Source organism: Schistocerca cancellata, chromosome 8 (assembly GCF_023864275.1).
Source record: "Schistocerca cancellata isolate TAMUIC-IGC-003103 chromosome 8, iqSchCanc2.1, whole genome shotgun sequence".
Taxonomy (NCBI): Eukaryota; Metazoa; Arthropoda; class Insecta; order Orthoptera; family Acrididae; genus Schistocerca; species Schistocerca cancellata.
Window position 1 is genome coordinate 288,304,024 of NC_064633.1, and position 288,358 is coordinate 288,592,381.

A 288,358-nucleotide genomic window follows, 5' to 3' on the forward strand; every position below is an offset into this window, starting at 1 on the left:
AAAAATAACCTATACCTTTCATGAATCACTTACCTCACAAAAATCTTCGTTACTCAAACTACTGCAATACGGCGAGCGCCACTACTGCCAGCTAAATAAAAGATTCTAACTACTAAAGGCACTAACTACTGATAGGCATAGTTAGCAAATAAAATATTTTGATTGAGAACAAACAATGTATTTACCTTACTAGTGTTCAAAATTCATTATATATATATATATATATATATATATATATATATATATATATATATATATATATCAGTTCATGATATCTACCGTTACAAATTTACTCTTTCTGGCGGACACACGTCCAGATCGTCTGCTCTTAAAATTCTGCCATCTCTCTCCCCACATTCACCACTGCTGGCGGCTCAACTACAACTGCGCAACGCTACGCGCTGTTAACAGCCAACTGCACAACACTATAATAGCAAATTCCAACAATGCAAACCATCCACAGACTGCACACAGCACAGTCAGTGATTTTCAATAGAGCGCTACATGGCGTTACCAACATAAAAACCTAAACAGCCTACTTACAACTGCTACCCCTTCGTCATAGCAGCGAAGGAATTTTATTCTGTAATGTTACCCATTAGTCGCTCTGACGAATATAGTTTCTTCTCTTACTGCTACTCATTCGTCGTATCGACGAACCGGCATCTAAACTGTTGAAGGAAACTCACCAGGGGCTGCATGTCGCCGACTGCTCGTGCCAAGGTCACGTAAACTACTAATCACTCGAAGCATAGCTGAGCGCCCACGGCGCCAGGCAGCGGTACTGTGGCTCAGTACAGTAAACATCCTTACATGTTCGTCGCATCATTCCAGGGTTAAGCGAGCGTTAGTGTTTGAATTCCAGGCTGACCCATGGAAACTTCTGAGCTCCTTTTGATGTACTGCCTTTACTTATTTGTCCTTGTCGTTTGTTTATGTATGGCTTCTAGCCGATTTTAAATTAAAGTTCTTTTGACCTTAAGGTGTGAGAATGTTTGGGCCTTCAGCCTAATTTCGAGAAATGTTTTGAGATAAGGTCTTCTTCCTTTTCAATTCCAATTCCTCATTTTGAGTCTAAAGTTATTGGCCTTCAATCGATTTTAAATTTAGGTTGTTTTGCTTTAAGGAGTGAGATTGTTTGGGCCTTCAGCCTAATTTAGAGATATGTTTTAAGATAAGGCCCTCTGCCTTTTAAATTCAAATTCCTGTTTGGGGCTTAAGTTATTGGCCTTCAGACGGTTATAAATTAATGTTGTTTGCACTTGAGATGTGAGACTGAATGGCGCACTTAGCCGAGAATTAAATTCTAAAATTAATGTTTGGCTTGCTCTGTTTTTAATGTTTTCTTTACTCTTGTAATGTTCGTCAAATGAATAAAGTACTATGTTCGAGTGCAACTGACAGCCACTCATTTTGGTCCCCTTCCACAAATTAAACTATCTGTCTTGTCCTTCGGGTATAGCAGGGTATCTCATATAGTTTGTAAAAATCCCGCACTATTCACATTATTTAAGAATAATCTCATATTGGTATTCTGCATATACATATACTCCTCAAAATCAAAATGAGTAAGTTTGCTTTCTTCCCCCTTAAAGTTTGGGGTCAAGTTGGTGTTGCTTTCTTGTAAGATTCACCACGGTCGCGGACAGGTTTCAACTGACGTCTGTCGTCAGCATAGATAACGCAATCTCTTCCTTAATACTGATCGATTATTGCAAGGAATTTCTTTGGGCATAGAATGAAAGCATATTAGAATAGTAAACGTACTGACACAACACGTTTACTGTCTCAATACGGGGGTGAATTTGAGCTTTCCTTACTCATAAGAACTGACAACATATGGTCTCTGGCCTGTTAAAATGTTTATGTCCAGCCTCTACCACTTCATTTAATTTTTTAATAAATGTACCATCTGATGTACTTTGTTCGCCTTCGTAGTTGAGTGGTCAGGGCGGCTTACCGCCGCGCGGAGGATTCTGGTTCGATTCCCGTTACTGCCAGGTATTTTTCCTCGGTTGCACTCACTCTTGTGCGGCCAACTGAGAACGTACTCGACGGTTTAGTCGTAGTCCCAAGGTCAAGAAACCCAATGAAGTCAGGGAGAGCGGTGCGCTGACCACATGCCCGTTCACACCGCATTCATTGAAGCCAATGGTACGAGATGACACGGCGGTCGCTCCGGTCAGGGTCGATTGGGCACTCTAGGGCGACATCGTTGACTCTTACATACATTTACCAATGTACTTTAACTAGTTATATCTGTTAAATGCTTCACAAAGTGGCAGTGATCTGAGTGTGTTGAATTTTCTAAGTTTGAATGTTGCGCACGAGGTCCAAACTGAGGGGAAACCTGCTACTGTCATAAATGCATGGTCAACACGAAAGATATCTGCAAAGGATCAACTTTACTTTTCAGCTTCGAAATCGAGTTTCCTTAAATCTTGATTGTCATTCTAGCAGACAAAGCACTTTTGGGGAAATTTGTACAGCACTTTTTTTGTAATGGAAGTTTTATAAGTTAATGTCGTTATTGACTGGACATGGTACTTTTCTTTTGACCTTATAACATGTTCATTAATTCTGATGTTTTTATTTATGTATGCTACAGACTGAGCAAAATGCCTAACATATCGACAAGGAAGGAAAATCGGGTTTTTATAGAACCACGTTAAAAACAAGGTCCGTGAGGCGAGGGTTTCAGGTTGCGGCTGGTAGTGATCGAGGGAACTTGGACGGCAGAATGGTACTTTTTTGTGTGTTACCTCTAATGCCACAACGTCGGTGCCCCATTTTTCAACTGGACAATTCTCGTCAACATATGGCACGTGTCTCTGTGAGCTTTACGCGTTTCAGAACGAGTCGTAAAATTTTCTTTGGCGAAATGAGACTAGTGCGTATATAACATTCCATATAACAAAGGTCCATTCTCTATTGATTGCAGATTCATAACAGTTACTAATCCAAATAAATACTCACAGAAAGTTTTCTGTAAGGGCAAAATGAAAAAGTTTGACTTTTAAAAATTCCACGTCTGACTTCAGTGCACTTTCGAATTCATTCGATAACATCGTGTGTAGCTCTTCTGAGGTCATTGTTGCGTTATTTTGCAAGAGCAGCGCTATTCGAGAGCCGAAATATCAATTCATGTCCTTTGTTTACTTTCCCGACATCGGCTTTCAGTCAACCCCAAAGCCCAAAATTTAAATGCGCTCTTTGGTGGTCATGAAGCTTGACCATTTATGAAAACCGAACTCCTGCGGAATGTTAAATTTACATGATGTGTCATTTAATGACTGGAAATTGAAGGGACTCCGCGACGCTGGAAGAACATACCCTTCTTAGTAGCCTAAGGAAACTCCACCAGTAACGTACGATGACCATTTTCTAGCTAGACTAGAGTATGTGGTAACTCAACAGACCTAATCAACTGCCTGCCACACCACGTCACACATTTATCACGAAATGTTTTTGAAAATATTTCTGCATAACAGTGTTTCCCATCTTACAGCATTACCGTATCACATTATTGCATCAAAATCGTCTTACATTTCATTAGGGGGTGGAACATCCACCATATAAAAATAGGCATGTTCTATTAGTCCACGTTAATGTTATTTATTTTTAACTTTTTTATTACAAAATTTATAAAAACTGAATATGGTCCACAAAGTTATATAAAAATACTAGCTATTTATGACAACACATTTCCGTGTTTAGTCTGATTAAATGGAAAAGATAGAAATGTGGAAGCACAGGTTTCTAATATGCATGGAAATTGGATATACGTCCTAATCTCCTTCTTCCGGTTGGCTCTGTCCATCTCCTCCTCGCTTTCTTTGTCCATCTCCTTCTTCCTCTTCCTCTCTCTGTCAATCGCCTCCTGCTGTTCTCTATGTTCATCGCCTTCTGCCCTTCTCTCAGTCCGTCTCCTCCTCCTCATCTCTCTTCACCTCCTCCTCCTCCTCCTTCATTCTCCTCTCTCTACCCATCATCTCCTCACCCGCTGACATGTGTCTCGGGTTCGTCAGCCGATGTTTCCATGAATAATCATCAAACAAACGTCGGCCGAAGAACCTAAGACAGAAGGCATCAGGCAATTTTTCATAAAGTGGCAACAAAAGCCTTAACAACTTTGTACCTCCTCCCTTCTTTCTCGTTCAGTCACATCCTCACCCTCTGTCTTCTACTGCCTCTTACCTCTGTCCGTCTCCCGCTATCCCCTTTCTACCTCCATTTCCTCCCACCTTTTCTCCATATCCTCTTCCCCCCTCTCTCTGTTCATGAACCTGTTCTATCCTTATTAGATTTCATATTCTGTATTGGTATTCTAATCATAAGCTCATCGATCTCGTTGGTGTGTCTCAAAATTTTACCATGTGACCGCGGTGACTCAACAAGGAGTTCGACGGGAAGATCAAACATGCCCTAGCACGTTCACATTATGTGCAGCGTGGCAGAAGCTGAAACCGTTGGTGGATCGTTGAAGAAGACTGTCATAGGCCGCTTCGTCATTGTGTTTGAGGTATACTGTGCTGGATGCAATTGACAAATGCATTCCTGTAAGTTCGTGCTGTTCTAGGTGCATTACGTCTCGAAGAATGCGTTGTATTTTTTTGTTTCCGGTTTTGTGTACGATGCACTGAACGTTAGTTTGACTGTAGATTGTCGATACGATAATGCTACGGCAGATCGGTATTATAAGCCAATACAACGACGCAGGACAGAGCACTAGCGGGTAAACGAGGACGCTGGCCCGTTCGCGTTGTGTCACGGCGGGAAGCCAACAGGGTTCGGACCCGGGACCGAGATTTTTTTGGTTATTAACCAAAGATGCTACAATTACACTACGGCTCCAGTCCATAGGCTACCTATATTTCAATACCCAAGTGTTCACTAGACTATTGCGTAAAAACTTACCGTGAATCGGTCAAGAACTTTTTGAAATTTTTGGCAATAATGTTTCCCCTTTATATATTACATATTTATGTTCTATGTATATTGAAAATATGTGTATAAATAAATAAATGTCGTGTGACTAGCGCTTACCATCGGGTAGATCGTTCGCCGGGTGCAAGTCTTTCGAGTTGACGCCACTTCGGCGGCTTGCGCCTCGATGAGGATGATGATTAGGACAACACAACACCCAGTCCCTCTGCGGAGAAAACCTCCGACCCAGCCGGGAATCTAAACCGGGCCCTTATGATTGATATTCTGTTGCTCTGACTACTCCGCTACCGGGGACGGACTGTGTATAAAAAAAAACACATATGAGAATGGAATGTTAAATCAGAATGTTGAAGCTATCAGTGAAGAACTTACAGTGTAGTGGTAGTGTCTGTGATTAGTTCGAACTCAATGTGCTCACAACTCTGAGACGGTGTGGACAGGCTCAGCGCGTCGGGCAGCGCTCCGCAGACGTGTTTGTTTACCTGGTAGCATGCTGTCCTGCGTCGTGGTATTGGCTTATAACACGGCCCCATCATTGCGTTATCGTATCGACAAGCTGCACTCAAACGAACGTTCAGCGCATCGCACACAAGACCGAAGAACCATGAATAGAACGCTCTCTTCGAGACGTGATGCACCTAGAACCGCAAGATCTCATAGGCATCAATTTTTCGGTTGTATCCAGCACAGTATACCTCAAACTCATGGACGAAATGATCTGTGACAGTCTCCTTATTCAAAGTTTTTGTTAATGACGCTTTAACTACATAGTTTTTATTTCAAAAATCCTTTACAGTCATAGCCTTTGCAGCGTTGTGCTCTACAACTATCCACCAAATTCTTCCGCTTCTTCCACGCTCACCGTAATGTCAACGTGCTAGGGCATTTTTGATCTCCCATTCGAAGTTCCCTTCAAACTTGTTGACGCGTTGCAGCGTGGTGGCAAAGGTTTGGGTGACACTGAACAGAACTTCAAACCTTTTGAAACATACACCATAATGAATGGGGCACGCTCTATCCGCATACAACTTCAAGAGCATATGCAATCATACGTGTTCATTGGTCGCTGTAGCGCAGAGGATCTTCTCGGGCTCCAGCCACAGGTGCCACGTTCGATATGAGTGTCTGCAGCGACGTCTTGTCCAAGTGCCCGACAGGGTATCTCCTCAGTGACCGGCTGTGACCTCCTTCACCCCTAACGTATGTGGAGGCGGGCCGACATGATGCGATGAATGGCAAAACTTAATACCACCTAGAGCTACTACGAGCTCCGTTGTAGACCCAGCATGGAGGGCGACGCCGATGCCTCCGAAGCTACACGGTGAAGAAGTTCTGACAGCCTCTGCACATCGTACCGATAGGGGCACCCAGCAGCTGTCACTGTCAGAATCCCAACCAAGGTTTCCCAATTACCTTACCGAACCCAGCCCTCTAGTGAATGTTGAGTCGCGGCCCAGCAAGCAAAAGCAAGCCTCGTGGCGCAAGAAGAGACGACTATCGGTTGAAGAATATCAACGAGATGGCGATGTTATGTTGGAGGAAGACGTCGAAACCGTCACAGCATCTTCAACTACAACGGATTCTAGAAGCTTCATTTAACAGCAAGTGCCAGACGGTTTGGAATACTCACCCCAGAGTGACAATGTAGAAAGTAAGGCGCATTTTGTCGATCCCTGGAGCGTGGGCTCCCGTGGCCGCGTGGTTCACCCCAGGAATTGTACTGCAACTTTAAGATCTTATGGGCGGCAAACGGCTGCAGATGTTTCAAGAACTGATCCTCAACGATTTCACTGTCCTCATGGAAATCACGGACGGCATCTTGATTCCGATACGATACAGGAATCGAGTGGTGGTTGTAGGTGCCAAGACTTTCGCCCACCCATACTCCTCATCCCCGACTGCAAGATCTTCGCCCGCATTCTCTACGCACGTCTTCACTCCCCTACCGAGAAAGCTGAGCCAACCGATTAGATGTGATCGGGCAAGAATAATGAGGATGTGTTAGATGATTATCATTATGGGTTCAGGAAAGGTAAAGGCACTAGATAGGCGATTCTGACGTTGCGCGAATGGAAGCAATATTTAAAAAAATCAAGACACATTTATTGGATTTGCCTATCTGTAAAAAGCGTTCGACAATGTAAAATGATGCAATATGTTCGAAGTTCTGAGAAAAACAGGGGCACGTTATAGGGAGAAACGGATAATATACAATATGTACAAGAGCCAGGAGGAATAATAAGAGTGGACGACCAAGAACGAAGTGCTCGGATTCAAAAAGTTGTGAGAGAGGTATATAATCTTTCGCCCCTACTGTTCAATCTGTACCCAAAAGAAGCAATAATGGTAATAAAAGAAACGTTCAGGAGTGGAATTAAAATTCAAGGTGAAATGATGCCAATGATAATATTCGCTGACGACGCTTCTGTCCTGAGTGAATGTCAAACAGAATTACGTGATCTGTTGAATGGAAAGAACAGTTTAATGAGTTCATAATATGGACTGAGAGTAAATCGATGAAAGGCAAAAGTAATGAGAAATAGCAGAAACGTGAATAGCTAGAAAGTTAGCATCAGGATTGATGGATACTAAGTAGGTGAATTTAAGGAATTCTGCTACCTAGGCAGCAAAATAACCGATGACAGACCGATCAAAGAGGACATCAAAAGCAGTCTAGCACTGGAAAAAACGGCTTTCCTGGCCAGGAGAAATCTACCACTATCAAACATAAGCCTTAATTTGAGGAACATGTTTCTGAGAATGCACGTTTGGAGAACAGCTTTTTTATGCTAGTGAAACATGTACTATGAAAAAACCTGAACAGAAGAGAATCGAAGCATTTGAGATGTGGTGCCACAAACGAATGTTGAAGATTGGGTGGAGTAATAAGATAAGGAATGAGGAGGTTCTGAACCAAATCGAAGAGGAATACACTCTGTGAAAAACACTGACAAGGAGAAGGGACAGGATGATAGAACATCTGTTAAGACATCACTGAATGACATCCATGGTACTAGATGGAGGTGTAGACGGCAAAAACTGTAGAGAAGACAGAGATTTTAATGCTTACAGCAAATAATTGAGGACATAGTGATGAGGTTGACACGGCAGAGGAATTCGCTGCTGGCCGTATCAAACCAGTCAGAAGGCTCCTGACTCAAAAAAAAAAAGTGGTGTCAGCAACAATCACACAGCATTTAGAGCATAGCATGACGTAATAGCATTGACGGCGGCCTGTAAAATACCGGGCGCCCTTGTCGCTGTCGATTATTTCGACCACGCGTTCGACCGAGTCGTCCACAGAATCCTACACCCTTGTTTGGAACGCATAGGCCTATCTCCGGTGACCGCAGGTAGATCCATGAGTCACGTTCGCCACTGTGGTCACATTGCTAGTGGACTGTAATTGCAAGAAGGATTATATGCGGCAGTACTGTAACCATCTTTTCACGGATTATGGCGGCGATTGGAAGGCATCTGCATACAGGACGTGACTTTCCGTCATGGTGCATTCGCCGATAATGTTGTGTTCCTGGTCAGATCAGGGGATGGGTGAAATACACTTGGCACTTCAGTAGCTACGCCATTACGTACAAACACAGCACACGTTGGTTACCCTAGCGGATTCATCTCGGGGATCAACCTAAGCTGAGATATGCAACCACAGTAATAAAACTAGTTGTCGCTAGGCTGGGCAGAGTGGTATGTGAGCTGCTAAAAATTATGTTTGTGAAATGAAATGTCAAACATAAATTTCACCACAAAAATTAGTGTAATGAAGAAGATGAAATCTTAGTAATAGTAATCGTTACGTAAGTTGGTAAATAGACGTACCATCCGAAACGTGCATCTTATGTTTATACACATTGATGAATTATTGTAAATGTAGAATCCAGATCGTATGGTTAGCGATGCTGCTCTACAAACGAATGTGGGTTTTCGTCGGACAACTGATGTGAGTTGATGCTGTTGCCCGCATCTCGTGGTCATGCGGTAGCGTCCTCGCTTCCCACGCCGGGGTTCCCGGGTTCGATTCCCGGCGGGGTCAGGGATTTTTCTCTGCCTCGTGATGGCTGGGTGTTGTGTCCTGTCCTTAGGTTAGTTAAGTTTGAGTAGTTCTAAGTTCTAAGGGACTGATGACCATAGATGTCAAGTCCCATAGTGCTCAGAGCCATTTGAACCATTTTGATCGTGTTGCTCAAACTGTCACGGATGAAAACATCTTCGTCAGTAGATAGTGTTAATGGTATCGGCAAAAGTAGTCACGTTTACTGATCACCAAGGCACCGGGAGCTTATTCCTTTAAATTTCAATCTTTGGTGATAGTTGAAAGTGGAAATCTACAAGAGAAAGTAAATAGAAGAGACGAATTGTTCCTTTGGATTATAAATAGCCCTTCCCTGATAAAGGAACACCATGGCGACCTACCGAGCGAGGTGGCGCAGTGGTTAGACACTGGACTCGCGTTCGGGAGGACGGCGGTTCAATCCCGCGTCCGGCCATCCTGATTTAGGGTTTTCCGTGATTTTCCTAAATCGCTCCAGGCAAATGCTGGGATGGTTTCTTTCAAAGGGCACGGCCGACTTCCTTCCCCGTCCTTCCGTAATCCGATGAGACCGATGACCTCGCTGTCTGGTCCCCTAATCCCGAAACAACCAACCAACCAACCAACCAGGCCGACCTCAGAAGCGCTCCACAAGGTTTTGTCAAAACAGTTCGAAAATATATTAATGTCAGATGTAGATTTAGAAAATCTATTTTGAATTAAAATATACGCCATTGATAAACATCTTCTGTGAACGTGTGTTTTGGTTACATTGTAACAGTTGTATCTCTGGAACTAATAAAAAATTGGCACATGCGGTGTGGCGTGTTTTATTTGAATTAGTCTGTGCTAACGCTTGCTAAAATTTTTATTCCGTGCCAAAGACACTGTATACGCTGGGAAGTTAATGGTATGCGTGATTAAAAACTCGCCAAAGGAACTATTTCAAAGAAAATATTACAATAAAGTTGAGAATATTATAAACAAGGAAGTTCTGAGTGCATCAGTGCCAAGTTGGAGAATTCAGCATGCTATCACACGTTACTTAGGCTCAACTGAATTACTGCTACAAGCAAATGAAAATGAACAAACGTAAAAGGCACAGCACCGTCTTTTCCCGTGGTTCTGCTACAGCGTTAGCCGTTGAGATCGATGTTGATGGGAAGATGGCCACCTGCGAACTGATAAACTCTTCGAAGTCCATTAAGGTGAGTCGTACTTAGCCGTTCGGCAAAGTTCTTTGACAGAAAAGTAGCTTCCAAGAGACGACAAAGACAGCGTTGTCTCCTGCTTAAAGCTGACAGTGCAAACTGAAACAGTTCCTTACTCTCACGATTCGTCGTAAGACGACATCCTACAATTTTCGATCAACTTTGTTCTTGGTTACCCCACAGTCCATGACAGATCCAATGTTACGCTTCACATATTCATTTCGTATACGAGTATGTTTGACAGTAGTAGAAGGACACTAGGGATAAATGCCCAGTTTGGTCGTACCAGTCTGCTTCTAATATCCTCATTCTTTCGTCCCCCATGTTTACCAGGTAGGTAAATTTTTTCACTTGGTTTGCTACTCTGCTACACTTTTAGTGTCATTTGTCAACAGTCTTATTCTGATTTTTCTCATCACTATCAACAGCGCCTAGAACCCGTGGTCTACGGGTAGCGTGTTTGATTCATGATCAAAACTTCTTCTGACCCGGGTTCGATCCCCGCCACTGTCTAAATTTTGATAAATAATCAGCATTTGCGGCCGAAGACTTCCGGCATAAGAAGTCAGCCTCATTCTGCCAACAGCCTTGTCAAAGAGAACGGAAGAGCAGATAGAGGTTCAAGGCACTCTCTTGTCCTAGGGGTGGGAAATTGCCCCTAAAGGCGGAAGAATCAGCAATGCTCAACGACATGAGGATGCAGAAGGCAGTGGAAACCACTGCATTAAAGACACGTAACGTGTATCCACAGGTCATGCGGCCTGTAATTGAACAAGTGTCATGATGATCTCTCCATTGGCAAAAGATTCCGGAATAGTCCCCCATTCGGATCTCCGGGAGGGGACTGCCAAGGGGGAGGTTACCATGAGAAAAAGATTGAATAATCAACGAAAGGATAACATTCTACGAGTCGGGGCGTGGAATGTCAGAAGTTTGAACGTGGTTGGGAAACTAGAAAATCTGAAAAGGGAAATGCAGAGGCTCGATCTAGATATAGTAGGAGTCAGTGAAGTGAAGTGGAAGGAAGACAAGGATTTCTGGTCAGATGAGTATCGGGTAATATCAACAGCAGCAGAAAATGGTATAACCGGTGTAGGATTCGTTATGAGTAGGAAGGTATGGCAGAGGGTGTGTTACTGTGAACAGTTCAGTGACCGGGTTGTTCTAATCAGAATCGACCGCAGGCCAATACTTCAGTTGATACTTCAGTTGGTTTATAAAAAGAGGAAGTACAAACATGTTCCGGGAAAATCAGGAATACAAAAATACAAGTCGCTCAGGAATGAAATAAATAGGAAGAGCAGGGAAGCTAAGACGAAATGGCTGCAGGAAAAATGTGAAGACATCGAAGAAGATATGATTGTCGGAAGGACAGACTCAGCATACAGGAAAGTGAAAACAACCTTTGGTGACATTAAAAGCAACGGTGGTAACATTAAGAGTGCAGCGGGAATTCCACTGTTAAATGTCGAGGAGAGAGCAGATAGGTGGAAAGAATACATTGAAAGCCTCTATGAGGGTGAAGATTTGTCTGATGTGGTAGAAGAAGAAACAGGAGTCGATTTAGAAGAGATAGGGGATCCAGTATTAGAATCGGAATTTAAAAGATCTTTGGAAGACTTACGGTCAAATAAGGCAGAAGGGATAGATAACATTCCATCAGAATTTCTAAAATCATTGGGGGAAGTGGCAACAAAACGACTATTCACTTTGGTGTGTAGAATATATGAGTCTAGCGATATACCATCTGACTTTCGGAAAAGCATCATCCACACAATTCCGAAGACGGCAAGAGCTGACAAATGCGAGAATTATCGCACAATCAGCTTAACAGCTCATGCATCGAAGCTGCTTACAAGAATAATACACAGAAGAATGGAAAAGAAAATTGAGAATGCGCTAGGTGACGATCAGTTTGGCTTTAGGAAAAGTAAAGGGACGAGAGAGGCAATTCTGACGTTACGGCTAATAATGGAAGCAAGGCTAAAGAAAAATCAAGACACTTTCATAGGATTTGTCGAACTGTAAAAAGCGTTTGACAATATAAAATGATGCAAGCTGTTCGAGATTCTGAAAAAAGTAGGGGTAAGCTATAAGGAGAGACGGGTCATATACAATATGAACAACAACCAAGAGGGAATAATAAGAGTGGACGATCAAGAACGAAGTGCTCGTATTAAGAAGGGTGTAAGACAAGGCTGTAGCCTTTCGCCCTTACTCTTCAATCTGTACATCGAGGAAGCATTTATGGAAATAAAATAAAAGTTCAGGAGTGGAATTAAAATACAAGGTGAAAGGATGTCAATGATACGATTCGCTGATAACATTGCTATCCTGATTGAAAGTGAAGAAGGATTAAATGATCTGCTGAACGGAATGAACAGTCTAATGAGTACACAGTATGGTTTGAGAGTAAATCGGAGAAAGACGAAGGTAATGAGAAGTAGTAGAATTGAGAACAGCGAGAGACTTAACATCGGGATTGATGGTCACGAAGTCAATGAAGTTAAGGAATTCTGCTACCTAGGAAGTAAAATAACCAATGACGGACGGAGCAAGGAGGACATCAAAAGCAGACTCGCTATGGCAAAAAAAGGCATTTCTGGCCAAGAGAAGTCTACTAATATCAATTACCGGCCTTAATTTGAGGAAGACCTTTCTGAGGATGTACGTCTGGAGTACAGCATTCTATGGTAGTGTAATTTGGACTGTGGGAAAACCGGAACAGAAGAGAATCGAAGCATTTGAGATGTGGTGCTACAGACGAATCTTGAAAATTAGGTGGACTGACAAGGTAAGGAATGAGGAGGTTCTACGCAGAATCGGAGAGGAAAGGAATATGTGGAAAACACTGATAAGGATATGGGGCAGGATGATAGGGTATCACCGAGCGAGGTGGCGCAGTGGTTAGCACACTGGACTCGCATTCGGGAGGACAACGGTTCAATCCCGTCTCCGGCCATTCTGATTTAGGTTTTCCGTGATTTCCCTAAATCGTTTCAGGCAAATGCCGGGATGGCTCCTTCGAAAGGGCACGGCCGCTTTCCTTCCCAATCCTTCCCTAACCCGAGCTTGCGCTCCGTCTCTAATGACCTCGTTGTCGACGGGACGTTAAACACTAACCACCACACCACATGATAGGGTATCTGCTAAGACATGAGGGAATGACTTCCATGGTACTAGAGGGAGCTGTAGAGGGCAAAAACTCTAGAGGAAGACAGAGATTGGAATACGTCAAGCAAATAATTGAGGACCTAGATTGCAAGTGCTACTCTGAGATGAAGAGGTTAGCACAGGAAAGGAATTTGTGTCGGGCCGCATCAAACCATTCAGTAGACTGATGACCAAAAAAAAAAAAAAACAATAGTTTTTAAAACTTTGAGCAAATTATAACACTGAAGACGAACTACACTCTAATTTTGGGGATTGGGAACAGATTACACGAAGGAAATAGCAATAATATTAAAAAAATACATTTATAATTAATTTGGATTTATAATTAAAGGAGATGGCTAAAAAAAATCAGTGGATTTCAGAATGTTTGGTGTAGGTGTTACGTTTACTGCACGCCGGTTATTTCATATGAAGCCCTGGAGTATAATTGTTACACATGTTTCTTGAGCAGCTGAGTGAACAGCTGTATCTCACGCAGCGAAAAGTGAGTTTATCATCGGGTGCTCAGAACTTGGTGTTCTGCTTAGGAAAGAGGATGCAGCAGGCCCAATGCAAACACGTTAATCAGCTGTGTGCAAACGCTCGACAGCTCACTGCGTTTCTCATGTGCGTCGAATCACCATCAGTGTATAAAGTTGTGTGCCGTGGACGGCTTGGCTCATCAACAAAAAACAACGTCTGACAGTTAACAATCACTCTATGTACCTGAGAAGAACGTTTTCTTCTTGAGTCTACCCTATTACTCACTTTCTGGGACATCAGTATTCCTGGAAGTTGTAACTGCCAGTTCAAAATGGTTCAAATGGCTCTGAGCACTCTGGGATTTAACATCTGTGGTCGTCAGTCCCCTAAAACTTAGAACTACTTAAACCTAACTAATCTAAGGACATCACACACATCCATGCGCGAGGCAAGATTCGAACCTGCGACCATAGCAGTCGCGCGGTTCCGAACTGAGCGCCTAGAACCACTCGGCCCCCATGGCCGGACTTCATATTCAGGCATCCTAATGCTTCCCAGTGAATTGGGAATTCTGTTCCGCCCCCAGAGATCGCTACATTTCACAGTGGTGTCTAAAAATAAAACAAGACAAAATATTTACCATCAGTTCAAATGATTCAAATGGCTTTGAGTACTATGGGACTTAACTGGTAAGGTCATCAGTCCCCTAGAACTTAGAACTGCTTAAACCTAACTAACCTAAGGACATCACACACATCCATGCCCGAGGCAGGATTCAAACATGCGACCGTAGCGGTCACGCGGTTCCAGACTGAAGCGTCTTTAACCGCACTGCCACACCGGCCGGTCCTGGTTTTATATATTTGAACTAGAAGTAAATAAGGACTGCGGCCAACACTGTATCGGCAATAGAATTCTGACCTCAACTGCAGCCACAATCGCCTGGTGTCTTGATGTCCCCGAAAGTAAGGAGCAGTTCTTACAGGACAGAAAATACATGAGACTCTTGCGACTTTTCTTGGTTCCTTAAAGTTATGTGCTTCTGCAGCTATGAGGGTATGAACGGTCGGGGATAATGACTTTAAGGATGTATAATTCAAACAAGAATACAAATTCTGGCATTTACGACTGCAATGCTAAAAGGAAGCATCGTTCAAAAAGGCCGATTCACCAATTTTATAATAGTTTTCGAATTCTCCCTTCAATTTTTGTGTTGCGTTGCTCTTTTGAAGTCGTAAATTTCCATTTTTGGAAGTCACTCCTCATTTGTCAGTCAACAAACCGGGACACGGAATCTCATGGCAATCACACAATACCCTTCAATTGAGGTGTAGGCTGTCGCGTTAGTTACAGTGTAGCGTAGACTGAGGCTAGTGCCCCTGTTCGGGTAGCCTACTGGATGAAGCGGCTGCTAGCGAAGAACAGGAAACCTATTCAGGTTCTGTTCTTACACATATTTTTATCCGTCACTAAATATATATTTACTATATGTATAACAATGAAGAGAAATCTATTGGATATTGCACTCAACAGCTTTAAACAATAACTGCTGAGCGTTTTCCATCATATGTGCTACACGAATATCGTATGAATTTTCTCGATAAGTTGATGTTCTTTCTATTCCAGACTTCAGTGTCAAGAGAAAGATATCACGGACAAAATTAAATCACTCGGCTGAAAAGTCTGACATCTGATAGTTAACAGCAGAATAAATTTACTGACGAAGCGGTGGCACTGACATGGATAGTCTTAACGAATTCGCATTTCGTAACTGCGGAAATCCGTCAGTCTAGTTCTCGTAGTGTCTCCAAAAGGGTTAGTAATTAATGAGATTTCCAATTCATTTGATGTGTTTTCATCAACTGTTCCCAAAAGGATTAGTAATTAATGAGATTTTCAATTCATTTGAGGTATTCTCAACGAATTTCGGTGACTGATGCTATAAGAGACGATCAAAAAGTTTCCGTTTTAGGGCGTTGCTGCGGCTTACATGCAACGCAGCTCCAATCCGATGTGTGTATATAAGTAACGACAGTAGGTATTTGTGTGACATTCCTGTCTTTTATAAGTGCATGCGTTAAATGCGGAAACGTGGAGAATGGTGACGATATTTTGAAATATTTCTAAACAAGACCAGCGTGTTGTTAGTCTTTTCTAGGCCACCGAAGAAGGAACACCGGTAGACATCCATCTGAGTATGTAGAAGGTGTATGGAGCAGCACGTCTGTCGAAAACAATAGTTGCGGAACGGTGTTCCTAGCGGTATTAATGCTTCATGTTAACGCATGTCCCCATATTGCAAATGTCGTTACGCTGAAGTTATGCCAACAGAAATTTAAGACAATCATACACACGTCCTAGAGCTCTGATCTCTCTCCATGCGACTATCACGCCTTCGGTCGTTTGAAAACGCTCTTGTAGGGTCGATGATTGCTGTCGGACGGGAACGTGCAGCAGGCAGTTACGGACTTTTTCACGCAACAGGACAAGGTGTTTTACTAAACAGTTATCTTCAACCTGGTACGTCGGTGGGATGACTGCCTTAATGTTTAGGACGATTTTTTCAGACTGGCATATCGATTCTGGACAGTAAGGCTTACGAACGGAAACTTTTCTATCGCCCCTTTTAATGACCTTGCGCTCGTGCGCCCGCGTGCGTGCGTGTGCACGCTTTTGTGTGTGTGTGTGTGTGTGTGTGTGTGTGTGTGTGTGTGGTGTTGTGAGACAACCGAAGGTGTGGATGTGTTAATAAAATTATAAAGCCAGAATGTACAGAATGCTGATCGAAGTGAAGTGTGATATCTTATTTTGTGAATGAGTTCCTAATGAAAACAGCTAAAATTAGAATAACTATTTTCTGTGATCTCCGAGACAAAGGTAGAGAGAAATTACATCACGGTACTCGTTGCCTGAGGAAATATTTTTGACTGGTTTTAATTTTGACGTAACTGCTGAGTGTATTAATGGGACCCAGCAGTATGTCGCAGCCTATGGTTTGTAACTTCCTTGGAGTAGTCGACACTCAACGTTCACGTCGGGTAGTCAGTGTGTATGATATTACGTTACGTAATATTAGATGTAATCCTTGACTGTCGCTGGACACGGAAAGAAGGCAAAGATTGGCATTTAATTTAATTTATGTGCAGTATATTGGAAAGATAACATAAAATGTATGCGCAGTTGCCATACTAATAACCTTCAGCTGCACAATGGAATGACGACAGTGAGAATCTGTGCCGAACCTGCACTGGAACCGGGATTTCTTGCTTTACGCGACTGTTCGTCTTCACTGCCTATCCGTCCACGACCCCTGGCCAAACACGAACTTCCATATGTCGTCGTCACTGCGTCACAACCTGTACTCGTACGCACACTAGGTAATTCCCTTACAGAAGAGGACATTTTGATTGAAGGTCGCTGGCTGCTATCGGCGGATAATACAAGGCTACAGTGCCTATATTGTTAAGAAGAACGCTGCTACGTTCCTTCGAACACGTATCGCTCCTCTTAACAACATAGCCACAGCAATATCACACTGAATAACTTCAAACTAGTGTTCTACACAGCGAATTCTAGGTGTAAACTAACCTAAAGCACTGAACATAAAAATTCCTCTAGAGATATTCTTCAACTGAGTAGATGGAGTTGCCCAACAGAAAGTTCTCTAACCGTATTATATACATGACACTTAATGTCTTCTAGTAGACTGTTCATCACATATGTAACCACGTAGCACAATCGCTTCAGTACTGCAGAAAGTGCTCTGTGTCATATTAGCGAGAGACTTGCACTGAGCAATGACGCACAGAGAAGAGAGGTAAACACCTCTCTCGGCGATTGTCGTCTCAATCCTATAGTGCCTTCCATAGTATCAGAAAATATTTGTTTTATAATCTTTCGTAGATTTATATATTTACTAACAAATGGAGTCCATGTCGACTAATATTCACTCTTTCCTTCAGATATTATTCATTCCCTTTATCAATAAAAATATTTGGTGCATAATTCATTTTAATCATCGAATCTAATTTTGGCTCTTCCTACTTTTCTCAGTGTTATTTGTTCCTTCCTGTTCATCCCGCTTTACATTCTCAATTAGTGTTACAATTTACTGCTTGATTCACCCTGTAAGTAGAATCCTGCCCGAAACTTTTAAGTCTAGAATAACTACAACACATTATACGTCACTATAACACAGCCTTGCTTTTGGAATATTTGCTTTTATTGTGTTTCATTAATGTAATATTTTTTAAAATTTATTTACCTATCATGAATTTTTCATTTCTGTAAACACTGCAGGCTAAATATGAGAAATCTATTTGTTATAAATGAAATTTTAACTGAAAAAGTTAAAAACGATTTGGCCGTATGTGTTTAGCTGGCACTCTGGCAGTGTCAAAGACTTAGTGTTATACTGAGTCACTGATATTTTCTGAGTGGTAGAAAACGAATATTTTGGAGTGTAGACGGTCTCTGATAACTACGCAAGCGTGTGAGATGCGCTGGTACAGCACATACGGATACGTATGTGAGCACCAACTCCTTTTGGTTGTGAGAGGCGCTGCAATTTGCAAGCGCCAAAATACATTGGTTAGCTATAATAACGCTTCAAGAGTAATAAAAGGAAGTGTGCTGGTTGACCACACCAATTGGAAGGAATATTTCCATTGTACGACGAGATATTAATTAACAATTTTTGCACTCAGACTTCATAAAGCCAGATCATTCGGTTTCTAGTTTCGTATTAGTTGTACGCTTTTCCATATCGTTTTGGTTGATTTTCTTCAGATCGATGCGTCAAATACACATAATCACAGTCGATTATTACGTATATTGGATGAAGTGGGCAGGTGGACTTTGTAACTGTAAGGAATTAAATGTAGCACTATACTCCAAGAAATATTTTATTTGTACAAAAATTGGTACACAAAATCATAGTTATCAAATAAGAGATACAATAAATATCATATAAATAAATAACAGGAAAGTCATTTTGAGAAAACACTTGGCACAAAAACACCACATGCAGTACATGATGAGAAGTGTGGAAAAACTGCCCTCATTGAATGCATAACGGTATAACGTCCCACTACCACATATGTGTGAAAGATTGAAATACGTTTGGATAAATGGCAGAGGATGGTGGCAGACTACACAAAGTGAAAGATTAATAGAGAAGAACATTTTATCCGTGTACGTGTTAAAGGAAAAGTAGAATGATAGTGGGTCAGGGGAAAATTACGTTGACGTGTGAAAGTGGATGTATTGCAAGGTATCGACACGAATTAATAGATGTTTCCCGTTATCTGGAAGAGGACCGAGGAGTGAACGGCTTCTGGACCAACTTCCTCGTCAGCTGTCACTGAGTTAGCGGACTGGGACATGGTGGCCCATCGGGCTACCGCCGCCCTCCTTGCAGGCTGTGCAGTTTGTGGTAGATGCCTCGCCGCTGTAGCAGCTCCGAGTGCTTGCCCAACTCAGCCACGCGGCCTTCATTGATGACGCAGATGACATCAGCATCCTGGATGGTCGTCAGACGGTGCGCGATCGTGATGCAGGTGCGTCCTTCCTTCGCCTTGTCCAGCGCCTCTTGCACCACCTGTTCCGCCAGAAGATCGATACTTGTAATCTACAAATTATAGTCCACGTAGCAAATTAAGGGAAAAAGATCGGTCCAACGCTTGGTTCCACACATATAGGCACATACCATGGTGTAAATTAACGATAATGATCAAACTTGGCAGTTATGTTGGGAGTTCGAAATAACACAATACATTTTTTTTCTCTTTTTGCTGGAAAGGAGGGCACAAACTTATATTACGTGTACAAAGTGAATTCCTGACAATTATAAGTGAAAAAATAAGAATAACCTCTAAGATTCAAAATCAATGAAATCTCTGATTGGAAAAAATGCCAAAAGACTAAGAAGAATGTGGTTATGGAAGTAAGCAGTGATTTCCTGCTGAAACTGATTGTTGTTATTTGTGCGACAGCTGATGTTGTTGCTGTTGTCATCTTCAGTCCAAAGACTGATTTGATGCAGCTCTCCATACTACTCTATCTCGCGCAGAAAAAAATAAATAAATAAAAAATAAAAAATAAAAAAATAAAAAAACTTCTGCAACCCACATCGTTCTGAATCTGCTTAGTTTATTCATCTCTTGGTCTTCCTCTACGATTTTTACCCTTCACGCTGCCCTATTTTCTCTCCGGAATATTTTACCCAAGAGGACGCCATCATCATTTAACCATACAGTACAGCTGCATGTCCTGGGGAGAAATTACTGATGTAGTTCCCACTTGCTTTCAGCCGTTCGCAGTACCATCACAGCAATACAGTTTTGGTTAATGTTACAAGGCCAGATCAGTCAATCGTTCATACTCTTGCCCCTTCAACTACTGAAAATGCTGCAGCCCCTTTTCAGAAACCACACGTTTGTCTGGCCTCTCAACAGATATCCCTCCGTTGTGGTCGCACCTGCAGTAAGGCTATCTGTCTGGCTGAAGCAAGCAAGCCTCCCCACCAACGGCAATGTTCGTGGTTCATGGGAGGGGGAGGGGCGACGACGTGACGTCATTGAACAGTTACTCCGTTCATTTTGAAATGTATGTTGTGTTACAACTATTTAGTACTCTACAGCATCCTAACATATTACAAGTTTAATTTTTTTCCCATCTTTTGCTACTGTCAAGAATGCTGTCACAAAAAACTTTCTCTATCGGAATTCACAATAATATTTCTGGCATTCATATAGGCAGCGTTATAATCTTAATACACTGCTGTTCCAATTGTCTTTATTGCGTTGCCAATGAAACATATATATTATTTAACCACGAAGATTTTCAGGAATAGCAACAATTTATTTAAATTCTAATTGGTCATACGTGAAAAGAGTATGGAAATGGGTATGAAGTCCCATGCTTCTTGACAGAGCGTAGGGGAAAGATGCGGGAGACCCGCACCACCGTACTAGGCAAGGTCCTAGTGGAGGTGGTTTGCCGTTGCCTTGCTCCGACCGTAACGGGGATGAAGGATGATGAAGAAGAATAAACCAAATAAAACAAGTAACTTTGTCATATTTCAGTGGCCTCTCTTGGGGTATAAACACAAATAGAGCTGTGTTATATATCTTATGAGTCTACGAATTTTATTGTGTTGACTGATGAAATATTAGTTCATAAGACACAGTTTTTTTCTTTTTATACATGCATAATTATAGGAGCAAATGCTGCTTTTATAATCACAACCTTCTCTTAATGCTACATCCATTTCATACTGGCTTTTCATGTAACTGTTACACAGATGTTAATTTGTTTCGTGCAGAATGGGTCCACATCCTCTATGTAAAAGTACAGGATTTCATTTTGCGCTCTGAACAATTTTTACGAGTTGTTGTGAACTCAATCTAAAAAGTTAATGTCAAGAGTGTGCTATCATACTCACTTAAAACATGTTTTATAATTTGTCCGTATACAGGGTGTTACAAAAAGTACGGCCAAACTTTCAGGAAACATTCCTCACACACAAATAATGAAAAGATGTTATGTGGACTTGTGTCCGGAAACGCTTAATTTCCATGTTAGAGCTCATTTTAGTTTCGTCAGTATGTACTGTACTTCCTCGATTCACCGCCAGTTGGCCCAATTGAAGGAAGGTAATGTGGACTTCGGTGCTTGTGTTGACATTCGACTCATTGCTCTACAGTACTAGCATCAAGCACATCAGTATGCAGCATCAACAGGTTAGTGTTCATCACGAACGTGGTTTTGCAGTCAGTGCAATGTTTACAAATGCGGAGTTGGCAAATGCCCATTTGATGTATGGATTAGCACGGGGCAATAGCCGTGGCGCAGTACGTTTATATCGAGACAGATTTCCAGAACGAAGGTGTCCCGACAGGAAGACGTTCGAAGCAATTGATCGGCGTCTTAGGGAGCACGGAATTTTCCAGCCTGTGACTCGCGACTGGGGAAGACCTAGAACAACGAGGACACCTGCAATGGACGAGGCAATTCTTCGTGCAGTTGACGATAACCCTCATGTCAGCGTCAGAGAAGCTGCTGCTGTACAAGGTAACGTTGACCACGTTACTGTATGGAGAGTGCTACGGGAGAACCAGTTGTTTTCATACCATGTACAGAGTGTGCAGGCACTATCAGCAGCTGATTGGCCTCTACGGGTACACTTCCGCGAATGGTTCATCCAACAATGCGTCAATCCTCATTTCAGTGCAAATGTTCTCTTTACGGATGAGGCTTCATTCCAACTTGATCAAATTGTAAATTTTTACAATCAGCATGTGTGGGATGACGAGAATCCGCACGCAATTGTACAATCAGGTCATCAACATAGATTTTCTGTGAGCGTTAGGGCAGGCATTGTTGGTAATGTCTTGATTGGGCCCCATGTTCTTCCACCTACGCTCAATGGAGCACGTTATCATGATTTCATACGGGAAACTCTACCTGTGCTGTTAGAACATGTGCCTTTACAAGTAAGTCACAACATGTGGTTCATGCACGATGGAGCTCCTGCACATTTCAGTCGAAGTGTTCGTACGCTTCTCAACAACAGATTCGGTGACCGATGGATTGGTAGAGGCGGACCAATTCCATTGCCTCCACGCTCTCCTGACCTCAACCCCCTTGACTTTCATTTATGGGGGCATTTGAAAACTCTTGTGTACGCAACCCCGGTACCTAATGTAGAGACTCTTCGTTCTCGTATTGCGGACGGCTGTGATACAATACTCCATTCTCCAGGGCTGCATCAGCGCATCAGGGATTCCGTGCGACGGAGGGTGGATGCATGTATCCTTGCTAACGGAGGACATTTTGAACATTTCCTGTAACAAAGTGTTTGAAGTCACGATGGTAGGTTCTGCTGCTGTGTGTTTCCATTCCATGATTAATGTGATTTGAAGAGAAGTAATAAAATGAGCTCTAACATGGAAAGTAAGCGTTTCGGGACACATGTCCACATAACATATTTCTCTCTTCGTGTTTGAGGAATGTTTCCTGAATGTTTGGCCGTACCTTTTTGTAACACCCTGTATATTTGCAGGATGTGTCCATCTCTTTATAATTAAAAGTGTAAGGAGAAAATGAAGTGATAATAAAATGAAAGCCAAATTTTGAAGGAGACGCTCTACATGCTGACGCCATCAGTCAACTAGAAGGTACATCTATGTATAATTTTTGAACGGTTATTACCTCAAGCCCTTAGTAGGTATAGATAATAATTTTGATGTAGAACCTTGTCTCGCAAGTTAAAATATTTTGGTGAGTAAACCTTCTAAAATATTTTGTAATTATTAAAACTTTAGGATTCTCATGTTACATAACAATACCCTGTCATATGTTCAAAAGTGGTTCAAATGGCTCTGAGCACTATGGGACTTAACTTCTGAGGTCATCGGTCCCCTAGAACTTAGAACTATTTAAACCTAACTAACCTAAGGACATTATAGACATCCATGCCCGAGGCATGATTCGAACCTGCGACCATAGCGGTCATGCGGTTCCAGACTGTAATGCCTATGATGATAGATAAACTCCAGTGGAAGACTCTGCAGGAGAGACGCTCAGTAGCTCGGTACGGGCTTTTGTCAAAGTTTCGAGAACATACCTTCACCGAAGAGTCAAGCAGTATATTGCTCCCTCCTACGTATATCTCGCGAAGAGACCATGAGGATAAAATCAGAGAGATTAGAGCCCACACAGAGGCATACCGACAATCCTTCTTTCCACGAACAATACGAGACTGGAATAGAAGGGAGAACCGATAGAGGTACTGAAGGTACCCTCCGCCACACACCGTCAGGTGGCTTGCGGAGTATGGATGTAGATGTAGATGTAGATGTAGATGCCTAGAAATGCTCGGCCACCCCGGCCGGACCATCCATGTTAATTACTCTTATCTGATGATGACACATGCCGAAATATCGTAACCGGTACAAATATTTTAGTTAGTAATGAAGAATGTTTTATTTATAAAATATTGTTTAAGTGCTCTCACGTTACCACCATAATCGGCTTTTGGTGAGTAACACGTAATTGGCGACTAGTTTCGGTGGGAAGTAGTTACTTAAAGTCCATTTAATTATGAATTATAATAAAAACATCTTGGTACGACAGGTGAACGCGTAATGCGTCTTATTCGAGTTAACACTATTCTTTGATATGGCATTTTACTTGTTAACATATCCTACCAAGGTATATTGATTATAATGTATGTTAACACCGACTTGAGATGTAGGTTCCCACCGAACCTAGTGCCGAATGAAGTACCAACTACTAAAAGGAGCTTACAGTGGTAACGTGAATTTAGTGCAATGAAAAAGAGCTGTCGAGCACGTTAAACAATGCGAGGGAAAACTGAAGTGAAGAAGTTAAAAGACATTGCAGACACATACAACAATTAACCACGCAATAAGAGCACTTTAGTAATCCTCATCGAATCGGTTGCATATGTAATTTAATTATTCAGGCAAAGAGGAGTACTATTCTTGTCGCCTTTCGCCTTTAGTAATACCGAGAGGCTGTAATCAAAGCTGGTATGCGCTGCCTTAAGGCCAAATGCAGCCCTGATACGACAGGTGTAGCGCTGAGATAGTCAGTTAAGCGGATGCCGGCGTCACTCACCTTCTCGCTCTCAGCGTCGAGGGCCGAAGTGGCCTCGTCGAGCAGCAGGATCCGCGGGTTGCGGACGAGCGCCCTCGCGATGGCCACGCGCTGCTTCTGCCCTCCGGACAACTGCGTGCCCTTCTCCCCCATGCGGGTTTCGTAGCCCTGTGGACAGACAGCGATCGCTTGCAACAACAGTGTTGCCACGCATGGCTTTCAGCTTAGTGGTCAACCTCTCACATTGCTGACACAAGTACCCTGCAATATCTATAACTGTCGGATTAAAGTAGAAAAAGCAAACATCCTTACCTCCGTGTCTAACGTTTCCTAATGCAGGAGACATCATTGGAAATTATAAATTCTCAGAAAGCAGTCTAAGATAAAGTACAAGGATCGGGGAACCACCAAATTTGTTACCCGATACTGTGGTTTTATCAAGATCCAACGATTACTATGCTAGGAAGTACACAAAGGACATAGAAATTCGAAAGTACAATACCAATCTTAACTAATTAGAAGAGAGATTGAGTATGTTGTCTTACGCTGTCGATAACACGCAAGTCATTCAGCCTCAAGAGGTTGGCAGTAACTCATGTGCCACTACCGAGCCCACGTTAAAGGATGTCAGACCCACGCCAGTCCAGACCGATAGCGGAGTTCACTGCGTGCATTCGAAGCCTAATACTTAGCCTCACCTCTCTGTGTATTATCTACGTCGAACTTGCGTATGTGAAGGAACTACTGGTATACAAATGGACTTTCTGAACTGAAGTTGAGTAAATCAGAGTTAATAATATATTAGGTGTGCTTATCACATGGTTCAAATGGCTCTGAGCACTATGGGACTTAACATCTGAGGTCATCAGTGCCCTAGAACTTAGAACTACTCAAACCTAACCAACCTAAGGACATCACACACATTCATACCCAAGGCAGGATTCGAACCTGCGACTGTAGCAGTCGCGCGATTCCGGACTGAAGTGCCTAGAACCGCTCAGCCACAGCGGCTGGCGGTGTGCTTTTCATTATTTTGCTCTCTGTCTCAGCACGCACCTATTCCTAGCATCCACTCCTGTAGCGACCCACTGTCTTATTTAGACAAGATGTGTGTATTAGCAAACGGCGTCAACTCTTCCACTTTACGAGCTCCGCAACAACTCGGCGCGACTGCACGATCTTCGGCAGAGATCACATGACGTCATTGTTCATCCGCTGTTTGAATACACATAAAATGTTCATTTTTCCGAGCTTGTTTACGTTTCAAACTACCTCCTGAGTATTTATGGACTCTGATAACGTCTCTAGCACAAAGATTAGCCTTAGACTACGACCTAATGCTTATACCATTAATTACAGTAGACAGATCTTGCGTTACGAAGGGTGAAGGGAATATAATCACTACCATTTTTAACTTGTACAATTATTTAGCAGTATCATAGAAATTGAAAGCTGAGGGGAAGGGGGGTGGGGGGAAAAGAAACCGAGTGGTCTAAGGCGCTGCAGTCATGCACTGTGCGGCTGGTCCCGGTGGAGGTTCGAGTCCTCCCTCGGGCATCGGTGTATGTGTTTGTTCTTAGGATAATTTAGGTTAAATAGTGTGTAACCTTAGGGACAGAAGACCTTAGCAGTTAAGTCCAATAAGATTTCATACACATTTGAACATTTTTGAGTAAAAGAAAGGGAAGGGAAGGAACTAGTGATGCCAGCTGCGTCGGAAATTTATGTGAATTCAACGGCGATGATTGAAAATGCCTGCAGGACCGGGACTCGAAGCCGTGGCCTTTTGCTTTCTAGACAATGGCGGACACAGTGTTTATCGCAACTGCACGGACTACCTCGGTACACTCACCAGCTGATCGACATTCCCACCTACCGCCACCTTTCCGCAATCCCCTCCATGTACGCTCAATTTTGATTACCGCTGGAGGTCGAACGTAAACGTGCATCAGTGAAGGTTGTGGATTCGTTGCCCATCGAGGCGAATAAATTATATGGCTACATGGTTTGTATCTTTTCAAATAGGTTCGAAAGAACAGACACAACGCATTTATATATTTAGTAATAGACAAAGTAAAGGAAATTACAGAACTGTAGTGAAAACGCAGAGGAAAAAGCTAAAAGCTAAAATAGCACAGCGTATATACGTCGTAGCAGACTGCCGGAAAGCAAGGAACAATTGGGTAGTACTGGCAAAACGAGGTGGCGGAGAAGTTTAGTTCATACAGCAGTAATGATAGCAAAGAAAAGGGATGTTGCAACGTAATATAAATAACGGACATAAGAGTCGCGAAGAACAAGTGGAAGAAATGGCCAGTTCCATTTGTCACAGTATTACGGTCGATCTACACTAGTCCAGTGCCTGGTCGACCATGGCTTGCACAAAATTGTAAAGATGACCCACAGTGTCAAAGCGTTCTAGATAATTGTAACACAATGAATTATTAAAAAATGGAGATAGGTTTGAGCAAACAGCTGACACGGCACTAACCAGAATGTATTTCGAGAAACTAGACTTATCGTCTCGGCTGCTAAGAATATGACAGAGTGAAGAAAAGTCAGTCGTCAGGTACGATTCTTTTAACGACCGGCCTGTCGGTTTTGCTGTCTCCAGTTTATTTTTCCAATTAATCCTACACACTGTAATGGTTATTACACATTCACATTACGTGGCTAACAGTACCCATGAATGGAGAGAAAAATACATATCATTTGTGGTAACTAAGGTCTGATTGCTCGAAAATGTTCAAATCACATTCTACCAACCAAATTACTTTGATCAATATACAAAGGCTAGCTGCTACTCAAGTACGGTACAAATAAAATTACAAATGTAACCATTAACAATCCGAAAACAAATACTGGAAAATGTTTTACTGAATATCAACACTTCTGTAATATTCTAATGTATCACAGTGTCTTACTTATGTAAACAGGATATCGCATCAAAAATGATTTTGTGATGTCAATTAAGTCGACAGTTTATAGTTCTTTATCTTCTAAGTTTTACCTAGAGCAGTCATTACTTTTTCATATCTGTCTCTCTCTGAACCAATATTCTTTTTTTGGCTGTCTCTGTTTTATTTTGTTTAGTAACAATATAAGATTTATTGAGTTTTTATCATTATTTAAATATTTTCTAAATGGCGTTCACTGAAATGCAAATTCCTAAAGTCGGTTCAGGTTTAGTTTTAGTGAAAACTGTCGGTATTCGCTTCCTCTTCTGTTAATAGATAAAGTTCATACGCACACATTAAATTTATCTTCTTACCCCCATACATGAAGATTCCAATACAACAATAATTGAAAACCTTTATTCCTGATTTCGATTCTCAGAAGAGATACTAATGAATATCTACACGAGTAAATTCTTCTCCCAATATCAGGTCTCAAAATTTTCCTACACAAAAACAGTGACCAGTGCAGTTTTCTCATACCTGCGGCAGAGAGGATATGAAGTTGTGTATGTTGGACTTCTTGGCGGCTTCGATGATCTCGGCCATGGGAACATGCCTCTCGTTGTCGCCATATGCGATGTTCTCAGCGATGGTCCTATCAAACAGCACCGGCTCCTGCGAGACGATGCCCATCTGATCCCGCAGGTTCGCCATCTTTACCTTGGACACGTTTCGGCCGTCCACAGACTGTCAACAGAAGAACACTCTCTTATATCAATATTACCCATACTTTCGAATTACAGTTACTTGGATAATTGTTACTGGTCGTTAATTCACCTGAAAGTAAAACCGAGATTGGACAGCGAAGACACTTGAATTATCAGTGTTCAATATAAGAATAGATTTTGTTCCGTACATGTAAATCTATACTCTACGAACCATTGTGAGGTGCATCGAAGACGCTACACGTAGTTTATTGTAGCGTTAATCTATCTTCCCGTTCCGTTCACAAGCGGAGCGTTAAGGTAATTAGATGTAGGAAGACTCTGTGTGAAGTGTTTTGTATGGAATTTTAACTGACATCCTCTGCGACCTATGAATATAAAAGTTTGAGACAATACATGATGTTTCTGCGTGGAACACAGTTGTTGAACGTTTGTAAGTTATTTCACTCGAGATACTCATTCTTCAAGTGTTTGAAAGTTATGATTTTTCAACATTTATGTTACGTTATCCTCTTAGAAAACCTGACTTCTGACCATTTGCACTGCTCTACTTTTTATGCATTCCATGTCTCTTCTCAGTACGAACGGTTGTGGATACCATAAATCAAGGACATATTAAGTTTTGGTTTCAAGGGTATTACGTGTTCTACTTTATTTAATGTTTTTAGAAGAGGTATACCTTACTGTGGTATTATTCCTGAGCATGGTTCTTTTAGAGAACGTCAAACTTGCACTGAATCGAAAGTTTTTTGAAAATGCAGAAATACTAAATTAGCATGGTTTAGAATATTCGAAGCACTGATATCGTGTTTGCATAGCGTGGGTTTCCCATTATAGATGTTTCCCGAAACCAAGCTGGCTTCCATGAGAAGATAATTATTTCCTAATAGATCATAATGGCAAAACCGAGTATATACTTTTTCTTTGCTCTTATCAACTTTTGATAGTTCACAAGTTACACTGAACGTCTGCAAAAGTATGTGAATGATTGCGTTGTGATTTTTGATACTCGTAGAGTCCATATCGATATGGTCACAAAGACTAATCAGTTGCGATGCTGATTACGTATGGACTTCGTGTCTGTATTCTGCGTGCGACTTGGACAGTCCTTGATTGTTACTGTCAATATACAGTAGTTTAACAATTGCTTCAGCTGAACTGTAATTGTGGCCTTCATTCCATGACTGATCTGAAGCAGCTCTCCAAGCTAGTCCAACCTGAGCTAACCTGTTCATTTATGGATAATTACTGTAGCCTACAATCAAATTCAAGCTCTGTGTTCCTCTGCAAATATTACACCTCAATCTTCCTTTTATTACGAAACTGACGATGCCTTGATGCTTCACGATTACCCCATCAACTTATCCCTTAATTAAAACAATTTGTTCCATAAATTTCTTTTGCCCCCAGTCTGTCTGAGTACCATCTCATTCGTTATTCGATCTGCTCAAGTAATATCCTAAGTACTTCAGCAGTATCACATTTCAAAATCTTGTATTCTCTTCTTGTTCGAACTGATTATCGTCAACATTTCAGTTGCGTACAAAGCTATTCTGCATACAAATAGGCTCGCCTTCGGGAACGACTTCCTACATTAAATTTATTTTCGATGTTAACAAATTTCTCAATTTATGAAACGGATGTTATTATCCGTCTGCACTTTATATCCTCTCTATTTGTGCGAGCATCAGTTACTTTCCTGCCCTAGTAGCGAAAGTTACGGACTGCATTCAGTGTCTCTTTTCTTAATTCTTTGGGCATCATTTCATTTAATTCACTAAGTTTCCATTACCCTTGTTTCACTTCTGTTGATGTTCATCTTATAACTACATTTCAAGATAAGACCCATTCGGTTCAACTGCCATTGGAAGTTCGTTGTCATGTCTGATAAAATTATAATGTCGTCATAAATCCCCAAAATTTTTATTTGTTTTCCCTGAAGTTTAGTTCACTTTCTAGATTTCACAACGGTTTCCTTTACTGCCTGTTCACTCTACAGCCTGAACAACATTAAGAAGAGGTTACAGTCCTGTCTCACTTCATTCCCAAATACTGCTTCCCGTTCATGCTCTTAGACTCTTACAACTGCAGTGTCGTTTATGAACAAATTTCAGACACACTTCTTGCTCCATATATTTTATCCTGACTGCCTTTAAAATTTCAGACCTTGTATTACAGTCAACATTGTCAAAGATCTCTTTATTTGGAAAAGGTTTAAACGCAGATTTCCATTTCTTCGGTCTATCTTTAAAAGATTCGTAATGTCGTAGAGTCAGTAGGCATTCAACTGTTAGAGTTTTCCCCCGAACACCAAACATTTCTTTCCCAACGCCGTCTTCTTCCAGTTATCTCATTCATTTGTAAACAATAAGTCAGTATTTTGTTTCCATGACGTAGTAAACTGATGGTTCGGTAATATTCACACGTGTTTCTTTGGAATAAGGATTATCAAATTCTTTTGAAATTCTGACGATACTTTACCTGGCTGATATATCACGCCTAGAAGGTGGAACAGTTTTGTCACAGCTCACTCTTCCAAGGACGTCAATGGTTCTAAGGGAATATCGTCTACCCCATGACATTTGTTTCGATAGTTTTATTTTAAGTTACAAACATTTATTAAACAGTATGTAATTCCATTACAGTATCATACAGATGCTAAGGTACTACTTCTTCACAGATCCATTAAGCTCATTTCACAATATGATATCTCCTATCCTATTCGGATACAGTTCCTTTCCTGTTTCGGTAAATATTATGTTCAAGGTGTTTTGTTTTATACAGACCCTCTATGTATTCCTAGGAAGTTTAAAAAAATTATATCCAGGTCGGCATTATCAAAAAATTGTTCTGAACGTACAGTTTCTTAAATGTAGGTTTTTCTGTCTTACGAATATCCCCTAAGATACGTCATAGGTTCCTTGACTATTTCTTAAGTATGTTGTCTAGGCACCGCTACGACACGAAATTCGAATGCCCGGTTATGCCGCAAGAGGAATGACACGTGGTGGAATAACAGGACAGCAATCACAGTAGCGACGGCAAGAGTGACAGGTGCGTACTCACCACGATGCCGGCGGTGGGGTCGTAGAACCTCTCCAGCAGCTGCACGGTGGTGGACTTGCCGCAGCCGGAAGGCCCCACCAGTGCGACCGTCTGCCCGGGCCGGATCTCCAGGTCCAGGCCGCGCAGCACCAGGCTGCCGACGCGCGTCGGGTACGCAAACTGCACGTTAGAGTACCGCACCTCGCCCTGACTCTTCTGTGGACGGAGACAAGTTTCCATATCATATTACCAGTAACCAGTCCCATCGGAAAACTGTGCAAGAGACTGACACAGTTACAAATAATAACACAGATTCTCATTTAGCACTCAACAGTGTTTACGAACAGTGCAGATGTAGTTGTCAGTCAGTGTGATAGGTGGTGACAGAGGGGATCGTTCAACGCTGTCTGTGAATTAATAACTGACGAGCTAGGTTAATAATTGGCTCCTTTTACCGACCTCCCGGCTCAGCAGCATTAGTGGCAGAACAACTGAGAGAAAATCTGGAATACAATTCACATATATTTCCTCAGCATGTTATAGTCTTAGGTGGAGATTTCAATTTACCCGATATAGACTGGGACACTCAGATGTATAGGACGGGTGATAGGGACAGAGCATCGAGTGACATTATACTGAGTGCACTATCAGAAAATTACCTCGAGCAATTAAACAGAGAACCGACTCGTGGAGATAACATCTTGGACCTACTGATAACAAACAGACCCGAACTTTTCGACTCTGTAAGCGCAGAACAGGGAATCGGTGATCATAAGGCCGTTGCAGCATCCCTGAATATGGAAGTAAATAGGAATATAAAAAAAGGGAGGAAGGTTTATCTGTTTAGCAAGAGTAATAAAAGTCAGATTTCAGACTACCTAACAGATCGAAACGAAAATTTCTGTTCCGACACCGTCAATGTTGAGTGTTTACGGAGAAAGTTAAAGGCAATCGTAAAATGCGTTTTAGACAGGTACGTGCCGAGTAAAACTGTGAGGGACGAGAAAAACCCACCGTGGTTCAACAACGAAGTTAGGAAACTACTGCGAAAGCAAAGAGAACTTCACTACAAGTTTAAACGCAGCCAAAACCTCTCAAACAAACAGAAGCTAAACGATGTCAAAGTTAGCGTAATGAGGGCTGTGCATGAAGCGTTCAGTGAATTCGAAAGTAAAATTCTATGTACCGACTTCACAGAAAATCCTAGGAAGTTCTGATCTTACGTTAAATAAGTAAGTGGCTCGAAACAGCATATCCAGGCACTCCGGGATGATGATGGCATTGAAACAGAGGATGACACGCGTAAACCTTAAATGCTAAACTTTCTCCAAAGCTGTTTCACAGAGGAAGACTGCACTGCAGTTCCTTCTCTAAATCCTAGCACAAACGAAAGAATGGCTGACATTGAAATAAGTGTCCAAGGAATAGAAAAGCAACTGAAATCACTCAACAGAGGAAAGTCCACTGGACCTGACGGGATACCAGTTCGATTCTACACAGAGTACGCGAAATAACTTGCCCCCCTTTTAACCGCCGCGTACCACAAGTCTCTAGAGGAATGGAAGGTTTCAAATTATTGGAAAAGAGCACAGGTAGTCCCAGTCTTCAAGAAGGGTCGTCGAGCAGATGCGCAAAACTATAGACCTATATCTCTGACGTCGATCTGTTGTAGAATCCTAGAACACTTTTTTGCTCGCATATCATGTCGTTTCTGGAAACCCAGAATCTACTCTGTAGGAATCAACATGGATTCCGGAAACACTGATCGTGTGAGACCCAACTCGCTTTATTTGTTCATGAGACCCAGATAATATTAGATACATGCTCCCAGTAGATGCCATTTTCCTTTACTTCCGGAAGTCGTTCGATACAGTTCCGCACTGTCGCCTAATAAGCAACGTAAGAGCCTACGGAATATGAGACCAGCTGTGTGGCTGGATAGAAGAGTTTTTAGCAAACAGAACACAGCATGTTGTTATCAATGGAGAGACGTCTACAGACGTTAAGGTAACCTCTGGCGTGCCACAGGGGAGTGTTATGGGACCATTGCTTTTCACAATATATATAAATGACCTAGTAGACAGTGTCGGACGTTCCATGCGGCTTTTCGCGGATGATGCTGTAGTATACAGAGAAGTTGCAGCATTAGAAAATCGCAGTGAAATGCAAGAAGATCTGCAGCGGATAGGCACTTTTTGCAGGGAGTAGCAACTGACCCTTAACATAGACAAATGTAATGTACTGCGAATACATAGAAAGAAGGATCCTTTATTGTATGATTATATGATAGCGGAACAAACACTGGTAGCAGTTACCTCGGTAAAATATCTGGGAGTATGCGTGCGGAACGATTTGAAGTGGAATGATCATAAAAAATTAATTGTTGGTAAGGCGGGTGCCAGGTTGAGATTCATTGGGAGAGTCCTTAGAAAATGTAGTCCACCAACAAAGAAGGTGGCTTACAAAACACTCGTTCGACCTATACTTGAGTATTGATCTTCAGTGTGAGATCCGTACCAGGTCGGGTTGACAGAGGAGATAGAGAAGATCCAATGAAGAGCGGCGCCCTTCGCCAGAGGGTGATTTGGTAAGCGTGATAGCGTTACGGAGATGTTTAGCTAACTCAAGTGGCAGACTCTGCAAGTAAGACGCTCTGCATCGCGGTGTAGCTTGCTGTCCAGGTTTCGAGAGGGTGCGTTTCTGGATGAGGTATCGAATATATTGCATCCCCCTGTTTATACACCCCGAGGAGATCACGAATGTAAAATTAGAAAGATTCGAGCGCGCACGGAGGCTTTCCGGCAGCCGTTCTTCCCGCGAACCATACGCGACTGGAACAGGAAAGGGAGGTAATGACAGTGGCACGTAAAGTGCCCTCCGCCACACACCATTTGGTGGCTTGCGGAGTATAAATGTAGATGTAGATGTAGTTGATCACAGTCTCCTGCACGGAATAATAATGAAGTTTTCTGTTAACAAAACCATTGATGGTGCCACAGACATTATTTGACCTAATCTACCAGTACTATTTGTCCTTAACACAAATCATAGTTTAACAGACTTACAAACCTAACGTCGGGAGGACGTCGGTTCAAACACGTACCGCTACCATGACTTACGTTTTCCATGATTTACCTAAATGGCTTCAGCCAAATTCCGGAATGATTCCTCTGAAAAGGTACAGCGGATTTTCTTCCCATCCTTCCCTAATCCGATGGGATTGATGACCTCATTGTTTGGTCTCTTCCCCCAAAGCAAATAACCAACCGTGTAAGTTAAACAACTGTGATAACAAGCTACCGCTCTGCTCTCATGATTCTTGAAATGTACTTTTCTTTCTTATTTTCCAGAAAGGAATCTAAATTTTACAATTTTTTTTATGCCTGTAATGTGCGTAACGAAAGATATTTATATGTACATGTCTTCCAGTGTCTACATAACGTCCTTTACAGATTGTGTTCTCTCAGTGGAATGAGAGGTCAGTCAATACGTTGGTTGATGACAGAGAAAGCCGTTCGTAGCCATCCGTGAACTGCAAAGGTGGTACATCTTACAGCGATTATTTTCTGAAAAGTGATGCAATAGCAATAGAAGTGAGGAAATATACGTAAGATGTACACTTAGACATGAAAATAATATAATACAGCGAACTGGTCTTAATATGAAGCATATTTCAAGTTAATGAAGTTTATTTTTCCTTTTATTTTCATCTCCTGGAAGGAAGTTAAAGCAGTATCTACCTTTCTTTTTCATCTCATGGCAGATGTTGCTTCATTTCGTGCAAGATGTTCATCCTAGCCACATTCTAAAGAAGATTATCTATATGTGCAAAAGAAAGGAGAAAAGTTATTATTTGGTGGTTCGGTAAATATATCACGTATTAATGGCGGAAGTTAAGAATAAAACAACACACAAGGAGCTAATATAAATTTAGGTACAAGGTACTAAACCTCATTGTTAAAACTAAATTCTCCGGTTGTCTAGAAAACTGGAGTTTCTCAGTCAGCCAGGTGGAATGCAATTCAAGTATCAGTGACGTATGAGTAGTTGACGAAGAGGCCATTAGTGGCATAGCGCCAGCTAGGACTGGGGAAAAATCGATGAGCAAGTAGAGCCTTTTTATAGCCTTCTCAGCATTTTCTTTCACCCGTCTTAAGAAGTGCACAAATAAATACATTTTTACACAATTGTAGAGGAAGAAGTAATTTGGCCGTCACAAACGCACAGTCGTGACTATTTAGAATTTTGGTCGTTATACAGACTGCTGAACAATGAAAGGCTTTATTATAGTGTACTAATTTCGCAAGCCTTTCGTCTCTGCATTTATTGTAAGCTACATCTACTTCAACCGAATAGCTGTCGTCATGACTTGGCTTCCATCTGCCGATTTTACCCCCAACACATCCCTCTTTTCTTCCCTTACTAAGCTAACATTTCCTGCATCCGCAGGATGTGTCCTTATCAACTGATCATTCCTACAGTCAATCTTTCTTAGGATGCGATTATCTATCTATTCATGTGTTATCCGATCTTCCCTCTAATCATAAGTATTCTCACGTATGAATGCTTTACAGAAAACTCGTATTTCTCTTAGTCTGTCGTGTTATTGTCCAACATTTATTAGGACACCACGGTACAATCTAAACAAATACTTTCAGAACAGACTTCCTTAAATCTAAATTTATATTCGACGTTAAAATATTTCGCTTTATCAGATACCTTCGATAGTTATACTGTTGCTAAAATACTAGAGTTCTTCTCCTGTTCCCGGAATTCACTTTCTTATCGAAACACTAAGACAAAAAGAAAAAAAAAGGAAAACCGACACACCACGAAAGAATTGTCGCAATGGGACGGAAATTGGTTGATGTGATGTCCATTTACAGGCAAACAACCGATTAAATTTCAAAAGAAATTGGATGATATATTCACGATAAACAGCTTCAGAAACTGAGCGAGACATATATGTGTTGGTACATCTGTGGCCCGTATGCAAGTAATTATTCGGCTTGGCATTGACAGATAGGGTTGTTGCACGTCGTCCTAAGGGATCTCGTGCCAAATACTGTCCAAATGGCGCTTTAGATCTTCAAGATCCCGAGACGGTTGGAGGGCCCAGACCGTAGTGCTCCAACGATCTCGATTGGGGAGAGATCTGGCAACCTTGATGGACAAGGTAGTTTCTGGCAAGTATCAAGACAAGTATTAGAATGTTTCCGTCATTATCTTGTTGAAATGTAAGTACAGCATGGCTTGCCGTGAATGGAAACCAAACGGCACGTAAAATAGGTATCCTTTCCTAACATAATCCGAGCCTGACCGCTGTCTCTCATGACCTTGTCGACGACGGAACCATATATTTCGATCGTCGTCTCTTACTTAAAATTTCTATCAGTCTAAAAAAATTTGTACCAACTTTAGTGCAAAGGGCTTTCCATGAACGTATTTACTTCGGTTCAAGTCAGTTTGTAGTGGAATACTTGACTCTCTGATGCAAGACGCCGTGATATTAAGTATTAAGGTGCAACCGCAGGAATTAGATACCAGCCCTGCTGAAAATAGCAGCCCATCCATTAAGCAACGTTATTCTGCAAGAGACCAGCAGTGAAGATGAAAATCTGAGAGTTGCTATGCCCAATGCGAGCCCCTTGTATACAGATAACACTACGAAAGCTGATTAAGAAAACATTCGGCGGCGTTGTCAGGCGGATGTCACTATCACCCAGTTATCTCTTACGTCAGAGATTAAGCAAAATATTTGTCAGCGTTACTCACCCACTTTTCGTCTTTTGCGTCAGGGGCGTCATCAATTCTAGGTTGCCGTTCCAGCAGGTAGAAGGCATTAGACGCCGCCTCAATTCCCTTCTGGAAATTGGGGGCGAATGAAAGTATATTCGCCACCATCGCCGTTCCCATGATGAGAGCTTGCGACACCCTGCAAAGAAGATACGTCTTACGTAAGACATGCAGTCATAACAACGACGGAATTACAGCCTATGACAAGTAGAAGCTGGTATCCCCCACACAAATTTTCTAACATCACAAAGACTTCTTTCAAAAGTAGTTACTATTGTCACTGTGAACCTGGTTAGTAGGGCTGTCACAACATCCAACAATTCATATGGAATATATGATATCTCTTAAGACAGTAGAGTTGTGTTAAGACGTTTTTCTGTTGTTCATGACGAAAAGCTATTCAGAGGAAGAATGAAAGGTATTTCAATGTACTGTAGGCAAAGCTCTAAATTTCTCCACTTGTCTGTCAAGGGCCTTGGGTGCCAGAGAAATTTTACATCAAATTTTTGTTATGAATACATACAGACTGCGTACTATCGGCCTGAGTCGTTGAATGTTCGAGATGTGCCTTGCGGGTTAGCCGTATGGTCGTAGGCGCCTTGCCACGGTTCGCTCGGCTTCCCCGTCGGAGGTTCGAGTCCTCCATTGGGCATGAGTGTGTGTGTTGTCCTTAGTGTATTTTAGTTTAAGTTAGATTATGTTGTGTTTAAGCGGAGGGACCAATGACCTCAGAAGTTTAGTCTAATGGAACTTACCACAAATTTCCAATTGTTGGAGATGGAGGTAAAAAAGTGTAACAAGGAACTCTCCTAAGGTAGTTATTAAAGATGTGAAATCCATGGTCGTGACATTAGTTTCATGAGTCGTTGTTTGTTTCTTTATTTTTGCCTGTAAACGGCAACGAATGAGAGAATTACTCTTTAAACTGCAAATAGATGACTGGAATATGAAGAATGATACGGGCACAAATTAAACAAACTGCACGACATGTTTTCATTTTTTTTTTAATGTTTGATTCTTTGTAATGCATCATAACAGCGAGCAACATTTCTCTGTGTTACTAGATACGAACAATATTTTTATGAAGTTAACTACAATTTCACTGCCGTAGCACGCTGCTAAAAATGAAAGTCCGTTTCCGGAAAAGAGTGGTTCAGTAATCCCCTTATCCACACGACGAGGCGAATCAGTTACAAGTAGGAGCTGTCTCGTAAGATTCCTATGGCCCACTACGTTGGCCGATATCACGAAATCCAATCGTTATGTCCCATTACTTGAAAAACTGGCTCCGAACCAAAATAGCACATTTTTACAGTTCTTGGTAGTCATAACTATAACAAGTATTCCTCTGCTCACCACTGCCTCAACCTTTTCCCTACTTAACATCTGTTTTTTGCGTGCGTACAGCATTCAAGGGCACCAACAATACCTCTAGTATTTGTTATCCTCTGTAGACTTTCCCACTCACTGCTTTCCAATGGGTGTACTGACGAATGAAAAACTATTCATATATTCGTCAATTTAATTTACGCCACTTAAGTGTGTTATTTGTTTTTTCATCATGCTCCTATCCTGTCTTCCGATGTATTCAAGCCAGTATTTTCCTCAGCTATTCAGTCACATGGGGTTTCATTCCCGATTCATAATGAAATATTAGTTTTACAAGACATCGCTGTAATTTATTCCGGATGTAGGTAAGCTATTCTACTGCTTTTCATCTTACAATATCTGCAATATCAAAAAGTAGAATTGCTTGTTGTATAATGCGATAAACAATTCATATACTTAGCTGACTTTTATTACTGTGCCTGCTGTTTTTCATTATTGTAATTTTTGTGTCGTGTTCTCTTCAACACAAATTTTATGATATTGCGGTCCATTTCGAAGTAATAATTATTTTACGTCTGCGTAGCCGAACATCTCTCAAATTAGAACACGTCACTTCCTATCTCTTCAGGGACATCTTGCTCTAAGTCAGCTGACACAATATCTTTGAAAATACACTAGGTGTTAGGCGTATAAGTGATAGTTGCTAATGTAATATGTGCCACTTAAGTGTGTTACTTTTTTCTTCTCTGTGTCGAACTGTCTTTCCGCAAACACGTCATGCACGTCGCCACCTGAATGTTTGTGCACTGTTGTAAGTACACCACTAAATGGACTACCCATGGCAGTATTGACTAACCAGTTCTCGTACAAATGTCCACTCTTCAATACCCAGCAAAAAATAAACGTTAATTGTGTGCTCTTGCTACGTGTTGCTAGTGAGGTACCAACCAACCTAAAAATTCACTACCCAGAATAGCTATAATTGAAAATGAAGTAATTGTAAACGTAGTAAATACCGATGTAACGTTGTCCACTGCAATGCCATCGGTCACCAACAATACTGTCTGCTCTCTATACTCCTTAACACCCTATATATTCTTTATTCCATTACGAAACAATTGTAATTGTGCTGTAGGCTTTCCATGTAAACAATTTATAGGTGGAAGTGCTTACGTTCTTTTTTCTTCTTCTTCTTCTTTTATGGTGTGTAGAGATTTCCTCTCCATGGTATGTCTCTTTATCATGTAATTTTGGCACAAAATTTAATATTTTTCCTCTCTTTAATAAATTTTCTGTAATAATTCTAAAGCAATTACTTTCAGAACCAGCACAAACTCTTCCGAATACCCATACCAATATAAAAGTATTCGAACACCCAAGAATCAATATGGCGGTCACTTGGAGCCCTATCGACGGAGACAGGCTGAATCCTCTAGTATCCCTTAAATAAATAAATAGATGTGGCTCTTAACGTAAACAAATCCCTTCGGTCTGACCTCATTTCTGTTTACTATCTGCCGGATACGCTCCTTATTTATTCAAGAAGCCTTCTTGACATCGAATCTAGCTTCAACAAAAACCATACTGTCATTATTATATTACTGTTGTCATTGATTCGTCAGAGCTAACAGAGGGTACTGAACGCATACATAGGTTGGCAGCAGGACTGGTCAAAGGCTCGTTTGACTCGTTTTTAGTAAGTTTTAGAAACTACATTTAAGCGATGAATCTAGGAATATACTACCGTCCCCTAAACATCGCTCCCGTAAGGATCGCGAAGATCAGATTAGACTCATTACAGTGTTCACAGAGGTGTTAAGAAAGCATTCTTATAGCGCCACTGACATGAATATAAAGGAAGAAACACATAAAAGTGGAAAATTGGTACAATGCGAAATATCCTCTGTCCTGCGTTTGACTGTGATTAGCACAGTATGCACTATATATTGATGACTCTTCAGTTCATAGACTAACTCTTTACACCATTTGTAGGCAACAGTGCTTACCTGGAGACACTTCTCAGACATCTGCCTCTAGCATGCACTGTAACTGAAGTTTACTATACATTCCTATTCATTTTTCAAATGATGGCATACACTTATTACGAGCTGCACTCAATTAATGAAATTAAGATATTTCCTAAAGTACGGGACCAGTACATCGTCTGCAGGAAGCATGATGAAAGAAGTCAGCGTGTCACTTTAACAGAATCTTGACAGAATTCTCCTTAAGCGATTCAGACCAACCACGAAAAACTTACATGCCTGTCCGAGAAGTGGTCGATGAATTCAACGCCAAACTTCCTCAATGTAAATCTATTGTCTATGTGCCATGTTGGTGTGTAGCTGATGAATTGTACCACAACAGATAAAGTGATTGTATAGGGATAAAAACTACCACGAATTTTCTGTTCAATAAATAAACAAATAAATAAGAACAATTATTATTTTCATTATTTCCAACTAATTCATAATAATCATCCTCCAGACACTTAGAAGCCCTCTGGTCGTATGAGCTAAGTAGCCACTTTGTTCATGAGTGTCAACTGCCTAGCTTCCATTTACTAGTGGGCGGGTCTTTTCACACATCGCTGAAGCCAGTAAACAATAGTTTTGTTATATCTACCGACCATTCGACTGATAAATGTACTGCCCAGCTTTATTTTTATTAGAATCATACCTCCACTTCTGTCTGCCATTCTTTTATTTCTCTTTCTCTCCTAGTAATTCCAAACTTGAATCTCTCCATTGCTCAATGAGCAACACACAGTATTTGTAAGTTTCTCGGATTTAAAGTCTTTGTCGCATAGTACTCATTCAGAACTACTAATATATGGACTGTAAACGAATGGTTTGGAATTAATCCCATGAATCAACTTATTAGAATTAAACTGCAAGAAAGTCTGAAAATCTGTTGTATTAAGTCTAAATTTACATTCATAAAATCGAATTTGAAGTGAGCTCACAGAACCAGCTGATTAGTTTGTGTCTTTATGGTAGTTGAAAATAGAGACTGGATGAAATGTTAAAATGGCCTAGAGCGAATTTGTAGACTAACCAGGTGTTTCATAAATGTACACAACGCGCGGTCAGTACAATGTCATCAGCGAAATAGAAGTGATTGTTATGATGCACTCCTAATTGACTTTTTCAGTTGATGTATACGAAAACTTCCTTAAGGGCAGTTGTGAATATTTTCGAAAGGTGTGCAATCATTATATCGCCCCCACTTCCAAAGTTACCCAGCAGTCCTCAATACTCTATTTATGTGGCACAGTAGTAACTACCAGCATTAGTAAAGTCTGGGTTCTCAAAGCCCGCCAGCCGTTTAGATTTGGGTTTTCTGCGAATGGTTCCTTTGAATAAGTACACTGCCTATTTCATTCCCTGTCGTTTCGGAATCCGAATGTTCGTTACACCTGAAAATACCTCATCGTCCGGACGCTAAACTCTAAACTAGCAACCTTTACCGGAATATTTTTAGCAATCGTTGCGTATCGATCTGTAGAGGTAATTCTTATACACTCGTAGGAATTGTGAAAGGCCGCCTACGAAAGTAAAGCTACCAATTTACAATTGATGGGACGAGAGACATATCGTTATGCTACGTCATTAAGAAGTGATTTGCTAAATTACTGTCCAATATCCTTAACATCCATTAGCAGCTTTTTTTATTTTTTTTGTCACCACTCTTCTGACTGGTCTGATGCTGCCCGCCACGAATTCCTCTCCTGTGCTAACCGTTCATCTCAGAGTAGCACTTAAAACCTACGTCCTCAATTATTTGCTGCATGTATTCCGATCCTTGAATTCCTCTAGTACCATGGAAGTCATTCCCTCACGTCTTAACAGATGTCCTATTATCCTGCCCCTTCTCCTTGTCAGTGTTTTCCGCATATTCCTTTCCTCTCCGATTCTGTGTAGAACATCCTCATTCCTTACCTTATCAGTCCACCCACTTTTCAACATTCTTCTGTAGCACCACATGTCAAATGCTTCCACTCTCTTCTGTTACGGTTTTCCCACAGTCCATGTTTCACTACCATACAATGGTGTACTCGAGACATACTCGTACATTCTCACAAAGTTCGTCCCCAAACTAAGGCAGATATTTGATATTAGTAGACTTCTCTTGGTCAGGAATGCGTTTTTTGCCAATGCTAGTCTGCTTTTGATGTCCTCCTTGCTCCGTCCGTCATTGGTTATTTTACTGCCTAGGTAGCATACTTCGTTAACTTCATCAATACTGATGTTAAGTTTCTCGCTGTTCTCATTTCAACAACTTCTCAATATTTTCGTCGTCCGCAGCTCGCGGTCGTGAGGTAGCGTTCTCGCTTCCCGCGCCCGGCCTCCCGGGTTCGATTCCCGGCGGGGTCAGGGATTTTCTCTGCCTCGTGATGACTGGGTGTTGTGTGCTGTCCTTAGGTTAGTTGGGTTTAAGTAGTTCTAAGTTGTAGGGGACTCATGACCATAGATGTTAAGTCCCACAGTGCTCAGAGCCATTTGAACCATTTTTGAACTACCTTCGCCTTTCTTCTATTTACTCTCAATCCATACTCTGTACTCACTCGATTGTTCATTCCGTTGAGAACTCCACTCCTGAACCTTTCTATTATTTCCACCATTGCTTCGTCGGTGTACAGATTGAACAGAAGGGGCGAAAGACTACATCCCTGTCTTACACCATTCTTAGTACGAGCGCCTCATCCTTGGTTGTTCACTCTTAGTATTCCCTCTTGGCTGTTGTACAAATTCTATATGACCCGGCCCTCCGTGTAGCTTACACCTAGTTTTATTCAGAATTTCGAACGTCTTGCACCATTTTACATTGTCGAACCCTTTTACCAGGTCGACAATTCCTATGAACCTGTCTTGATATTTCTTTAGTGTTGTTTCCATTATTAACCGCAACGTCAGTAATGCCTCTCTCGTGCCTTTACCTTTCCTAAAGCCAAACTCATCGTCACCTAGCATATCCTCAATTTTCTTTTCCATTATCTTTATAAGAAATTCGAATGCATGAGCAGTTAAGCTCCTTGTGCGACAATTCTCGCACTTGTCACCTCTTGCCGTCTTCGGAATTGTGTGGATGTTGCTTTTCCGAAAGTCAGATGGTATGTCGCCAGACTCATACATTCTATACACCAACATCAATAGTCGTTTTGTTGCCACTTCCCCCAATGATTTTAGAAATTCTGATGGAATGTTATCTATCCCTTCTACCTTATTTGACCTTAAGTCCTCCAAAGCTCTTTTAAATTTTGATTATAATATTGGATCCTCTATTACTTCTAAATCGATTCCTGTTTCCTTTTCTATCACATCAGACAAATATTTCCCATCATAGAGGCTTTCAATGTATTCTTTCCACCCATCCAATATCACCTCGGCATTTTACAGTGGAATTCCCGTTGCATTCTTTGTGTTACCACCCTCGCTTTCAATGTCACCGAAAGTTGTTTTGACTTTCCTGGATGTTGAGTGTGTCCTTCGGTCAATCATTTATTTTTCCATGTCTTCACATTTTTCCTGCAGCCATTTCGTCTTAGCTTCCCTGAATCCCCCATTTATCTCATTCCTCAGCGACTTTTATTTCTGTATTCCTGAGTTTTCTGTTTTTCTCATGTAACATACTTAAATCCATGGATTAACGCAGTCAGGTGGATGCAGTAAGTCACAATTTCTAAAAAAGGTTTCACTCTGTACTAAATCGGCGCTTATTATCAAAAGAACGGTGGGTTATGAAGTGAAATTTGTGACTGAATTGAGGATTTATTTATTTATTTCAATCGGTTGATTAAGCAAGTTATGTTGAATGGAGTGTCATCGATAGAAGTAGCTTCAGGTGTGCCCCAGGGAAGTGTTTTGGGACCTTGCTGTTCTTGTTGTGTATTAATGACCTTGTTGACAATACTACAAGTAACATCTGACATGTCGAAGATGATGTAGTTATCTGTAATAAAATAGGGTCTAAAAGAAGATGGACAAATATATTGTTAAGATTTCAAAGTGGTACACAGATAGGTCACATACTTTCAATGTTAAGGAATGTAAAATGCTGCATTTGAAAATAGAAAAGTACGTAGGATCCTATCTACTTGTATAACTAAATAAGTCACAGATTGAACCGGCAAACTCACAAATAGTTGGGCTAACCATTTGAAGGTATATGAAATAGCACAATCACTTCTTTTTAGTCCTAGGTATAGTTGGTGGTAGACGCTTTTCACAGGCAGATTACTGGGGAAATACGATTATACTTCTCGCCTGGCAAGCCACGCGGTCTAACGCGCGGCTTCTTGAGCGCGAAGGCGTGCAGGTCCTCTGCATGAATCCGCCCGGCGAATTAGTGTCGAGGTCCGGTGTGCCGGGCAGCTTGTGGATGGTTTTCACGACGTTTTTCCATGTGCCTCGGTGAATGCGGGCTGGTTCCTGTTATTCTACCTCAGTTACACTATGTCGGCGATTGCTGCGCAAACACTGTCTCGACGTGCGCGTACACCATAATTACTCTCCCACGCTAACACTGGTGTTACACTCATCTGATTTGTGGGGTTCCCGGTGGGTGGGGGTGGGGTGGGGGTGGGGGGTGGTGTCCGCTGGGGGCCAAATCACATAATAACTCTGGGTTCGGTGTGGGGCGGCGGTGGTGACGGTGGTCGACTGTTGTGACCGGTTGTGGGGTTGTGAACCACAGAGGGCTACTGGGGACGTCGCCTCTCCGTCTTTTATAGGTCCCCGGTTGAATACACACACAATACACACAATTATTCTACAAAAGAGACTGTGTAGAAATGACTTGTGGGAGTCACCATAGAAAACTGTTCAATTGTGTGGGACCTATACAACACAGGAGTAACAGGTGTACTGAACGTGAAGAGATGAGGATAGCAGTTTTGTTTTCCATATGGAAGAGTGTCACAAAATGCTGAAACTACTGAAGTGGCAGACGCATGAAGACTGACGTAAACTATCTCGAGAAAATGCAGGTACGTTTCTAGAACCATTGAATAAGGGCATACATTACTACCCGTCGCAGAGCTCCCATACAGATCGCAAAGACAAGGTGAAACTAATTACAACGCGCACAGAGGCGTTTAAGAGGTCATTCTTTTCACGTTTCATATATGAAAGGAATGTGTGGTGTCCGTTCCTTCAGACATGCCTAAAGGAACAGACAGCACGCGGCATCCTCAGCTGTGATACATATTATGCAAGTTGAAGGTGAAGGAGGTAGAAAGGGAAGGAAATCCTATCACGCTCGAGAACTTAAGAGGAATCAGCGACGACGAGTGAGAACGTGTGCTGGACCTGGACGAACCCGGGATCCTCTGCTTACTAGATAGTTGCGTTAACCACTGCGCCAGCCAGACACGCTGTTCATAGCAAATGCACCGGACTTTCTCGACTCGCTCCCTGGTCGACTCTCACTCCCACCAAGCGCCACCTATATCCTGCCCCCTCTCAAGTTCTCCATGTTCGCTCATTTTGACTCCCGCTGGAGGTCCAGTGTAAAAGAATAGACACCACTCAAATTCAAAAGCGTATGGCATTGTTGGCCGGGAGACCCCTCGGGGGGCGGTTCGGCCGCCGCACCACAAGTTCTTTAACGACACTACGGTGACTTGCTGGTGAATGAGGATGAAAGACACACAACACCCAGTCATCTCGGGGCAGAGAAAATCTCTTACGCCGCCGGGAATCGAACCCGGGCACCCGAGCGCGGGAAGCGAGAACGCTACCGCAAGACCACGTGCCGCGGACAATTGACACCATGCATTCAGATAACAGATTCACCTCGATGGGCAATGAAATGACAACTATCAGTGCAGATACACTTTTACCTTCGACCTCCAGTGGGGATCTGAAATTAGCGAGCATGGAGGACTTGGATGGGGAATGCGTATATGGTGGCGCTAGGTGTGAGAATGAGTCGGCAGGGGAGAGTACCTGAACAGTCTGTGCATTTCAGCTGAACGGGTGGTGCGGTGTTTAACGCAAGTGCCTAGTAAACAGGAGATCCTGGGTTCGAATGCTGGCCGAGTACACATTTTCACTGGTCGCCACTGCCTCCAGATAGGGTTCCAGTGCTGAGTGCAGGTGATATCATCAGTTCCTTCACTTTCCTTTACTTTCTCACTCTTCCATCTTCAGTTTACACTAATCGCTAATAACTGTTAGAATGGGACGTACATTCTTTGCGCACATCACAGTGGTTTGCTAATTATGGATGTGAATGTGACGTTAGAAAGACTGAGACACTCACTTGAAGACCTTTTCATAAGGCAGCCCCTCACTGGCGACCAACGAGCCGCCGAAGGCCATGGCGCCGGCGTACGCGAAGAAGCCAATGCTGCGCGCCAGCGCGTACGTGATCGCCCGCAGGTGCACGTTGCGCTTCGACACCTGCAGCGCGGGCTGCAGCTCCAGCAGGTACTGCTCGTGGAACTGCCGCTCCCGGCACAGGCCCAGCACGGTGCGGATGTTGGTCACGGACTCCACCGCCACCTGCAGGAACATCAACATCCTACACTCAACAAAATCTCATCAATACCCTTGGGCTGCTCGACAAAGGGCTATAGTTTTGCATGAACTGTGCATGGGTATGTTACAGACACCAACGCACCTATCGGAAAACCCTCAAATTTCCTCGCACAGAGAATCTTGAATCATCCCGTTGTCACAGGTTGATTGGTTGGTAGGTTTGGGAATTCAAGGGACCAGACTGGTTGTCACAGGACACATAGCACAGTGCACTATGTACGTAACCAAGGTGATCCAAAAATGCACACAGTGGGTGGAAAGTGAGTGCCTATTCTAAACATGTATCAACTTTATTATATATATATATATATATATATATATATATATATATATATATATATATATATATATATATATATATATATATATATTCTTAAAAATACTTTTTGTGCAGTGGTAGAAATACTGGGTTATCAAAAAGTCAGTATGAATTTGAAAACTTAATAAACCACGGAATAATGTAGGTAGAGAGGTACAAGTTGACACATATACTTGGAAAGACATGGGGTTTTATTAGAACCAAAGAAATAGAAACGTTCAAAATATGTCCGACAGATGGCGCTTCATCTGATCAGAATAGCATTAATTAGCATAACAAAGCAAGACAAAGCCAAGATGATGTTCTTTACAGGAAATGCTCAATATGTCCGCGATCATTCGTCAACAATAGCTGTAGTCGAGGAATAATGTTGTGAACAGTACTGTAAAGCATGTCCGGAGTTATGGTGAGGCATTGGCGTCGGATGTTGTCTTTCAGCATTCCTAGAGATATCGCTCAATCACGATACACATGCGACTTCAGGTAAGTCCAAAGCCAATAATTGCACGATCAGAAGTCTGGGGACCTGGGAGGCCAAGCATGATGAAAGTGGCGGCTGAGCTCACGATCATCACCAAACGACGCCCGCAATAGATCTCTCTTGCAACTAGCAATATGGGGTGGAGCGCCATCCTGCATAAACATCGTACGTTCCAGCAGGTGTTTATCAGCCAGGCTGGGGATGATGCGAATCTGTAACACATCGGCGTACCTCTCACCCGTCACGGTAGCAGTTTTGCCGTCCAGCGCCATCTGTGGGACATTTTGTGAACTTACTTTTTTTTTTTTTTGTTCTTGTAAAACCCCATGTCATTCCAAGCATGTGTATCACTTTTTACCTCTCTATCTACATTATTCCGTGGTTTATTAAGTTTTCAAATTTATGCTGACTTTTTGATCACTCTATATATCTTGAAGGAAGACCTTACTCAGTGCTCAAGTGGGCACATAAGGGCTCTCGATATGCAGTACGAAGTTCTGTCATACTGGTAAGATAGTGGTATACTCTGAGTGGGCCTCTCGCTACTTGGCATCGGAGGCCCGTACGAAATTGTCGAATAAAACTAATGACTATGGCATCCGTAGTGGACATTATAAGAACTCGCCATTCCAGGGCATCAACAGGACAGTAAAATTTGGAGCTTGGTGCGGAAAATGTTAACCCAAAGCCCCATAAAAAAATGGCTCTGAGCACTATGGGACTTAACATCTATGGTCATCAGTCCCCTAGAACTTAGAACTACTTAAACCTACCTAACCTAAGGACAGCACACAACACCCAGCCATCACGAGGCAGAGAAAATCCCTGGCCCCGCCGGGAATCGAACCCGGGAACCCGGGTGTGGGAAGCGAGAACGCTACCGCACGACCACGAGATGCGGGCAAAGCCCCATAATTCGACTCACTGGTCAATGGGTGAAAGTTATCTAAAGCAATAAACGATATGTCCTTAGAAAGAAGTTGGAGCTCCGCTCATGAAAGCTGGTTACTGCCGTAGGCTGCATATGGCTGTTAGTGTTGGAGGGAGTACAGAAAATTCATGCTTCGGTGGTTCAGAAACTTTCCCCTGTTATTTTCAAATGGATTCAAGTGGATTGGTGAAGCTATGTTTCAAATGGGAGGATTCGTGATAGAAATAACAATAACAATACAATAAATTCGGTCTACTACCTAAACGTGCTGTAAAATCAGGGTTGACCAACTCTGTTCACTTACGGCGATAGAAGCGACCTCATCTTTATGCGATTTTACAAACGTACGCATAGAGATCGACGGTCAATTCACTGAACGTAAGGTGAGTCGATCTTGTCCTCACGACATGCAGTGTCGAGCCTTGGCCTTGCACCGAGTGACTTCTTCTTCCGGGGAGATGCGAAAGAGAAACCACACAAGCTGGATACCTTCGAAGCTCGCATCAGGTATGTATTTGTTGTCTACCACAAAACTTTCTGTGTCATTCCATCGGAGACATTGGTAAAAACCTTCCTGATTATGAGGAATTCGAAGCGGAAAACAGTTTGTATCAATCTGCTGACCGTAATATAACTTGCTTCAATAAAATAAACTAGCTATTTCGATAAATATTATCATTACCATAGGTACTTCCATGCCATCCACAATGTAGTTTCAAAATAGTATGAATGATATGGGATCCTACATAAAGTACCCTTTTTTACTTACGTTTCTACGAACCACTTAACTATATAGCAGTAGATCAATAAGGCTACCGCGAATATGAACATATGCACTGCAACGCCGAAAGCAGGATTACCACACACTGTCAAATATTCCCGTCATTGTCTGTATTATGGCAATAGGGATTGTACAAAGTACAGGATACTATTTAAAAAAAACAGTCGTAGATTGCACAATGATCTTTATTAACTGAACAACTACGCGTTTCGCCCGGATAGGGCATCATTAGGTTACATTAAAAATCGGAAATATTCAGCTAAAAAGCATGTATGCACCATGTGGATACGTGCGGACCTCTGGCAGTATTGTAGTGTATGGCTGAATTTGCAGTTTGCGGGCGTAGTCCTCTTCTGCGCTGCTATGCCTGTAATAATCGTCATGAGACTGACTTGTAGTACGTTTTATTCAGTATTATACCATCTCTGACGGACTCTTTCTAGCATAAAATTTCTGATTTTTTAACACAGCCTGATGATGCCCTATCCGGACGAAACGCGTCGTTCCATTGTGTAGCCTATGAACTAAACAAGCTAAATTCCACCCTAACAGGTAATGATGGCCAACGGTACCGACCGGCCTCCGTGTCATCCTCAGCCCATAGGCGTCACTGGATGCTGATGTGTAGGTGCATGTGGTCAGCACACCGCTGTGACGCCCGTATGTCAGTTTTCGGCACCGGAGCTGCTACTTCTCAATCAAGAAGCTCTTCAGTTTGCCTCACAAGGGCTGACTGCACCCCGATTGCCAATAACGGTCGGCAGACCGGATGGTCACGCATACAAGTGCTACCCCAGCTCGACAGCGCTTAACTTCGATGATCTGACGGAAATCTGTGTTACCACTGTGGCAAGGCCGTTGGCGTGCAACCTACGACTGCTTTTAAAGAACAGAAACAAAAGGTTTCTGTACCACCACGTCAGGATGGAGAGCCATACTTTTTAAAGTACAGGATGTTTCGCGTACAAGCACTGGCTCCAGCGTATGTGTGTGAGTCAGTACCAGGGATACAGCCTCCTACCGAGGGATATGCTGCGATCCGTTCCATAGAGCTCGGTATTCTATTTTTGCTTTTACCCATAGTACGTAAGTTAGGAGCAGCATTGGGAGGAAGTACCAGACAGCAGCGCAGACTGATGAATTAGTTGCACTGATTTGTGTTTCATGCATAAACTTGTAACCGGTTTCTCAGTCGAATCGTTACGGAACCTGAAGAAGTAAAATTGAGGTTTACGTCACGTGCTGACAACCTGTGTGATAATTTGTTAATATTCAGGTTAATCCTATCTTTTTTCCCAACAGGTAAGTCAGTAAATGTGAAAAGGTGACTGCAATCAAAGTCCGTCATTTTCAATTACATTTTTCGTCCTGATTAATAATAAACCGACAACAGGTATTTTAAAAATGATCATTCAGTTTCGTAAGGCTGTGTGTTCAACATGAATGAAAAGAATAGGGGTACACCTTAACTGTAAAGGGCACTGTCAGTTCCACTTCATGTGATCTGTCGTTTGTCATCTCCATGCGAATTATAAAAGCCTCAATAACATTCGATCTTGCTCTATTAATCTTGTGAGGAGACTTCGGAGAAGAGATAAATGGAGTAATGCATTCATTTATCATCAACCGACACCGTTTAATACACTTCCCCCCTGAAAATATTCGTGAATAAAGGGTTGGCAGCATCAGACTGTTATTAAATTTATGCGGCACCATAGACTGAACTCCATCTTGCGCGATGTATACCGACCTCGCAGTATTTTTGGGGTCGTAGAGGTAGAGGAGAACACGAGGTAAGTCAGAGAAGTTCCGCTGGTAGGTAAGGGTACTAATCAACGCCCCCCCCCCCCCCCCACTTTGCGAAAACTGGCCCTTGAAATCGGCGGACTCACGTACTCTGTTCAGGTGACAGTCTTGTAACTATAGCAGGGATTTTGCGTTGAGTTTGCCGGTACAGTTTCCAATTAGGTTTCGAGTCGTCATTTCATCATGTAGTATTCCTTCATGACACAATTCAATAGTTGCTTTCGTTGTTACATGTTCGGTTATATTTAACCAATTTCTGGGGTTACTAGTGTCTTAGTGAAGTAGCCTTTGACTGTAAGGGAATGTTCAGACGTGCAGTTGGAAGCTCACTGAACATCGTGTTCCAAGTTTTAACTTACTTCTAAATTGAAATACGTGTTTGTTCAGGAAGCTATGAAAATCTTCTCTATCCAAATTTATATGATTTTAACGTGCATGTTCATGTTCCAGTCTCAGTCCTTTGTTGGTGACCACACCACGTGACAGAGTAGTCCATTGAAACTTATCTTGAAAGGTTCAAATGAATTGCCCGGTATCGACAGACAAATATCATGTTGCAGTAGATGCATGGCCCAAGAAACAGGCGCTGTGGCTACTACAACTGTTATGAAATACATGAAATGTACTGACAGTTACTGATATTAACAACCTTCAGCTGCGTAATGGAATGACGGCATTGAAATTTTGTGCCGGTTTGGGACTCGGATTTCTGACTTGTAACGAATGTTCACCTTAACCACTTCGGCGATCCGACCACGCTTCATGGCCAGACCAAAACTTACCTGTGTCGTCGTAAATGTATCTGCAGCGTACAGGGGAGACATTTTAACAGAAAGTCACTTGCGTGGTATCTGCAGATAATACTATATTGCAGTCATAGCGTGTCCGAAGGTAGAGACACTGCGGCTACTACAGCTGTTATTAAATACATGAAATGTATTCGCAGCTACGAATATGAACGACCTCCACACGTATAATGTAATGGTGACATTGAAAATCGTGTTGGGCCGGGATTCGAGCCAGGATTACCCGCTTATCGCGAGCGGTAGCATTACCAAAATGGTTCAAATAGCTCTAAACACTATGGGAAATAATATCTGAGGTCATCTGTCCCCTAGACTTAGAACTACTTAAACCCAACTGACACACATCCATGCCCGAGGCAGGATTCGAACCTGCGACCGTAGCGGTCGCTCGGTGCCAGACTGAAGCGCCTAGAACCGCTCGGCCACAATGGCCGGCCATCCACATGGGTACTACAAACAATCCGATAAGTTTTGGGTTTACAATAAATCGCACGTATCTAAGGGCTGTAAACTCGACTAAATACCTAGGCATTACAATTACGAGCAACTTAAATTGGAAAGACCACATAGATAATATTGTGGGGAAGGCGAAACTAAGACTGCGCTTTGTTGGCAGAACACTTAGAAGATACGACAAACACTCTAAAGAGACAGCCTACATTACACTTGTCCGTCCTCTGCTGGAATATTGCTGGGCGGTGTGGGATCCTTATCAGGTAGGACTGACGGAAGACATCGAGAAAGTGCAAAGAAGGGCAGCTCGTTTCGTGTTATCGCGCAATAGGGGTGAGAGTGTCACTGATATGATACGCTTGTAGGGGTGGCGAGATCTGTTTACGAAGATTCAATCACCAACTTTCTCATCCGAATGCGAAAATATTTTGTTGACGCCCACCTACGTAGGGAGAAATTATCATCATAATAAAATAAGAGAAATCAGAGCTCGAAAAGAAAGATTTAGGTGTTCCTTTTTCCCACGTTCCATTCGAGGGTGGAATGGTAGAGAAGTAGTATGAAAATGGTTCGATTAACCCTCTGCCAGGCACTTAAGTGTGAACTGCAGACTAACCATGTGGATGCAGATATAGAGCCGAGCATGGATTCGCTCACTGCAATTAGTGACATCCGATGTAGCATTCGATATCATCTAGTTATGACACTAGTGCTTTCATGTCTCAGGTGGAGCTGTACCTTTGTAAATGTTGAAACTGTAGTTCATGAGAGGAGTTTGTATCTGTGTTCATCATAGTGAAGATCTAATGTTCAAAGATGGTTATAAAGATTCGGCTCATTCCTGTAGCATGGACTGTATGAACTTCAGTAAATATTTTTATCTTAGGGATTGGGTGATGGTTAGTCTGTAGTTCACACTTAAGTGCCTGGCAGAGGGTTAATCGAACCATTTTCATACTACTTCTCTACCATTCCACCCTCGAATGGAGCGTGGGAAAAAGGAACACCTAAATCTTTCTTTTCGAGCTCTGATTTCTCTTATTTTATTATGATGATAATTTCTCCCTACGTAGGTGGGCACAACAAAATATTTTCGCATTCGGATGAGAATGTTGGTGATTGTTGTAATAAAATGAGCTAATGTTTCATAGGTTGTATTTCCGATCAGCCACCTCCCAAAGCAGATAAAGAACCAGCACATATGACAGAATGATTGTAGTTTTCTCAGGTCACAGCTACCTTGTCCAGACCAATGTCGATTGTCTGCAACTGTAGTGTACACTATGCCTGTGCTTTAACCCTATGCCGCAGTAGCAGCACGGGTGCCTAACAGCAGGTCGTCATCACTAGATCTCGGATTTTAGGTAAAAACCTATTTTGTTCCTCATTACATACAAGCAATAAAAGCAGTACATACAAGAGTCACGACAATTTATAATCGAAAACGCTCGTTTTACAGCACCTAAATATGTATCTAATTTCAGGTTAGTACCTGATAGTACCCAAATTTAAAAAATCCAATTAAATAAAATTTTTATGGCCAACATTCTCTCGTGGTCTTCCCAGCTAAGGATTAAACAAATATTTTATAGAAAATTGTGATTTTATAGTACCTGAAAAACCTAACTTCTTGTTAGAACCTGATTGTACCTCATTCTTAAAAATTTCATGTGAGAATCTGACTGTATCTATTTTTTTATAATTCAGCCAAATAAAATTTGTATGACTAAAACTACTCTCCGGGTCTTCCCGGATACTTAGGCAAGCATGAACTGAATGATAGCTGGTTTCTTTGCATGCTGGAACGCTAATCGTGACTCAGACGACGACAGCACACGCCAGACTGTTCCATCCCGCCCTGCTACGTAGAGCGTTGTCGCTCGCTGTGAACCGTCAAATGGCCCGGCAGGACAATGAGGAGCCTGTTCTGTACATCAGCTGTGTTTTCGTTCAATCGGTCAGCGTGCTACTTGGATGTGGTTAAATGTTACACAGCGACAGCGTACTTGTGGAAAGTCAAGCACGCCGAAAGTAGCCAGCTCCAAGTCGTATCTGATTCGTCAGTGGTTACAAGAGTTTCCTGAATTCACTATATACGGAAGAGTTATTCACTGAAATGTGTGCAACAAAGGCGTAAGTAAGATATTAACTCATAGAACAGTGATGCCACTGTTTTTCCCGAGTTAACTTGGACCATAGGCATGCGTACTCAAAAATATTGTTTCCAAACGCTTAATGTAGGTTAATGTGGTAAGTAGATCTCGTATGTAAATTCTTCCGCAAAGTATTTCCTTTTGTTTTTTAGTATCTTCTGAATAAAGGTAACATTTAAATCACCATGTTTCAGGGATTAAACACCAGGCAAATTTAAAAAAATAAATCAAACTTGGAGAAACGTTTGTAACTAAACCAAATGCAATAAACAAAAATGAATTTCATCTTGACCTGTGTCGAGCCATTGTTTCAGGAAACATACCATTCAATGCATTTGGAAATAGTCAGTTCAAAAGTTTTTTTAGAGAAATACTGTCACCCAACATTCCATCAGAATCCACACTAAGAAAAAACTATTTACATACTTTAAATCAAAATACATTGACAAGAATAAGGGAAGATATAGGTGATTCATACATGTGTATCTCTGTCGATGAGACGACTGACAGACAAGGTCGATATGTGGTTACTTTGATCATGATGATAGGATTGTGCGGCGGTCAACTGCGCGGTTATCAGTGGGCTAGTTTGATTGTTGGAATGTTACATTCTGACATTGCTCTGTACCTCATCTGATCAGCAGCAAAGAGCTAAAAACGAATAACCAGGAAATAATTGCCCACTTTGTTAATAAAACCCTCAAACTACTTTTTCCCAACAGTCTAGATGAAAATAATGTTCTTATAATCTACACTGATGCAGCTGCATACAAGATGGCTGCTGTTAAATTGTTGAAAGTATTTTTCCCAGCCTTGCTCCATGTCACGTCTTGCGCGTGCCATGAATCCTGTAGCTGAGACGATACGTGTCGAATTTTCGCATGTAAATAGGCTACTTTCAACCATCAGAAAGGTTTTTATGGCACCTACAAGAATCCAGTTATTTCGAGAGGAACTTCCCAACCTACCACTTCCACCAGAATCCATACTCGCTGGGGAACGTGGCTAGAGTCCGTGGAATATTACATCGAGCATTTGGAAGCCATTAAGAACATTGTTCTTAAATTGCGGGAGGAGTCAGCGAACATTACTTCAGCTAAAGATGTTCTAAAGGACCCAGCAATTTCCAGTGACGTTGCACACATAAAATCTCACTACACATTTTTAATCCCTATTATTAATGCTCTAGATTGTTCAGGGAAACCAGTCTACACGCAATTACGATTGACAGAAGAGGTGAGAGAAAAAGTCAACATGGTACCAGGTTCTATTGGTATGAAAATTAGCGAGAAACTTAAGACAGAGCTACAAAAAAGTCTTATCAAGTAAATCAACAGAACATGTGTGTGCCGTCCATTGTGCCTAATACCACCATTTAAATTTTCTCCGGTGACATCTGTCGACGTGGAAGGCTCATTCTCGGCATTTAAGATGCTATTAACTGTTTCTCAACGGAAAATCTGGAGAAAGTGTTAGTTATTTACTATGACTATAATTACGGAGATTGACAATAATATAATGTGGATTTTCATCAATCTATGAGGCGTGTTTTTTAAGTAAGTACCGTTTTGAAATTAAATAAACACATGCTAAGGTATCTCCATAATTTTATTTTTACACGAAAGCTTGTACCTTAATCTACTTTTCTACATAATTTCCGTCAATATTGAGGCACTTTTCATAACGTTGTACCAGTTTTTGAATACCCACCTCATAGAAGTCTGCAGCCTGGCTTGTTAGCCACTGCATCACCACTGTTTTGACTTCGTCATCGTCTTGAAGACGCTGACCGACCAGGTGTTTCTTCAAGTGCAGGAACAGATGGCAGTCACTGGGCGCAAGATCGTGGTTGTACGGAGGATGATCTAGAGTTTCCCATCGAAAAGATGTGATGAGATCTTTGGTCTGATTCGCCACATGCGAACGGGCATTGTTTTGCAGCAAAACGATGCCCTTGCTCAGCTTCCACGGTCTGTTGCTTTGATTCAGATGTGACGTAGGCCACCCATGTTTCATCACCCGTAACAATTTGGCTTAAGAAATCATCACCGTCGTTGTGGTACCGCTCAAGGAAAGTGAATCCACTGTCTAAACGTTTGGTTTCGTGCACATCCGTCATTTTCGGTACCCAACGTGCGCACAATTTTCGGTAATTCAAGTTCTCGGTCACAATCCCATACAGAACACTACGAGGGACGTAAGGAAAGCCATCCCACAAGTAGGAAATCGTATTGTGTGTGTTTTCTCTCACCTTGTCCACTTCGTGCACCAAACTCTCATTAAAGACCTAAGGACGCCGACTCCGTTGTTCATCATGCACATTTGTGCGGCCATCTTTAAATGCTCTGACGCACTTTCTTACCATTGCATCACTCATAATGCTATCTCCGTACACTGCACTAATCTCACGATGCATACCGATCGCTTTTAGGCCTATAGCACTAAGAAATCTTACAATAGCCCGTACTTCACAGTCGGAGGGACTCACGATTATCGGAGGCATCTTAAACACTCAGTACACAAACAAGGAAGAATCACACTGTACTGGAGTCAATGCGTAGATTAAAGTGCAGGCTTTCATGTAAAAATAAAATTATTGACATATCTTAGCACGTCTTTTTTTAATTTCAAAACGGTATTTACTTAAAAAACACGCCTCGTATTTATCTTTCTAGACAATAAAATGTCAGAATTCGGTCACCTATTTTCTGATTTTTATAACCCATTTTTCTAAGTGATAGAACCTAGATTTTTAGAACCCAAAAGTCCGAGGTCTACTCATCACAATAATACTACTTACAACGCAGCTCCTGCAGTGCACAGTGTGAACATCAGTCCTATGAAGTTGGGTACCCTTGAGGTAAATAGTTTTCCGTCTAGACTGGCTCAAGTGGTGCAAGTTTAATCATAAGCACCCGCTGCTGTTGCCGCTGCTGCCAAGGTTCGCCTTCGCCACTTGTCCCTGGCTTACCTTGGTGGCCTTCTCCATGGCTCCCGCGGTGCCGAGCAGCTCCCCGCGCTGCAGCTTGCCCTGCACGTAGAAGGCGCCGAACAGCGGCGGCACGAAGGCCAGCACGAGCAGGCCGAGCCGCCACTCGTAGTACATGGCCAGCGCCACCGACAGCACCAGCGTGCCCAGCGACTGCGTGATGGTGCCGATCCGCTGGCCCGTCGCCTGTGTCACAGTGCGGGAAGATGAAGCGAGTGAGAGGGGAGGAAGTTTGTGTCCTGACTTGCAGAAGTAATGTGTGGTCAAGGGGAGACTAGACTCGTCTCTGAACATCGTTTGATTGAAATAAACAAAGCATCATGAAAATTAGGGATAAACTGTAAACACGGCTTCAAATTGGACGAAACATTTCAATAAGTTACTAGAGTCACAAAAAATGTAATGGCAAAATCGTGGTCAGCCCCAGAGACCACACACCATATTTAGCATCCCTTGAAGTTTTCATAATATGAGAATGCACAAGATTGTGACTGTTGAAGAAAGAGCTGGTGCAGCATCAAAATTTTTTGCTTGTCCTAGCTCATACATCATATATATGGTGAGTTCAGAAGAGAGAACTTTGTTTAATACTATTTATCAGGTGATCAAAGAGTCAGTATACATTTGAAAACTTAATAAAGCACGGAATATTGTAGATAGAGAGGTAAACATTGACACACATGCTTGGAATGACATTGGTTTTGTTAGAACAAAAGAAAAACAAAAGTGCACAAAATGTCCGAAAGATGGTGCTGGACAGCAAAACGTCAGTGACTGCGCATGACAATCGTTGTGCTTGGTCTCCCAGGTCCCCAGACCTCAGTAGGTGCGATTATTGGCTTTCGGGTTACCTGAAGTCGCATGTGTATCGTGATCGACCGACATGTCTTGGGATGCTGAAAGACAACATCCGACGCCAATGCCGTACCATAACTCCGGACATGGTTTACAGTGCTGTTCACAACATTATTCCTCGACTATAGCTATTGTTGAGGAACGATTGCGGACATATTGAGGATTTCCTTTAAAGAACGTTATCGTTGCTTTGTCTTACTTTGTTATGCTAATTACTGCTATTTTGACCAGATGAACGCCATCTGTCGGACATTTTTTGAAGTTTTGTATTTTTGGTTCTAATAAAACTCCATGTTTCTCCAAGCATGTGTGTCAATTGTTACCTCTCTATCTATATTATTCCGTGATTTATTCAGTTTTCAAATTTATACTGACTTTATGATGAGCCTGTTCTTGAGATAACAAAATTTATGTGTTGATTTCGCGGCACACAGTGATTTGAAAAATGCTATACAAAATAATTTGTAATTTTATTACTTTCTTAATTTCGAATTACGATTACCACTCATTTCATTTTTCAACACATATACATAGGTTTCCCACTTTTCTATGGAAAAGTTTCACAAAGCTGAAAAATATGCATACATTTTGTAATTATCAGAAAAATAAAAGGTATAAAGTATATATACACATCGAAAAAAGTTCTGCATCACCACGGTTCGCAGAACTCCTGACGATAGACGTTGGCTGTGGATATTGTATCACAGATACAGTCCCTTTGACTATTCAGACACGTCAATAAACCAGCCAAAAGATGTAAGCAACCACGCATGTGCAACGCCTACTAGACGGAGGGGCTCCGACAGCAGATCAGTTCCAGTCATTCCACAAGCAAGGAGGTACACGGCTCGCGTTGTCTGTAGTTCAACAATGCCTAGACAGTCTATGTCGCGGTTCGATCGAGTGCTCATTGTTACGTTGAGCCGGGAAGGTCTCTCAACAAGGGAAGTGTCCAGGCGACTCAAAGTGAACGAAAGCGATGTTGCTAGGACATGGAGGAGATACAGAGAGACAGGAACATTCGATGGCATGCCTCACTCAGGCCGCCCAAGGTCTACTACTGCAGAGGATGACCGCTACCTACGGATTATGGCTCGGAGAAACCCTGATAGCAATGTCATCATGTTGAATAACGCTTTTCGTGCAGCCACAGTACGTCGTGTTACGACTCAATCTGTGCGCTATAGGTTGCATGATGCGCAACTTCCTTCCGACGTCCATGGCGTGGTCCATGTTTGGAATCATTACACCATGTTGCGTGGTACACATGGGCCCAACAACATGGCAAATCGACCGCTAAAGATTCGCAATACGTATTCTTCACTGATGAGAGTCATATAAGGCTTCAACCAGACTATCGTCGGTTGAATCCAGCCAGGCTAGGCGCCTTAGACACACTGTACAGCGAGTGCAGCAAGGTGGAGTTTCCCTGCTGGTTTGGGGTGGCGTTGTCTGTGGCCGACGTATGCCGCTGGTGGTCATGGAAGGCGCCGTCACGGCTGTATAATAAGTGAATGCCATCCTCCGACCGATAGTGCAACCATATCGGCAGTGTATGATTGAGGCATTCCTCTTCATGGACGACAATTCGCTTCCCCATCGTGCGCATCTTGTGAATGAGTTCCTTCATCATAACGACATCGCTCGACTAGAGTGGCCAGCATATTCTCCAAACATCAACCCTATCGAACATGCGTGGGATAGATTGAAAAGGGGTGTTTATGGACGACGTGACCCAGAATCACTGAGTGATCTACGCCGAATCGCCGTTGAGGTGTAAAACAACCTGGAACTTCAGTCATCATCATCATCATTTAAGACTGATTATTCCTTTCAGCGTTCAGTCTGGAGCATAGCCCCCTTATACAGTTCCTCCATGATCCCCTATTCAGTGCTAACATTGGTGCCTCTTCTGATGTTAAACCTATTACTTCAAAATCATTCTTAACCGAATCCAGGTACATTCTCTTCGGTCTGCCCCGACTTCTCCTACCCTCTACTGCTGAATCCATGAGTCTCTTGGGTAACCTTGCTTCTCTCATGCGTGTAACATGACCCCATCATCTAAGCCTGTTCGCCCTGACTGCTACATCTATAGAGTTCATTCCCAGTTTTTCTTTGATTTCCTCATTGTGGACACCCTCCTGCCATTGTTCCCATCTACTAGTACCTGCAATCATCCTAGCTACTTTCATATCCGTAACCTCAACCTTGTTGATAAGGTAACCTGAATCCACCCAGCTTTCGCTCCCATACAACAAAGTTGGTCGAAAGACTGAACGGTGCACAGATAACTTAGTCTTGGTACTGACTTCCTTCTTGCAGAAGAGAGTAGATCGTAGCTGAGCGCTCACTGCATTAGCTTTGCTACACCTCGCTTCCAGTTCTTTCACTATGTTGCCATCCTGTGAGAATATGCATCCTAAGTACTTGAAACCGTCTACCTGTTCTAACTTTGTTCCTCCTATTTGGCACTCAATCCGTTTATATTTCTTTCCCACTGACATTACTTTCGTTTTGGAGATGCTAATCTTCATACCATAGTCCTTACATTTCTGATCTAGCTCTGAAATATTACTTTGCAAACTTTCAATCGAATCTGCCATCACAACTAAGTCATCCGCATATGCAAGACTGCTTATTTTGTGTTCACATATCTTAATCTCACCCAGCCAGTCTATTGTTTTCAACGTATGATCCATAAATAATATGAACAACAGTGGAGACAGGTTGCAGCCTTGTCTTACCCCTGAAACTACTCTGAACCATGTGCCGAGATGAATTTGTGGTTGGTATGCTACGACAAATACAGACATGCATCAACGCAAGAAGACGTTTTCCTGGGTATTAGAGGTATCAGTGTGTACAACAGTCTGGACCACCACCTCTGAAGGTGGTACAACATACAATGTGTGGTTTTCATGAGCAATAAAAAGTGCGAAAATGATGTTTATATTGATCTCTATTCCACTTTTCTGTACAGGTTCCGGAACTCTCGGAACCGAGGTGATGCAAAAATCTTATATATATATATATATATATATATATATATATATATATATATATATATATATATATATATATATATATATTTGTGTGTGTGTGTGTGTTTTAATTAAACTAAACATTGTTTCTTTGTATTTTAAATGAAATGAAATGCGGAAAGTTACGAGTATTTTGCCCACACGTTCATATCCAACACTACGTCCTTTCCTTTTCTTTTGATACCCCAGAGGTATTTAACATCAATATTCTGGTGACATTGAGATGTGCAATGGAATTATTGACAACAAAGTAAGCACTTAAGATGTGTTTAAAATTACGTTTTATCATCACTTAATTATTCGAGTGATAAATAATAGTTAAAACACAAAATTTGTGGTGCTTTAATTTTTGCTTTAAATTTTGCCTGATATGTGGTTGCAATGGCGCAGCTACTCACAAACGTTCAATGTAGGATGTAGTTATCGTGTGGCAGCGAAAGTTGGTAGGTATTCCTACACGTAATAAAGAACCAATTTACGCTGGGATAAAATTAACTCAGATTTTGGCCAACATGAGCAAATGTAGCGCTATGAATGCAAGGAAGACGTACAGAAATGTTTCTATATGTAATGGACTAGAAATGAGACGTGGGCAAACAAGGTCAAACAAATGAGAAAGGCATAATTTTGACTTTCATATTAACTGCCGCTTGCACAATTTATTCAACATAGCTTCGGATACGTCGACAAGGTTTGCACTTAGTGGCCAATATTGGAACTAATTTTTTGCCAGCGTTCATTGGTTCCCCATCGACGCGTAAGCATATACCCAATTGCGTTGCGTACGATACTTACAACCCAAACTGAATCGCCCTCAGTAGCTGCCCCTTTATTATAACCACCCGCTACTTCAAAAAGACCAGCGTTCACCCCAGGTTGATATTTATCATAAAAACTTTCAAAGCAACAAAATTTGGATCAACACGAGCGAAGTGGAAAGACACATATGCCACAGTCACATTTATTTTTTGTGCTAAAATCTTTAGAATCAGTAGCCTAGTAGATTTGTCGAGATCCTTTCTCTAGATGGTACCACGTTGGAATGAACACATTGAGCCTTCCTCATGCAATGGGCTGTTTGTCTAGGAATTCGGAATGCTGCCACGTTTATCAAAAGTTACTTCACCAAAGCGTATGCTACACCCTAACGCATAATTTTAATCACAGGAAGGGATTTCATTTCGACGATTACCAAAGTTCCCTCTTTTCGCGGCAGGCGAAGGGAAATAGCAAGTAGAAGCGCAGCAATTAAAATGCGCCCCTTGATTAATTATAATTTCTGGTCCCAGTTGTCCAGAGAATGCTTCAATTTGAGTCTTTTTCCGTAAACTTAACGCAGGTACGCGAAGAATTTAGCAACGTCAACGAAGTAGCTTCTCTTAATTATAATCACACTACAAATTGATTTTCATAAGTGTCTTCGCACGTTACTTGCGGTGATTCGAATCTTTATGTATATAATGCGTTTATGATAGATATGATGCTGGGGAATGTACCGGTTCTATTGACATACACTCCTGGAAATGGAAAAAAGAACACATTGACACCGGTGTGTCAGACCCACCATACTTGCTCCGGACACTGCGAGAGGGCTGTACAAGCAATGATCACACGCACGGCACAGCGGACACACCAGGAACCGCGGTGTTGGCCGTCGAATGGCGCTAGCTGCGCAGCATTTGTGCACCGCCGCCGTCAGTGTCAGCCAGTTTGCCGTGGCATACGGAGCTCCATCGCAGTCTTTAACACTGGTAGCATGCCGCGACAGCGTGGACGTGAACCGTATGTGCAGTTGACGGACTTTGAGCGAGGGCGTATAGTGGGCATACGGGAGGCCGAGTGGACGTACCGCCGAATTGCACAACACGTGGGGCGTGAGGTCTCCACAGTACATCGATGTTGTCGCCAGTGGTCGGCGGAAGGTGCACGTGCCCGTCGACCTGGGACCGGACCGCAGCGACGCATGGATGCACGCCAAGACCGTAGGATCCTACGCAGTGCCGTAGGGGACTGCACCGCCACTTCCCAGCAAATTAGGGACACTGTTGCTCCTGGGGTATCGGCGAGGACCATTCGCAACCGTCTCCATGAAGCTGGGCTACGGTCCTGCACACCGTTAGGCCGTCTTCCGCTCACGCCCCAACATCGTGCAGCCCGCCTCCAGTGGTGTCGCGACAGGCGTGAATGGAGGGACGAATGGAGACGTGTCGTCTTCAGCGATGAGAGTCGCTTCTGCCTTGGTGCCAATGATGGTCGTATGCGTGTTTGGCGCCGTGCAGGTGAGCGCCACAATCAGGACTGCATACGACCGAGGCACACAGGGACAACACCCGGTATCATGGTGTGGGGAGCGATCTCCTACACTGGCCGTACACCACTGGTGATCGTCGAGGGGACACTGAATAGTGCACGGTACATCCAAACCGTCATCGAACCCATCGTTCTACCATTCCTAGACCGGCAAGGGAACTTGCTGTTCCAACAGGACAATGCACGTCCGCATGTATCCCGTGCCACCCAACGTGCTCTAGAAGGTGTAAGTCAACTACCCTGGCCAGCAAGATCTCCGGATCTGTCCCCCATTGAGCATGTTTGGGACTGGATGAAGCGTCGTCTCACGCGGTCTGCACGTCCAGCACGAACGCTGGTCCAACTGAGGCGCCAGGTGGAAATGGCATGGCAAGCCGTTCCACAGGACTACATCCAGCATCTCTACGATCGTCTCCATGGGAGAATAGCAGCCTGCATTGCTGCGAAAGGTGGATATACACTGTACTAGTGCCGACATTGTGCATGCTCTGTTGCCTGTGTCCATGTGCCTGTGGTTCTATCAGTGTGATCATGTGATGTATCTGACCCCAGGAATGTGTCAATAAAGTTTCCCCTTCCTGGGACAATGAATTCACGGTGTTCTTATTTCAATTTCCAGGAGTGTATAAAGTCTTGTATCTGCATCTATTCATTAACAAGAAATTAACCTTTAAACAGTGTGCTTCCTTTAGAAGCTTGCTCTTTGTTATACACTCATGTGCCAAATTACTGTCATTACTCTGGAGTCACAGTTAAAACCTGAAAGTACTTTGTATTCATTTCCCGCACTTTACGGCTATGTTCACCTGCTTTATCTGTGATTGATATTGTCAGTTTTTTACCGTTTATATTGTGTTAAGTGATTCTCTTATTACTTATCACATTTAAAGACTCACGTGTGGTAAACTTCAAAAAAATTTATAAGTATTAATTACCATTCTCGACGTGGATTCTGTTAATTGCTTTATGGGTAATTTCTTATTCATTCCGTCAGTTTCAAAATGCCGCTGATACAAATAAGTTAAATATAGTTGAAAGTCAATTTGTTTCCGCTTCAGCACCATACTGCCCCCAGCTTCATGGTCCGGACCATTCCAGAGCGTTCTATAAATTGTTCCATGTATACATTTAAATGTGCAAAGATTCCTTTTTTGTCGCGATCTATTGTTTGATACATCTTACACCCAAGACAGTTAAAACTGGATACCTGCTTCGATGTTTTGCTCCTAGCTCAGTTTTTGATGTTATCATGTTTTCCACCAGAAATTCCATTGACTTTAATTGATGAGAAGATAAAATCAACCCATTCTCGTCTGCCGTATTTTTGAGATGTATAGCCCTCTTTAAATTACTATTACTATTTTATTATTATGCTACAATTGAAAATATTTGCTATTTCAAAAACGAAATCATCCGCATAGATAATCAAACAGTGCCGAGGAGTGGCATTAACCTTGTCTAACACATTTGTTTGTTTTTGTGGTGCTCTTAATTGCTTCCGTGAGGCGAAAAGCACGATAGTTTTTTGAGTTAGATATCTTCTCACTTTCTGGTAACCCATTTCCGATCAAAATTTCCTATATCACGTCTCTATGCCAGATGTCAAATATCATTAGAAAATCGATGAATGCAATGTAAGTATCCGAAATTAAATTCCCTTCTTGTTTCAGTCACTTCTTTCACTATAATAAGTGTACGTGCATAACTCTTACAAGAGAGTATTAACAAGACGGCAGTGGGTAAAAACTGCTTTTTGCAGTCAGTATTTTCTTTTTTGTGACTAGCTGCACCAGGAAAAGAAGCCAGAAGACGTTAAGTGGAAGTAAATAATATTTAATAGAGATACTCATTTGTTACCGAAACTTCCGTTTCGAATGTGGCTGCCAGAGGCTACAAGAACCAGTGTATGCTTGTGAGTTTCCTTTCACGACATGTATTTGAGGGATGTTTAGACGGGATGAAATGAGGTCGTTGATACATCCGCCATCGTCTCTCACCGGGGAACAAAGCTACTGCTTGAGCACGTCATTCTATTTCTTGATCTTTACAGTCTCAAATGTGATCGACAGCTGCAACAAAGCGGTGCCCCATAACATTGCTACTTATGTCACGGTGACGTGGTTAACACTTTGTGAGCGTCAAGCCATATCACCTAACCAACTGAAAAATGGTTCAAGTGCCTCTAAGCACTATGGGACTCAACATCTGATGTCATCAGTCCCCTAGACTTGGAAACTACTTAAGCGTAACTAACCTAAGGACATCACACACATCCATGCCCTAGGCAGGAATACCAACCTGGGACCGTAGCAGAAGCGCGGTTCCGGACTGAAGCGCCTAGAACTGTTCATCCACAGTGGCAGGCTAACTAACTGACTTTTTGATTCGTTGAATGAGTTGTGGCATCTTAGGACAAACTCTGATCAATATCCTAGAGGTGGCGGCGTTTGAGCGGTCACTGATCACGATATCCTCTCTCAGTAGTCTGATTTCAGGTAACCTGTTGCTTCTGTGAGAGTCGTTATTATCTTACTACTGTTTCATGTATCAACTGTCTTAAAATGTTCATATTTTTAACTGGATTTCTTCTCATGTTCCCATTGTGTGTATTCTTCGATGTACGCCTTTATCCACAATCATAAGTGTGTTGTTGGGATGCTCAGCTATCTTTAACACGCTCTTATTATTTTCGTCACTACTACTCTCCTGCCAATTTTTTAAAATAACCACTGTTAAATTACCCTCTCATTATTTTCGCAAGAGGCTTTTTTTCGACGTTTTCCTGCTTTGTTGCGTTCGTTGGAGGAAGGCTCAGAATTTGAATTTCGCTACCAATAATCTGCGTATACAACGTTTCGGTCTTTTGTATGCTAAGAAGTGATCTGTAGGTCTAATACAGTAGCCAACCTATCATGACTGAATGACTCCTCGTAACATATACAAACAACGCAACTCTTTTTACATATGTTTCTCAACGACGATGATATCTTAATTTCTTTACCTTTCAGTATGCAATCTTCACTCTATCGTTTAAATGTGATATGGATTTGCAGCTCTTTCAAGTACTGAAACTTTTCTATACTATGAGGCAATCCAGTCTGGTTCTTTCGTCCAGGAACCGTCTGTGTCTTCTCAGATAACATGCTGATCTCGCACTTATCATGCCTATGGAAGACTACCGAAAATCTCTCTTTTTGTTGTGTGGCTACGGCCCTTCTCATACTAATTTAAAGTCATTATCCATTCTTCTTTCCCTCCCCACCCTCCCTCCATTTACCTTGGACCTTGCCGTTGATGGAGAGACTTGCGTGTTTCAGCGATGCAGATAGCAGTGCCATAGGTGCAACCACAACGGAGGGGTATCTGTTGAGAGACCAGACAACTGTTTGGTTCATGAAGAGGGGCAGCAGCCTTTCCAGTAGTTGCAGGGGCAACAGTCTGGATGATTGACTGATCTGGCCTCGTAACATTGACCAAAACGGCCTTGCTGTGCTGGTACTGCGAACGGCTGAAAGCAGGGGGAAACTACAGCCGTGATTTCTCCCGCGTGCATGCAGCTTTACAGTGAGGTTAAATTATGATGATGCCCTCTTGGGTAAAATATTACGGTGATAAAATAGCCCCCGTTTGGATCTCCGGGCGGCGATTACTCAGGAGGACGTCGTTATCAGGAGAAAGAAAACTGGCGTTCTACGTATCGGAGCGTGGAATGTCAGATCTACTATTATTCAAGGATGGAATAGCATGGAGAGCTGCATCAAACCAGTCTCTGGACTGAAGACCACAACAACAACGACAACATCCAGTCATCGGTCATAATAGTATGTTGTCCTAAATTTATTCCTTTGTGCATGCTTTCTTCTGTAAGTTTGAACTGCCCTTTTTTCTTCTAAAGGGCAGCTCAGAATTTCGTCTCGTTACCGTCTAACAAGCTTCGCTCACGTGTGTACAGTAAGAGTACGCAGTTTTGCTCGTGGCTCAATAGCGTGGCCTGAGCTCACTCCCCGGTATGTAGGCAGTGTGGTCTCCGCTCACCTCCTGTATACTGACAGATTGGTCTCAGCTCCACTTCTCCCCCTTCCCACCCCCTGTATGTTGGCAGAGTGGTCTCAGCTGAACACCCTGCATGTTGGCAGCATGGTCGCTACTCACCCCCTGTATGTTGGCAGCATCTCCAGAGAGGCGTGCACACAGCGCCCCTGTACTGTTGTTTTTGTCGTCGAAGTAGGCCACCTCCTGGCGCAACATCGCAGAGAACATCAGGCCTCGGAAGCGCATCGTCAGTTTCTCGCCGGCGATTCCGTACAGGTACGTCTAAAGCAGAGGAAACTGTGGCTACTTTGTTGAATGAAATTATTGCAGACTAAACTATCTGCCATGGAGGTGGCTGTCATTTAAACTTCAATAGTGATTAACAAAGGTAATGTTACAATTTATATAGCTATTTGCTCCATATTACAGACCTGGATGAACGTCATGAAGCCCATGATGACGCCGACGATGACGAAGAGCAGCGAGAAGTAGTCGGTATCCGCGCGAATCTTGTCAGGGTCGTCTTGTCCAAGAGTCTGCGAACAACATTTTTACTACTTTACTGATTTTCAGAGCCAATTGTAAACCTCAGAGAAGAGAAAAAGCAGTTTACAAAAGAGCAAAGAACTATTAATTTGTGTAAGTCTCTGAAAATAAGTAAACATTACAGAGAACAAAAATTGGAAAACATATTACAGTACAAAATAAATAAAGGACTCTGGCTACACACGAAATTTAGATCCGTTAAGCAGCAGGTATCTTAAAACAAGTTTCAGTTTTCCATGGAGTTCTATGTATTCAAGACAAAGTAACTAATGAAAAATATTATAATGTTATTAATGCTACCAGAAAAAGACACATTATATCATTGGATGTACTCCTTGTACCATCACCTCCGTAAATGCCTTTCTGTTCACTATCAAATTTATTTAATAAATACTCTTCAAAAAATAATAAAAATATTGCTTCCTCATCAAATACGGTAATAAATGATGTATAAAATTTTTTATGGAGGGGCTAGTCATGAAGATGTTGTACCAGCAAATAATTAACGAATATAGTTATTGGAATAGCAACTAAATATGTATGAAATTCCAAATAAACCTCGAATATATTGAGAAAATGGTACCTAAAGTGAAAATATATAGACATTATTATCCCCCACGGCTTACACTGTCCGATTTTTTCACAAAGATAGAACATACAGTTTGATCAAAAAGTCTGATTCCTTTTATGGCATACACATGATAATCTTGCAAACGGCAGTCAATCAAGTGAAAGAAGAAGATGTTATTGGAAAACAGTCATACGGAATTTGTTTCTTCAATACATCTCCTGTACCACCACCTGTTATAATTGCCATACTTGATTTGTAATTCGTCTTCACTTGACGTTATCATTTCTTCTTTCGTCTGTGTTCTCTGTCAGTTTTCTTCTGCAACACTAGTTCAGACAGCAACTTTGTACTTATTTTCATTAACTTTCGTCTACAGAGTTATTCAGCTATCTCATGTGCACTTGTATATCATCGTATGCATATATAATATTGTTTCTGTAACTATTGTGGGGGGATAAACTATATCTCACAAACCATCTGGCACACTAGTACAAGAACCGTATCAAGATTATTCAAGAATAGTGTGAACTGAGGTTATCTCGAAATACACTTCAAAAACTATATAATGATACTCGTTTTATCATTTAACTTGCAATCCTGCAAGTCTCCCGCGACTATAAGAAAATATACTCCCAATGTTTTACCTGCATACATCTCACATCTTCTCCCTAAGAAACAATAACCGACTCGCCGTACCTGGCAAGGACACACCTTCTGATATCTTTACCCACCCATTCATATTTAACATAACCCTCCTTCCTTCTACACACCAGTGCTTCTCTTTTATTCCGCTCAATTCCCTCCAGTTCAGGAAGCTTACAATGGATTCCTTTCCCGAAACTAACATATCCGCATTTTTCCCTGGTTCGAGAAAGTATTATCCACAGCATCATTCTCCATCCAACAAATATATAGTTAATACTCGTTGCTGTCCCCATATAAATAATCTCATTCCCTTTCCACTGGCCCGTGTCACATCTATGGCATCAACATCACATAACTTTAAACTGATACGAAAAATCGTCATCTGTAATTATGCGAGAGTTGTGGAAAAAGAAAGTTCCGATCGGTTGCGAAGTGGAAACCACAATAAACAGTTGTTGAAGCTTTGAAAATTTGCACTTGGTAAGTCTGAAACTAACATATCCCCATTTTCCCTACTTTAAGAAAATATCATCTACAGCACCATTCTCCATCCAACAAATCCATAGTTAGTACACATAGCTGTCCCTACATGAATAATTTCATTCGCTTTACACCCACACGTGACACATCTATGGTGTTAGCATCAAATAACGTTAAAATAGTGTGAAAAACCTTGATCTGTAAATTACGAGGTATGTTCAAAACGAAGTTCTGTTATACGAAGCTAAATCACAAATGGCAGTGGTTCACAGGTTACTTTGGTTTTTCCAGCCATTTTAGTAAATTTTGATACGCCACTTTCGTCAAGATGTAAGAGGTTCAGTGCTCTTCACTTAGTCTATTTTTACTTTCTCATGGCAAAATCTTTGACGAGATAAAAGCGACAAAGGTTGCCGTTTATGGTTACTTTTCGCCATCGATGACGGTAAACTTTCGGAGGGTGAATTTGAACGTGTTTTTAAGCAACGAAGACAGCTCATGTTATTTACCAGGCTGGTTCGCAACAGTTTATTTTGCTCCCAGCTCGCAGAATTGCTGCTCAGCGCATTTTTATGTGACGAGGAAGTCGTCATCGACACAAAGGCTTATTTTATTGGCTACAGTTGCTTCTAAGGACTCAAAGTCTGGTCAGCACCTGAGAAAAAGTAAACATTACCGGAAGGCCGCTAGGTTGACAAAACTTGTTATTCGTATGTGCACAGCCCAATTTAGATGTTTTAGGACAATCTGTAGTGTTACGAGGGATCCAAAGGAAGAGAACGACTCACCCCAATGAGATCACCGAAGAGCACGGAGAAGAGCGGCATGGCGAAGCCGCTGACGACGGAGGCGACCGTCGCGATGACGAGCAGCAGCCACTCTGGCCGGTTGACGCGCAGGATCTTGAGGATGCTGGCCGTCTTGACGGTGCCCTCCTGGTAGTGCTGCGCCATGAGCCGCTGGCCCTCCGTCAGTTCTTCGTCGTCGTCGATGGCTGACGAGGCATTGCTGCGTACGCTGATCATCCGCTCAGCCTTCATGTGTTCCTTGCCTGCAAACGCACGTTTCAGTTAGGTTCCGCTAGGTCTACTTTCTTGCCCCAAACCAGGTGCCAACATTCTGTATGAATGGCAGTTTAACATTTTTCTAAAGTCAAGGCCAGAAATAGTTGAGCGTGTATCGGCTTAGAACATCCCACCAATACGGAGAGTCAACTTACTTTACGCATATAACGTAAAAGGTCCAATGAACTTGCGTATATCATCGTACCTAGGCCTCCCATACTTCGAGAACGTGGAATTTCTCGCGAAAGCATTCTCCCACCAAAGCCACTTCCAACAAACACGACGACGGAGACTAGCACAGCAATCTACGATGTTACGTGGAACCTCCACCCTGCCTCCCCCCCCCCCTCCCCCGTGACATTCCCGTTTCCCGCCGCTGTACAGTTCCACATTGTATACACTGATAAGCCAAAAAATAATGACCACTGCCCACCGCGCGGTTGGATATCGCCTGGTGGCGTTGCGGGAACGTGACGCGATAGAGAAAGTATGTGAGCGGAGCAGAGACGAATGGGTAATCATTGTAGCTACAATGTGGGCCTATGAACTGGTATCTCGAAAACGGCGAAGCTTGTCAAATGATCACGTGCAACTGTCATGGTAGAACAACAGTGAAACTTCGACTAAGCCATAAATGTGAGACCTGAGTTTCCCCTGGCGTATACAACTTTCAAATAACTACCGGGAATTCAGCCAGGTAACACTTTCAGAGACCACCGATATTTCGGCGGGAGAACACCACGCCATTTTCAAGGCAAACTGCAACGGACAGGCGGCGTACATGCAAATCCGAAACCTCGTTTCTCGGACTGAAGCAGGCAAGATAACACACACACTGAACACTAGGGGCACTTTGGTGCTGAATTAACTAATCTCTATCAGCATGTGTTGACATCCACTTACTTATTATTTAAAGACGAATATTACGAGCAGACAGATGGAGTTGCGATGGGTAGTCCGTTGTCTCCTGTGCTCGCAAATTTGTTTATGGAAGACTTCGAGGAACGTGCACTGGAGTCGGCGCCTTTGAAACCCGCCTGTTTCTTTACATACGTTGAGGATACCTTCGTTGTTTGGCCTCATGGTAGGGAGAATTTGAATGTCTATCTAGAACATATGAACTCGATCCACCAGAACTTTCATTTTACGATAGAGGAAGAGGATGGTTGCCTTCCCTTTCTTGATGTGTTGCTTAGGAGGAAGGATGGTGGATCATTGGGATATGCAGTCTACAGGAAACATACTCACACCGACTTGTACTTACAGGCTAATAGCTGTCACCATCCGGCTCAGCGTGAAGGGGCACTTCGTACCTTGGTACACAGGGAACGTGTCGTTTCTGACGCCGAGACTTTGCCAGCTGAGGTGTCCCGTATTGAAGTTACATTTCGTTATAATGGTTATAGTGATAGACAGATAGAACGTGCGTTGCGCTAACGACCAACTGTACATCGGGTGATTGATGATAATTCTGAGTCAACACCTAAGTCTACTGCCTTTTTGCCTTACATAGGAAACACGTTCAAAAGATCGGTCATATTTTACGGAAATACGATGTGAAATGTGTTTTCCGACCTCCATCTAAAATTAGAGCACTTTCGAGTTCCGTTAAGGATGACCTTGGACTGCTTAAGGCGGGTGTATATCGTATTCCTTGTAGCTGAGTCATGGCATGCATTGGTCAAACTATCAGGACCGTGGAGGACCAATGTACTGAGCATAAACGGCACATACGATTACAGCAGCCAAGTAGATCTGCTATTGCCGAACATTGCTTGGATACTGGTCACCCCATGTTATATAATAACACCGAGATATTGGCATGCACGTCCAGCTATTGGCACAGTGTTATTAGCGAGGCAGTTGAGATAAAATTAGGAACAACCGCGTTAACAGGGATGGAGGTTTCTGTTTAAACTTTGTTTTCAAAAAACAGAGGGACAGAGTAAATCTACCTCACCTGCAAATTAATAATCTCACTATCGATAGCTCTGACTTTGGTCATCTTTGGTGGCACTAGTGTTCAGTGGGTGTGTTATCTTTCCTGCTTCCGCCCGAGAACTGACGTTTTAAATTTGCATGTACGCCGCCTGTCCGTTGCAGTTAGCCTTGCAAATGGCGGGGTGTTCTCCCGCGGAAATATCGGCGGTCGCTGAAAGTGTTACCTGTCTGAATTCCCAGAAGTTGTTTGAAAGGCCATAAATGACTGGACATTCACCAGTTTTCACAGGACGTGGGGTTTCGTGGGTTGTCTGCTGTGTGAGGTCGGATAGATGGCGATGTGTAGCACCTCTGGCGAAAGAGCATAATGCTGGTCCACGCATAAATGTTTCGGAGGACACCGTTCATCGTACTGTGTTGAACATGGGGCTCTGCCGCTGTCGACTCCCACGTGTTCATATGCTGATACAATGGCATCGTCAGTTACGGATGCAATTGTCACGGGATCATCGAGACTAGACATTAGATCAGTGGAGACGTATCTGTTCGTCGGATGAATCACGTTTTTGCTACACGAGGTCAATGGACGTCTCCGCAAACGTCGTCATACAGGCGAACGACGGGTCGAAACGTGCATCGCGCCACGAGCGCAGGCCGGTGGGAACAGCGTTATGCTGTTGGGGGACATCTGGTGCCATGTACGTCGACACACCTGAGAAAAACTGTCGCAACCGTGATACGCAGAAATGATGTTGTATTGCGTTCCAAAGATAACACAACAATTTATTAAGCAGGTGCTCATGATGTTTTGGCTCGTCAGTGTATATATGTGCTACTTGGAAAAACATACGTCTTCAGCAGCTTTAAAAGTGAGATTATAGTGGGTAGGGGTTAATGCATATAAGCAGGAAAAACAATACTCTAATGCTCGTGTACGCTGCGTAACACAGTCACATCGCTTAAATACCTAGAGCAACTGTTGCAGACCTACATGTAATGGGGCGAGGTGGTTAAGGGCACTTCAAGGGAGGCGAATGGCCACATCCCTAAAGAAGACCGCATAGGGGCAGGACAATGTTGTACTTTGGAAAATACTTTTACATTGGAAAAAATATTGAATCCTTGGAGTAATTTTTATAATTTCAGGTAAGGACTACAGCGTACGTGAAGTTAATACGGTTATTTAAAAATGGAATAAGAGAATATATTGAAGTTCTGTTATGGGCCAGCCAGATGCGAAATTTTATTTGGGTTCCAAGGTACAACACTCTCACTACTGCTTCAGCGTTTGGGATCCCCACCAGTTGGGATTAAGGAAAGTCACAGAAGCAATTCAGAGGAAGATAGTATTTTTTTCCGAAACATTGCCAGAAAAGTTTAGAGAAAGACCACTGGTAACAGCCTGGAGGACCAGCCACCTGCTCAACGTACATTCTGCAAAAGAATCACAAAGACAAGATTATATGACATGACTGTTTGTACGGGGACATACAGATAGTTACTTTCCCACGCTCAGTTTGCAAGTGAAACAGGAAAGGGAATGTCTGGCTGTAATGGAAGGTATCCTCCACAGTGCACCGTCTCGTAGCCTAAAGAATACGTACGTAGATGCAGATACACTGAAGGGCCAAAGAAACTGGTATAACTGCCTAATATCGTGTAGGACCCACGCAAGCACCCAGAAGTGCCGCAACAAGACGTGTCATGGACTCGACTAGTGTCTGGAGTTGTTCTAGAGGGAACTGACACAATGAATGCTCTAGGACTGTCGATAAATCCGTAAGAGTACGAGGGGGTGGAGATCTCTTCCGAACAGCACGTTGCAAGACATCTAATATATGGCTTTGGTGGCCAGCGGACGTGTTTAAACTCATAAAGTGTCCCTGGAGCCACTCGGTAGCAATTTAGTAAGTGTGGGATGTCGCATTGTCCTGCTCGAATTGCCCAAGTCCGTCGGAATGCACAATGGACATTAATGGATGCAGGTGATCAGACAGGATGCTTACGTACGTGTCACCTCTTAGAGTCGTATCTAGACGTATCAGGGGTCCCGTATCACTCCAACTGCACACGCCGCACACCAATGCTGAGCCTCCATCAGCTTGAACAATGCCTTGCTGGCAAGCAGGATCCATGGATTCATGAGGTTGTCTCCATACCCGTACACGTCCATCCGCTCGACACAATTTGACACGACACTCGTCCGACCAGGCAACATGTTTCCAGTCATCAACAGTCCCATTTCGGTGCTGACGGGCACAGCCGAGGCGTGAAGCTTTCCGTCGTGCAGTCATCAAGTGATCAAGAGTGTGCCTTCGCTCCGACAGCCCATATCGATGATATTTCGCACGCTGATTTACTGATGGCCCAGCATTGAAATCTGCAGCAATTTGTGAAAGGGTTGGACTTCTGTCACGTGGAACGATTATCTTCAGTCGTCGGTGGTCCCGTTTTTGCAGGATCCTTCTTCCGGCCGCAGCTATGTCTGGGATTTCATGTTTTACCCGATTATTGATATTTGCGGTACACTCGCGAAATGGTCGTACGGGAAAATCCCCGATTCCGTAGCTAACTCGGAGAAGCTGTCCAATCGCTCGTGCGCCGACTATATCTTCGCGTTGTAACTCACTTAAATCCTGACAACCTGCCATTGTAGCAACAGTAACCGATCTACCAACTACATCAGACACTTGTTGTCTTATGTACACTATGTGATCAAAAGTATCCTAACACCCCCAAAAACATATGTTTCTCATATTAGGTGCACTGTGCTGCCACCTATTGCCAGGTACTCCATATCAGCGACCTCAGTAGTCATTAGACATCGTGAGAGAGCAGAATAGGGCACTCCACGGAACTCACGGACTTCGAACCTGTTCAGGTGCTTGGGTGTCACTTATGTGATACGTATGTACGCGAGATTTTCACACTCCTAAACATCCCTAGATCCAATGTTTCCGATGCGATAATGAAGTGGAAACGTGAAGAGACACGTACAGCACAAACGCGTACAGGTCGACCTCCTCTGCTGACTAACAGAGACCGCCGACATTTAAAGAGAGTTGTAATGTGTAATACGCAAATATCTCTCCAGACCATCACACAGGAATTCCAAACTGCTAACTATGACAGTTAGACGGGAGGTGAGAAAACTTGGATTTCATGGTCCAGCTGCTAGTCATAAGCCACACATCTCGGCGGTAAATGCCAACCGACGCCTTGCTTGGTTTAAGGAGCGTAAACATTGGACGACTGAAAGAAATGTGGTGTGGAGTGACGAACCACGGTACACAATGTGGCGATCCGACGAAAGTGTGTGAGTATGGCGAATTCCCGGTGAACATTTTCCAGCGTGTGTAGTGCCAAAAGTAAAATTCGGATGCGGTGGTGTTTTGGAGTGGTCGTGTTTTTCAAGGAGGGGGCTTGCACTCCTTGTTGTTTTGCGTGGCACTATCACAGCAGAGGCCTACAGTGATGTTTTAAGCACCTTCTTGCATCCTACTGTTGATGAGCAGTTTGGTAATGGCGATTGCATCTTTCAGCACGTTCGTTCGCCTGTTCATGACGTACGGCCTGTGGCGGAATGGTTACACGACAATAACATCCCTCTAATGGACTGGTCTGTACAGAGTCCTGACCTGAATCATATGGAATCCCTTCGGGAATTTTTGGAACGCCGACTGCTTGCTCGGCCTCACCGACTGACATCAATATCTCTCCTCAGTGCTTCACTCCGTGGAGAATCGGCTGCCATTCCTGAAGAAATCTTCCAGCTCCTGATTGAACGTAAGCCTGCGAAAGTGGAAGCTGTTATCAACACTACGGGTGGGCGATCATAATTTTGAATTCCACCATTACCGATGGAGGGCGTGACGAACTTGTAATTTTCAGCTAGGTGTCCTCATACTCACATAGTGTAGTCGCTGCCGACCGCAGTGCCGTATTCTGCCTGTTTACATATCTCTGTATTTGAATACTCATGTATATACCAGTTTCTTTGACGCTTGAGTGTATATACACACAGAAATGAATCAAACTAATATTGTGGTGATGGATAGCATTGCAGCTGACATTTAACCCCATGGGTATGGTAGTGACCGAAGAAGGAAATGATGTTTACAACACATCTCAGTTACGCTTGTATCAGTTTTAATCTGAGTTTGTCCAAATATAGTTTACTTGTAAATAATAGTCAGCACTGTAACTTTTAAGGCTTAGCTAGCACCGTAATTATGTGGGGTTGACGATTGAATATTTATGGGATGTAAGCATGACTGTCAACCAAGCTTCCATCAGATAAGCCACAGTATCTAAAAGAATACAGTCAAGATGAATAAGCAACAGGAAATAGTGTGATAGTAAATGTGAGATACTCATTGTTCCTCCGAGTTAGGATGCAGTCGGGACGTTCAGTTTTCACTAATGTCTGTGTATATCTAACGAAAATCCAAGACCATATGGCGATCGAGTAATTATCTGCTTTCGATCGCCATACAATAACACGCCTCTCGGGTCGCTTAAAGTAAATAAGGACCTCACGTGAGAGGTGAGACATCGTCATTTGGAATGAGGTTTATGGCTTTGCGTGGTTGGGGTTTAATATCCCGCCGAGTACGAAATAGCTATAGACGGATCAGTGACATGTTGTTGTTGTGGTCTTCAGTCCTGAGACTGGTTTGATGCAGCTCTCCATGCTAGTCTATCCCGTGCAAACTTCTTCATCTCCCAGTACCTACCGCAACCTACATCCTTCTGAAGTTTCTATTCTCTTCTTGTCCAAACTATTTATCGTCCATGTTTCACTTCCATACATGGCTACACTCCATACAAATACTTTCAAAAATGACTTCCTGACACTTAAATCTATACTCGATGTTAACAAATTTCTCTTCTTCAGAAACGCTTTCCTTGCCATTCCCAGTCTACATTTTATATCCTCTCTACTTCGACCACCATCAGTTATTTTGCTCCCCAAATGGCAAAACTCCTTTACTACTTTAAGTGTCTCATTTCATAATCTAGTTCCCTCAGCATCACCCGACTTTATTCGACGACATTCCGTTATCCTCGTTTTGCTTTTGTTGATGTTCACCTTATATCCTCCTTGCAAGACACTATCCATTCCGTTCAACTGTTCTTCCAAGTCCTTTGCTGTCTCTGACAGAATTACAATGTCATCGGTGAGCCTCAAAGTTTTTATTTCTTCTCCATGGATTTTAATACCTACTCCGAATTTTTCTTTTGTTTCCTTCACTGCTTGCTCAATATACAGATGGAATAACACCGGGGAGAGACTACAACCCTGTCTCACTCCGTTCCCAACCACTGCTTCCTTTTCATACCCCTCGACCCTTATAACTGCTATCTGGTTTCTCTACAAATTGTAAATAGCCTTTCGCTCCCTGTACTTTACCCCTGCTACCTTCAGAATTTGAAAGAGAGTATTCCAGTCAACATTGACAAAAGCTTTCTCTAAGTCTACAAATGCTAGAAACGTAGGTTTACCCTTGCTTAATCTAGCTTCTAAGATAAGTCGTAGGGTCTGTATTGCTTCACGTGTTCTAACGTTTCTACGAAATCCAAACTGATCTTCCCCGAGGTCGGCTTATACTAGTTTTTCCATTCGTCTGTAAAGAATTCGAGTTAGTATTTTGCAGCTGTGACTTATTAAACTGATAGTTCGGTAATTTTCACATCTGTCAACACCTGCTTTCTTTGGGATTGGAATTATTATATTCTTCTTGAAGTCTGAGGGTATTTCGCCTGCTTCATACATCTTGCTCACCAGATGGTAGAGTTTTGTGGGTACTGGCTCTCCCAAGGCCGTCAGTAGTTCTAATGGAATGTTGTCTTCTCCGGGTGCTTTGTTTCGACTCAGGTCTTTCAGTGCTCTGTCAAACTCTTCACGCAGTATCGTATCTCCCATTTCATCTTCCTCTACATCCTCTTCCATTTCCATAATATTGTCCTCAAGTACATCGCCCTTGTATAGACCCTCTATGTACTCCTTCCACCTTTCTGCTTTCCCTTCTTTGCTTAGAAATGGGTTTCCATGCCCTCGGGAAAAATTACGGCCATAGTTTCCCCTTGCTTTCAGCCGTTCGCAGTACCAGCACAGCAAGGCCGTTTTTGTTAGTGTTACAAGGCCAGATCAGTCAATCATCCAGACTGTTGCCCTTGCAACTACTGAAAAGGCTGCTGCCCCTCTTAAGGAACCACACGTTTGTCTGGCATCTCAACAGATACCCCTCCGTTGTGGTTGCACCTACGGTACGGCTAACTGTATCGCTGAGGCACGCAGGCCTCCCCACCAACGGCAAGGTCCATGGTTCATGGGGGGGGGGGGGGGGTTGCTGACATGACGAGAGCATATCCTGAAGATGAGCAAGAAGGAGTGTTTAGAACTCACCTCCTTCTTCGCCTGGAGATGTAGGATCCTCGGAGCCTGAAATCTGAGTGGTGACGAGGTCGAAATAGTGGCCACGATGCTCCATCAGCACATCGTGAGAGCCTTGCTCCACCACCCGGCCATCATGGATCACAACTATCTTGTCTGCGTTGCGGATCGTTGACAGCCGGTGAGCCACGATGATCGTCGTCTGGCCCACGCTCGCCTGCGAAAGAAAAATACGATTACCTTCGGTAAGAGTTTTACTTTCGCCGCCATTTTCCAGTTCGCTGAACTTCTTGAGACCTGTCCCGAATCTCACATCTCTTCCTTATTGGTGCAAAATAGCTTATTTATGAATAATAACCATGTTCCCTATCATAAGTCTCACAAAACGATGCAGTAATTACCATACTTATTGTCGATCAGCCTTCGAGAACGACACTTTTTTTATACTATGTGCAGACAATGAAATCCGATAATACGGCCAGGCATGGTAAGGGGATGTCGAATCAAGTAAAACTACTCAAGTTGTCACAAGTGGGAAATGTATCATTTTTGTAGTTTGGCCTTTATACGGCAGTCAGTCAGCGAGGAGGAAATGGTCGTAAGAATTTTTGAGTTAGTGGTAACCTAGCAGCACACACCTGCCGTTCTTGAGAGAGAGCTGGTGACTTATTTTACGAAGTACAATTGTAGCGACTTTGGAGGCAGAAACACCTAGGACGAACCGCAAAAAAATGTGATTTTCTTCGTGTGTCATCATTTACTGATGTATTAAAATATGTGTAACTTTCAGTTCTCGCTATTAAAACATTGCATCATCCAAGATGTAGCCTACGTATTTTCGTATCTTCGCTTTCACATTAACAAATTATGGCACTACGGACATTTCTAGCGTAACCGATTTCTTAGTCAAATAGAAAAATCGACTCTAACGAGAATGACAGTGGATAGGAATTTGAATTTTGACTAGCTTTGAGTGTTGAAATAAAAAAATTATCCTGAGCTAACTTAACCACTAAATGCTCTCCTTGGGCGCTTGGGAAAGTCAGGTTTCACTCACCGGTATTCACGCACTCAAGACTGGTTACCGTTTTCAGAGGCTGTGGAGAATTCTTGTAGGGTAGAAGTATCTATGAAATCATTCTACTGTATATCTTTTACATGTAGCCAATAATAAACAGTCTCGGATGACATGCAAGTCCATAATTCTGCTGATTCTGATTTCTGATAACATCAACCGCCCACGTGTGCTATATTCGCGCATTTTCTTCAAGAGGTACGATTTTTAGCGTTCTACTTTCTTGCCAGAGCTACGGGTCACAGGATTCGACGCTGAATCGGGGCTCGACAGAGAATAAATCACGCAGCTAAACGATGTGCTGTTTCATCCATGTATGACGTTCATCTATCCAGTATCTACGAGAAAAACTACGATACTGCATGTTTACTGATACAAACGCTGTGACTATAGGTATCAATTTCATAAATAAATCTGCCATCCACCACGGAAACATTTGATGGCAGGAACAACCCAAAAATGTCAGTGAATGATATTTATCAGGGTATAATTTTACATTTTTAAATTTTGGAACAAAAATAGTTATTTTTCCTTTTGTGAATCCAGGTGAAGCACGTAACGTAAGGTAGTGATTACATACCAATAGATGTGACAGTTTGTGAAGGCCAGCATTTAAAATCCCTGTGTGTTTATGTGATCACAATTGCTGTACGACTCGTAAGTAATGGCTGTTTTTACGATGACGTGCATCAGACACAAGAGGCGGTGCTGGGATGTGATACTAAGTATTGTACTTATTGCTGCCTTCCAGACAATTAAGTGTAAGAAATTTAAATTGAATGCATGTTAGGTTATAAGTAAACGTGATTTTTCTGTTTACTGAAATGATATTTAGCAGTTGCAAACATTACTGTGCTGTAGTCCCAAAATCATGTGCTTACCGGCCAATGACTCCACAAGCACTACAGGAAAGAAGTGGGAGTACACTGCTGAAACCACAGCGTACTGTTTCGAATGACTGGATGCGTCCGCCCCAAATTTTCAGTTCGGTTATCGATCGCTCTGAGCTGTAGACGAGTCATACCTTTACTCGTTTCTGGCACCTGTGGCAGCACAACGTGCGAGAGAGCAAACAGTCATTAGGATCTGCTGTTAGCCGAGAGAGGATTAAGTCATCTCCAGAGTAGAATGATGTAAAGAAAAACGAAGGAATCAAACTTGTGCAAAATACCCGGCTGTGGTCAGCAACAATTCCTTAGAGCTACATTTCTTACGATTCACATCAAGTTGAGCTTACATTATAGTAATGGTTAACTTCAACCCAACACAGTGAGTGAGTAACCTAGACTATAGGGAATCCATTTGTGAATACTTTTGGGGAACAATAAACCTCTCCAGATCCATCATTAAGTTTACTTTGTTATCGAAACAACACAACTATTAAGAGTAATGAGGGGGCCGCATTTCACTGTTATGCACAGGGTCAGTAAAAATACCAATGACACGCGACATTCTTCTCTTAGCATCCTCGTCCCCCTATTGCCTAGGTTGCTGTAAGCTGCATGGCAGATCAAAATACAGGGTAAAAGTTTCGCGAGGTGAATCTTCACAGCTGTCAAGAGTTTGAAGAACTGAATGCTCGACGTGAGCTATACACGTTTATTTTTATTTTCTTCCAGTTTCTGCCGTAGAAGCCATCTTATTTCTGCGAAGATGGTCACTATGACCGAAAACAGGATAAAATAGACAAATTTTAACAGCTGATGGCGAACGTGCAGTTCTTCAAAATTCAGGGTGCTTCAGGTGAAATAGTAAATACTGTATGAGGTGATACTATTTATTAATTCGTAGAAAACATGCCCAGTATCAAGCACCCACTTATCGTTACTTATGGAGGCCTACCTGATAAGTTGTAATGCCAACAAATACTCACAGAAGGTTTTAAGTATAAGCTACCCATTAAGTGGTGTTATGTTCTTTTTGTTTTATTGTGTTACGTTGTTTATGTCATGTTATGTAACTTAATTTAGTTTTGCAGTTCTTAAATTGTAATACCATGTATCCAGTACTCTTTTAAAAGTCACCTAGGGACGAATAATGCCACTACTGGTACAACTATTACTATTAAGTTCAAAGTTTATTTTGATAAATGTCACCCGTCCCTTCAATGCCCTTTCTAATTGTCTAGACAACACTTCATACAGTGTAGCTTTTCTGAGGTCGTCTGTACTTTCCTTTATGAGACCAGCTGTACTGACAATCTGTTCAATCAATCCATCTCTAGCGATTCCTTTTCATTTTTAGGCTGTACCTTTCAACAATCTTAAAGGGATAAAATTCGGGGAACTTAGTGGGAAAAAACGTGATCGTTTATGTCGATCCATTTTCCGGAGAATGTCAGATTATTAGATGATGTCTGACATGGCCACTAAAATGTGGAGGGGGCTCTGTCATGCTGGAATGCACCTACTCATCCTTGAAGCCACAGGAACATTTTACGCAAGTGGTAGAATCTCGTTTCCAGAAAAGCCTAGATAGAGTTCCACTAAGATGATGCGGTGCCGTAAGAGGCCATGTCGACTGATCGTCTTTCTTACCATATCACACATTTACGAAGAGGTGTACGTGCCTTTGTGGAAGCAGACAAAGGCAAATGGTTTTCGCTACAATAATGATCATCGATAAAAACAACCATAGCTACTGCAATACCAACAAGCGAAATAAAAACTTACGTCTGTGGCCAGATGCATTTCTGCAACCAATAAAATTGTGCAGTTGTTATATGGGATGCTTTCGCGAAGATGTATATACTGATACTTCCTAAAATGCTTACTGTTGCTAATCAAACACTCTGTATGCTGAGGAAAAACGTAGGGGGTTTACAACCGTAACTTCGGTTGGCCGTACTACACTCTGTTGTGTGACTATTTCTGCAGGACTTCGGACTATGGAGGTCCGCAGAAATGCTAACATTTGGCAGTAATCGTTCTGCACTGGTGCTGGCTGATGTAACCTCACTGAGGAACAGTCTCAGCTTCCAGAACTGCGCTGTAACATGTTGGCCGCTCATTTACGCGACGTGTTCGTGCATTGCTTTAGATTCTAGTGAAATAATGGCATGTAAATTGCGCCGAGCGGAGTGGCCGAGCGGTTTGAGGCGGAATGTCACGGATTGCGCGGCCGCTCTCGCAGAAGGTTCGAGTCCTCCCACGGGCATGGGTGTGTGTGTTGTTCTTAGCGTAAGTTAGTTTACTTTAGTATAAGTAGTGCGTAGGTCTAGCGACCGATGACTTCCGCAGTTTGGTCCCTTAGGAATTCACACACATTTGAACGTTTTTACTGTTTTGCTGTTCCTAGAAGGTGACTGCTATATTATGTAAGGTGCCCAGCTTTGAAACTGACAATGGTGACTTACAAAAAAATTCAGACAACTTTAACTCTGAAGCTCGTACAGGGTTAAGAAGTTGCAAAATATAATCCGTTTTTACTGGTCTGTTCCAAAGGGAATGCTGCAAACGAGAATGCAATATTCTAAGTTAATGAGGTAATAAGACCTATATTCCGTAATATTCATAGCGAATACCTCACAAGTCTTAAAAACTTAAACTCACAGTTGGTCATTATATTTTCACGAGCATTAATTCTTGAAAGCATTTGAATTAGCAGATATCACGACCACACACACTTAAATTGTGGTGCCACCGCCAGACACCACACTTGCTAGGTGGTAGCCTTTAAATTGGCCGCGGTCCGTTAGTATACGTCGGACCCGCGTGTCGCCACTATCAGTGATTGCAGACCGAAAGCCGCCACACGGCAGGTCTACTCTAGAGAGACTCCCTTGCACTCGGCCCAGTTGTACAGCCGACTTTGCTAGAGGTGGTTCACTGTATACATACCCTCTCATTTGCAGAGACGATAGTTAGCATAACCTTCAGCTACGTCATTTGCTACGACCGAGCAAGGCGCCATTACCAGTTACTATTGATGCTGTAAAACATGTACTGTCAAGAGCGATGTTCACCAATTATGGATTAAAGTTAAGTATTCCAACAGCTATGTACGCTTTTTGTTAGTCTCATTTCCTTGACCTGTTCCAGACCTCACGCCACCCTGCGTGGCTTTCGGCTTCCTCTCGTAGTAGGTTGGCTGTCTTGCCAATCCACAACATTTGGCGACGAGGCGAATTCGCGTTTGTAACTATACTGCCCTGATTAACTTGTGTAATGGCTTCGCCACAGTCTCCTGATGTACTGTCCGAATTTTATCGCTTACAGAATCAGCAGACGCAGGCCTTACTGATTGCCCTTGGACAGCTCGTCCAGGGTCAACGTGCAATGCAAAACGATGCGGCGGCCGCCGCTTCACCGCTACCGCAGTCACAACACGCAGTTGGACCAACTTTTCGTCCTTTTGATGCTGCACTGGAAAGCTGGACGGAGTGGTCACGCCAATTTGGATTCCATCTCGCCGCCTACAGAATTCAAGGTAACGAGCGGTAGCCTTTCTTATTGTCTTCCATCGGAGTGACCACGTACTGTGTGATAGTCAAATTATTTCCCCAACGCGAAGTAGCAACTCTGTCCTACGACGAAATTTTGTCTGCATTAGATGCATATTTCAAAGAATCAGTCAATGTAGCTGCTAAAAGGTATACCTTCTTTCATACAAAACGTACGGCAGGTCAGACTAATCTGGAGTGGGTTTCAACCTTGCAAGGCCTTACTAGGGATTGTCTTTTTGAGTGTCAATGTGGACTCCCTTATTCAGTTACTATGGTACGTGATGCAATTGCACAGAATATTTCTGATGTTTGTATAAGGGAACAGATTTTGAAACTAGTCAATCCCTCCCTTCAACAAGTGCTGGACATATTGGATCGGCAGGACACACTTGACTTTGTTCAGGAATCATTTGAAACTTCGCCACCCATGTGTCAGGTTAACCGGCTCGCCGGGCGAGCTGCACGGAACAGTAAACAGTCCTCGCGCCCAGCTGTGCCTATGCCGCCTCGCTCTCAGCCACGTGTACTGCGCCAGCAAGCAAATGCAGTGAAATCATGCCTGTGGTGTGCTACTAGACATTCGCGTGAGAATTGCCCATCACGCCAGGCTATTTGCTTTTTCTGTAATAAAAAAGACCATGTTCAGAGAGTTTGCCAGAAAAAGCTCAGATCTGACACTGAAAACCATTCCGGGCCCTTTGCTTTGCGCTGAAATCGAACCAAGTTTACTCAGGCTCGTGAAACTTCGCCTATGGAAATTCATGTAGTTCATTCCACTCCGGCCAGTGCCACTCTCTCTAACAGTGACTGTGTTCGTCCCACAAATACTGTGCGTCGACATCGACGGAAATCTCGTCTTGTCACAAGTGATTTTGTACCAGTGTCAGTTCATGTTGCAAGAGACAGTCGCTCTTGGCGTCAGCAGGACAATAAACTTTTTGTAGACTTGGACATTAACGGCAAAGTGATACCATTCCAGCTCGATACCGGAGCTGCAGTTTCACTGATCAATCAAGACAGCTGCAGTTTCACTGATCAATCAAACAGCTGGCCACAACTCCGTTACGCGTCGCAAATGTTAAGTTAAGTAGTTATTCAGGACAAGCGATCCCTGTGTTAGGACAGTGCAGCCTTCTTGCAACATACAAGGAACAAACAAAACTTGTGTCATTTTACATCCTTCCTCCTTCTTCTGCAGTGAACTTGTTTGGTTTCGATTTATTTCAGATGTTTAACTTGTCTATCGTAAATCAGGTCTATCAGAGAACTAGACTGTGCCTTCAGACAGTGTTTCTCGTCTATGTGAAGAATTTTCAGACATTTTGCACCGGGCCTTGGTTGCGCTAAGAACTATAAAGCACATTTGGAATTGAAAGTCAACGCGCAACCGAAATTTTTCAGAGCGCGCAATGTTCCCCACGCATTGCGTGATGAGGTCGCAAAAACATTACACGATTTGGAATCACAAGGTGTAATTGAACGTGTGCAGGCCTCTCTCTGGGCATCATCCTTAGTAATTTTGCAAAAACCTTCCGGAAAATTGAGACTTTGCGTGGACTTCAAGGCAACAGTGAATCCACAACTAGTGACTGCAACTTTTCCTTTACCCCGCCCGGAAGATCTTTTTGACAGACTGTGCCCGGCTAAATATTTTTCGAAGTTGGACCTAGCAGATGCGTACTTGCAAAAACCGGTGGACGAAGAATCCCAGCGCGCTTTGGTGGTTAACACGCATCTTTGTTTGTATCACTTCAAACGACTGCCATTCGGGTGTGCATCCGCCCATGAATTGTTTCAGCAATATCTACAAACTGTTTGTGCGTCGGTCCCTACTGCAGCAAACTATCTGGACGATATTGTGATCTCCGAAAAGACGGAAGAAGAACATTTTGCCAATCTCGGAACATTATTTCAAGTCTTGCGACAAAATGGTCTTCGCTTGCGGAAGGACAAATGTGTGTTTTTTGCTCGTGACTTACCCTACCTGGGACATGCACTCAATGCCCAAGGCATACATCCCAGTCCAGAGCACCTCCGTGCCATATAAGTCTTGCCTTGGCCGCAGAATTTGAAGCAGCTACAGAGTGTGCTGGGAAAAATTAATTACTATAACAAATATGTTCCACAGGCCTCTTCCATTTCAGCTCCGCTTCATCGCTTACGCCGTAAAGGTGTTCCGTTCGTCTGAATGACGGAATGCGAACGCGCCTTCCGCCAGTTGAAATCGGCGTTGCTTTCCAATACTTCCCTTACGCCATTCGATCCCCAGAAACCCCTTTTGTTGATGGTGGATGCATCGGAATTCGGGATCGGTGCTGTGCTTGCGCGGAAAGATGGTTCGCACGATCGCCCTATTGCCTTTGCGTCCAAATTGCTCTCGTCTGCGCAAAGACATTATTCACAGATCGAGAAAGAAGCATTGGCTCTCGTATTTGGTGTTACAAAGTTTCATGATTTCTTGTATGGTCGTCACTTTACCGGCATCACAGGCCACAAACCTTTGACATCGCTTTTTTCATCCGAACAAGCCTGTACCTCCACGTACAGCGCCGAAATTCATTCTATGGTCTATTTTCCTCTCGCAGTACCGCTACGATATCTTGTATCAGTCCACTGCTAAGCACGGAAACGCCGATGTGTTGTCCCGTTTAACTGTTGCTGAGGATAGGGCATTCGATTCCTCCGAACTTGCTTGCATGTTCATTGATGCGGAAACCGATGACGTGGTCGAATCGTTTCCGATTGATTTTCGTCGTGTAGCTAAAGCCGCAGCTGCTGATCCTGTCCTTGCTACTGTTCTGCGTTATGTTGCTAAGCAATGGCCCCTGTCAAAGTCACGGTTCGGGGATCCGTTGGTTCGCCGATTTTTTTGCTCACAAGGAGACACTTTTTGTACGACGTGGTGTTTTGCTGTTGCGTTCAGACAATGATCAGTCCAGGGTCGTAGTCCCACGTTCGTTACAGTCCTCTGTCTTACAGCTTCTCCAACAAGGATATTGGGGTATAGTGAGAACGAAACAACTTCCTCGTCAGCACTGTACTTGGTTCGGAATCGATGCCGCGATTACGAATATGTGCTCTTCTTGCATGGTGTGTGCCGAACAACAATCAGCACCACCGCGGACTTCTTCGCATGGCCAAAAGCTATTTCCCCTTGGCAACGCTTACACATCGATTTTGCTGGTCCATTCCGGAATGCTCGATGGTTGGTTGTGGTAGATTCATTCAGTAATTTTCCTTTTGTTGTCAGGATGTCTTCCACGACGTCATCTGCCACCATCCAAGCGTTATCTGCTATCTTTTGCATTGAAGGTCTTCCACAGATTATTGTTTCCGACAATGGCCCACAATTCATGTCCGCAGAATTTGTCATTCTGCAAGGCCAATGGTATTCAACATCTGACGTCCGCGCCAGTTTCGCCATAGTCAAACGGTGCCACTGAACGATTGGTCAGGACTTTCAAGTCACAGATGTTGAAGTTGAAAGAGTCGCATTCTCGGGAGGACGCGTTATTGCTCTTTTTGTCATCGTATGGCTCTCAGCCCCGAGATGGTCGCTCGCCGGCTAAGTTGCTTCACGGTCGCCCTCATGGCACCTTCATGTCTTTGCTACATCAGCCGCCTCAGTTTCCTGTGCAGCGGCAGACACCTGCTTTTGCCCCAGGCGATCTTGTCTACTACCGCAACTATCGAGGTTCACGGCGTTGGCTCGAAGGACGCATTCTTCGCTGCCTCGGCCGCGCTATGTATCTGGTTTTGGGGGCCTCTGGTGAGGTGTGTCGGCATCTCAATCAGCTGCGCCTCTGTCGTCGCACGGGATCTGCCGCTCCCCGTTTGTTTTCTGCGACGGTGCCGTCCGGTCAGCGCCCTGGGGACCCATCTACTGGCTCGCCTCAGCCCCAGGTGTTACCGACGCTGCCTTCCATTTTGCACCATGGCGACGCGCCGCCGCCGCCACCGCCGCCGCCGCCTGTTCTCCCGCCAGCGACGCCCGTAGTGGACGCGTCGCTGCAACCGCCGGACGCCTCCCTGGGTTACGCGCCGCCGATCGCTCCCCGTGACCAGTTGTCCTCCGACATGGAACTCTTACCCGCTCCGAACCATATGTCGTCTTCCCCTGTCGGGTGCCCCGGCCCTTCGCCCCCTCCTGCCTCTCTACGGGCGCATACACCGCATGTTGACGTGCACCCTGGAGCAGGTTTTCAGGCGTTTCCTAGCTCCCCTCGGTCCGAATGGCAGGGTGCGGGTGGCACAGCCTCGCCTGTTGTTAGGCTCCCCACCTCGTCGCATACGTCAACATGGGGTCCTTCCCCCGGCGGGCGGCAGCTTTATGCCACAACCGTCCGCCGATTTGCGGGGGAGGAATGTGGTGTCACCGCCAGACACCACACTTGCTAGGTGGTAGCCTTTAAATCGGCCGCGGTCCGTTAGTATACGTCGGACCCGCGTGTCGCCACTATCAGTGATTGCAGACCGAGCGCCACCACGCGGCAGGTCTAGAGAGACTTCCTAGCACTCGCCCCAGTTGTACAGCTGACTTTGCTAGCGATGGTTCACTGACAAAATACGCTCTCATTTGCCGAGACGATAGTTAGCATAGCCTTCAGCTACGTCATTTGCTACGACCTAGCAAGGCGCCATTACCAGTTACTATTGATGCTGTGAAACTTGTACCGTCAAGAGCGATGTTCACCATTTATGGATTAAAGTTAAGTATTCCAGCAGCTACGTACATTCTTTGTTAGTCTCATTTTCTTGACCTGTTCCAGACCTCACGCCAGCCTGCGTGAGCTAAAACGCGTGCCTTTCGATTTCCTCTTATAGTGGGTTGGCTGTCTTGACTATCCACAACATAAATTCTAGTCACCCCATTGGCTTATAGACTTTCTATAAAAGCAGGTAGACGATGATGGGGATTTACGTAGCTCGATAACTTAATATTGCTGCAAAATTCAATTTACAGGAGATATAAGTGAGCTAACTTACTGTGTTACGGAGGAATATAGGCTTGATACTATTAATGAGATAGGTGAAAGCTAACTAAGTTTTGTAACAAATTTCAGGAAGTAACAACGAATAGTTTGTTCAAGAATCACAAGAGGAGGTGGGAAAGGCCCAGAGACAGGAAAGATTTCACTTAGATGACATCACGGTCAGACATAGATTCTGGAATTAGATACTCAATTGTAAGGTTAACTTAGGAACAGATATAGACTCAGATCACAGTATAATAGCGATGAAGGCTGGACTGAATATTAACAGATTAGAATCAATAATCAAAGAAGTGGGATACGGAAGTACTTTTTTAGAGATATTCCAATAAGGAATAGCTCAGTAGACAGTACAGGAGAACAGACTTTTATAAGAAGGGGTATCGTGGAAGTTGGAAAGGAAAACATACGTGCAAAGAGGGTAACTACTAAGAAATGATGAGTAATAAAAGAAATACTCCAGCTGATCGATGAAAGAGGGAAGTACACAAATGTTCAGGAAAAATCCAAGAATACAGAAACACATGTCGGTGAAGAATGTAAGAATGTAATAAATATTACGTGCAGGGAAACTAAGGTGAAATGGCTTCATCAAAAACGTGAAGACATGAAAGACAAATGATTGTTGGATGGACTAAATCAGCTTGTAGGAAACTCAAAGCAACCTTCGGTGAAATTAATAGCGAGGATGGCAACATTAAGTGTGCATCGGAGAATTCCACTGCTCAATGCAGAGGAGAGAGCTGATGGGTGGAGAAAGTACATTGAAGGGCTCTGTGATGCGATAGAAGAGGACACAGGAGTCGATTTGGAAGAGATAGGGGATCCAGTATTAGAATCCGAATATAAAGAGCTTTGGAACACTTAAGATGAGAAAAGCAGATGGGACAAATACCGTTCCATCAGAATTTCTAAAATCATGGGGGGAAGTGGCAACAAAACGACTACTCGCGTTGGTGTGTAGATCATATGAGTCGGCGAGACAGCATCGGAATTCCTGAAAAATAACGTCCACACAATTCCTAAGACCACAAGAGGCGAAACGTGCGAGAATTATCACACAACTAGCTTAACAGTCATGCAGCCAAGTCGTTGACAATAATAATGTACGGAAGAATGGAAAAGAAAATTGAGGATGTGTTAGATGACGATTACTTTGGCTGCAGGAGTGGTAAAGGAAACAGAGAGGCAGTTATGACGCTGAGGTTGATAATAGAAGGAATCAAGAAACGTTCACAGCACTTGCCAACCAGGATAATTGTTCAGGTATGTCACATGGTGCAAGATATTCAAATTCTGATGAAAATAGGGGTAAGCTATGAGAAGAGACGGGTAACATGTAACATGTACAATAGCTAAGAGGGAATAATGAGAGTGGAAGACCAAGAATGAAGGGCTCGGATTAAAAACGATGTTCAGTCTATACATCGAAGAAGCAATGATAGAATTAAATGAAAAGTAGAATAGTTGAATAAAAATTCAAAGTGAAATGATATCAGTGATAAGATTCATTGGTGAAGAATTACATGATATGCTGAATGAACTGAACAGTCTAACGAGTAAAGATGATGGATTGAGATTAAATCGAAAAAAGACGAAAATAACGAGAAGTAACAGAAATGAGAACTGCGAGGAACTTAAAATCTGGATTCATGGTCGCGGAGTAGATGAAGTTAAGGAATTCTGCTCTCTAGGCAGCAAAATAACCAATGACAGACGGAGCAAGAAGGACATCAAAAGCAGTACAGCACTGACAAAAAATGCATTCCTGACCAAAGCAGTCAAAATGTATCAAATCTAGGCCTTAATTTGAGGAAGAATTTTTTAAGCAGGTGCGTTTGGAGTTCATCATTGTATTGGGGTGATTCATGCACTGTGGGGAAACCGGAACAGAAAAGAAGTGAATCATGGAGTGTGGGGATATCGGAGCCGAAGATAATTGAATCATGGAAGAAGAGGAGGAGGAGGTCAGTAGTTAACTCCCGTCGACAACGAGGTCATTAGAGACGGAGAACAAGCTCGGATTACGGAAGGATGGGGAAGGGTATCAGCCGTGCTCTTTCAAAGGAAGCATCCCAGCATTTGCCTGAAGCGATTTATGGAAAACCTAAATCAAAATGCCCGAACGCGTGTTTGAACCGTCGTCTTCCCGAATGCGGGTCCAGTGTGCTAACCATTGCGCCACCTCTCTCGGTTTGAATCATGGACTGTGGGAAAATCGGAACAGAAGAGAATCTAAACATTTGAGATGTGGTGCTACAGACGAATGTTGAAAATTAGGTTTACTGATAAGATAGGGAATGAGGAAGTTCTGCCCGGAGTCGCAGAGGAATGAAATATCTGGAAAACACTAACAAGAAGAAGGGGCCGGATGATAGAACATCTCTTAAGACAACAGGGAGTAACTTCCATGATATTAGAGGGAGCTGTAGAGGGTAGAAACTGTAGAGGAAGACAGAGATTGGATTACATCCAACTGAGGACGTAGGTTGCAGGCGCTAAGACGAAGAGGTTACGAGTTCGTGGATGCCGCATCAAACCAGTCAGAAGAGTGTTGACTCAAAAAAAAAAAAAAAAAAAAAAAAAAAAAAGGTACTGTGTACTCCATTCAGCAAATAATATGGGATGTGGTGTGGGAAGTAAGGCAACTATTGACACCATCAGTCTTAGAATATTGGATTGGCAGGTATGGTTGGAAAGAAGAAGGATTAGAATTAAGTCCAGTTGACGGAGCACAGGTTCGGATTGTTTCAAGGGCGGTGAAAGAATCGGACGCGTCCTTTCAAAGGAACCATCCCAGAATTTTCTTTGAGTGGTTAAGAGAAATCAAAGGAAACCTTAATACGACTAGTCAGACGCCGGGGGTCCGACGTCCTCCCGAATACTGGTCCAACTTTAATTGGAGTTCCTAGACTGTGAGAACACTGTTAGAAGAGCCACACTTCCGTCACAAGTCAAGTTCCTTGAGTACTTAATTTACACAAATATTGTTCAGTCCTGTTCGAAAGAGATGACAAATACCACTTCCTTGCTCTGATGTGGTGAACTGCCTCCGCTTTCTTTACCTCGTCTGTTCAAGAGAGACAGCGCAGAAGGGTTAAAGTTGGCGTTTTGGCGTATATATTAATTATTAATTTATTACTGTATAGTGCCACTAGGAAGTATGCTGACGAATTCTATCTGAAGCATAATACACTACTTCTTCAGTAAATACACATGCATCAGCATTCTTCTTCCATGACGAAAGCCTTTGTAGAGTCTCTAGGAATCTTTTACGGATTTCCAGTTTTTTCTTTCATTTCTCCTGTTGCACGTGAGCGTTATGACTCGCGCTACTACAAGGCAACATGTGGGACATAAATGCACCTTTTAAGCAATTTAGTAAGTCTCTTAACTAGAGTTGAGCTCTATGAAAATTACGGTTCGGTAGTTTTCAAACAGCACATAAATGACGTAGCAAATTGTAGGATTAGCGACAGTATTAGTAGCTTTGGTAGGGAACAAAACATAAATGAATGTGTGAGTTAAACTGAGGGCTGATGAGTTTTCTTCCTCTTCTGTTTGTTTGTTGTGCACATAGTTATAACTGCACATCTTTCAGTGCGAGTCCATTGTGTATTTTATATCCTTACAAAATATAAAATGCATATTGTTAGTATAAAAATTAGTTGATTACATAACATCTGTGTTTTTATGTAAGCAATGCAATTATTTTTGTGACAAGTAAGGGTTACATGGATAAACATTAAAAAGCTACGTAATTATTGTTATTATTTTGGACTAAAGGAACGTTCTTCATCAAGACGAAAGGCAAGTTTCCTGTATTATTAATAGGTGCAAAAAATCTTTATAAATGACAGAAATATGTTTTTTGTAAGCTCGACGAAATATTGAAGCGATGTTTTTGTATTGCAGTTTTTTTCTTAAATTTCCTTCTTTTGGTGATACTGCATTTTATAACGCTATATGGTCGACCTTTATTTTTTATTTATTTTTACAACAACATCCTTCTATTTCACTTAGCAAATCAGTAAATTTCGAATAAAAACTCATTTAAATCGTTTATTTTTAGGGAGAAGTCAGGAGGGAGACAATCTACAACGAAAATGATCCATATGTTATACAGTCCTTTACGTATCTCCTCTCAATTCCACGTTCACTGAATATGGCTCTGAGCACTATGCGATTTAAGTTCTGAGGTCATCAGTCGCCTAGAACTTAGAACTAATTAAACCTAACTAACCTTAGGACATCACACACATCCATGCACGAGGCAGGATTCGAACCTGCGACCGGAGCGGTCGCTCGGCTCCAGACTGTAGCGCCTAGAACCGCACGGCCACACCGGCCGGCACTGAATCTGTTATAGAGGGAATCTACAAGCAATTTCTCAAATTGCTTGCATACACAAACCGATAGACATGCGGTAACGCCCTGTGGTCATGCAACACACCTATCCTACAAGTAATGTGTTTACGGTCATAATGGGCCAGGGCTACTAGGAAAGATAATGTAGCCTATGCTTACTTATGATAGTCTACAGTGTCCCGATAGAGCCGGCACGGGAGCTCATCGTGTTCGGCCAGAGGGTTAGCTGCCGTCAGTAATACAATACTTCAACGGTGTCTTGGGACATCCGAACAGAAAAAAGAAAAAAAAAACCGGCTGGGTCGAAGATATTCTTCGCTCAGGGACTCGGTGTTGTGTTGTCTTCATCATCATTTCGCCCCCGTAAGGAGCGCAGGTCGCACAATTTGGCATCGAATGTATAAGACCTGCACCACGGCGGCCGGACGTGTGCCGTAAGGGGCCTCCCGGCCAATGACGCCAAACGCTCTCTCCATTTTTCATAGTATACAGTAGTTTCACAGCTCTACTCTTAACTAGATCAGTTTCATCGCAACAATGAAAGAATATTCCACCGTTTTCAACGCTCGCAGCTAGTTTCCTACAGCAATTAGGCAGCCAAATCTTTTACACCTTTGCATCGCAGTGAAATCTCGAACTTCACTCACGTTTTTATTACAATTGTTAACATTACACACATAAAGTGCCCGTTCTGGCATTGCTTACGCAGGTGCGAAGTGCTTTTCGTTACAGATCACTCAATAAAAGTAAATAAGCCGAAACGATAACGCCCACGAAATCTTGCAGTTCGTGACATACAAAAAACGGTTGCCTAAGCGTTCCTCAGCGACGCCATGCGCACACAACAGAATCGCGTTCACTTCTGCGCTCTGCTTATGGTGCCTCCCACCTGTGGACTAGGAGTGGGAGTGGCTGGGTACTCACCCTGTCGAGCGCGGCCTGCACCTTGGCCTCGCTGCTGGTGTCCAGCGCAGAGGTGGCCTCGTCCAGCAGCAGGATCCTGGGCCGGCGCACGAGGGCGCGCGCGATGGCGATGCGCTGCTTCTGGCCGCCAGACAGCTGCGCGCCGCGCTCGCCCACCAGCGTGTCGTAGCCCTGCGCACACCACAGCGGCCGTCACTCGAGAGGTGGGCAAAATGGAGAACTTCAAGGAAAGTCGAGAACTCCGTTGTAGGGCACCAATAGGGGTCGAAGACACACCCGAGAACAGAGAGCTTCAAATGTACAGCGGAACGCCTATAATTCCAATAATTAGGTTGCATATTTGCTCCCTTTTATGCAGGGGAATTTGGGATATAATCGGGCAGCTAAGGGAAAGCTAGATAACAGAGACAATTTTCAGTGCTGAAATTTTATTTATTTCGGTGTGAGACAAACAAAGCATGAAGAACATATATGATCGATACTGACTTATTTTTGATCGTTTAAATTATATCCGGCAACAGCTTTGCCGCAGTGGATACAACGGTTCCGTCGGATCACCGAAGTTAAGCGCTGTCGGGCGTTGCCGGGACTTGAATGGCGGACCATCCGGGCCGCCATGTCCTGTTGCCATTTTTCGGGGTACACTCAGCCTCGTGATGCCAACTGAGGCGCTACTCGACCGAATAGCAGCGGCTCCAGTGAAAGAAAACCATCATGATGACCACATGCCCCTCTTACCCGCATCCTCTGCTGAGGGTGACACGGCGGTGCGATGGTCCCGATGGTGCACTTGTGGCCTGAAGGCGGAGTTCTTTTTGCTTTAAATTATATTTAATACAACTCAGCACTGTGCAATTGTTGTACCTCATACTTTGGGGTAAAAGCCGTTATTCCGCGGGACACAAACGGCATCGTTATATTTTCCGCATGAGGCATGGTTTTAAAGGTACTTAGAAGTAATGGTTGTATTTACTTCAGTGTCTGTGTTCCCCTATTAGTCACTTACCTTTCAGGTAATGTATAAACTTCGTCGTTCAGCAACAACAAATTGGCCCGTAGCATTTATTAGAAACTGCCAGTATGACAACAGGGTCACTATGTACTGGCATACGTGAGACTCGTAAATGTGTGTGCCTACTACACACCTGGCGCTCTATGAGGAGCAAAGGTAGAGGTATATCTTGGACCACGGGAAAATGGAGAAGCATGGGCTGCAGCTTTCTGGTTGCATGACGCCACAGGTGGATTTAAGTAATAAGTTTTAAAATGAATTACCAAATAAAATGGTGCTGTGGGAGGCCAATGGAAACCGTTTACTGAATAGGATGAAGGAGGTTCGACGTCTGGTAAGGCATACAGGAATAGTTAATAGCGTGTGGAATGTGATACAAAGGTAGTAAATTCTAAGGAAGACCAGGATTTTAAAACCTTGAATACATAGTGTCGACCTTCTGGCCAAGCAACTGCAGGGGGTGCAGTCATATCGAATTGGGAGATGCCGACTTTAAATCCGGTTTACTTCGTTAATTCACACGTAGTGGATCACGGATGAAAAAACTAGCTAAAGGAAAGAAAAGGCTCCGCTATAATTGGACCACCGTTTCCAGAGAGTTTATTTCCCGTTAAGTAGCGCGGATAGTGTGGTGTCTTTTTCTTTACCCAATCGTAATTCGGCTCGTACTCTAATCGGTCGAGGACGATACATAACGAGGCTGAACAAATTACGACAATCTACATCGTCTCCAATGTATCTGTGTGGTATGAAGAAATTGTTATGTCAGACCAATAGTATTTGTAAAGTGTTTGGAGAGCGCTGCGCTTGGAGCTTGTACCTGCGGCAGCTTCGAGATGAAAGCGTGAGCGTTGGCCATCTTCGCGGCATTTACGATGTCTTCCTTGGTGCAACCATCCCGGCCGTAGCGGATGTTCTCCTCGACCGTGGTCTGGAAGAGCACCGGCTCCTGTCCCACCACCCCGATCTGCGAGCGCAGCCATCCCACGTTGAGGCTCCGGATGTCGTGGCCGTCAAGTTCTACCTGTATGGGATACCAAAAACAGCATCAGCAAACATCACACTACACCATCGTGGACCGAGCAAAAGCATGTGTAGTTGGCAAGAACATTACACTCGTGTAACATGGACGTGTGTGGTCACAAACGACTACGCTCTCTGAGCATCTCTATTTGGACAGTGGTGGACGTTAAACAGCTAGGGCTCATACGAAAAGGTGCCTGAATGTATGTGGAGGAATAACAGCCCATTTTCGTCAACGGCTGAAGCCAGAGAATTCGCGATGTTTCACGCTGGGATCTGGAGTGAGGTAAGGTTCTAACTCATCCCAAAGATGCTACATTTGATTCAGGTCGGGACTTCGGACAGACCAGGTTATTGCCAACAGACGTTATTTTAGGGCAGGGATATATTCCATGTTGGTACAGACAAACAACCTCTTGTAGCTGTTCCTCTACTGCGCAGTGTACACAGTGCTGTAAGATTGTGCTCATATTATCCCGAATTTAGCGTTTTATTAGACGCAATGAGGGTACCATACTCTAACAACAAGAAACACACCCGTACGGTATCACTAAGTTGTCCGTCTTTCATTGTTGGCGTTAAACATCGCGGCGGCGATGTTCGCTAGGTATTGGCTCTGAGCACTATGGGACTTAACTTCTGATGTCATCAGTCCCCCAGAACTTAGAACTACTTAAACCTAAGTAACCTAAGGACATCACACACATCCATGCACAAGGCAGGATTCGAACCTGCGACCGTAGTGGTCACGCGGTTGCAGACTGTAGCGCCTAGAAACGCTCGGCCACTTCGGCCGGCTCGCTAGGTATTCTCCAATCTCAAACTCTTTCTTCGGACTGCCAAAGGGCATAGCGCGATTCGTCGCTCCAAATCACTGGTTTCCAGTCATCCACTGTCTAGTGACGTCGGTCTTTTCAGAACCTCAATCGGTTCTTATTAATGACAACATAAATGTGAGGAGCAGCTTGACCATTCTACTCTATTCGTTTTCACTCCCTGATTGATGAGCAGCACTCAGGGAGGGTGTTAGGATAATTTAAGTTTACTACTGCTTCTAGTAACCCGTCACCAACAGTGTAAGCGAGCAGTAGTGGATTTCTTTGCCTGTTTAACACCACTACGTTAGATCGTTGAAAATATTCTTGACAGTGCTTGTGACCAGAGAACATCGGATAAGAAGGGATAATTTTGATGTTACAAGCTAAAGTCGGCCTATTGAGACCTACCACATTATCGTATAACAACGCCAGCCCAGAATTTATGCCAAGTATTCCTTAGTAAAAGGTATTTGGGAAAAAATATCCCACACTGTACACATAAAACTCCTTTATTACATTAGATTACAACCGGTTTCGACTATGTTGATGGTTATCGAGTGCAAAACACAGATCACTCTCTGTCAGCCTACAACTGAAGGAACTGAATCCAACAATTTATTGTAGGCTGTATTTCATTCTGCGCAAATTTTTTGGATTACATCCGGTTTCGACCGTGTTGATGTTTATCGAGTGTAAAACACAGGTTGCTCTCTGTTAGCCTAAACAACTGAAGGAACTTAATCAAACAATTTATTGTAGGATATATTTCATTTTGAAATGTAATGTATGTTGCAAAGAGATACCGTGGCAAATTAAATCTCTGTGGTGTGCTGGAATCTGAAGGAGTGCACTTGGCTCCCTGGTATTTATCTTGACCCGAGATATAGTTTGAAACTTTCAGGAAGTCAATATTTGTGGCGGAATAAACCTTTGGAGAAATGATAAGCCATTCATTCAGTTTTCTGCGGCAGAATTTATTCGTAGGTACAGTGATTTCCTGCTATCAGAGCAGAGAATATTCACACTAAAATTCTTTACATTAAAAAATTCAGGGTGAGGATGATGCAATCGCAAAACCCGCAAAACAGTTGGTGGAAAGACGTGAAATTTTGACTTGACGTTGCATTCGAGTACACGCGTGTTTTTATTTAGCGAATGGTATGAAAGTAAATACACTACGGGAAAAGAAATTGTCACAACTGGGAAGACGACGTCGATTTTGATCCGGGGACTTCATATGCCTCCTGGAGCACAGTACATGTGTCGATAATACTTGCAACAGATGGCGTGGTGGCATAGCTACCAGAGCTCCTTCGGAGCCTACCCTTTAACAGAGAATACCCACCATCAGAAGGCTTAGTGTGGTGCACACATGTGAAGCAAGTAGGCAACCATGCCACAAAGATACACTTGTGCTTCCTACAAAGGGAAAGAAGTCAAATTTTGGCCTTCTGTGTGGCGGGAAGGTCTTTTCGCAGGACTGCCATATAAGCTGGACGTGCTGCGTCTGGTGTGTAACGATGCATCTATCAGTGGTCACACGAACATTCGCACACATCTCGACGAGTTTCGGGACGTCCAAGTGGCACAGACACCCGCCAGGATCGTAGTATTGTAAGGGCTTGTGAGCCCAGTCGTGTCAACACGAACTGTCACAAATCGACGCACACGGCTAGACTGGTGCCCTCAGAGGACCACATGGAAGACGATGAAAGCAGATTCTGTCTGCACGCAAGTGCCGCTCATTAGCGAGTACGACGCAGACTTAGTGAGCACTCTCTCGTAGACTGCACTCGTCCAAGACAGAACTGCCTTATGGCCTGAGGCGCGATGAGCTACAACTCTTCTCCTATGGTACTTCTGGAGAGGACGCTAATGAGCGCTCTGTACGTGCAGAATGTTGTTAAATGCATTCGTTGGTTATTATTCCTACAGGAAGGTGATATGTTGCTCCAACAGGATAATGTTCGCCCACACACTGATCGTGAAACTTAACGTGCTCTGCAAGACGTACAGAACTTCCCTGGTCAGCACAATCTACGAAGTAGTCTCAAACAAACACATGTTGGATATGGTGGAACGATAAGTGACTTTTGCGACTCGTGAATGAACAACTCTCATAGAATTACGTGAAGAGGCCAAGCTGGCGTGTCATAATTTATCCCAGGACAGTATTCGCCATCTGTACGGTCAGTTGGATGCAACAGACAGTGCCGACATTGCCGCCCGTAGGTGCTATACGGCATTGTGCTATTGATATATAAATGTAATCATTTCATATGCTCCACAAGTGCTCTTGAGACAATAAATCTTGAGTGAACACGAAGCCTCTAGAAGCATGTACTATTTTTTCCGGCAGTGTATATATAATTGTTCTATTGGCCCTGCAAGAAACAAGGTGGACAGAAACCGGAGCTACAGAAATAGAAAACTATGTCATATTCCATGGAGCCTCAGAAACAAACCACTCACTAGGAACTGGTATTGCAGTGAGGAAATCACTCTGTACCACTCTCATAGATTTTAAATCAATCAACCCCAGAATCTTACTCCTAACCATAGACACGGGAAAACACAAACTCACATATATAAATTGTCATGCCCCAACCGAAGAAAGCGATGACATCAAAAAAGATATTTTCTACGAGGAATTAGAAACAGTTTTAGACAATGTACCAAGTGAACATTAAAAAATTATCCTTGGAGATTTTAATGCGAAAATAGGGAAAGAAGCAGCCTTCATGGGGACGATCGGAAAGCACAGTTTACATGATGTGAGCAGTGATAACGGCACTAGGCTGGTTAGCTTTGCGACTGCAAAAGGCTTGTTTATAAGTAGTAGTGATTTCGACAGGAAGAGTATATATAAAGGAACCTGGGTGCCTCCAGATGGGAAAACAGTGAACCAAATTGACCACCTAATTGTAGAGAAGAGAATAAAGAAGTGGATACAAAATGTTAGAACGGCAAGAGGTGCGGAATGTGGATCAGATCACTTCCTTGTCAGAGGAAGGATGAAAACAATATGAGGAGCTAGGAAGCACAAAAGAATGCAAAGAGTCACTCGACATGACCATGAGAGTCTGACTGAAGATAATATAAGAAGAACTTTCAAGATAGCACTAGCAAACCGTTTTGAGGCTTTGAATGAAGAGGAAGGAGATCCTGTGGTAGATCAGAACTGGAAGGCGATTGCAAAGACCATTAAAGAAACAGCCCAAGAAGTAATCCCAAACCGAACTAGGGGAAAAAGAGTGTGGTTCAATGAGGAGTGTGAGGGAGCTATCAGGGAGAGACAACGGGCCAAACTACTGTGGATACAAAGCAATATGCAAGAAGAAGAAAAGTCGAAGTTTGAAGAAACACGACGGCAGACCCAAGCCACATTGAGGAAAGCAAAGAGAAAATATGTTAAAAGTATCATGGAGGAAGCTGAACAAGACTTTTATGGAATTAGGTATAAAGAACTTTACAGAAAAGTGAAAAGTTTTAAAGGAGGGACATACCATCAACACAGATTCATAAAAGATGCCAATGGAAGAATGTTAACAGGAGATCAAAAAATTGGAAGAAGATGGATGGAATACTTCAGAGAATTACTAAACTCTGATGAACCAACCGAACTACTTGAGTTTGATGAACCAGTAACAGTAGACCCAGAATATCCTCCACCCACCATTGAAGAGATAAGGAACCAGATTAAAAACCTTAAGAATGGTAAAAGTCCAGGTGAGCACGGTATTCCTGCTGAACTTCTCAAGGCTGGAGACGAAATCCTCTGTTTGAAAATCCACAAGCTAATCGAGCAAATTTGGGTAAAACATGAGATACCAGAGAAATGGAAGGTAGCTGTGATATGCCCCATATATAAAAAGAAAGACAAATCCGTATGTGACAACTACAGGGGCATAGCGCTACTCAACATCTGTTATAAGATCTTCTCCAACTGCCTATTAGAACGATTAAAACCTATAGCAACAGACATAATTGGAGAATACCAAGGAGGTTTCCAGGCAGGGCGATCAACCACGGACCAGATTTTTGTCCTAAAACAGGCCTGTGAAAAAAATGTACGAATACGGACGAGAGATACATCACCTGTCTGTAGACTTCAAGAAGGCTTACGACAGTATACATAGACCTAGCCTGATTAGAACTATGACAGAGTTTGGTATACCAAAGAAGTTGGTCAAACTGGTAAAGGTATGCCTAAATGACACAAAACTTAAGAATAAGGTAGGCAATCAAATGACAGAAAGCTTCCAAGTTGTAACAGGATTACGCCAAGGAGATGGGCTATCACCTGTCCTCTTCAACCTGGCACTCGAGAAGGTAATGCGGGATTTCAACAAAGAAAACATCGAGGGCATTCAAATTAGTAATGAACACATTACATATCTGGCCTATGCAGACGACATTGCACTATTAGCATGCACACAAGAAGATCTGAAGAGAAGTATCCAGACCTTGGAGTTATTGGCAGCTAGGATCGGTCTACAAATTAGCTCTGAAAAGACAGAGTATATGACCATAGGAAGAAAGATCCAGAACTCTCAAGATTTAATTGTGAACAACACCATGTATAAACATGTGAAAGAGTTCAAATACCTTGGATCATTTTTACAGAAGTAACATCAACTGAAGCAGAGATAAAAGCACGACTGCAGGCGGGAAACAGATGCTATCACTCTCTAGACCCTATATTAAAATGTAGAAGCGTCTCGCAACAACTAAAGCTACGGTTGTATAAGACATTAATAAAGCCACTAGTACTTTACGGTTCTCAAACATGGAGCACTCGAAAACAAGACCTTAAGCGACTGCTAACATTTGAAAGGAAAGTCCTCAGGAAAATATTTGGACCAGTCAGAGATCAGACTACTGGAGAATGGAGAAGACGCCATAACACTGAATTAGAAGAGCTGTACAAGGAGCCTAACATCTTGGGAGTGATAAGAAGCAAAAGACTGCAATGGGCTGGACATGTTGTTAGAATGGAGGCAACAAGATGGCCCAAAATCACAATGGACTGGATCCCGTCAGGCAGCAGACCAGTGGGAAGACTTAGAAAGAGGTGGATCGATGGAGTGAGAGAAGACCTGTTGCAGCTGGGAGTCACGGAAAACTCTCCAGTAGCAGAAGACAGAGACGGATGGAGAGCTCTAATTGTGGTGGCGCGCGGTCCTCTGGGCCTGATCGCGTGAAGAAGAAGAAGTGTATATATAATATACAAAGAGGATAAAATATTAACTAATATCTCATGTTCGTTTGCTGAAAACCTCAGATCCCAAAATTTTCTTCTGTCAGCTTTCAAAATTTTGACACAACACTGCATGCGAATACGCGAATCTTTCTATATGCCTATTTTTATTACATATAAACAAATGGTTAATATATAAATGGGAAATTTTGTTACCAAAACTCAAGAAAAATTATTGATAGAATTACTTCAAATTTCCACACGCTATTCTAATGAACCTTCAAACGCACGTGACTGGCTCAAATGGCTCTGAGCACTATGGGACTCAACTACTGAGGTCATTAGTCCCCTAGAACTTAGAACTAGTTAAGCCTAACTAACCTAAGGACATCACAAACATCCATGCCCGAGGCAGGATTCGAACCTGCGACCGTAGCGGTCTTGCGGTTCCAGACTGCAGCGCCTTTAACCGCACGGCCACTTCGGCCGGCTCAAACGCACGTATTCCATACACTAAGCTGACAACCGTCATGTCATGATATAGCGATTTGCACATACGCAGGTAGCTTTAATTTCGCGTACGCCCGATATAAAAGGACAGGGAATTGGCGAAGCTGTCAGTTGTACTCAGGTGATACACATGAAAAAATTTCCGTCGCGGTTAGGGTCGCACGACGGGTATGAACAGAAACTTAACACAGAATGGTGGTTCGACTTATAAAATGGAACATTCCATTTCGGAAATCGTTGGGGAATTCACCTTTTCGGTATCTACAGTGTCAAGAGTATACAAAGAATTCCAAATTTCGCACCACATGTAAAGTAGTGGTCGACGGCAGTCACTTGACTCCGGGCAGCGGCGATTGTGTAGAGTTGTCTGTGATAACAGATAAAAAACACTGCGTGAAATAACGACAGAAATCAATATCGGATGCAAGGCCAACGTATGCTTACGACACTGCGGCGAAATTTGGCGTTAATGGACTATGATGGTAGAGGACCTACGCGAATACGTTTGTTAACAGTACTAAACAGCCTTCTGGACACGTGATCATACCGGTTAGACCCTAGACTGGGAAACCATGATCTCCTCATGATTCCCAATTTCAGTTGTTAAGAGCTGATGGTAGGACTCGAGTGTGGTGCAGACCCAACGAAACCGCGGAACCAAGTTGGCAACAAGGCACTGTGCATGCTGGTGCTCGCTCTATAATGGTGTGGGCTGTGTTTACATGGAATAGAGAAGCCTCTCTGGTCCAACTGAACCGATTATTTATTGCAAATGGTTATGTTCGGCTACTTATTCCTGAACAAGGATGAAAATCTTTTGGGTGACAATCCACTACGTCAGCGTCCCACAATTGTTCGAGATTGGTTCGAAGAACGTTCTGAACAATTCTAAAGAATGGTTTGGCCACCCAGATGGCTCTACATCAATCCCATTGAACATTTATGGGACATAATCGAGATATGGTTTCTTGCACAAAACTGTGCACCGGGAGCAGTTTCAGAATTATGTGCGGCTTTATAGGCAGCATTGCTGTGTAGTGAAAGTCCAACGATCTATTCAATCCATGACAAGTCGAGTTACTACCCTACGCTACGCAAAAGAAGATCCGACACGATATTTGGAGATATCCCATGACTTCTGCCACATTAGCGAACGTTTAAAATACAAATACATATATAAGTAAGATAAACTAAATAAATTGCTATTAAATTAGGAAGATCTTAGTTGTTGAAGAGAAGTTAATTTCATTTGTCGGTCTGAAAATTATGCAGGCATAGGCATAGAAATTCTTAATGGAAGCACCTGAAGCACCAAAGAAACTGGTATCGGCATGCGTATTCAAACACAGGTATATTTACACAGGCAGAATACGGCACTGCGGTCGGCTACACCTATATAAGACAACAAGGATTCGGGCGTAGTTGTTAGATCGGTTACTGCTGCTACAATGGCAGGTTATCAAGATTTAAGTGAGTTTAAACGTGGTGTTATTGTCGACAGAGCTTCTACGAAGGACCATTTCACGAGTGTATCGTGAGTATCAAGAATCCGTTAAAACATCAGATTTCCGACATCACAGCAGCCGGAAAAAGGCCCTGCAAGAAAGTGATCAATGACCACTGAAGAGTCGCAGGTTCGAATCCTGCCTCGGGCGTGGATGTGTGTGATGTCCTTAGGTTAGTTAGGTTTAAGTAGTTCTAAGTTCTAGGGGACTGATGACCACAGCTGTTAAGTCCCATAGTGCTCAGAGCCACCACTGAAGAGAATCGTTCAACGTGGCAGAAGTTAACATTTCCGCAAATTGCTGCAGATTTCAATACTGCGCCATCAGTATATGTCAGCGTGTAAACCATTCAACGAAACGTCATCGATATGGCCTTTCTGAGCCGAAGACACATTCGTGTACCTTTGATGACTGCACGACGGAAAGCTTTATGCCTCGACTCTGGCCGTCAATACCGACATTGGACTGTTGATGACTGGAAACATGTTGCCTAGTCAGACGAGTCCCGTTTCAAATTGTATCGAGCGGATGGGCGTGTACGGGTATGCAGGCAACACCATGTATCCATGGACCCTGCATGTCAACAGCGGAGTGTTCAAGCTGGTGGAGGCTCTGTAATGCTCTGGGGTGTGTGCAGTTGCAGTGATATGGGACCGCTGATATGTCTAGATACGACTCTGACAGGTCACACGTGCGTAAGCATCCTGTCCGATCACCTGCATCCATTCGTGACCATTGTGCATTCCGATGAACTTGCGCAGTTTCAAATGGTTCAAATGGCTCTGAGTACTATGCGACTTAACTTCTGAGGTCAAACCTAACTAACCTAGGGACATCACACACATCCATGCCCGAGGCAGGATTCGAACCTGCGACCGTAGTGGTCACTCGGTTCCAGACTTTAGCGTCTAGAACCGCACGACCACTCCGGCCGGCTTGCGCAGTTTCAGCAGGACAAGGCGACACACCACAGGTACAACTCTTAAGAGTTTAAACACTTCCACAGGCCACCAAACTCCCGAAACAAGAACATTATTGAGAATATGTGAGATGCCTTGCAACGTGCTGCTCAGAAGAGATCTTCACCCCCTCGTACTCTTACGGATTTATGGAGAGCCCTGCTGGATTTATGGTGTCAATTTTCTGCAGCACTACTTCAGAAACTAGTCGAGTCCGCTCCACGCCGCGTTTCGACACCTCTCCTTGATCGCGGGAGGCCTACACAATATTAGACACATACACTTCTTTCGCTCTTCACTGTATAAAGGGGAACATCATTAACAAATATCTACGAAATATTTTGACTGCTTTCATTCAAATTTTAAATGATAGTGTAATTATAATTCAGAAGCACGTTAGGCTATATATATGTTTGATTTGTACAGTGTCTAAATATATATGTGATATACAAAGGGAACCACTGTTAGTAAAAGTCTCAAGAAATTACTTAACAGATTTATTTAAAATTTGTACACGTTTTTCTAATAAAAGCTAGGACGAATGGAAACATTGTCCGAAAAAATTTCGAAAAATTCTTGATCGAAATTTATTTCTAATTTTAAAGGTGGAGACGGAGCTGAACAGAGACGTGGGAGGAAATACAGAAAGGGAACGGAAAGGAGGAGATGGAAAGCGAGAGGGGGCAAGAAGAGATGGGGAGAGACGGAAGAGAAAGGGATGAACAGACGAGGAAGAGAAGGAGAGTAAAACGTATATCCAATGCCCTTCCGTATTATAAAGGTCTGCTGTCTTTTCTTTCTTTGGGATCTAACCAGACTGAGCCATAGCAGGGCATTGCTGGGAGCATAATGAATAAAGCAATTCAGAACAATATAATTTTAGCAATAGATCACTTTTCTTTGTCAGCGCTGTAGATACTTACTGCTCCGTCTAGAGGGTCGTAGAATCGTTGTATGAGTTGTATGCAAGTAGACTTTCCACAGCCTGAACTACCGACCAGAGCAACCGTCTCACCGCCTTTGATGCTAAGGTTCAGCCCTTTCAAAATCTGAAAGAACAGGGTGAAGGTAAGGGAGAATATTAGATGAATATTTGCAAAACTATTGCGATGAATATTTATAAAATGAAACATTCAGTATAAATAAGGTAGTATGTACTATCCTGTACATTCGGACACATTTTAATGTACTAACAGAGTATGTGGAATGTAATAACCTTTACACCCTTGCGGGATGGGTACTCGAAGTGGACATTCCTGAAGTTGATGGCGCCTTCTATTTTCTCCGGCCGCTTGCCTTCTTCGGACATGCTGTCAATGAGAGACTCGCGGTCGATAACGGAGTATACCTTAGCGGCCGCACCTCTGGCTATAGAGAAGGCTTCGATGAATGGCGAAGCCATCCCTAACGACATCGAGCCTGTCATCACGCCCATGAATACCTGTAGTGACAGAAAAGGAGTTATTAGAACATGACACGGAAGAAGCCAATAGATGAAGTTGCAGCCAATGAATTCCAGCTGTAGTCTTTGTGAAATCAAACTGTAAGGAACAATATATCACAGAAATATGAAACAGACGTACAAGATAGCTGTAGATGATGCTGTTAGAGTTTTAATTCAACGAAGAACCTAAGATAAAAATATCGGTCCAAAATCCTCGAAGATACTCCCAAAATTTTCAGCCTTACTGGACGATGAAATTCCTTCTATGATCAAATAATGGGCCCCATTTTACAGTAATCGTTGTTCCTCGCTGTATCTAACAGGCGTTTCTCCGAATCTCGCTTTCCTATGCTGTACTACGTCGAAGCAAGTCTTTTAAGCGAATTAAGGTATTTGGAAGTAATTAAATGAACCACTCTGTCCTTTTGGCATAAGATTTCTGGCAACTGATTGAGAGTCGTTGGCAGTCTTGTTGCGTGTTTCTACTGTGAAGAATCCCGACCACTTCATAAGCTTTTTTCTGAATATGGTAGAAATGCGATGACATAGGTCAGTACAAAAACTTAATAATTAATTCTACATCCGTCACATTGAGTTAGGGATATGAAAAACGTTTGTCAGGTTGAAGAACTCTTGCCATAGATCTGCTGTTGAACCTTTGGAGCAGTAAATCTATGTGACTGACAAATTACATGTATTTTATCTACTGAACTGGTGCTATTTCGCCGCGCGGGATTAGCCGAGCGGTCTGGGGCGCTGCAGTCATGGACTGTGCTGCTGGTGCCACCGGACGTTCGAATCCTCCCTCAGACAAGGGTGTGTGTGTATGTTTGTCCTTAGGATAATTTAGATTAAGTAGTGTGCAAGCTTAGGGACTGATAACCTCAGCAGTTAAGTCCCATAAGATTTCACACACATTTGAACATTTTGTGCTATTTCGTTCCCCGCTCCAAGGGGTAGAGCAGGCTGTTTGAGACCCTGCCTATCATAGAGTCACTGTTCTTTCAAAGCCCAGTTGGGAATAAACGGCAGGCGATTACCAGTCTCTTAAATTACTCTACAAGCAAAGGAAATCTACCGAAAACACAATTACAAGGAAGTACGACAGGAACTATGTGTACAGATTCTCAAAGTTGATCATAATGTCATCTTTTTAATCTATTAGGAGACCAGCGTAGAAGTTTCCACCTGTCACCGCCTACAGCCTGTCTCCTCTCTTCTCGAAATTAGCATTCCCATCACGACACCATAAAGAGAAGTTCACGTAAGAAAATACTTCTCTCAGTACCGTTTTTGGAATTATCTCCCCGACTAAGTCAGTCCGTATCATTTTAAAGGATTGAAAACATAGCTAAAGAGCTAGCGCCTAGTAACAGAAATATTGTCAGATTTTTTTCCAACACACGCGTTACTCCGTTACTACTAAGTATCCTCAGTTCCCATTAGATACTTCTCATTTCCATATGTCTACATTCGAGCCGTATAGCCGAGTGTCCTTCGCTTTGACCGAAATACGTTTTAATATCTTAATTTTGTACACCCATGAAATAGTACTGTAATTCTGATATTACTGTAAATACGTAGTTCGTAGCATAAAAATAACATTTACTCCGATATCGATCGTTAAATACGGGATTTATGACTATTTCATAAGTAAGCAATACAACGATGGATTTTCGAATTATTGATTTTCCATTCGCATGTAACTGACCAACAGGTTTTTTTTCGAGTTACAATGTGGAAACATTAAGATAATTTGGTCATGCTGTGCATTTCAATTTACAAGTAAAAATAGCCTGTATTCCAGAAGAATTTGTATCTATTTAACTATTTCGATGTATTTTATAACAAGTGTCATGTGGGATTGTGCATTTTCCAAATTTGATTATTGTAATTCGAAAGTACAGGGAGATTCAAAAGTAGGTGTACACATAAGATTTAGGGGTATGCACCAACGTAGGAGTAAAGTTATGCAGTGGAGTAGATATCCACCAACCTACGCACAGCGGAACATCCCTCAACAGTACGGGTACATATCCACCAACCCACGCACAGCAAAACATCCCCCAAACGCTGACCCACAACACAAAGCAAAGACATGAAGGGATCCAAAATTCAGCTCAACTACCTACCGTAGATTTACCCAGGACATTTTAAAAATGATGTCCACGTAGACGAAGACAGTGACGTGCTCAACGTCTTACAACTCTTGGAGTATTGCAAGCTCTATTCATCTCATTCTGCACAGCTGCATAGTTATTTTCAATTCGCCGCTGTAGTTGTGTTATATTCTGAGTTGCGACACCATACATGAGCTACCTGAGACGGCAGAGGTGCAGAGGATTAAGATACGGCGATCTGGTGGGTCATGCAGCTGATCATGCGCGGCCTGTCTACTTATCGAGATAAGCCACTTTGAGAGACTCCCTTGTCTCTAGACTGACATGTACGGTGCACCGTCGACTAAACAGCATCAATCGATATGCAGGCGAACACGACACGTTAGAAGCTTGTATTGGTCCACGATGTAATGCCTACCACCAGCTCAGAAATAAAGTAGTTTCAGACAAAAGTTTATTTAACATTTTACTATTATTTTGATACATACATTACAACCAAAGTGTCTATAGTTACTTCGGAATTATCCTGTATAATATGTTGTACATTATGTAGACGTTATTTTATTTCAAAAACAAAGTTGACTGCCTGAGAAACAATTTCACTTCGTACGAAAATATCGTATATTTATATGTAGACAAAAATTCTGATGTGACATATCTTCGAAGTTCTAAATGTTAATTCAGAAGTACAAAAATATCTTTTCTTGATATTTCGATTCTCGGAGTTTTCTAACTGTAAAAATGTTAACAGTTTGTAAAATCGGATGTTATCATGAAATTTAATTTGACAATACAATCTCTAGAATAATATAACTTCTGGAACCCGGCTGAGATAAGCTATAGCTCTAAGTACGCGGCATGTTGTTGTTAGTTGACATCAAATTTATTTTGAGCGAGGCACATCATTGTTTTGTCTTTCCAGAATTGAATGTTTTTGTTCTCAGAAACTGCGCAAAAGTGAACATCTCTTGTGTGACCATAATTTTGTTGCAAAATTGTCATTTGTGATCCCAAGGAGAGGGAAGTGTAATCATATAATTCGTTACGGACAATTTAAAAGAATGATGAATCAACATGTGAAATTTAAAAAAAATTGTGTCTTTACTTATAATGAAAATCCGAGGACCTATTCATGTACAAACCGAAGACTCCTGTCGTATTTCATTGAAGTTAAGAAGAGTAATCTGTTCTATTAATTAGAAAAATAATAGCTCTCAATCCATGAATTTTAACAGCACTTTCACATCTGTGGAATAAACATAACCTACAAAAACGCATAACATATATAAAATAACATTACAAAATGAGGAAACACGGTTAGTAAACTAGCAAGCACTATTATCCCTAATGTCGTTACGATTTATACAATCCATGTCTCAAGTCATTATTTAACTCCTGTTACTACAGCTCATTATATTATAGTTAATACCATTACTTAAGTAAAAAGTGATAGAATAGTTTCGCATGCATAAAACCCTGTTCCGCTGTAAGATTGTGCCTGAGAGTCTTCTTGTTATCAGGCTAAATACTTTAATAAAACACCCAATAAAACAATTAAAATAAGTTGTCATAAATGTTATAAATTTAAATTAATGTTTTATAACAATTAATGTTATTAATAATTTAAGATATTTATAAAGAGATTGTTTTGCATAGCAGAAACAAGAACAGCATTATCATTCGCTAACACAAATTTACTTACTCGCTTGTGCGCCAAACTGTGTGGGAGCTGATTTGAGGAACGTGTCCAAATATATCGTCTCGGGGGGCACTTTTCATGTATGGCTGCAGTATGAAGTGAATCGACAGAATATTGCTCGTCAGTTCGTTGTAGGTGTTTAATGAGTTGGCGCTAGAAGTAGCTAAATAAAACTATCCCACCTGACAATGAGTTGTTTCCTTGAATTTATGTTTCGAGAAACTGTCATAGAGCTTGTATACGGCTAGACATCTGAAAGTGTTGATTAAAACAGTTACTTTGCGAAAAGAAATTTCAGTTAGGGTACGACATGTAAGTTAATACAAAACCTTTGTTTTGTGGGACAGTGTCTCACGAAGCAAAAATATTGTTTTTGGACTGATAATTTCACTGTGTAATTAGAGAATGAAACCGTAATACCAGCAAAAGCGTCAGTGGAATGGCTAGTTAGCAATGTTGTACGCTCTCTGTAACGTCCACGCATTTACGAACTCTTTCACGCTATTCTTTTTCTTGTTGCAAGCAGACAATTTAGATGCTCCGCAACTTGGTAAAGATACATAGGCGTTTGGACCCTCTATCTCACCATATACTTTGTGATCACTGATGTTTCTAAAATTCGTTGTTACTAAGACATGTAACTTGAATGTGGTAGTACTCACTGTGATCATGGTTGCAGCATCATAGATCTGGCCCTCCGTTTTGTCCATATCCCTGATGATAAGAGTTACACCGTACCAGAAAGCCAGGGCGTAGCTAGCGTAGATGAAGAACCAAAGGATTCCGAACGCGAGCCCAGTTAATAAATTCCGTTTCACGTTCAGGTTTTTGGCTGACAGAAGATTCTTCTCGTACCTGCAAAAAAGCGGAGAGACGAGAGCAATTAGTTAGTACACTTGCTTGGAAATTTGTGGCAAGGACAATGGGACCAAACTGCTGAGGTCATTGGTCCATAGGCTTACACACTACTTAATTTATCTTAAACTGATTTAGACTAAGGCCAACACACACATCCATGCCCGAGGGAGGAGTCGAACCTCCGACGGGGGTAGCAGCGCAATCCGTAACAACGCGCCCTAGACCGCATGGCTACCTTGCGCGGCAAACACTTGCATCCGTGTGTGAAGGACGAAAGACGAAAATAAGAATAACGTGGCAAAGTGTAAGTCATCTGCGCATAGCTTATAACTTCATGTAAAAGAGTTGGTGTAGTTGACCAGCACAGCGCGGTTAGACTCCGAAGAGAGTCAGTTCTGGAGAACCGAGGAGAGGCATCGTTCACTTGAGTTGTAGAGTCTGATATTCGGAAATTGAAATATAGGTTGAGCGCACAGGCACACGAGTAGTTTAACCTTACACCCTCAGTTGTTCACAGGAAGTGCCAACAGTTTGTAATCACACTCTGCAAATTTGTTTCTCATACGATGGCACAGTCATTTATTGCTTGTGATTCAATAAGCCCCTAAGTTTGCTACTAGTTCTGGATGGTAACATAATTGTCATTATCCTAATAAGGAAACTTTCGTCCTCTGCTGGACTAATTCCCAGCCCAGTCTTCTTGATGAGTGGTGGCCTACAGTTATATGTTGCTCCAGAATCTTGTTTAATGTTATCCATTCACCTCCTACTACGTCGTCACTCGGTTTTTTTCATATCTCTTGGAACTTCATCTGCACATCTTGTGCCCTCTAGGCAAGCTACATGTTCAGACCACAATATTTGCGTCTTTTACTCCGGTTTCTTCCTATATTCTTTTTCCTGTTTTACTCTGTCCCCCAGTAACTACCGCATATCGTCTAACAGTTGGTTGAGCTTCGCTCAATTTTTGAATGGTTTAACGCACTGAAAATCGATGTGATACTCATATATGTCAAACTTCGTCATATACTGTTATTGGCAACTCCCCGTTCCACAGAGTCTGTTTTCAAAGGAAATGCTTTAAATTGGCTAATTTTCACTCATTGGTCATGTTCATGCATCGGTAAATGCTGAGAGTTGGATATTAGTTCTTTAACACCTTATCATAGCAGACAAAGACGTATAATTTATAAAAATGGATGCATGTATGTGAGTATATATGTACGTAAACCCAACATCTTCTCCGAAACCACGCTACCGAATTCATCAAACTTGGAGCACACATCACTTACTGTCTGGAAATCATCACTGTGACGGTAAAAACCACCTACGTTTCAAAGAGGTGGGATGGAGAGGTGAACTGTATGAGTGGAAAAGAAGTGTAGTCCACAACGCGCTAACACACTTACTTTAGTCACCCAGTTTTTGAGAATGGCAGCACATAGGTTCGAATATACTTTACACATAATTTCAAATCTTTAAGAAACTTCTTCTCCCGGATAACCCCCACCAAATGATGAAAGGACGAGAGTTCATCGCTTACGACATTCTCGCTGTCCATTCAGTAAATCTGCCACGTGAAGTATGACATTTCAATTTATTACACCTTTACTACTAACTGTATTCGCTACACATTTTTCAGATATTATCCACATATACCACCCAATGTAGCAGAAAAATTACATCATTTCTCGACACAAGGTTCAGAAGGTACGATGTCATAAACACCGAAATGCGTGAGCAACTGTTGCATCATGCAGGACGTTTGGTTTACTACTCCTTTGCTACTAACTCTATTCACAAGAGATTTAGCAAACACTATCCATATACGCCGCTGAATGTACCTAAAAAATATATCACTCTTCGACAAATGGTTCAGTACATATAACGTCATTAACAACGATATGCGTGAAAAACTACCACGTCATGGATGATGTTTTAATTTATTTCTCCATTACTACTAATTCTATTCACAACACACCTCACAGATTGTCAGAGTTGTCAATATTCTCTTAGGATTTAAAGGTTGGCTACAGCGCGCATACACATTCTCTGGAATCTAAGATATTGTTGTCGCGCTTCGCAGTGCACGGATTAATTAGTGGCAATTTGGAAGCCAGTGTAGGAGCCTACCTGCTGTGGTGCGCACGTGCGTTGGGCGAGGGGTCATCGCCGAGCTGCCGTACTGCCGTGTCCGCCAGCAGCGACACAGGACTTGGTACTGAGTTGATGTTTTTTATAATTTGCAGCGCGCTTATTAATTTAAAGAAAAGGGTTTGTGTATGTGCGTAGCAGCAGACGGTAATTTTGATAATGATAGGAGTTGAATTCTTCTTAAGGGAAACCATTCTTGGGTGAACAGATTAAGTATTGATTTTTGTTATTGATTTCTTTCGTAATTGTCAGGGAATTGTTTCACTATTATTTAATTGAGAAGTATTTCAGTCTGTCTCAAGAGTTTGATTAATTTGTAATATTGCTTTAATGCCACTGGAAGCATTTTTACATACGAAGCGATTGTTCAAAGAGCTTCTATCGTTTTGTTAATTGAATGAGAATGAATCGCTTTCAGAATATAGTTTTTGAAACAAGGAATTACTTGTTTGGGTTATCATTTATCGAGTTTGGATTTGGCCGAACCCTTTCTCTTGAATTATATGTAGTTTTAGTAAGCAGCAGCAGTCTCAGTAACAGCGGGAGCCTCCATACGGAACATGCATTACACTCAGCGTGAATAATAGGTTTTTTATGTTTCTGTTAAATAATGGAATGCAGCAGATTAAGCAGCGGGAGCAGAAAGACCAAGTAAGTTATTTGTTGTGCACAGGACCAATAAAAAATTAAGTTTAGGCGATCTCTATAATAGTAAAGTTAACAAGAGTACAAGCACGAGATTTTCAGTAGAAAACACGAGATAAGAAGATAGAGCTCGCGACTTTCACCTGTCGACATGCCTGCCCGGATACTTCTTTTTTTTTGATTGAGTGATAGTTCGATATGCTTCGTCTGTCTACTGCCAACTGCAAGATTACGCAACAGTAATCATTAGTGGCGGCACAGCGCTTTGATCGCTTGCGCACTGCCTTGTAGTAACACAAAATTTTATTTCAGCAGTTTTGCCTTTGAATTTATTGGTTCATTGTGTGATAGTTAATTGAACAGTGGTATTTTTAGGTTAGCGGTGTATTTTAGTGACATGTATTCGTTAGTATTGCGACAATGATTACGCGAGCACAAAAGAAAATGGAAAAGAATGCAGATGCTACTGCAAACGTGAACGTAGATACGGTTCCGAACATGAATGTAGAAGCGATTTCAAACGCAGTGTCCGTAAATTCGGAACGAAGTAGAAAACACGAGATAAGAAGATAGACCTCGCGACTTTCAATAGAAGCTACATACACCCCTAGATGAATCTGCAAAATTATGTTACTGTACAATACACAGTTCAATAGACATGAAACTGTAGCGCGAAATTCGCTAGAGATGCTGGTGAAGTATGTGTACCAATAACTGTGAAATACTTTAAATGTATGTGAAACGTATTTGACATATGTGTAAACCGACGAAGCCAGTTGTAAAAGGCTCATCCTAAAGCCCTGGAACGATTTCAACCAAATTAGGTACACATGTTAGTTACAATCTGGAAAGTAATATTATGGGATGAGAACTATCACCTTCCTGTTGGGATGAGCGTAATAATGCAAACATGAGAACAGAAGGCTCGAGGCGTAGGTGGATAGAGACTGAGGGGGAAAGAAGAAATGAGCACAGATAGAGGGGAGTTGGAGATGGACAGAGAGAGGGAGCTGGGAAAATGGACAGAGAGAAGAGAGACAAGGAGATGAACAGAGAAAGAAAAGAGGAGGAAATGAGAGAGGTAGGAAAATGAAGAGATAGGTAGAGAGAGAAGGAATACATCACCAGACAGGGGGGGGGGGAGTAGGAAATAGTCAAAGAAAGGGTTTGATAATCAAAAGAGGAGGTGAGGAAGGAAGGATTAACAGAGGTAGAAGCAGCACACTGACAGAGGGGGCGGAGGAGGTGGACTACCCACAAATAGCAGACAACAAACGCGTCAGTGAGTCAAGTTTTTAGGGGCTGATATTTGCGTATCTCTTTATTTTCTATTCAGCCTGTTTCTAATTATGTTAGAGTTGCTTAGGCTACATAAGGGTTCACTTTGGAAAGTTTGAACATCTCTTACTTAAAAAAAGGACGGTGTACCTCGATCCAGTTTCTCGAATGAAGAGCCTTGCTGTCGCAAGTCTCTTGACATGACCACACACGAACTTCCGCCGATCCGTTCTCAGTTTTTGTTACCGGTGGCGGAAGGACACTGGAGTGAGCTTGTATCATTACAGTATCCTCACTTTGTATAAATTAAAGTACTGGAGAATTATTTGAGTTTCATGTAGCTGATAAGTTGGCACAAGGAGACTATGTGAGGTAAACTGCCTATGAGGTAGATAGGTAAGAGCTGGGGCTCGTTTCAAGTCGCTGCAGAAAGTAGGAGAAGAAGTGAGGTGAAGGACAGTTGAGCACCGGGCGGAAACCGAATGGAATTCCAGCAGCGGCGGGGCTAACCGGCGTCGCTGATTGATTATGTACGCTAATCAGTGCGAGATTATGACTACATTATAATAATATCTTCAAATATTCACCCATACACTAAAATCACGTCCAGCTAAGCAACACAAAACCTAAAACAGCGTTGAAGTCACAAATAAAGAGATGGGTTCAGTAAAATTGTCACCACATTTCCATAAGAAATGGTTTGAAAGTCATTAACACCATTGTATGAAATAGTTTATAACGGTGGGAACAAATGCTACAGACAATCTAAAAAGGGGTATAATGTGCCATCTGATAGGTCTTAAAAGCAGTTATAAAATGAGTGTGTTTATTGTGGTGCAGAACAGACAATTGTTAGAAATAAAACATTTAATAAATAATAACTGAGTACCAAATCAAAGCGTTCTCCACAGATATACGAAACTTGAGCTTCAGCATGAAACATTTTTACTGTAGTTTTAGTCTGTTTGTATTTGTTTAATAAGAACATTTTAAAACAATATTTATAAGAGTTTGAAAACCAAAATGAGGACGCGGAGATCTAAATTAGGTAGTATGTCTGGCTTGCATTTGCCATTTTCTTGTGTGTCTGAAATGTTAACTGAAACTTGATTATCCAGCAATGTTCAACATATGATGGTGAAATATGTACCTGCAGAATGTTTAACTGTGTATGTAGTGTATCGGAAATATTTAAATTTTTGGAAACTTATATCCACTGAAATTAAGGTACAACTACCACATACTCACTTGACAGGAGATTCCCACATGAGGGAAGTGATGAAGAGGTAAGCAGAGCTTGTTCCGTGGTTTGCAATGTTCGCCGTTGGTTGCGTAACGGTTTTGGCAAGGCTGACTGGCAAGAGCGCCACACGTGTGCAAGTGTGCTTGGCGTTAGGATTATTTCGATCTGGAGTGATTTGGGACTTAGACATGTTGCTGTATATCGACTTGCAATTTAGACAACACTCGAACAATAGCTAATAGCGACTCATCTGTGCTGTGGTGCTCCGGTTATTGCGAACAGGCTTGGATGAACTTGTTGAGCACTAGACATTTGTCCAGTTCGTATTCTGATGTACTACAGAGAGCCTTTCGTCACTTGAGAGTTGTAGCATCGCGTTTTAGTACCTGAATAGTGTAAATTCGCGTAGTCTCCTTCCGCCGCCGAGCAGTGTGTCAGTAGTGCACAAGTGGCAGCATTACTGCGTTTACTAGGCAATCTCGTATTTTAATAACCGTTTAAATTTTGTGTCGATTTGTTTGCGCTCTCTGTAGATTAGTTCAGACGTTCTTTGCACAACAGTTTTTAGCATGGATAGGGACTGCAACTGGTGTGTTCGAATGCAGGCTGAGTTGGCATCCCTTCGCTCCCAGCTTCAGGCAGTGTTAGCTTCGGTCACACAGCTTGAGGCTGTTGCCAATGGGCATCACTGTGAGGGTCCGGATGGGGGTTTGTCGGGGACGGCCAGCTCGTCGCACGCATCCCCCGATCGGGCTACAACTGTGGTTGCCCGGGATACTGCCCGCATTGAGGCTGATCCCTCACCTGTGGTAGAGTGGGAGGTCGTCTCAAGGTGTGGCAGGGGGCGAAAGACATTCCGGAGGGCTGAACGGAAGGCCTCTCCAGTTTGTCTGACGAACCGGTTTCAGGCTCTGTCTCAGGCTGATACTGATCTTCGGCCTGACATGGCTGCCTGTCCTGTTCCAGAGGTTGCCCCTCAGTCTGCAAGATCCGGACGGTCGCAGAGGGTGGGCTTACTGGTAGTTGGGAGCTCCAACGTCAGGCGCGTAATGGGGCCCCTTAGGGATATGGCAGCAAGGGAGGGGAAGAAGACCAAAGTGCACTCCGTGTGCATACCGGGGGGAGTCATTCCAGATGTGGAAAGGGTCCTTCCAGATGCCATGAAGGGTACAGGTTGCACCAATCTGCAGGTGGTCGCTCATGTCGGCACCAATGATGTGTGTCGCTATGGATCGGAGGAAGTCCTCTCTGGCTTCCGGCGGCTATCTGATTTGGTGAAGACTGCCAGTCTCGCTAGCGGGATGAAAGCAGAGCTCACCATCTGCAGCATCGTCGACAGGACTGACTGCGGACCTTTGGTACAGAGCCGAGTTGAGGGTCTGAATCAGAGGCTGCGACGGTTCTGCGACCTTGTGGGCTGCAGATTCCTCGACTTGCGCCATAGGGTGGTGGGGTTTCGGGTTCCGCTGGATAGGTCAGGAGTCCACTACACGCAACAAGCGGCTACACGGGTAGCAGGGGTTGTGTGGCGTGGGCTGGGCGGTTTTTTAGGTTAGATGGCCTCGGGCAAGTACAGAAAGGGCAACAGCCTCAACGGGTGCGGGGCAAAGTCAGAACATGCGGGGACCAAGCAGCAATCGGTATTGTAATTGTAAACTGTCGAAGCTGCGTTGGTAAAGTACCGGAACTTCAAGCGCTGATAGAAAGCACTGACGCTGAAATCGTTATAGGTACAGAAAGCTGGCTGAAGCCAGAGATAAATTCTGCCGAAATTTTTACAAAGGTACAGACGGTGTTTAGAAAGGATAGATTGCATGCAACCGGTGGTGGAGTGTTCGTCGCTGTTAGTAGTAGTTTATCCTGTAGTGAAGTAGAAGTGGATAGTTCCTGTGAATTATTATGGGTGGAGGTTACACTCAACAACCGAGCTAGGTTAATAATTGGCTCCTTTTACCGACCCCCCGACTCAGCAGCATTAGTGGCAGAACAACTGAGAGAAAATTTGGAATACATTTCACATAAATTTTCTCAGCATGTTATAGTCTTAGGTGGAGATTTAAATTTACCAGATATAGACTGGGACACTCAGATGTTTAGGACGGGTGGTAGGGACAGAGCATCGAGTGACATTATACTGAGTGCACTATCCGAAAATTACCTCGAGCAATTAAACAGAGAACCGACTCGTGGAGATAACATCTTGGACCTACTGGTAACAAACAGACCCGAACTTTTCGACTCTGTAAGTGCAGAACAGGGAATCAGTGATCATAAGGCCGTTGCAGCATCCCTGAATTTGGAAGTTAATAGGAATATAAAAAAAGGGCGGAAGGTTTATCTGTTTAGCAAGAGTAATAGAAGGCAGATTTCAGAATACCTAACAGATCAAAACGAATATTTCTGTTCCGACACTGACAATGTTGAGTGTTTATGGAAAAAGTTCAAGGCAATCGTAAAATGCGTTTTAGACAGGTACGTGCCGAGTAAAACTGTGAGGGACGGGAAAAACCCACCGTGGTACAACAACAAAGTTAGGAAACTACTGCGAAACCAAAGAGAGCTTCACTGCAAGTTTAAACGCAGCCAAAACCTCTCAGACAAACAGAAGCTAAACGATGTCAAAGTTAGCGTAAGGAGGGCTATGCGTGAAGCGTTCAGTGAATTCGAAAGTAAAATTCTATGTAACGACTTGACAGAAAATCCTAGGAAGTTCTGGTCTTACGTTAAATCAGTAAGTGGCTCGAAACAGCATATCCAGACACTCCGGGATGATGATGGCATTGAAACAGAGGATGACAAGCGTAAAGCTGAAATACTAAACACCTTTTTCCAAAGCTGTTTCACAGAGGAAGACCGCACTGCAGTTCCTTCTCTAAATCCTCGCACAAACGAAAGGATGGCTGACACTGAAATAAGTGTCCAAGGAATAGAAAAGCAACTGGAATCACTCAACAGAGGAAAGTCCACTGGACCTGACGGGATACCAATTCGATTCTACACAGAGTACGCGAAAGAACTTGCCCCCCTTCTAACAGCCGTGTACCGCAAGTCTCTAGAGGAACGGAAGGTTCCAAATGATTGGAAAAGAGCACAGGTACTCCCAGTCTTCAAGAAGGGTCGTCGAGCAGATGCGCAAAACTATAGACCTATATCTCTGACGTCGATCTGTTGTAGAATTTTAGAACATGTTTTTTGCTCGAATATCATGTCGTTTTTGGAAACTCAGAATCTACTATGTAGGAATCAACATGGATTCCGGAAACAGCGATCGTGTGAGACCCAACTCGCTTTATTTGTTCATGAGACCCAGAAAATATTAGATACAGGCTCCCAGGTAGATGCTATTTTTCTTGACTTCCGGAAGGCGTTCGATACAGTTCCGCACTGTCGCCTGATAAACAAAGTAAGAGCCTACGGAATATCAGACCAGCTGTGTGGCTGGATTGAAGAGTTTTTAGCAAACAGAACACAGCATGTTGTTATCAACGGAGAGACGTCTACAGACGTTAAAGTAACCTCTGGTGTGCCACAGGGGAGTGTTATGGGACCATTGCTTTTCACAATATATATAAATGACCTAGTAGATAGTGTCAGAAGTTCCATGCGGCTTTTCGCGGATGATGCTGTAGTATACAGAGAAGTTGCAGCATTAGAAAATTGTAGCGAAATGCAGGAAGATCTTCAGCGGATAGGCACTTGGTGCAGGGAGTGGCAACTGACCCTTAACATAGACAAATGTAATGTATTGCGAATACATAGAAAGAAGGATCCTTTATTGTATGATTATATGATAGCGGAACAAACACTGGTAGCAGTTACTTCTGTAAAATATCTGGGAGTATGCGTGCGGAACGATTTGAAGTGGAATGATCATATAAAATTAATTGTTGGTAAGGCGGGTACCAGGTTGAGATTCATTGGGAGAGTCCTTAGAAAATGTAGTCCATCAACAAAGGAGGTGGCTTACAAAACACTCGTTCGACCTATACTTGAGTATTGCTCATCAGTGTGGGATCCGTACCAGATCGGGTTGACGGAGGAGATAGAGAAGATTCAAAGAAGAGCGGCGCGTTTCGTCACAGGGTTATTTGGTAACCGTGATAGTGTTACGGAGATGTTTAACAAACTCAAGTGGCGGACTCTGCAAGAGAGGCGCTCTGCATCGCGGTGTAGCTTGCTCGCCAGGTTTCGAGAGGGTGCGTTTCTGGATGAGGTATCGAATATATTGCTTCCCCCTACTTATACCTCCCGAGGAGATCACGAATGTAAAATTAGAGAGATTAGAGCGCGCACAGAGGCCTTCAGACAGTCGTTCTTCCCGCGAACCATACGCGACTGGAACAGGAAAGGGAGGTAATGACAGTGGCACGTAAAGTGCCCTCCGCCACACACCGTTGGGTGGCTTGCGGAGTATAAATGTAGATGTAGATGTAGATGTACCTACAAATGTCATGCTTGCTTTGTAAGGTTAGCTGTTTCACATTTCATTTGTTTCACTCCATATGGTATTAGCCTATGCAAGGCCACCATTCAATGTAACATGTGTATAAATCGGAATAAGCTGTTAGTGATCTTTAATCCTGTCGTTGGACTGTATTAATATCCTGACAGATTAGTCGTTAGCTTCTTTACTTAATATTGTGGTACTGATTTGTGTGCTTTTATACATTATTCACTGATTTCAATAATGAAAACCTGCACCAGTTAATTAATTTTCTCTTATTTAGCACAACGCATTTCGAGAATGTATTCTCATTTTCAAGTGCATTTTTTTTGCTTAAATATTTCTTATGATTCTTTCGTGTGTGATTATATGCCTTTCCTCCACTGTAGGTGCCTTTTTGAGGCTATATTGTAATCGTAAAAGTTGACAAATGAATCATGGAATAGTTTTTATACGATAAAATTAGAAATAGAATTTTAATTTTTTACTTAGAGATATTTTACTTCCTCCATTACACAGAATATAACTCACGCACAAATCATCACTTACACTGTTTGTTTTTGGTTTTTGTTATAGAACATCCTACAGAGATATCACGACTGCTTGGTTATGCAGATAGTTTTTATACATCCAGAAGTGTTACATTTCTGTGGATTACAATATATACATAAAGTTGTGAATTATAAAAATCATTTTACGAAACTTGACTACTGAATTATCCCTTATGTCTATGTTTTGTTGTTAATAGTGAGTAGAGTCTATGAGGTATTGCACATATTCATGGAAATATGAATTAGAAAAATCTGAAAAAATTAACTGATTCGCTATCTATTTTGTCACTGAGATTTTCTTTTTCTTGCTTTTGCGGTGTACAAAATTTGCCACCTATTCCTCTAAATCCTTTGTAATGATTTTTGGAAGTGGTTGACTATCGTAAGATCCTCTACGATTTTGAATGGGTGCCACTGGCAGGAACATAAGATTAGATTCACTGAACTCATCAACTGTTTTATATATATCCATTTTGCCAGATCAGTAATAGCAACACATATAAAACACACTGGACACCCACCAACTGTTACATATATAACCATTTTGGCACATCAGCAATAGCAACACATATAAAACACTAGATAGCTATTAAAAATGTACAAGAATCTCTCAAGATACTCCACAACTTCCAGAAACCACATATAATGGATTTAATGAAGAAGCTGGAAATTTTAATACACCACAGATATTAAGGGGACAAAATTATCAGTGACAGACTACTCAGCGATGTAATTAATTTTTCATAGGGTTTCTCTTGAATATGATAACTGTATTATTTTCCACAATTATGAATACTTTTACTATTGAAACCACGATAGTGAAAATTCTACGAGGGGCTACAGGAAAGACACTGCAAGACAGAGAAGTGAAAGCTTTAGAAAAAGTAGATAAAGTGGACTACTTTAATGAGTGAGTGCATAAGAGAAAACATGAATGGAACGAAAACATAGACAGGATGGATAACAAAGGATTCTGAAAATCGTAAGAAATAAATTACCATCTGCTAAAAGAAATATTGGTCGTCCAAGGGAAAGATGAAGCTACAACCCCAGGGTAGACTGAAGGGTATTCAAGGAAACAGGATTTAGACTAGGAAGAAAGGAAGAGGAAGAAGACATACATTACCTCTTAGACTCTACTCAACATCTACAATAAAACAGACATATAATCGATAGTTCAATAGACAACTGTGGTAAAATCAAAAATTGACAGTTCTACGTACATAATGTAATCCACAAAAATGTAACGTCTCTAACTACGTACAAACTCTTCTTGAAACCATACTGTCATTATATCTCTCTAGTAGGTTTGATTACGAAAAAAAAAAAAAACCGTGTGAGTAATGATTTGCGTGCGTGTAATATTCTGTGTAAGAGAGCAGGCACAATGCTTATGAGTAGAAAAACAAAAACAGCATCTCAAAAATTAGCATACATAAGGAAATTCCCAGATAAATTGGTTCGATTTTCCAGCTGCAGAAAATCCTCAATAAGGCAACGAAAGTTTCAAGAGAGGCAGAGAATCACACATGGAAACATCATAGAAATATTTTTGTAAGCAAATGTACTGCAAATGAGAATAAATTCTCAAAACATGTTAGCTAAGAATGAAAAAATAAGCATCTAGTGCAGATTTTCATCATTAAATCACGAACGATACAGTTGTCGGCTTTCCAAAACGTAGATTGTGATGAGTGAAATTAAGTTATCAATTACTGACTGTTCATTAGTTAGGCTATATGATTAACTGATACTTCTTTGTTTCTACAATGCAACAGTACACAAGCCAAACCCTGTGTTAAAAAAAAAAAAAAAAAAAAAAAAAAAAAAGATTTCTGTAGTCGCCCTCTGGTGGTTAGGCAGTAGTAACCTGATTTCACCTGACGATCTATTTCATCGATTTCACAATATTTGTCTGTTACTTTACCCCCCCCCCCCCAACAAATAAATTGCAAACTGTTAGATGGGACGGACTTAGGTAGCTTTGAGTGGGGCAGGCAGCAAGTGTTTGAGCTTCACTAATCATTTGCAATTAAATTTCAGCTGTCCAGTACGCCAAGTATAAATGCGCCTGACGTTTACCAGATATTCCCTTCTCTTGTCGCGATTCTTTCTTTCTACCTATTAGCTCGAAGAATTAACAATTTTTCTGATAGAATCTCACAGCAAGCGTGGTATTATCTCTCAGTTCAACCATTCACCATGTTTTCTGGCCGATTAGTATAACAAGTTTAATTTCCTGTTCTTTGCATTTGTTGAAAGTAGTTCTTTCTGTAGTTTCAGGCGACAGATTACTCCAAATTGCCATTTATCCCTCTGTGTGTGGCAGGATATGGGTGTTTCAATAGTTTATGTTCACACTTGCTCTTTTTGATGGTAAATGTTGTTCAGAACACCATTTCATAGTGGCTTGCTGCGTCTAATCTACATCTACATAGAAACTCTGCAAGTCACCGTACGGTGCGTGGTGGAGGGTACTGTGTACCACTACTTCTCATTTCCCTCCTGTTTCACTCCCAAATAGAGCAAGGGAAAAACGACTGTATGTACGACTCCGTATAAGCCCTAATTTCCTGTATCTTATCTCCGTGGGCCTTACTCGTGATGTGTAGTATTGTGGCAGCAGTATAATCACTCGACAGTCAGAAGTTTCTCAATTGTGTTTCGCGAGAAGAACGCCGCCTTCCCTCCAGGGATTCCAATTTGAGTTCCCGAAGCATCCCCATAACACTTACGTGTTGTTACAACCTACCGGTAACAAATCTAGCAGCCCGCCTCTGAATTGCTTCGATGTCTTCCTTCAGTCCGAGCAGGTACGGATCCCAAACAGTCGAGCAGTACTCAAGAATAGGTTGCACCAGGGTGCTGTAAGTGGTGTTCTTTACAGGTGAACCACCCTTTCCTAAAATTCTTCCAATAAACCGAAGTCGGCCATTTTCCTTCCCTAGCACCGTTTTCACATGCACGTTCCACGTCACAATTGCTTTCCAGTGTTATGCCCACATATTTAAACAACTTTACTGTGTCAGTCAGGACGCTACTAATGCTCTATTCGAACATTAAACATTTGTTCTTCCTACTCATCCTCATTAACTTACATTTTTACAGTTATGGCCAGCAGCCATTCATTACACCAACTGGAAATTTTGTCTGAGCCGTCTTGTAGCTTCCTACAGTCACTCAACTTCGACACCTTACCCTACACCACGGCATCATCAGAAAACAACTGCAGATTGTTGCTCACCCTGTCCGCCAAATCATTTGTGTACATAGCGAACAACAGCGGTCCTACCACACTTCCCTGGGGCACCACTGACGATATTCTTTTCTCTGATGACCACTCGCCGTCGAGGACAACATACTGGTCGCTATTATTTAAGACGTCTTCGAGCCACTCACATATCTGTGAGTTTAATCCAGGCTCGTACCTTCAATAACAGCTGCAAAGGGCCTTGTGTCAAATGCTTTCCGGAAATCTAGAAATACGAAAACTGCCTTTTGCCCTTCACCCATAGTTCTCCGTATATCTTGTGACAAAAGGGCAAACTGAGTTTCGCACGAGCGATGCTTTCTAAAACCACGCTAATTCGTGGACAAACATCTCAGTCTCAAGAAATTTTACTATATTCGAACTGAGACTATGTCCTTACATATCTGCTCTTGGCCTGAGTTTCATTGGGCATTCCGAAACATAGAGAGCAATGCACAGGGCTGCCGAAGTAGAATTATCACCTGCGAACTAGTCGTAGTCTCAATGTGTTTCCTACCATTAATTGTAGTGGACCGTAGGTGTCTAAAATACCATCATTTATCATCGTACGTCCGATTGCGTTCTACTGTTGTTGACCGCCAACACTACCTTAATAGAGATTTTTTCTTCTGTGAATTCTACTTATTTATTAATAAACGTAGAGGGAACATTTCGTTACCTCTTTCCCAACCCCTATGTATTCCTGTTGCTTTAACGTAAATCATTCCTTTCTCATTTTTGTTACGAATTTTACACATCTATCTGTGCACTAAGGTCGCAGTCTGGTGGGAGATCGTTGCTGAAGAACACAGTGGTCAGCTCGCAATGATTTCACATTCATCATTTGCAGTGTATCCGTTGTGCTTATGAGTAGTGCTGCTCGGCTACACAGGTACAAATTTTTGATGAATGGTGAAAGAAATCAGACTTGGGCAGCAATTCAGTGTTCATTTTGAAATAAGTGTTATGTGACATGTTGGCAATATTTTTAAGACTTTTGCTGGAGAATGTGTGACATTGCCCTAATTATGGTCAGTTTCCAATTACACTGTGAATGTGAAGATTGTTCTTGGGTACATATCCGTTGTTTACACCAATCTGTGTACGCTTAAGCGGAGCCCATCTGCATAGCCGTTGTGGCCATCTACCTAAAGTTAGCACGCACTGGCAGCAGTCTTTGTAACACTGTATGCAGGTGTTTTCATTTGGCCCGTTTCGTGTCGTAGTTGATCCATGGTCATGTGGCATCCACTTTCTTCATCCTCTGAATGTATATTCGCAGACGTAGTAGTATCTGCGTTATTCGGATTTTTCATTTCATAGTTAAAGTGACTGTTGTTACTATAAATAAGTAGAGAATTTTCCATCAGCCAATATGGGGGCATCCTGTTGTATTTATTATATTAAACATAAAGTGTTCAGCATCTGTTAGCTCCAGCCAAGAATGTAAGAGGTGTACGATACTTATCGATACTTGACATTTGCCGTCACAGGCTCGAAGTAATTAAACTAGATGAGTGAGATAGTGAAGCACTATGGGCAGTACTCTTCATAAAAACAAATCTTCTGGAAGCATGTCGCACGTCATGTAGGAAGTGGATAATGTCGCATACATTATTTAGCATGTGAGTCACCGTTCAAATCAAGGCCTCCGTCGCAAGTTTGCAGTACGGAATGTACTTAAAAGAACTCTCTTTCTGCCATATGTATAAAGGAACGAAGGGTCCCGTGACTAATTTGACAGGTCTGTTATATTCCTGGATCAACGAGCTAATAACAGCCTCGTCTTGAAACGACGTTTTGACGTGTTTCCCAATCGTTAGCCTTAGGTGAATTTAGTTAACTGGCAACCTAAGAAGATTTCATTAGAGAAAATATTTTCGAATATTAAGTGAGATATAGTAGTCGCACACTTTATCTAGTGCTTCAATATAATCTGTTATTTGATCAGAAGTGAATCACGAAAGTTTCGCTAAGGTAAAGGAAGTTTTATACGACCTAAGAGTTTTACTAGTATAATCTATTAGCAATGAACAGACAAAGAAGATCTCAAAATTATCCATGTCAAATATAGCACCGTGTTCAAGTCAAGCGTAGGCACTGTAAGTACCAAAGAACAGTAAACTACACACGTTTTAAATCCGATGCTACAGAAAGAAGCATTAGCTGGAAAGGCAAAGTATCAGATAGATAGGTATAGAAGAATGGGCTAAAAGAGGAGGCTAACTGACAGTCCTTTTGAGACGACATGATGTGTGGAAAGGTTTTGAAATTCAAAAGTGTTTTGAAGCTACACCGGTTTAATTTTCCTTTTAATATCAATACTCACTTATCGATTATCTACTGAACTCCAAAGTGGTGGAAAGTTATGTTCACAGACCCTGAGAATGCTGATGACTATGAACTGAACTCTGATTTTTCAGGCATTTCATAATAGCCACGGGCTGATAGGGACAAGTAAACAACGAAATAAAGAAATATTCAATTTTTAAAAAAGTGCAGTCTGAGATGACAAAATTGTTTAAACCTTAAAATATTTACTGGGTCAAATGATTCATTAAAAAAAACATTTACTTTGATGCGTTGTTTAGGAATTAGTAACACGGCACTGCAAGTAGCAGACGAGGAGGAAAACTCTACAGGCAATCAAATACTAGACGACGTCAAACAAACCGAAGATATTGAATGTAGAGGACCGAAAGGCAGAACAGATAGTGTGAGAAAGGCACTAAGTCAGTGGAAGGATAAACGACACCAGCATTCCACGACTAGTTAATGAAACAAGTTATGACGTTGGCGAAAGAGTGATATCGCTTGGGATGAACTTACAAAGTCCACGCTTTTTTGATAAGACCACTCCTAATAATCAGGCCAGGTGGTAGCTCGATCACGAGTTCATAATTGTCAAGATCTTCTGACTTGCAAATAACGTAGTTCCCAAGTACTTACCGCAAGCAGCTGTTGGTCTTCGTGCTACAGAAACACAGCACTGTCACAAGCCGTAATTGCACAGGCGTAATACCACAGAGACATTGAAACGTTACGTTCGTTTGCTTCTCTGTTGTGTCGCCGTCGAAACACTCGTGGCGTGTCGGACAAATTGAGCGACGAGTAACTCCGAAGTGTAACTGGGTATCATTTATTGGCAGAATAGAATAAATTTAATCCAATACTATACTGTACAAGTCGAGTACATAAACGGGTCCCCAGCCTCGCTTTTACACGTGACGCCGTACTTCAGCACCAGTAGTTAATGTCATATTTAGTTGTATTCAGTAACACTGCAAGATCCAGTCACTAGTATGGAAAGTAACAGTTCACATACCACCCCTAGATGGTTCGTAGCAACGTCGGTCAGTAAACTCACCATGATTATACAAGATATATACATAGTTTACATCAGTAGGGTCAGATCACACGTAAGCTTCACAATTCACTTTTCAACGGCAACAAATACAATTTATTTAGTTCAATTAAGCCTCGCCATTCCGAAACTTATATGAAACGCCACCTCTAGCTAGCTCTTTTATGAAGTTTCTCACTGCATTGGACGCGCACACGCAGTTATACACTAAATTCGCCTGGAAAACCGGGAAATGAATAAGCAGAATTTATCGCACGCGTTAGGAAAAGTACATTAGTTTCAAGTAGCCTTTCCATTTCTGAAAATTAGCGACGTTGATCAGAAACATCAAGAAGTCCCAGCTATGAAAATGCTAACCGCTTTCGAACACCAGATGTTGAAGTTTCCCGAGCTCCTAGTCGCTCCACGATTTCGTATTAACATTCAGCACAGTAAGCAAATCAACCTAACGAGCAGAAATGCTGGGACTTTATTGATCAATTCCACGCGACCGCTACGGTCGTCGGTTCGAATCCTGCCTCGGGCATGGATGTGTGTGATGTCCTTAGGTTAGTTAAATTAAAGTAGTTCTACGTTCTAGGGGACTGATGACCTTAGATGTTAAGTCCCATAGTGATCAGAGCCATTTTGAACCACTGATCAATTCCTCTTCCCGCTAATGGTTCAAATAGCTCTGAGCACTATGCGACTTAACTTCTGAGGTCATCAATCGCCTAGAACTTAGAAATAATTAAACCTAACTAGCCTAAGCACATCACACACATCCAAATCCGAGGCAGGATTCGAACCTGCGACCGTAGCGGTTGCTCGGCTCCACACTGTAGCGCCTAGAAGCGCACGGCCACTCCGGCTGGCTCCCGCTAATAAAACGAACATTAAAATGTATGTTCTGCTACTTTTAGCTGTGCAAAAGCTTTAAAATTAACTGGCGCAAACCTAGAACATCTGAATTATTGTAGAAGGATGTGTAAAATTATAAAAAAAAACAAATATATACAATTTCTTTAAATTTCGTTGTCACTTCCCTTGTTACCGCGTCTTCCTAAAACATACTCCCTAATCATTCATCCAGTCTATAAAATAAAGAAAATAAAAGCAAAACGAACCGGCATACACACAGTCCTGAGTATCACTAACGTCACAGCAACAGGTAATCGTGCGGGCACGTAAGCTCCTAGTCTTCGTAGTTAACAAATCAGTGAGACACCAATGATCAAAAGTAGTACACAAGCCAACGGGGAAGCTCGGGTGTTCGAATCTCTTCACGAATGAAATACCACCAGTACTACTATAGTTAAAATAGGTTACCAACGACTGCTGCTATCAGTGATCTACAAAGTTGCTTGCATCTAGTGTGATCTGTTCGTTTAATGCATTTTCATTTTTCCCGATATATATCGTCTTCTGTTCCTAGCAAAGGATGGCCTTTTTCACGGATAAGCATGGCTACGGCCGACTTCCGAAATTATTAATCCGAAAAGCGTCCGCGTGCTCCTTGTACATTGATTCAGGACTAAATATGCCGGTTTATTTTCTTTTGTTTGCTCAACTGGTGAAACACTGTGGAAGCATAACTTATGAAGAAGACGCGGTTACAAGGAAAGTGACTAAGAAATTTTAATATTTCTATTTACATCCGCACTTTCATTACTTTTATATACTAATGTATAGTAATGCACAGGATGATTTGAAAATTCAATGCTTCACGTAATAATACAGGTAGAGAGGTAACCATTAACAATCATGAGTGAAACGACGTGGCGTTTTAGTAAAACCAAAAATTGTGCACAAAATGACCAACAGATGGCGCTTCATACTACACGAATGCAATAACTAACACAACAATTGACTTTTGTAAATACAATGTTCCTTATGACAAATGCTCAACTTGTCTGCCGCAGTTAACAATACCTGTAGTCGAGACACTGTACATCATATGCACACTTCACCCTGACTTCATAGTGCTGTAATTGAGTTTTCATGAGAGTTCTGGGGTTCTCAGTGGCCCAAATTCTGCATAGTTGTGGGTTGACAAACCCTCGGGATTTGGTCGGTCCACAACACGTTAAGCAACCAATTGTAATCTTCCTGGATTCTGTGAAGTTTCATCACCACAAATACTTTCCATGTCACAAAATCGGTGGCTGACAGTTCAGGATGGCGGTGGATATTGCACGGATAGCAGTGGAGGATACGCCTTAGTGCTCTTCAAACAGTACTGCGTCCCACGTCGACTTCTCAAGCACTGGACTCACCATATAGAGATGAACCCCCTTAACCCTCCCGGGGTGGCCGAGCGGTTCTAGGTGCTTCGGTCTGGAACCACGCGACCGCTACGGTCGCAGGTTCAAATCCTGCCTCGGGCATGGATGTGTGTGATGTACTTAGGTTAATTAGGTTTAAGTAGTTCTAAGTTCTAGGGGACTAAAGACCTAAGAAGTTAAGTCCCATAGTGCTCAGAGCCATTTCAACCAATTTTTGAACCAGCTAAAAATACCATTACTTCATGAACTATCAAATGAGCATTAGCATTAGCGTCTGGTCGGCCACTATGGGGCCGATCGTCTAAACACTCCGTGGATTATCACAGAACCTTTAGCCGTTTGAATACCCTTCTTATAGCGCTAGAATCGTAAATTTGCTGTAGTGGATTCTCCATTTTGTTACAAAAGCTTCACTGAAAGAGCTTTTCCTGGTAATGTGGACATGCTGCGATTGCTTGCGCCTCTGACTCCCTCCCGCACTACAGCTAATTTTATACACTATTTTTATGCAGCATCACTGACGTGTTGGCCAGTTTCTATACTCGTTTTCGGTTTCAATAAAACATCATTTCAATTTGGAATTGTGTGTCGCTTTTTACCTCTCTGTCTACATTACTTCGTGAATTAGCGTATTTTCAAATGTCAATGGGCGTTTGGGTCACCCTATAATATATGACTGCTGATGATGAAGGGCTGCTCATGCGAAATGCGTCAATTTTAATGCTCTTAAAAACCAAGACCACTTACCCGCAATGGATTAAATCAGTCTTCTGTTGAAAGTTGCTTCCTACCACGAGTTCCCACTTTATTTTGCCAACAGGTGCTCTAAAGGAACTTCCTCTACAGGAAAGATAGTAGCCCATAAGTTGGAATAGCAGGTTCTGATCAGAAACCACGTAGACAATTTACAGAATCTAGTCCGGAAAATTTTCCCTTTCCCATCGGATACTGGATGCTGACTCTCGCGTCCATAGTAAGACACGTGTGTACCCACGGGAAAGGATGGGTACGCTGTGTTAAACGCTCACAGACTTTGGCAATTCTTACCTGAACACTTGACGAGCAGAAAGCTGCTAGGAGCGCTCCATGATTTGGCTGGTTAGTATCTGCCAAGTATATCCGGCTACAGCATGCTATTAATGCCAATTATCCCCCTGGACTACAGGTGAGATTCTGAAGTGTTGACACACGCATGCAAAACGGGTAGTCTGTACTGACAGACGCAGTCCTCTTAGTGGCGGAGTTAACCATAGTTGGTGGGGTGGTTCATCTGGGGAATCACCCCAACGTCGACCATCGGTCCCATCGGATTAGGGACAGATGGGGAAGTAAGTCGGCTGTGCCTTTCAAAGGAACCATTCCGGCATATTACGGAAATCGTGGAAAACCTAAATCAAGACGGCTGGACGCGGGTTTCAAAAGTCGTTCTTCGGAACGCGACTCTAGTGAGTAACAACTGCGCCACTTCACCCGGTTGGAGTTACGACTTCGCAGAAAATAACAGGTAGTAAGTTATGTGACTTGTTTTTGCGGGAAGACTGTTAGACACAGAGATAAAACCACTAGCACGCTGAAGTGTATACATGTTACGGCACCAATTATACCATTGTCTGTACATAATCCCTAACACCCTTTGTATTAGTCACTCACTAGCCAGGAAGACCTGGGCGTCAACTTACCTCTCCACCTCCTTCTCCCGACCGCCGAAAGCGATGACAGTCCTGATGGAGCTGAGCACCTCCTCGGCAATGGTGCCCGCCTTGGCGTACTCGGACATCTCGCGCTTGGCGAGGCGCGAGGCCGCGAACCCGACGATGCCGACGACGATCAGTGTGACGGGCAGCGAGACGAGGCAGACGAGCGCCAGCTCCCAGCCGCGACCCAGCGCCAGCCCCACGCTGCCCCCGAACGAGACCACCATCGACACGAACATGGGCACTTTCTCGCCCACCCCGTCCTCCAGCTTCGTCATGTCTCTGCGTAAGAACAGAAACAACATCAGATGCACATTACCATCACCTCAGCGTTAGCTAAATCTTCATCCATTGTCGTTTCCTCATCTTTATTCAGAACCATGTAACAATTGTAATTAATCGTGGCCATACTGGCTACGTTTGGGAACCGTGACTACGTGGAATAATTATTTATTTGTATTTTCTGCTACCGAGCAGTTATATTTGGTTTATGTTGAATTTAACGTAACACAATGCGTTTCGAGTATATTCTGCTCATCTTCGATAAAAGTCAAACATTATTTACTTGTATTTTCTGCAAACAAGTACATTAATTGGCAACAAACGTCAATACTAATTTGAAAATTCAGAAATGCAGCCACAGCTCCCTACAAAATCTGATAATTGAAGAAAATTATCAGATACAAAAAGCTATAGCGGAATGAAAACAAGTGATAAATAAATACACAGCTCTCTGCAATGGAACTCTGTTTTCAGGTTCATAAGCATTTTATTTTTATCGCTCATTACTCTTATGTTGTAATTTCAACTGCTGACATGGTCCATGACCTTGGAGATTTGCTCCTCAATTTGGTCCTGCGGAACTTGATGAGTAAGTAAATAAAATAAATAACGTTGGTCCACAATGCAGGACCGTTTTAAAATAACTCAAAATATGTCAACTTTTATTAAAAATGCGTTTTTAACGGCTCGCAGTACTTTAATAAGAGCCTCACACAATAGCTAAAGTTAAACACAAGTGCGCCTCAATACACCAAATTTTCACAAAACTCATCTTAAATTGTAAAGATTTCACAGATCAGAACTAATCCTCCTTTATATTACTTGGATGATACTAGAAGATAAATTTTTAAAATAGAAATTTGATAGCCTTAACCTTTGGACGTGATAATTGTCAGGCAATCACACAACATCCTTAATAAATAAAACAGATCTTTGCTAAGCGTTTCTTGAACAAAAATTTTTTTTTGATACTTAATTCTCTTTTACGTTCAGCCACTGTTTTGATACAAGATAAGTAGCTGCTGTAGTATGCTCTTGTTGGAACTTAATTATTCAGATATGAGAACATTTGGAATATTCTGGAATAGTGCAGGAAGCGAAAAGAGCAAGATAAAGCATGATTCGTCAGTGTCAAAAGAATGAGAAATGCAAGATTGCATTCTCAAATGAAGGTCAGAATATAATTTGTGACCATATTTAAACAGCAAAGGAAACAACAAGCAAAGTACGTGTATGTGTTTCAACGATCTTATTCATTGTGTATTAATAAAACAACACCTGAATACGACGATTTCTTACTACGGTCATTGTACGCAGATTACACTTCTACTGGCCACTAAATGTGCAAAAGCTAGAAATAATTTTCATCGACGCAAGCCATCCCAAATAATAGCTAAATTAGTTTGCGACAATTTCTGGCTTGTACTAAACTTCTAATGGTTGAAAACCTACGAAAATTTGGGACTTCTCTCGGGTTTTTTCTTTGTAACTCGAAAACAATACACCTCACAGATTATTTTTAAAGTACCAGATTGACAGAACATAAAATTTGGCGTAAAATGACTTACTTAACAGTGAAAATCGGTTCAGCTGTTTAGACACAATCGATCGTCAAAGATAGGCAGGTTTTACCAATGTGGCTGAAAGTGCGTTATTCTCATGTTACAACTACTGCAACTCAGAAAGGGCTACTCCAAATGAAGAGAGTCATAAATGAAATTTGTAGATCATCAATTTCTGCAATAAAATTTAAAATTCACTCACTTCTTTGCAAAGGTACAATCAAAACGTGAAAGAATTTGTAGCGTTAAAGAAGGAATAGACATGGAAATGTGGATATTTTGAGTTTTCTAAAAGTTTGTAGTTTCTAATTTTTTCTCAATGAAGGGTATTAATGATGAACTAGATTTATTCCTTCATAAATCACTGTTTACATGGATGAGCAGTATTACACTTCTGAAATTTTTGAATATAAGATACTGGGCAAAATTTAAAAATACCGCTACTGTAAAATTCTTTAAATGACATTTGTTAAGGTTTGTTAAAACGGTTCTCAGCTCAGATCAGTAGTTTGGAATCATGTTTTATATAAATGATTGATAAGAACAATTCACATTTCATCGTATCATTTAATATTTAATCAATCTGTGCATAGCATGAAAGAACATGGTAAATTGTGTAGGCTATACTGCTAACGGTGCCACAAACCGTCAGTCTTGTACATACATTTGTTTCAAGCAATCATAGCTGAACTGCAAGGAATTACGAATCCTTAAGTCCGACTTTACTATTTAAAAAGAAAAAAAACCGTCAGGTAAGATACGGGAGACTGTACTGCTACCACCTTCTTCTAAGTTGAGACTTGGTGATGCAGTGTGATTAGCTTTGGAAAACATTAGGATGGCAGCCCATTGTCACAAGCGAGATGACAAAATAAACCGGTTCGCAAAGTCGTTCAGAGAAAGGCTAAAGGCGTTCATTCTCATCACTCTGGAGTTACTTACAGGTGGTTTTGGTGCTGACAGCGTCAGCGAGTCCTTCGTTCAGTTGTACAGGGACTGCTTCTGGTGGAGTCCTTATTTTTCTTCACAGCCATCTTTAACGACCGTCCGCCACGATCACGCAATCACATATTCGTCTGCTTACTAACACAGCGGATGCTTTTACTGTTTCCTTGTATGCGGTTAAATCTTCGTTTCGGTACATCTTTGAGCCGTGTGCGGCTCACGTTGATGCCGTTCATAGCTTGGCATCTTGCAATAGCGATAGTGACGTGCCGTTTTCTTAGTGTGTTCACTGGCGCCACTACGTATGCTCGTCTTGTCTGTCCGTGAGTGGCAGCAGCAACGCTTATCGATAGTGCGTACTGCGGTACCATCTTTGGAGCGGCCTTTAGTATTTCCGGGTCGTCGTGTGTCCAGGGAGTTGAGTTCAGACGGAGCAGCAGTGAGGTCCGGACAGCCCGTACTCGCCCGATCGCTGGCTACACACACGCACGACGGAATGATGTGGTCGCGAGAGTTCACGACCACGTCAAAGACCGGATTCAGCAAGTTCTAGTTGAATGGACCGTGATATTCGAGTAGAACAACTCACACTTGTGTGTGTGTGTATGTGTGCGTTCACCTGTCGAAGTGACCTCGTGGCAATAAGTTGCCAGTCGATGATTTATACTGGGACCTTTCCAGTGCCTGACTTGAGTGTGGACGACCGTTGGTTGGTCGTTCGGTTGGTCGTCGCAGCAGACGACGTGCATTTGGTCTTCCGACCGCTTCTGGCTTCTCTGTGTCTGTGTCGACTTTTAATTCGTCCGTGTTGTTTCACAGTGACTGGTTTTAGTATTGTGAGTTGTTGGTGCAATTGTTTTCCCAGATCCGTGTGTATCTTGTACTTTTGAATGAGCACATATTTTAATGCTGTCAGCGTACTGGATTTGGAGGAGGGTTGCGAACGGACTTCAGTTGGGCTTCGGACGGAGCAGCGAGGAGTCCCGCAGCGCAAGGGCGGGCCAGGACCGCTGGGGGCCTGCAGACACTGTCAGATCCAGGGGCCGTAGCCGACGACCGAACCCAGTACGTTTGAAGTTGAGTGAACCATATGCAGTACTGAAACCTACACTGTTTGAGATCTTGCTGTTGTTTGCGTGTTGCTGCTCCCAGTTTCGGTGAGACCAACAGTAACAAGTGGAGTTGGCGGAAGCTATTAGCCACCTTCTAGCCCTTGATGTTAGTGTGCATCTTATTAGTGAAGTGCAACCAGCGGTATTTTCTGCCTTGTGGCCACCAACGCCCCAGTTACCTGCCATGGAGGTTAACGTACTTTTCCGGCAGTGTACCTTTCCTCATCATATTGATGGTGTCCGACACGGCGTGTAGTTCGACAGCCTCTTGAACTGTACTGTGCATGTTTTTGGGAGGTCTACCTTTGTTTTAGTGTTTCCTTCAGCCTTCGGTGTGTTTCTGAAGACGTGGTGCTGTCCGTCTCTTCGCCCTTACCTAAAAATATTCCATCGTTGTACCGGTGATCGGACGTTAAGCGGATTGGTTAGGCGGTTGGTCGGCGCTTAAGCTACCCCTAGTGTGAGTTGCAATCCTTTTACGTGAGTACAGCTCTTGGCTGTCTGTTTCACGGCTTACATATCTGTAGTCACCTTTCTCAGGTCGATGCAGGGAGCACTCCCTGTGGATCACTCGGGCTCATTTAGACAAGTTGTCATAATTGTTTAAAATTTACCCTAATCTTTTAAAATGTTATTGCCTTCCCCACTTGTAATTCCGGCCTTCTGCTGTTAATTGTTTGTAACACTGTTTGTGGCCTATCAGCCGACAAATACAGGGTGTCCGAAAAGACTTTCCCTGATTACATAAATTGATAACTCAGGCTAGAAGTAAGACACAAATATGAAACTTGTGCCGAATTGTTTATAACTGTCAAAGTTTTTTTTTCCTGTTTTAGGTTCGCAGTACGTAAGTAGTGGATGAGGTGCAGTGCGACCTTTTTCGTCAGTGGAGTAGTGAATCGCCATAATGTGCGCATTTGATATTCACAACCCCCTGGTGACGTCATGGAGTGCACCAGAGGCAGACCAAAGGTGAACGTTTGATGCGCGCTATTGCACGATCGAATTATCGGGCCGTTCTTCTTCGCTGAGTCTACCATCAAATCTGCAGTGTATCTGGACATGTTGGAACTGTATGCTGTTCCTCAGCTGCTTCAGTATCACCCCGATGCCTTGTTTCAGCAAGACGGTGCACCGCCTCATTGGGATTTGGACGTCCATGCCTATCTCGGAATGACCTTTGCAGGGCGGTGGATTGGTCGCGATGGGCCAACGATTTGGCCTCCACGCTCTCCGGACATAACCCCATTATATTTCATTTTATGGGTTATGTCAAGGACGAGGTCTACCGAACACGTGTACCAGATCTTGAAACCCTGCGGCAAAGGATAACGACAGTCGTTGAATCGATCCCTCCGTTATGTTGGCTAATGTGTGGACGGAAATTGAATATCGCCTAGATGTGCTACGTGCTACCAATGGTGCTCATGTGGAAGTTTACTGATGTGTGAAAAAAACTTTGATAGTGTGTAAACAATTAGTCACAAGTTTCATATCTGTATCTTACTTCTAGCCTGGGTTATCAATTTATGTAATCAGGGAAAGACTTTTCGGACACCCTGTATTTTCAGTTCTGTCTTCATATAGCCATCAGCCGTCCCTATAACGTGTTACAGTTATTAAGATTGTTAAAAGGGTATTTGGTATTTTTAACGTTTAACTGTCCACAGTATTGGTAATTCAGGCCTTTAGCCACAGTGTATTTTTGAAATTGCTTCTGGCCCTCAATTACGAATAATTTTGTATCTTCTTAACCGGGCCTTCAGCCGTTGATTGTGTGTAACATTGCTTGGTGCCTTCAGCCGACAATAACTTGAAATTCTTGTAATAAGGCTCTCAGCCGCCAGTTTAGTAAAATCTGTTAAAAATTATTGTTGAGAGTTTTGTTTTTTAAAAATAAAGTGTATGTGTCTTTGTGCAACTAACGGTAACTTATTAAGCCCCGTCCACACCTTTCCTGCTTTCCCTATGTCCCACGTCTCAATCTTGAAACAACAAACACTTTGGCTATCACAATACGACCTCCAACAATTTGCCAACGTTCGAATTCACTTAGCTCCGACATAATGCTCTCACAACTTGAAGGAACACTTTTCTGACCACGACTGCTACTTGCAACGTATTGAATAAACTGCAAAGGCGCCGTCGTGGTCAAAGAGAAGACCTCAATCTGCACGCTTGGGTACCATAAGTAACTATATTTAGTCATACATTACTCATGGTTTTTTCGTATTTTTGTACACCCGTTTATGGTCCTAGCCTCTACGAATCTGTACTGCACAGGGAATTGTGCTTTTGGCGATGCCTATTGGAATTCCACATCGACATGCTCTGAACGAGGCTACCGACACGTGCTCTAATACAATGAAACGTTAAATGTAGAAGTGAGATATGTGATCAATTGAATTTATGTGAAAAAAAATGGTTCAAATGGCTCTGAGCACTATGGGACTTAACATCTGTGGTCATCAGTCCCCTAGAACTTAGAACTACTTAAACCTAACTAACCTAAGGACATCACACACATCCATGCCCGAGGCAGGATTCGAACCTGCGACCGGAGGGGTCACGCGGTTCCAGACTGAAGCGCCTTTAACCGCACGGCCACACCGGCCAGCGAATTTATGTGACTAATTAGCTGATTGGCAGATTTTGTGCTTTCTGTAATGATGCCTTGTCTCCTTTCTGTTATCGGTTCACTTCTGATGACGGCCACTGGCTGGTTGAAACTAGCTGCTGCAATGTGAAATGCTTTTGTGAGTGTACCGTAAGAAAACAAAACAAAATCGAATGCAAAGTCAGAGGTCTCAGATACGAAGTCGAGCTCGCAGCCTCTGCTGTCCTCTCTCATTGCCGGAGGAGGAAACTCAGTGAAGTTGCTACTCACTCTGACATGCGACTCGCGAACTCTCCTGACTGGTGCACGTCGTACCATCCAATGTCCTGACGCAGCGCCGACTTCAAGTAGAGATTCCGGATCCGGTGAATCTGCAATGAAGAAACATACATGTGAAGCACTACGTAATCTCAGCCGAAGCCGTACAGTGGTTTGCAGAGTACGGAGTCTGTAATAATTAAATCATAATTAACAGCGAAAACTGACGTGGGTGCAACTGTATAGAACAAAAACCATTCCACTAAAGATGAGTACACGAACAGTTTGCGAGGTAACTGCGAACGTATTGTTACAAATTCCCGCTGGCGTCAGATTGATTGTGTGCCCCCTGGACTCAGATGTCGCCCATGGGCTACCTTTACCCTGTTGTTCTGTTCGCCTTTAAATGACCCAAGACAACCTTATCAAATTCATTTACTGTCTGAATATGCATTAGCAATACCTATATAAACAGGTTTTAAAATATTTTAATTGGATTGGTCGTAAACATAAGGGTGACAGATGTATCGTTCGGTGTGACACAGTCACCTGACTTAAATATGATTGCTCTAATGTCAAATATCATTTAAATTACTGTTGTATTTTATGGTAGTAATGATGCTTAATCTTTCGAACTTAATCCGAATAATCAACAAAGCTTCTGTTTTCACAATAGTGTGATTGTTTCTTGCTTTTTCCAAGAAACGGTTTAGTAAAACTCAATCACTTGAATCTTTATTGTTCCTGCTCTATTTCAAGAGGAACGGCATAGCAATTAGATCATTGATTGATGCTGCAACGTAAGAATTACTAAATTCCTCAACAAGTGAAGGAACACTTTCTACATCTACATCTACATCTATACGCCGCGAGCCACCTTACGGTGTGTGGCGGAGGGTACTTATTGTACCACTATCTGATCCCCCCTTCCCTGTTCCATTCACGAATTGTGCGTGGGAAGAACGACTGCTTGTAAGTCTCCGTATTTGCTCTAATTTCTCGGATCTTTTCGTTGTGATCATTACACGAGATATATGTGGGCGGTAGTAATATGTTGCCCATCTCTTCCCGGAATGTGCTCTCTCGTAATTTCGATAATAAACCTCTCCGTATTGCGTAACGCCTTTCTTGAAGTGTCCGCCACTGGAGCTTGTTCAGCATCTCCGTAACGCTCTCGCGCTGACTAAATGTCCCCATGACGAATCGCGCTGCTTTTCGCTGGATCATGTCTATCTCTTCTATTAATCCAACCTGGTAAGGGTCCCATACTGATGAGCAATACTCAAGAATCGGACGAACAAGCGTTTTGTAAGCTACTTCTTTCGTCGATGAGTCACATTTTCTTAGAATTCTTCCTATGAATCTCAACCTGGCGCCTGTTTTTCCCACTATTTGTTTTATGTGATCATTCCACTTCAGATCGCTCCGGATAGTAACTCCTAAGTATTTTACGGTCGTTACCGCTTCCAATGATTTACCACCTATGGCATAATCGTACTGGAATGGATTTCTGCCCCTATGTATGCGCATTATATTACATTTATCTACGTTTAGGGAAAGCTGCCAGCTGTCGCACCATGCATTAATCCTCTGCAGGTCTTCCTGGAGTACGTACGAGTCTTCTGATGTTGCTACTTTCTTGTAGACAACCGTGTCATCTGCAAATAGCCTCACGGAGCTACCGATGTTGTCAACTAAGTCATTTATGTATATTGTAAACAATAAAGGTCCTATCACGCTTCCTTGCGGTACTCCCGAAATTACCTCTACATCTGCAGATTTTGAACCGTTAAGAATGACATGTTGTGTTCTTTCTTCTAGGGAATCCTGAGTCCAATCACAAACCTGGTCCGATATTCCGTAAGCTCGTATTTTTTTCACTAAACGTAAGTGCGGAACCGTATCAAATGCCTTCCTGAAGACCAGGAATACGGCATCAATCTGCTCGCCAGTGTCTACGGCACTGTGAATTTCTTGGGCAAATAGGGCGAGCTGAGTTTCACATGATCTCTGTTTGCGGAATCCATGTTGGTTATGATGAAGGAGATTTGTATTATCTAAGAACGTCATAATACGAGAACACAAAACATGTTCCATTATTTTACAACAGATTGACGTAAGCGAAATAGGCCTATAATTATTCGCTTCTGATTTATGACCCTTATTGAAAATGGGAACGACCTGCGCTTTCTTCCAGTCGCTAGGTACTTTACGTTCTTCCAGCGATCTACGATAAATTGCTGATAGAAAGGGGGCAAGTTCTCTAGCATAATCACTGTAGAATCTTAAGGGTATCTCGTCTGGTCCGGATGCTTTTCCGCTACTAAGTGATAGCAGTTGTTTTTCAATTCCGATATCGTTTATTTCAATATTTTCCATTTTGGCGTCCGTGCGACGGCTGAAGTCAGGGACCGTGTTACGATTTTCCGCAGTGAAACAGTTTCGGAACACTGAATTCAGTATTTCTGCCTTTCTTCGGTCGTCCTCTGTTTCGGTGCCATCGTGGTCAACGAGTGACTGAATAGGGGATTTAGATCCGCTTACCGATTTTACATATGACCAAAACTTTTTAGGGTTCTTGTTTAGATTGTTTGCCAATGTTTTATGTTCGAATTCGTTGAATGCTTCTCTCATTGCTCTCTTTACGCTCTTTTTCGCTTCGTTCAGCTTTTCCTTATCAGCTATGATTCGACTACTCTTAAACCTATGATTAAGCTTTCTTTGTTTCCGTAGCACCTTTCGTACATGATTGTTATACCACGGTGGATCTTTCCCCTCGCTTTGGACCTTAGTCGGTACGAACTTATCTAAGGCGTACTGGACGATGTTTCTGAATCTTTTCCATTTTTGTTCCACATCCTCTTCCTCAGAAATGAACGTTTGATGGTGGTCACTCAGATATTCTGCGATTTGTGCCCTATCACTCTTGTTAAGCAAATATATTTTCCTTCCTTTCTTGGCATTTCTTATTACACTTGTAGTCATTGATGCAACCACTGACTTATGATCACTGATACCCTCTTCTACATTCACGGAGTCGAAAAGTTCCGGTCTATTTGTTGCTATGAGGTCTAAAACGTTAGCTTCACGAGTTGGTTGTCTAACTATCTGCTCGAAGTAATTCTCGGACAAGGCAGTCAGGATAATGTCACAAGAGTCTCTGTCCCTGGCTCCAGTTCTGATTGTGTGACTATCCCATTCTATACCTGGTAGATTGAAGTCTCCCCCTATTACAATAGTATGATCACGAAACTTCTTCACGACGTTCTGCAGGTTCTCTCTGAGGCGCTCAACTACTACGGTTGCTGATGCAGGTGGTCTATAGAAGCATCCGACTATCATATCTGACCCACCTTTGATACTTAGCTTAACCCAGATTATTTCACATTCGCATTCGCTAATAACTTCACTGGATATTATTGAATTCTTTACTGCTATAAATACTCCTCCACCATTGGCGTTTATCCTATCCTTGCGGTATATATTCCATTCTGTGTCTAGGATTTCGTTACTGTTCACTTCCGGTTTTAACCAACTTTCCGTTCCTAATACTATATGCGCACTATTTCCTTCAATAAGAGATACTAATTCAGGAACCTTGCCCTGGATACTCCTGCAGTTTACCAATATTACGTTAACTTTTCCTGTTTTTGGTCTCTGAGGACGGACGTTCTTTATCAACGATGATAATGTCCTCTCTGGTAAGCCGTCAGGTATTTTATCGTTTCGCCCAAGGGGGGGGGGGGGGGTCCCTCTAACCTAAAAAACCCCCGTGTGCACGCCACACGTACTCTGCTACCCTAGTAGCTGCTTCCGGTGTGTAGTGCACGCCTGACCTGTCTAGGGGGGCCCTACAGTTCTCCACCCAATAACGGAGGTCGATGAATTTGCAACCATTATAGTCGCAGAGTCGTCTGAGCCTCTGGTTTAGACCCTCCACACGGCTCCAAACCAGAGGACCGCGATCGACTCTGGGCACTATGCTGCAGATATTAAGCTCAGCTTGCACTCCGCGTGTGATGCTGGTTGTCTTCACCAAATCAGCCAGCCGCCGGAAGGAACCAAGGATGGCCTCAGAACCCAAGCGACAGGCGTCATTCGTTCCGACATGTGCTACTATCTGCAGCCGGTCACACCCAGTGCGTTCAATAGCTGCCGGAAGGGCCTCCTCCACATTACGGACGAGACCCCCCGGCAAGCACACCGAGTGCACACTGGCATTCTTCCCCGACCTACCCGCTATTTTCCTGAGGGGCTCCATAACCCGCCTAACGTTGGAGCTCCCTATAACTAATAGGCCCGCCCTCTGTGACTGTCGGGACCTTGCCGGAGAATCGGCCACTGGCCCAACAGGCGAGGCATCCTGTGGTGGCTCGGAAACGATGTCATCACCACTAGGAAGCACCCCGTACCTGTTGGAAAGGGGTAAGGCAGCTGCCACGCGGCCAGATCCCACCTTCGCCTTTCGGCCAGGCACGCGCGAGCCCACCACTGTCCGCCATTCACCCTGGAGTGATGGCTGACCGGTAAGATGCTCACTGCCGGAAGACGCAGCGACATCAGGGGTTCCATGTGATTCCAAGGCCACCGAAGTAGGCATAGGTCTCACCACAGTTGCCCCAACGCCACTACGAGCCGACGCCTGCGCCTCGAGCTCGATGAGCCTAACAGACAAAGCCTCCACCTGCCCCCGAAGAGTGGCCAATTCTCCTTGCGTCCGCTCACAACAACCACAGTCCCTACACATGACTATGTTTACCCTACCCTATACGGTGACAAATTCCCAAGATAATCTTCTGATGAGCTACTCTGATAATCAAGAAACACTCACTGAAATACGAGACGCGAAAACTACGCTAGGTTTCCCCAGAAAAACTATTTAAAAGCTAAGCGCAGCAAATAAGTACAAAAACGCTTTATACAAACAGTACTCGCTGCTGCTGGTGCTCTCGCTCTGGCTGTCACAAGTTCATCATCTCAATGCCGCATTTAAAATCAAGTGACCTAACAAAAGTGAAAACAGTGACTACCTCTTCAAAACAGTTTACATCTTTCTAAAAATGGGAATACTGAGAGGCAATGTGGAGTAACACTGATGATTCTGATCTCCACGCAAACTTAGGATTCTTATTTCTTACTGATGTATATCGATCGCATGAGGAACTCACATATCTGTGGGTATGGACATTAGACGAAACATATTTCCAGCTAATATGTCCAAACGAATATTCCGTAAGTCATCGTCTGTCTTGCGATTTGATAAGAAATCCGGTAGGGAAGAGAAAAGACTTACTTTAGTATTTCATAGTATTTGGAGATGTGGACAGAAATTCTTCCTAAACTCTTAATCAAGGGTTACTATCGGCGGGCAGTTTCTAGTATTTGGAGGCCGCTATCCTTTTAAACTGCTGGCGGCCGATTACTCGCGTCCCAGTTTTCACTTCTCTCATGAATTTCTATTGTTGTTCACGACAATTCCGGTATGGAGATGACTGTGATGGCTTAGCAGACCAATCTTGGAATGAATCAAGTGGCCACATACATTACACGTAATTGAGGGTGGCTTGGCCTGGCGAAGGCATCTCTGATTTTTTCATTTTCATGTCTCCGGCTGTCCTGCCCAGAATGGAAGTCAGCAGCTCAAGTAGCTGTGCAGCAGTATTTACGATATCTTGCTGCGGCGTAACAATTACTTGGGCCAATCTTTAGTCGCTCTAGGTCCTTCTTAAATAGCTTGTTTTGGCGCTTCAGAGGAGCACTACGGGTCCTCCCACTTGTGCTCACTTCACTCTATGGAATTTGTCCAGGAAGTCTCTTGTTTCTCATTGCCCAACCCATCTGAGTTGTTGACTAATAACGGTGCCTTCTAAGGAACCGTAGTGTCTGATATAAGGTCATCCTATTTGATGTTCGTAATGTATCTAAGCTTCTGTCACTTGAAGTATTTTTGTTTCTGAAGATCACGGCGATACTGCGTCCACGTTCCACAACCACAGAGCAGGGTAGAAACAACAGCTGTTCGATACGTCATCACGTTGGTGCGTAGTGTCCGACCGTTATTCGTGAAGACACGACGTAGGAGACGTCCAAAAACAACATATGTGGCCTGGATCCTATTCACATCCTTTTCCAACCAGCAATTAGTTGATAATGTACTTCATAGATAGACGAAGTAATTTATTTGTCGCATAGATGTTCTGAATACAGAGATATTGAGATGACGAAAGGCTGTTCCAGGAACAGACTTAGCTAGTACTGTTCATATGCAGTACTAAAAAAATTTAAACTAAGTTTCAGCTATGCGGGTGTACGAGGTGGAGAAGTATTGTCGTCAACGTAATATAGTTCCGTTATCTGCGTGAGACTTGTGAATCACTTAGAGCGCAGTCTAGACTGATTAAATAGCCCTCCGTTATATCTGTATTTGAGTTCTCTTTCTGAATTGTTTACAGACGATGGCACACAAAATATCGCTGCTAGGCAACAATGGCGCGAGGGCGCATCCTTGTTTGAGCCCATTAGTAATAGAGAACTTGTCAGATGTGTCATTCTGGTGTCTTACTGGCCCAGACATGTCATCATGGAAAGCTTGATTCAGTTTCACAAAGTGTCCAGGGTGGACAAAACGTTTTAAGACATTCCAAATAGATTTTCGGGTGCCGTATCAATGGACTTTTCTAGGTCATACAGCACAAATAGTAAAGGCTTATGTTGTTCCCCGCACTTCTCCTGTAGTCGTCGTGCACACAAGATCATAACAATAGTTCGCCTGGAGGGGCAAAATGCGCACTGAAATTCAGGAATTACCGTATCGGAAATAGTCTGGTGGCGATCCAATAAAACTGAAGCAAAACTTTTATCAACCACGGACAGCAAGGATGTACCACGGTAGTTACCACATATGCTTCGGTTACGTTTTTGAAAGATGGTGACAACTGTGGAGTTCTTAATGTCAGATTGTTCGTAAGACGTTTCCCTCGTTAGAAGAAACTTGAAGAAAGTGTGGTTCTTAGAGGCAAGCCACCACTTTGAATGATCTCGAGCGGAATGTTGTCAGGTCCGTTGAATTTCTTGGTTTCATGCAATAGAGATCTCTGCTGAATTCCTGAAGTGTCTGTGGGAACTGCCATACTAGACTGTATCGCATGTTGTCAGACATGTTCGAGATGGTCATCATCAGCATCAGAACTACGGTTTAAGAGTGAGATGAAATGCACATTCCAGCATTCAAGATGTCCTGACTCTAAGGATGGCCGTGCTTTCCGTGGCTTTGAGGGTTCCTGATGAGGAACGAACAGGCCCATATACAGGGTGTCCATAAAGTCGCTTTACAACTTCAAAATTTTGTTACTACGGCATTTGTTAAAATATTTTAACAAAATTTCTTTTATTGTAATCATTGATTACTAAAGTCTTTACATATACTTAAATTTTGTGTTTCAGATACTATGTTGACGGAAGGAGCTGAACCTCTATAAAATGGCAACTGCTCAAGAGAAGGCACAATGTGTGTCCTGGTTTATTGAGACAAAATCGGATGTTCAGACTCAACGAAACTTCAGAATGAAGTATGGAAGAGATCCACCATTGGCCCTTCGGTCCGTGTATGGCACAAAAAATTTATGGAGACAGGGACAGTGTTGGATAAAGGGAGGAGCGGGCGACCCAGAAAATCCGAGGAAAACATCGATCGCGTCTTAAACGTCTTAACTCGTTCACCTACGAAATACATCCGCACTACTGCCAGACAGTTGCAACTACCACGTTCCACTGCGCATAAGGTCCTCCGCGAGAACTTACGGTTGTACGCTTACAAAGTGCAATTGTTACAGACGCTTGAGCCAAATGACAAGCCAAAACGTACAGAGTTTGCACTCAACATGCTGGAACGCCTTTTGGAGGACGGAGCATTCTTCAAGCGACTTTGTTTCGTCGAGGAGGCTACTTTTCAAGTTTCTGTGACATTAAACACAGTGTGAGAATCTGGGGATCTGAACACCCCCATGCGACTAGGGAGCTTCACCGGGATAGTCCAAAAGTGAATGTGTGGTGCGGAATCATGTGCAACCGAATAATTGGTACATTTTCCTTCGAAGAGTCAACAGTTACGAGTATTACAGATGTTTACCTCGACCTTCTGACCGAATACGTAGCACCACAATTGGTTGACTTACAGCCGACAATCATTTTCCAGCAAGATGGTGCACCACTACATTAGAGACTGCATGTTCGTCGGATTCCGAACGAAAGATTTCCAGGCAGATGGATTGCGAGGGATGGGCCAATTGTAAGGTAGTGAATCGACTGTGAGAAAGCTAAGTAGCAAAGACGTTGTCTGAGAGACTCTACGATAATTATATCGTTGACTCGGAATATTACTCTTTCTGTGGTTTTCTCGTAACTAAGGGTAACTAGAGTTTCCTGTTCGCTTCTTTTGATGTTATGTGGAGAGTTGTACAAGAGACACAATAAACCGTTATTATTGCGTGAGAACAAAGGTGAGCGTCACGACCTTTATTAGTATTTTTGGAAGTACTGAAAAAGTAGAATTGTTTCTGATTGAATGCGAGGTGTACGGGAAGAGACGTGGACAACAGCACTCGAACCTGCAATCTCATGTATGAATAGTTGCTAAAAATATCCAGCCGTCTCTCCCAAGACTCATGATACGCGCAAGAAACAGTAATACTTTTAACAGCACTGTAAGACACAATTTTATCACGTTGTTACGACCTTTTACTGCGAGCATAATACATCGACAACACACAAACAAAAAAATAGACAAACACATAAAAGAATCTACCACACAATTCCTTGGCCACCGCGTTCGCCGGATACCACTCCCTTAGATTTTTTTATGGGGGTATGTAAAAGATATCGTGTATTCAACACAGATAGGGGACATTGCTGACTTGAAGCAAAGGACTCGTAATGCCGTTGTCACCATAGATGACGCTATGCTACAACGAACATGGCAAGAAATCAAACTTCCTGGCAGATTAAAACTGTGTGCCGGACCTTTGCCTATCTCTGGAAAGTGCTCTACCATCTGAGCTACCCAAACACGATTCATGACAAGTAATCACAGTTTCAATTCTGCCAGTGCCTCGTCTCCTACCTTCCAAACTTCACAGAAGCTCTCCCGCGAAAGGCAAATGTCCCGAGTTCAAATCTCGGTCCGGCACACAGTTTTAATCTACCAGGAAGTTTCATATCAACGCACACTCCGCTGCAGAGTGAAAATCTCATCCTCGTAATATCCCCCAGGCTGTGGCTTAGCCATGTCTCCGCAATATCCTTTCTTCCAGGAGTGCTAGTTCTGCAAGGTTCGCAGGAGAGCTTCTGTGAACTTTGGAAGGTAGGAGACCTGGTACTGGCAGAATTGAAGATATGAGGACGGGTCGTGAGTCGTGCTTGGGTAGCTCAGGTGGTAGAACACTTGCCTGCGAAAGGCAAAGGTCCCGAGTTCGAGTCTCGGTCTGGAGCACAGTTTTCATCTGCCAGGAATTTTCATATCAGTGCACACTCCGCTGCAGAGTAAAAATTTCATTATGGCAAGAAATCGAATACCGTCTTGATATGCTTCGTGCAACTAAAGGCGCTTGTATGGAGGTCTATTAAACATTGTCATAAAACTTTTATAAAAAGTAGTTACAGTGAAAGAAGTGTTGTTAAAATATTGTAGCAACTGCCGTTGTAATAAAATTTAGAAGTTGTAAAAGGACTTCATAGACACCCTGTATTTCTTTTATTCCAGAATAAAAACTCCGTAAGTCGTTGGCATCTGACAAACTTTGGAGTTCCTTGGATTTTTGTTACCCCCGGTTGTTCTTGACCGTTCTTATTTCAGTTCGAAATTTCTGCATTATCAGTTGAAAGTGTGCTTCCTTTCACGGAGGATAGATCTAGAGCATAACATAGGTAAGTATCCCGTTTGATACTTATGGGGTAATGAAGCCAGTCATTCTTCTTCTTTGCGTCAAAACCAATGACTCGTTCTGCAATCCTATTGATGGGGTTCTTTAAAGTGGACCATTCCCGTTCAACATCTATTCCGCAGGCTGTTGACGTTGAATTTTCTCCTGGAAGGATTTGAAAAGTAGAATCGTGGTTTATGATGGACGAGGACCTCAGATGGCTAATCAGGAGTTTGCGACCAGTCCAGCAATTACCGATATTTCGAGCTGTTTTAGCAATCAGGATGCCTTTACTGCCACGCTGCCGAATGGTGACGTAGTCAGTGAGATGCCAGTCTTTGGACCGTGGATGCAAGTGGTCTTGTAAAGATTAGGTAAGATGAACTGCGTGTTAGTGACGAAAAGTTCGTGCTCAGCGCAGAGACCTAGAAGTAGCAGCCCAATTGCATTACTGTTTCCAACACCTTGGTTACCCGTGATGTTTTCCCAAACACGACACTCACATCCAACTCTAGCACTGAAATCGCCTAGTAACAAGAGTTTATTATGATTTGATATCTTGACGAGAACACTGCTAAGCTGATGGTAGAACTGATTCGTCGTATCTTCTTTACTGCCTAAAATGGAAGCATAGGCAGAGAAGCCGGCCGCGGTGGCCGTGCGGTTCTAGGCGCTCCAGTCCGGAGCCGCGCTGCTGCTACAGTCGCAGGTTCGAATCCTGCCTCGGGCATGGGTGTGTGTGATGTCCTTAGGTTGGTTAGGTTTAAGTAGTTCTAAGTTCTAGGGGACTAACGACCACAGCAGTTGAGTCCCATAGTGCTCAGAAATATTTGAACCATAGGCAGAGAAGAGGTTGAGTTCGAAGATTCATAATTGTTTCATTTACTGCAATAGGAGTTAATCGATATTGTTTCATTATTTTTATTTTACTGCAAATCCTAGACCGTGGGAGCGTGATTCACCCGCATCTTATCCTTTCAAAAGATGGTGTATCATGAGCTAGTCTCTTTGATGTGTCCTTCGCCCGGTAGTCTGATTTCACTTACGGCAGTAACGTCTACATCTAATCTAGTTGGCTCGTGGGTGAGGAGAGATGCTCTCCTTTTTGGTCTGTTACCATTTAAATCCAAAAAACTCCTGACATTCCATGTTCCAATACCCGTAGTCATTGCTCTTTCTGGGCTTTCGTACGTAAATTAGGCGTGACCTTCTAGGTGCGAATTCCCAGTCAGGTACAAGTGTTACTACCAATGTTTAGCCCACCTTTCCTAGGTTCTTTCGAGTGCAGGGTCGGCAGCGGTTATCCTAAATAGGTCTACCCAATCGCAGATGCAGGACTACATCCCCGAGCAGTCACTTGACTTTTCAGGACTGCGACCACCACACACCTGCAGCCACCATTGCTGGTCAACACTATTAACTTCCAGCCTCAGACAATCCTGCTATCACCGTCCTTAACCTTTCTTAATTTTAAGGAAAATGGTTCTAGATATTGCTTCTTGCGTGACTGTGTTCACGGTGTAACTAAAGTTGCGAGAAACTAACCCACTCATTAAGTTATTCGAACCATTCATCACGGCACATGGGTTTCAGAAATGTGATTTCAGGCATCATAACTGAAACTAACTGCTGCGAGCTCAAGGACAGTAGAGCATCCTCAGTCAAATATGTCCGCCCCCAGTAGCTGAGTGGTCAGCGAGACACAATGTCAATTCTAAGGGCCCATGTTCTATTCCCGGATGTGTCAGAGATTTTCTCCGCTCAAGGACTGGGTGTTGTGTGGTCCTAATTATCATCATTTCATCCCCCATCGACGGGAAAGTCGCTGATTGGCGTCAAATCGAAAGACTTGCACTCGGCGAACGTTCTTCCCGACGGGAGGCCGTAGGCTCACGACATTTATTTTAGTCAAATATAAGATTTCGCTTACGTAATAATTAAAACATGCACAACATGGTTGTTGCCCATTGGTACTTCCTCATCAGTACATAGCTAGTGCACTCAGGTTGGTGAGGAATTACCAAATGATGACAACCATGTTGTGCACCTTTTGCTTACTATGGAGGTCAAATGTTATATCTGACTGACGCCTTTCGGCTGTATTTCAAAGTACCTCTGCCACAATACGAAATCCAGTTGTCCAGATTTCCTTCTCAAGAACATTTTGTACTAACGTTGAATTTTGGTAAAGCGATTTTAATAACCCTTCCGTTTTGCATCTGACTTGCTGTTTACTACTCCTACAAGAAGAATTACAGAAATGTAGGCTTCATGAACAAACAAGCACGCTGACCTACCTGTGTATAAGCTACGTAGTTGAAGCAGGCGAGAGAGATGTATGTGCTTATAAAAGTGGCGGCGCCGACAATGCTGTTGTTGATAGCGAAGGTCTGAATGCCGTCGAGGAACTTCTGGGTGATATTGTTTTTTATTTCATCGGCGACGTTGCCCGTGTCGTCGGCGCGCTCCGTGGAGTACATGACGCGCAGTACGGCCTCGGTCAGCGTCTCCCCCGGGTACTCGCGGTAGCCGCTCATGTAGGCCGCCGCGGCCGCCATTATGGCCGGGCCCAGCTGCGACCCGAAGTCCACCATGATGCCGGTCAGGTCGCCGAAGAAGAGCACGTTCAGCGGCTGGCAGGCGCCCGTGCCCGCAGCCCCGAGCAGCCCGATCACCAGGATCACCTTCTCCCAGCCAGTGGAGAACCGGTACTGTGGAAGGCCACACCGTACAGCAGAGGTTCATGATCTTCGCATTATATAACTAACTGGTCGTACGAAGAACCCTTTTAAGCACGTAACATATTTATTTATTGTTTACTTACATAACCTGACTTCATGAACGGCATCAGGCCGTCTCCATCATCTGACAGCTGTTTCATACCTACAGTATCTTTTTTCATGATAGGTACCTGTTGTTGTTGTGGTCTCCAGTCCAGAGACTGCTCTGATGCAGATCTCCTTAATAATCTACACTGTGCAAGCTTCTTCATCTCCAAGTAACTACCGAAACCTACACTCTTCTTAATCTGCTTAGTGTATTCATCTCTTGATCTTCCTCTACGATTTTTAGCTTCACGCTGCCCTCCCATACTAAACTAGTGATTCCTTGATGCCTCAGAATATGTCCTACCAACCGATCCCTTCTTCTAGTCAATTTGTGCCACAAATTCCTCCTCTTCCCAATTCTGTTCAGTACCACCTCATTAGTTACGTGAGCTACGCATCTAATCTTCAGCATTCTTCTGTAGCACCACATTTCGAAAGATTCTATTCTCTTCTTGTTTAAACTGTTTATCGTCCATGTTTCACTTCCATACATGGCTACACTCCATACAAATGCTTTCAGAAAAGACTTCCTGAAACTTAAATCTATACTCGATGATAACAAATCTCTGCCAGCCTGTGTGACCGAGCGGTCCTAGGCGCTACAGTCTGGAACCGCGCGACCGCTACGGTCGCAGGTTCGAATCCTGCCTCAGGCATGGATGTGTGTGATGTCCTTAGGTTAGTTAGATTTAAGTAGTTCTAAGTTCTAGGGGAGTTTTGACCTCAGAAGTTAAGTCCCATAGTGCTCAGAGCGATTTGAACCATTTTCAACAAATATCTCTTCTTCAGAAAAGCTTTGATTGCCATTGCGAGTCTACATTTTATACCCATTCTACTTCGACCATCATCAGTTATTTTGTTCTCCAAATAGCAAAACTCACCTACTACATTAAGTGTCTCATTTCCTAAACTAATTCCCTTAGCATCACCTGATTTAATTCGACTACATTCCATTATCCTCGGTACCTAAGAAGTAGTAACTGTAATGTGGAAAATGGTATGGAAACAATGTGAGTAAATAAAACAACTAGGAACTATTAAAATTATTGTGCCAATAATTCTACTAGTGGTGCTGCCACCACTAATAATAATAACAACAATAACAAAAATAACAGTAATGTCAGTGCTATACATAAATATTTGATATACAGCGAACCATGGACGAAGGGCAACAGACAAATTCCATATTTCTACATTTACTAAAAAAAACTTTGCCACTGTACTTCACTGCAGACTGTTAATGAAGATACGAGCATATGTAACAGGTTCCCAGTTATGTGATTTGCTCTAAGACATCTTAGGCAATAGAATCCAATACGTCTCCTCGACGGCGAGTGTTGATATTGTATAAGGGTACCATCAGATGTGCCCCAGGGAAGTGTGACAGGACCGCTGTTACTTTCTCTTCACATAAATAATCTGACGGACACGATTGGCAGCTATCTGTGGTTGTTCCCTAATGATGCTGTGTTGTACGGATGGAGTCGAAGTTGAGTGACTGGAGGAGGATACAAGATGACATAGACAAAATTCTTGGTTGGTGGAATGAATGGCAGTTAGCTCTACATGTATGAAAATGTAAGTTAATGCAGGTGATTAGCAACGACAAGTCCGTAGTATTCGGTTGTAGCGTTAGTAGTTTCCTCGTCGACATAGTCACATGGTTTAAAGATCTGGGCATGACGTTGCAAAGCGATATGAAGTGGGACGATAATCTGAGAATTTGGCACGTAAGCAGAAGTTTCGACTTCGGTTCTTTGTTCGACTTGGGTTTAGTGGGAGAATTTTAGGAATGGGCGACTCATCTGTAAAGGAGACCGCACATAGGATTCTGGTGCGACCTGTTCTTCAATACTGCTCTAGTGTGTGGGATCTGTACCAGATCAGATGAAAGGAAGACATCGCAGTAATTGAGAGGCGTGCTGCTGGACTTGTTAACGGCAGATTCTAACAACATGCAAGTATTGCAGAGATTGTTCAGGATCCCAAATGGAAATCCTTGGACGGAAGGTACAGTTCCCTACTGAGAAAATTTAGGGGGTCGGCATCTGAATCTGATTGCAGAGTGATTCTACTGCTGCGAAGGAAAGATAGGAGAAATTTTGGCTCATAAGAAGGCATATAGAAAGTCGTTTTCCCTTCTCTCAATTTGCGTGTGGAGTAGGAAAGGAAATGATCTTTAGTGGTGCAAGATACTCGCCACCACGCACTGTACGGTGACGTGCGCAATATTCATGTAGATGTAGAAGTCGAAGTGGAAAAGAGTTTACAGTAGTACAAAACAGATGTTTTGTGATACAGCCAGTTCTGTGGAGAAGACGTTTGACGACACTGCACCAGCTGAGAGTAGTGGGCTATAGGGAAGATCTGGTTGAAATGAAGAATGTACAGATGTACCGACTGAGCATAAGAACAGTGAAGTCATTATTTCTGCTTCAGCAGATATTTTATTACATGTCTTGTGAAGCTGAAGATGTAATTCTGTTCTCTAATAGAACGCGGGAGATTACTCCAGAGCTGGGTTCACTCTACTGAAAAGGGCTTGGAGATAGTGGCTGAGCTATGGAGTGAGAAAGAAAAAAATTAGCTCTGATGGGAACGAGAGTTTCCGCCTCTTTGTTCAGGCGAGAACGTTAAGGTCGGGAAGAGATACGAAAGACAGTATACTTTGGTGAGACAGTAGAGGAGACAGATTGTATGAAGATCTCTGCACTTTTGTGCTCGCAGTCAGGATAGCTGTGCGTATGATGGTGAAATATGAGCAAAGAGCTGAATGTCATAGACATGACGAACACAGGCATTCAAAACTCGTTCAAGGTGATGTGCTCTCCCATGAGAAAGACCTTGCGCGATGACATCACAGTACTCAATAACAGGAAGTAGGAGTGGTCGTACAAATATTTTTTGTAGATCAAGAGGGCAGAGCTCTTTGTGTTTTTTTTAGGGCATGGAAAGATGCTGATGCCTTCTTGCGCATTGCAGTTGTATGTGCAGTCCAGTCTAGACTTTCTTCTTTTACTACTCCTAGTCTCTTTGCTGAGGGAGAGGAGTTGATATTTATCCTATTTAGGAATAATGACAGTAGGGACTTTCGTAATTTAGGGCTAACCACTGTCTCCGACAAAGCGTCATGGTCGTCTCCGTTTCCTGTCGTTTGGGACATAGTTACGTCCACCGGTCTTACGTCGCGTTAGATGCCTGTGAGTGATACACCATTCCATGTCGGCACGTTGGACTCTTCGCGTCAATACACCAAGAAGTAGTACAACTAGGTTCACGGTTTGTTAATAGGCACGTCCTAAGAATGTTGCCACTCTGTCACGTTTCCACATCGTTCGGTCTTCCTGTGCTGATTCCGTACAACCTACTGTGGCATATAAACCAATTCACGGTCATGACCTACGATAGTGATGGAGTGTCATATAAACTCCAAGCAGCAGTTTAACATCACGTCAATGCGCCAAAACAATCACTGTTCTCTGTTAATTGGATGAGAAACTTTTGTCCGCTAACTTTGCAAATATATGTCATATCAGATTAGTTTTCGCTAGTCTCGCACATAAGAGATACAGGTCAGATTTTGAGATCATATACGTTGACTACAAGAAGCACGGAAGGGTTTGACGTCTCGTTGGAGTACTAGCTCGCTCAGAGGGAAACATACCACCCTTTGCCTTACGCGATTTAGAGAAATCACAGAAAACTTGAAAAACTTTTAACCACTGAGCTCCGAAAATGATGTTCGTATTGCCAACCACTGCACCATTCCCGCGGTACTACAAGATGCTGTTCACCTTAAACCAATTTCACAAAACGAACCTGTATCAAAGAGCTTGAGATTTACACTCATATGAAGAAAGAAAGATTTTATTCGGAGGGTGCTCTGGAAACTAGTCAAGCACTTTCCTCGAAAGTGTCAACACAACAATTGATAAATTTTGTCTATTGAACCTATTACAAATTCTTACGCTAACGTACCTTTTATATGTATCAGGGCGCTCAGTATATTTTTTGTAAAAAATGTCGGACCTGGTGGTCTGGCGGAAAAGTGCGCGCCAGAGGATGTAAAACGCGAATGATTCGAATCCCAGTCGGACTTTGGGTTAACGTAGCCATACTACTTGATAAAGTCGCGCCAAACTGCAACAATTACTCCATCAGTAAAGAATGGATCCATTTCAATGCACGTCTCAGGAATTCCAACATTTCCTTGGTTTGACTTAAATTTATCCATGTCATGCGGATATTATTTCTGGGCTGCGACTGTTCCGTCAGATATTTGTGAAATAATGGTATATTACAAGAAACACTTGTTACTAATATTTTAAAAGCACGACACCTTTCGGCAACATGCTGCAATCATTCGGTGCATTTACAGTTACATTTGCATTGTAATTAATATGAAATGAGGTTGTGTGCCAATGAGGTTATGCGACGAGAAAGACGCTTGATCGATAAGCTCCCTTAATTTTACTTATTGGGTTATCTGTGTATCTATGCGAGTTATGCAGCAGAGGCAATGGAATATCGGGCCCAGAAATTAATCCGAGGTTGAAAGAGTCATGACTGACCACCAAGAGGTGATGATAAAAATTTATTTTTACATGACCAGTTTTTGTCCATAGGTAATCAACAGGTATCATAAAGTATTTACAACAGGACACGAGGCGTGATAAAATTAATTGTGACAAGTAAAACAATGTCGACTATTCCTGACTGTTCTCAAATACTAATACAGATTACATCGGCAACAGTAAAAACGTACCATACCTTGCTCTCCTTCAAGTTACCTGAACAGTCAGGTTACAACGTTACGAGAGGAGGGACTCTACATATTTCTGGCTGCCAACCTGATTATTGTTTCAGTTACCTGATTTTATTATTAGCCACGAATACCATTGAGGAATATATCTAATTTCGCTCATATTTAAGAATCGCAAGGTTCCTGAAGAGAATTACGTAATATGTTTGGTTAGCGTATGAATATTACATAATATTTTTGCAACACGCTTGTGTACCACAAATACTGCCTTGACCTTAGGTTCGCTGGCCTATAAAATTTTCAGAGGACGTAACTGACTAAAAATATGTACACAATACTTGCTACCCATTCTGAAGGTAAGCAAAATGAGGAAGATTTCTAAGTGTAAAGCAGGCAAAATGTTGGTTTTAGGTCAGATATACATGTGCTGGTGCCTCATCTGTTTGTTATGCACAAGGATGCCTAGAAATTTCATAGACGAAATTTTATTTATTGAGTACAAAGTGATCTTTATTTGTTTGTATCTCTATGTAAGTTTTAATGTGTCTGGAGCTGAAAGTTTGTGAGTTAAGGTTTTTCCAGCTAATCAGTTGTGAGCCTGCTCCTAGATCCTCGTCACGGTCTGGTATGGATGCGTTTCAGCCCTTATTCAGTACACTATTAATAAACATAACAGTTTGTGAGGAGTTCTCCAATGCCTTTCTCATTTTATAAACGTAGGTTAATGTCAGGGCTAGACCAAGCATCCAAAATCGCGTCCCTTCGTTTTTCTGTGATTTTCCTAAATCGCCTCTGCAAATGCGGAGATGGTTCCTTTGAAAGAGCATGACCGATTTCCTTTCCCATCCTTCCCTAAACCGAGCTCGAGGTCCATCTCTAACGACTTCGTTGCCGACTGAACGTTAAAGATTAATCTCCTCCTCCTCCCACCTTTTTTAATCCTTTCCTTCTCGGAATATAGTTTCTTTCATACGCTATCACTGCTTAATGTACCACCGCTGTTTGCTGAGATGTAGCTCTAGTAATGCAACCAAACAACTTTAACGTCAAAATGCTTTGCTTCATTGGTAGAATTTTATGATCTAAAGAACAGGCAGCCCTAAAAATCTGTTAAAACTATGCGCAAAATCCACTGCAAGATCAAAAAGTAAGAGGTTTCATCTACCCTTAGAGACTGCAATGAACATGAAACTTGAGTACAAATTGGAATATGCTGGATGATCCCTTAGAATTATTTTGAAGCGTCTCTGATATTGTTTCAAAATAAAGAACTGATACAAATAACGAACAACTGATTAAGGTCGATAGCCGACTTACTCCTGGAAACTTGAGTCGCTTTTGTTCCAGATCTATATATTTCGCATTAAAAGTTTATCTGCATGATATAGAATATGTACTGCCAGCAGCATGTTAGTAGAAATAAAATTCTGAGTCACTTAATCTCGTATATCCATATCAGTGAATGAACCCAAAATACGTTTTCCGCTCTATATTTTGCACTCAAGCTACATTTCGTACCGTTACCTGCAATACAGATGATGTGATAACTACAGTGGCACAATGAGATCAGTGAGAGAGTGCTTAGTTAATGTACATCATGACATGGAAAACGGCGAACTGTTTTTCACTTATTACTAACTTTCACTAGTTGGCACATCAGACTTGGTATACCACTGCAGACACTGAGCAATGTCAAAAGACCTCAGCACATGTAACTGAATAAAGTGAAATAGATTTATTTTAATTAGTATGCAGTTTATCAAATGATAGTAACGCTTAATACATTTATCTTGACGCACTTAAAATCTCCGAAACGGAGAAGATTTTTCTTCACATTTAATGGAAAATAGATAAACTTCTTCTTACACATTTCATAATTTCGTGGAAATGTTGGTTATTTTTATTTTTAATTGTTTAGCCCTTGGAACAAATCTGCTCGGATGAAATTAATAGAGATGGTGATCAAATCCAGAAAACCTGTTTCTTTCGAGAGTTTCTTTTCATTGTAATAACAACTTACGGTTGTTGTGACACCGCCCGTCAGCTAACATTTACGTTATTTAAAACCTGTATGGAAATCATGACGCTGATGTGTTTGCTTCCAAGTAGTAGCTGTTCAGGAAGTACCACGCTCGGTACTTAGTAGGAACCGAAATGTGGAAAGGGTCCTTCCGGATGCCATGAAGAGCACAGGGTGCAGCCAGCTGCAGGTGGTGGCACATGTCGGCACTAATGACGTGTGTCGCTTTGGATCTGAGGAAATTCTCTCTGGATTCCAGCGGCTATCTGATTTGGTGAAGGCTGCCGGTCTTGCTTACGAGATGAAGGCAGAGCTCACCATCTGCAGCATCGTTGACAGAACCGACTGCGGACCTTTGGCGCAGAGCCGGGTGGAGGGTCAGAATCAGAGGCTCTGACGGTTGTGCGACCGTGTTGGCTGCAGATTCCTTGACTTGCGCCATAGGGTGGTGGGGTTTCGGGATCCGCTGAATAGGTCAGGAGTTCACTACACTCAGCTGGCGGCTACACGGGTAGCGGAGGCTGTGTGGCGTGGACTGGCCGGTATTTTTAGGTTAGAAGGCCTCGGGAAAGTACGGGGTGGGCTGCAATCTCAAAGGGGGCATGGCAAATACAGGACGTGCTTGGATCAAGGAACAGTCGGAATTGTAGTTGTAAATTGTTGTAGTTGCGTTGGGAAAGTCCCTGAGCTTCAAGCGCTAATAGAAAGCACAGAAGCTGAAATAGTTATAGGTACAGAAAGCTGGCTAAGGCCTGAAATAAATTCTGCAGAAATTTTTACGAAGTCTCAGACGGTGTTCAGGAAAGATATATTAGGCAGAATTGGTGGTGGAGTGTTTGTGTCTGTCAGTAGTGGTTTATCTTGTAGTGAAGTCGAAGTAGATACTCCGTGCGAATTGGTATGGGTGGAGGTTATACTTAACAGCCGAACTAAGTTAGTAATTGGCTCCTTCTACCGAGCCCCAGACTCCGATGATATAGTTCCTGAACAGTTCAGAGAAAATTTTAGTCTCGTAACAAATAAATACCTCACTCATACGGTTATAGTTGGTGGGGACTTCAACCTTCCCTCGATATGTTGGCAAAAATACTTGTTCAAAACCAGTGGTAGGCAGAAAACATCTTCCGAGATTGTCCTAAATGCTTTTTCCGAAAATTATTTCGAGCAGTTAGTCCACGAACCCACGCGAATTGTAAATGGTTGCGAAAACACACTTGACCTCTTAGCCACAAACAATCCAGAGCTAATAGAGAGCATCATGACTGATACAGGGATTAGTGATCACAAGGTCGTTGTAGCTAGGCTCAATACCGTTTCTTCCAATTCCACCAGAAACAAACGCAAAATAATTTTATTTAAAAAAGCGGATAAAGTGTCACTAGAAGCTTTCCTAAGAGAGAATCTCCATTCCTTCCGAACTGACTATGCAAATGTAGACGAGATGTGGCTCAAATTCAAAGATATAGTAGCAACAGAAATTGAGAGATTTATACCTCATAAATTGGTAAGAGATGGAACTGATCCCCCGTGGTACACAAAACAGGTCCGAACGCTGTTGCAGAGGCAACGGAAAAGGCATGCGAAGTTCAGAAGAACGCGAAATCCCGAAGATTGGCTAAAATTTACAGACGCGCGAAATTTGGCACGGACTTCAATGCGAGATGCCTTTAATAGTTTCCACAACGAAACATTGTCTCGAAATTTGGTAGAAAATCCGAAGAAATTCTGGTCGTATGTAAAGTACACAAGCGGCAAGACGCAGTCAATACCTTCGCTGCGCAGTGCCGATGGTACTGTTACCGACGATTGTGCCGCTTAAGCGGAGTTATTGAACGCAGTTTTCCGAAATTCCTTCATCAGAGAAGACGAATGTTATATTCCAGAATTTGAAACACGAACAGCTGCTAGCATGAGTTTCTTAGAAGCAGATACCTTAGGGGTTGCGAAGCAACTCAAATCGCTTGATACGGGCAAGTCTTCAGGTCCAGATTGTATACCGATTAGGTTCCTTTCAGATTACGCTGATACAATAGCTCCCTACTGAGCAATCATATACAACCGCTCGCTCACCGATAGATCTCTACCTACAGATTGGAAAATTGCGCAGATCGCACCAGTGTTTAAGAAGGGTAGTAAGAGTAATCCATCAAACTACAGACCTATATCATTGACGTCGGTTTGCAGTTGGGTTTTGGAGCATATTCAAACATAATGAATCACCTCGAGGGGAAGATCTATTGATACGTAATCAGCATGGTTTCAGGAAACATTGTTCTTGTGCAACGCAGCTAACTCTTTATTCGCACGAAGTAATGGCCGCTATCGACAGGGGATCTCAAGTTGATTCCGTATTTCTAGATTTCCGGAAAGCTTTCGACACCGTTCCTCACAAGCGACTTGTAATCTAGCTGCGGGCCTATGGGGTATCGTCTCAGTTGTGCGACTGGATTCGTGATTTCCTGTCAGGAAGGTCGCCGTTCGTAGTAATAGACAGCAAATCATCGAGTAAAACTGATGTGATATCAGGTGTTCCCCAGGGAAGCTTCCTGGGACCTCTGCTGTTCCTGATCTATGTAAATGACGTGGGTGACAATCTGAGCAGTTCTCTTAGGTTGTTCGCAGATGATGCTGTAATTTACCGTCTAGTAAGGTCATTCGAAGACCAGTATCAGTTGCAAAGCGATTTAGAAAAGATTGCTGTATGGTGTTTCAGGTGGCAGTTGACGCTAAATAACGAAAAGTGTGAGGTGATCCACATGAGTTCCAAAAGAAATCCGTTGGAATTCGATTACTCGATAAATAGTACAATTCTCAAGGCTGTCAATTCAACTAAGTACCTGGGTGTAAAAATTACGAACAACTTCAGTAGGAAAGACCACATGGATAATATTGTGGGGAAGGCGAGCCAAAGGTTGCGTTTCATTGGCAGGACGCTTAGAAGATGCATCAAGTCTACTAAAGAGACGGCTTACACTACACTCGTTCGTCCTCTGCTACAATATTGCTGCGCGGTGTGGGATCCTTACAAGGTGGGATTGACCGAGGACATCGAAAGGGTGCAAAAAGGACAGCTCGTTTTGTATTATCGCGTAATAGGGGAGAGAGTGTGGCAGATATGATACGCGAGTTGGGATGGAAGTCATTAAAGCAAAGACGTTTTTCGTCGCAGCGAGATCTGTTTACGAAATTTCAGTCACTAACTTTCTCTTCCGAATGCGAAACTATTTTGTTGAGCCCAACCTACATAGGTAGGAACGATCATCGAAATAAAATAAGAGAAATTAGAGCTCGAACAGAAAGGTTTAGGTGTTCGTTTTTCCCACGCGCTGTTCTGGAGGGGAATGTTAGGGAGATAGTATGATTGTGGTTCGATGAACCCTCTGCCAAGCACTTAAATGTGAAATGCAGAGTATCCACGTAAATGTCGATGTAGATGTGGTGTGCCACGAACGGTCACTCCTGTAGGCGATTTAGTGCTGTTGTGGATAGCTTGACAACATACAGTATCTTCCAGCCGTCCTGAAAACGTAATGTTTTTCTATCCATGAACAATACGAAACTGAAATAGAAGAGAGAACCGACAGAGGTACTCAAAGTACCCTCCGCCACACACCGTCAGGTGGCTTGCGGAGTATGGATGTAGATGTAGATGTAATGTTTTGACAGTAGTGAAGCATGTTTCAGTTACACAGTATACATAAAAAGGACATGTTCAATCTTTTGTTCGTAATTTCCTTGAATATTACATCCGAACGTCAAGATGAAAGCTTATTTTTTCCCCCTACATTGTCACTACTGCCAGGGATCTCTGGCATAGGAATAGCACTCCAGCGTTGGACGTAATTGGGAAGTCGTGTACCATAGGTGATCTTATAGTTCTTACAATTAAATTACAAAGATGAAAATTTGAGGATATTCTCAAAGCTTCCCAAACAAGCACGTTAAAGTACCGCGGTTTTGAAAGGAAAACTGGAAAAAAAATCAAACTCCCGTCGACGAAAAACTCGCTAAGACTGGGACATAAGGTTCAATTGGGCAAGGATAGAAGTAACCCAGCCGTGCCGCCTTCAGAAGATCCTGCCCCAGTTTTGACCTTAAACCATTTAGAGAACCGCGGAACTCCCAATCCTCCGTGTATGAATGAGGATTCGAATTCCTTTATTTACAAAAAAAGTCCAGGAATTACATCACTGCACCATCTGCACAGTGTCACATGCAGTTTTGTAAACAGTCTCTGCCTCAGCAGGGCGGATTCTAATCCCCATTATTCTCAAAAAAAAGTTCAGGAATTACATCACTGCACCATCTGCACAGTATCACATGCAGTTTTATAAACAGCTTCTGCTTCAGCAGATGGTAACAACGAGGTGTGGGCTCCAACATAAAACAATGGAAAAATGAACTGAACTGTAGGAAGAAGGAGAAGCTACCACTAAGGGAGACACAAAGAATTCGTTCTATTAAGCTAAGCTAAACTTATCTTGGTTGAAGTTCCTACATTATCTCTGTCTATTGAACTCCAAAGTGCGAAGAAAGGGTAAAGAGCTTTAATGACTACTGTATTATATGAAAGGCGAACCTAGCCCATAGAAACAGAATTTTAAATGTGAACGTAATTCTGGGAACGTACAGATACCTAATGAAACCCATGAAATGAAGTATGACGATAAAAATCATAACTCCGCACACTTTTTTATAAGGTAATGGAGATGTTTTCCGAATCACTAAAATTATCATCATCTAAGAAAACATATGCATAACTGACTGTCCTTATAATAAATATCTATGTAAAGCACATATGCGCCTTACCAGTTTGAAGAAGGACACGCTGGGAAGTTCTTCTTGTTTTTTCTCTGGTTCCGTGAACTCACTGAAACAAGACATTAGAAAGAATAATTCTGTGCTGAGTAATCGTGTTTCATGTAAAACTGAACTACTGAAAGTGGCTGTAATAACGCTATAACATTGTTACGAGTGGTGGCCAACAAATAGGAATACAAATTAAACGTTCAGGTAAGATGTAGAAAAACAGCGGAATTGGCAAACTTTGGTTAATATGAAAAAGTGTAGTGTATATACAATTTATGGCGCCAAGAACTTAATTGCAATTTAATCTTTATGATGATGGGACTTTATGTACGAGAAAATAAGGGGAGAAGTGGTAGATATTCGTGTAGTTTACTTACACTTCGAGTGGATCATTCTTTTTGCTATCTTCGTCCAGATGCTTGACCCTGACTACTTGAATTGGCTCAGGCTCGCTTTCCTTGACCTTCATTCTTCCTTTAGCTGTAGAAATCTGCAAGGAAAGTGTACGTGAATTGTGTGTGCAACAGACTAAACATAAATGCAGCGTAGTCGCCTGTTAAGTTCTTACAGGTCAGTTTCGTAAATTTCAAACATTCATCAATGTCCTAAGAAATAGATTTTCCTTGCTTTGATACGCAACAAAGCAGTGTTGAATAAGTAGCCTGTAAACACTGCGAACATGGAAACTTTAAAGGTGCGCAAAACAGATGGTTTGACGTTCTGCTGTGCTGCAGAGATGGAATTGAGAATAGTCACTTATTAGTGAACTGTGACAATTCGTAAACAGTGTTTAGCATATTTCCAGAACAGCATGTCGCCATCAACTATTTTATTTATATCACTGAATCAAAGGCTTTCATTAATCTGCACCGCATATTCATCCTTTTATAATATCGAACACTACTTTCACTTTTACTATGTTAAATAGTGCTCATATATTTCTCTTCATCCTAACTTTATTACTGAAATGTTAAGATTTTCTGAGATCCCCATTCTGTGGTGATCCACAGTTCATCTGTATTTTTCCTGAGTAGTTTTCCTTTAGTAACATTCGTCAACGAAATATTACGGTATCAATCATACTTTTCCAATTTCTTTCTATGTACTCACCACAGTTTTCATACGATGATGTTATCGAAATATGCAGTCATGGAAATAACATTCTTAGTTCTCAGACAGTATTTGATAGCAATAGACTCTTTCTGTATAAGATCTTCCTACACCTGATCTAACCCTGAAGTACAAACATTATTCGAACTATTCGTTACCTTCTCTTGTCAACGTGTTCCTAAAACGGGTAAGTGTGTAGCTACCTGTAGGAGAGCGTGATATGAGTCACCACGTGGGTCAAGAAACGTACATCATCCTGTAAGGAGCAAGCAATTTGTACATTTGTTTATAGCAATTGTACATAGTCAAATCTACATTTAACATGAGATTCCAAGACAGCAAGAAAGACGAATAAATTGCTGTGTATCGTATACTGTTGCTTTCTTCGATGTTCTACGAATTTTGGCTCCGTCATTAGAGCTGCATTAAGATTCAGTCAGAGAAACGGAAGTATCTGTACGGAAATTGCCTACGTTATTGTCACAGGAAAGGCGTCATATTCACATGGCTGAATTTGCTCTCTGTAAATTCCCGAACATGACTAATATTTGTTGAGTGACTGAGAAAGGAACGTTTATTGTACGCTGCTTTCGGAGAAATCTTGGGTGTGGTATGCTGCAGTCAATTGACGTCCCAGAGAAACATTTTCTTGATATAACGCGTAAAACACACGGCATCAGTTCTCAGTATTCCGCACTCAAATTCCTGGGAGATGACGAGAGTGGTAAATACAGCTCTCCTTTGCAAAAAGAAGCTCTCAGCCACAGGCGCATTTATCTGTAAGTGGTATTATCTAATCTGTAACTTACCCTTATACTTCTCTGTCTCACAGAAACGTTTCATTGTTTACCGTTTACATGTAACATGTTGAAATGAGGGTTCCCAAATACCGATTTTTAGGTGGCAGAATGTCATGTGGCATTAGTTTCCAATCGCAAAACGCCGACCACAACGATATCTAATACTTCGTCATAATGGCTGCGCAGTCGCGATAAAGTTGTTATCACAACAAACATCCGGCTGCTGCTCTCATATTCTCGCGTCGCAGATTTCTCTCAGCGGATAAGTAAAACACTGGATCTGTATTTACGTTGCATTTGTGAAGTGAGAAGGTGTATTCGAAACATTTAATGGCGACTTCGAATCGTAAATATGACAAATTTTACTATTTCTTTGTCGACAATAATGCACACCCATAAGAGTTAAATGAAACTAATTAGCTCCTCTGGTTAACAAATAATTCTCACCTTCTTTCGTAATATTTTGTGACATGGCAGATTATAGTGATTAGTACTGAATTTTAGGAGTGTCAACAACTGGAAAATGTTTGGCATATCAAGCTGTGGACTCATTCCTGTCACAAAGGTGTACTTATTGGTGAGTCTACTTGGATGCACTTCATGACTTTTGCGTATTGTGGTAACTGACGTTATCAGTTGGCTTCAAATACTCACACTTTGGGTGTTATCTGTGATCGGTACTGAAAGCTACCCGGGTTCCCAGTCATAGCCCAACGGACGTGATAGGTGTTGTTTTGGAAGAAAACATAAAATGAGCTCCGACAGAATGTAGTGATTTTACTAGACATAGTCCCATTACAGGTGTTGTGCCCGTACCTTTCGCTCTCTTTCAAATGACATCACTTCCATAGGAAACCTATTTTTAACGCGGTCTCTGTAACTCGGTGCACTCATCAGTTCCAGACGGATAAAAGCGTTAAATGACACTTAAAATCTACGGATGGAGGTAAGCCAGACCACGGAGTTGTCGTCTGACATCAAGTTACAACACATCGTGTTACGAACCCTCCCAAGAGCGCCATGTGCCGTGACGAGCGTGTGAGCGGCCACGCAAAGCCAGAAACAAAGGATGATTCGGGAAGTAAGTAATGAATGTGAAACGGCATGAAAGACTCGGAACTGTTCTATGAGAAACAAATCGCTGCTGTATTCACAATTTCCTTATCAATTTTATTTCGAAGTATCTAAATGTCGAACCGCCAAATACGGCATCCAAATAATTACAGAAAGAAACTTATAATGAAAATTCCATACATGCAGAGAAATCGAAATCTGTAAACAGATTTCAGCGGACATCATTCTGACAAGAATTAATAATTTTTAAATATGGTGGCGGTCGTAAAAATGGTTCAGTTTATACTGAGTATTTTCTTGGCCTTAAACCTCGCACGAATACAGTAATGTTGGACGTTCCAACGGTCGAGGTTCTGCCAGGTTAGGAAACCTATACGACGAAAAGGAAGCGGTCAGTTCCATTGCCCAGCAGCCAACGGCTAGCAGCTTGACCACTCAGCAGTTTCGTACCAGATCTACGTTTTTCAACTGCAGGCACACTAGTGCGAGGCGCCCAGCAGCTAACCAAATCCCTGAGCATCGCCGCTCTCGCCTTTCTGCAAAGTCTGCTTCTTGGAACGACCACTAGCTGCCGCCTTGACCGCGACCACGTCTTATCGATACGTTCGCTTCGCCATGCTGCGGTAAAGTTTAACGTTTCCGGATTTCGCGCACAGTCTGGTAATCATGGTCGGATTCGATGCCGTTTCGGTCGTTTAGAGATCGCGAGTATTTATCGGTACTACATTAGAACAGCAGCACCAGCCGCGCGGTAAGGTTCATTGAGGTCCGCCACCGCCTTTTTGTTGCCGAAACCTAGTTCTCATGGTTCAGTATTCTCTCTCTCTGAATTCTTGTCCAGTTAAATATGTGTAGCTATAGGACCACGCTCTGTCATGTCTTTCTGTGAATGTCTCTACGTCAGTACAGGGCGCCCTTCGTTACGAGTACGCTGTTCTGTGTAAATACCAGAATATACCTCTTTGTGTTGGTTTCTAAAGACTTCGTTTGTGTTGCGATTTCTACCACCTTTCCCACAGTAGTCGCTCAAATCAGCTGCTTCCTGCAAGTAGGTCCGTAGTCTAAGTCTACCCACGGTCTGATACTGGGTAAATAATAACATGAGATCTCGGTGCCCAATATTTTCCTCGCCTATGAACTGGGGCAAGCACATTCATGAGGGCCCCCTGGGATACGAAAACTGTGGCAGTCAGTACTTGTGAGGTAGCGCACAGTGATAAGAAATTACTTGTAATATGATGAACCAAATCAAGCTGTTTTTTAAGGCCTTTTGATTTAAAAGATATGGATGAATACATTTTAGAACGATTAATAAGAAAACATTACTGTCTCTGTTTTGGTTTTTCATTGACCTGTCTGTACAATAGACGGAAAGTTTCTTTTAACATTTCAGATATTTGATATATAGATATTGATATATAGATATTTGAGACTCAGCATCATGACTTCATGAACCAATCGTACCATAGGTAGGTTATAGGGATAGATAAAGACGAAACATACGAACCTCAATGTCAAATAAATTACAACGCTGCTAAATTACTGAATTTTACGAAAACCTGATTCAGTATTTGTCCACAGTTCTCTTCCTCAACACGTAGTCAAAACGTATCGTCCCAACAAACCGATTCGCGAAAGCATTGGTCATCTCTGCAGTTTACGCCTAGTGCAGATAGGTCAGAGGAAGAGGAATGGATAGGTTTAAGTTAGATATAGTGGGAATTAGTGAAGTTCGATGGCAGAAAGAACAGGACTTATGGTCAGAAGAATACAGGGCACTAAGTACAAAATCAAATACATGTAAAGCAGGAGAAGGTTTAATAACGACTAAGAATATGGGAATGCGGGTTAACGGCTATGAACAACGTAGTGAACGCATTATTGAAGGCAAGATAGACACGAAGCTCTGCCTATCACAGTACTACAATCTTACGTGGTAGCTAGATCATAAGATGATGAGGAGGTTGAATAAATGTATGATGAGATAAAAAAATTATTCAGACAATTAACAGAGATGAAAATTTAATCGTGATGGGAGAGATATAGGAAAAGATTCGATATAGGAAAAGAAAGGGAAAATAGCAACTAAATATGGACTTGCAGAAAGTCATAAAAGAGGATGCCGCAAGGGGCAAAATTTAAACATCACTAATACCTGGTTTAAGAATAATAAAAGAAGGCTGTATTCGTGGGAGGGACCTGGAGACACCGCAAGGTTTCAGATTGATTATATATTAATAAGACAGACATTTAGGAACCAGATTTTAAATAATAAGTCATTCCCAGGGGCAGATGTGGACTCTGACCACGATTTATTGGTTATGAATTGTAGATTAGAACTGAAGAAATAGTAAACAGGTAGAAAATTAATGAGATGGGGCCTGGATAAGTTGAGAGAAGGAGAAGTTGTTGAGAGCTTCAGAGAGGGCATCAAACAATGGTTGACTAGAACAAGGGAAGGGAATGCAACAGAGAATGAATGGTTAACTTCACGGCATGACATAATGAAGGTACCATAGGACGAAATATTTAAAAATACAAGGCCTAGAAGGAGTCCTTGGATAACACAAGATATGTTGAATTCATCTGATGAAAGGAGCAAATTTAAAAATACAACAAATGAAGCAGCCGAAAGGGAACACAAACGTTTAAAAATGTGATTAACTGGAAGTGCAAAATTGCTAAGTAGGAATGGCTAGAGGACAAATTTAAGGAGCTAGAAGCATATTTCACTAGAAGAAGTACAGATACTACCTGTTGTTCTTGTTGTGGTCTTCAGCAGCTGCAGCTCTCCATGCTACTCTATCCTGTGCAAGTTTCTTCATCTCCCAGTACCTACTGCAACCTACATCCTTCTGAATCTGCTTAGTGTATTCATCTCTTGGTCTCCCTCTACGATTTTACCCTCCACGCTACCCTCCAATACTAAATTGGTGATCCCTTGATGCCTCAGAACATGTCCTACCAGTCGATCCCTTCTGCTAGTCAAGTTGTGCCACAAATTTCTCTCCACCCCCCCCCCCCCCCCCAATTGTATTCAATACCACCTCATTAGTTATGTGATCTACCCATCTAATCTTCAGCATTCTTCTGTAGCATCACATTTCGAAAGCTTCTATTCTCTTCTTGTCTAAACTATTTATTGTCGACGTTTCACTTCCATACATGGTTACTTTAATTGTCTCATTTCCTAATCTAATTTCTTCAGCATTACCCGATTTATTTCGACTACATTCCATTATCCTCGTTTTGGTTTTGTTGATGTACATCTTATATCCTTCTTTCAAGACATTGTCCATTCCGTTCAGCTGCTCTTGCAGGTCTTTTGCTATCTCTATCTCTTAGAGAATTACAATGTCATCGGCGAACCTCAAAGTTTTCATTTCTTCTTCGTCGATTTTAATTCCTACTCCGAATTTTACTTTTGTTTCCTTTACTGTGTGCTCAATATACATATTGAACATACTACCTACAGGTCAATTAAAGGAGCATCGGGGGATAGAGTAGCTGCTGTATGACTATCAAGAGCTCAGCTGCTGAACTCTTTATCAGCGAAGGACGGAAAGATGAAAGGTTGAAGAGGGTCTATACATGGGAGATAAACTTGAAAGCAACATTACAAAAAAAGAAGAGTGGACTTAAGTGAAGAGGATATGGGAGATACGATACTGCGAGAAGAATTTGACAAAGCTCTGGAAGATCTAAGTCGAAACAAGGCCCGAGGATTAGACGATATTCCGTGAGAACTACCAATAGCCTTGGGAGAGCTGGCCATGGCCAAATTCCTCCATCTGGTGCGCAAGATGTATGAAGCGAAATAACTTCAGACTTACTGAAGCATACAGTAATTCCAATTCCAAATAAAGCAGTTGCTGACAGGGTGAAAATTACCTAGCAGTCAGTTTAATAAGTCATTTGTAAAATAGTAACAAAAATTCTTTACAGAAGAACGGAGAACTTAGAAAACACAGACGTCGTAGAAGATCAGTTTGGATTCCGGAGAAACGTAGGAACACACGAGGCTATAGTGACCCTGTGACCTACCTTAGTAGATAGGTTAAGAAATAGCAAACCTACGTTTGCAACGTATGTGGACTTAGAGCAAGCTTTTGAAAATGTTGACTGGGAAACTATACAGAAATTCTTAAGGTGGCAGTAGCGAAACGCTATGTACAACCTGTACAGAAACATACCGAGTCGAGGGACATGAAAGGGAAGTAGTGGTTGAGAAGGGAGTGAGACAGGGCTGTAGCTTATCCTCGATGATATTCAGTACTTACAATGAACAAGCGGTAAAGGAAGCTAATGAGAAATCTGCAGCGGGAATTTATGTTCAGGGGGAACAAATAAGAACTTTGAGATTTGCCTATGACATTGTAATTCTATGACAGACAGCAAAGAACTTTGAAAAACAGTTTAACTAAATAGCCATTGTCTTGAAGGAGGATATAAGATGAACACCATCAAAAGCCAAACGAGGATAATGGAATGCAGCCGAATTAAATGAGGTAATGCTAAGGCAATTAGATTATGAAAAGGAACACTTAAAGTAATAGATGAATTTTGTTAGTTAGGCAAACTAATAACTGCTGATGGCCGAAACAAAGAGGATATAAAATGTAGACTGGCAATGCCAAGAAAAGCATCTCTGAAGAAGAGAAATTGGTTAACATCTAAAGTAGATTTAAGTGTTAGAAAGCCTTTTCAGAAGGTATTTGTGTGAACTGTAATCATGTATGGAAGTAAAACAATAACAACAAACAGTTTATATAAAAATAGATTAGAAGTGTTGTGTTGGCAGAAGAGCCAACACCGTGTTACTAGTGGAGGTCGAAATGCACGCGTTTTAGCTCACGCAGGCTGGCGTGAGGAGGGAAGAACTATACTGACGTGAGATCTGGAACATGACAAGGAATTAGAATTCAGAAAGCGGACGTAATTAGTTTAATACTTAACTTGATGAACGTCGCTCTTGACGGTACATGATTCACAATATTATCTGTTCAGAATACATTCGTAGTAACTGAATATGGCGCCTTGCTAGGTCGTAGCAAATGACGTAGCTAAAGGCTATGCTAAACTGTCATCTCTGCAAATCAGAACGTATGTAGACAGTGAACCATCGCTAGCAAAGTCGGCTGTACAACAGGGGTGAGTGCTAGGGAGTCTAGACTAGACGCGCCGTGTGGCGGCGCTCGGTCTGCAATCACTGATAGTGCCGACACGCGGGTTCGACGTATACTAACGGATCGCGGCCGATTTAAAGGCTACCACCTGGCAAGTGTAGTGTCTGGCGGTGACACCACAAGAAGCTTTCGAAATATGGTGCTACTGAATAATGCTGAATATTAGATGGATCGATCACGTACATTATCTAATGAGGAGGTACTGAATAGAATTGGGAAGATATGGGATCTGCGGCACAACTCCACCAATAAGAAGGATCGGTTGATAGGACAGTAGGGTGGGAGTGGGGGTAAAAGTCATAGAGGAAGACCAAGAGACGAATACAGAAAGCAGATTCAGAAAGATATACGTTGCAGTATTTATTTGGAGATGAGGCTCACACAAGATGGATTAGCATGGAGAACTGCATCCAACCAGTCTTACGGACTGGAGACCACGACAACTTCCAGTGGTATTCTTGTAAGGCGTTTTTACCCTCAGGTACACTGTGATATTGGAAGTAAATTACTGTTCCTGAATATTAAATACCATTACATTTTTGAAAAGTTCAATTTAAGAGATTATGTTCATTTAATGTTATTCTCTTCCTTAAAAAATTACTCTTTGTCGATTTTATAGTAATATTTGTAGGAAAACAGTAATTACTGTAACAGTGTAACAAAACTCCTCTGGAGGGGTATTTTTCCAAATAGGGAATCCATGTTGTTAACGTTTTGTTGCATTGGTATCATGTGACGCTATGCAGGTACATCGTAATCAATAGCGAAAACTGTCACAGGTGAAAGCATACGATAACAGTAGCGTTCCAACACAAAAAACAAAGTCCCTAAACGAGAAATTTGCCATATAATGTGAAATTATAACAAATGTGTGATTAGGAGCCGTCACTGAATTCCATATGAAGTATTATACGACACTCGCATTCGGAAGGACGACGGTTCAATCCCGCGTCCGGCCATCCTGATTTAGGTTTTCCGTGATTTCCCTAAATCACTCCAGGCAAATGCCGGGATGGTTCCTCTGAAAGGGCACGGCCGACTTCCTTCCCCATCCTTCCCTAATCCGATGAGACCGATGACCACGCTGTCTGGTCTCCTTCCCCAAAACCAACCAACAACTATTTTGCGACTTAGCTCAAATGTACTTGACCCTAAGATTTTCTGTTAAGCCCCTATATAGAAGGTGTCTCAGCTGCCCCTACCGCTGATGGATTCAAACACCACGCGCATGATTTTCGTATTCTTTCGCGCGCTCTGCACAAAGTAGTACCCGTACAGAAAAAAGAAAAAAAAAGACATTTTTGTTTGAAATGTAATGCAGTTAGATCTTGTACTGGGGTTCGTTTTGCTAGAGGCCATAGCTTTCGAATTATTCAAGAAAAGACGTACAAAAGTAACCTCCAAACAAGTTTTTCTTAAATAACTCGAAAACCGTGGCCTACAGCGAAAACGTGTCCCACTATAAATTTAACTGTATTTCATTTCTTACTAAAAGGTTCTATTTTTCTCTCTCTTGCTCTGTCTTTTATTTTCCATAGGACTAATAGTTTGCGAGCAGTGGGTAAGAGAATGTGAAGATCCAGCACATGGTGGTTGAAGGTATTGAGGATCGCATAAAACACAGAGGTAGGAGTAGCTATATAACCCAGTGTAATAGTAAATAATCATGAAACTGGCGTAGTGGGAGGAGATACAGAAATTCTTCATGGCAAGGTCCTGGTGAAGGTGGTTTACCGTTGCCTTCCTCCTTCCTGTTACAAAGTGACAAGTGTATATCCATGATGTGTGGATGACTGTCATGAGTGCTCATACAGTGTAGTGTTGGGTTTGTGTTGTCATGAATGAAGGGAAGGGAGATGGTGAAACTTGGTACCGGCACATAGACTAACCATCTCATATAGCACCATCGAGTTCACCGAGCTTAACGTCAAAATCCGACGAACGCATCGCTATCAACAGCCGAATACTTTCAATGAGAATTTCGTCCATCAACAGGAATCGAAAAGGCTTACCTCCAAGTCGAGAGCCACGCCACAGGCGTCCATTAGTGACTTTACCTATACAACTTGGCTCAAATATATACGTAGTACGTAGCACATTCGAAGGAACAGTTTACGGGACACTCGCTCTTAATGGAGGAGTCCCACACGCCGTCTCAGCATTTGGATGGAATACTACCCTCGTCTATGCAGAGAGCTACGAATTGCCTCACACGGATCCCGATGACCTCAAAAATCTTGATAAGGCGGTGCAGTTTGATGCTCCAGTTCTTCAACATTCTCTTTTTTTTTTGGGTCATAAGTCTTCTGACTAGTCTGATGTGGCCTGCCATGAATTCTTCTAATGTTTAACCTCTTCATCTCAGAGTAGCACTTGGACCCTACGTCCTCAACTATTTACTGGATGTATGCAAACCTCTGTCTTCCTCTACAGTTTTTCCCTCTATATCTGCCTCTAGTACCATGTAAGTCACTACCTCATATCTTAACAGATGTCCTATCATCCTGTCACTACTACTTGTTATTGTTTCCCACATGTTCCTTTCCTCTCAGATTCTGCGTAGAACCTCCTCAATCCTTACCTTGACAGTCCACCTAATTTTCAACCTTATAAATCGCAAATGTATACCCTTTTATTTTGATATGACCCGAGACAGTAAGTCTACAGGATGGAATTTTGGGTCTCTTGGAGACCAAGATACAGACATTTCTCCTCTTGTCCACCTTTGATCGTAATGGAGCCTTAAATAGCACCTCTGATTAGCAGAAAAATGTACAGGTGTCCCATCATGCATGCGCCACATTTCCGCAACCGTGGGCCTGTGCGAAATAGGATCCCAATTACGAATACATTGAAAAATTTACATTTCGAATACGTTTGTCCTAACTAGGCCAATAGTTCATATGGAGGTCACTGGTGGTTCGTTACCAATTATCTCGCAAGCAGGAACGTTAGCGGACTCCTGTTTGCGAGACCGTTTCTGCTTCTACTAATTTATATTTTCATCCATCGCATTTTCAACATTAATCATGATTTCACCTGTATTTTTGCACTAAAGATGTGGCATACGGGAGATTCATATTAAATAAATTGCGAAATACAATTTCATAAATCTCAGGTAATTACTAGCGCTGTAGTTTTTCATTAATATTCATCCTCCTTTCTCATTTCTTTGTCGGTGACACTTCCTTCACATGCAACTGAATCACTGCACCACAGCAACATTTCACCGTAATGAGAACCCTCATGTAAAATATGGATTCCATAAATCGAGGCTTAGCTGTAAAACGCCTGTAGGATAACTTATACTTCAGAAATACAGACTATTGGCAGAGATTTATTAAATTGTGTCTGCCATTGTCCCTGTCTGTGGAGTGAAGCCAATATGAATGTAACAAGGGAAGGAACATTAGGAATTTATGTCTTGTCGGCGATGTAGGTTTGGAGTTGCAGCCAAGATTCAATAAGGAAATGATGGGTGATAACGTCGACAGTATATCTTACACTGAACTTAATTGATTTAGGGAATGTGTGGTACATCTAAATCTGGATGGCCAGAGCGGGATTTGAATCTTACTTCTCCAGTCTTCGAGACCATTTCCTTGATTGTTGCGCCATCTCGCTTGGATTGTATGCCACATCGAACAGAGGACCCGTGGCAGGCAGCGAAATAGCATCCCAAGAAGGCGTGAAGTTCCCTTCAGCTCCTACCCAGCTTTCCCCACATCATTCCTGGATGACGCGGTGCCGTGATTATGTTACATAAAAACACATAAATGATTTATTTGTTCGTACGACATGCCCATCTTTCTCCATAATCGAAAGTTTGTTTCTTCAGACAATGCCAGGGCAAACTGATGCATCCCCACCCATGGACTTTACCGCTAGCGCAATCGACTCCAGCGACCACGCTGGCGGGTTTTTGGAGGGAGCGTGCTCCGTGGCGAGGAAAAGGCTCTTAAACAGCGCGCTGGATGAAAAGCGAAAGTTGGGTACAGTGGGAGGTTGGCGAGAGGGCGGTGAGGTGGCACGGAAGACCCTCTGACTGCGGCAATTACGAGGGATCGGTACGGACTACGGGAAGGATGGAGCACCGCGGGCTGTATTAGATGACTTGTTTTGATGGAATGCCATGTGAGAACGTGCTGTGAGGTGTAAGCAGAGCTGGACGGCTATTCCGTGTTGAGCCGAAACTCTGAAGTTCCGGGTACTGTGCTGGCATCGCAGCCTGTTAGACATGTCATACAGTGAATTCGATGCAGTCGCTGGATTTGGAATTTAGCTCCTTGTGGTCATTTCAAGGCTTACATTGCTGTTAATAATCGCACTTCATACTCTGTTCAAGTGACTGCTTGCTCGTTTCTTCCCTAGAGGCTGAAATTTCAAAGAAAATATTTTGGGATGGTTGATATACTCATATTTTGCCACCATTTGTGAAAGATCCAATTTGGACTGCTGTGTTTTGTCGAATGTGTATGATGAGACTATTACATTGGTGTACGTATTGAAGTGTATTTCATTTAGCTAATTTTACTTCTGTGTTTGTTGTAGAAGCTTGATAATACTCTATGCACAAATCTTCCGTGCTTCAACGGGATTGTCTTGTAATTTCAAGAGACGGTGCGGGTTTGCGTACTCTCGACCGGAGGATGGTGCATACTTTCGTTCTGGTTTCCGGGCTTATGTTTTAGAGGTTATTTTATTGATTTACTCTTACCTAGTGTTATTATAATGAACTGCTAGTGATCAATGTTTGTTTGTTGGTGACAGCATATTGTCCTTAGATTGGAAGTTATGTTATTTTGTTGTCTCTTGTAATGTGCTACTAAATATTGATTGAAACTGACCTTACACGGTCACCTATAGGTGTTTGTTAACGCTAATGATTTGCGGTGAATGCTCTATAATTTCCTTTAATAACTTCGTATTACGGTAAAGGACACGTGGAGATTTTTTCTAGTGCCGTAATGTTTTATATTGTTTGATGTACAAAGAGTTAAAAGAAATTGATCTCTTTTAAAACGTAACTGATAATAGTACCTGTGTGATTGTATCATTCTGATTTCACATTAATGTTATTTCTGCTCTTACTTGGTCCTGTGTGTTTCCGTTTTCAAAGATTAATATATTCACGGATTAACTGAGCTGAAGTTTTATCAATTTATATCTTTTGAGTGTCAAGCAGTGAAAGATTTTACTGTAATAAATTTTGCCTTAATAAGTGGATGTGCAGCATCTTTCCACTAAAGGAAGAGTGTTTCCTAACTGAGATGCTGAACTGGTCTAAGATCTTCCTAGAGTGTGGTTTCACAAACTTTGTGGGCAGGAGCAAACAATATGTTATACTTAGGTTTCCACAGCTCTTCCATTTCCATTTCTGCATAAAATTCATTCAGTTAGATTTTCAGAAGTGTGTTCGTTAGGGCATGGGCCGGAACGGTGCAATGTTGACATTCTATTCCTGAGTCGTGGCGAAGACATATCTAGTCACATCGTTGTGATACGCAGTTTATTTCATTTCTTCATGGTGAAATTTCGATGACAGCTGTAACTCGGATTACACGCAGACAGAAATGTAGCGACGTCCAGTAAGCCCGGAGATAAGTACGAGGTAAGACAACTGCTAAGCACATTTCAACCTCGCTACGATTGTCTTTGGTTCACTGGGGATAAGAAATCACTTTTGTCATCTGCTACATTGGGACTGCGTCCTACATACAACACAAGTCGAAAGACGTACGCATTTTGTTCTTCTATCTTATTGGACAAACTGAAAATGAGTCTAAGCACGTCATCCTGTTATCAGTACTTACTTTGATCCCTGCCGTATGCAGGCGCATTTCTAGTAAACAATTGTAGGAACCGAGAAGGTAACACCTGGGCCTGGCGGAAAGATTTCGGAAAAGTAATATGTACCTGTTAAACGTCTACATGTACATGGTTACTCTGCAATTCACACTTAAGAGCCTGGCGGAAGGTTCATCGAACCATTTTCGTACTACTTCTCTACCATTCCACTCTCGAATGGCGCGTGGGACAAAGGAACACCAAAATCTTTCCGTTCGAGCTCTGATTTCTCTTATTTTATTGTGGTGATCATTTCTCCCTACCTAGGTGGGTGTCAACAAAATATTTGCGCATTCGGAAGAGAAAGCTGGTGATTGAAATTTCGTAAATAGATCTCGCCGCAAAGAAAACCGCCTTTGTTTCAGGTACTGACTACCCAACTCGCGTATCATACCAGTGACACTCTCACTCCTATTGAGCGATAACACGAAACGAACTGCCCTTCTTTGCACATTTTTGATGTCCTCCGTCAATCCTACCTGGTAAGGATCTCATACCACGCAGCAATATTCCAGCAGAGGACGGACAAGTGTAATGTAGGCTGTCTCATTAGTGGGTTGATCGCATCTTCTCAGTGTTCTGCGAACAAAGCACAGTCTTGTTTCGCCTTCCCCACAATATTATCTATGTGGTCTTTCCAATTTAAGTTGCTCGTAATTGTAATTCCTAGGTATTTAGTCAAGTTGACAGCCCTTAGATTTGTGCGATTTATCGTACACACAAAATTTATCGGATTTCTTTTAGTACCCATATGGATGACCTCGCTCTTTTCTTTGTTTAGTGCAAATTGCCACTTTTCACATCACACAGAAATTCTCTCTACATCATCTTGCAACTGGAATCGATCGTCTGATGATTTTACTAGACGGCAAATTACAGCATCATCTGCAAATAATCTAAGGGGGCTGCTCGGATTATCACCTAGATCATTTACGTAAAACAGGAACGGCAGAGGGCCTATGACACTACCTTGCGAAACGCCAGATATCACTTCTGTACTAGTCGATGATTTACCGTTTAACACTACGAACTATGACCTCTTTGAGAATAAATCACGAATCCAGTAACGCAACTGAGACGATACTCCATATGCACGCAATTTGATTAATAGTCACTTGTGAGGAACTGTATCAAAAGCCTTCTGGAAATCTAGGTGTATGGTATCGATCTGAGATCCATTGTCGACAGCATTCATTACTTCATGGGAATAAAGAGCTAGCTGTGTTGCACAAGAACGATATTTTCTGAATCCGTGTTGGTTATGAATCAATAAGTCATTTTCTTCAAGGTGATTCATAATGTTCGATTACAGTATATGCTCCAGAATCCTACTGCAAATTGAGGTCAGTGATATGGATCTGTAATTCAATGGGTTACACCTATTCCCTTTCTTGAACATTGATGTGACCTGTGCTACTTTCCAGTCTTTAGGAACAGACCTTTCGTCAAGTGAGCGGTTGTATATGATTGTAAAGGAAGGAGCTATTGGGTGTGCATACTCTGAAAGGAACCTGACTGGTATATCATCTGGACCGGATGACGGCTTTCTGAAGTGATTTGAGTTGTTTCGCGTCACCTAAGGTATCTACATTTATATCACTCATGCTAACAGCTATTCGGGTTTAGAATTCTGGAAAATTTATTTCATCATCTTTTGTGAAGAAATACGGAAAACTGTATTTAGTAACTCCGCTTTAGTGGCACCATCGTCGGTAACATTTCCATCGCTATCGATGGGATTGACTGTTTTTTGCCGCTGGTGTACTTGACATACGACCAGAATCTCTTTGGGTTTTCTACCATATTTTGAGACAGTGTTTCATTGTGGAAACTATTAAAAGCATCTCACATTGACGTCCGCACTCAATTTCGAGCTCACTTGGGAGTTAGCCAGTCTAGGGGACCTTACAGGAAAATACAAGGTAATCCATTATAGAGTATTGCCAAGTGTTTGAGGAACTTATCAAGCCGGTCTGATAAAAAGAAGTATTTAACATTTCAACTGCCCCCATCGCATGCCATACGTATAGGCCACACCAATAAGTGGAATTCAGATCTGTACGGAGACAAATGTATTTTTACACTCGCCATATAACTTCAGAATAAGGCTAATGGAAGCTGTGCAATCAGCTGTCAATAAATTGGGAAGCCAGTCTTATACGCAGATTTATAAAAACCGTACGTAAATAACTGCAGCTACGTGTCCCAATATTCACATTCCATAAAGGCACAGACATGGAAGATAATGATTGTCATATCACTGGATTCTGTATCTGCTACTGATTCATCGATGAAGATCACAATGTACTTCCTACGTTAGACACTATCGCATACCTAGAAATGCCAGAAACACTACGTGAGTAAAAGGATCCTCAGCTAATTAGTGGACATTAATGGAGGGTGTGTCCACCCGTCGCCCTTCCGACGGCTGGAACTCTGCTGAAGACACTTTCAATTATATTTCTGAATGTGGAGGAATGGCAGTTCATTGCTACTCAATGACAGAAACCAGAAAAGGTAGGTCTGGAGCCAAAACGACGTTCTAACTTATCCCAAAGTTGTTCCACTGGGTTGAAGTGGGGCTCTGGGCAGTCCAGTCCATTCCAGGAACCACTTTCTCGCAAGTGCTGTATTTTATCATAGAGCATATTATAATGGTGATACAAATCATTACGCTCTCCGAACTGTCCCTCAAATGTAGGCAGAACACAAAGCAGTAATATATTTTCCTGTCCCTCTGCACTTAGCGTTTTTTAAGCGCAATAAGGGAACCACAGCTAAATCACACACACCGCCAAACAACCCAGTTTGTGTTTCACTGTTGTCATTAAACACGATGGCAGGGATCGTTCTACATGCATCTGTCACACCCAAAACGTCCCGTCAGATTATCATAGGGTATAGCGTGATCCATTGCTCCAGATGATTAGTTTCGTGTCACCGACTCTCCGCTGATGCCTCTGTTTACACCACCTCAACCGTCGCTTAGCACTGACAACTGAAACGTGTCCCTCATGAGGAGCTACTCGCCCGTTTAACCCCATTAATTTTAACTCCCTACGCGCAACTACTGTGCTAGCTGAACTACTGGTAACACATTGGAAAGCACAAGTGTTACCTTCCACAGATTTCATTCGATTTTTCTACAAACACCTTCCGGAAGATTTGAGGGTCCCTGTGCGTCATTTGTTGAGGTATGCCTGACTTTGATTACGCTGTGATAGTTGCTTCATGATTCCACTTCATTATCACATCACCATAAATCAACCTGGACATCTTTAGAAGGGTAGAAAAGTCCGTGATGTCTAGCCACATACGAAGTTATTGAGCTTCCTTACCGATATTTTCAACTATTACTGCAACTCTATTGAATAGACGCTAGGTCCTTCTACCTTTTATGCTGACGTATCAGCTTCTTGTGACGTCTAAGGGCCAATTTCACATAACACAGGTGACTAGGGAGACTTTCGTTCACTTAGTGTAGAGATTGACGCCAGTCTAAGGAAGCCATCGAGCGAGGTCCGCACCGTAAATTACGTGAGCTCAGCGACTGTCTAAGAGACAGATGTCACACTATATTTACTGACGAGGCATAGTCCGAAACAACGAAAGTGACTGATGTACCTTACGATGACCTGCCCCACAACATCTGTTCTATGGCACCATGAGGTTATTCGTCGACGACGCAGCTTTGTGCTGGGATTTGACGTCGTCAAGCACTTGTTGCAAAATACAGAGACACTTGTAGATGATCAGCGCCTTGTGCAGTCGAATCACAAATAAACGTAACTTACTATATGTGAATACAAGCAAAGTTCCTATTATGCTTGACTACATGTTAAGCGATCAGTCACTGGAATTATCCACAGCCCCTAAGTATGTAGGAGGACTGGAGCATCTTATCGAGGAACAGGCATGTATATTTATTCTAGAGAAGCTGGATGGCAGACTCAGATATTGTGGAAAAATCACAAGGAAGTCTGATTGTTTATTGCCACTCACAATCGGCCAATAGAATGGTATTTCAGGCATATGTTAATGATACACTAAATACCCTCCTCCACATTAGGTACTCTGGCTTACGAAGTACCTATAAATGTGTGGATGTTCGTTTGAAGTAAATTCCGTCAAGGATTGACTAGCGACTTCATAAAATTTTAATTGTTCACCACTCATGTGAGTGATTGTTAGCCCAGGGAATCAAGCTCTGCCATCCGACTGTCACAGTTATCTTTTAATCGATTACAAGAAGCTACAAAAGAATGCTGTCCAGCACGTTGTAACGCGTAATTGACTTCTTCTCGAGGTACGATCACTTGCTACCCTTCAGTTTCAGTTACTGGTGTGATTTCGAGTTCCACGAATAAGTATAAATTCAAATTTGAATATCCCTTGTAGGAGTGGGCCAATGGCTTTGCCACACTCGTAACATCGTTTCCCGTCAAATCTCCGTAGTTAACATGTTGGTGCGTGTCCAGTAATTGGATGGATGACAGTTCGTTGCAGTGTAGCGTTGATGACATGCGGCGTACATTGAGTCCTTGTGAGGGCAGTTGAGGAACCATTTAATTGGGAAGTATCGGCCACTGACACGGAAACTGCCAACGGCAGGGAGAGCTGTGTGCTGACCACATGCTGCTGCAAATTTGCTTCCAGTGACGCCTATCGGCTGAAGTTGACACGCGGTCGGTCGGTACTGTTCGGACAGAGTTTAGTATGGTGTCCTACGTGAGCCTCAATCTGTGTTGCCTTTTGGACATGGAAGTCCCATGTACTGTCCACTGGGTCTACCACGACTCTGATGTTAATCAATGGGAACGACTGGAAGTAGAAAATCACCTGTACACACATAGATTTCCAAGAAGAAGGAACAACTTGTTTTCTTACTGGCGTAAAGGACACAAATTACATGCGCAACATGCCATAAACAACACTACAATGCCCTCTGTAATCACTAATCCACTACAAAGCACCAAAGATAATAATCAAGTAATGATGACAAGGCGAAATATGACAGTCGTTATCAGGCTTCATCATAATCCAGGAAATCGGCGCTTAGGCCTTTGAAAAACAAGTTAGAATAGCAGCTGAAATAATATGTATTATCTCGAAGTACAATAATTACAACAACAGACAAAGTGTAACGTGATTTATCCAAGTTTAGTTCAGAAAATGACACTGAGAAAAAGACTTGTCACCTCTGTTATCGATCCTAATTTTCAATTAAATGTGTGTAAGTCGAATGAACGCAGTTAAATGAAAATGACTGTACATATGATGTCATTAACATCGGAAACAGTACGACTACTGTCAAAGAAATAGACATCCTTCCAAGACACACCGAATCTTTCAACGTAACATAATGCAGAGTTTTTCCACTAAGTAATTAAGGAACCTCTGACAGTAAAATAACACGAAATATTAATTAACATGTAAGATGTAAACTGAGATGAACACTTTGTCAATGAAACATAGTGTGATCTACGTAGCAAATAATTACAGAAATTCAAGATTTCGTGATCCTTCGGATTCATAAGCCATATATTGAGAAAATTTGAGTTAATGATTTCAATTCTTCATAGAGTTAATGCTGTTCTCATAAACAGAGTTGCACCATAACTCTAGAGAAATCTTGTATTTAAATTGTGTTAATTTATAATGTGAACTTTTGCCAGTCCTTTAAAATATTGTTACTTATTTATTAAGCTGTCATACATATCGGACAAACATCTAACAACACTATAGTAGTTCCTCGTCACACCTAATTACATATGTTTTAAATTTCCATAAGACCCTACATTGAATCATGTATATGACTTCAATATTACACTTTAAATTTACATACATTTCATCAAACAAAGATGTAAACTTCTATGCTATCAATATCACTGCGATGTTTAGTTTAAATAGCATTAAATGTGCTATGGATGGTGATGTATTAATAGTGACTTATATCTATGTCTGTTTTTATACAACAGGGAAGTCATATTTAGTTAACAGAGAAACTTGTCCTCAGTCTATAAACTATTTTATTTTTCTTTTAGATTTTAATATGTATATAGTAATTTAAGTTCCATTATTTCTCATTTTTGTTGGCTGTTGTGGTAATGTTTTATTCTTGCTTATCTGTTCACTTGTACTTTGCATTATTTGTGAATTTAGTTCCACTAAATGTTCTTAAGAGCTGTAACATGATGTAATTACCAAGTAATTTTGGAATTGCCATTCTAATTAATTTTGGTATAATTTCTTAAACCATTTATGCTTATGCAATTAAGTTTATTTACTTAAATAATAGTTCATAATTTAAAGAATTTAATTATATATTTACTAGTTGATATTTAAATATTTTTCCATCGGTTTTAAAGAGCTATAATTTGATACCTTATGACTTAAGAACCACATATTTCACATTAAAGTCATTGAGCTAAGTTTCATAATATTTTGAAAGATAACTAATTTAATTCTTGATATAATTTGAGAAAGCTGATGTATTACACCTCTGTATAAATATTGTCAGAAATATTTACATATCTATAGTTATCAGAAAATGTTGAGAGTATATCTCTATTTGGTAACACACAAGCCACAGAAACAATTATTCAGCAGAACAATGACACTTAATACAGTATCCAGTTCCATTTAAATTTTTTCTTTCTCATCGGTGTTACAGTCTCTGAGGTAGTCTATACAATGGTTACACTCTAATTTATTCATTTACATGATGTTTGGATTTAATTTCCTATATATAATGGTTGTCAATAAATTAAGACAATTTTTCTGTTCTTCGTGGTTTGACAACATGTTTCAACAATGATGAGCATTAGTCTCACTGTTTTTCCTGTTGTAAGCTGTTTTGGTTGAGTAAATACATCGTGTATTCAAGTTATATGATGTGTGTAATGGGGATATAATCGCAGACGGTGGGTGGATAAACATTATAATCAGACAAAAGGACCAATTGACGTTTCTTCAGTAACTTGAGGTTAAGACATAATGTCTTTGTTACACTATGTCTTTACTGAACAAGACGAGCTTTTACAGTTTTATTTATTTTTGTTTCATTGTCTGTATTTTTATGCTCTGAGTGACGTTTCATAATATACCCCTTTCCTTTGTGCTTCGTGTAAGGTAGGGTATTATATTCAGTTTCTGAGAGTAATTGTGAAACACGTGGCTATTGATAGGCGTGAATGACACGTACAATTCGAGAACCCTTTTGTGTATAGGTCACAGTATTGCCGTGTAATACGGCACTCTTGTTTGTATAACATAAAACAAGCCACTTTACTGTTTATCTATGACAACGAAAACTAATGAAGTAGTATGATATCTAAATTGTGCTGTTTACAGTTTTTACTGTACAATGTAGATTATGTAAAACCATTAGGCACAGTAACTAATAACGAAAATAAAATTCATGAATCGTTGCCATACCTGAGAACATGTTTCATCAATGATGAGCATTAGTCTCACTGTTTTTCTTGTTGTAAGCTGTTTTGGTTGAGTAAATACATCGTGTATTCAAGTTATATGATGATGCCACATCGCTGTGGCACTGAGAAGCTAAATTGCTAAGTGATTAAGAAATATGACGCAAGCACATCTTACCAGGTACACACACGGTTGCCGCAAGCGGCTTCTGCACTGGAACTTCTCGTGCCACTACTGCAGCACGTTTCCAAGCGCCCCTCTATAAGAGCAGTATAGCTTACGTAAAGCAGAGATCGATCTCCAAGTCCGGGACGCTCTTTTCTTATCTGGACAGTTATCAGAACTGATAAGCTCTCTATGTCGTGCCCTGATAAGCCTTTCGCGTTTCACGAGCTGTGTAAGTGCCGTTAGTACGCTGGAGATAAAAGAGACAAAATAAAGTAATAGAATAATCGCTGTGGCGTTTGTTACGTGATAAATGCGGGGGCCCACTGATCGATACGTCATCTTCATAAAGCCTCGTTGGGCGACTGCACCGGAAGGAAGAAAAATTACGCTTCTATGTAGCGTCAAGGTTGACGTCATCAAATTGTGGTTGTGTAGGAGTATGTCGTTCTTCAGCTATCGAAATCACCTCCACTACTTTCCCTTAATCTCTTCAATTCCACACCAAGATGGAAAAGGAGTGTTTTATCTGACGTAATCGAGTTGTGATTATGTATTACTATTGCCCATGCTGTTGCATTCTTTCAAAATCAATCTAGTCACAAGCTGTCGATTCGGAAAACTTGCGTACTTTCTCAAGGAAGTTTGTACATACTTGTCTGCGAGATGGCTGGTGGGTGCCACTACTTAACGATCCATTTAGACTTCCTGTTTAACGACAGCTGTTCAATAAAGAATGAACAATATTTTTATGGTCATAATTTCTCGCGCTAAAATTTGATCTTATGATACGCTGTTAGCTTAATGTGCAACAAACATGCCATAGTAGTTTCATTGTTAGGGCTCCTGGTTCCCGCCTGTAAGATGCGGGCAAAGTCAGACATGTTCAGTATCGACTACCACAGCAATTGGGGTAACACGCGAGGAAAAATATGCTTTCTAAATTCTGCTTTCCTCTCAACAAATCTTCAACTGCGGCTTATATAATGCTACAGGAGGCGTATGGAGAGTCTGTTCGTCCCTACAGTACAGCTCGAAGGTAGTTTAAACTGTTTAGAGAGGGGAGACAATGAATTTCATAGGAAGGTGGACCCGGTGATCCAGTTCTTACGGAGCAGCTTCTTACGAAAGAACACATCAACACTGCTGGTGTCATTATGAGAGACGATGGACGAATTATCTTAAGATCGCTTTCTGAAAAACTGAACATTTCATTGGGTGCCAACCACACGTTGGTGACAGAAAAATTGCACGCAACACGTCTTTGTGCCCGATGGGTTCCAAGACCGTTGATTACCGAAAAAATGGACATTAGCGTTCGTGTCTGCATGTAGTTAAAGTTGATGTTAGAGAAAGATCCGGAATTTCTTTCAAATGTAATCTCTACTGATGAAACCTGGATACATTATTTTGATCCTGAGAGCAAACGGCAAAGCTCAGTGTGGAAATCTCCTTCATCACCAATCCCAACAAAAAGCAAATGTGGTTTCTTCTGCTGGGAAAGTTATGGTCATCTCATTTTTTGATATACACGGAATGATTCATCAGCATGTTGTTCAAATGGTTCAAATGGCTCTGAGCACTATGGGACTAAACTGCTGTGGTCAAAAGTCCCTTAGAACGTAGAACTACGTAAACCTAACTAACCTAAGGACATCACACACATCCATGCCCGAGGCAGGATTCGAACCTGCGACCGTAGCGGTCGTGCGGTTCCACACTGTAGCGCCTTTAACCGCATGGCCACATCGGCCGGCCAAGCATGTTGTACCTGCACACACATCAGTAACATCCTGAAAATATCGCAGTTCCATATCAGGCGCAAAAGACACATTTCCTTGAAACAGACTGGATGCAGCCCCACGATAATGATTCAAAATGGCTCTGAGCACTATGGGACTTAACATCTGAGGTCATAAGTCTCATAGAACTTATAACTACTTAAACCTAACCAACCTAAGGACATGACCAACATCCATGCCCGAGACAGGATTCGAACCTGAGACCGTAACAGTCGCGCGGTTCCAGACTGAAGCGCCTAGAATCACAATAATGCGCGGCCCCACATTGCCAATGTTGTTGCTGAATATCTTGCAAAAATTAACGTGAACTGCATCCCTCACCCTCCCTATAGTCCGGATTTAGCCCCATGTGACTTTTTTCTATTCTCTAACATAAAGAAACGCCTTCGTGGGAGGCATCATCAGTCATCACAAGCAGTAGTGAAAGCTGCGGAGGCGACTTTCTAAACCTCTCAAAAAATGGTTTCCAGCATGTATTTTAATACTGGCAGAAATGGTAGAACAAGTGCATCGCATTCATGGGAGACAACTATGAGAAGCACCATCAAAATAATGAGATCGAGTAAACGTATGTTGCCAAAAAGAATTATGATTATTCCTTGTTGAACAACGCTCGTAATTGTCTTCGTCCTTCAACTGGATCAATCCCTTTAAGATCTTGTTGTCAGAATGAAGGCGACTAAACTATACCTGAAGTCTTAGGCAGTCATAGCTAATGACTTTTATTCAGTACTAGCTGAGTACCAGCTGCTGCCCGTGTATGTATTTACTCCAATCTTGTATTAGTCTACCTAATCCTCCCCTCCCTTCTTTGTTCATCTCTTTCACCACCTCTCTCTATCTACACCTCCCCACTCCCCCCCCCCTCCCATCCTTCCGTCTGACGGCTCTTCTCTCACTTTTCCATATCTATTTCCTCCTCCCCAGCACTCTCTCCATTACCTCCTTCCCCTCCCCCCCTTACACTAATCTGTGATCATCTCCTCCTTCCTACATTTTGCCTGTCCTTCTCCTCCTGCCACCTCCTCTCTCTAAGTTATCACCCTACAGCAGTAACAGGCTAGTCGTACCTGGTAATCCGGTCGGCATGGGTTTATTTATCAATTGTCATTTTTCTTTGTAATTCACTGCTGCTATTTGAGTTTCAGAATTTTAATTTTGTCACTTGGAGAAAGTGAGTGGAGCTGTAGACGCTAGAAAATGGAGTGAGAAAAGGAGAAATCTGAACGTTTCCCACATATTCTTGTGTTTGATTTCAGCAGAGAGGTGATAGCAGTGGAGACAAGAAGAAAATAGTTTCCTCGTTTTAAGAAGTATCGCTTTTATATTTGTCACTCTCCACGTTCAGGAAGACCTTCAGGCTTTAATGGAGATCATTTAAACGAACAATAAACAGTGATCCACTTCAGTGTACTCGAGAGCTGGAAGATGTGATGAACTGTAGTCATTCCACCATCGCGCGACATTTTCATGCAGTGGGGAAGGCGCGGCATTTCTGCCTGCTCGTCATCAACTAGCTCGTGAACAACACCGACGATTCCTATGCCGTACCGTTACTGGTGACGAGAAATGGAGTCTTTATGGTACTATCAGGAAAAGAAGAGACTGACTATGCCCAAATAAAGCAGCAACTCCACATACAAAGGCCTACGCGCATTCACAAAAAATAATGTTACGCCTCTGGTGGAATAGCGACAATATCGGGTACTACGAAATATTCGCGCGAGGTTTACCTATGAGTCGGGGAGAGGATCTCTTCTGAACAGCATGTGGCAAAATATCCCAGATATGCCCAATAAAGTTCATTTCTGAGGAGTTTGGTAGACAGCGGAAGTGTTCAAACTCAGAAGAGTGTTCCTGGAGCGACTCTGTAGCAATTCTGAACGTGTGCGGTGTCGCATTGTCCTGGTGGAATTTCCCAAGTCCGTCGGAAGGCACAATGGTCATGGATGGATTCAGGTAACCAGACAGGATGCATACGTACGTTTCACTTGTCAGACTCTCACCTAGACGTTTCAAGGGTCCCACATCACTCCAACAAAAGACGCCTCACGCCACTAGACAGCCTCCAATAGCTTGAATAGTCCCATGCTGACGTGGAGGGTCTATGGTTTCATGACACTCTCGCCATATCAGTACACATCTATCCGCTCGATGCAATTAGAAACTAGACTCGTCCGACCAGTCAATATGTTTCCAATGATCAACAGTCCAACGCCGGTGGTGACAGGCCCAGGCGAGGCATAAAGCTTTGTGACGTGCAGTCATCAAGGGTAGAAAAGCGACCTTCGGCAACAAAAGCCCATATCAATAATGTTTCGTTGAATCGTTCGCGCGCTGATTCTTGTTGATGGTACAGCATTGAAATCTGCAGCAATTTGCGGAAGGATTGCACTTTTGTCACGCTGAGCAATTCTCTTCAGTCATTATTGGTCCCGTTCTTGCAGTATAATTTTCCCGTAGCAGCGGTGTCGGAGATCTGATGTCTTACCACATGCCTGATATACACGGTACATTCGTCAAATGGTCGTACGGGAAAATCCCCACTTCATCGCTGCCTAGAAGATGCTGTGTTCCACCGCCCGCGTGCCGCCTGTAGCACCACGTTCAAATCCCTTAAATCTAGATAACCTGCAGTAACAGATCTAACAACTGTGCCGGACACATGTTGTCTTATACAGGCGTTACCGACCACAGTGCCGTTCACTACTTGTTTATATAGCTCTGTATTTGATTACGCATGCCTATATTACTTTCTTTGGTGCTTCACTGTATTTCATATACATCTTTAGCGAATTTTTCATTGTAGTTTCATTTTTCGCGCTCAGTGTTTATGATGGTGTATCTCCAGAACTAGGTGTTTTGTAATTATGTATTTCTTTCGGTTCATTCACCAACGTATGAAGATAATTTCTGAGAAATGTGTTGCGATTAGAGGTATGAGCATGATAACAAAGTTTTTCACTCTTGTCATTGTTTATGACGTAATATATCCTGAAGTATGTGAGGTATAATAAAGTTAATTTGCTGGTGCACTCGGTGAAGTATGCGAATACTGTCTGCAAAAGCTGTGGCGAAGACAGTTGGTAATAAAGTAGTAATAACGTGTAAAGTCATAGTTTTTGCGGCATTTTTACTGTATGAACAGCGAAATTGTGGTAGGTGATAAAGATTTTCCTTTCTTTATTTTGTGGGGCTTGTCAGGTAGAAAATGTTTCATAAATGTTTAAATTTGTGTAAAGTTTATGGCAGGTCACTAACTGCTGGAATTCTGAAAAGCAGCACGAATAAAGTATGGCAATTCGCGTGTCATGGGCTACACTACTTTTCCACCCCTATGCCTTCGATAGGTAGATGTTTCTTTTTAGGCAATTTGCGACAACTGTATCACGTTTGGTTGTAGTGGGTCAAATAGTGACTGCTATCGAAGCAGGACCATCGAAGCTTCTGGTTAATAACGTTACGCCTATGCCATGGTGACAAACAGAGATAAGAAACCAAACACCCACTCCGTATCAGGAATTTGTGACTTACCGGCAGTACGTACAGCTCATAATCCACGCTATCACCGTTCTCACACAGTACGTATCCCTTACACTGACTCACAATTTGGTTGTCTGCAGGCTGAGGTCTGCGGATTCCTTTGTTATCTGAGGTTTTCAGGCTAATGAAATAAAAATGAAGCTTGTAATTGACACATATTAATCACAAAGAAACAAACACAGACAGCAAGACTATTATCGTTTGCCATGTTTCGTTGTTGAAGCTAGTGTAACAAAATTTACAGTCCTGTCACAGAGAGACAGACAGCGGCGTCTCTTAATACGTTTTTCACATCAAGCACACATTTGGCGACTGCCTGTAGCACCCAGTCGAGTGCCCTCCTATCTCGTGAAATATGCAGTTTTCATTGATTCGTCGTCTGGCAGAATGGCAGAGAAACGAAAAGTCTCTCTAGTCAATCAATATTTTAATTCGTTTGGGATGAAGGCCAGAACTGAATATAAATCAAAATATTAGAGTAGAATAGAGAGTCCCTCATGGAATGCCGGGTAGACAGCCATACAAATCACGATTATTAAAAAAAACGACGAAACCGAGCTCTTTTGATGATATTAATTACGCCAACGGTATTAATTGATATTCATTATTAGTTAATGAGATTTCATACTCCTTAAAATGTTGTCAACATTTGTGTCAGATCTCAGTATTATAATTTAACAACATTAACTGGAGTTCGATTTTTGATGATAGCGTGTACGACAATCTGTAAATTATTCCCTGTTGACGTTAAAGATCATATTTAGAAAGAAAGTAAATTACAGAAGCAAGGTTATCTTATATTTGCCTTGGATTAAAGTAATAACGGATACAAAACTTCGTAATAACAAGTCTTGGAAATCATGTTTATCACTAGATACGTGTTTCAGGTATGATCGAAGTACTTCATTGAAGTCGTTGTCAGCAGTACAAATTATTTCATTTCGAACTGAAAGTGGATTTGAATCTCTTCTATGGTGTAAGCTTCGTTAAATGTTTTTAGAGGAGGAAACTAACAGTGACAACTCTTTCAATTCTGGTACGTGTGTCGGCAAGTCACACGCTCTGATGATGTGAAGCTTTTATTTAATAAAACAAACCTAATGTTAGAAGCGAACGTTTTCTCCTATGAGACGTGAAAAAATTAAGAAAATTGAGAGTAACGACTGCACAGAACTGTCAGAAAAAAATGAAAGAGCTTGTAAAATATGGGCAACATGAAATGCGACGGAACCACAGGAGACAGACTACAAGCCCCAAAAAAATGTATCTGAGCACCAGAAGAATGGAAAGAAATCACCAAAATACGGAAGATCTCCATTAAAATAATCCATAGAGCATAAAAGAGGTTACGAAAACAACAAGTTAGAGAAGGAGACAGAAGAGAACTTCAACAAAACAACACACGAGACTGTAACAGAACTTTAAGAGAAAATATGATAGGATATCAATCACCGAGCTTATGCTTCAAGACGAAACACTGGAGATGAACCCGAAAACAGCTGTAAGGCACTCGCGCTGTAGCACACTATTCTATTGCGATAAACCAACAGGCAAATTACAGTCCGAAAAGGCAAAACGTAATCCGGATCCATAAATCCCAACGCTAGGAAATCGTGAACATAAGTCATTCAAAAATAACAGGGCATCCCGATATAATGGTTTGCGATCTAGACTCTTGAAATTAGGCCACTAAAACATTACACCCAAAATCTACAGACTCGTCTAAAATGTCTGGGAGTCAGGAAAGCTAGCAGAAAAATATATCAGCCCCAATACATCCCCTTCACATGAAAGGAGACAAAACAGACACATAAATATTCAGAGAAATTTCACCACTAGCCGCCACATATAAATTATATGCAAAGACCTGTTTAATCGGCTGGAGCCTCAGGTGGATCCACAGATAGACTACCAATGACGGTTGTGGAAAGAGAGATCATGCACTGGACAGAAATTCCCACAATAGCAACAATAACATTCGTCACCTTCAAGAAATTCTGTCACTCTTGAGATACAGAGAAGAGAAATGCTTCTTAACACACTGGAGGAAATGGTGAAGAGCAAGACCAGAAAGGAAATGCAGAAAACATTTACAAATACAACGTCGGAAGTGATATCCATTGGAGAGGTCTCGGAACCATTCGTGATCAAGACAGGTAGGTTATCTAACACTCATTTCAATCAAGTTCTGAGAAAATTATCGGGATATGGAACAAAGGAGTCTGTATCGTAAAGATTGGGAGACACAAGGAAAGAAACGTCAAAATAAAATATCTGGTCTTTGCTAATAATACGGCACCACAATAAATAATAGATAAGAAACCAGATATGATCTAGAGTCACTACACTATATCGTAGCCAGACTAAAAATCTCGTATGTAAAAACGTATTACATGGAAACAATATCCACAGACAAACACCCAATGAAAACTAAATGCGGAATTATAACACAAGTAGACAGTTCCAAACACCTCGGGTAGATGGTACATAACAACAAAACTGAACTCGAAATCCAGCAAAAAAAGGAGCATATGACTACAGCAAAGACACCGACTTATATGGACCACTACAACAAAAGAAATGTCTCCACCAATGTTAAATTAAGACAGTATAGTACCGTAAACTGACCAGAGACCTTGTGCGCTTCAGAAGCACTAGCAGTGAAGGGAAAAACGAAAATGAAAGCGATAGAAAAACAAGAGAGGATACTACTCATTGGAAAATGCAGTGCAGTTCAGAACGAGGGAATGTGGATAAAGAGGCCGACAAAATAAATGTACGGAAAAAACAGAGATGACTATAAACAAAATCAGGAGAAAAATATTTTATGTTGAGCACCTCAGCTCAATTGACATTCATTTCGATAATTAGTAAAATCCGTTCAAATGGTTCAAATGGCTCTGAGCAATATGGGACTTAACATCTGTGGTCATCAGTCCCCTAGAACTTAGAACTACCTAAACCTAACTAACCTAAGGACATCACACACATCCATGCCCGAGGCGGGATTCGAACCTGCGACCGTAGCAGTCGCGCGATTCCGGACTGAGTGCCCGGAACCGCGAGACCCCCGCGGCCGGCTATAAAACTGTATTGGTACACAACTGTAGAGTGACTATAAATTCCGTGGTTCAGCCTAATAGGCACAACGTCCGCCATGGACCCTGGTAACTTATTTCATGCGTTATGGCATCTACACATATAAAGCGCTAATGGCACCCAAGCTGCATCACCTGGTTCCACCGATCATCCTGCTGCTTGGCATTGAGTCACAGCACTGCACCTGTAATTTCGCCATATCTCACACATTTTCAACTGGCGACAAGTCTGAAGATCAGACGGGCCAGAGCAAAAGGCTGAAATCTTGTGACACCAAGAAGGCACGTGTTCGTGCAGCAACATGTGTTGCTTCATTGTCTTGCTGAAAAGTGGCGTGTGGGATGTTGTGCAGAAAGGGTATGGCTTTGGGTGGCAAGACGTCATCTAGTTAGGTCGCACTGGTCACAGTACCTTGAGCAACCGCTAACTGTGATTTTTGATTGTACACAATAGCACCTCACACCATTAGGCCTAGAGGTGGCACTGGACGTCTTGTGCGAATGCAGTCACTGAGATGCCGCTCCCCGTGTCTGCGGCGAACCAAAATTCAGCCAACATTTTCAAGTAAACGGAGACTGGATTCGTGCGAAAAGGCTATTTTGTGCCATTTCTGTCCTCAGTGTCGTCATTCGAAACATCATTGCCGTTTAGCCTCTTTCTGGACATTCGCCAAAGGTAGAAAGACAAGAGGACGACGCATACGTAACCCACGCCGTAATAAACGGCGACGGACTCTCAGCCCTGATAGTGTATGTGTCACACTGTTCCAGTGATGCGCCAGAACCAAGAAGCACCCAGATCCGTCCGGCAATGCCATTTGGAAGGTATGTCGATCTTCTCGGAGGGGAGGGGGGTCTTGGTGGTGTGACCTGACCGATCACGCCGTGTTCTTCGGCCTTCGTGCACCGTTCTGCACACATCTGTTGCACTGCCGAAACATTTATTCCCACACGAGCAGTTATTTCCCAAATGGATCCGTCACATCCTCTCTCACCAATTATGCGCCCTGTTTCAAACTCACTGATTCGACGCCACGGTCGTGCGCATGCGCCTGCAAGGCAGCCTGCGTGTCTCCTGTGACTAATCCATTAGCTTCGTTGTATAGCCGCAGGCTCATTTTACTGGTAGGTGGTGATGCACAGTGATATGTATGTTGACCTTGGACCCGTGGGCCGAAAAGATTCAAATACCGATCATTTATGCAGAACATACACTCATCTTCAGAAAAAGACAGAACACATTAACGAGTAGAGATAGGACATTCATATTCACAGAACATGTAAATTAGTGCGTTCTGCGGAAATGATTGGCATTTGAACCACATCGATATCGCGGCGCAACACCACCTACCCGTAAAATGTGCCCGCAGCTCTCGATGTCGCTTCGAACCGAAGGAAATGGATGAGTGTGACTAGAGCGGCGTACAGGATACCTTGGAGACGTAAGCGCCAACCGTGCCGTCAAATCAATGATTTTGAAAGTGGGCACTTTATTGGCATGATATAATGTATCCATCTCGGACATCGGTGCTCGTGTGGGACGAAGTGTTTCTGCAGTGGAACGGCTGTGTGGACAATGGTTCAAGGGACGCCAGAGAACACGGCGAGATGCGTCAGGTTGCACCGCCCAGACCACCTAGGAAGATCGACACCTCATAAGAATAACGTTGCAGGACAGATATGCGTCCTGCTCGGCTCTAGCGCATCACTGGAACAGTGTAACACATCTTACACTATCAGGGCTGAGAGTCCGTCGCCGTTTATTACGGCATGGGTTGCGTACGCGCCGTCCACTTCTCCACCTACCTTTAAGGAATGTGCAGACACATTCTAGACGGTAATGGTGTATGGAACGACGTCTATGTGGACAGGAATAGCATAAGGTAGGGTTTTAAGACGAATCCAGGTTCTGTTTGCTTGAAAATTATGGCTGCATTTCCGTTCGCCGCAGACATGTGGAGTGGCATCACAGTGAAGCAATCGCACAAGACATACAGCGCCAACTCAAGGGCTTATGGTGTGGGGTGCTATAGCTTACAACCCCAAATCGCAGTTGGTGGACGTCCAAGGCTCTGTGACCAATGCGACCTAATTGGATTACATCCTGCCACCCGTTTCTTCACAACATGCCAGATGTCATTTTTCAGCAAGGCGATGCACCACCACATGTTGCTGCAAGAACACGTGCCTTCTTGGTGTCACAGGATGTCAGCCTTTTGCCCTGGTCGCCAATCTAAAATACGTGGGGTATGATAAAGTGATGGATGTGACCCAGTGCCGACCATCACAGATGGACTTTGGATCCAGATGAATGCGACATGAATGGCTATACCATAGGACGCCATTCGCCCGTTATACGCATCGATGCCACCATGCGTGGAACAAGTTATCAGGGCCCATGCGGACCCTGTAAACAACAGAAAAGATGCTGCACTGAGGTGACTGAAAAGCTTGTCATTTCTGCACAACATACTAAGAACAGATACCATCGGTGACCTCGCAGGTCGTTAGAATGAAATTACGATGAAATGAACACCCTTAGCTGCTTACAGGGGTTGACATGTCCGAAAGAACTGATACCATCATAGTATATATATATAGACAAGGCTTACCGGCCACTTGACCATCTTTTTCTGTGCGAATGCACAAACAGTGCCCGAACTCTTACGGGAATCGGCAACGCGCCGCGAGTAATGAGTATAATGGGCGGGGGCACTACGAATGTAGTGCGGGACAATACGTTGAGAATGTGGGTTTCGCGGGAGGCATGCCAGAGATAAGTCCCTGCAGTCGTGCTATCCTCTGTGTCCTCGGTGGCTCAGATGGATACAGTCGGCTCACAGCCGTGTTAGCGTGCGGAGCTGCTCAGCGCGCCGTCCGACGCTCTGGTGGTGTTTACTTCCGCGTCGCGGTGTTTGTGTCTATCGAGTCAGTACTAACGTACTCCATGGCGCACTCGTACAGCCGTGCAACGATCAAAGTAACGTTTCAGGCCGAACATCCACGGCCCAGAGCTTTCGAAGTCGAACAGTTAATACGAGAGGATGTACGTTTGAACCCCCAGGACGTGATCGGCATACATTTTTTTATCACTGGAAGTGTTGTCTACATCAAGATGTCGACGGAGGAAATTTGCACCGACATAATTAACCGTCACGCCACCGTAATAAAATTTAAACACTCTGATGGACATATGGGTGCTGTGACAGTCGCCCATGCTGGATTCGGTCTCCGGACATTGCGGGTGTTTGAGCTCCCGTTCGAGGTGCCTCAGGAATGTGGTCATTGCCGCTTTCCAACCATATGGCACCGTCTTGGCTCACGTCGCGGAGAAGTGGCAAACATTTACGACCTACCCCGTATTAAATGGCTCCGGCAAATAAAAATTGAGCTGACGAAACATGGCCCATTGTACCTGCTGCTTGGAGGTGTGAGGGCCATCGTCATGTACGATGGACCATGTGGCCAGGAGGGACATGTACGTTCCGAATGCTTACACCGGCGTTTAATGGCTCAGAGCACTATAGGACTTAACATCTATGGTCATCAGTCCCCTAGAACTTAGAACTACTTAAACCTAACTAACCTAAGGACATCACACAACACCCAGCCATCACGAGGCAGAGAAAACCCCTGACCCCGCCGGGATTCGAACCCGGGAACCCGGGCTTGGGAAGCGAGTCACCGCCGTTTAATACAGACGCCGTTACGTGAAGAGACCCAGGCTTCGACGGTCACGTCCTTACCCGTCACCTACGCCAAAGTTGCACAGGACCCCGTCGCGCCACTTCCGAATGCGCCAGCAGCATCGTTAACGCCACCCGCCTCAGCACAACCCGCCATCGACACACGCACGGCGGCGCCTCCAGTGCTCGCTTCAGGACCGTCCGGGTTGCAGACCGAAACCGATATTCCTGTTGCAACCATGGACGTCGACCTCGGTGTCGTGCCGACGTCTGCCTTTGTCCAGACAGGTTCGGCGTCAGACGACGGGCGACCACATTCTGATTCGGAAGGCCACATCAGAAAACAGCGGTCGCCTCGCAAACACAGGTAACGGCGACGAACGCCTTCCGATGACGCCCTTTATCAGACGGCCCACGAGATGTCGACCTGATGTCTGACGGTGACCTCCCACATTGCGTCCAATCACGCGATGCGGCAGCAACAGGCACCCCTCCTGTGACGCCTACTCTCCCAGCCTAGGACGTGTCCTCGCAGTTGTCAACGAATGATGACGGCGGCCCCCTGCCACTCACTTTGCGGAATCCACCCGTTCCGGAAGCACGTGACCGTCACATGTTAACATCATCTGCTTCCTGGGCCGATGACGTTGAAGAAGAAGTGGAACAGACTGCCAACGTGTCTGCACAGGAGTCCACCACGGCGACACTGGGGCTGGTGCCCCGCCGCCAGTAATTATCACCACTGCGGCACCACCGGCAGGTCTCTACCTGCCGGCTACTTCTACCGCACGTTGGCCGTACACAGCAATATCGTATCGCCACGATGAATCTTGCCACCATTCGTGCCCCCGTAAACTGGCCATGTTCCGAGACACTATTTACTCTGCGAATGTCGATATAGCACTCTTACAAGAGGTGTTTGTGGCTGACTTCATAGTTCCCACCGGATACAGCGCCCATGTTTCCCCGCATCCGACACCGGTTGCGGCGATGCCATCCTGCTACGCGACGGACTCCCTGCAGAGGACGTCATCTACCTCCCCAATGCGCGAGGTATGGCCCTCACACTGTTCGGCGTCCGTTCGCTCCGTCCGGCACTGGCCGCCGTCATGACCGACAAACTTTTTTTGCCGAAAGCGTCACACCCCTCTTCACAGGTCCGCAGGAAGATTTGGTACTCGGTGGGGAATTTAACTCGACCCAAGAGCCCGCGGACCAACTCCCGCGACATTCACCTTGTGCATCTCTCTCAGTGGTCATCGACCGTCTACGACTTGTTGACACTTGGAAGATGCTCCACGGAATTCAACCGGGCTATACATTCTACACCTCTCACTCGTCAAGCCGCATAGATCGCATTTACGTTACCCGCTCCCTTGCTGATGGAACACGTCAAGCGGAACTCTGGCCCTTTGCCTTTTCAGACAATGATGCGTACCTCTGTGACGTCACTCTCACCCGACAGCGAGTGTGGCATAGTCGTGATCTGTGGAAACTCAATGTCGCTCACCTGACCTCCTCAGACTGTCGCCGTATGGTCGAAGCAGCGTGGGCACGCTGCCGCCATCGTCGAGAAGCCTATGACTCCACCTTATCATGGTGGCTCTCCTGTGCAAAGCCGACCCTCAGGAAGACACTGATGAGTTATGGGAAGGAATTTTAGGCGTGGCAAACTAATACCCTGCACTTCAACTACACCATACTACGTGACTGCGCGACGGTGCCTTTCTCACCAGCCCGGCAGTCGATGGTCCATCGCACGAAGGTGCAGATCTCCTTGATCATGCGACGTCACTTGGAAAGCACTGTAGTCCGTTCTCGTGCTTCTAATCGTATCCCTCAAGAACGTCCGTCGTTGTACCACCTTCTTCAGGAAAGACAACGACGACGACGAACTTTGATCCAAGTACTCACTGATGTGGAAGGGCGCTGGCACGACACCCAACAAAGCATCGGTCGTGCTCTCCATGCTCATTTTCCCGGGCTATACGCAGCCGTACCGCATTCTGCAGCACTGATCACAGAAGTCGTTCAGCTTACTACGAACACTCCTCCGGAGGATGCAGTGAATGACCTCCAAGACGACGTAACCACAGATGAAGTGGTAGATGCTATGAAGGCGGGTTCCGATAACAGATTTCCTGGACCTGACGGTATACCCATCGAATTTTATAAGAGTTTTCACTATCTGTAGGCTTCCACGTGGACGGCAATCGCACAAGAGCTGATGTCACCGATGACAGTGGTCCAGAGCGCCTTTTTAGATGGCATTTTTATCCCCGTACATAAACCGCACGAGGTAACGAGGGTCCAGGACTATCGACCAATTATTTTGCTCAACAGCGACATGAAAATATTCACACGGCTACTGGCTCTGAGTACTATGGGACTCAACTGCTGAGGTCATTAGTCCCCTAGAACTTAGAACTAGTTAAACCTAACTAACCTAAGGACATCACAAACATCCATGCCCGAGGCAGGATTCGAACCTGCGACCGTAGCGGTCTTGCGGTTCCAGACTGCAGCGCCGTTAACCGCACGGCCACTCCAGCCGGCACGGCTACTGGCATCGCGACTCAAGAAGGTCACACGTTACGTCACATCCTGCGACCAGACTTCCCTAGGAGGCGACAACAACATCCGTATGGCCCTTTGCCGTTACAGAGACATGATAGCATTAGCGCATTATCAAAGACTCCCTGGCGCCTTGGCTTCACTGGACTTCAGCCAGGCTTTCGACCGCGTTGACCAATTCTATTTACAGACAGTTCTTCCACATATGGGTTTTCCTGGCTGTATTGTCACCGTGGTTATGCGCCTGTTGAGTAGTGCCACCTCTAAAATCATGTACAATGGTCGCCTCACACCGCCCCTGCTCATCGCACGATCTGTATGACAAGGCTGCCCTCTTTCCACGATTTTGTATGCTTTCCCCTTGGAACCCCTGCTCCAGAGCATGCGCCAACGTTAGGAAGGTATGGCTGTGCACGGCCACCGTTTTTGTTGTACAGCCTACGCAGACGACATAGTACTATATCTGCGCAGTGAAGTTGAAGTACGAGCAGCACTGACGTGGCTGGCTACTTACGGCGAAGCGTCAGGGAACTGCCTCAACGTGTCAAAATCCAAGGTCCTGCTCATTGATGAGGGCTTGCCGGAAAGATGCGTGGCCCTCCTTAGTGTCGCCGCCAACATACGATGTCTTGGACTTGATTTCGCAGCAGATCTGCGCCGCTCAGCGACTATCAATGGTAGACGCTTGCTACAGACAATCAGAGTAAATCACGCAGATCACCGGCTACGAGCTCTCGACGTTATCCAACGCGTGCAATACGTGAACGAGTATCATGCTTCCCGTACACCACACTTGGCTCAAGTTCTACCAGTCCCAAATCTCCTGGCCCGACGACTGTTGATGGCCTTCGGCTCAGTCGTCAGCTCGGGAATATGAATCCCTTGCGCTGCCACGAGATCGTGGCGGGGTGGGACTCATCCACGTGCCGACTCATGTCAAGGCACTTTACGTCAGCTCCCAACTAAAACTTTGTCATCGTTGCCCGCAGAGCCTTACTAGCCTCCTGCTTCACAACTTTGCGCCGGTCTCCTTGTCCGCCCCAGTACTGGTATCGACCATTCCAACCCCCTTTTATTACATCCAACGATTTTTCCTGGAGTTCAGTTATGTCTACCGGTCCTTACCACTTACACGTTTGTACCTCACGAAAACAGTCTACGAATTGTTACAACAGTGCCGCCCGTCCAACCCCATCGAACGTAAGTATCCACAGTACGTGTGGCGACACATATGGAAGGCGATCCATGCGCGTTTTCTCGAATCAGACGTTCAATCAGCGTGGTACATCACCGTGAATGGCAAACAAATTAACCGAGATCGTCTACATCGCATCCATCTCGCCGATTCATCCCTCTGCACCCACTGTGGAGTGGATGACACGGATGTCCACGGGTTCCACTGTGGCACAGCGTTCGACGTCTGGACAGTTGCGCGGCGAATTTTGGCGTTTCTTACTCGACGGAAACCAGCTCAGATCGAAGTCCACATGCTTTTGTAACCCGATAAGACTTTCTACCCCTCCGCCAAAACTCACCCTGTGAACTGGATCTGTGGCCCTACGATCCGCTATCTTTTTACTTCTGGCGACAAGTCTACACTAGGATAATGGACTTATCTCAACGAACGACACTGCGTCCTGGTACGCAACCCACGCTATGAGCAATATTTTTCCAATTTTTTACGGAGCAATTTCGATGACCCACCTCGTAGCTGGAACGTCCAAGCCCTGAGAAGCTGAAAACTGTATTAACCGAACCGAACTGAATAGATCTGCTACCCAGAACCCACGCCTACGTAATGAGAAGACACGTTTGGCCGAGCTGGTCTGCTGTAGGAGGAGACACTTCAGGAGCTCCTGTAAGAACTGATCTTTAACTACAAGTCGCACGACGACTTTATATATATAGCAAAGAAAATAAAACAAATATACAAAAAAACTTGTCCTTATTTATTCCTTATAATTTGTTCTTAAAGGAAAAAGAAATTTGATTTTGGCTTTGAGAAACTTTTTTTTTTGTTCCAAAAGATTGCTTATTCGCCATAAAGGCGAAGGAGGCTAATTTTTGTTTACTGGAACGAGAGACCAATTTAATTGGAGTATTTGTTTTCTTTCGAATGCAGCCGAAGAAGCTCGCCAAAGAAGGCATTATTGGCGAGCGTAAGGAAGGGCTGTGAGGGGAGAAGGGAGGCCCACTTTAAAAAAAAAGAAAAAAAAGATGGATAGAGCGTCTGCCATGTAAGCAGGAGATCCCGGTTTCTAAACTTTCTGACATGTCCGAAAGAACAGATACTATCTTAGTATATATATATATATATAATGCTAGTTACGTTCCTAAGTTACTTTTTCGAAACATGTGAGTTCTTAGAAAATTTATCAACTAGAATCTAATTTATCTCGAAATACTTAAATACTGTCATCAAGGACTTGAAGCACCATCTCACATGGGAGTCAAGAAAAAGGATTGTAAGCCTTTTATATTACAGTTAGTAGCGAAAGTAGACAAGGCTGAAAGGGTACGAGGGATAAGGAGAGTGAGAGCTCTAATGGTGACTCGTTTTTGTATAAAAGTGTTCTCAAAGCGGTTCTGCAAAGAGGTTGGGAGAGTATAGAGGAGCAAATATTCAGGGTAACCATTTGCTCTCTTGTCCTTGGGCGGTAACTATAACAGCAGGTTGATAAAAGTTTGGATCAACGGCATATTATGCATAACTCAATCGAAATAACTGCATTAGTGTCACAGAATGTGTACCTATGGTTGTGCAGCCTATAATTCAGAAAGGCTCATGATGATTCGTTCACTGGTAAAAGATTCCATATTGGAGCCGGTTCTAACCCTGCCTCGGGCCTGGATGTGTGTGATGTCCTTAGGTTAGTTAGGTTTAAGTAGTTCTAAGTTCCAGGGGACTGATCTCAGATGTGAAGTCCCATAGTTCTCAGAGCCATTTGAACCATTTTTGAACTCGCAAGCCCAGCAGAAAAAGGCAACTCTCTATGTGCGTCTGTATGAGCCCTGATTTCTCCTATCTAATCTTGGTGCTCCTTATGAGCAATCTACGTTGGAGTCAGTACAATCGCTGTGCAGGTAGCTTCAAATGTCGCTCTTCTGTATTTTTTCAAATAGTGTTCTTAAAAAAGAATGTAGCCTTACTTCCGGAGATTCCTATTTGTGTACCGAAAAGCAACTCAGTAATACTACCGTGTCGTTTGAACCGACCAGTAACAAAAAAACCAGCATACCGCCTCTCAATTGCTTAAGTATCTTCCTTTAATCTGATGCGGTGCGGATCCCAAACACTCGCCTGATACTCGAGAATAGGTCGCACTGACGTCATAAATGCGGTCTCTACTTCAAAGATAAACTACACATTCCTAGAATCTCAAAATAAACAAAAGTCGACCATTTGCCTTTCCTTCCATAATCCTCACATCTCGTTCCGTTTCATACCGCTTTGCATCATTATGCGCAGATATTCAAACGACGTGACTGTGTCAAGCAGGACACTACTAGTGTTGTATCCGAATATTACAGGTCTGTTTTTCCTACTCAGCGGCATTAACTTGATTTTCATACATTTAGAGCTAGCTGCTATTCCTCATACCAACTAGAAATTTTGTCTCAGTCGTCTTGTCTGTAAAACATTCTCGGTTATCTTGCCACGTCAGCTCAGGATCAAATCTCAAGCTTTCGACGACAGCCTCCATCGCCATCTTCAGCAGCAACTGACTGTCTTCACTGTAGGCTGGCAGCAGCACAATACGCCGCTCTTCAGCCAAAGATAGTACAATGATATAAACAGAGAAGATACATGACGTGGAAAAACGGCAGGAAAAAACAATAGATACATGAACCGAAAAAAACATGAGGCCGTTCACACTCGATGACAATCCACACTACAAACTGTTGGCACGAAGCACAAACACTGAAGATGACGATGGCACTGGTAAACGATGGAGTGTGACGGTGAACACTGAACACTAAACACAACGGCACACACGAGACACTGATGGCGATGATCTCTGGCGCGCGAATGTCCACTTAGCGTGTGCGAGTCCGGGGACCTGCCAAGAGAGGAATAAGGGTGAGGTGGGGGAGAGTGGAGAACAAGGATGCCAATGGGTGAGGAGATGGGAGGAGGAGGAGAGGGACAGGGGAGGGGAAGCCCGGGGTGGAGTGGGGAGAAATGAAGGAGGGAGGGTAGAGGCAGAGAAGGGAGGGAGGGTGCCCAGAGGAGCAAACACAGGAGGAGGGTGGGAGGATCAAAGTTGGTAGGAGGGGTAGATGGAGGGGAGGAGGGCATCATCAGGGAGAGGGAGCTGGCAGGAGAGGAGAGTGTAAGGAGGGTGGAGAGATGGAGACTGGGTGGGACGTGGGAATGCAGGTGCGGTAGCGGGCAGGGGTGGGAGAGGATGGGGGAGACTGGCGGGTGAGGAGGACCGAGTTTGCGGGAGGTGTATAGGACCCATATCCTTTCAAGGAAAAGGAGGAGGTGGGGGAAGGGGATGAGATCGTACAGGATCTGCATGGGGGAGGGGAGATGGATGCGATAGGTGAGGCGGAAAGAATGGCGTTCAAGGATTTGGAGGGATTTATAAAAGGTAGGGTGGGCGGAGATCCAAGCCGGATGAGCGTAACAAAGGATAGGGCGGATGAGGGATTTATAGGTGTGGAGGATGGTGGAGTTGTCCAGACCCCACGTATGGCCGGAAAGGAGCTTGAGGAGACGGAGTCGGGAGCGTGCCTTGGCTTGGATTGTCTGGAAATAAAGAGTCCAGGAGAGGCGACGGTCGAGGGTGACGCCAAGGTACTTAAGGGTGGGAGTGAGGCCGATAGGACGGCCATAGATGGTGAGATAGAAATCAAGGAGGCGGAAGGAAGGGGTGGTTTTGCCTACAATGATCGCCTGGGTTTTCGAGGCATTGACCTTGAGCAACCACTGGTTGCACCAAGCGGTGAACCGGTCAGTATGGGATTGGAGAAGGTGTTGGGAGCGCTGCAGGGTGGGGGCAAGGCCAAGGAAGGCGGTGTCATCAGCAAACTGGAGAAGGTGGCCGGGGGGGGGGGTGACGGCGGCGGTATGTCCGCCGTGTACAAAAGGTACAGAAGGGGGGAGTGGACGGAGCCTTGGGGCACACCGGCGGAGGGGAAAAAGGTGTAGGAATCTGTGGTATGGATGGTGACATAGGAAGGACGGCAGGAGAGAAAGGAGCCGATCAGACGGACGTAGTTAATGGTAAGGGTGAAGGTTTGGAGCTTGAAGAGGAGACTGGAATGCCATACGCAGTCATAAGCACGTTCGAGGTCCAGGGAGAGGAAGATTGCGGAGCGACGGGAATTAAGCTGGTCGGAAAGGAGATGAGTGAAGTGAAGGAGAAGGTCGTCGGAAGAGGACGGCCGAAAGCCACACTGGTTAACGGGAAGGAGATGCTGGTGGATGCGTCGGGTGAGGATAGATTCCAGGACCTTGATGAAGACCGAGGTAAGGCTGATGGGACGGTAGGAGGAGACGGCGGACGGCGGTTTGCCAGGTTTAAGGAACATTAGGATACGGGAGGTTTTCCACAGGTCGGGATAGTAACCGGTGGACAGGACTACATTATAGAGCCTGGCCAGGGTGGAGAGGAAAGAGACAGGAGCTTCACGAAGGTGCCGGTAGGTGACACGATCGTCACCAGGAACGGTGTTGCGTTTTGTGCGGAGTGTAGCAATGAGATCGTGTGTAGTGATAGGGGCATTGAGTTCCGTGTGTGTTGTCCAAGTACTGGAAACCAGGAGCGAGGGGAGGGACAGAGGTGTCAGATCGATCGCGGACATCCGGGAAGAGAGAGTAATCGAAATGGGAATCATCGGGGATGGAAAATACATCGGAGAGGTAGGAGGCCAAGTGATTGGCCTTACTAAGGGTGTCAGGGAAGGGGTGATCATCATGGAGAAGAGGATAGCAGGGGGAGGGTTTAGTTCCGGTAAGGCGACGGAAGGCTGACCAGAACTTGGACGAGTTGATAGGAAGGGTAGCATTTAAACGGGTGCATGTCTGTCACCAGTCCCAGCGTTTCTTAGCCGCGAGCAAATTATGAATGTGTTGCTGGAGTTGCCGGTGGCGTCGTAGTGTGTCCGGGTCACGCGTGCGGAGGAAGGCACGGTAGAGACGGCGGGATTCACGGCGGAGGAGGACGGCCTGTGGGGGTAAGGTAGGACGGTAGGGGTGGATGGCGAAAGTAGGGACGTGGGCCTCCACGGCCTCAGACAAGGTCTGCTGGAGAAAGGAGGCGGCATGGGTGACATTGTCGGGTGGTGGTAGGTGAAGGGGTGGCTATCGACCTGGGTGGAGAGGGTATCCCGGTAGGCATTCCAGTTGGCAGGGGAATAGTCATGGACGTACTTCGGGGGAGGGTCATTACGAGGGTCGGGGCGGGGGCAACGACCGTCTGAAACGGTGAAGTCTTCACTGGTCCTAATGCGGCTTTATATATCCCGTGGATGGCTTCTGATTTGTCGGTAAGTGATTGGTCGGCTTTTACGTACTGCTGTGGCAGACGGTGCCAATGTGTGCGCTGGTGGTGCCACCGCTTCCGTTGGAATGTAAACCTTGGAAGGAATGTCTCTGCTGCTTCTCTGCATCGAGCGCTCGTTTCCATGCACCGCTCAGATAGTATCCGCTATTACGGATAAAGTTCTTCTCGCTCATTCTTATTTCAAGAGCCTCCATAATAACAGAATCCCAGTACGTATTCTATGATTGTTCGTGAAGCTGTTCTCAGCAATTACCGATTTCTGCAGTTCTGTATTTTTAATATGACGTTGGTGTTCTGCATAGCGGTCGGAAACGATACGAATAGTCTGACCTATATAATTACTTCCGCACTCACAGGGGATATTATAAATTTCACTGACCCTGAGCCCGAGCCTGTCCTTAACAGGGCTAAAAACCTCCTTAATTTTCTTAGGAGGACGGATAATTGGTCTTATACCCCGTCTACCCAGGACTCTTCTTGTTTTGATGGATATAGCAAAAAGGAAGAACCGCAATCGGTGTTGGAACCTGTGAGGTGCAGTACTTTCACATTTCCTTTTCTTGGAGAACTCTGCCTTTATATCGCGTGCACCATAGTCATTCATTCGGAACATGCACTTCAGATGGTTAATTTCGGACTTCAAGTGGTCCTCGTCAGAAACAGATTTTGCTCTATATACCAACGTGTTCAAAACGGCTCTCTTCTGAACAGGATGATGGAAACTCTGTGCATTAAGGTATAAATCGGTATACGTTGGCTTACGGTACACAGAGTGGACGAGACGCCTGTCCACCTGTCGTTGCATTAAAACGTGTAAGAATCGCAATCTTTCTTCCTTCTGCATCTCGACAGTGAACCGGAAGTTCGGATTTATGCTGTTCATGTGTTCCATGTATTGTTCTAGAGCTTCTGTTCCGTGTGGCCACAGTCACTCAACATTCCCTATACCGCTCACGAAGACATCTTTGTCTGTGATGAACACTGGCCGTCGAGGACAGCATATTGGGTTCTACAGGGTTAAAAGTATTTGAACCGACAAACTCTGGGAGGTTGTAGGGGACGTCAAAACAAGTACTTTTCCCTAATGTCACTTTTTCCTATGAGGATTATTTAAACCGGTGGGGGCCGTACTACGCTCTTCTGTTGTTAGAGGCCGTATTACGCTCTTCAGTTGTAGGCAACTGCTGTCTACCAGTGTAGTAGTGCACTGCCTCGGTTTACTAATGGAGCGATACACCTGAGGTGAGTACACTGATATGGTTGGTGCGTGCTACGTAGCGCACCACAATAGACGAGCTGCACAGCGGGTTTATAAACAATAATATCCTAATCGGCGTATCCCGCATCATACGACCTTTGCTGCTGTGTACCAAAGTCTGCGTGAGACCGGGTCATTTAGCAGATTACCTGGACAGGGACGCCGTCGCACGGTAAGAACGCTGAAATTTGAGGAAGCTGTCTTGCAGCATGTGGAGCGGGATCCTTCAATCAGCGCTCGTGCAATTGCACGTAACATGGGGACGAATCAGACGAATGTAAGAACAGTCCTTCGAGAGCAATTGTTACGTCCATTTCACTTACAGCGTGTCCACAAACTTAAACCAGTTGATTATCCACTTAGAGCACAGTTTTCGCAGTGGTACCTGGGACAGTGTGAAATGTATCGTACATTTCCATCCTCTGTGTTTTTTACCGATGAAGCAACGCTCGGGCGTGATGGAGTCTTCAACATGCACAATTCGCATGTTTGGAGTGAGGATAACCCACATGCCACAGTTACTAGCGCTCATTAAGTGCGGTTCTTCGTTAATGTGTGGGTCGGTGTTGTTGGGGAATGTTTAAATAGGCCGTATCTGCTACCTAGGCCATTAAATGGCACTATTACAATTTTCTCGTCAGAGCGTTGCCAGAATTGCTGGAAGACGTCCAGCTCCCTACAAGACAACGCATGTGGTATCAACATGACGGGGCGCCGGCACATTTCAGTCGTCGTGTGCGTCGATTCCTGGATCGACGGTTCCCAGAAACGTGGATTGGCAGAGCTGGTCCTGTATCATGGCCTGCTTGATCCCCAGATATGTCCCCTCTGAACTTTTTTGTTTGGAGAGAGATGCGCAACCTTGTTTGCGCAACTCCTGTTGCATCAGAAGAGGATCGGGTTGCCCGGATAGTAGAAGCAGCAGGAACAATTCTGGATACTCCTGGGGTTTTTGCCCGTGTCAGACAGAACATGATCCGTCGGTGTAACCTTTTTTTACGTGTCAATGGAGGCATTTTAGAAAATCTACTGTAATTGAACTTGGGTTGTGTTAATGTGTTGTCTCTTGGTCATAAAAAATGGAAAAGTGTTTGTTGGTTTCATTAATTTGCCATCAGAGAAACCTTCCTCTACCGGTTTAAATACACCTCATAGGAAAAAATGACATTAGGGAAAAATACTTTTTTTGATGTCCCTTGCAACCTCCCAGAGTTTGTCGGTTTAAATACTTTTCGCCCTGTGTAACTTGAGAAGTCGTCGAGACACTCGCATACCTGTGGATCTGTTCCAAATGCTCGTACGTTTCTTAACAGCCTGCAGTGGCGCACCGTGTCAAACGATTTCTGGAACTTTGGAAATTATGTAATCTGCTTGTTGTCCTTCATCCATAGTTCGCAGTATATCCATAGTTCACAGAAAAGGGAAGCTTAGTTACACACCAGTGATGCTTTCTAAAACAATGCTGATTCGTCTACAAAAGCTTCTCCGTCGCAAGGAAATTTATTGTATTGGAACTGAGAATATGTTCAACGATTCTGCAGCAAGCCAATGTTAGAAATACTGGTCTGTGATTTTGTGCGTCCGTTCTTTTGCCCTTTTCATATACAGGTATCACCTGCGCCTTGTCCAGTCGCTTGAGATTTGGTGGTGGGTGACAGATTCGCGATAAGTACACGGTACGGCACGTGAGGGGCCAATGCCGTAGTGAGCTCTTCGAAAAACTGATTTGGGATTCCATAAGGACACTTTGGGTTGTTTCTCTAACCCAGGAATGCTTATTACTATGTCGTCCATTCGGGAATCAGTTAGGTGGTCAATTGTTGGCATGGTTCTCCTGCGCGAATAAGTTCTTGGAAGTCAAATTTAAATCTTCGTCTTTCGTTTTGCTACGTTCAACTGCCCCACCAGACTGGTTAACAAGTGACTGGATGGGAGCCTTAGAACCACACTTAGCAATTATAAATAGGATCTGAATTTTCTCGTGTTCTCTGCCAGACCCTTTCTAAGGTATGAGTGTGGTAGTTCTTGTTTGCTTCATGCGTAGATTTTCTGACAGACTGTCGACTCTCTACCAACCTCTGATTTTCGCCTTTTGGCGTTCTCTTTTGTACCTAGAGTGCAACAGCCTCTGTTCCCTCGACATTTTCTGAAACTGATTGTTAAAACATTGTGGGTCTTTTCCTTTCTGAATCAACTTAACAGGCACATAATTCTCCGGACTACGATTCACGGTCTGCTTAAAATTCGCTCATAATTCCTCTATGTCCTTCTTACTGGCGCTAAGTGATGCCAAATAACTTTCTAACTGAGATGCTAACAACTGCTCATGTGCCGTTTCTAGCAGAATGATACCCCGAGCCATCTTATCTGATTTATTAACTTTCGTAATCTCATTTGCTGTAATGACATCATGATCACCAACCCCGTTTCTATACATACTTTATCGATAAGGTCCGGCTTATTTGTACATAAAACGACAAAGAAATTCCCATTGCGTTTGGTCTTCCGAGGTAGTTGCTCAAGGTAGTTTTCAGAAAATGTGTTCAGAAATACTTTACGCTTGTGTCTATCTGTACCCTCTGCAATGAATCCGTATACATCCCAGTCTTTGCTCGGTGGGTTAAAGTCGCCTCCAAAAAAGCATTGCATGATCTGACTGTTTAAACGCTACTAACCACGGAACTTCTGTAATACACGATCAGATAAATTCACTGCCACACTCGACCTCAATAGAGACAATATTTTTATCAACTGAATGGGCACTCCTCCCCCCCCCCTCTTCCTCCTACGGCCTCTAATCTCTATTTCCCATTTATTTTCCGTAACATGATAAATTTGTCAGAGCTTCTAACTTCGTGTTTCAGCCAGCTCTCGTCCCGAGAATAATTTGAGTGCAAGAACTTTCATTCGAGAACCTTATTACGAATACTGAGACACTTTGCTGATAAAATTTTGACAGCTCTAGGTTTTTTTACTCCTAACTCCATCTGGCTTCCCTTTTTGTGTATCGGCTGGCGAGTGTTCATCATAGTATCTCAAATTACCACCTAGCCTTAAAATCCCTCATGTGCACTCCACAAGTACTCTGCTACCCGAGTAGCTATTTCCTTTGTGTGGTGCACCACTGATCTTTCAAGGGGTGTCCTACAAATCGACAGACGATGACGCAGGTCTATAAAATTGCATCCAAGACCGTCATACAGTCGACGAATCCTTCGATTGAGAACCTCCACTTGGCCACAGACCAAATGACCCACATCAACTCTCGGAACAATGCTGCTTTTGCGAACTCTGCTTGCACCCCATGAGTGTAGCCAGCGGCCTTCACAACTTCCGCCAACCGACCTATGAGGGGCCAATTCCGTAGAGCCGTCGGTTTTAACTGAGGCTGGCCTCAGATCCCACACGACAGGCGTCGTTTGTGCCAAAGTCAGCCCCTACTTGTAGACGATTGCACTCTGCACTCTCGATAGCCCCAGGCAAGGCCATCTTCACATCTAGGATGAAGACCCTCAGCAGAGGTACTAAGTGGATAATGGCTTTCTTTCCAGCCCAGAATGCTGCCTGCCTATGAGGCTCCATAATGCACCTTACATTGGAGTCCCGATAGCTAGTAAATCCCTCTCCACCCCCCCCCCCCCCACCCACCGGGCAGGGCAGCGCTCCCCAAATGCCTGCTCGGACCCTGCTGAAGGAGCGGCCACCTGTTCACTCATAGGGTGAAAAGGCAAGGACAGATGGCTTGTCCCCTCGGGCGAACGCGTTACGACCCGCCACTCACCCTCCTGAAAGGGCTGCTCCACCGCGTTGTGTACACTAGGAGGCTCCACGGCAGTAGAGCCTATAGCCGAAACAAGTGACATCTCAGATGTTTTGAAAGTAGGTGCATGAAGAGGAACATAGTTCGATGGCCTTTCTTCCTTATGCTGGAGGCATCTCGTTTAAGATTAGAAGAATTTTAAGGAATTTTAACATTGAGAGTGTGTTACACCCACCTTTTAAGATCAGGGCAGTACTCGGCTCTGTGAAGATGATTTGGAGCTTAGGAAACCCAGTGTATACAAAATTCCGTGTCAATGTGGGAAGGCTTACATCAGCCGTTAGATTCGCACAGTTAATGAGAACTGTGTAGGACATCGCCGTCATACGAGGCAGCAACAGCCGGAAAAATCGGCATTAGCAGGACACTGATTACAACAGGGACACGGTATGAGATTTTGACAAAACTGTGATAGTTGCCTACACTTCAGGCTTTTGAAACAGTGTCTGTAAAGAGACAACTGAAATTAGGTTGGCAGATAATTTACACTACTGGCCATTACAACTGCTACACCACGACGATGACGTGCTACAGACGCGAAATTTAACCGACGGGAGGAAGATGCTGTGATATGAAAATGATTGGCTTTTCATAGCATTCACAGAAGGTTGGCGCCGATGGCGACACCTACAACGTGCTGACAAGAGGAAAGTTTCCAACCGATTTCTCATACACAAACTGCAGTTGACCGGCGTTGCCTGGTGAAACGTTGTTGTCACGCCTCGTGTAAGGAGAAGAAATGCGTACCATCACGTTTCCGACTTTGATAAAGGTCGGATTGTAACCTATCGCGATTGCGGTTTATCGTACCGCGACATTGCTGCTCGCGTTGGTCGAGGTACAATGACTGTTAGCAGATTATGGAATCGGTGGGTTCAGGATGGTAATACGGAACGCCGTGCTGGATCCCAATGGCCTCGTATCACTAACAGTCGAGATGACAGGCGACTTATCCGCATGGCTGTACCGGATCGTGCAGCCACGTCTCGATCCCTTAGTCAACAGATGGGGACGTTTGCAAGACATCAACCATCCGCACGAACAGTTTGCCGCAGCCTGGGGTTGTCAGCTCGGAGACCATGGCTGCGGTTACCCTTGACGCTGCATCACAGACAGCAGCGCCTGCGATGGTGTACTCAACGACGAACCTGGGTCCACTGATGGCAAAACGTAATTTTTTCGGATGAATCCTAGTTCTGTTTACAGCTTCATGATGGTCGCATCCGTGTTTGGCGACATCGCGGTGAACGCACATTAGAAGCGTGTAATCGTCATCGCCATACTGGCGTATCACCCGGCGTGATGGTATGCGGTGCCATTGGTTACACGTCTCGGTCATCTCTTGTTCGCCTTGACGGCACTTTGAACAGTGGAAGTTACATTTCAGATGTGTTACGACCCGTGGCTCTACCCTTCATACGATCCCTGCGAAACCCTACATTTCAGTACGATAATGCACGACCGCATGTTGCAGATCCTGTACGGGCCTTTATGGATACAGAAAATGTTTGACTACTGCCCTGGCCAGCACAATCTCCAGATCTCTCACCAATTGAAAACGTATGGTCAATGGTGGCCGCGTAACTGGCTGGTCACAATACGCCAGTCACTACTGTTGATGAACCGTGGTATCGTGTTGACCCTGCATGGGCAGCTGTACCTGTACACGCCATCCAAGCTCTGTTTTACTCAATGCCCAGGCGTAACAAGGCCGTTATTACGGCCAGAGGTGGTTGTTCTGGGTACTTATTTCTCAGGATCTATGCACCCAAATTGTGTGAAAATGTACTCACATGTCAGTTCTAGTATATTTGTCCAATGAATACCCGTTTATCATCTGCATTTCCTCTTGGTGTAGCAATTTTAATGGCCAGTAGTGTAATTAACAGAGACAATTCGTTTCCTCTTCGCAGGACGTGGAATCTTGTACTATCCCGCATCAAAACAGAACGTTCTTTGGTGCGGCTCTGACTCCGATATATCGTTGCCGCCAATGTTGTACTTAAGGAGGCGCCAATTGCACCCTGGCGTCAGTTCTCAGTGGGACTCATCAGCAGAAGCAGCATTCTTCTGAAGATGGCTACCAGATGGATAGCCAAAACATCGAATCGAGTTGATTTTAGAATCCGGCAGGAAACTCGAAGAGACATTCAAGATTTATCAAGCCGGGAAAGCCTACGAAGTGACATTTCTGATGTCCATACCAAGCGCCAGAATCTCCACAACAGTTATACCCCATGACAGCAGGCTGAAGTTGACTGGTCGTAGTCAAATGTGCTTGCTGCTGTTCTCTAACTGCAAGACTACGATTACAGCAAGACCAACGAAAATGGTTCAAATGGCTCTGAACACTGTGGGTCTTAACTTCTGAGGTCATCAGTCCACTAGAACTTAGAACTACTTAAACCTAAGGACATCACACACATCCAAGCCCGAGGCAGGATTCGAACCTGCGACCGTAGCGGTCGACCAACGAAAGAAGTAAACCATAAAAGAAGGCAGAATTCTGCATATGCTACTTTCTATCCTTCTGATATGTACCAGTGGACACTGATGCCTCAATATGCTGTGTAGCTGGCATTTTAGTGAAATGAAAACTGCATTACGGAGTGCCCGAATTTACGCTTTCAAAATGCTAGCTTACATTTCGTAAAAAGGAAAATGTTGTGGACTGACAAGACAGCCAGTCCACAGTGACGGGTAACCGAAAGGTACGCGTTTACACACGCCGGCTGGCGTTATGTCTGAAACAGGATACGTAATGAATGCTATAAAGAAAAGTACGTAGCTTCTGGAATAATTAACTTTAATCCATCATTTGTATACAGCATTCTTGATGATACAGGTGAGGCTCTCTCTAGAAATGGTTAATGGCGCCTTGCTAGGTCGCAGCCATGGACTTAGATGAAGGCTATTCTATTTCTCGGCAAATGAGAGAAAGGCTTCGTCAGTGTAGTCGCTAGCAAAGTCGTCCGTACAACTGGGGCGAGTGTTAGTCAGTCTCTCTAGACCTGCCGTGTGGTGGCGCTCGGTCTGCAATTACTGGCAGTGGCGACACGCGGGTCCGACATGTACTAATGGACCGCGGCCGATTTAAAGCTACCACCTAGCAAGTGTGGTGTCTGGCGGTGACACCACAGAAAACACGAAAGATGTTCAAAAAATATGCAACAAGGAATACTTGCCGCTGTGTAGCATGCGTCAATCAAGAGCTGGAGCCTCGCAGATGGCTTACTGAACGGACAGACGTTTGTCTTCGAAACAGAACAAATGGGTAACTACTGTGCTCCAGACTGAATGAATTGGCACGTATAAAAACGCGAGATTAAACCTCTTAATCGGAAAAACTCGCACGGAATTTAAGAAATATACCGCGAGAAAACCACAGGAAAAGATAAACACGTAGCTTGCTTCTCAGCCGAGAGCTGGGACCTGACTAATTTGCTTACTAAACGAACCGATGCTTATATTCTGGACCTCTCCAGACACCACATGTTGCGATTCCACTATGAATTTGCAAAACCAGACTTCACTCACACGAAGTTATGTTATGTAGGTTCAGATAGTCTCATTTACTGGGTGAAAATCCGTGATCCATATGAAGTAAGTAGGGAAAATCCCTAGGAATTGTACAGACTGGATATGCGGCCGAGAGGCATGTAATGAAGCCGCTTAGGGATATGTATGTGAAGGAGTGGAAGGAATCCAAAATGTTCTCTGGGTGCATGGTGAGTGGAGTCATTCCAGATGCGCAAAGGTTCCTTCTGAGTACCACGAAGAGCACAGGGTGCAGTCAACTAAGGCCAATGACATGTTGGAACGACCGATGGGAGTCGCTTGGAAATGGAAGAGACTCTCTCGGATTTCCGGTAGCTAGCCTAAGTAATAAAGGCTGTTAGCCTTGCTGGCGAGATGGAGCTCACCGTCTATAGCATCGTCGACAGAGCCGACTGTAATCTTTGGTACAGAACTACGTGGAGCGTCTGAATCAGTGGCTCAGATGATTCTGCAACCTTGTGGACTGTAGATTCCTCGACGTGCGACATAGGGTGGTGGGTTCCGGATTCCATTTTGCAGGTCAGATGTTTACTGCGCACAGGAAGCGGTTAAATGAGTAGCGGGGCCTATGTGGAGAGGAATAAGCCTTTTCTTTAGGTTATAGGGTCTCGGGAAATCCCAGAATGAGCGTCCATCTAAAAGGTGAAGGACAAACACAGGAAGACAGACCTACCAACAATCGGTACTGCAGTTGTAAATTCTCGTAGTTGTGTTGGTAAAGAACCAGAGCTCCAAGCTCTAATAGAAAGCACTGGAGATCAAATCGTTATAGGCACCGAAATCTGGCTAAAGCTGGAGATAAGTTCAGCCGAAGTATTTACAACGGAGCTAACCGTTTTTAGAAAGGATTAATGAAATACAGTTGGCCGAGCTGTTTTTATTGCTATAAGAAGTACTTTATCTTACAGTGAAATTGAAGTAGTTAGTATGGTAAGGAGCTATACTTGATAATCGTAATAAATTAATAACTGAATCCTTTTATCGACCCAGGTCAGATGATACAGTGAACTTTCCCAAAAAAAGAAATTTAATTTCATTTCAAATACGTACCGCACTCATCGAATTATAGTTGGTGGTGACTTCAGTCTACTCTCTGTGTTGGCCAAAATACATGTTTAAAGTCTGTGGTATCCGTGAAACATCGTCCGAAATCCTTCTGGATCCTTTCTTAGAAAATTATTTTGAACAGTTAGTCTAGGAACCCATTCGAATCGTAAGTGGTTGCGAAAACGTACTTAACGTCTTTGCAAACAGAAATCCTTAGCAAATAGGGAGCGTCATGATGGATATTGTGATCAGCGACCACAAGGTTGTTGTAGCTACACGGAATACCGGAACATCGGAACCTACAAAATATAGAAGCAGAATACCTCTATTAAAAAAAAAACATAAAACAAAAACTTTAAAAAATTGCCTGATGTCTTATTAAAAGACAGTCTCCACTGCATCCAGTATGACTATGTAACCACAGAGAACGTGTGTTTTACATTCAAAAATATAGTGCCTATGCAATGAGAGATATGTATCAAATGAACGAATTAAAGAGGGTACTGACGCTCCACGGTACACAAAACTGATCAGAACACTGTTGCAGTAATAAGGTAAAATGCATGAAAAATTTCAAAGAACATAAAACTTTATAATGGATCGAAATTTTGCGAGGTACCGTTCACAATTTCTTCACGAAAATGTGACTTGAAATCTGTCAGAAAACTCACAGATATACCGGTCATATGTAATGTACACCAATGGAAAGACATCAACACCTTCACTGTGCGATACAATAGTCATGTTAATGACAGTGACACTAAAGCAGAGTTAATAAACACAGTTTCCCTTCATCAAAAAAGACAAAGCAAACATTCTAGAATTCGAATCAAGATCAACCACCACAATGAAAACCTTACAATGAACTACTTGAATCGAAGGTCGTGTTTTGGTAACAATTATGAGAGGCAAAGTATTAGCTGCTGTTGACTCACCATGTGCATCAGGATGGCGGCGGAAAATAAGCGTCTGGGGGGTGGGGTGTGTAGAGATATGTCTTCTTGAGGTGTATGTATTAACTTCACAAAATGGATGTCGTCGCCATTCAAAGAATGTCCGAAACAAATCATTAACTTACACTATGAACACCGAATGAAAAGAGGAGCACCACTGTGATCACAAAGATTCATATAATCAAGATCGAAGGCGTACTCCTTGGGAGCTACGAACCGTGCATGACGTTGAACTAGATATCCACTCTTAATGATAGCATACAAAATCGTATTGGTGTAACGGGATGATGAGAACTGATAGAAAATAATGACATGCAACCAAATGCGAAACACTCTGTCATGGAGCTTTTTGTGAAACTGGCCATCCTTTAATGCATAGCTGCAGATAGTGCTATAATATCTTTTATAGGCACGGAAAAGTAAACAACCAGACTCTGAATTTGTCCAGTGGTCCAGGTAGTGTGAACTGCTGTGTCACGTTTCTGGAAGCACAGTTTGCTCATACGCGGATCAGGAATCAAGCTTAAGAAATCTATTCTGACCACCTACTGGCCCAAAGAAGTGTTAATACCATAGTTCTAGTCCTCTTACTCCTATTTCCCCAATCGTGGTTGCTGTGACGTAAATATTCACTATCACCCTTGCAAGGTCATGCTTACTAAGAAAATAATAGGCTGCAGAACACCTCCAAATTCTCGCAGCTCAATAACTCACTTTGCAGTCAATTTACCATCCAGATTAAAAGACGACATAATTCTATACGAAAGAATTAAGGCACTGATAATACTTGATATTGATAAAACTTTATTGGTATTCCTAATTTCCAGGATTCCAGTCGCATGCATTTCGTCTTCAAATCTCGACTGGTCAGAGTTGAAAACAAATTCCTTAATGAACTGTGGGATAATTACTTTATTCTTGGTTATAAACGGGTGGCAACGGCCTTGCCGCAGTGGATACACCGGTTCCCGTCTGATCACCGAAGTTAAGCGCCGTTGGGTGTGGCCGGCACTTGGGTGGGTGATCATGCAGCCGCCACGCGCTGTTTCCATTTTTCGGGGTGCACTCAGCCTCGTGATGCCACTTGAGGAACTACTCGACCGAATATTAGCGGCTTCGGTCAAGAATACCATCATAACGACCGGGAGAGCGGTGTGCTGACCCCATGGCCCTTCTATCCACATCTTCCTCTGAGGATGACACGGCCATCGGATGGTCCCGGTAGGCCACTCGTGGCCTGACGACGGAGTGAGTGTTTATAAGAGGAGCGATTCCGTAGTTTTCTCTGCATCGTCAATTTTGTCATTTCGTTATCTTAAGTCTTCCAATTCTGTTGTAATGTTCGAAGTTATGCAACCACCCACTGCTTCCCTTGAAATCACTGTAATCTATGTCGCGTGCAAAACACAGGTCACTATCATACACATCCTGTAAATTGTGTCGAGCATCTTCGTAGCACTCAACAATCAAGGCCTTGGACTACGATTGTCCTCTACTACGTTTCACTGGAGAAGAGTTTTGTGGTTCCCTGTCCGACAAAGATGATGAATTACATAGCTCTACCTCTGTTTCAATATCGGTTTCATTTGTTAAGCACTTATCGTCATCATGGTACTCCGCATTTACGTTGTCTGCACAATCGAGCGTACACGATACCACGCATTCCATTGACTCATCTTTGAAGAAACGCTATATCCCATGTCCCACTTCTTTCTCACTCTGCGAAACTCCTTGGGTTTCTTTCTGACGAAATGACAAGTTATGAAACCCTTGTTGTAGACAGAATGAAATTTTGCTTTGTTTATCGTTACGATTGTTCTACTTTGTATAGGCAACCTTAGCACTGTAGCATAAGTGTGAGTTACTCGTCGACTGAGTTGTTCAACTACGCTCCATAGACTAATGCTGTCCTCACCGTTTGATACGTCCATTCCCGCCCTCTGTTGCCATTAAGAGCCAATATTTTAATCTAGTGGTAGACAATATGTGGGTCATCGTATATCATAAACATTATTGGCCTTTAGCGCCCTTTCACTCGTGGGGTCTCTCGTTAGAAATAGATATTCTCGCTATAGTGAAACCGCTTAATTCAGTTAACAAGGGCTAGGCGTCTGGTCCACATTGTACACCAGTGTGTTTCCTTCCCGAGTATGTTGACACAATAGCTCAGCATAAAGCCATCACATAGAACCTATCGCTCGCTGAAAGATCAGTACCTGAAAACTGGCAAGTAGCACAACTGACACAAATACCCAAAAAAGGAAACAGGATTAATGCGAGGAATTCCTGACCCATGCTGCTAATATCGATTTGCAGTAGGATTTTGGAAAATACACGGTGGTCCATTGATAGTGACAGGGCGAAATATCTCACGAAATAAGCATCAAACGAAGAAACTACAAAGAACGAAACTCGTCTAGCTTAATGGCGAAAACAGATGGCGCTATGGTTGGCCCACTCGATGGCGCTGCCATAGGTCATACGGATATCAACTGCGTTTTTTTTTTACATAGGAACCCCCATTTGTATTACATTATCGTGTAGTACGTAAAGAAACATGAATGTTTTAGTTGGACCGCATTTTTCGCTTTGTAATAGATGGCGCTATAATAGTCTTAAACGTATAAGTACGTGGTATCACGTAACATTCCGCCAATGAGAACAGTATTTGCTTCGTGATACATTACTTGTGTTAAAATGGACCGTTTACCAATTGCGAAAAATGTCGATGTGGTGTTGATGTGTGGCTATTGTGATCAAAATGCCCAACGGGCGTGTGCTATGTATGCTGCTCGGTATCCTGGACGACATCATCCAAGTGTTTGGACCGTTCACCGGATAGTTACGTTATTACAAGATGTTTCACTGCATGACAGATTGGCGATGTACTTCCACCATGATGGATGTCCGGAACATAGCTCGCGTTCGGTTGAAGCGGTATTGAATAGCACATTTCATGACAGGTGGATTGGTCGTCGGAGCTCCATACCATGGCCCGCACGTTCACCGGATCTGACGTCCCCGGATTTCTTTCTGTGCGGAAAGTTGAAGGATATTTCCTATCGTGATCCACCGACAACGCCTGACAACATGCGTCAGCGCATTGTCAATGCATGTGCGAACATTACGGAAGGCAAACTACTCGGTGTTGAGAGGAATTTCGTTAGACGTATTGCGAAATGCATTGAGGTTGACGGACATCATTTTGTGCATTTGTTCCATTAATGTGGTATTTACAGATAATCACGCTGTGACAGCATGCGTTCTCAGAAATGATAAGTTCACAAAGGTACATTTATCACATTGGAACTACCGAAATAAAATCTTCAAACCTACCTACGTTCTGTATTTCAATTTGAAAAACCTAGCTGTTACCAACTGTTTGTCTAAAATTGTGAGGAATATGTTGTTGACTATTACAGCGCCATCTATCACAAAGGGAAAAAAGTGGTTCCACTAAAACATTCATATTTCTCTACGTACTACACGAATATGTAATAAAAAATGTGGGTTTCTATTTGATATCCGTTTGACCTATGGCAGTGCCATCTAGCGGCCCAACCATAGCGCCATCTCGTTTCCCCCTTAAAGCTAGACAAGTTTCGTTCTTTGGAGATTTTTCGTTTGACGCTTATTTCGTGAGATATTTGACCCAATCACGTTCAATGGACCACGCTATATACTGTGTTCGAACTTTATGAGGTACCTCGTACAAAACGGTTTATCGGCTAACAGCCAGCATGTACTCAGAAACTATCATTCTTGTGAATCACAAGTAGCCTTTAATTCTCACGACTGCTATCAAGAGGAGATGTTAAATTGATAAGTTTATTGATTTTCTGGATTTTGACACCGTTTCTCACAAGCCACTTCTAATCAAATTGTGCGACCGTGGAGTATCGTCTCAGTTGTGCGATTTGGTTCATGATCTCCTGCCAGATAGGTCACCGTTCGTAGTAAAGAAAATCATCGAGTAAAACACAAGTAGTATCTGCGTTCCCCAGCGAAATGTTGTACGCTGCCGGCTTCTTCCGATCTACAAAATAATATTTAGGGGACAATCGTACGAGCATTCGTAGATTGTCTGCGGATGAATCTGTCAATTTTCCGTCTAATAAAGTTATGAAAGGATGAAAACAAATTCCAAAACGATTTAGACAAGATACGTATATAGTGGGAAACGTGACAAATGACTCTGCCTAATGAAAGTGTGAAGCCATCAGCGTCAGTACTGAAAGAAATTTGCTAAATTTCGGTTACGGGATAGAAAAAAAAACATAAATCGAAAGGCTGTAAATTTAACAAAACACTTAGACATTGCAATTACAAATAATTTAAATTGGAACGCTCACGTAGATAACGTTAGGAGAAAAGTAAACCAAAGACTGCAATTTATTCACACAACAGGTCTATTGAAGAGACTGCTTACACTACGATAGAGAAGTAACTCAAAAATGGATCGATGAACCTTCTCCCAGCACTTAAATGTGAATCGCAGAGTAATCATGTAGATGTTCACCATCTACCGCAACGTATTATCAGGAATCCGGATTGATGAAGTGGTCCCTCCGACCCGAATGCCGCCCGTTACAGTAGCACATATTTCTACCTTCCTTTCGCACATCAAGACCTTCTTCACCGAATGAGTTATGTCCTAGTAGACTTGCGTTGTACCAGTATCCCTATGGCACATGATGTTTATCATCTAATGATGGATGATCATGCCCGTAATGTGGTGGAGGGCCGGTATCCTACAGTAGCATGGCTCGTGGTCTGGCTTTCTGTACACCAGATTTTCTTCAACACAAACGACGTAATGGATATACAACTTGGCCTTTAACATTACAGATTCCCCGTTTTCCCCCACTGTTGCACACGTGTTGGAGATGAACATCGACTGGACTGTTGATCATTTGCCGATGTGTGGCAGTTGATTAGGGAGACGTTAATCTTTCTTCTACGTATGGCTCCCCAAGCCATTCCACCAAAGTCACTTCTGTTCCAGGATGAGACCTATTTCCTACATACGTCGATCAACGCAGTGAACTGGATAAAAAGCCTATGATGTCCCAGTTTTGTCATGAAGGAGACAAGAGCGTTCTTTCTATTTGAACGTTCCTGCTAGATTATTTATGTTTCCTACGCACACTTCGAGATACGGTCAGTACTATGGCAATATTTTGGGCAGTATCTCCTTGGATCCACACCCCGCAGGTAGGGTGTCACGAGCATGAAAAGTCATTTCGGTAGGAATACGGAGTTCCAGCATTCGGAACAGTGTATAGGCAAAATGGAATTTTCTTCTAGAAGAAGTGCCTGGAAAACGTCTGACGGTCATGGGATTCTGGGTGCATGTACCCACCTATTGGGGGAGCGTGGATACATTTTTAGTTGTTTCACGGTGAGGGCGTTTCTATATTGTTGTTCTTTAGTGACACATGCATACCGTTAATATTAGAACTTAACAAGTATTTACTTAGTAATCTGGAAGAGTCGGGAAAGTGTTAAAAAATAATTTTACTTTGTGAGTGTAAAAATTATTTTTTTAAACTTTGTCTTCAGTTAAAATGCTGATGCATTTCTATAATTCTCTAGTGTCACTACTACCACATATTACACAAAGATACCATCTCTGTTTTTCATAAGAGAGAAATTTCTGTATTCTAATATTGCTGTTACCTTAAACTTGGCGGAAAAGAATACTAGGTGATCTGCAGTCGCCAGTATTTATTACTTATCGTCGAAGGGCAACCTGTGTTAACCTTAGTTGTTTGTTGACCTTGTGATGATCATAGATAATGAATCCATCTATTTTTATTAATTATTCACAATGACAGTCGCAATGGTATTATTTATTTTGCCGCCAACCGGTTTCAGGCAGCGTGACGACTCTAGCGAGGCGACCAAATGGTGTAAATTGCCCTGTAGATGACCCCATCGCGGGTTGAAACCGGTTGGCAGCAAAATAAATAATGCGACTGTGACTGTCATTTTGAATAACTGATTATAAGTAAATTAATCGCTCTTTATCTCCATGCAAATATGTTGTCTAAAAATTCATCTATTTTTATGTTTTCCCCTACACATTTCTTTTCTTGTAGATACAATTGTCCTCAGATAAATGTTGAATTTTAGCAAACGAAAAAGTACAAAAATAAAAGTAGAAAAACGAATGGTTAAATGGACAGCTCGCGATAAGCGAGAATCGGGATTTGAGTCCTGGTCAGGCACAAAATTTTATGAGTGATAAATAGGTAGTCTGTCTATATGTCACACAACTATGGCCTAGTTATTCGCATTTATTTAGAAATAATTTCAGACTGCTGTCTACCGTTCATACAGACACGCAAGTAAATTCTATGAATGTGTTTATTAAATTTTATTATCACTTTACTGTTGTGATATTTTCTCACGTTTTGTAATTATTTTTTTGGTATTTTCATTTCTGCCACCTTTGTGATTGCTTAAGCCGTATACTCCACTTTTTCTTCCAGGTGCATGATGTCCCAAATACAAGCTGCTAACGCAGTGTCGCAAAGAATAGGTAGTTATTGGAAACATTTAGTGATTCTTTTCACTGCCTTCATTATTGCCTTCATAGCATTAACCTGAAAGGAGTGAAGAGCTAGTTACTTGTGCCGTGACCTTTTATTAAGTACAATACGGAGTAGGTTTTCTACATTTTAGGACAATTAGGATAACACGAGGATAATTTAAAAACGATCTTAAGCCACCTACATTTGAGCAGTATGAATTACATAACATGTAACCTCACGATACCTCGTAAGCCATTTGTTGTACCGTGTACTCAATAAAGTAGGAAAGTTGCACAATAGGAATAGCTAATACACTTTCGAAAGAGTACCGTGTGCGAGATTTGAAACCGCTATCAGCAGACTGCTATCTCGTAGCTTTAGTGTAAATTATAAGAGGAATTACATTATTAACCTTCAGTCATTTTCATTATTGTCTTTTGCTTTGACTGGTATTGACACAGATCATTATATTAGGAGGATTCCAAAAGAAACGAGGTGGAGGCTGTAAAATGAAATCCATTGAGGTTACCGTGCTGCCATTGCCTAAGGAAGAGTAGGTGGCCTTTATACCAGCGCTGATGCCCGTAAGTTCCTGCTAGCGGGTCATGGGCACACACCCACGTGACGACGCGGTGAACACTTGCACTCGTCGACCGTCCTCTGTACAGAGTCGTGACGAAAACGGTGCAATAGAGGCTCCAAAATAATATTAAACGGTTGTAGTTCGATTCGTGACCGTGGAAAACTGCGGGGAACGGAAGGTCGTCAAGGGAAGGCCGAAGACTACGAAAGCACTGCAAACCGTTACAAAGGTCGAGGAGCGGCACCTACGATTCAGGGAAAGAACTGGTCGATGACGCACGATCTCAACGTCACGGCGCAGTACCGATAACATTTTCTAGCAAGTAGATACCGTTCGGCAGTGTTCTCCGTACACTTGCCCCATTGTTCGATGAATTTCCACCCCGCAACTCCTTCGACTGCAAGACATTGCACTATTTCCCTTTGTTCTCATTTTCAAACTTTCAGATCTCAGATTTCAGCACTACTAACAAGGATCAACCTGAGTGCGATGCTGCAAAAGGCGAATGATATTTACGGCATTCGTCGACCTACATAACTCCCATGCAAACACAATATCAGCTGCTAATCGCAATAGGGGACAGGACTGGAGGCAGCCAGTGGTGAGCACAGCTTGTAGCTACGGAGCGTCGATAACTTCTCAGTCGACGAGTAACTCACAATAGTACTACAGTTCTAGTATTGTTGATATAAAGCAGAGCAATTGCGCCGATGAACGAATTACAGGGTGACAATAATTGAACTATATGAAAAAACGTAAATTAGTTACAAACTAATGCGTGCACACACTATATTTAACATGTAAACGTCACAGCAGATACTATGATGTAGGTTACGACATGATCGATATGCTTGCCATCACTGGCGATGATGTAGCGCAGACGAATAGCGAAATTCCGCATGACCCTCTCAAGTGTCGGAACGCCGATGCTGTCGATGACCTTCTGAAAGGCTGTTTTCTGCTCTGAAACGGCTTTGGGCCTACTGCAGTACACCTTGTCTTTAATATAGCGTCAGAAAAAGGAGTCGCATTTGTTCAGATCCGGAGAATATGGCAGCCAATCGAGAACCATGGCAGTGGTCTCTGGGTACCCCAGTGCCAGAACGAGTTCCCCGAAGTGCTCCTCCAGGACGTCAGGCTCTCTCCTGCTACGATGGGGTCGAGCTCCGTCTTGCATGAACTTCATATTTAAAATCAGGGCCACTCTGGAAAATGGGGATGAAATCATCTTCCAAATGCTTCACGTATTGTTCGGTAATCATTGTCCCATCAAGGAATATCGTAACGATTATTCCGTGACTGGACACTGCATACCCCACAGTCACCCGTTGAGGGTGAAGAGAGTTCTCGATCACGAAATGTGGTTTCTCGGCGCCATAAATGGTTCAAATGGCGCCGGGCACTATGGGACTTAACATCTGAGGTCACCAGTCCCTTAGAACTCAGAACTACTTGAACCTATCTAAGGTAAGGACATCACACACAACCATGCCCGAGACAGGATTCGAACCGGCGACCGTAGCAGTTACGCGGTTCTTGACTGAAGCGCCTAGAACCGCTCGGCCACACCGTCCGGAAGTTGGTGCCCTACATGCGTCAATTTGCTTATTGGCGAATCCATCCAAATTAAACTTGAATTCGTAGCTAAACCAACCCATACATGCGCATACTAATTCCCGTCATGTCCCGCGGTCAATAGTGCAGCGTGAAGTTCCTAAAGCAAACAGTTCAGAAGTTATGACGATTTTATTTCATATAGTTCAGTAATAGTCACCCTGTAAGTACTGTATTATACCTACAACAACGGTTGTCGAACTTGACATTTCGTCTGAAAGGATCCCAAGGATTTTCGCAGAGTGAGAAAGGCGTCGCAGATACAGTATTGGCGTTTGTCAAAGATAAATCAGTGCAATATGTCAGCTCGTATACGCTCGATTGAACGGACAATGTGCACGAGGAGCACAATGATGACGGTACGTGCATAACAAGTGAAGGAAATACTGAAATAGCTATCCATCCATGTAGTTCACCATCGTCGTCGGACAGAAAGACACAAACCTCGTATCTAGTGAAACGCAGTAAAAGACAATCGTTGTCCAAGGAGTAGGCACGAAACATGGAAGATCATCCGTAGCACAGTAGAAAAATTTATGAACAGATTTCGACCAAGTCTACAGTAATACGAACATGTAGTGCTTGAAAGATAGCTACAGATATTCAGGGGAGGATATGGCGCAATTCTAATGAAACCTGGTGTTTGCGCATTTGAAGGATTCTCGATGCAATTTACAGGACATGTACGATAGTGACCTTCCGTGTTATACACATCAAATTGCTCGACGTAGACTTCAGTGATTTCGAGGGAAGATATTGGTGGTTTCATAACTTCGAACAGTGCTACAGAATTGGAAGAGGTAAAATAAGTAAATTTCAAATTTGGCGATGAACAACCACTACGGAATCGGCCCGAAAATTTATAGATGGGATAAACAAATTATCCCAAAGTTTAGTAAGGAATTTGTTTTGACCTCAGACCAATCGTAATTTGCAGACGAAATGCATATGAAAGGAACCGTGGAACTTAGAGATGCCAAGAGTGTTGTATCAAGACCAACTAATATCAATGCCTTAATGCTTTCGTATACAATGATGCTGACTGCTGACTGTTAATCTGGATGGTACATTTGATTGGAAAGTTATTTACTGCGCTGTGGAAAGTCGGAGGTGCTCTACGGCCTACGATTCTCTCTCGTGTGCATGATCTTGCAAGGGCGGTAGGCGAAAGAGCGGGAAAAAAGGATGTAAGAGAACTACAACTGAGATATGAGAACTGCTTTTCGCCATCAGCTGGTCAAGATAAATTTCCTTAGCTTGATTCCTAGTCTCGGTATAAAAGATAAACGTCTTTAGAGCAAAGTAAGCCTCCTGAACGTGCGTGAATTGCAATTCACAACACCTGGATCACTGCAGAAATTCAGAGTCTGGATGTTTGCTTTTTCCATGCCTATAAAACATGTTATCGCACTACCCGCAGCTATCCCTTAAAGAGTAGCCAGTTTCACATTAAGTTACATGACAGGGTGTTACCCTTTCGGTAGCATACCATCGCATTCCATCAGTTTTCATCACACGATTACATCAATATGGTACCATATGCATTCGTTAAGAGTGCATACCTTGCTGAACGTTCTGCACAGTTTGTTAACTCCTTGATGGCACAATGACTACCGAACGGTACTTGAAGGGTCTGGGAGATGTTGACGGCATGTACATTGGTGATCATTGTGGCCCGCCATTTTTCATCCGGTGTTCATGGAGCATGTTATTGGTGTGTTTCGAACATTCCTTGAATGTCGGCGATGTCCATTTTATGAAGTGTGATACATACATGCACATCCAGGACACATATTTTCTATCGTCCTTCTGAGGTATATATTCACTCATTAGCAGTTAATATTTTTCCTGTCATATCTGTTGACATAACAGTTTCAAATAGTTCTTACTAAAGACTGAACTTGCAACACTGCACTTAAGGGTTCCTCGTAAGTGCAGTGGGCGGTTGACGTGATAGCATGCTCGCTCTGTCAGCTTGTGGTTGGTAACTTACGTCTCGATAACGGCGAATTTGGGGCTTCGGCGCTGTTAAATGTATCTCACCTTTTTCTGTAGGCAAAACTATTACTATCCGGACAGCGGTTTTCTTTTTAAGCCCACCGAATCGTTTATTTTTCAACGTGTAGTGTACCAGAACCATATTGCCACTATGTGGTGTTCGTTCTTGAAGTAAATTAAAAAAAAATAATCTTGTAAATTTAATATTCATTCGACTTCTGCAACATTATTTATTTCAAGCCTGTCACAAACGTACATAGTAAAGTTTTAACGGAATTTACATATACATTTCAGTGAAGTGTGAATAACGTGATCTCAGTTATCCAGTAGGAGTACGAAAAGAATGCACAGCAACATAATTATATCTATATTACCCTGTCTCAAAGTTTCTCAGTTACATAGTTACAAGAATCCGTAGGATATGGATTGGGGTCTGATGAAGGGGTTAAAATTAACAGTTTTCCAGTATTTCCCTTGGAATTTACGTGGTGCACTTAGCAGTAGGTTGCCTCTCTTTAATCAAGGAATATTTGGGAATTTCAAACTTTTACATAACATGGGTTCTATGACGTGTACTTTAGCAATCGCTGTAAATGAAAGAACAAATATTTTACATTCTAGACGCCAAAACGATAGTCATCCACTGACGTACAAAACTTAATACGGAAGATAACGTTTCTCGTCACCCTCAAGACTTTACCTGCAGTTCACACTGCTGCTAAAAACTTCCAAGAAGCGTCCTCATTGCTCAGTGGACCGGTGTCAGCTGCGAATCATTAGAATCCATGATGGGTCACTGTGAAGGAACACAGGTCTATGAAACTTGGACCAGCGAGAGAAAGAACTAGTACAGTATAGTATAGGACGCAAGTGAAAGATACGCGCAATGTGATGAAGAGAAACGACACTTATTCAATGACAATTACTCCAAAGTCACCGCGATTCGTGATAGCTCGCAGAACATTAAAAATGATGGGACACTGTCCTTAATATGGTGTGAAATCAGCAGGAACGGCAGTGAATGCTCTGCACGTGCTGGTCACAAGGTTGGTAAGGATTTTTTGTGGTAGAGCGTTCCAGTGGTCTGACTCAGTAGTTTACAAATTTCGGATGGTCGTTGGTGCATGTGGACGTGCTGTAATAGCTCTCCCCAAAGTGTGCCATGCATGATCAATGATATTCAGTCAGGGCAAGACAGCCCGTTCGCCTAATATCCCCTCGTGCCAAAAACTCCTACATCTGTGTTATTCGATGCGGTCGCGCATTGTTCCCGGTGAGATCAAGTCAGGGCCGAACGCAACTCTGAAGGGACGTGCATCAGGAAGGCATGTTACTTGAAGCACCAGAATGTCATATTCGGCGTCATTCGTGGCTGCATTACATACCCTCAAATGGCGAAAGAAAAGAACACGTATTGCGCCCAAGAAACGGTGATGTTGGTGGTCCAGCTATCCTGTTGTGAGGAGGCACAATGGTACATGGGTGAACCGATATCCAAATATTTGAACACCGTACTCTCACTGGTTAACATTAGTGTGACACTGTACTCTTTCTCCATGTGCGTCTCTTCAGGAGTGCATTTGGCCCTGAGTTAATTATTAAGGTTCCGCGCCTGAAACGAAAAGAAATCTTAGCCCATAAAGGATCATTTCGTTGTCCATCTGCGTCTCCGATGATTAAGACACCTTTTTCTCAGCTACAGGTAGGGGTCTCATCTTGAAATTTATGTCAAATACTAAAGTCGATGGTTCCTTGGCACTGTAAAATTTTAAGCATCTAAGCCAATGTAGTCAGAAGATATGGCCATTTATGTCGCATATTTTGATCTTCTCACACCATCTCCCCTACTCACACTACTTCCCCTTGACACAGAACCATCAAATTTGGAAAGAACCAACGTCTCACTGTACAGGCGTAGGAAAAGATCAGAAATTGTTAATTTTTTATTACATCAAACAAAAAAATATTTTTTTTTGTCATTTTCGTCCGTCTGTCCGTCTGCTGACAAGACCCATTTTCTCAGGAACGTGTAGAAGAATCGAGTTGAAATTTATTTCGAATACTGTGATCTACGGTCCCTTCAAGGTGTAAAAACTAAGACATTGTAATAAAAAGATTCGGCGTTTGTATCACACATATGGTAGCCGAAACTTAGTAATCGAAACCTATAGATCAACTAGCTGCATAAAATGCCGACCGCGACTATTTATCTTGCCTCAGGGCGCTGATGGCACGCGACGTGGTAAGAGAAGCATCTGAGAGGGTCAAAGAGGAATGGGGCACATTCTAGCGACGATAATTGGTGAAAACCCGTCGATTTAAGCGACTTCGACAGAAGGCGTATTGTAGTGGCCAAGTGCTAGGAGCGAGCATTTCGGAGACGGCGAACCTGGTCGGCTGTTCACGTGCTACTGTCGTGAGCATCTATGGAAAGTGGTTGAAGAACACTGAAACCAAGAGTAGGCGACAAGAAGTTGGACGTCCATACTTCGTCACATAACATGGTCTCTAAAGCAGGACAGGCGGCAATCTGCGGCAGATCTGAAGGCATCGTACAGGCCTGGCGCAGGCAAAAGTGTTTGGTGCACACCATTCAGCGTAAAGTTTATATCATGGTGTTTCTCAGCAGAGGATTCCTGCGTGCTCTCATGTCTACCGAACTACATTGTTAATTACGTTTACAGTGGGCACGGGATCATCGAGAATCTACATTTGCATCTACATGGATACTCTGCAAATCACATTTAAGTGGCTGACAGAGGGTTCATCGAACCGCCTTCAAAAATCTCTATTATTCCAATCTCGTATAGAGCGCGGAAAGAACGAACACCTATATCTTTCCGTACGAGCTCTGATTTCCAGTATTTCATCATGGTGACCGTTTCTCCCTATGTAGGTCGGTGTCAACAAAATATTTTCTCATACGGAGGAGAAAGTTGGTGATAGGAATTTCGTGAGAAGATTCCGTCGCAACAAAAAACGCCTTTCTTTTAATGATATCCAGCCCAAATCCTGTATTATTTCAGTGACACTCTCTCCCCTATTTCGCGATAATACAAAAAGTGGTGTCCTTCTTTGAACTTTTTCGATGTACTCCGACAGACCTGGCTGGTAAGGATTGCACACCGCGCAGAAGTATTCTAAAAGAGGATGAACAAGCGTAGTGTAGGCAGTCTCCTTAGTAGATCTGTTACATTTTTTATGTGTCCTGCCAATAAAACGCAGTCTTTGGTTAGCCTTCCCCACTACATTTTCTATGTGTTCCTTCCAATTTAAGTTTTTCGTAATTGTATTTCCTAGGTGCTTACTTGAATTTACGGTCTTTAGATTATACTGATTTATCGTGTAACCTAAGTTCAAGGGTTTCCTTTTAGCAGTCATGGGGGTGAACTCACACTTTTCCTTATTTACGATCAACTACCAATTTTCGCACCATTTACATTTTTTTTCAAAATCGTTTTGCAGTTTGTTTTGATATTCTGATGACTTTATTTGTCGATAAATGAAAACGTCATCTGCAAACAACCTAAGATGACTGCCCACATTGTCTCCCAAATCGTTTATATACAAAAGGAATAGCAAAGGGCGTTTAACACTATCTTGGGGAACGCCAGAAATCACTTCTATTTTACTCGATGACTTTCCGTCAATTACTACGAACTGTGACCTCTCTGACAGGACGTCACAAATCCAGTCACATAACTGAGACGATATTACATAAGCATGCAACTTCACTAAAAGCCGCTTGTATGGTACGGTCTCAAAAGCCTTCTGGGAATCCAAAAATACGGAATCGATCTGAAATCCCTTGTCAATGGCACTCAACACTTCATGCGTATAAAGAGCTAGTTGTGTTGCACAAGAACGATGTTTTCTAGATCTTTGTTGACTATGTGTCAATAGACCATTTTCTTCGAGGTAATTCATAATGTTCGAATACACTATATGTTCCAGAATCCTGCTGCACATAGACATTAATGATATGGGCCTGTAATTAAGTGGATTACTCCTACTACCTTTCTTGAATATTGGTGTGACCGGTGCATTTTTCCAGTCTTTTGGCACGGATCTTCCGTCGAGCGAATGATTGTATATGATTGTTAAGTTTGGAGCTAATGCATCAGCATACCCCGGAAGGAACCTAATTGGTATACAGTCTGGGCCAGAAGACTTGCTTTTATTAAATGATTTACATTGCTTCACTACTCCAAGGATATTTACTTCTACGTTACTCTCGTTGGCAGCTGTTCTTGATTCGAGTTCTCGAATATTTACTTCGTCTTCTTTTGTGAACGCATTTCGGAGGGCTGTGATTATTTATTCTGCTTTGGCAGCTCTGTCTTCCATAGTATCTCCATTGCTATAGCGCAGAGAAGACATTGATTGTAATATATATACTTCACATACGACCAGAATCACTTTCGATTTTCTGTCAGGTTTCGAGACAACGTTTCGTTGTGGAAACTGTTATAAGCATCTCGCATTGAAGTCCGCGCTAAATTTCGAGTTTTGTAAAAGATGACCAATCTTTAGGATTTGGTGTCTGTTTGAATTTGGCGTGTTTGTTTCGTTGTTTCTGCAACAGTGTTTTGACCCGATTTGTGTACCAAGGAAGATCAGCTCGGTCGTTCGTTAATTTATTTGGTATAAATCCCTTAATCGCTGTGGATACTATTTCTCTGAATTCAAACCATATCTGTTCCACACTTATATCATTATTTTGGAAGGAGTGGAGAGCGTCTTTCAGGAAGGCGTCCGGTGAATTTTTATCTGCTTTTTTGAATAGGTATATTTTTCGTTTATTTTTGGAGTATTTGGTGGTTACAATATTCAATCTCGGTACGACGACCCTGTGTTGTCTAATTCCTGTATCCGTTTTGATGCTCGTTATTAACTCAGCATTATTTGTTGCTAAGAGGTCAAGTGTGTTTTCTCAACAGTTTACTATTCGCGCGTTCTCATGAACTAACTGCTCAATATAATTTTCAGAGAATGCGTTTAGCACAATTTCGGGTGATGTTTTGTGCTTACCTCCTGAATTAAACATGTATTTTCGCGAACATATCGCGGGTAACTTAAAGTCACCACTAAGTATAACCGAAGAGTCGGGTACGTGCTTGAAATGAAACTAAAGTTTTCTTTGAACCTTTCAGCAACTAAATCTTCTGAACTGGGAGGTCGGTATGGACCGGGGATTAATGGAATCGTGTCTCCTGGGCGGCAGAATTCTATTTACTGTTAAACCCGGTGGATGTTCGCGTCCATATAAGCTGTTAACAGGCGAACGGTTGTCCGAAACATGCAGCGCGCAACGGGCGCAGTTCGGTGGGAGCTGTATTATGTCGTGGGGTACATTCACCTAGGCTTCCTTAGGACCTGCGGTAGTAATGTAAGTTACCATGACAGCTGTGAACATTTCTAGGTGCAACCTGTAATCACTTAGGCTTGATATCGTCCCCCACAGCGATGGCGTCTTCGAACAGAACAATTGTCCGAGTTACAAGGCCTGAATCGTGCTGCAGTGGTTTGAGGAGGATGATAGCGAATTCATGTTGATATCTTGGCCGTCAAATTCGGCTTATCGGAGTTTGATCAAACCTAAATGGGACGCTATCAGGAGCCAGTTCAGCGCCCAAAAACCAGCCGAGCGTAAATTCTTGTAGGTGTGTGACTGCCCGTAGGCATCTGGTGCCACAAACCTCTGGAAGCTGGTCAAGTACTTGTCGAACACGTGGCACGCAAAATCACTGCTGAAGCGCATACCCTGGGACAGTGTCTGTAGTTAAGTTTGTGCGGGGCCCTCAGAGCATGAGTCCCAATTGCTCTTGCGCGTTTTTTCTTTTTTACTTTTTTTAATGGATGAGGACGTTTGTCCGCATCAAACTGCGCAATTGCAGGAGCTGTTGGGAAAAGAGGATATTCGGCGAACGGACAGTCCTGCCCATTCCTCTCCCTCCCCCCACTCTCCCTCCCCCACTCCTTACGCTACCCACCACCACAACCGCCGAGTTAAATCCCATCAAACACGTGTAGGATGCGATATCTACACTGCAGCAGTTCTTTCGTGTATCATTCAAATCTCAACGTGAAATATTATGTGACAGTGACATGTCAAGCGAAAATCACTTCCACTGCAAGTTTTGCACACCAATATGGTAGGTATCCAAAGAGGCAAGTATTTTCTGTTGAGGGTAATACAAGACTATACAAAAACACATCCATTTTTACTCATATTCTGAATCTTTTTGATGGGGCATTTCAGTCATATAGCCTTTGTCACAGTGAAATGTGTCAGGATAGAGACAGTCAGACGATTTCATTTTTATTAAGAGTATTTGTTACTCAGTCGAGATTTCCTACTTTGTTGCGTTAGAAAAACGTGGGTTTCGGTACACAAATGAGTCATTCAGAATGACTGCCAAGGTAACATCTTTCCTATAACAATAATAATTTTCCTTAATTTCTCCCACTGGATTGCCTATGCGTTCTGGGTAGTACATTTGCTAGGTCATGGTGAAACCATCGACACTGAAACGCTACCGTTGTGCAGGATGGGCTTGGGCGGCAGGCAACTGACGCCCTCAGATACGCTCGTTGCCAGTTTGGGTGGCCCGGTCCATCATAGGCGGCGTACGACGTCCAGTTGCCTATGCTATCAGTGAGGTCCCACTTTGCCGAGTACAGATCGTGTCCTGAGATTCTTGACAGCTGTGCCTGCTGCAGATAATATTTTATAGAGGACGCAGCAGGGCAGACGCTTGAACACTTGACACGATTTGTAATTTGACGATATCGCAGCTGGCACTGGTCCGGCGCGCAAAATGCACGCTTCTGGGAATATTACGCAGCAGTCTGGACTGTTGATAAGAGCTACACTTTGAGCACTAAGCCCGCTCCTTATAGGCCCGACCTTTCGAAGTGGGAAATGGCGTCCTCGTTGCCTGGCCGATGCTCTAAAAATCTTCCAGAGAGGGAGTATTGGCATAGACTTTCAACGGGGAGGAAGCTCGAGTTCTTTCAGAGTGCTTGAAGCTACCACCGTTCTCCACGGTACCAAATTGTTGTATTTTTTTTAATTTGAAAATTTAAGAAATTGGCTCAAGTAATAACAAACTTATCGGAAGAGGGAGGAAAATGTTAGCCCCGTGATCTCTCATTGGCCCAGTTTCTAACATTTGTACACTCACAAATTTCGGCGGTCTTTCTGCACAGAGCTGAGGCGAGCGTCTTCATAACCTCACTCCTCGATGGGGTACCAAGGTGAGTGGATTCTCGGTCGGGCTGCGATCCTGTGCAGTATTCTTTGGTCGGGACGCAAGTAGAACGGTGCTGTTGGTCGGGGTCGAGCCGAAGCAGTTCTCTTCGGCTGGACATTGGCGAGGAGAGAAATTCATTCTCTCTACGAGGTGTGGCAGTCCTTGCAGCGCAGATGACGTCTGTCGTTGTGTCGTCGTCTCTTAGAGATGGAAAGTTTTGGCGGAAAAGCGAGGAGCCATGTTAGAATGACAGGGAAGTAGGGAAGTTTGCCGTTAAACCACGGAGGATGTCGTTTTAAATTACAATCTGCCAGTGGATGGATTAATCATTACTCGTATATTTTATTTCCTGTATGTACAGGGTGACCTTAATTAAGTGCATGATGTTTCTAAGAGTGTGGTGGGGGCCCATCTTGCAGCCACAACAGGTCTTTAATGTCAGGTTATGCAGACAGTGAAGAATCCACTGTGTCTGTAAACAACTGAATTTAACTGTCTCCAGCAGCAGCATGACCGAAAAAGAATGGGCTAATCAAGCCATCATAAGACATACCACCTCAGCCCATGACAAAAGACCTTTTGTCATGCATACTGATGTCCACGTAAGGGTTTTCTTCGGCCCAGTACATGCAGATGTGCCGAGTAACACTTCAAGAAACACGAAATTTGGTCTCATCTCTTCAAATTAAGTGTTCTCCAAACCTCCACTTCCTTCCAGATTTCGCAACCATTTCCTTGCAGACTCCAAGCGCCTATCGAGATTATCGTAATTGGAATCATGATAGGGCTATAAATTCGGTTCCGCCATTATTTTCTGCAGTGTTGTACGTGAAATGTCCAATTCACTGGACATACACCGTTCGGGTTTCAGTTTCCCAGAGGACCCGTTAATGGCTTCCAGCACGCGAGCCCTGGTATCATCAGTATGTACACTCCCGAGACTACACGTTCTCTTCACATGCAAAACACTTTTCGTGGCGTCACATTTACTGTTCTTATGATTGCTAATTTGGACCATTTCCTCCAATCTCGACTGACAACCCACGTCTCACTTCTGCGTGTCTTTTTGTCGCAGAGCACAAACTCACACAATGTGCAGGCACTTCCAGAGACAACCATTCCACCATTCCTTCATACATCGACGGTTCTAAGTCCAGTGACCGTTATCCCCACTCTCAGGCTACACTCTATGCCCATATTGAAACTCTTTGTCTAGAATTACAAATAAAGTCAAACAGCATTTATTTAATTATGGTCCTCGCTGTATTTTCCTAACCTCAACAAAACGACGCAATTAGCACATCTCAGGTCAAACCGAGTGCGTAAACCACTTGAATGACCTCTTGGGTTAGTTGCGTGTTGGTTACCGTCAAGTTTCGGGCAACTATTTAGTTATACAGACTTGATTTTACAGTTTCTACTCAACACTTGTATGTGAGACATTTAATTATTACGTTTGCTTATTACTTCTTATTCCTCCTGTGTAATACTTTGCAACAAACTATGGTCTAAGTAGCCGCTTTTTCACTTCAATACTTAAAGATGAACCCCTTGACCACTATTATCATTACTACCTTCAACAAGACCCACCCACACGACTTACTTGTAAAGGTCACCCCCTCTTCTTCCCGTTAGCATTAGGCGCAGTCCAATAAATACATGAGTCGTGTGGGGGCCATCAGAATACCAATGGATTCATTGGATTAACATCAAAGGCTTCATTTATGTTTAGCCATATTCCAGTGGTGTCTTGCAATAATTTACCTCCAAGTGGTGAGGCAGCCAGCGATGTGCTGTCACTCCACATTAATGCCTTGCTGAACCGGGCTCGTCGCTGTGCCTGATACAATGTGGTCCAGACATTATGCAAAAAGATTCCAGTATTCTTATGTTTGTGTCTATGTCAATGATTACTTTAGTCTTGTCGTGTGTGGCAGGAAAGTAAAGTAAGCCGTCAAAGTATCCGGCTAAAGGTATTCTAATCGGCAGCTCTTATCTTGAGAAACGACAGCAAGAATTTATAAAGCTCTCTTATCTAGAAATGGCTGACACGAGAGACCAATATAGAAAACAGTGTTGTGTGTGAAGCAGTGCGGGAAGGTCATCTGGCATACGTTTCTAGAGACTACCAATCGCGAGAATCTGGAATTAACCATCAAGGTTTCTTTGTATACGTCTATGCCACCCCCAGTTCTTCTTTTCCACTTTCGTTCGCAATTTCATGAGGGTGTTATCCATTAATAGAACTTAATATCAGAGCTTATGGAGGCAACATATCTTCATTTAGCAACATATTAACGAGCCACATGCCGCAAAATCGCTTTCTCCTGAATATATGTAGTATGATTTTCAGTACTAAGAGTTGCTTGCCGGTTATTATGGCACAGTCACAATCCACGTTATTGAAAAAGGGCGTCGTCAAACTGTAAAGAGAGGCAGTAGTGAAGTAGGCACGTGTTAAGCTGTCGTCATAACACGTGTGGCAAAATAAAATATATATTCAAAGCAGTACCCTTCTACTTCAGAATTATTGTGTCAGACTGTTACAATTTTCAGTTTTCGGTATGTCTATGGTCCATGGCTCGCCCTATATGCCTAAATAAAGTGGGACTTGTACAAGTGGAAAATCGGGAAAACAACTTCCTGGTGATAATGGCGTAAGGAATGAGAGTAGCGTATTGCATTTTTTGAACACCTTCTGTGACAGAAAGCAACAGCTGACAATTATTGAAAATGAAATGACCCCTGGAAAGATTCCTCTTCAATGATGTTCGGGCCTCATTAGATGACAATATGGAGAACTGCTCAACGAACTGGACTGCATACTTTGCGAATCAGTTTGTTTGTAAGTCAGAATAAAAACCGAAGGCAATACTAAATCACGCTTCAAAAAGAAAAAGAAAAGGACTTACTAAGCAGATTGTAGCAGATATTGTAGATTTTTAATAATTGTCAGGATACAACCGGGTTAAAGACGTTAGCTTCTAGAGGGCATTCATTTAAACAAAGGAGGGAAGATGAAAATATGTGCTGGCCCTGCATTCGAAAGCGGATCTCCAGCGTACTGGGCAGATGCGTTGATCACTACTCCATCCGGACCCAATTGTCACAGCATCTGCACGAGCTATCCCCGCACGCCTCCTCTGAGATCCAAATCCTCCACCTACCCACACACTACTAATGTACGAGGGCTATCCACAAAGTACATTACGTTTTGGAATTAAAAATAAATAAAGTATTGGAAAATTTTTTTGTTATATACAGATGAAAGCCACACTTAAATACTACTTTTCTACATAGTTGCCATTTACATTAAGGCACTTATCGCAGCAATGGACGAGCTTGGAAATTCCTTCGTCGTAAAATTCGGCCGCCTGCGCCTTCAACCACGTGGTTACCTTTCCTTGAAGCTGTGCGTCGTCATCAAAACGCTGCATAGCCAACCACTTCTCCATTGCTGCGAATAAGTGGAAGTCGCTTGGTGCCAGGCCGGGACTGTACGGCGGATGAGGAAACAATTCCCACTTAAAAGATTCGAGAACTTCACGAGTGGCATTTGCCGTGTGGGCCTGGGCGTTGTCGTGAATCAGCAAGATCTTTGAGCCCAACTTTCCCCTGCGCTTGTTTTGTATTGCTCTTCTGAGGTTGTGCAGAGTTTGGCAATACCTTTGAGAGTTTATTGTAGTGCCTCTTTCCAGGAAATCCACAAAAATCACACCTTTTCTGTCCCAAAAGAGGTAACCACGTGGTTGAAGGCGCAGGCGGCCGAATTTTACGACGAAGGAATTTCCAAGCTCGTCCATTGCTGCGATAAGTGCCTTAATGTAAATGGCAACTATGTAGAAAAGTAGTATTTAAGTGTGGCTTTCATCTGTATACAATAAAAAACTTTTCCAATACATTATTTATTATTAATTCCAAAACGTAATGTACTTTGTGGATAGCCCTCGTAGCTCCCGTTGCCTGCTGTTCTCACTATTCGTGTCATTTCGCCGATTTCCATAAGAGTCAGACATCGGTGTGCATTCAAGCTGCAGGGATTGTTGGTCATCCTTGACTTAATTACAGATGTAATTTAGAAAAACGAAAGCCGAAGTCTTAAATTCGACGTTCAAGAAATATTTCTCAGAGGTGAACCGTAGAGACATACCTTGTTTTGACCATCGCACAGATTCCCGTGCGGACGACATAGAAATAAGCATACCTAGCGTAGAGGAACAACTGAAAGATTTGAAAACAAATAAATAAAAAATAATCTACAAATGTGTGTGAATTTTTAAGGGACCGAACTGCTGAGGTCATCGGTCCCTAGACTTACGCAGTACTTATACTAACTTATGCTAAGACAACACAAACATCGATGCCCGAGGGAGGCCTCGAACCTCCGGAGTGAGGGTCCGCGCAATCCGACACAAGGCACCTCAAACCATGCGGCACGAATAAATTACCAGATGTAGAAGGAATCCCAGTTCGATTTTACAAATAGTGCTCTACCGCATTGTTCCCTTTACATAGCTTGCATTTATCGTGAATTTGCGCCCACCATAAAGTCCCAAGCGTCTGGAAAAAAAGCGCAGGTGACACCATTATATGAGAGAGGTAAAAGAATTTACCCGCAAAATTACAGGTTACTACCCCTAACTTCTGTTTGCTGCATATTCTCAGTTAAGATAAAATAAACTTTCTTGAGACTAAGAAGCTTATGTCCACGAATCATTATGGTTTTAGAAAGCATCGTCCTTGCGAATCTCAGCTTGTCATTTTCTCGCGTGATATACTGAGAACTATAGCTGAGGTGCAATAGGCAGATTCCACGTATCTAGATTTTCGGAAGGCGTTTTACACGGTGCCCCATTGCAAGCTGGTAACGACGGTACCAGGACATGGAATATGTTCGCAGTTATGTGAGTGGCTAGAAGACGTTTTAAGTAATAGACCCCAGTGTGTTGTCCTCGACGGCGAGTGTTCATCAGTAACAAGGGTATCGTCAGGAATGCCCCAGGGAATGATGACAGGACCTCTGTTGATCTCTGTAAACATAAATGATTTGGTGGTTAGGGTGGACAGCAATCTACGATTGCTTGCTAATGATGCCGTCGTATACGGTAACGTGTCCAAGTTGAGTTAAAATGGTTCAAATGGCTCCAAGCACTATGGGACTTAACATCCGAGGTCATCAGTCCCCTAGCCTTAGATCTAAGTATACCTAACTAACCTAGGGACATCATACACATCCATGCCCGCGGCAGGATTCGAACCTGCGACCGTAGCAGCCGCGTGGTTCCGGACTGAAGCGCCTAGAACCGCTCGGCCACCGCGGCCGACTCCAAGTTGAATGACTGTAGGAAGATACAAGACGATTGAATCAAAACTTCCAGTTAGTGTGATGAATGGCAGCTAGCCCTGAATGTGGCAAAATGTATGTTAATGCGGATGTGTAGAAACAATAAACCTGTTATGTACGGATACTGTATAACTAATGTCGTGCTTGACACAGTCAAGTCGTTTAAATATCTCGGCGTAAAGTTGCTAAGCGATATGAGGTGGAACGAGCGTGTGAGAGCTGTGTTTTGGAAGGCAAGTAGTCAGCTTATGTTTATAGGGACAATTTTAGGAAGGAGTGGTTCACATGAAATGGAGACCGCATATAGAACACTGGTGCGTCCTACTCTTGAGCACTGCTCGAGGGTTTAGGATCCGTACCAGGTCTAATTGAAGGAAAACCTCGAAGCAAATCAGAGGCGGGCTGCTAGATTTCTTACCGGTAGCTTCGAACAACACGTAAGTGTTACAGAGGTGCTACGGGGTCTCAAATGGGAATCCCTGGAGGGAAGGCGACATTCCGTTCGTGAAACACTGTTGAGAAAATTTAGAGAACCAGCATCTGAAGCTGACTGCCGAACGATTCTACTGCAGCCAAAATACATCGTGCTTAAGGAGCACGAGAATAAGGTACGGGAAATTAAGGTTCATAAGGAGGAGTACAGACAGTTCCTTTCTCCTCGCTCTATTAGCGAGTGAAACTGGGGCCGAAATGATAAGTAGTGGCCCACGATACCCTCCGCCACGCACCGTACGTTGGGTTGCGGAGCCTCTACGTAGACGTATACGACGACATGTGGTGTCTGTTCGTTTGGAAATGTTCGAACTCTCACGGGAAAAGGCGAAATGACCCGAGCCGTGAGGATAATTGGAAAGAGGCACTACATCAGTTGTGTGAGGATAGGTGGTGAATTTGGGACTGACAAGAGACGTGCTAGATTAGTCCGTGCAGTTGCGACGACCACTGTGCACATATGGCACAGCAGTCAACGCATCTGCCTTGTCAACAAGAGATCCGGGTTAGAATCCCAGTTCGGCGCCAAGTTTCAGCTTCCCCATTGATTTAAATCAATGACCTCTGGCAGCTAATGTCTTTAATTCCTTTGTGTCCTGATTCAGACACCAGGTAGAGTAATAATTGCGTTGTTCTTCCGTATGTAGAATGACACTACAAAAACTGTAAAAATTCCAGAAAAGGAACCCAGCTAACATTTTACTGAAGAACCATAGCTGTATAAACCCTTATTCAAGGAAGCCAAGTATGTGTGGTAACGACACACCAGGAAAGTAGAATACAGCCAAAAATATGAAGTTCTAAGAACAGTAGAAGGACGTATGAGAGAAGATCATGAATTCAATGAGGATGCAAAGCAGGGAAGGCCAAGAATTCGGCCGATGAGGCGTGCTCTAGCTCCTGTGCCATAGTCCACGGCTTGTACGCTTCCCCGACCAACACGTTCTTTGAATAGGGGAAGAGGGAATGTGTGGAAACTGCAAACGGACTGCATTTAAAAGACAATGCAGTCGCACTGTTTAGGACTTGGTTTTATATATCACATTACACGACAACAGAAATTGCAAACAAAACAAGTTTTCAATATCGTTATTTACTTTTGGCGCACTGAAGAAATAATATAATTTTCATCTGGTGCAAATAGTAGGCATACGGAAAGACAGATTATATCACAGTTTCTTTCACACAGGTTGCCATATGATTGTGATTCATTTAGTTTCATAATCGAAAAATATCTTTCACACACATACGTTAATTAGATATTTCATCGCGTTTGAAACCTCTTTACGGAAACGTGGAAACTCCTCCAGAGGAAATTGACGTAGACCTCGTGGACAGTTTTAAAGTAAGAGTATTTGTCTCTTAAACGGGAGTTACACTGGAGATCAATCAGTTACGTCTGCACAAGCACCGGGGAGCTTTCAACTGAAACAGCAAACGGTCTCGAAAACAGTTCAGAGACTGGCGGTGTCTTCGAAACCTTTAGAGGACAATTCCCGTAATTCTATCAAGGTCAAGATAAACTCTTCAGACCTCGATTCCTCTTCAACACTTGTGAGATAAGGGATGTGGATTGTGTGTTTTGTAAGAATTTGTCCCTTGCACACCCTCCCGCCGGAGGTTCGAGTCCTCTTTCAGCCATGGGTGTGTCTGTTGTCCATAGCATAAGTTAGTTTAAGTAATGTATAAGTCTAGGGATCCATGACCTCATCAGATTGGTCCCTTAGGAATTCACACATATTTGAACACTTTTTTCCCTTCCACAAAGCGGTTTCCATTTTAAATGCGTCTTCATTAAAACTGAAATAAGTCTCACTGTCTAACTGTGGTCGTTGTGCAGTCCACCTAAATACAAGATCTCCAATCCATTCCGTATGTAGCTATTTTAGTCCCTACTCTCCTTTTTCCTTCATAAATTAAACAACAGCGGGTTTTAAATCAAAAAATCTTTCGAGGCATGCCACTTGCTGTGATCAACATACTTTGCAGTAATATATAATGTCACCATAATAGTCTTTAAGATCTACCGAACGTTGTTGTAACTGATAGTGGAATAATTCAAGCAACCTCACAAAATATACTGTTCGTACCAAAAATTTCATGACGTGCTCCATGTCTACAAACTTACCACAAAGAATAAGATTTTCACTCTGCAGCGGAGTGTGCGCTGATATGAAACTTCCTGGCAGATTGAAAGTTTCATATCAGCGCACACTCCGCTGCAGAGTTAAAATCTCATTCTGGAAACATCCCCCAGGCTGTGGCTAAGCCATGTCTCAGCAGTATCGTTTCTTTCAGGAGTGCTAGTTCTGCAAGGTTCGCAGAAGAGCTTCTGTAAAGTTTGGAAGGTAGGAGACGAGATACTGCCAGAAGTAAAGCTGTGAGTACCGGGCGTGAGTCGTTCTGCGGTAGCTCAGATGGTAGGGCACTTGCCCGCGAAAGGCAAAGGTCCCGAGTTCGAGTCTCGGTCGGGAACACAGTTTTAATCTGCCAGGAAGTTTCTTACCACAAAGAGCTTCTTGATGTACAGAACAACGAATACCGTCTGTCGGCCGTCGTAATTTTTTCCTGTCTCATTATCCACTAAATACATAAGTACTTTCTGCATGGTCTGTACTGTTGTTCCACAGCAAATTTGCACTACCCGTCGATTACGCGATTGTATATTGCGTAATAGATATTGAGAATTCCTATTTTACTCAACAGTGGTCTATCAATGACAAATATGGATCCAGAAATTAGAACGATCTTTCTGAAACCACAGGACTACGTCGAAATGAAATATGGATCTTGGGGAGACGGGAAAGTAAGAATCTAAGGGCATTTGAACCATAGTGTTGTGGAAGTACTTTGTCATTATGGATCATGTGAAAAAAGAAATGAACGGATACTGAAATCAGTAGGAGAAGAAAAGTGTGCCTAGCCCATATCGGAATGAGATAAAGATTAATAGGAAAGGTATCACGAAATCCTTTAATAACTAACCTCTCTAGGAAAGGATCACTAGAGCAGCTGTAAGGTGATTGGAATAGATGGAGGACAACGTTTTGATCATGATAGATGTATTAAATAACGCGCAGGGTTCAAAATATTAGCACAAGATGAGAATAGTAGTGGGACAGAGACACGACAGAGTCTTAAAAATAGCGAGAGACTGATAGAGAAAGTTCACTTCTTCGCTGTCACATGACTTAGAAACTTAACGATACTTGCAGACTATCACCCTTCTCTCCAACGTCGGTTCCGTTATTCACATCACTGATTTTTCTCCACTTCAAGTCTCGACTCAATTACTTTTACTTCTGCGATGTAATGATTATGGAGAATAGGGCGTGGAAAGTAATTTATCATAGCGTTTCTGGCGAAACAATGATCACATTCGCCGGAAGTGATGTGAAGATAGTACCAACACGACGTCAGGTGGAGTCTGATAAGAATTAGTGGTTATCATAATTCAATGTCGAGTTTCACGAACGCCATGACGCTTCATAAAGATAGCAAGTGTTATGTAAATCAGTTATATGAGATGGAACCGAAATTTCTAATACAAAGGAAAGCTGTCATTCAAATAGAGGACACATTTTATTGTTGAACACAAACTGCTCCAGCAAGTGACGGATTTCACAAATTTAAGAGTGAGGACATTATTAATCAAAAAGAATTAAGAACAGATCTTGAATCTGGCAATGATACACTACACAAAACGATGAAAAACCAGACAGGTTTGGAACGAGAGACTAACTTCACTAAGGCAGTTGCTATAACATTAGTCCTGTGTGACAGTGATGGGGCAACCGCCTGATTTTAACGACCGATTGACCACTCGACTGTTTTTATGTTTGTCGATTTTTTCAGTCGAGAGAAACAACCGAACAGAGCTACTTTCTGTGGTCAACTAAGCTATGTGGATGTCTTTCAGTCATTCTTAAGGTCTGAGTGCTTTCACTCAACGGGAGACAAGGGACTGACAAAAGTCAATGATTATTAAATCGGTAATAGCAATGTTTTTACTCAGTCTCCAGGTTTGAGTGTTTTCACTTTCTTGCTTGTAGATGAACCACGTTCAGGGTTGTCAGTTTTTTTGTAGAACAAGTAACGCGTCATATTGCAAGAAGACGTGAATTAAAAGTATATTCATAAAACTTAAGTAATTTGAAAATTTACGTATTCACTTAAATACGAATTTTTCATCCTTACCGCATTACTTAACGGTTTTTGTTTGGAAGTAAATGGTTAATAACAGGTGCTACAATATAAATTTATTTACACTTTTTTATTTGAAGTTACTAAAACTCAGTTTCTCTCCGCGAGTGTTTGCACCCAACAACAGTAATTCTCTTCCCCTAAATTCTGAAGTGACGTGAAAAGAAAGCATGTAATCTACAGTTTGTCAGAAGCACTTCTTTCACAAGAAGTATTTGTGATCATCGTTGAATTTCTTTAATTAATATAATTTCAGAACACGCGGCATTGTTTCAGATACTCCACATCGCAATGAATTGACCTCGAAGATCTCTTTTCAATCAGGTATATGTATGCTGCCATTCCCACGCAACTGAGCATTTCGACATTTTGATCCAGGCATGATTTTCACTATTAAGTAAATGTTTATTCATAAACATTGTCGAAAATTGAACTAAAATCTGCCTGTTTGCACCAATGGAAAGCAAATATATCGACGGCAATAACAGTGTCGAGAGGTGTGAACAGTGTGAAGCAACCGTAACGATAATGTAATGCCAAAACTTTTCCGCGTTTGCAATGATTACTAGAGGTAAGCTAAATTGTGAAACTTATGTAGCAGTGTGTAAATGTGAATAGTACTTTGTCATACCTCGTGAAATACTATTACTATAGCTTCACCTTTCCGCAGTCTGTAAAATGTAATCTGCTTTCCATGTATGGGTAGGATTTGTGTGAACATATCCAATAACGTATATTTCTGGACGATTTGTATAGGTACCATACAAATAAATGGCCTAAAAAGTGTTTAAGCGCTAGGTTCAAATGAAGTTTAACCAATGGACACCATCATACCTCTTCAGTAAAACAGTACTTTTCCATTCAGTATATAATTACGCCGATATAAATAGCATTCATTCAAAAGTCAAAACCCCTTTTGTATGCTACACATTTTTTTATATAACTTGTGCATCCATACATGGTTCTACATAGGCATCAGGCATTATCAGTGAGTGTCCGGCAATACCACACGATTTTTCCATTTGCGTAAATGGGTTACAGTTTATACATGTACGTTGTAGACCTAAGATGGTTCACTGAAGTTTTGTAATGAAATGGAAAAGTCCTTCCACGTCAGCGTCTAATTCATTATTTATAAGCCAAACAGCTTCCTCATGTGTGGCAACCTGACCGAAAGTTTGCAGTTTTCCTTACTTTCTCAGGTTTTCCTTTCACTTGTTTTCTATTTCATTGTATGTGTGCTGATGTAAATTCTGTCGGTGTCATTATGCGTGTGCGCATGTGTGTGTGTGTGTGTGTGTGTGTGTGTGTGTGTGTGTGTGTGTGTGTCTGTGTTTGAGACTTCTTCATTTATTTTCAGTCATATTGACCAACTAGGATCACGTGAACAACTTTAGTTCCTCTTCTTAATTTGCTGTTGTTTCCTATATTTACAGTACTCCCTCATTTTCTCCCAATGAAGTCTCTACCTTTCTTCTGTCCACGTTGTTCCCGATTTTTTATTTCTTCGGCTTTGAAAGCCTTCCAAATTTAGTACTTTATTTTTAAAACAGTTTATTTCTGCTATTTCTAATTCTTTGATGTTGTTTCTTTCTAGATCTTTCCTTACTTCTGCAATCCATGCTATTGTCGATTTCTTCTTCCAGTAATATAGGAGTATTTGTTTTGTTATTCTATTTCCATCCATTCGGTAGAGGTGTCCGAAAAAGGTTAATCGTCGTTTGGCCATTAAGATAATTTCTCTTTATTTTTGTAGATCTCCGCATTTCTTCTTATTTTCCAACCATCTGCAGTTTTTATTGAACCCATTATTTTTCTAATAATTCTTAATTCCAGTACCTCTTTTATTTCGATATTTAGTTCATCGTTATGCATTCAGATACCACTGGCAGAAGTGACATTCCTCTATAGTTATTGGCATTTTGTTTGTCTCCCTTTTCATGTAGCGGGTGGATTAATGCTGCTTTCCATTCAACTCAAATCTTTTCAGTTTTCCAAATGTTCTCATGAAGCAGTTGTAGATCCTTTATGATTTTTGGTTCTGATCACTTCAATAATTCTGCTTCAATGGAGACTTCACCACTTGTTTTATTGTTTTTGAGTGTTTTCATGGCTTAATTAATTTCTTACTCTGTTGATGGGAAATCTTCCTCTAGATTTTGAGGTTTCACCGGAAATTCTAATTTATATGTTGTCATACTCTTTTTCCATTGTGAATCTTATATTTTCGTGTATTGTATTTATATTTGCTTGAAACTGGTCAACTTTTGGAAGACGTTCATCAATTAAACAGAGGATACATCGACGTATGTGAACCAATAAAGTGTGTTGTAATTCTTTGTGATAAGATTTTTTAAAATCAGATTTTCTACCTGGCTTGTGAAAATCTTGGCTAGGGCGCCTGAACTGGGGATCCAATTGGTAGCCGGTCTTCTTGTAAATAGTAATCATTATTAAACTGAAAGTAGTTCTGTTCAGTTTTCAGTCCCAGCAACTTGTGTATTTCCTTGATAGGTTCATCTGGTAGTTGGCTCTGTTGCTTCAGATTTTGTTTCTGTGATGTTCATTGTTTCTGCTACTGCTGTGTTGTGGTACATATATTCTTGTCAAAGGAGGGAAAGGTAGCTGCGCCAATCATTTGTATACCCTTCATAAGTTTTATGAACTGTGAAATGTTTCTTATAGCCATATCGTCTTCCATTTCATTAATTTCTGATGTTATTTAAACATGTGTCCTGAAACTTTGTAAGTGGGAGCCTTTTTGGAGTTTATTATGGGTCTTAAAGTGATATTTGCTTTATAGAGCTTTGGTTGACATCAGTGGGTGGGTGCAGTGAGATAATTCTGCATTAATCTTCCTCTTTCTCCGTCATGTAGTGTGTAGTCTAAATATTTAAAGATACTTTTTTACCTTAGCCTCAAATCTGTTTGCTGGATCTGCCATCATTTTTTAAAAATATTACATTGTGAAATGAACGCTTGTGTTTTGTCAATGGTTTTTGTTTGTCTATAAAGATAACTGCATACCTTTATTTGCTTTGGAAGAAATAATGCTCTTATTTTGCAGTTCCTTTCTGAGTTTTTTGGCTGTTACAGATTCTGTGCTTTTATTGTTTTTGTCATTCTGCTCTTTCGTGTCTGTTATAGTTTAATGTATTAGTTTTTCTTCAGTTGTCTTCTTAGCCCAGTGTTCACATTTCTATATTCACATTTCTCCTCCTGCCTTAGCGTAGCTTCTGACTGTACTGTGCTGTACAGTGATGCAGTTGCTGTGCTATTTTTCGAAACAGTGACCACAAGGAAAACTGCAAACTTTCAGTCATTTGTCACATGGCAGAAGTTGTTTGGATCAGGGATAATGAATTAGACACTATTATAAACAGGACTGAAATATAGCCCGAAAGCAAGAGAAAAACACATTCAAAACGTTATGTTATAGTCAGAACCAGGTCGCGCGCCCTTCATGGTGAAAGCTCGCCGCGTTGATATCAGTTCCATTGTCTTCCCACGACAGAATCACAGAACGAGGACGCCTACGTAGCACGAAGTTTTGCGTGACGGGATTACTTGCAGAATTTAACTCCAAGCCGCTATATCAAGAGATAAGGGACTGAGACAGTAGTATTTCCTCTGATACGTCGATGGAAGGGTTTCAAAAGTTCTACGCATGGCCCACACCTGACTTGACCATCTTTAAGTCCTAAGGATGGCCAGGAGGCTTCGCGCCGAAATATCGAGGCAGGAAGTTGCAGACATCCGACAGTCCTACCGAAATTTTAAGGAACAAGCTGTACCCGGGAAGGTTTTAAATTTCACATGTATAATCCTTATTTTCACTTTGACGTACTCCTCGAGGTGTCTTCGCATATCCCTGGGGTAACGCTACCCTCTGACCCCGCCGAGGGCATGTGTGTTCCGGTTGTGAAAGTACTACAGGCTGTTCTCAGTCAGCAGAGTGAATAGATAATTCGGTCAACTAAAACGCTAAGATCTTGTTTCAGTTACAAGAACGAAAACGTGTGTAAGATGACAGAAAAACTACATACAGGTTTCACTCGAATAATAATACAAACGATACATGAAACTTCGACCGACTGAATCGATTATTTTCATTCAGTTGCTCCCACAGACCGATTTCACTCGAAAAGATGAATTAATAGTCTAACAGATATGTAAAGCTGCAACCGACTGCAAGGATTATTATTCGATTGTTCCCATAGACAGGTTTAACTCAGAAGAATGAATGAATAATTCAACTAATACTTAAAACTGCAACCGAATTATTCGATGGTTTCCTAACAAATGATTGAATCCATTCTTACATTCAGTTGGTCTCATCACTACAAAAAGGTAGACGATGATTAACAAAATACAGGGTGTTCGGAAATTCCCGTTACAAACTACAGGGACTTCTAGAGGGGAGTGAGTTCATAATACTTTGAACAGCAACCCACGTTCGGAAACGTCATCCACCAACGCTACAGAGTGTCAAAGCCATAGGCACTCGCGCCTGTATATGTATCTACAGACAGGATGATTCCGTCATGATGTTGCAAAGCTTTCAAGGATGCTGGAGAAGGATAAATGTATGAATTTGAGATAGGGGTCCCTGTATCAGAAAAGAACGAATCGACAGTTATAAGGGCAAACCGTTCTGATATATCTCACAGTGGAAAGAAAACCGTGGTGCATTTATTTATCTTTCCCATTGGAACTCGGATAATACTTTCATGTTGTAATAAGCTGCAAAATAAAATTTAGAAGAAGAAGACAAGAAACGAAGCGAAAAATATATAGTGACACATCCTGGACCAGTAGTGGCTTTTGACCTTCCTCAAATAACCTTCTGGAGCTCTGAAGCTCAGTAGGATTGTAGTGGCAGTGATATTGTAGTAACCTAATTACTCGGTGACCACGCTGCCTTGCAGGTTCATTTATTTTGTAAGTGCGGTACTAAGTGGAAATAATTTCGGAGTGGTAGTCATCTGAATGTTTTTTACTTCGATGCTTTAAAAATTAATTTACTTTCTATGAAGCCTGTCTGCAGTACTAACTTTTAGCACAATATGGTGTCTCCCTTTTCCCACAGAAACGTTCAGGGCTTCCACATCCTCACTTGTCTTCCAGCACATTGGTCTTGGATGGTTCTCATTCACATACGTTTCGTTGAGGTTAGAAATACTTGTTTTTCTGGCTTATCTCGTGAATTGATCGGAAGAACACAGTCCATGCTGCTACAGTGTCACTTTTCTCGAAGAGCAGTTTTCTCCCGTCATTGGTCTTTCTGTATTAGGATAAACACGTTTCCCATACATGTCGAATATTTTGGGCTATAATACATTCTTGCTGAAATCGGCGAGTTCTCTTACGAATTCCTCTCGATTTCGGCGCTTGCCAGGCGACCTAGAATAAATGGTCGGCTCTCTTTAGAATAACTTTTGGCTTCACTCGCGATCCGTTGAACACATCTCAACAGGATACCGCATGCCTCAGTTGTTCGTCGTTGGCAACACCAGGAGACGCTCCCATCTGAAGAACTGATACGCGTGAAACAATATTTCTGTTGCCCGATTGTGTAACAGTGAGTGAAATTTGCTTTTGCTACTCAAATTTATCATATTGCCTCGAAGAAACTTTCAAAAGAATACATGCGGAATGCTAATACCAGTCATACACTCGCTCCGTACAGTACGAAATGAACTCGAGTGCGCTCTGTGGCTGACTGACTACCATTGGTTGGTTCGTCATGAGACGTATCCGTGCTTCTGCGCATTCAGACCACACCAAGCAATCTGAATTAACTGCACTTTATCACCCTTGAAAGTTGCATACCCTACTTTCTTAGCAACAACACCACCGGTGTATCAGTTCCACTGTGAGAGGTATCACAACGGTTTTCGATTATAACTTTCGACTCGTTCGTTTCCATTACTGGGACGGTTACCTCAAATTGATACATTTATCCTTGAGTGCCATTCCTGAAAGATCATAACATCATCACGGAACTACCCTGTCTGTATACAGGGTGTTACAGAAAGGTACGGCCAAACTTTCAGGAAACATTCCTCACACACAAATAAAGAAAATATGTTATATGGACATGTGTCCGGAAACGCTTAATTTCCATGTTAGAGGTCATTTTAGTTTCGTACACCTACGCTAAATGGAGCACGTTATCATGATTTCATACGGGATACTCTACCTGTGCTGCTAGAACATGTGACTTCACAAGTACGACACAGCGTGTGGTTCATGCACGATGGAGCGTCTGCACATTTCAGTCGAAGTGTTCGTACGCTTCTCAACAACAGATTCGGTGACCGATGGATTGGTAGAGGCGGACCAATTCCATGGCCTCCACGCTCTCCTGACCTCAACCCTCTTGACTTTCATTTATGGGGGCATTTGGAGGCTCTTGTCTACGCAACCCCGGTACCAAATGTAGAGACTCTTCTTGCTTGTATTGTGGACGGCTGTGATATAATACGCCATTCTCCAGGGTTGCATCAGCGCATCAGGGATTCTATGCGACGGAGGGTGGATGCATGTATCCTCGCTAACGGAGGACACTTTCAACATTTCCTGTAACAAAGTGTTTGAAGTCACGATGGTACGTTCTGTTGCTGTGTGTTTCTATTCCATGATTAATGTGATTTGAAGAGAAGTAATAAAATGAGGTCTAACATGGAAAGTAAGCGTTTCCGAACGTATGTCAACATAACATATTTTCTTTCTTTGTGTGTGAGGAATGTTTCATGAAAGTTTGGCCGCACCTTTTTGTAACACCATGTATATGCGCGAGCGACTATAACTATGACGCTCAGTAGCGTAATTGGATGACGTTTCCAGATATGGGTCTCTGTTCAATATATTACGTAGTTACACTCCTTTACAAGTCATAATTGTGTGTAACGCGAATTTCCGAACACCTTGTACTTGTACATTTATTTTTTATGCTATCAAAACGTTCCATTCTATTTTAGTGTCCACTAACCACATTTACGTCAAAACCATATAGCTCTCCCACCGGGTAATGTTATGTTAATTACGGGAAACAGGAACATTTGTTTGACAGAAATAGCAGACAGTTGTGTAGATGTTTGTTGTAACTTAAGTTAATGGGAGAGTCGTAGTATACGCCGGGGAGAAATCCGATGATTCTACAAAGAAATGTGAGAAACAACCAGTCGGTACAACCAGATGACTGACTGGTGAAACGTCCGGAAACTAGCTGTAACAGTCGGGTCTATCTGAATCGACTAATAGACACATAATACAGCCAGTCCATTACGGTCACGTCGTCACATTCGTTAGCTAGCAATGGCCTAGTATGGAACGTTATAACAGATATTTCGAGAAACGTCGAGACAAATACTGAGCTGACACATTGGTGTTGCTTTATGGTAAGTCAACATCGCATTGGTAACGTTATTGTTGGAAGTCACTCGACATAAAAAACTGACTACTCTTAAATAAAGATCAAATTATTAAGTTCATATGGGTGTCTTAGACATTTCAAGTCTTGTTTTCCTGAGGGTACCGAAATGTAAAGTGAATAATTTGGATAAGGGTTGCGATTGGATGCCACAGTTGTGGCAGGTACTAACTTTTGTTGACCTTAAGAGAATGACCATATTTTCACATTACGACAGATTTTGAAGAAACATAGGGAAAACTCAAGAAATATAGGATTAATTTTCATAGATCTAGAAAAAGCGTATGATACTGTTCCAAGAAAATTACTTTGGAGAGCACTACATATGGCAAACATAAACCCTTCATTCTATTAAAATAATGCAACAGATGTATAAAGATAACATTTGCCACGTGAAATTTGGTAATAAACTTTCACAGAAATTTAGAACCAGCAAAGACCTTTTACAGGGCTGTCCCATGTCACCATCATTATTTAAAACCTATATAGATATCAGCCTTAGAACATAGTCTCGTAAATATAATAGTATGGGATTAGATATAAGAGATGGAGTTTACCTACATCATTTATTGTTTGCTAATGATCAAGTAGTCGTAGCACAAGATGCTGAGGATGCTAACTATATGTGCAATAAACTAGCAGTAGCATACAAAACTTGGGGTTTGAAGATTAATTACCAAAAAACAGAATACTTGACTAATGAGTCTGATGAGCTATACATTGAAGGAAAGAAAATCAAAAATATAAACACTTTCTGTTATTTGTGATCCATTTTAGAAATCGAGGGAAAATCAGAGTCAGATATCAATGAAATAATTAGTAGCGGATGGAAGGTCATTGGGATGCTTAACTCAGTCTTATGGAGCGGGAATGTAATGAGCAGAACTAAAAAAAATTAATATACAAATCGATATTAGAGAGTGTGGTTCTGTATGGAACGCAGACCTGGACAATTAACCTGAAGGACATTAAAAAATTACAAACTCTAGAGATGGACTTCGGGAGAAGATCGGCAAGAATCTCCAGGAAGGAAAAGATAAGGAACACCGAAATTATAATGAGAATGGAAATAAAAGGAAGAATATATGACGTAATGGATAGGAAGAAATTACAGTGGTACGGGCATGTACGACGAAAGGAGAAAGCCAGAAAACCAAAACTGATACTGGAGTGGGAACCGGAGGGGAGAAGAAGAAGAGGACGACCTATGAGCACCTGGCTCAAAAATGTACAGCACACAATGAGGAGAATGGGCGCAGAGGAAGACACACAAGATCGAAACACCTGGAGGAATAGTTTGAAAATATAGCTTAAGAACTTTTATTCTTTGTATTGTAATTTCCGAGCAAATTATTATGTTGGAGATAAGCCTCTGTAATGAGGAGAAGCTCAAAATAATAATAATATAAAGTGAGGATGATGCACTGAGGTCCAGCGTGCCACTTCCATATTGTTTAATAAGGGATACCAACATCCTCGGACTGCAAGGTGAGATACCATGGATACCGTGACAGCCAGTGTTTTATTTCTACTCAACTGGCTTTTCGTTTGCCTTCCTCGCCCTCCTATTTAAAGTTGCACCAACTCTTCAGTTCCAGTGCAGTATTCTGTGAACCAGTGAAATGATTGCAAAAGTCCCAGTTGTGAGTTTTTCTATGGTTATTCGTTCTACTTTATTAGGTACTTGGGGGAGTCGGAAAATAAGTTTCCCCTGTCGACTGTGGTCAGAGTTGTGCGTGAAAGGAGAAAAAAAGAGAATGAGACATTAAAGATAAGAGATATCTTTATTTTTCTACATGATTTCCTAGTACATTGAGACATTTGTCATACCGCTTTATAAGCTTCAAAAAGCCTTCCAGGAAAAAATCAGTACGTTGCATATGGACGAAGCGTTGAACGTCCCGTTTGACGTTAGCATTGCTGCCAAAGCGCCTTCCACCGAGGATCTTCTTCATAGCAGGAAACAGATGGAAGTCACTTGGTGCGAGATCCGGACTGTAAGGCGGATGGTGTAGGTGCTCCCAACCAAGTGTAGCAATATGGTTTGGCGTTGCCGTCGCCGTGTGTCGTCTCGCATTGTCATCCAACCGCAGAACGCAAGATTTGAGAAGGCCAGGACGCTTTTCCGAATCGCCTCTTTCAATTTCGACAGAGTGGCACAGATCACGCAGCATTGATGGTTGCATCTTCCAGGAAGTCCAGCAGCAAAATCCTTTGGCGTCCCAGAAAACGGTAGCACTTTCCCTGCAGACGGAGTGCTTTTGAACTTCTTTCGGACAGGTCATGACGGATGTTTCCGCTCCATTGATGCGGCCTTCGATTCGGGCATGTAATGGTGGATCCACTTTTCATCTCCCGTCACAATCTGAAACGGAAGGTCATTGCCAGATTCATGGAAACGCACGAGCTGTTCAAGGGTGAACGCCATGCGTTGTTCTACGTGTATCGCGGTCAGTTGGCGGAACACCCATCGTGCTAACACCTTCCTGTATCGAAGAATGTCGTGGAAGATCTTGTGAGCTCGCTCATGTCCGAGTTCTGCCGCTAATTCATCGATGGTGATACGCCGGTCGGCTTTGTTCGAATGTGTGTGAAACCTTATGGGACTTAACTGATAAGGTCATCAGTCCCTCACCTTACACAGGACTTAACATAAATTATCCTAAGGACAAACACACACACCCAAGCCCGAGGGAGGACTCGAACCTCCGGTCGGCTTTAATCATGTCTTCCACCTTCTTGACATTTGCATCTGTAGTGGCCATGCGTGTCCGTCCCGGTCTGAGTATGTCCTGCACTTGCTGACGTCCATCTCCGCACAATCTGACATCGCACCTGACCCATACACCGCGACAAGGCAGTTATGAATTTCTGTGCCTGATACTCCACGTGCCCATACATAGTGGATAACAGCGTTCGCTTCCGCCTTTGACCGCAACTCCAAAACGCACCTTCTCTCCATAGATCCGGGAAAAGACTGAGCTGCTGGACTCCGCTTTTCGCAGGCACTGCGACAGCGCCAGCTGCTTCATCGCGGTCGCCCTCTACCCAATGGTTACCGGTGTCTTGCTCGTGTGCGTTCACTTGCCGTGTCGTCTTTCGCCCATATCACACAACTCTGCACACAGTCGACAGGAAAACTTATTTTCCAACTCCCCCTGGTACTTAATTCCGTGACACAATCACCAGTCATATTTGGTTGACGTCTGGAATAGCAGTTCACTTATTCTTGTGTACACAACTGCATTTATGATTCTTGCTTCGAAATGAAAAATATTTGAAACTGCCGTCGCCGTAAATAAATACAATGTCTTACAAAAACTGAAGCAACTAGAAGACGTGATCGGAAATGAATCTAACTTCCTACAAGAACACTCTATCGGGAGGTATGTAAATGATTAGAGGAACAATTGTCCTTGACAGTTAGAACGGCCACCAGAACTCACAAGTGTTCTTTGTGTTTAGTGTTTCTAACAAGCTTCATAGGCTAGCACCTGCTTTGGGGAGAGGTTTCGTCCTTCTGCTGTTTTGGAGTCGATCTGGGATGTTAGTTCTGAAGTCGCGATATGAGAAGCTATCGTATATATTATCATGGCAGGCCAGTAGCACACTCTGGTGGAACAACGGTACATCGTGGACACCATGCATCCTCATGTGTTAACTCGCAAGTGGCAGTATCATGGAGCACAATGTGCATGCACACTTGTATGTCTCTGTATGAACTGTGTGACTAAAATTGAGGCTCGTGGCCAGCGACAGATCTTTCACCGAAGGAACACTTGTGGGAACAATTTGGCAGTAGTGCCAGTGCCCATGATATCAAGGGTCAGTTGCAACAGTTGTGGGTCGGTTTGCCCAAGGATAACATCCTACGGCTCAATGTCCAGGTTCACATCCACTTCAGAGGGTGTAACATCACATTGATAATTGGCCTCATACTGCGATGTATTTGTAAATCTGTCTTGACTTTGTAATCACTTAGATAATATCACATTCTCTCTCGACCCTTGATGTCTAATTCCTTTTCCTTTTGGGCAATTCACTCTTTTTATCAAGTGGTGTGTTTTCACGTTATTATGATGTATGGATTCTTACTAGTGGTTATACAACAGTATTCGTACTTACACTGTGTATTGTGTTTATTGTTTTGAAGTTCTAATATTCCTCTCGCATTATTAGCATTCAAGATGAGCTCTCCCTGGTAACTACAAATGTGGCTAAAAGTGGTATTAGTGGGAAGAACTACAGCTGCTGTTTAGTCAAATTACTAATAACATGCTGATGAACAGGTCTTAATAAAAAAATACTTAGCAAAATACTACACCTATATACAGGGTGTTACAAACAGGTACGGCCAAACTTTCAAGAAACATTCCTCACACACAAATAAAGAAAAGATGTAATGTGGACATGTGTCCGGAAACGCTTACTTTCCATGTTAGAGCTCCTTTTAGTTTCGTCAGTATGTTGTATCACGTTGGAATGAAGCCTCATCCGTAAAGGGAACATTTGCACTGAAATGAGGATTGACACATTGTTGGATGAACCATTCGCAGAAGTGTACCCGTGGAGGCCTATCAGCTGCTGATAGTGCCTGCACACGCTGTACGTGGTACGGAAACGACTGGTTCTCCCGTAGCACTCTCCATACAGCGACGTGGTCAACGTTACCTAGTACAGCAGCAACTTCTCTCTCGCTGACGTTAGGGTTATCGTCAACTGCACCAAGAATTGCCTCGTCCATTGCAGGTGTCCTCGTCGTTCTATGTCTTCCCCAGTCGCGAGTCATAGGCTCGAATGTTCCGTGCTCCCTAAGACGCCGATCAATTGCGTCGAACGTCTTCCTGTCGGGACACCTTCGTTCTGGAAATCTGTCTCGATACAAACGTACCGCGCCACGGTTATTACCCCGTGCTGATCCATACATCAAATGGGCATCTGCCAACTCCGTAACTGTAAACACTGCACTGACTGCAAAACCACGTACGTGATGAACACTAACCTGTTGATGCTACGTACTGATGTGCTTGATGCTAGGAGCAATGAGTCGCATGTCAACACAAGCACCGAAGTCAACATTATCTTCCTTCAATTGGGCCAACTGGCGGTGAATCGAGGAAGTACAGTACATACTGACGAAACTAAAATGAGGTCTAATATGGAAATTAACCGTTTCCGGACACATTGCCACATAACATCTTCTCTTTATTTGTGTGTGAGGAATGTTTCCTGAAAGTTTGGCCTACCTTTTTGTAACACCATGTATAACTGCATTTCAAATGAAATGACTGTGAGCGGAAAATGTAGACAGTCAAACGGACGGTACATGTAGCATGCTGGATTCTGAAAGATGTGAAAAAATCGAGACAACGTTTTAAAGGAAGATGGATGGCTGAGCAAGAACAACACTGGTTGTAGGCAGTAATTCATAGAAAGGTTGAGTAGAGATATTTACCCCAAAGAAAATGGCATATTTTTGGTTATATACAACTTAAAATAATGGAATTCATGCTAGTGTTCAAGCACGGTGCAGGATGGTACATAACCCATCTCACTGCTGCATACCAGAAGCACTCGACTTGTGCGTGTCGCTAATGCAGCTTTAGTATAAACGAAAAGAATTTCTTGTGTTGATGGTGGCTTAATAGACAATAAAACGTGAATGAAGAGAAATCTGAAGCTGTTTCCACGTTATATGATCAACCGTAGTCCTTGTGAATCAGTCTGTTAATGAATTTTAAGAGTTGCTATATTAAGGTACTTCCAACCGATGAACACCACTGAGACTCGGGGTATCGACGTCTTACCAAAGAGCGTCATCGGACACGGTCTGCTAGTTAGTTACGGACAAGTTGTGGAACAGGACCGGATAGACCACTGCAATACGACGCTATTCCGGAAATTCATGAAGTGATCTAAGCAAGGAAGTAGCATTGTTTGCTCTATCAGACTCTTCGTACTTGCAAATCATCATTATGCAGAAGCGACATCCTGAGTTGCAAATTGATTAATTGTAGAATGGCTCTACGCCCACTTACTGAATTAATAAGAAAATAGCGTTAGTTACAGACAACAAGAAGCATCAGTAGAATCACGAAAATAGGCACATCGTCTATAATTTTGTCCTTTTCAGTCGAAAGCGATGCACTTAAGGAATATAAAATTTTCATGTTCTTAAAATAAAATGTCATGATAGCATTATTTTTGATTCGAGGGTATCGCGAGTTCCTTGAAGCCACGTGTTTTCGGTGGAATCTGAATTGCTCTCCCTCATTCTCTTCAAAGGCTGCACACCTCGTAATGCTGTTATTGAAGCACACTCTAGCGCTGCTTCCGAGTCTGTGGTTCGTGTTGATGCCGTTTCACATATTAGCCGCTGGATTGCTTAAGCATCATTTCCATCTTCATTTGACATTCAATGCATGATACAGACTAGCTAGAGGCTTTAGGCTTCATGATTTTCAACTATGTGCTCCCAAATTGTTCCTGCTCTTTTCCTTATGTCATCTACTCACAGTCCATTTATTTTGTCTCAGTTTATCTTTTCTCTTGAATTCCATTAAATTCATCCTTGGACGTTTCACCATAAGTCTGTCTTGCTACAATTCCTGACCAGATTCATTTCATTAACATTACAATAAGTACGCCTTCCCCTGAAGCGTTGCTTCAACTATCTTTTTTGTTTCCTTGTCTTTCCTATGATTCCCAACATTTGTCTCTTCATTACTTGTTGAGCGAATCACAGAGGTGAAAACTAGTAGTGCACATTGAGTATACAAGTCGAAATTTCCCTTTTAATAACTCTGCTTAGTTTGCTAAACACAACCAGGTCATTTTCGCTCTTATGGCTAATTCCGATTTTATGTCCATGTTATTCGTGTTGTGAACAGTCCTACTGATTAGTTGGTTCATCACTTCAGAATAATTTTTTTTTTCGTTGTCCTAGTTATATACTTGTAAGCTTTTCCATTAGTTACTGAAATTAATGTGTAACAGGGGTAAACAGTCCCATATCAGAAAACGGAAATGGCACAATCAAGTTGTAAATCTTCCTCTTTTCACCATTAACGGACCTGAAGTCCTGCTTTACGGGTGCTGAGAAATGTTTTCATAACGAAGAGTTATATGACCTTAATTCTTTCCAGTTCTGAATTTTCCACTAGTCTGGTTACGAGGATTTTGAGAAGATCCACAATAAAAATGTATTAGTTCGTAAGCATGATTTGCTTTTACAGCACTTCTTCAGAAATCAGAGCGCTGTCCTGCAGTGTCAACAAATAGGGAAGCGGTTTTAATATGACTCGGATTACGGGCTATGGCAGGGTTCAGTACTGGATTCGTTGCTTCTCTTGATATATACCAATGATATGCCACTAAACATGAGACATGATACAAAATTTTCTATTCTCAGGGGCCATATACCTTAAAGTGAAAGACCTTAAACATAATATAAATTTGTCTAGCTGATAGATTGTTCAGTAACGCCAGCAAGTGGCTTTCAGAGAAGAGATTAATGCTAAATTGCAACGAAAGACAATGCATACAATTTATGACACCAAACTCTTGTTGTTCTTTGTTGTGGTCTTCAGTTCTGAGACTGGTTTGATGCAGCTCTCCATGCTACTCTATCCTGTGCAAGCTTCTTCATCTCCCAGTACCTACTGCAACCTACATCCTTATGAATCTGCTTAGTGTATTCATCTCTTGGCCTCCCCCTACGATTTTTACCCTCCACGCTGCCCTCCAATATTAAATTGGTGATCCCTTGATGCCTCAGAACATGTCCTACCCACCGATCCCTTCTTCTAGTCAAGTTGTGCCATAAACTTCACTTCTCCCCAATCCTATTCAATACTTCCTCATTAGTTATGTGATCTACCCATCTAATCTTCAGCATTCTTCTGTAGCACCACATTTCGAAAGCTTCTATTCTCTTCTTGTCCAAACTATTTACCGTCCATGTTTCACTTCCATACATGGCTACACTCCACACAAATACTTTCAGAAATGACTTCCTGACACTTAAATCTATACTCGATGTTAACAAATTTCTCTTCTTCAGAAACGCTTTCCTTGCCATTGCCAGTCTACATTTTATATCCTCTCCACTTCGACCATCATCAGTTATTTTGCTCCCCAAATAGCAAAACTCCTTCACTACTTTAAGTGTCTCATTTCCTAATCTAATTCCCTCAGCATCATCCGACTTAATTCGACTGCATTCCATTAACCTCGTTTTGCTTTTGTTGATGTTCATCTTATATCCTCCTTTCAAGACACTGTCCATTCCGTTCAACTGCTCTTCCAGGTCCTTTGCTGTCTCTGACAGAATTACAAAGTCATCGGCGAACCCCAAAGTTTTTATTTCTGCTCCGTGGATTTTAATACCTACTCCGAATTTTTCTTTTGTTTCCTTTACTGCTTGCTCAATATACAGATTGAATAACATCGGGGAGAGGCTACAACCCCTGTCTCAACCCCTTCCCAACCACTGCTTCCCTTTCATGTCCCTCGACTCTTATAACTGCCATCTGGTTTCTGTACAAATTGTAAATAGCCTTTTGCTCCCTGTATTTTACCCCTGCCTCCTTTAGAATTTGAAATAGAGTATTCCAGTCAACATTGCCAAAAGCTTTCTCTAAGTCTACAAATGCTAGAAACGTAGGTTTGCCTTTCCTTAATCATTCTTCTAAGATAATTCGTAAGGTCAGTATTGCCTTACGTGTTCCAGTATTTCTACGGAATCCAAACTGATTTTCCCCGAGGTCGGCTTCTACTAGTTTTTCCATTCGTCTGTAAAGAATTCGTGTTAGTCTTTTGCAGCTGTGGCTTATTAAACTGATTGTTCGGTAATTTTCACGTCTGTCAACACCTGCTTTCTTTGGGATTGGAATTACTATATTATTCTTGAAGTCTGAGGGTATTTCGCCTGTTTCATACATCTTGCTCACCAGATGGTAGAGTTTTGTCAGGACTGGCTCTCCCAAGGCCGTCAGTAGTTCCAATGGAATGTAGTCTACTCCGGGGGCCTTGTTTCGACTCAGGTCTTTCAGTGCTCTGTCAAACTCTTCACGCAGTATCGTATCTCCCATTTCATCTTCATCTACATCCTCTTTCATTTCCATAATATTGCCCTCAAGTACATCGCCCTTGTATAGACCCTCTATATACTCCTTCCACCTTTCTGCTTTCCCTTCCTTGCTTAGAACTGGGTTTCCATCTGAGCTCTTGATGTTCATACAAGTGGTTCTCTTATCTCCAAAGGTCTCTTTAATTTCCCTGTAGGCAGTATCTATCTTACCCCTAGTGAGATAAGCCTCTACATCCTTACATTAGTCCCTGCTTAGCCATTTTGCACTTCCTGTCGATCTCATTTTTGAGACGTTTGTATTCCTTTTTGCCTGCTTCATTAACTGCATTTTTATATTTTCTCCTTTAATCAATTAAATTCAATATTTCTTCTGTTACCCAAGGATTTCTAAGAGCTCTGGTCTTTTTACCTACTTGATCCTCTGCTGCCTTCACTACTTCATCCCTCAAAGCTACCCATTCTTCTTCTACTGTATTTCTTTCCCCCATTCCTGTCAATTGTTGCCTTATGCTCTCCCTAAAACTCCGTACAACCTCTGGTTCTTTCAGTTTATCCAGGTCCCATCTCCTTAAATTCCCACCTTTTTGCAGTTTCTTCAGTTTTAATCTACAGGTCAAAACCAATAGATTGTGGTCAGAGTCCATATCTGCCCCTGGAAATGTCTTACAATTTAAAACCTGGTTCCTAAATCTCTGTCTTACCATTATATAATCTATCTGATACCTTTTACTCTTATAATCTGATACCTTTTACTCTTACTCTTATAAAAGCGGAATTTTACAGTGACAGCTCAAACTGCAAAGTCGACAATTTTGAGTGCCTTCACTTGACAGTAGTTTGAAAGCTTTCTTGAGCCACTTACCCTGACACTAAGTCGCGAAGGCCTCTGTATAATTAGCTTACTTTCACTCATTATTTGTTACGATTTTACATTATGGGACAGTTCTGTGCATTCACGAAGAATTTTCTCAGCCAAAAAAATAGTGACCAGATTCATCTTAGGTGTCATTTTGTGAACTTCGTGTAGGGTGTTGTTCAGGTGTCTCAGTATTGACTTATACAGAAGCTGCAACATTCGTATAGTGAACAGTATATGTATGACTCACGTGCACTTGGGTAACACTTCACACAGTGCTACACAGGAAGAAGAGAAGTATTCTTTTGGCTTCTTTCTCAGTAGGATTACAGCAGAACTGAAATAAAGTTGAAAGGTAAAATCCACGCGTTCAAACACAAGTAGCAGGATTTGCTCGCGACCATTATTATTCTGGTTTTTTTTTTCCTCGCAATATCTGAGCACTTTTCCCTGTAACCTGTTATTTATTAATATATTCGGTCATCAGTTCTTCGTGTATAAACGGAAATTCCAATTTCAGCTGCACTCATATTCTGAAATACATCGTCCCGGTACTAGTTCCTCCTGATCGCCAGCGGTCGCCTTAACAGGTTCGGCTATACGACACACTTCACGTCCAACACGAATTCCCATATGTCACCTGCACGTTGTCCTCATTGCTCACAGCCTCACCTGATTCCAGCAAGAGGTCAAACGAAGAGTGCATCCACAATGAAAATATAATTTGCCATCAAGGCAAATTACTGTAACCAAAATTCTGTAAAGAATCAAATGACTGTCTCCATGACTCAAACTGTACAAAGTAAGTATGCACATCCATTAATGAGAAATGAAAGTAGTAAATTGTTAGGGCAATGACATGTATAAATTACCAACTCTAAACAATAAATTTACAAATACGTAAAACACAAAGACGTATAAGAATGTTCATAGAGCAGAAAGAAAACGTCTGACGGTCAGGAAAAATCTGATGGAGAAAGATGATTTCTGATCCTAACATCTTGTTAGATGTAATTAGGGATTTACACACTCCTGCTTCGTCAGAATAAACAAAGAGAGATAGAGAGGGAGAACAGTGGCGTTCCATGCCGCTAAGGAAGGTTCTCTCGTCAGACAAAGACGCCATATATAAAAAGTGACACAGTAGAACCTCGCTATCCGACCAGGTGTCCGATCAACCGCCTGCGCTCCATGCCGATTATGGCAGTTGGCTTCAACGTTGGAAAAATCGTCACGGCCTTAGGCAAGTTGCTATTTCAGGTGAAAAAAATTCTGCTGGTGATAATTCAAATGGAGAGTTTGTTGAGAAATTAAAAAAAAAAATGTGTCAGAAAATAAACCGGCAGCTGATCAGCTATACAACATTGACGAGACTTGGCGAAACTATAGAAGGCTCCTCTCAAAGAATCATGGCCTCAATGAATGAGACAGCCACAGATACGACACTACCAAAGATCAGTCTGACCATTGCAACATGCAGCAACGCAAGGGTGTACATAAAATGATGTTTGTAACGGACAAATCTAAGAAAGCAGCAGCTTCCAAAAACATAAATGTCAGCACATACTGTTTATTGCAAAACCCAAAAAGTGATTCGTTAAATGGTAATTTCTTGAAAAAGTAGTAAATTGTTACAAAGTTACAAAGTACTGTTACAAAGTACTCTAAACCCAAAAACCCACCACCCCAAGCAACTGTATTGCTGCATAACGCATCAAGCTACCCCTTGAAATCTTACCCTCGCACACCTCGACCACTAAATCTCTCTTGGCGAAACTATAGAAGCGATCATCGATGATTTCAGCCGTAAATAGGATTATTAAAAAGGGTACGAAGATTTTTCTGTTTAGAAAAAGAGACAAAAAGCAGATTTCAGAGTACCTGATGGCTCAACACAAAAGTTTTGTCTCAAGTACAGATAGTGTTGAGGATCAGTGGACAAAGTTCAAAACCGTCGTACATTATGCGTTAGATGAGTATGTGCCAAGCAAGATCGTAAGAGATGGAAAAGAGCCACCGTGGTACAACAACCGAGTTAGAAAACTGCTGCGGAAGCAAAGGGAACTTCACAGCAAACATAAACATAGCCAAAGCCTTGCAGACAAACAAAAATTACGCGAAGCGAAATGTAGTGTGAAGAGAGCTATGCGAGAGGCGTTCAATGAATTCGAAAGTAAAGTTCTATGTACTGACTTGACCGAAAATCCTAAGAAATTTTGGTCTTATGTCAAAGCGGTAGGTGGATCAAAACAAAATGTCCAGACACTCTGTGACCGAAATGGTGCTGAAACAGAGGATGACAGACTAAAGGCCGAAATACTAAATGTCTTTTTCCAAAGTTGTTTCACAGACGAAGATTGCACTGTAGTTCCTTCTCTAGATTGTCGCACAGATGACAAAATGGTAGATATCGATATTGACGACAGAGGGATAGAGAAACAATTAAAATCGCTCAAAAGAGGAAAGGCCTCTGGACCTGATGGGACACCAGTTCAATTTTACACAGAGTACGTGAAGGAACTTGCCCCCCTTCTTGCAGCGGTGTACCGTAGGTCTCTAGAAGAGCGTAGCGTTCCAAAGGATTGGAAAAGGGCACAGGTCATCCCCGTTTTCAAGAAGGGACATCGAGCAGATGTGCAGAACTATAGACCTATATCTCTAACGTCGATCAGTTGTAAAATTTTGGAACACGTATTGTGTTCGAGTATAATGACTTTTCTGGAGACTAGAAATCTACTCTGTAGGAATCAGCATGGGTTTCGAAAAAGACGGTCATGTGAAACCCAGCTCGCGCTATTCGCCCACGAGACTCAGAGGGCCATAGACACGGGTTCACAGGTGGATGCCGTGTTTCTCTACTTCCGCAAGGCGTTCGATACAGTTCCCCACAGTCGTTTAATGAACAAAGTAAGAGCATATGGACTATCAGACCAATTGTGTGATTGGATTGAGGAGTTCCTAGATAACAGGACGCAGCATGTTATTCTCAATGGAGAGAAGTCTTCCGAAGTAAGAGTGATTTCAGGTGTGCCGCAGGGGAGTGTCATAGGACCGTTGCTATTCACAATATGCATAAATGACCTGGTGGATGACATCGGAAGTTCACTGAGGATTTTTGCAGATGATGCTATGGTGTATCGAGAGGTTGTAAAAATGGAAAATTGTACTGAAACGCTGGAGGATCTGCAGTGAATTGACGCATGGTGCAGGGAATGGCAATTGAATCTCAATGTAGACAAGTGTAATGTGCTGCGAATACACAGAAAGATAGATCCTTTATCATTTAGCTACAAAATAGCAGGTCAGCAACTGGAAGCAGTTAATACCATAAATTGTGTGGGAGTACGCATTAGGAGTGATTTAAAATGGAATGATCATATAATGTTGATTGTCGATATAGCAGATGCCAGACAGATTCATTGGAAGAATCCTAAGGAAATGCAATCCGAAAACAAAGGAAGTAGGTTACAGTACGCTTGTTCGCCCACTGCTTGAATACTGCTCAGCAGTGTGGGATCCGTACCAGATAGGGTTGATAGAAGAGATAGAGAGGATCCAACGGAGAGCAGCGCGCTTCGTTACAGGATCATTTAGTAATCGCGAAAGCGTTACGGAGATGATAGATAAACTCCAGTGGAAGACTCTGCAGGAGAGACGCTCAGTAGCTCGGTACGGGCTTTTGTTGAAGTTTCGAGAACATACCTTCACCGAAGAGTGAAGCAGTATATTGCTCCCTCCTACGTATATCTCGCGAAGAGACCATGAGGATAAAATCAGAGAGATTAGAGCCCACACAGAGGCATACCGACAATCCTTCTTTCCACGAACAATACGAGACTGGAATAGAAGGGAGAACCGATAGAGGTACTGAAGGTACCCTCCGCCACACACCGTCAGGTGGCTTGCGGAGTATGGATGTAGTGTAGATGTAGATGTCCCTGCAAAAATTCTGAAAGCTTCGAGACGCGTAAGGTATACAAAAGAAAAACTTTTTACGTACCTTCATTTTCTCTTGTTGTTGGATCCTGCTTTTGCGTCTAGGGGGGTACATTCTCGAGGCTGAAATTTTGTTTTAACGTTGCGGATTACTGATGACTATGTAACTGATAAAGATTTGCCTGTACTACTCTTGAATTTCATTTTTTTTCAATATAACACCGATTTTACCATTTCCACTTAATATTCCGAATTACATTGTTAGTGTCGATCAGACAAATACTTCCGCCTCCATCAGTGTCATGCCCACTACTACCTATATTCTGCGGTACTCACAATATTCCAAAGAGTTTCAAAGCAAAAGAGTTTATAAGCTTTCGTGACAAAAGAAGAATCTCTACTAAGCCACAATATTATTTTATAAATGAATCCAGAAATAAATTTAACGATTGGCATTAGATTTTGCAATTAATAATAAGAATCATAAGTATACCAGAAATTTCGTAATTTCAAACATTTCTAAAAGAAGAATAATTACAACTAACAAACAGAGCGTAACAAATTAATTTCTTTTTATACACTTTAGTCTGAAATGTAATACATTGTACACAAAATCATATGAAAGTCTTTTAGTTAAACAGCAGGGATAATGTTCACCTATACAAGAATCGGCAGTATAAATTGTACCGGTTATTTCTGTAAAAAATGTGATGTTATAGGAGGGTGTCCCATTACACCCTCTGAGTCTGAACTCGAACAAGGTGCCATAAAAGCTATGTTTTATAGCGGTCCCCAAAATGACTTCAATAATCCAATCATTGGACCAGGCTGTAACTGACTGATTAAAATGACATTACAGGAGAAAATATCTCAGAGCTTTGTAAGACTAAACAGAAGAGTGTTGCGATCATTTTGAAGCCTCGAGAAGTCTCAACATTAAAATTCAAGCTTGGGAAGAAAACTACTCCACAAAAATCATGGATGAAGGTTTGTTCTAGCCTAAACCAACAACAATGAGTCACACACCGTAGATTTAGTCACTGATGTCCAAACTCTTCAGAATGATATCCAGCTTACGGGTGTAGAAGAATGGCTAGTGTAAGATGGCGTTGTTTCTGTAACCAGTGAACAGCTTTAGGACGAGCAGCTTATCGATCTTGTTTGAACACAGTGTAATATTGAAGCTAGATGATGAAGAAAAGGAAGAATAAGCAATGATCAGCCACTCTGCAGCAATGGATGCGTTCGAGACTGCCCTTAAAAATGTGGAACAACTGGCAGCCGCTATGGCTATTGGCATATCGTGGCTAAAGAAGTGTCATGATGCAGCCGCGAAGTCAAGGTTTAAGAAATTCAAACAGAATACGTTTCACTGTTGTTTGAACATATTTAACGAGTCTAAATGTTCTGTTTTCCTTTTTCTTTATTGGTAATGTGATACTTAATTTTCATTTATTGCGTCGTTCTGAACTCCTAAAATGACTTCATTCTCCTCTGATTATTTGACCTTTTTAGCGTTCCGCACACCACGTGGTCCCAGAAGTGACGGTTAATAAAGGTTTCACTGTATGTGGTAGCACAGGTTTCGCAACTGTGATTATCATTCTAGCCACTGTCTCTTCTACTAACACAAGACCTTGTATCTCAATGGAGACGCTTTCTGTGGGGCTTGTACAGTGTGTCATAGTGTTCCCGTTGCCTCCTCGAATGCCAGTCTCGCAAGCTATGGTTGAGTGAGGTGGCGCGGTGGACTTGCGACCGGCCAACCAAATTTAGGTTTCCCGTGATTTCCCTGAATCGCTCCAGGCATATGCCGGGATAGTTGATTTGGAACGACACGGCCGATTTACTTTCCCAACCCTGACATAATCAGAGCTTGTGCTCAATCTCTAATGATGTTAGTGTCAACAGGACATTACACCCAGTCTTCCTTCTGCAAAGTACGCAAAAGAATTTCTGCGAAGCTTGGAAGGTAGGAGGTGAACTGCAGGAAGTAGAGCTGTGAGGGTGGGTCATGCGTCTTGGTTTGATAGCTCAGCCGCCTGCACGATAGCGCAGCATGTTTCTTCGGTCAGGGAATTGGCCACCGTGAGTACCAGAAAACAAAGAGAAATCGAGTGAAGTTCTCGTACACTAAATTTGAAAGATATCATGCGACATCCTCACAGAACAAATGACGAGGAAACGACGAAGAAACAGGTCGAAAGAAAGACGACCAAACGAGTCGCTAGAGCCATTGCCCGCGAAAGGCAGAGTTCCCACATTCCAGACCACAGGAAACTTCAGAAGAAATTTCGATTTTAAATACAAGAACCAGGGTTCAGTTATCGGTACACTGATCTATAATGCATCTTCAGTAAACAACTGAAATATGTTTGGTCATTGAACGTTTCTGGCTCTAAGTGTAAGGCACGTGTTATCCGCAAAAGGATTTAGTGTATTTCTATCGATCTGCTGTTGCATTTTCCGACTAGATCTATAACTGAGCACTACCTAATGAGAGCAATGTGTTAAAGACACCTCATTCTGTATATCAATACTAAACAAAATGCCCAACAAATCTCATGTTCACAGGAGTCACAAAAACAGTAAAGCAATATGTCTAGTATGGATTTTTATGTTTTATGTCGTCTTTTGTAGCGTGTTTCACAAACAGACAACATCAAATTCATCTGGTACTGTTATGCTGTGTAGATCGCTACCTCAAACAGCAGCAAAAACGAGTATGATAAATTTGTGAAACTGAAGTAAATATTAGCTACATGTTACAAAAATGTTCATTTTAATTTGACAGCCTTCGTTGTCGCAGTTTTTTAACAATCTGGAAATATACGAAATGAAATTTTTCATGACAAAATCGATTTTTGGAAAACGAATTTTCTATATATTTTGAGTCTCCCGTTTAAAATATTGAGATGATATTCACACAAGTATTTTAAATAGCTTTTTTTTTAGAAATTGCGACAAACGATATTCCACACAGTGTATAAGAAACACGAAACATGCCTCATATAGTCTGCGTTGCCTGCATTATAACTGAACACAAGAGAGTTATTTTTTCCGTCGGCTACGTTGCAAGTCACTTGACAATAGATTTTGTGCCATCTCTATAATTTTGTTTATGAGTAAAACATGTGCTTGGTATGAAAGTGAAATTGGTGAACATGAGATTTTTTCCCTTTAGCATGCACAGACCTAATATTAAGGCATTTAAAAAGCTTAAACACTGGTGCACGAAAATGAAAGATACACAGACCTCGTCTGATTCATCGTCTACATCAGTATTCAACGTGACACTAACATACAGCCTCTATACTAGCAGCGACACATTCAGTGTTGTTGCCGCTATACCTGAAAGCGCGTCAAAGAGAAAACTGACAGAAATTGAAGGACAATACAAGAAAATATACGCTGGGAATAAAAAAATGGGGTAATAAATATTTCTTTATCTTGATATGTTTTTGGAGAGCTAGACGTGCCGCGAACAATGTGTAAAATGCGGTGTTTCACTGAGAACTAGTATGGAGCGCATGTAGTACTTGTGGATTAGAGTTGATGTGCAGTTATTATAAGTATATGGTTTAAGAACTGTGATCTACACGTAAGGGCGCGTCTTCAAGTACCATGCTATATGGTCTGATGAACTTCCCCGTTCCACTCTCAAAATCTGACAACCACATCATAAATATAGACTATGCTGTTGAAGATATAGCACAGAAAAATATGATAGAAGCTGTTGAGGAAGCTGGTGTTGAAAGTAATAAGAGCGACTTTTCCATGGCTTTTCATGGGACCTGTCAGAAGAGAGGAAACATATCTGTGAATGCCGTTGTAATAGCTAAAAATGTAGACACTGAAAAAGATAATTATGGCAATTAATTATTTCTATAGTTACGTAAGCAGCTTTAAAGGACTTCAAACCTTCAAGAAAATGATTTATTAAGTAAATGAAAGATTTATTACTATGACCACCAGTCTTCTACGGACATAACAATCTCCGCTCAAGGAGTCCATGGAAGGCCAAACGGTACTGTCCGACCGACGTCTTACCTTCGGCCGATGGGCGTCATTGAATGCGGGTTCGGCTCAAAGCTTTCCCAGCCGTTGACATTTTTCGTGACCGGCACCGCTAATTCTCAGTCAAGTATCTCCTCAATTGGTGCCGCATACTTGCCAACAGCACTCGGCAGACACAGTTGCTAGCCAAGCCCAACAGCGCTTACGTGAGTGGTCTGAACACTGAAAAGGGTTTTCTTCTTATGATCTGGAAAAACACGAGCTAAATCAATACGAGCTGAATCAACTCTATAGCAATTAATGACCCAAGAAGTGACACTCCAACAGATTTTACTGTCCTGACGTGACATAGCAGTTCTCTCTCTCTCTCTCTCTCTCTCTCTCACACACACACACACACACACACACACACACACACACAACAAGCCGGCCGAAGTGGCCGATCGGTTCTAGGCGCTACAGTCTGGAACCGCGCGACCGTTACGGTCGCAGGTTCGAATTCTGCCTTGGGCATGGATGTGTGTGATGTCCTTAGGTTAGTTGGCTTTAAGTAGTTCTCAGTTCTAGGGGACTGATGACCTCAGAAGTTAAGTCCCATAGTGCTCAGAGCCACACACACAAACAGAGATGTAGTCGCTCTATTTTACAACATGTACAACAGTTCAAACAACATGTACAACATTTCAAACAACATGATATACATAAACCAGTTCTTTTATGTGGCGCAGATAGGTAATTTACGTTTTACCATGACTTAAACGGCATTTTGTCATTCCAGTGTTCTCCGTGCTGAAAGTTTATGCTATTACTAAACAGAAAATTACAACGGACATTAGTCGAAGTAATTTCATTCATAGTGTCGTAAAAGAAAAGTGGTACACCCAGGAGACATGGCTGATTGTCAGTGCAACTTTGTACACGTTTGCACCATTGGCACATATGTAAGGGATTTGAGTTGTAATTCTCTGAGACAGGTGGAACGGCTGCAATACTGTATTAGTGTTCAGTGTGGGTACAAATCCTGGTAGTGTATATAAGTGATGTGAACAGCAGTAGATGTGGGAATGATGAGTATGAAGGACACGGTTATATCGTGTACGCGTTTACGACAGCGTTATCACGACCTCACAGAGTTTTAAAGGGGCTCATTGTGGGTCTTCATTTGGGTGGTTGGTAGAATCGAGCAGTATCCAGATTTGCGAGCATTCAGATGTGACATTGGCCTAAGGTTGAACTGAATGCTAACTTGAGGGCAGACAAATCTGTCGGCAATGTTCCGATACAACACATCTGACGACCATAACAGCCACTACCCCAGATGACTCAGCGGTGGTTTTTCAGAGCCAAAGTGATGTTAATCCTGGCGTGATATTGAGAGGAGCCATCGGGTATGACTTCAGGTCACTTGTATGAAAACGTGGTACATTTCGCCTTAATGGACAAGGAATGCACCACCGTCATTGCGGATGCACAGTTACGTCCGACCGCCTGTGGGAATCTGGAAAAAACGAGCACGGAGATATGGACGGGGACTGCGGATACATGGCTCCAGGTGGGAATGTGGGTTGGCCGAGAGGCGTACGAAGATCATCAGCCCAGTTGCGATAAACACTGTGTCTAGGTGGTGGAGTGGTTACCGCAGCTGCATAGTAATCAGGACAGCATGGGTTTGAATCGGGGTCCGACATACATTTTCACTCGTCACCGCGGATTCCAGGTCAAGTCCCGATGCAGCTTATATTAATAGCCCTCTCCCTCTGCATTCCTTCCCCTTACCATTCCTCTCCTCCCGCCCACCTTTTTACTCTACAGGTCACAGCTGACAATGATTGAGTGAAGTCTGAAGGTACAACGATATGTCACAGGCATCCAATGTCAACATGTCTTACTTCCCATTCCACAGTGTCATCGTGACATTTTGCAGAGGGCTGCACTCCTCCACATATGCCATGTGTCTCTATGAACATTTTGCGTGGGGCTGAGGTACTCTCATGGCCAGTAATGTCCCCGAAGAAGTCTCCGATTAAATTAGTTCGGATCTCAACTCTGTCACAAACTCCGAATCAGTATATGCATCTGCACTAGAGGAGGTGTAGCGTCACACTGGTGAGCGAGCTAATATGCGTAAGTTCTCTGTAAATTTGACTTCATACTGTAATCACTGAAATACAAGGAAGGATCGAAAAGTAAACCACAATTATTTTTCTTCTCCCGTGGTGTTGCCGCTGAAATGTTGACATTTCAGGACGGTATTGTTTGAAGTTTGCACTACAGAGAGTGCTTTGTTTTCATGTGCAGCTCTAGGGAGCGTAGCCTGAACTATGAAACCAAAAGTGGTGCTCATGTTACTGCTTTCAGCTTGTGAAGAGCAAAAAAGTTTAGTTCGATATTAGGGCAAAAGGTGTAAACCGCGTGAAATTCATGGTACATGCGTGGCGTGTGTGGAGACGACTGTATGGACCGTATTAATGTCTGTAGGTGGTGTGCATTCTTCCAAGAGGGCCGTCCGAACGTTTGCGATTCATGACGCACCGGGCGGCCGGTAACGTCTGCAACCCTGCAGATTGTCGGAGACACTGAGGCAGCAATTTTGAACGACCGTTGTGTGCAGCTGCGGACGAGCAGTTCAACATTTCCCATTGTGCGGTGTACGATATTGCTCATGGCCCGTTGAAATTTCTTAAAGCTAGTGGTCGCTGGGTGTTTAAGAAGCTGATAGACAACCACAAGGGTCAGTGAACAATGACAAGCTTAGATCAGTTAACCTCTGTGTCGGATAAGGGCATGACTTTCTGAAAGGTATCGCCACTGATGGTGAGTCGTGGGCGTACCATTACACACCTGAAACCCAGCACGCCACAAATGAGTAGAAACATTCTGGTACCTTAATACGGAAAAAAATATCAGAGTGACTCAATCTGCTAGGAATCTGCTTGTGACAGTGTTCTCGTATATGCATGCTGGGTTACTGGTGAACTTTGCTGAACAAGCGACCACTGTGAATGCTGCAGCCTACAACTTTGGTTAAGTTGCGCTGTGGTCTTCGTGACAAACGCCACAACATTAATGCTCTTGTTCGCGACAACGCTCACCCCTATGTTGCTGCTCTTATTCCTGAGAACATCGCCAGATTTGGATGGTGGGTTCTCCAGCATCCAACATACAGTCCGGAGTTTGCACCGTCAGACTTTTATCTTTTGGATCCCATAAAGAAAATCCTGGTCGGCCAACGCTTAACGACAGATGCGATAGTGCAATTAGGAGCCCGCAGATGGCTATATTCCAACCAAACATAGGTCTACAAACAGGGTATACTGAAACTGGTACCACGATAGAAGAAATATGTTGAGTACGTTGGTAACTATGTAGGTAAGATATGTAAGTTCATTTGGGATATTTTTTGTTACCCATTAAACTTTTAGGTTATAGAATTATTCAGGGTTATTTTCCGTTCTTCCCTCTTACTCGTAATATCACATACCCACTCGCTCCGTGACCTTTAATTTCGTTTCTTTCCCTCCCTCCTTGCTTCACATTCTTTGTCAGGAAATGCAGATGAAACCTAAAAATATACTGTTCATGCATTAATCATTTTTGTATTGTCATTCAGCAATACTCGGGGCATGTCATCATATAAATGTGTCAGCTTGTATAGAAGTGACATGGCTTAAAGCCAAAACATGTGCACTTGATAACGGCCTAAGGCCGAAATTGCAATAGGAAATAAAACGTTCAACAGTCACTGGCGTAAACATGATGTCTTTCAAAAAATTTCACATGATTGTGAATCCCAGTTATGAAAAGTTTGATCTTGAATGACATCCCTGCCATCCTGAAACACTTTTCACCTATCTCACCACCTTGCGACCTGGCAATGCTGAATCACGAAACGCCTGACACGGTCGCTGAAAACATCGTTTTGTACTCCGACCTAGTACCGCTCCAGTCTTGATCCATTCATTTTGTTCATGCTTGCAAAACATATTTTCACGGGTGTCAATAAAATTCTTCTGGACTGATGACCGCATCGTTAATATATAAAAATGTCCGACGTTTCGGCCACTGTTACAAATGGCCTCCCTCAGAGCTTTGTGGTGAGCTGACACTGTATCAGTTGTCAGCTTAGCACAGTTTTATATACTGACAATGCTGTCAACAGCCAGAAGAATTTCATTGACAGTGACAGCCATCGACGCTCACTGCACTGCTCCAACTGATCTTCTGCTATCAGCTACAGAATCAACTCTGCCATTGGATGCGCATCCTTCAGGCCCCGACAGTTTTCCACTACATTTTATCCAACCTTATTAATATATACATACAGAAAACGTGAAACTAAATGTGTACGTCACAAGGACGAAAATAAAATGTTCTGGTTGTATTAAACTTTTAGTGTGTACCATAATTCCAGCGATCAACAGGATATTGACAGTGCAGTGACCTGAAAAATCCGTATTAAGCAACCATTTTACTGAGTTACAGACAAACTGTACTTTAAAACAACGTAGAGACTGACTGATGCATATCTGATCGGTTGCGTCATATCTTCAGTTTCAGAGTGAATCACTGAAGTCGCCCTTGGATGTAGGAAGGTCACGCACTTATCACGTGCAACATGTGACACAGTGGCTTAGATACAACTCTTTATCTCAGTCGCAGATACAATCTACGATACGGTATTATTCCACAACTTTGCATCAGTACTATGTCTTTCAAATCCTTGTCGATCTACAACGAAATGATCACAGAACAGCTTTCTTCCATTAGACAATGTTTTCAATTCCTGTTGAAATCGGAAATTGATACCTTGCTTTCAATGTCTCAAAGCGGCTTCATCAATTAACAGTACACTGACGGAATAATAATCACAACACCAAAGAAGTAGAGCGACATAAACGAAAGTTAAAACTATCATTTGAGCTACCCAAGCACGACTCACTACCCGCCCTCACAACTTCAGTTCTACCAGTACCTCGTCTCCTGCATTCCAAACCTCACAGAAGCTCTTCTACGAACCTTGCAGAACTAGCACTCACGGAAGAAAGGATATTGCAGAGACATGACTTAGCCACATCCTAGGGGATGTTTGCAGAATGAGATTTGCACTCTGTTTTCTGGAGACATCCCCCGTAAATTACTTTATTTTCACATGACCGGTTCTGGTCTGTTATAAGCCCATCCTCAGGTGTCGCAGCTCTGCTTTGGTCCCCGGCGCCGCGTGTACCAGTGGCGGTGTGCTGCCTATGAGCGCAGAACAGGGAGTGGCCACAAATAAAGTAATTTACAACTGAAGTGGTATTTTCAACCTGTGCTATAATGCTTAGTTGCAGATGTTCTTCCAACAGGATTGTTTGTGTTACAAATCAGTTACTTGAAGGACAGGTCCGAGCCAGACGATAGGTAGCGTACAATCCACCTACTCCAGACACCGCCATTTGCGACTTAAGTGGTGTTAAGTGAGAGTTAATTGGAGGACCGGGTGAAAATGTTTTGTAACTAAAGATGGTTAGGCCTAGGAGCCAGTGACTGCCGTGCGTTTGGTAGGAGGCCCACTGAGGGCCTGCAACAAATCTGTCTGCGTGGTAGACACATTGGACCTACTTCAGAAGTTATGGTCTGGGGAGCGAATTTATGTGATGCTGGAGCACTCGCGTGGTTATTCCCCGTACCCGGACTGGAAATTTGTACGTCAGTTGGTGATTCAACTTGCAAGGCTGCCATCCATGGACAGCATTCTCGAGGATATTTCCCCAACAGCATAAGGCTCGCCCACATACCGCTGTTGTAACCCAGCATACGCTATAAAGTGTCGACATGCTGCCCTGACGTGCTCGATCACCAGATCTGTCTCCAGTCAGGTACATATGGGACATCATCGGACGACAACTACAGCATCATGTATAACCAGTAATAATCAAACACTGTATTGACTGGCCAGGCGCAGTAGTCATGGAACTCCATCCCATAAACAGCCATCCGGGAATCCGGCATTTGTATATGCACGTTTCCATGCTTGAATTCAACATCCAAGTGGTTACACCGGCTATTAATATACCAGAATTTCACATTTGAATGGCTTATCTCATATTTACTCTAACCTGTGATCTTCAAATGTCATTCACCTTAATATTTTACCTGGACAAATGTACTCCTGAAATACCTTTACTCTAATTATTTTTAGATGTTGCGATACTGCTTCCCGCCAGTGTATTAATGGGATTACTTGACGATTTTCTATCAGCCAACGATAACAATGTAGCCGTTTCCCTCCATCTCCAAGATGCTAAATTCTCAGTAAACGATGAGGAATAGGGGTCACGCATACATAACGCCAACAACACTCTTCTACGTTGAACAGTGGAATATGTAGAAATTCTATCTGTGGTATCTGAAGTCCTTCGATGTACCGACTAAACAGTCCCTTCTACTTTATCCACACTCTATTCATTTTCACATAGCATGAAATATGATCTGGGTACTACAAAAGTCTCAAGCAGTTGGTTGATAACACGAGTAAACATTAATGAATTTCGTATTCTGTGATTAAAAAATCGGTTACCGTATTCTCTACCAGTAACAACATTGTTTTCATTGCAAAATCAGTAAACAAATACAGTATTGAAACTTCTTGGCAGATTAAAACTGTGTGCCGGACCGAGACTCGAACTCGGGACCTATGCCTTTCGCGGGCAAGTGCACTACCAACTGAGCTACCCAAGCACGACTCCCGCCCCGTCCTCACAGCTTTACTTCTGCCAGTACCTCGTCTCCTACCTTCCAAACTTTACAGAAGCTCTCCTGCGAACCATGCAGAACTAGCACTCCACTGCAGAGTGAAAATCTCATTCTGAAATACAGTATTGCTTAATTCAGTCTAAAATGATATGGTAGGATTGGCCAACAAACCACAATCACAGTTGAAAAATTTATTCGTATGAACTGAAGCATATACAAGTAAATAAGGTAACAGTTAAGGTATGGGACGGCGATAGGCACATATACAGATGGTGGTGCTAGCGCGTACACAAGGAATAAAAGGGCAGTGTACTGGCTGAACTGTCATTTTTAATCAGGTGATTCATGTGAAAAGGCGTCCGACGTAATTTTGGCCTCACGACGGGATTTAACGGACTTTGGATGCAGAATGGTTAGTTGGAGCTAGACGCATGTCGCATTACATTTCGGAAATCGTTAGAGAATTCAGTAGTCCGAGATTCACAGAGGCAAAACTGTGTCAATAATACCAAGTTCCAGGCATTGCCTCTCACCACAGACTACGCTCTAGCCAATGGCCTCCACTTAACGACTGACAGCAGCAGTGCTAATAGACAATCAACACTACGTGAAATAACTGCAGACATCGATGTGGGAAGTACGACGAATATAGCCCTTTGGCAGTGCGGCGAATTGTGGCGTTAATGGGCTATGGCAGCAGACGACAGACGCGAGTCCGTCTGCTAACAGCACAACATCTTTTGCAAAGCCGTTCCTAGGCTGCTGACCGTATCTATTGGACCCTAGACGACCAGAAAATCGTGCCCTGGTCTCCTGTCAATAGCTGATGGCAGTTTTCAAGTACGGATCCAAGTTGTCAGTAAGGCACTGTGTAAGCTGGTGGAGACTCCGTAATGGTGTGAGCTGTGTTTACAGGGAATGGACCAGGTCGTTTGATTCAACTGAACCTATCATTGACTGGAATGTTCTGCTACTCGGAAAGTATTTACATCCATTCATGGAAATCATGCTCCCAAACATCAGTGGAACTTTTATGGATCACAATGTGACATGTCACCGGGCCACAATTCATGCCGATTGTTTTGAAGAACATTTTTGACAGTTCAAGGGAATAATTGGCCCCCCACCTCCCCAGCCGCAGATCACCCGACGTGGGACATAATCGAGATATCAGTTCCTGCACCAAATCCTGCTCTGTCGCAGTTATGGACGGCTATAGAGGCGGCAAAGTTCAAAATATCATAAGGTAACCTCAAACGATTTATGAAGTCTTTCGCTGGCTCTGTTACTATTTGCTTTGTTTTATTATTACTCGCGTAACAACTAATATATGAGATAAAATATGTTGCTACGAAAAGAGCCCCGAAATACCTTTTAGTGATGCTGTGCTGTGACTTTCTTTGGATCATTAATTTTCAACAAAACAAAATATATTATGATCTTGAAAGTCTCTTCGGGTTTGCTGCCGGATCCTAAAATCAACTTGACTCGATATTTCGGCGATCCAACTGTTCGCCATCTTCAGGAAAATGCTGCTTATGCTGATGAGTCCCGCTGAGAACTGACGCCAGGTTGCAAATCGACGTCCTATATAGGCCACCGTTCAGTACACGTTGCATGCGCCGCCCATCACTGTTTCTGCTTCCAAAACAGGTAGGTGGCGCCGCCCTTAATGAAACACTGCTGGCAACGATATATCGCAATCAAGGCCGCACCGAAGAACGTTCAGTTTTGATGCGAGATAATACAGGATTCCACGTTTTGCTAAGGGGAAACTGTAGTGTTACGACGTATAGGTTTTGCTTAGGAATGACTTTCGTTTATCATATGACCATGTGCAGACTTCGTCACCTACGTCAGTTATAACCCACTTCAAAATGATTTATATTCTTTTTAAATTGTCACAGAATGGTTCTTGAACGAAACTATAAAACATCAGTCGAGTCGTATGCAAAAAATTACATCACTCGGGCCAATTGGTTTGCGTAAACTTTTTCAATTTAAATTTCGTTTGTTTCTCCTCAGAACTTATATTGACACACTTTATCTTGACTTAATCGATATCAGAATCACACATTGACTAAACCTTTTAGATTCAAAGTTGCGATGACCACTGTCAAAATTCAATAATCGTGTCAAGTATACTATTAATCAGTTTACATAATTCTCCATAAATAAATCCTCAGAACACGTGTTTCAACTTTAGTAGTATCCACTATTTTATTAACTTCCTACATTCAGACGTCTGAACCTGCGGCTTAACAGAATAGGACCGACTTTTCAACAAGATTAAGCTCTATATGACGTCATTGTTGTACAAAAAGAGTATACAAATTCATTTTTAATTTTTAGAAGCACGACGCAACAACTCGGTTCCAGGATCTTCTGTTGCTCCTCGGCTGTCGACCCGCGACGTATAGCGGCCAGCAATTTCCTCTCTGGTCGCGGCAACGAAGATGCTGTCTCCGTTCGTTGCGCCGCCCTCTCCGTACATGAAACACATAAAAAAAAATACCGAACTTTTAGATAATTCACATCTATTACCAATAATAAGAAAAATATATAAACAAACTAAATTAAACTTATAGTCGCCTGCAAACTGGGCTGACACTGGTGGATGGGTGACGCTTCAATTTCGCGTCCCACTACATACCCCACCCACAAGCTCAGTTTGTCAGGTTTTTAACCGAAAATAAGACCTTTTCTCTATACCATATTTAACTGTTAATACATTTTCCTCACATTTTACGTAATCTAGAGTCCTTGTTCTCAGATAGATTTAATCCTTTTAATACGATATTGTTGTGACTATATGTCATTTACTCTTAATTGTGCCATTGTGGTAATTCATAACCGAATATATGGAGATTACTCCTCTTCATTTAATAGTTGCTAGTAAATACTAATTTAGTACGTTCTTTAACGTTGTTACATTAGGACAGAGCGTTCAAATTGTGGTAAATTAGTCTCAGTTTTATTCATTTACAAGAGTTACTCTTTCCTAAACTGTACATTACTAATTACTTTCTCACAATAACTAATAGTGCTACTTACTTTACTTCATTCTTTTCCCTAATACCTTATTTATGCCCGAGGTCAAGAAGAAATCAAGCAAAACTTTCTTTAGAATCTCGGCACGGCTTTCTTTGCCTTCGGACACCTTGTTGGGTAATGGCAATTTATTTAGGAGAAACATGCGAGAGAGCCCCGTTTGGTGTGTTCTATATTAACACTATTACAAACCTCTATTAAAGGCACTCTGCTATGTTCTCGTGAGCCATATAGCTCTGGACGCCCATGGTCCCTAAAACTATTAACCATCCCCTTTGGTTCCTACTATCCGAGTAAATTTAAAATATGCAAAATTCCTTTTGACCTAAGAGCAAAATTTCTTCCATATAAATCCCCCTTTTTGTTATCTTCCTCTTTTTGAAGTACCAGTACATTATTGTAGAACACTTGTTTAAGCTTTCTGTTATTTCTTTAAATAACACGTAACTATCACGAAAACTTCACATGAATAAACTATGAACGCTTTTCCGTATGTAACATATACTAAATATTAACTTATTTAGGAATGAAGGGTTTCATTTGATCAACACTATATAACCCTTAATTACCCCTGATGAAGGTTCCATAAGAAGTAATCCTTTGGGATGTACAATCTTATGTACAACATATGGACCTTCAAAGATAAAGAAGAATTTTCTACATTCCTTACCGATCTTAGAACTTTTAGGATGAGATCGTACTAGCACAAGATCTCCTACCTGAAATGAGGGTTCTATAGCATGTTTATTATAACTTTTAATTCTCCGTTCGGCATTTTTAATAATCTGTTCGCAAATTTTTTCGTCTGGGATGCATTGTTGGATCTCATTTACTGGTGGCCAAGGTAGAGCAGCTAGTAAAGGCTCACCTATAATTCGTTTGCCTAAAATTTCTATAGGTGATAATCCCGTCGTTAGATGAGGTAATTCATTTAATATCTTTTCGAATTCAGGCATTAGTTTGGCCCACCGAGTATGTTTATGTGCACAATAAGTTCTACATAATCGTCCTAATTCTTTCATGACTCTTTCTACTAAATTACTTTGAGGGTGATATTTCGAAATTAAGATATGTTTGATTCCATATTGTTTTATCATATCTTGAAATCTTTGACTAATAAAGGCACTACCGTTGTCAGACATAAGTCCTTTAGGAATGCCCCAGTTAACAAAGTAATTTCGGGTGAGGCAGCGTATAACGCTTGCTGTATTCGCTCGTTTCAAAGTATATAGCTTCACATGTTTGGACCAACATTCCATTACAACAAACACTTAAGTTAATCCTCCTGAACTACGAGGCAGAGGGCCTAAAAAATCTAATGACAGTAGGTCCCACAAACCTCGAGGAATTACTGCATATAATTTATAACGCTTAGATTTGTTATGAACTTTAACCTTTTGACAGATTTAACAAGCCCTAATAATACTTCTCACAATACGGGACATATTTTTGAAATAATAATACTTCATTAGATGTTTAATACATTTATGAATTCCAAAATGCCCATAACCTTCATGAATATAAGTAATTAACTCGTCTACAACAGTTTTCGGGATGCAGATTTTCCATCTCTGGTGTTCCCTCTGTGCTTTCCAATACAACAAGTCGTTAAAATATAACCACACACCCCGGGTGTTAACTGTTTCGTCCCCATTATTAAGGGCTTGTATAAGGTCCCTATATTGATCATCATTTCTTTGAGTGCATCTAATAGCAGTTACTATCCGTTTAACCTTACGTTCGTTCTCCTGAGTTAAAAGGAAATAAACATGGTAATTTGTTCCTGGTTCTTCTACAATGTTAATATTCTCCATTCCTACGGGGAGTCTCGACAAAACATCCGAAACTACATTCTGAGATCCTTTTATATACCTAATTTCGTACTGAAATTCTTGCAAGCATAATACCCAACGTAATAGTCTACGGTGAAGTAACCGACAATTGTTCAGAAAGGTTAAAGCCTGATGATCAGTATATACAATTGTTTTTCTTCCCATTAATAATCCTCTAAATCGTTGAAAACCCCATACCACTGCGAGAGCTTCCTTCTCGGTTACAAAATAATTTCTTTCGTGTTTATTTAAAGTTCTACTAGTGAATCCAATAGGCCGATATAATCCCTTTTCATTGGTCAGATTACCTTGGAATATTACACAAGACACACCATAATCAGAGGCATCCGTACACATACAAAAGTCCTGATTGAAATCTGGGTGGTATAACATTTTGGCTTCGGTTAACGCTCCTTTTATCTTATTAAAAACTTCCTCTTCCTCTTGTCCCCAGAGCCATACTGACTTCTCTTTCAATAAATCTAGTAATTTAGGATTAACAATATCCTGCCCTGGAAGAAATCTTCTCAGGAATCCTACCATTCCTAAGAATGATTTCAATTTTTTCCGATTTCTAGGACTCGGGCATCGAGCAATAGCTTCAATACGTGCTGGGTCTGGCCTAATACCTTTACTGTCCACTATATGCCCCAAAAATCTCACTTCCTCCTTTCCGAAGTAAGACTTAGATAATTTTAAAGTAACTCTTCCGTCAATTAAACGGTTAAACAATTCCTGTAATATCGTTACGTGTTCTTCCCACGTTTTGGTGGCTACCAAAATATCATCTACATATAAAATAATCTTTTGTAACAATTGCTGACCCAAAGCAGAATCTAATGCCCTAATGAAAGTTGAGACTGATATATTAAGTCCAAAAGGTTAAACTGGGAACTGATATGATCTGCCTTCAAAAAGAAAAGCCGTATATTGCCGTGAATCCGGGTGTAATATTACTTGATGGTAGCCAGCAGTTAAATCCATTGTACTCATATAACGTGAACCAGCAATCTTAAGAAGTACGTCCTCCATAGGAATAGGTCTGTCTCTTTCCATCTCTATAATTTTATTTAACTCACGTGCATCCAGAACTAGTCGTACCCCACCAGTAGCTTTCTTAACTACCCACAAAGGACTGTTAAAAGCGCTACATGATCGTTCTATAATGTTTTGTTCTAGCATCTTACTTATTTCTCTACTAGCCTGTTCTTTGAATTGTGCTGGAATAGGATAAGGTTTCTTAAAGAATGGTTTTTGATCTTTAATCTTAAGTTTACAAACGTAATCTTTAATTCTCCCCGGTTCATCTGAGAAGACGGCTCTAAATTCTAACAACAAAGATTCCAACTCTTCCTTTTCTTGTTCGGATAGACAATTCGTAGAATAACATTTTTCTTTCACTTCGGTTTCGATACTGCTACTAGCCTGACCTTGGTATACTTCATATTCAAGATCACTAAAATCTGTTAATAGGCTCATGGTCTGTGCGTACTTAATCTGTAAGGATTCGTAGCAATTTTCGGTACTTGATTATCAGAAAACCTCACTTTAAAAGCACATGCCTCCTTATGGATGGTTAAGGAAGAGTCTTTAAAATCTAATATAGCTTTATATTTACACAGCCAATCTATACCTAAAATTAGGGCCACATTTAAGTTGGCTACGACAAGTACAGAGTGAGCAATTAATTGTTTAGCAATCTCAAAAGCTAAATAAACTTCCTCAGTAATATTTTGACTTCTTTTACCGGTAACTCCTATAATTTTCACCCCAGTTACAGGTAAGGTTGGGAAATTCCAATATTTTCCTTTAAGCTGGAACAATTCTTTCGATAAACTACTTACTTCGCTACCCGAATCAATTATAATATTTATTTCGGTATCTTTAATATAACCTTTAATAACGGGTTTATAAGTTATATTCTCCCTTATCAGATTGTCTTCCTGAAGCAAATCTTGTTGCCAGTCACCGTCCTTTTGGCAGCTTAATGATAAATTGCAATTGGGTCTTGTATAATCTTGACTAACAGTTCCCTTTAGTTGACCCGTACTAAAGGACTTTACTAGTTTTCCGAACTTTCTATGATAACGTCATCTACCACTTGACCTTCATTAATTACTTGAGGATGATTTATTTCATGATCGTTATTGTGTAATTTCCGCATTTTCGAGTTATTGCCACGATTTTGTTGGCTCTCTTTATCTTTAGATTGACGCTTTATATAACAAACCCGGCTATGACTGTTGTTATTAGCTTTTCGTGGTTCTGAATTATTATTATTATTTCGAGGATTGTCATCTCTACCAAATCTAAACTTCTCGTCTTCCCTTTCTCTATTAAGTATATCTAACTGCTCTAAATATCCTAACAATTCGCACGGCTGTGACCATTCTTTTTCTATCATTCTTTCCTTTACATAATACGGTAACCTACTAATTAGGACTCGTATTAAATGACTTTCAATAATTGGTTCTTCAATTAATTTAGCACGGTTTAAATGCCATTCAAAATAATTCCTATAACCTCCCAACCGTTTAGAATATGGAGGAGGGTCTAACAACTCTAAAGTTAAGTGTTGTTGTTTTCCTCTTGACCAATAATTTTGTTTAAACTGCTTAACAAAATCATCCCAGTCCCTGAATTCAGTTCTATGCAGTACGGCCCATTCCGCAGCTTCTGCTTCTAAATGTCCTATTACAAATTGAATGCGTTTTTCATTACTCCATTTGTGAGATAATGATGTTTCAAAAGCTTTTATAAAGATTATAGGGTGAAGTTCGCCTCCTGGTTTGAATACAGGAAATCGACTTGCTACATTTGAATTTGTCGTTATATCATCCAGACATTCTGCGAGAGAAATAGTCGGATTTTGTTTAGATTGCGGAGACGGAGTTGCATCGGATTGGCTTGCCGTGATTTCTTTATTCATATTGTGGTCGTCCGAGCTAGCAAATTCGATGCGACTGTTGTCTCTGATTATGTTATTACCTCTGCTATCTGAAATGTTTTCGTTATTATCTAATTCCGATAACCGTTTAGTAATTTCCTGTATTCGCATTTCTGTATTGGAAACGCGATTAGCTAATATCGATTCTTCACTGTGTTCACGATGTGAACGCTCTGTACCTTCGTCAATGTTATTATCTTTGGCAGTCTCAAGGTTACTGCATATTTCAGTAATTTAAAATTTCATGTTTTCGATTTCGGTATGGTCCTTTTCTACTTGATGAGTTAATGTCTCTAATTCTACATTATCTATTGAAGAAATCTCTACAGGTTTGGTAGAGACCTCTTTAATAGATCCCAATAATTCTCTACGAACAGTTTCCGTTTGCATAGAAAATTCATCTCGTAACATATCGTTATTTTTCTGTATTTCATTTACAACTAAGATATTGACACTATCTAGTCTCTCGGTTAAGTCAGTAATATCGTTTCGCATACGAGCTTTTTCCTCTCGTGATTCCTGGATATGTTCTTCTAACCTTTTACAATTATCAGCAATCTTATTACTAAGTCCTACTAGTTTTTCCTGCATTTCAACTTTAGGAGACTCTATTTTATCACTTAATTCTCGACTGGTTTCATTAAGATATTCCTGTAACCTGTCCGTAGATTTTGTTAGCTCCCCTTTAAGTCTAGCAGTAGATTCCTCGTTAGACTGTTTTAATCTAGCCATAGATTCTTCGTTAGACTATTTTAATTCCTGTTTTAGTTCCTCTTTTAATCTAGCAGTAGATTCCTCGTTAGACTGTTTTAATCTAGCCATAGATTCTTCGTTAGACTGTTTTAATTTAGCAATCGCCCTAAAAAGGTATCTCATGCTCCTATCGGACATAGATTGCTCTTCGTCTGACATTTCACTTCCCGACATTATTGTAAGATATTAACTAGTTACACAGGCAGACTTGTAATCAACAATCCCATAAAAGCACACTCCCTATGTACAACACTGCACTTCCAACTTGAAACAAACTCACCGGACACTAATATTGTAGTTTGTAGTTCTCGGTGATCAGTGTGCTGCTATGGGCTGCAGATATAACAGCCGTCGATGCAGCCGCTGAGATGCTGCGCCCCCGCTTCCGCAACCGGCAGGACGCTGAGTCGAACACCGGAGACGTCACTGGCTGCAACCAGGCCCGGCACCGCCGTAGACAGGCGAAGCCCTCAGCAACACCTCTAATACCAACCGGAGGAACGCCCCGCAGCTGACGTACTGGGCCTGTTAGTTTAGGAAGAAAAAGGGTTGTCGGGGTTTGCAGCGTTCAGCTGCTGCCCAACAGATGCGCCTTCTCGTGGAATAACTGCGTGACCGTACTGCTTGGCTGCGCTCCGTCAGATGCACACACCCGCGAAGTCGCCGCTGGCTGGTGAAGGCTCCACGAGAACTCGCGTTGACTTCCGAAGGACTCTTGATGTTTTGTTTCGTACCTGTGTGCCTTAGTTGCACACAAGTCCTGTTTCTAAGGTCGCCACGGTGTAGTGTTACGACGTATAGGTTTTGCTTAGGAATGACTTTCGTTTATCATATGACCATGTGCAGACTTCGTCACCTAAGTCAGTTACAACCCACTTCAAAATGATTTATATTCTTTTTAAATTGTCACAGAATGGTTCTTGAACGAAACTATAAAACATCAGTCGAGTCGTATGCAAAGAATTATATCACTCGGGCCAATTGGTTTGCGTAAACTTTTTCAATTTAAATTTCGTTTGTTTCTCCTCAGAACTTATATTGACACACTTTATCTTGACTTAATCGATATCAGAATCACACATTGACTAAACCTTTTAGATTCAAAGTTGCGATGACCACTGTCAAAATTCAATAATCTTGTCAAATATACTATTAATCAGTTTACATAATTCTCCATAAATAAATCCTCAGAACACGTGTTTCAACTTTAGTAGTACCCACTATTTTATTAACTTCCTACATACAGACGTTCTGAACCTGAGGCTTAACAGAATAGGACCGACTTTTCAACAAGATTAAGCTCTATATGACGTCATTGTTGTACAAAAAGAGTATACAAATTCATTTTTAATTTTTAGAAGCACGACGCAACAACTCGGTTCCAGGATCTTCTGTTGCTCCTCGGCTGTCGACCCGCGACGTATAGCGGCCAGCAATTGCCTCTCTGGTCGCGGCAACGAAGATGCTGTCTCCGTTCGTTACGCCGCCCTCTCCGTACATGAAACACATAAAAAAATACAAAGCTTTTAGATAATTCACATCTATTACCAATAATAAGAAAAATATATAAACAAACTAAATTAAACTTATAGTCACCTGCAAACTGGGTTGACACTGGTGGATGGGTGACGCTTCAATTTCGTGTCCCACTACAAAACCCATTGTCTCTGTTTATTAAATTATCAGTCAACCTAATTTCAATCGCCTCTTTATACACACTGTTCCAAAAACCGGAAATGTTGGCAACCACGACTGTCTCCTCAAATTTCATTTTGTGTCCCTCATTTAGGCAGTGTTCTGCTACCGCCGATTTTTCCGGCTGTTGTAACCTCGTATGCCGGCGATGTTCCACACACCTG

General features: G+C 42.5%; 1 protein-coding gene across 2 annotated transcripts; it reads right to left on the reverse strand.

The window, feature by feature from the left end:
* Positions 1 to 18,768: 18,768 nt before the first annotated feature.
* LOC126095086 (ATP-dependent translocase ABCB1-like) lies at positions 18,769 to 164,835 on the reverse strand. 2 transcript variants are annotated; one of them, XM_049909770.1, is made up of 21 exons: positions 164,728 to 164,835; positions 164,351 to 164,411; positions 152,229 to 152,642; positions 140,027 to 140,127; positions 133,224 to 133,520; positions 112,156 to 112,348; positions 107,447 to 107,671; positions 107,154 to 107,279; positions 97,036 to 97,239; positions 95,204 to 95,374; positions 79,414 to 79,618; positions 70,788 to 71,050; positions 68,189 to 68,293; positions 67,878 to 68,039; positions 57,499 to 57,702; positions 46,520 to 46,761; positions 36,905 to 37,064; positions 31,151 to 31,345; positions 27,900 to 28,106; positions 24,484 to 24,630; positions 18,769 to 19,438 (listed from the first exon to the last, which is right to left on the reverse strand). In XM_049909770.1, the coding sequence occupies exons 1-21, from the start codon at positions 164,817 to 164,819 to the stop codon at positions 19,238 to 19,240; spliced, it is 3,975 nt and encodes a 1,324-aa protein (XP_049765727.1). In that variant the 5' UTR covers positions 164,820 to 164,835; the 3' UTR covers positions 18,769 to 19,237. The 2 variants fall into 2 exon arrangements, with proteins under 2 accessions (XP_049765727.1, XP_049765728.1); XM_049909771.1 differs by lacking the exons at positions 107,154 to 107,279; positions 107,447 to 107,671.
* Positions 164,836 to 288,358: the final 123,523 nt, after the last annotated feature.

Coding starts and splice junctions, on each gene's coding strand:
- LOC126095086 (XM_049909770.1), bottom strand. CDS start 164,819: ATGAAGGTCAAGGAAAGCGAGCCTGAGCCAATTCAAGTAGTCAGGGTC. Junction 46,762..57,498: donor CCATGGAGAAGGCCACCAAG/GTAAGCCAGGGA, acceptor ATGTTCCTGCAG/GTGGCGGTGGAGTCCGTGAC. Junction 19,439..24,483: donor TCGACGCTGAGAGCGAGAAG/GTGAGTGACGCC, acceptor CTGGCGGAACAG/GTGGTGCAAGAGGCGCTGGA.